Source organism: Anastrepha ludens, chromosome 3, assembly GCF_028408465.1.
Source record: "Anastrepha ludens isolate Willacy chromosome 3, idAnaLude1.1, whole genome shotgun sequence".
Classification (NCBI taxonomy): domain Eukaryota; kingdom Metazoa; phylum Arthropoda; class Insecta; order Diptera; family Tephritidae; genus Anastrepha; species Anastrepha ludens.
Window position 1 is genome coordinate 75,577,181 of NC_071499.1, and position 268,483 is coordinate 75,845,663.

General features: G+C 36.9%; 8 protein-coding genes across 12 annotated transcripts; all 8 read right to left on the reverse strand.

Moving 5' to 3' along the window:
- Positions 1 to 4,650: 4,650 nt before the first annotated feature.
- Positions 4,651 to 12,363, reverse strand: LOC128856567 (pickpocket protein 28). The gene is made up of 9 exons (XM_054091874.1): positions 12,196 to 12,363; positions 11,932 to 12,132; positions 11,737 to 11,854; positions 11,524 to 11,672; positions 11,321 to 11,436; positions 11,155 to 11,243; positions 5,616 to 6,201; positions 5,353 to 5,525; positions 4,651 to 5,287 (listed from the first exon to the last, which is right to left on the reverse strand). The coding sequence occupies exons 1-9, from the start codon at positions 12,354 to 12,356 to the stop codon at positions 5,114 to 5,116; spliced, it is 1,767 nt and encodes a 588-aa protein (XP_053947849.1). The 5' UTR covers positions 12,357 to 12,363; the 3' UTR covers positions 4,651 to 5,113.
- An 8,436-nt stretch (positions 12,364 to 20,799) lies between these two features.
- LOC128858227 (glutathione hydrolase 1 proenzyme) lies at positions 20,800 to 28,968 on the reverse strand. Of its 2 annotated transcripts, none has more exons than XM_054094312.1 (5): positions 28,858 to 28,968; positions 23,035 to 23,428; positions 22,098 to 22,944; positions 21,830 to 22,026; positions 20,800 to 21,762 (listed from the first exon to the last, which is right to left on the reverse strand). In XM_054094312.1, the coding sequence occupies exons 2-5, from the start codon at positions 23,244 to 23,246 to the stop codon at positions 21,258 to 21,260; spliced, it is 1,761 nt and encodes a 586-aa protein (XP_053950287.1). In that variant the 5' UTR covers positions 23,247 to 23,428; positions 28,858 to 28,968; the 3' UTR covers positions 20,800 to 21,257. The 2 variants fall into 2 exon arrangements, with proteins under 2 accessions (XP_053950287.1, XP_053950286.1); XM_054094311.1 differs by having other exon boundaries at positions 28,251 to 28,968.
- LOC128858228 (uncharacterized) lies at positions 23,758 to 26,029 on the reverse strand. The gene is made up of 2 exons (XM_054094313.1): positions 25,246 to 26,029; positions 23,758 to 25,179 (listed from the first exon to the last, which is right to left on the reverse strand). The coding sequence occupies exons 1-2, from the start codon at positions 25,571 to 25,573 to the stop codon at positions 24,020 to 24,022; spliced, it is 1,488 nt and encodes a 495-aa protein (XP_053950288.1). The 5' UTR covers positions 25,574 to 26,029; the 3' UTR covers positions 23,758 to 24,019.
- Positions 28,969 to 38,843: 9,875 nt separating the features above from the next.
- LOC128858229 (scoloptoxin SSD14) lies at positions 38,844 to 133,126 on the reverse strand. 4 transcript variants are annotated; one of them, XM_054094314.1, is made up of 9 exons: positions 132,346 to 133,126; positions 56,346 to 56,495; positions 49,998 to 50,101; positions 49,177 to 49,648; positions 44,718 to 45,131; positions 44,208 to 44,658; positions 43,950 to 44,140; positions 39,783 to 40,140; positions 38,844 to 39,720 (listed from the first exon to the last, which is right to left on the reverse strand). In XM_054094314.1, exons 1-9 carry the CDS (start codon positions 132,411 to 132,413, stop codon positions 39,574 to 39,576), a joined length of 2,355 nt encoding a protein of 784 aa, XP_053950289.1. In that variant the 5' UTR covers positions 132,414 to 133,126; the 3' UTR covers positions 38,844 to 39,573. The 4 variants fall into 4 exon arrangements, with proteins under 4 accessions (XP_053950289.1, XP_053950291.1, XP_053950290.1 ...); XM_054094316.1 differs by lacking the exon at positions 132,346 to 133,126 and adding an exon at positions 93,964 to 94,256; XM_054094315.1 differs by lacking the exon at positions 132,346 to 133,126 and adding an exon at positions 94,016 to 94,256 and having other exon boundaries at positions 38,845 to 39,720.
- Positions 133,127 to 158,172: 25,046 nt separating this feature from the next.
- LOC128857556 (pickpocket protein 28) lies at positions 158,173 to 166,105 on the reverse strand. Its single transcript, XM_054093307.1, has 9 exons — positions 166,033 to 166,105; positions 165,802 to 165,964; positions 162,977 to 163,177; positions 162,716 to 162,824; positions 162,497 to 162,648; positions 159,302 to 159,506; positions 158,651 to 159,239; positions 158,446 to 158,588; positions 158,173 to 158,367 (listed from the first exon to the last, which is right to left on the reverse strand). Exons 1-9 carry the CDS (start codon positions 166,103 to 166,105, stop codon positions 158,173 to 158,175), a joined length of 1,830 nt encoding a protein of 609 aa, XP_053949282.1.
- Positions 166,106 to 202,441: 36,336 nt separating this feature from the next.
- On the reverse strand, positions 202,442 to 222,084 carry LOC128857557 (pickpocket protein 28-like). Its single transcript, XM_054093309.1, has 7 exons — positions 221,917 to 222,084; positions 218,973 to 219,087; positions 217,830 to 217,975; positions 216,952 to 217,760; positions 207,183 to 207,273; positions 202,595 to 202,652; positions 202,442 to 202,516 (listed from the first exon to the last, which is right to left on the reverse strand). The coding sequence occupies exons 1-7, from the start codon at positions 222,027 to 222,029 to the stop codon at positions 202,442 to 202,444; spliced, it is 1,407 nt and encodes a 468-aa protein (XP_053949284.1). The 5' UTR covers positions 222,030 to 222,084.
- A 14,754-nt stretch (positions 222,085 to 236,838) lies between these two features.
- Positions 236,839 to 249,266, reverse strand: LOC128857558 (pickpocket protein 28-like). The gene is made up of 7 exons (XM_054093310.1): positions 249,217 to 249,266; positions 245,876 to 246,049; positions 243,861 to 243,969; positions 238,120 to 238,265; positions 237,653 to 238,045; positions 237,252 to 237,559; positions 236,839 to 237,179 (listed from the first exon to the last, which is right to left on the reverse strand). Exons 1-7 carry the CDS (start codon positions 249,264 to 249,266, stop codon positions 236,839 to 236,841), a joined length of 1,521 nt encoding a protein of 506 aa, XP_053949285.1.
- A 4,364-nt stretch (positions 249,267 to 253,630) lies between these two features.
- LOC128857559 (pickpocket protein 28-like) lies at positions 253,631 to 256,455 on the reverse strand. The gene is made up of 5 exons (XM_054093311.1): positions 256,310 to 256,455; positions 255,296 to 255,404; positions 255,062 to 255,210; positions 254,198 to 254,985; positions 253,631 to 254,078 (listed from the first exon to the last, which is right to left on the reverse strand). The coding sequence occupies exons 1-5, from the start codon at positions 256,453 to 256,455 to the stop codon at positions 253,729 to 253,731; spliced, it is 1,542 nt and encodes a 513-aa protein (XP_053949286.1). The 3' UTR covers positions 253,631 to 253,728.
- Positions 256,456 to 268,483: the final 12,028 nt, after the last annotated feature.

Consider the following 268,483-nt stretch of genomic DNA (forward strand, 5'->3'; position numbering starts at 1 on the left):
ATGCTTACGGTTAACCCATTTGGCTATTAAGGGAATCAGACGGTACGTCCAGCGTCCGTTCAGGGACGAACTCCAACTTCCCTGCCATGAACGCAAGCTACGCTCTCTTGCTTCCTTGCGTATTGTCTGTCGTTGTGAAGTAGCTTTGTTTTGGTAAACTTCAGCGTACTCTTTTGCCATTAAATTTATTGGGAGTAGTCCTGCAATAACCATAATGGTGTCTTCTGATACCGTTCGGAAAGCGCAGCACACTCTGAGAGCACTCAGTCGATACCCTGATTTCATACAACTCACATATGTATGAGCTGCAATTAGTTGCTTCCGCCCATGCTGGAGCTACATACAGCAAAATCGATGAGACCACGGTATTAAGTAGTCTCCTACGGTTTTGCCTAGGGCCTCTAGTGTTCATCATTATGCGCGTCAGTGCTGTTACTGCCTCTGCCGCTTTGCTGCTTGCGTATGATAGGTGATCTCTGAAGTTCAGCCTATGGTCAATTAATACACCCAGGTATTTAATGGACGGTTTCGATCCTATGGTATTTTCGCCCACCATTATATTTGCCGACTCCACCTTCTTCCTGCTGCTAATGAGCACTGCTTCCGTCTTATGATCCGCAAGAGTTAGACCATTCTTGCGCAGCCATTCTTTTACCATGCGGACAGCCTGGCTGCAGGTTGCTTCAGCTTGCTGTAGTACTTTAGCTACGACCACAACAGCGATATCGTCAGCAAACCCTATAATTTTGGACCCTGGGGGTAAACTGAGACGTAAGACTCCATCGTACATAATATTCCACAGCAAGGGGCCTAGGACTGAGCCTTGTGGAACTCCGCCAGTTATTTTATATTCCCTAACACCCGCATCGGTATTATAGCGAAGGGTTCTGTTAGTGAAATAACTGTGGATAATCTTTCGTATATACGTTGGAACCTGGAAGCAATCAAGCGCCATCAGAATCTGGTACCAGTTCGCGGTATTGAAGGCATTCTTTACGTCTAGCGTTGCCATTAGGCAGTATTCCTTGCTACCGTATAACCACCGAGTTCCTTCGATTGCCTTCTGCGCAATGCTTTTAACCGCAACTACAGCATCTGTGGTTGAGCAAGCCTTGCCGAATCCGAATTGCGAGAATGATAGACCGCCTGCGTCATCAATAGCAGCCTCCAGACGATTAGCGGTCAACCGTTCTAGCATTTTACCTGCGGTGTCGAGCATGCAAAGGGGGCGGTAGCCTTTAGGATCTTCCGCTGGTTTAGATCCTTTTGGAATCGGCGCCAGTTTCTGTAAGTTCCACTGAGTAGGAAATGTGCCTTCTTTTAGGCATGTATTGTAGAGATCTACAAAAATGTCGGTATGGCTTCGAATTGCCACTTTTAATGCCTCATTGGGGACTCCATCTGGGCCAGGAGCTTTATTGTTTTTGATCCGTTTAGTGATCATCAGGAGCTCATCTTTGTCTGTCAACTGTATATTTTGGTCCCCCTCGAAACATTTTTCCAAATCATAGGCTCGGAGAGCATCTTGCGCTGGGAACAATGTTTCAACTACATTACGCAGTGTGGCCTGGCACGTTGTTGGGAGTGGCTTGAAAACTTTCAGTTTTTTCATGACTAGCCTATACCCGAGTCCCCAAGGGTTACTATCGACTTCGTCACATAGTTGGAGGAAACATTGTCGTTTACTCCCTTTAATTGCCTTTTTCAGGGCCTTCCTTTTTTGCTTATACTGAAGCTTGTTCCCTTGGAAACTGTGCGTGCCCCTAGAACGTTGATAAACTCGCCTTGCTCTGTTGCACTCGCTACGCAATTCCGCAATCTCCGCTGTCCACCAGTAAACGGGTTCACTGTTATGCCTGTTAGGCCTTGTTTTAAACATATCTGCGTCGCATGATTTTGTTAGGTGCTTCATAGCTTGCGTAGCCTTCTCAGTTGAATCACCACTGAGTGTTACATCTGCCAGCATGACTTCGATTACTTCAGCCTCCATTGAGTCGACCCTGTATCTCGCGTCGTATGTATATGGCACCATTGATTCGTCATGTTTCTTTATTTCGCAGATTATCGCGAGATGGTCACTCCGGGTATAATGCTGGCTAACAAACGATTTCGTGGAGCGAGCAAGTTTGGGACTCATGAAGGTAAGGTCTATTATCGATCCCGTTCCTGCCTTTTGGAATGTCTGCTGGTTCCCTGTGTTCATAAGGGCTATGTCTAACATGGCGAAAGCTTCCAAGAGGGCTTGACCTCTTGGACTTGTTCGCGGGCATCCCCAGTTCACAGCCCAAGCGTTAAAATCACCAGCTACGACCACAGGTTTTTGGTCTTTAATATCTTGGGCGAAATTCTCTAGGATGCTGGTAGCTTCAGTCAGTGTTAAGCTGGGTGGTAGGTAGCAGCTATAGACGTATGTTTCCCCAATACGCGCCCGTACAAATCCGCGAGCTGTCTTCACGCTCATAAGTCGGGAGCTATTTGTCCCACAGTTCCAGATTGACGACTTGCCAGTAATATGAGAGGCCCAGCCATTGCCTTCTAGGTGTTCACTGAGTACAGCAACGTCTATTTTGTGTTCCCGTATAGACTGCGTGAGTAGGTCTTGCGCGCTTTCGCAGTGATTAAGGTTTAGTTGTAAAATCTTCATTTCTGTCGTATTTCTTTCAGAGCTCTCTGGTATTCTGGGCACTTACTGCTGGTCATCGCATGTCCTGTGTCACTTACATTTTTCTTCTTGCATATTATGCAGTTTGCTGCTTGTGTGCAATTTTTGGCCTGATGATCTTTGTTGCCGCATTTAAAGCAGACGCTAGTGTGGGATTTTGCAACTTCCTGCCACATGCCCACATTCCATACATTTGAAGCATCTTTTTGGTTCTATTTTCTCTCGTATGCGACAAATTACAAGGCCTATTCGAATTTTGTTTGCTTCAAGCAGCTTGGAAGCGGTCTCCGGCGTTACTCTTAGTGTAGACCCAGAATCGCTGCGGCAGGTAAGTCAAGTTCCTTGAACTGTTTTGTTATCACCTCATGTACTTCTTCTTTTGTGGTGATTTCATCGAGGTCTCGGATTTCCATTTGCCGCAGCTCCGTTAGAGCCCTGACTTCTACCGCTTCTCTTAAAGCCTATGGATTTTCAAGGTGTTTGGGTCAGATGGTTTTGCCAGCACCAAAAGTAACTCCCCTTTGGCAGTTTTTTTGACCCCTTGAATGTTATTATTCAGCTCCTTTAGGTTTGCCTCTGACTTAACCCGCTTCAAGATTTCCGCATATGATATGCTGCCAACGCTTTTTACTACTATCGCATCCTTTCGCGGTGGCCTCTGCCGTTTTCGAATTTTTCTTACATCGTTCCTTTCTGTCTTTTCATCTGTTTTGGGTGTATTTTGTGTTAAATCCTTCCGCGTTTTCTTAGATTTAACCATCTCCCATTTTTTGGTTGCAACATGCTCTGTTCTCAAAGCTTCGACGCGTTTATTTTTGTTTCTTTTGGCAGGGCTTTTCCTTGCAGCGCCGTTGTCGATTGCCCTTTTTGGCGTAGATTTTATACGATTAATAAGAGGTGAAGTTTGGGTACATCCATCTTTGACAGTAGATGGTTTACTATGCGCCCCTCTTATCGCCAGGTTTTCCGGAGTTAGGATAGATCCTTTCAGTTTCTTGTGTAGGTCCGTTATGTACGTGACCAAATCTCGCATTGGCTGGTTAATGTTCCTCTTCGCTTCTACACGGGTGTCTATATTAGCCCATCTGATTGGGCTGCTAATCAAGTTTCAGAGTACTATATTGTGCGAACACGTCTACATTTCATATATCAGTGCCAAAAACATCAAATTTCAGAAATGTTCTTTTCCCATGTACTAGGTAATATATATTTATATTGGCTTGTGAAATCTTGATTCCACTGCAACGTAGGCGAGTCATTTGAAAAATTTTGCTTTTCATATTTTTCATAATTTCATTTTCTTTTTTATTTGCAGCGCCATCTAGCGGCATCGGCAAAATGTAAGAATATAGAGTGCGTGCCGTTAGCGCGAACTATGGCTCTAACTTGGTCGACAAACAATTGGAAAAAACTGCTGCTCTCATTAGAACACATTAATAAAAGACTTGCATGGACTAAGACAAATCCAGAACGGAATTGGACAATCGTAGTATTCACGAATGAATATCCAGTTAAGGTTCATGTGTGGGACTGCTTTTCTGAAAAAGGATTTGGTCCTTTATTTGTGTTCACCGCCAATTTGAATGCAGTTTGGTTGAATAAATTTTACCAAAAAGCACTATTGCCATCAGCTGCGATGATATTTGGAAGAACTTACCATCCTTGAGTTTTACAAGAAGAAAACGATCCCAAGTAACGCAGCCGAAGATGTAAAGAGTAAAAACAGCAAAATGGGATCGATATATTGGATTGGCCTTCACAGGCGCCTGATGCTAACCCTACCAAAAATGTTTCGGCAAGAGTTAAGCAAACACTCAAAAGAAAGCAAATATGGGCGCTCAAACAACTATCAAGGCAAATTCGATTAAATTGGAGCCGATTACTTCCCCAACGCGCAAAGAAATTAACACAAAGTATGACTAAAAGATGTGCAGACATTATAGTTAATGGTGATGATTGTACATTTTATTGAATATATTGCGTATTATAAATATAATATTATAAGTCCAAGAATGCAGTTGTTAGAATCGAATTGGACAAATAGTCTCCTTGTTACGGCGGTCACGCAGCCATTAGGCAGCCTATAAGTATATTACTGAGAAGTCGAACGGTCGAGGTGTTTGCATTCGAAGGTGGAATATTGTGTGTCAGCTATTGCCAGTTGGGGTGTATTGGTGCAGAATCCTGTTGTAAAGCCTACTATATCTCTTACCGAATTGCTTAGTTGCCCATAGCTTCAATGCAGACAAAAAAACATGAACAGAAATGGGCGAATCGTTGCATTACTTCCTGTGGACAATCCAGTATCTTAACATTCATTTGACCTCGGCATTTAGATATATGTGTAAGCAACTTCACATATTTTTAGAATTTTGTTAATGAAAGTTTATCTTTTTTTGCAAAATATGTAACACATCACATACATAAGAAATTACAGTTTTTCTTTTCAGCTTACTCCGTATATGGAAATAAACCTTTTTCCTTTAACTCGGTATTTAAATCCTGATTATTTTGAATGTATAACTTATTTATTAAACCATTATACAACGTTGGACTGGTAGATTTATTGAAATATCTTAGGGGCTTACGACCTGTAGCCAACGGTATCCGGGCACGAAAATCTTGCTGAAGAAGTTAAAGACAATTTAAAAAGACTTTGTATAATATTTTACAAAGAATTGTTATATTACCTGTCTACCCAACAACAGTGCAGTTCCACTCACAACTCGTCGTACTCGTCTAGTACCAGGCAGACGTTTCAATACCAAATCGAATATCGGTCGAATCAGAAAAAAATAGCAGAACTCAGCAACTGACATTACTCCGAAGCCCACCATCAGGCTCATAATGCCACCAGTTTGTGCTGTTCCAAAATAAAGACATTTATATAATCAATAAATACTCATCACATACTCGTATTTATAGAGTTTGTAGTATACGCTCAGCAACTCACAGAGATAGTCCGTAAAACTGGTATATGGCGATCTAACCATAGCCTTAAAGAAATCATCTTTGAAATATACTTGCACCAAGGCGAGATTGTCATGTATCTGTTGCTGTGTGAAATTCGTAAAGAACCCATTTTTATACACATCGCTATTATTCACCAGCGGTGCTCGATAAACTGTTGGGAAATATGTCAAATCGAAGCAGCCCGGTAGGCATTCACGTTTACAAGCCAAATGTTCAGTATTGTTGGTCTCTGCTTCGACCATAATTTCACAGTTGAAGTCCTTCACATGACACACACTCGCATTCGGATAGATGAGCGGCATGTAATATGGAATGCATTGACAGCGGCGTAGAAAGTACATGGCATCACATTCCCTCTCACAATTGCGTCGAGTGTAATAACGAAAATAATGCAATTTTAGTTCGTTGTTGAACAGGCACTGTCGGCGTTTAGGCGAAATACTCCGTGTCGAAGGTAAAGCCTTTGAACTGGCAACGTTAAAACGAAGACGATATTGGTGGCCCAGTTGGATAGTCAAGCCGGTTTCTTTAACGTGAGGCGCATCAATGGGATTGTGCGTGACTATCTGATGGTGAAACGAGCTTTTGTTAATGAGCTTGGAGAAATCAGACGATTAAGAAAATACATAAAAACTACATAAACTAAAAATCCTCAGAGTAGCGCAAAGTGCTTGCTCTTTCATATTGGAAAAGCAAACCATTTCCTCCAATCATTTACAATAAAGTTGTCTCATTTGTACGTGCAGCGAAATCGTGTAACTTGTCTTGGCGGGTAGGCATCAGTAAGCAAATAATAAACAACGGATTTGACAGGCGTCTGCCATCATCGAGCCGTCTTTACTAGACAAACTTATCCTTAGACATCCAAGCTACTTACAAGTAACTCTGTTACGATTATGTTTTTACCGCAGATTCTTAGACGAAATAACAAATCAGTTAGCTTTTCATCGGAAGTGTACTGTAATATGTAAACCAAAAAATTGTAAGAAAGGGAACATCCATATCGCGTTTGCCAACATGGAAGAGGATATGCACGTCACTCGTCTTCTCTTTTTCTCATCTTTTGAGAATTTCTTCCTAAACAAAGAGGATACGCGTTAGAAACACCCCAGTAATTGCAATACAACCCAATTCATTCCCATAGTGGAACATGAAGATCTCAAAAATATCTCATATTACATAGAAGATAACTCATTAGAAGGCACTCAGCAAGATTAGGCATCCGGCACACGAAATTATTTTGAAGTTGCTCAGACGGAGAAGCAACAGAATTCATCATTTAAAAACTTTGAATTTGCCTTGCACAATGAAGAAAACGCAAACAACTTTGGGCCCAAGATTTTCAAGGTAAATCAATTTTAAAATACGCCACGCTCATAGCGCCATCCAATGAGCACTCAAATCATGTAGGCAGATTGGTTTCTAACAACGAGAGAAACGACTACACCCTGCTCTATGCATTCCAAAACTTCACTAAATATTTCTCTTCGTCAATGAATGGTTCTCTTCTGGTAGACCGCGCCAATCTTTTCCTTCCTGTTTCAAGTTGAGGTTAGAGAGGTTAAACCTTTCAGCAGACTCTCATCCATTTTTATCTCTCTCTAATATTACAGACCTGTCAGACTAAGAAATTAGAATGCTTTGGTTATTTCATTAAGTCGTCGGCTTTTCTAGCTCATGTAGGCAGATTGGTTTCTAACAACGAGAGAAACGACTACACCCTGCTCTATCTTTTCGTTCCTGTTTCAAGTTGAGGTTAGAGAGGTTAAACCTTTCAGCAGGCTCTCATCCATTTTTATCTCTCTCTAATATTACAGACCTGTCAGACTAAGAAATTAGAATGCTTTGGTTATTTCATTAAGTCGTCGGCTTTTCCAGCTCGACGATTTGTTTGTTAGACCAGCTTCATAATAATTTTTTTCTGCAAATTCAGAGCAAATTTGAGCTTATTAATTGTTGGGAACATGCTGAGCTGGTTAATTTTCGGCAGGGCTATTAACGTTATTATTCACCTCGTTTGACAGCAATTTAGCGATATCATTCCCATTAATTTCTGTATATATAGTTTTGGAACTAATGGAAATATATTTTGGTCGTAATATCATTTCAAAAGAGATAGAAACAGTACACACCACGCAGGCATAAGAGACTCAACGTCCAGCTGCTGCGCGATCCCGCGACCAAAAAAAGAAAAAAACAGTGCCTTTCTCGAGAAGCTGCTCACCAACAACAACAACACCTACAAACGCCACGCTCATGCAGATCGCTCAAGAAAAACTTGGCACAATAAAGAAAACAAACAGCAAACCATGGATCTCTGACCCCATTTGGAGCATCATTAAGCGCATAAACGAACTTAAAAGGCAACTTATCAGCGATGGCTCCCTTCGGCCAGCCTACAGAGAGGTGGCGAGGCAAGTAAAAAAATGGGCCAGAAATGATAGGAGAAAGTTCGTTGAAGACCTTGCTAGCGATGCCGAAGCGGCAGTAGGAGTAAACAACATGAGACAGCTGACCGCATAGTTGGCCGCCTAACCAACCAGCGGAGTAACAGCAACCAGCCGATCAGAGATCGGAATGGTGCTTTGTTGACTTCCAATGATGACCAGATCCGCAGATGGAAGGAACACTTTGAAGCAACTAGCAACATTGCTCTTAGCAGTATACCTAGCTTTGAAGTGGGCGTACAACAACAACCAGCAATAAAATAACAACATCCTGCCCCAGCTTAGCGGAGATTAACACATTGACTGTCACGTCGGCCATATATGTGTGACACTGTACTATGCGGTTTACGCCACGTCGAACACATATGTCCGACACGACTATTATTCTCTCTCGCCATGTCACACAGCAACGATTGACGATAAATATGATTTTATTGCAATAATAAAATATGTGGCTTCCCATGAAATTTCTGTTATAGTGGCTTCGGCGCAGCTCAAAAAAAAATTTTCTTTTCGACATTCCGTAACACAAATATTATCAACCAATATAACGCGATCAAGTCTTCTTGTTTACTGAGCATGTAATAAGCTTTGCAAAAATAAGGGATTCAAACATCAAAATACATTGTCGTCATATAACGCTGTTTGGTGTTTGTTTGCAAAAACAAAACAATTGGGAATATGTTGTATGACGAAGTAGAGCTTGTATGACGACGATGTATTTTGATGTTTAGCCAATGTTTTTGTCGTGCATATATGTCTGCCATGGCCCTGAGTTAAAAAAAGTCGGTAGGCGCCACGTCGAACATATGTGTGTGACACACTAATTAGATAAAAACTGCCTGTTTCTAAGCAGAAAATATTACCAGCACTACCCTTAATTCCAATTTTGACGTCTCTAATGAGATTAAAAAAAAAAAATGCTGTGGCCCCAGAGCATCTTATTTGCTGAAAGTGCCTTGGCAGTCAATGTGTTAAGGATGCAATTAAGAAGCTGACAACAAAGCAGCGGGCGAAGATGGCATACAGCCTGAACTATTGACAGCTGAGCCGCATATATCAGCGGAAATTCGTCATCACTACCGTCTGGAGCAATGAATAGCTACCTCCATCCTGGACAAAAGGCATCATAGGTAAGCCGCCCAAGAAAGGCAACCTGCGTGACTGCGGCAACTGGCGAGGAATAAACCGAGCAAGCCCTCTACGAGAACTCTGAACTGGTAGTGCTTCACAAAGGCAATATCAGCGATCCATTCACCACCAATGCAGGCGTAAGGCAAGGCTGTCCCCTGTATGTATGGAGTTTTACCAGACATCTTGATGTCCTGGACTTCGCCGCTGACATCTGCCTCCTCTCTCACAAGCTCTCTGACATGCAAGCGAAGGCGGACAAACTAGTCGCGGTAGTACGCGCTGTCGGACTGGAGGACAACATCGCCAAGACCGAGGCCATGAGAGTTAACCACAATAACGCAAGGCAGATATTGGTTGACGGATTCCCTGTGAAATTCGCACTAAATTACGAATATTCGACGCATTCGTAAAGTCAGTATTGTTGTACGGAAGCGAAACATGGCTGGTATCTAACACCATCACACAGAGGCTATAGACCCTCCATGAACAAATACCTCCGCATCATCTGCAGAATATTCTAGCCAAACACCGTCAGTAACGACGCACTGTGGAGAGGCACCCATCCTTAGGCAACTCAAATGCAGAAAGTGGCGATGGATAGATCACACATTGAGAAAACCATCATATAGCATCACGAGAATGACACTGGATTGGAACCCGCAAGGGAGCAGAGTTCGCGGTCGACCAAAAACACTTGGTAAAGGTCGATGCTGCGCGAGTTAGCAGATGTTGACATCTCATAGGACGGTGCAAAAACAACAGCACAGAACCGTGTTCGATGGAAGATTCTTGTCGAGGCCCTAAGCTCCCGAGAGGAGTGAACAAGGAAAAAATATATATAATTTCAGAAATACTCTTAAAGGTTCTCCAAAGCTTACCGCAGAGTAACCTTATTAAAAAACTGTTTGGTATTACAGAACCATAAAGAAGCAATTGAGAGGTATCGGAAGAGTTTTATTTTCTGTTTTACATGCGATAGCACTCTTACATATTGGCCTGTTTTGATAATTTTTTTGTTTTTAGAATTTTCAATATTTTTTATAAAGCTGTCATTGCTCATTGTCTCACAAAAATCATATGAATCCGTGTGCCAAATTTTATACAAAATGAAGAAGCATTCCACAAACTTTCCATTTCAACTCCACGGTTTTTAATCAGAATTTGTGGAAAAATGTTTGCTACGCAGTTTATAGCTTATTAAGTTTTAATATTACAAAGTGCAAGGTCTAAAGTTCTCGCTAATTAAAAAAAAAAAAAATCGCTGATGTGCTGCTCATTTCCTTTCATTCCAAAAAGAAAAAAAAATCGTGCAATTGTTATAGGTATGGGGAAAATGCTCTAGACTATCAAGAGAAAAAATTATCCAAAATCAACTAGATTTTTAAGGAACCTCAAACTTGAACGTAAATGTACTCAAATTTAAAAGACTATAAAACTGCATACCAATAATTTTTTATGGAAATTCTAATTAAAACCGTGGAATTGGACGGAATAGCTTGCAGTTCGGTAATTTTTGTATTGTATAAAGTTTGAAACTTGGAGTTATATGGTTTTTGTTAGGTATTGAACTATACTTTTATAAAAAAAATATCTAACATTAAGAGAAAAAGAAAATTCTTTAAACTGGTCGAAATGTTGGCGTGCTATCGCTTTGTCGAGGATGCGGATCGTATCCAGTATCTGCTACTAGGTTAGGTTAGGTAGTAATGGTTGCCCAAAGAGTAGGGCCCACTTGGACGAGAAAGTTTGGTTCATCCTTTGTGATACCATTGCAAGAGGGTGAAGGAAAAAAGGGGAGAAAGGGAAGGGATGGGGAGTGGTGAGTGCTTGTGGACTACGAACGGTGACTAGCATGCTGCTACTAGTATTTAAAAAAATATATATAATTTAATATTTTAATAAACAAAGTGTATTCTACTTTAGAGCAAACATATTTACCTTCAGGCCAGTACTAAAAGTTGAAGAACAAATATATTCACTTATATTAGCATTAAGCACTAAAGTGAAGCCCAAGGAAACACCAGCGCCTTAAAAGGATACAATTTTTTTTTGATTTTGACAAATTCTAAAAAATATTTCACTAAGAGTCAATGATTTATGTTACCTACGGTTTTACGAGGATAGTAGTACAACGGCAAATTATCAGCATAACCATTTTCCAAATTCCAGTCAACTGGTATGGTGCCAATGGATGATGTGAAATCACGTACAAATTGGTATCTAAAAGATCAGTAAATTTATTGGACTAAATATTACGAGTAATTACATAAAATGCGTCTATGGATTCTCGCCACTTGCATAACTCACTTTCCTTTATACAAATACGATGGATGTAAAATGTTGAAGGCGCAACAAATGCCCTCATCCGAAATCACTTCCCTGAAGTAGTCACTACAGCGAACCCGGTTTCTGCCATAACGGCAATAAACAACCATATTGTCACACGTCTGTCCACTCTGCAGTAAAATTAAAATATTTTAAGATGTTAAATTCTAAGCGTAAAAAATGTATCTTCATTACGCGCGCAATGAAATTAGTGATGGTGTCATGCTTTGAGGCTGGCTTCAGGTCATCGAATTGACTAAAGTTAACTTTTTGAAAGCAAATTTTTTGAGTCATGGCATATTCGAGTGAATGGCTTTCATGTAAAAGATAAAATAAAATGGCGCTTTGCAATTATGCATGACCTCTCCGTGTACTCATAGTCGTACTCACGTTGGAAAGTGTTCGGTTTTGCTGCGCAATGCCTGGTTCATATTACAGACTGTGATGGCTGGGAAAGGAGTGTTGTACACCGAGGTATAAGTAGCCTCTTGAGCGATTATGACGGGCATGCTTTCCCAATTTATAAAAACATTTGTGGCAAAATTTATAGCCACACTTATCACAATACCAAAACAAATGAGAAAGTAAGCTCTGTGTGAAACATAAATTCAAATTAGTGTCGACTGATTAATAATATTCGGATTTCAAATTTACCTCTCCCATAAAGACAGATGTGCGTGGCTAACATAGATTAGGCCTTGTAAGGTTGTATGACTTAAAAATTGTGTTATGTAATCACCGATGATTTTAAGAAGCCTTTTGCATTTAGATGTTGGCTGCAACTTTTTTGCGCTTCCCATTGAGCCGGTATTCATATTTTGATATTCTTCTTTTCCGTTAGGTTGTTGTTATACAAATGTCCACTACATTTATGATGAACTGTGAAATTCGAAAAACTTATGAAGTCTTTGTAATTTGAAATTAATTGCTATTAACGCAGTAGGGCGTGTCCGTAAGGCTTAATTACGGTAAAAGCTTTCCATAAAAGGGGAACTTCAAAATAGTATACAAATTCAAGTAGGCTCGTGCGTTGCAGAGAAAAGAAATGTTAACTGCCAATATTGGGTAAACGGTTGTATTTCGTAGCTTTTTAAATCGTTACGATAGAAGTATAGCATTTGAATGATTAGTTTATATGTAGCAGTAATCGATACCTAATTAATGATTTAGTTTAAGAATTTGATAGCCAATTGGATTATAAAAAAAATAAATAATTGGCGCGTACACTTCTGTTAGGTGTTTGGCCGAGCTCCTCCTCCTATTTGTGGTGTGCGTGTAGATGTTGTTCCACAAATGGAGGGACCTACAGTTTCAAGCCGACTCCGAACGGCAGATATTTTTATGAGGAGCTTTTTCATGGCAGAAATACACTCGGAGGTTTGCCATTGCCTGCCGAGGGGCGACCGCTATTAGAAAAATGTTTTTTTTTTTTATTAATTTTGCTTTCACCGAGATTCGAACCGACGTCTCTCTGTGAATTCCGAATGGTAATCACGCACCAACCCATTCGGCTACGGCGGCCGATACGGCGGGTGGTTAAATTTCAAGCGCCGATGTTGAATGTGAACCATACCTAAACGTCAAGTTTTTTCTGCATTTCATTTGACATTTTTCAATTTCAGACTAACTCAATTTGAATCATGGAAAGATACACAATCGAGCAACGCGTTAAAGTTATTCAGGCTTATTATGAAAGCGGGCGTTCAAATCAAAATGTATATCGCGCACTTCGTGAAGAAAATCATCTTCTGTGATGAAGCACATTTTCACCTCAGTAGATTCGACAATAAGCAGAATTGCCGCATTTGAGCGAATGATAATCGAAGAGTGATTGCCGAAAAACCAATGCACCCACAAAGAGTGACTGTTTGGTGCAGTTTATGGGCTGGCGGCATCATTGGCAGGCAGTTGCTGTGAATAATGTTCGCTATCGTGAGAGGATAACGAACTTTTTATGGCCCGAATTGAAAGATATGGATGTGGACGATATGTGGTTTCAACAGGACGGTGCCACTTGTCACACAGCTAACGAAACAATGGCTCTTTTGCGCGAAAAATTTGATGGCCGAATAATCTCACGTCTCGGCGATGTCAATTGGCCGCCATGATCATGTGATTTGACACCGTTGGACTTCTTTCTTTGGGGTTATTTGAAAGAAAAGATGTACATCAATAAGCTATCAACAATTCAAGAGCTAAAGGATGAGATAATTCGGCACATTAACGGCATAGAACCACAATTATGCTTCAGCGTCATCGAAAATTTGGACCATCGGATGGAGGTGTGCCGCCGAGACCGCGGCGGCCATTTGGTTGATGTTTTGTTCCATACGTAATTGTAGCATACCAATATTATCATAATAAAGAGAAATGACAATCATTTCTTAAAAAAATTGTATTTTATTCAAAATCAACACCGGCCCTTGAAACTTAACCACCCTTTATTAAGGCTCCAAATACACATCCGAAAATTCGAAGCATCCTTCGGGGGTGCGGAGCTAACTATTTCAGCAGACACTGGGTAATGACACTTACTCTGCTACTGAAAAGTAGCTTATAAGTTAGGTCATTGGCTACAGATTATCGTTTATCAATATACATCGTATTCGTTATTTACTAGTAGAAAGCATATTTGCTATTTAGCCGGACATAAACAGTAGGTAGCACATTCGCTACTTCCTGAACCCATTTGATATGGAAATACATATACACACTTTATTCCTTCCATCACATCCAAATAAATTAAATTTACTTTCGTTAGTAAATAACACCTAAATAATGAAAATTAAAACCATGAAATTGTTATTTTTTCCCCCACTTACAGTGCTCCAAAAATCGAAATCCTTAGCCATATATTGGCGGGCAAAAACAAGCCGGCCATTCTGGTTTTTCTTGCTTATTAGGGGCTTCTTCCGCGCAACTCGGCCGTGAAAAGCATTTTTTCGAATAAGTCTTCTTATTGTTTCAGGATTTACCTCCACCCCAGAAGTTTCTTTAACCATCGCAGTTAATTTTGGAGTAGAAATGAAGGGATTTTTCTTCACTTCCCTTAGCACCAAGCTCTCATCTTTGGAGGAAAGCTTCTTTGGACGGGTTCCACGATGCCTATTTGCAATGAAACCATTTTCATTGTATCAATTTCGATATCTCTCGCTCAGATTTTCGGCCTAAGTGCAGTTGAATTGCTATTTTGCGTTCCTCCAATGTAGACTGTTTAACATTACGCGGCATTTTGCAAAATGCTTTTATAAACTCACCCAATGATTGACAAGGCAACAATGAACAATAACTTTTAATACAAATATAGAAAATTTAGAAATAACGGTATGCATATTTGCAAAACATGGTTTTCCCGACTTTAAATGTGAGACAGAGAAGTGGCCTTTTTCAACTTTTTATACATTAACATTTTATTAAGCAACTTGAAATATATTTTTTTTGTTGTTTTTAAATAAAACAAGTTTTGTGAAAAAACAGAAAAAGGTAGAACGTGTTTTCTTTCATCAAAACATAGATATTATGACTAGAAGTTTTCGTATGCATCTGTTTTGAATGTGAGTGACTGTAAACTGAATAGTTTCTCACAGCCAAAGTGATGCAGGAATCACTCATGTCAGTATTAAGTAAAAATCTTGCAATTTTACTACCCTAACATTTTTTTATTATTATTTAATTTCAAATATTTATGTATTTTGGAGTGGAAAAAATATTGTTTTATTATTACACCGACGAAGCCAAAAGGAAGTTAAATCAGGTGATGATCCGAGTCCAGACATGGCTAGAAGACCATGGATTAAAACTCGCCACAGAGAAAACAGAGCTAACCCTTCTAACGAACAGACGTATCCCATTACATAAAAGTACTTGATGCCACTTTATCGACAAAAAGAGTGGTCAAGTACCTAGGAGTGCAATTAGACACAAGGCTAACCTACTGGGCGCATATAAACCATGCTGCCACAAGAGCTGCCAAGGTAAGCGGCATGCTAAGTAAACTCATGGCAAACCTTGGAGGTCCAACGCAGAACAAGCGAAAACTTTTAATGGACACGACGAACTCGATTCTCTTATACGGATGCGAAATATGGGCAGATTCGCTAAGGGTGCAATGCCGGCGGAAAATTCTGCAATCTGTGCTCTCAGAGTGGCTTCGTCATACAGAACAGTATCTGGTAAGCAGCGGTGTTAGTTAACAGCGGAACCATCCCTATAGATATTCTAGCACAAGAGCGTAAACGGAGATGGGAGGCAAAAATCACAGGAATCCCAGTACCATGCTTCTCCGATATTAGAATCCAAACACTCACACTTTGGCAGGCAAGATGGAACTCTGAACGGTATGGTAGATGGACAGCGAGACTAATACCCGATCTAAAAAAGTGGGTAGAAAGAAAGCACGTTGAGGTTAACTATTACCTCACACAGTTTTTGTCCGGACATGGGTCCTTTCGCAAGTATTTGTGGCGAATGGGAAAAGTGAGCCAACCAAACTGCATATATGGAGATACTGAGTATGATGATGCGGAACACACCTTCTTTAAATGCGAGAGGTGGAACGTAGAGAGAACAGGTCTGCAGCGAGCTATTGGTGTATTTACACCTGAAGAAATTATCGAGAAAATGATGATAGACGAAGAAAAATGGAATGCCGTCGCAAATTTTGTGGAGGATATTATCCGAAAAAAGAAGCGCGAAATGGAAAGCTATGTTGAAGAGCATTGAGCATAGGTTTCTCAAAACAGGCGACCCTGGACGCAGGGTGAGTAAGTAAGTGTCCTTCTTAGGACGCCGTCTTGGCCTCTACCTCGAAGCAATGCGGAAGCAGTCCCGGGGTGGAGAGGAGGAATATTTTTAGTGGAATCACCACACACGTAGTAGCGACGGTTACTATATGGTGCGAAGGCAATTTTAACCCAACCTCACCGCCAAAAAAAAAAAAAGACCATACTGATGATAACACTTGCTGCTGATATCAGAGCTGCCATTTATATTTCTCGCCTTTGCAACACTACGTTTGATGAGTTTTAATTTTTTATCGAAAAGTTTGGTATTTTTTAGCATAAGCTAACATATAACGCTTTCGCTTACGAATTTTATTGGATATGGGAATAAGTTCCCGCCCTCGTAAAAGAGGTGTCGCTACTGATACTATTTTTATGTTCGCTCTAGTAATATACTGGTGATTTGAAGGTCTATATATGAGGTCTTAATAGCTGCAGTTGACATTCGTTTGAAGCGTAAAGATCCTTTTTTATCTGACATTAAAAATGTCTACGTTCGTCCTGAAAAAACCGCATTTGCGGGAAGTCATGCTTCTTTATTACCTTTTAAAGAAAAGCGCAGCTGAAACGTGTCATATAGTGATAAATAATTACGGTAATCACGCTGCATCAAATACAACTTGTAAAGAGTGGTTTCGACACTTCCGAAGTGGTAATTTCGACGTGAGTGATAAAGTTCGCATAGGGGCACCGAAAAAATTCGAGAATACTCAATTACAAAAATTATTGGATGAAGATGTGCGTCGAACCCTTGATGAGATGTCTAAAGAGTCGGATGTTTACAGATCAACTGTCGCCAGACGTTTGCACGCAATGGGAATGGTCCAGAAAGCAGGTAACTGAATGCCGCATCAATTGAAGGAGAGGGATATCGAGAGACGTTTGGTGCCGTGTGAGATGCTTTTCTGCATCGCATCGCCACTGGCGATGAAAAATGGATCTATTATGATACATAACTCTAAGCGTCGAAAAAGTTTGAGCCTGCCAGGTGAGCTAGGTCCATCGACAGCGAAAACAGATATTCATGCTTCAAATGTTACGTTGTGCATCTGGTGGGATCAAGAGGACCAGAAGGGTGTAAACTAATATGATCTCCTTAAAATATCTGAAACCATCATTGACGATCGTTACCGACTGCAGCTAATGCGTTTGAATCGAGCTCTCAAAGAATAGCGGCAAGCGGCCGGAATGGGACGGTAGACATGACAAACTGATTTTGCTGTATGACAACTTCAGGCCACCGTTGCTAAATCGGTCTAGAAATATTTATAGGGGCTGAATTGGGAAATCTTGCCCCACTCGCCGTATTCCCGAGGCACCTTCGGATTACCATCTATTCCGATCAATGCAGTCAGCACTTATTGGAGAACGGTTCACTTTTTACGAGATCATCGCAAACCGACTCAATGAATGGATCAAGTAAAAAAACACGAGTTCTTTGTCAGAGGAATTTGTATGCTGCCTGAAAGATGGAGTAAAGTTGCAGCTTCCAATGGCACATACTTAATATAATATCATGTATTATTTATTGTAATTGTTTCAATAATTCGTAACTTTGGCTAAGAAGGACGGAAACTTATTCCCATACCCAATATTTGCCATTTTTTCAGGGAGTTGATAAATTCATCTCACCTCAAAGATCGAATTAATTCGTGAAAATGTTCATGGGTTGATTTATTACGATTTTCGACGTAGATTATCGAGACAGTAAAACATTAATCTACTTACTTCGACTTTTGACGTTAAGGCACCACACTTAGCACAACGAGCTTCAACGTTGCCATCGGTCCTTCTCGGATGAATTTCGTGAATGCCGTCCAAAAACAGTTACTGTGCCAGAGACAATTGATGCTCGAAGATTGACATGTGACATATCGCGAGATAGAAATATTCTTGGACATTAGTGGGACCAGCATACATGCAATATTGGATGAACATTTGGTCGCCAAGAGGATTTTTTCCCGTTAGATACCTTATAATTTAACAATTGCCCAGGCAAGGGCTCGTGCCGATTGGTTTAAAGAAATGTTGAAGAAAATCAGTGTTTCGCGGTGTTTCAAAGCACGCCTATGGCAGATAGCGAATCTTGGGCATGTGCATATAAGCCCGAAATAAAACAGCAATTGACTATATGGGTGCTTCAACACGAGCCTAATTTTAAAGAAATTATTTGCGGAAGAAGCATCTCAAAACAAATAAAAAATGTTCAGCTGTTATTCCGATAAATATACTATTGTCGACACTGCACCACTAGAGAAGCTTAAAACAATCAATTCTGAGTGGTATACAACCATATGTTTGCTAGAAGTTTTCGGAGAATTAAGTTACTTAAACCGCCGCAAAGGAATCATTCTACACCAAGACAATGCGAGCTCTTACGTTGTACTCACACAAGAGAGTTTTTGAGTGCTCAAAGGTCAAATTATTGGGTCATTCGCCTTATAATAAAAAACATTCGCTTCTATCAGAATATCGATCATAACGAAACATAAATGGGTAATTTTGCAGAACTGGCTTATTTGGAATTGCTCGCATATTGTTCAAACACCAGGGGAATCGCCAAATTTTAATGTTATTGAGAACCTGTGGTCGGTTATAGATTAAGAAATTCGAAAGCATGAAGGTAGGAACCAATTCGATACCCTACAAAATATTAATTCACTATTTCCTTAAAATGTTTATTACGTAATGTTATATCATAGATATACCGTTTGTCAACAATCAGTTAATATATTGAAAACAAATACAAACAACCAGAAGCCGCCCCCTGTCCGGCATTGGACAACAGAGTAGGTATGGACTTCGATCCAACGATCCTCGCCATGTCCCTTGACTCCATGCCATCCAGAGTCGTGCTTGACAAGAGATGCAGTGTGGAGCCAGAGGCTCAACTGTGGTCAAACTCAGAAAATGAGTTCGGCAAACACTGTTTGCGCAATTTCACGGATGGCTTCAGGACCGAGCACGGCTTCGGCTCTGGGGTCTACGTGGAATCCAGCGGGACAAAACTGCACTTTGCTCTTGGAATGCATACATCTGTGTTTCAAGCGGAGATGTATGCTGTTCAAGAAGCGATGAGCTTTGTTGTGGAAAACAGATGGAGAGGCAGATCTATATGTGTCTGCGGTGACAGCCAAGCTGCGCTCATAGCCTTAGACAGCCCCCCAACCACTTCAAGGGTAGTCGAGTCCTATAAATGCAGGCTGAATTATATCGGTAGACATAATAGCCTGATGCTAACATGGGTCCCGGGACACGTGGGTATCGCGGGTAACGAGATCTCTGACTCTTTAGCTAGAATGGGCTCTGAGGCCAACTTCCTTGGCCCGAAGCCCGTTCAGCCACTCCCTTCTGCAGCCACCAAAGCCACGGGTTACTAACCCACAATCGAGCTTGGCTGGCTGAGAGAGGCTGCAGATGAACACAACTGATGCTACCTGTCATGTCCGACCGACTGTCGCAGTTCCTCCTGTCACTAAGCAAAGAGGACTGTAGGAGGCTGGTTGGACTGATGACGGGCCACTTTGCCACTCTGCCCAACATGTGGACGCGAGGATGAGACGGCGGACCACTTTCTGTGCGAATTGTTTTCACAATTCCTCTTTTTAATTATTGCACCAAGTATTCAGGTATGAACGATATATTACCGTTACCTTTTCGCCGTCAGATAAATTTTCTACGATTTTATTTGTTAGTTAATGATTAATTTTTGCTTTATATGCATCACAAATTAAAATATGGGTATATTCAGAAACGCATTATAAATGCGCAGGAATTGCAGCGCTGGCAACACTGCCAATGTGACAAGTGTTGCAATTGATAGATTGGCAGTATTAAAATTTTTCCTGCAAATAATGCGCGACGTTTGATACAAAAATGGCGTTTTGGAACGCGATGCATTTGCAGTACTGCCATATTTGCATTTCTGAACGCATTGCCATCACTGCAAAAGTACGTTGCGCATTATAATCCGTTATTGAATATACCCTATACAGTGTTTTGCAAATGCCTGGCAAGAGATTATCATTTGAAGTGGACGGTTTAGTCGCTAGTTTAGAGTTTGAAGTGCGCTGTTAGTGAGTTTAACGCATTCTTCTTTTAATATTCAATAAATTTACCTTAGTTGTTAAACCATTGAAGTCTCGCGTTTCATTATTTCGGCTATTCTGATAGGTTGGTGTCAGGTGGAAGGTCAGCAATTCATCTTATCTCAGCTTCCGGTGCATCGTTGAAGATGTGTGTGGCTCTGTGTTGTTTAGATAGAAGGCAACCTTTTCTCTGCTCATCAATTCGGCCTGTTGTTCAAACCAAATGCAGTCCCGCTTCTAAGATTACTTTTCGCATTGCGTATTTATGTATATTGTTGGCTATTTCAAAATCCTTTAGAAGCTAATACAGAAGTGAGAATATCAACATCAAATGAGGAAACTTGTATTGTTTTTCGAAAAGCTTAAAATAGCCGTAAAGTGTGGTTTATTAGATCATTAAGAAATTTGAGCCCTCTGTGACATTACAATCATAATACAGTCTGCTTTCTTTTTAATATTATTGTTGTAGTAATTTAATAAAGAGTAATAAATTTTCGGCACAATTTTATTTTGATGTTTTTAACTTTAACTTTTTGTTGCTTTTTTGCTTAAATATGTACTTAGATGATTTTTTAATTAAATAGTTATCACATAAAAATTTTAAATTTGCTATTTTTTTGGTTTATGACAACTTTGCATAAAGAAAGATACAATATTTTTATTATTATATAATACTTAAATATAGGTTTCTTCTTCTGCTCTGTGCGCTTTTGGTAAGCGATTTTCCTTGATTCGATTGCTTCTAAGCCTTTTTTTACTCTCCTCTGTTTTTTGTTTTTTTAAATAAAAAGAATTATCGAATTCTCAACCCAATAACTTTTTTCACTTCGGCACTTTGCGAAACCACCTAGAAACCCATCACATCTCCTTCTTTCCGATAGTCAGCATTTCCATAAACTTTGCCTCGTACCCGTTCAATACCACAAACAGCAGATCCGCGCTCTCTGTAACGCTTCGTCTTATGTCCCTTAGCCTCCAAAGCATTTACAACTTCTTGCAATATACCAAACTCATATTCAAGTATGTTTGGTTCCAATTGATGATGGAAACGTGGTGCATCAATGGCTTGTTTGATATTCTGCTCCAACCAGAGTATGCGCACCAGAATATGCACCAGCACAGAAATGATTTTAGTGCCACCAGCAGCGCCAGTCACCAAACGCACCTCACCATTCCGATCGGTAACTATAATAGGACTCATGGAAGACATGGGGGAGCCACCAGGCTTAACACGATTCTTATAGGGCATATTAGGTAGATCGAAGTAATTTTGCAGGCCGTCGATGGCGAAATCTGACATGGCATTATTGAAGAGAATGCCGGAGCGTGTGCCAATCTTGCCGCTGCCGAAGCTATAAGTACAAAAATATGTATAATAAATATTTAATAAAATTCAAGGAAAGCCAAGTGTTAACGCACTAAAAGTTGATGGAGCTTGTTGCGGCCACAGCATCACCGTTTGGCGCCAGCACCGATATATGCGCTGTACCATGCTCTGTGCGGGAGACTAAATGCTCACTTGCGCCATAGCTTGTCGCATCTTTGAAAGTACGCACCTCGTCAATCAGATAGGCTAGATGACGTGCATAGGTCGCATTTGTTAGATTGGATAGTTCCTTGAAAATTTGAAAGAGATAGCAAAAAATTAAAAAAATTAAAGAAAATATTCCACCGCAGAAGAACGCACCTCTTCTGTCACCTCCACATCCAGTTTCCAACGTTCGACGAAACCAAATTTTAGCGCTTCGACTATACGATGCAGTCCGTTGGCGTCAATGTCGTTTGCCGTAGCAAACTTTTTACTAAACTTCTGCAAAATGCTCATTACAAATGCAACAATATAACCACTACCGGGTGGCGGTGTGACGTGTAACGTGTATGGGCCCAAAGTCACATTGGGTGAAAATGCCAACTCAGCCGTCATATTCCGCATATCCAACTCATCAATGGGACTACCAAATTCACGTAAATCCTTTAAAACTCTTTCCATCAAATCTCCATGATAAAAGTCTGCTGGTCCATCTCGTGCCAGCGTTTCGTATGTGCGACAAAGCACCTCTGGTGGCCGTACATGCGCTCCTGTTCTAAATACCTGACCGGTTTTCGGATCTATAAACATTTTGCGTAGGACGGCATTCTCTTTGAGCAACTTGCCATTAATATACACCGAATCACGTTGGTGTTTGGTGAGATAGTAACCTTGGCGACACAATTTCGTGGTGGGTTCCACCAGTTGGCGCCAGGGCAACTTGCCAAAATGTTGATACGCCAACGAGTAGCCAGCGACCTCTGCTGGCACTGCAATACCCAAAGCCGACTGAAAGATGGTGCTAATATTCCCCTCAGGCAGCTGGAATTGGAGTGGCGCTCGCTCTCTGCTCAATATGCTATAGGCACGTTGCTCACTACTCGAGTAGATGTTCATGATTACACCGCCGCCGAGCCCCATACTCTGCATAGCCAGCAGACCATTGCAGAAGAGCGTGGCGATGGCAGCATCAACGGCACTGCCCGCTGATTTCTCCATTATATCCCTGAAGAAAGGAAAGGCACATACACGCAGGTATGTACATACATATGAATGTCAATCGAATCTTGATCGATATGTATGCGTGTGCATTTACCTGCCAATCCTACTGCAGGCATCGCTGTCAGAACACACCGCCCCATTTTCATATTCGAGCAGTGGTGAAAATGAAGGCGGCTGCGACGTTTCCGGATTGGGCGGACGTAATGCTTGAATATTTTGTAGCACAGAGTTTCGTTGTTTGGAGAGTTTATAGAATAGAAATATTACAGCGCTGAGAATAATTACAATTCCGTGCATTAAATTCATCACTACAACGTGATTTCTAATTGTTGTGCAATAACTGAAAAATGACTCGCTCACATTGCTTATGTTGACAAGGTTCAATAAGTGCCAAACGTCAAACTAGATAGAATATCCTTGCTTTTGTGACATGCGCAGTGTAAAAGGATGTTTTTCCGCAAAGGCAAACTGCTGGCTGTGCTGATGGTCTACAATGAGGCAAATGAAAAATTTCTGTAAAGTCGCTTTATACACAATAAATATTGCAGCAGATATTATGCTAAATTTTTTTACTATTCATATACAAAAAATATGTGCATTTCATACATTCGATTTTTTAAATGATCAGCCATTTTGGATTTTTAGTTTACTTATGGCAGATAGAAAAGTTAGGTGTGTTTTGGTGTAATAGGCGGTTTTTGTTACGAAATTGCTACATTTTTACCCCAAGGACCCTCGCATGGCACCTCTCAAGAGATTGATGGCAAACTAGATTTACTCGAAAGGTTAATAACTAGTGACAAAATGTTTTCCCAATGCCATTTTTCCCAAACTAAAAATTTCCCAATAAATTTTCCCATAAAATATTTTTTCCCAAATTTTTTTTTCCCAAAAAATAATTTTCCCAATGCCATTTTTCCCAAACTAAAAATTTCCCAATAAATTTTCCCATAAAATATTTTTCCCAAAATATCGTTCGTCTGTAAAATATCGCATATACATTTGCAATGAATGGGCGAGTACATTTTTTATTATTTGAAACAAGATTTCAGTTTATTTATGAATTTGTATGTATACAATCACATGCGAATATAGTATCCTAGAGTTTTCAAGTATGTGACAATATCATTGTTATCAACATATTCGTGATATTTCGAAACAATGTTAAATATTCTCTGTTCATGTTTCAACCTCTTGGAATATTTATTTTTCTTAACTTGCTGTCCTGATTGCAATTGTCGCATCATTATTTCTGTGTCCGATTGCTCTTTCTGCAACTCGGAAAGAAAAATGTAGAAGCTGGGGTGATCTTTCCCTATAACAACTTGAAGCCTGTTGTGCCATCCTTCGGATATATTATTCGTTCTCGCAGTTTGTTGAATGACTGCATCATATTGACACCACAAATCTGGAGCATAGCGAGGATGCACCTGTTTACGTCGGCCTTTTGCAGGTTTTCCTCGGACGTACGTAGCGTCAAAGTATTTTGAAATTGGTCGCATTTCCTCCGGTATTTCATTTTTTAAGGTTTCGAATTCTCGGGCGATGTTTTGATGTGGGACGAAAGCAAGGGCACATATCATATGAGTGGCTACTTTGACCGATCGATCTTCAGGATCGCAATACATTTTCTGAAGTCCTTCACTTTGGATATGGCGGTACATGTTTTGACAGAGGTGGAAAAAACAGCAGCGTGCCTTGTCTTCGCCCATTACGATTTTTACAGCATTGATGATAGCCAACTCAAAATCTGTCATCACTTTAATCGGAAGAGAAATATCGATACCTAGACGTTCTGCCTCTTGCAAAACAACCGAGAATACTTTTTCGTATACTTTCTGCTCTTTGTTTTCTAATAATGCGTAGACAAAAGGTAAACCAATAGTTTGTGGTTTTCCTCTTGAATCCGGTTGTGTAACTGCTCCGAGAATTGCGAAAACTTGGAAAAATATACTTGGCGAAGTTTTAAATGTTCCGTCGGCAAACCACAATATGCTCCTGAATAATTGCCTTAAATTTTCAGGCGTCGCGAATACGAGTATTCTCCCAAATTCTGAGTCTTCGTCATTTTCATAGGAGTCGTAAATTAGAAATTTATCTCCATTCAATGAATTTTGATAAAAGCCTGGAATATCCTGCAATTCTCTCAGCGTTCGCGGGTTCGAGGGAAAATCTTTTAATCTTTCACGACTAAGACTTTTTCGGGAATTAATTCTGTTTGGCATTTCCGCTAATACCGCTAAAAGAGAGAGTTATCATATTTTGTAATTATGAATCGAATGCAATTTCGTTTTTTTGTTTTTACCTGGTGAAACGTTTCGCAATTCAGTTTGTAATATTTGAGCTGGAGGAGCTTCAGGATTTTCTGTAGCTTTACGTTTGATCCTATTCATGACTCTTAACGCTTCGACTTCTTCGGGGTTTGGTGCATGAAGGATGTGTTTCGATTCATCAAGTCCCTTCAGAACTCTGATATTGTGTGGTCCTCCGTATGTTGTCACTCTAGCATTACACTCAGGTTTTCTTCGGCAATTCCAATACGCAGTTTCTCCTATTCTACCTGAGTGTTTGTAGTACAAATATCCGTTAATGTGCAAAAGAAATGATTTTTTGCATTCAATTAATTCCGCCATAATTAGAAATTTTGACTTTAGGCAGCAAATTTTAGCTCATGAAATTTTGACACGAAAAGAATGACGTGAAAAAACTTGTTTATATGAGTGAAGTTGGATACATTCGTTACCTTGTCTTTTTATCCGAATTGAAAAATGTATATTGAAAAACTTTTTCGAATCTTTTTCGATTACTTAAGTATAAGATTTTTGATTATTATATACACTCATATTGTCGGAATCGTCGAAAAATGTCAAATAGTAGAATAATAAAAATTAATTTCAGTAGTATTTGTTCGGGAAAGCTATCTATTGGAAAAAAGTTATTTTGGGAAAACATGCATTCGGGAAAAAACAATAAAGCGGGAAAAAATATTTTTGGGAAAAAAAATATTGGGAAAATTATTTTTTGGGAAAAAAAAATTTGGGAAAAAATTTTTTTGGGAAAGTGATTTTGGGAAAAATGACCCCCCACGGACAAAATATGTGAGTGTATGGTTATTTCGTCAAAATATAAGTCAAAACATGCCAATGGAAGCGGCCAGGAGAGAAAGCGATACCAATTACCAATAAGAAAAATTACCTTAAAAGCTGGTTACGTCAAGCTATCGTGGAATAACAAGTAATGAATACGGCACAACGACAATGCGTGAACTTTCACGGCACTGCTTTTTCGTGATTTTTTCGGCTAGAAACAACAGCGAATTATGCTCCCGCAAACATATTCACTGGATTTGGTCCAGTACCACTTTTCGCTATCACCACAACTGAAATGGGCATGAAATGAGGCTCAAAGACATACCAAAAAGCGCATATCAGAAGTAATAAATAAATACATTTTTTTCAAGAAAAATAGTAGTTAATGTTGTTGTAGCAGTTCATCAAGATCTGTCAGTAAGGCGTAGTCATCGGCCGTCATCGTCTATCTCAGCTAAAGGTTAGCCCATGAAACATGCTGTTTCGTCGGGTTGGGCCCAGAGAGAGAGAGGGGTTTTAGCTACGTGTGCATAAGAGAACACGTGAATAAGTGGTTAGCATCATGTGGAGTACCAACATATTGGGTATGTTGCGGTCGATTGCGCTTGGTCTGCAATTGGTGAGGGTTGACTCAGATGACGGCATTTGATGGTCGGGAGTTTCGGAAGGTGGAAGGAAACCCTCTATTAATGTCGTTTAATGCCTGTCTGTAGACAGGTAGTTGTAGTTGTATTCAATCCTGGATCTTGTCAGTATAGTTGAAGAGATGGAGTAGTCTAACATATTCCTCCCTAAGGTTTTCCAATGATTTTGGAGCGAATATAAATATTATCTAAACTAACCAAATGATGCGTACGAGTGTATTTTTGAAAGGTGTTTTGACAAAGCTTTTCTTTCAATTTATAATCCGGGTATTGATATTGTTTTGCGCCGATTGGCAAAAAGTCCGCCACAGGTGGCAAGAAATGCCTAGAATTGGAAAAGAAAACACGAATACAACGACCATCCCGCCTACTTGTTGATATATTCGATAAGGCTATGGCTGAGCCACATAGTAGCAATTATACTCATCAGCAACATATAGCAGCTGTGGAGGCTAAACATCATTTTTGTTTGGCTAAGAAGTCATTCAACTCATGGCGGAGAGTAAAATTTAAAAAAATAAATAAATAAAATTATTGGGGCGTACACTTCTGTTAGATGTTTGGCCGAGCTCCTCCTTCTATTTGTGGTGCGCGCCCAGGTGTTGTGCCACAAATGAAGGAGCCTACAGATTTAAGCCGACTCCGAACGGTAAATGGTTTTTTTTTCTGAGTAAAGCATGACAGATGGTTTGCCATTGCCTGCCGAGAGTATATAAAAGTTTCTAGATTTTCGTTCGCAACCATGTTTTGTTTTCTGTATCGTTTTTGATTACATAAGCCTAACCAAACTTTCTATTTTCATTTACAAATCTTCGCTATTTTGACATTCTTCTTAGTTCCATCAGACGCCTTATCTGAAATTACGTCGAGCAAAGTTAAGCTTACTTCCTCACTTCAATCTGCTTAATTTTGCTTCCTATCACTTTTAAAATTTACTTCCATTTTCATTTATTAATTCTTAGAATGCAAAACACTACTGGCTAGAAGTACAAAATGACAAAAAATATAATAAAGGGTGTTTCCGTTAATAGTGGAAAATAACATCAGGCAAATTACCACCACGACTACGCTAAAAGAACAATATCCTTTTCATGAAATTTTCCATAACCGAATAGCAAAGTGGCTGCCCTATGTCCTCGATAGCTTAACGAATTCCATCTTTGAGGTCTTGAATCGACCCTGGGCTGTTGGCGTAGACCTTTTCTTTCCAAAGACAAAAGTCACAAGGTGTTAAATCACAAGATCTTGGTGGCTAATTGTGATCACCTCTTCGAGTGATAACACGGTCCGGAAACTTTTCCCCGTAAACAATCAATGGTTTCGTTGTTTATGTGGCACGTATGTATGTGCCAGTGGTATGTATGTACCGTAGCAAAAAGTGCGCTGGGATCGATTTTAATTTACTGCGGCGTTGTACAACGGAAATGTACAAGCAAACAGAACGGAATAAGAAAAATTGAAAAATTCCCAACAACGGACTTTTAGGTAGTTTAGACGGAGTCGTTGACCCTTTTTGTTTTTTTGTTAATTAAATTATTTCCACCAAAAAAAAAAAAGTGTGCAATAAATCCACGTACCTTTTTTAGTAATCTGGAACGGTTTGTTTTCTTTAATGCCTGTTCGGTTGATGCTTGGTGCTGGTTGGTGCTTAGTGCTTTTTGGTGCTTGCTGATGGTTGGTGCTTGGTGCTGGCTTGTACTTGCTTAATTTCAGCTGTTGAAAATGCTCTGGTTAAATGGATCGTTAATATCATTAAAATCCGGCTCGAAGGACCATGTTATCATCGGAGCGAGGAGGTCCCACATTTCTAAACCGCCCATTGCGTCGCACTCCGATGATAATGCAAAATTAAGTTCAAATTAAACAGAGTTATTGATCCATATTTTCAAACAGCAAGTTCGGCGCGAAATAACTTGTGTTGTAATCTGTTAAGTATCAACAACAGCCGAAAAGCAAGCAAGTCGCTGTAATTATTGAGTGCGGGGAAATCACGCTAGAGATTTAGGTAATGAAACGCTACCTATAAGTTATTAAAAACATGCTACACACACCATCCATAATCGACAACTCAATTTCATTTAATCATTCAGAAGTCAACTAATGTTTCTTTGCAAAAGGGCTTTGCTTTAAATAGAAACACAAATGTAACCACTGTGTATAAATACACACATATTTCAAATGTACCCAGAATCACTACATTCAGCAATTTTTGAACGCTTTTAGATATTAACACAGAAATTAAAATTAACTTGCCAAATTTTTTCTTTTGCGTTTTGAGCAATTGCTTCTTAACCATATGACTGCAAATTACTGCTGTCAGAAATATCGCCTCTCTTTTATGCTTTTTTTTTTGCTCCCTTCTGTGAAACACAGCTGTACTCTCTGCTTATTAAATGTACCATGTATTTTCGCTTTATATTGGTAAGAAATCACTCTCAGCAACAGTTGATTGTGGTTCATTTACTTGCTATGTTAATAACATTGCCTCGTAAACTTCTCGGTACAGTGCTTTCAAAATTGGCAAAAATTCAGTGTCTCTTAAAAATAATCTTCAGAGATTCTCAACCAAATTACGAAATGGTGTTTTATTTTCTAATTATATGGCTAGATTACGAAAATATAGCCACACATTCTGCGAAAATCGTGTACATTTTATATGAGGAAAGAACCACAAAAATTCAACACTTCCACACAAATTGTATATGGAATATGATAAAATCGAACGATTTCCTGATTTGAATGCAATTATTTGAGAAAAGAACAGGAATATTGTACAGCCCTGACGCAAAGCAGAAAAAATGCGACCTTTTTACGAGTAAAGGATAGCTGAATGACTTTGCACAGCATAATCAGGTACGAGTCCTGTAGGTTCCAGGACACATAGGAAACACTGGGAACAAAATGGCAGATAAATGTGAAAGGAAAGGGTCGGACTCTTTATGTATAGGCCCAGAGGCATTTCGAAGAAAAATACTCTGATTCTACGAAGGGGATAAAATAGATACAAAACAATAATAATAATACAAAACAAGAAATGACCATAGTATACAAACTTTTGATAGTCAATTTTATTTAATAGCGTTCGGCACTCGGCAATAATATAAACTAAATTGTGTATTGAAAGAGGTTATAAGAAATCTTATATTTTTATTATTACTCGATTGAAGCTTGCTATTTATTTTATTATTTCAGATGCCTAGCACAATCGATGCAGTTCTTAAATGGCTTATAAAATAATTTATAGGCATGAGGATTGCTTCAAAATACTAAGGATACTCTTTCAACAGCAGCAAAAGTAGCTCTCGCAAGAGCGCAGTCAAAATGTCAACTTTTCATCATTCGTCAGCAATGCCACACAGGAAGAAACATTGAATGAGCATTTTTTAAACAAAAATTGGGAATTTTTCGTTTCCACACCACCGTTGAGCTTAGTATTGAGTGCTCGGTTCCCCATTAGCACAATCGGTATAAAATATGTATATAAATAAGCAAACACTTAAAAATTAATAGTCCGGGAGCCAGGGGTCGATTTTGGACTGCGTTTTTATACCGTTAAATTCTTGACTATACTTGTGACTTAGCTTTCATGAATAACGAAAGTAAACGTCAGCTGGCGCACCCGCGGTGGGTGTGATTGTGGAAAGGTACGAAACGTGTCGAAAAAAAATGAAATTTTTTTTGTGTATAAAAAAGTATGAAAAAGCAAGAATGTATATATCATTGCGTTCATACATCTCGGCGGCGCGCGGAATTTTCAATGCTTCGGCTGACGGTCTTTCCACCGCAATAAACGCAGCTGATCTTCTTCTTCTTCTTAATTGGCGCGATAACCGCTTACGCGATTTTGGCCGAGATTAACAAAGCGCGCCAGTCGTTTCTTTCTCGTGCTAACCGGCGCCAATTGGACACTCCAAGTGAAGCCAAGTCCTTCTCCACCTGATCTTTCCAACGCAGAGGAGGCCGCCCTCTTCCTCTGCTACCACCAGCTGGCACCGCATCGAATACTTTCAAAGCCGGAGCGTTTGTATCCATTCGGACGACATGACCCAGCCAACGAAGCCGCTGGATCTTTATTCGCTGCGCTATGCCTATGTCGTCGTAAAGCTCATACAGCTCATCGTTCCATCGTCTACGATATTCGCCGTTGCCAACGTGCAAAGGTCCAAAAATCTTACGCAGAATCTTTCTCTCGAACACTCCAAGCGTCGCTTCATCGGATGTTGTCATCGTCCAAGCTTCTGCGCCATACGTTAGGACGGGCATGATGAGAGTCTTGTAGAGTGTTAGTTTTGTTCGACGAGAGAGGACTTTACTGCTCAATTGCCTACTTAGTCCAAAGTAGCACTTGTTGGCAAGAGAGATTCTACGTTGGATTTCAAGGCTGACATTGTTATCGGTGTTAATGCTGGTTCCTAAATACACGAAGTCTTTTACAACCTCAAAATTATAACTGTCAACAGTGACGTGGGTGCCGATACGCGAGTGCGCCGACTGTTTGTTTGAAGACAGGAGGTACTTCGTTTTGTCCTCGTTCACCACCAAACCCATTCGCTTTGCCTCTTTATCCAGTTTGGAGAAGGCAGAACTAACAGCGCGGTTGTTAAGGCCGATGATGTCAATATCATCGGCGTACGCCAGCAATTGTACGCTCTTATAAAAAATTGTGCCTGAGCGATTAAGTTCTGCGGCTCGTACGATGCTCTCCAACATCAGGTTAAAGAAGTCACACGACAGCGAGTCACCCTGTCTGAAACCTCGTTTGGTATCAAACGGCTCGGAGAGGTCCTTCCCAATTCTGACGGCGCTGCTGGTGTTGAGCAACGTCATCTTACATAGCCGTATTAGTTTTGCGGGGATACCAAATTCAGACATCGCGGCATACAGGTAACTCCTTTCCGTACTGTCGAATGCAGCTTTGAAGTCGACGAAAAGATGGTGTGTGTCGATTCTCCTTTCATGGGTCTTTTCCAAGATTTGGCGTATTGTGAATATTTGGTCTATGGTAGACTTTCCAGGTCTGAAGCCACACTGATAAGGTCCAATCAGTTGGTTGACGGTGGGCTTCAGCCTTTCACACAATACGCTCGCTAGAACCTTATAGGCGATATTTAAAAGACTAATCCCGCGGTAATTGGCACAAATTGCAGGATCGCCCTTCTTATGGATTGGGCAGAGCACACTTAAATTCCAATCGGCAGGCATGCTTTCATCCGACCATATTCTGCATAGGAGCTGATGCATGCACCTTACCAGCTCCTCGCCGCCATGTTTGAATAGCTCAGCCGGCAGTCCGTCGGCGCCCGCGGCTTTGTTGTTCTTTAGCCGTGATATTGCTATTCTCACCTCGTCATGGTCGGGTAACGGAACGACAATTCCGTCGTCAACGATTGGGGTATCAGGATCTTCACATTCTCCGTGACATGTGCAGCTGTCACTATTTAATAGGTTCGAGAAGTGTTCCCTCCATAATTTAAGATTGCTCTGTACGTCAGTCACCAGATCACCGTATTTGTTCTTACAGGACAACGCCCCGGTCTTAAAACCTTCTGTAAGCCGCCGAACTTTCTGGTAAAATTTTTGGGCGTTGTTCCTATTGGCCAGCATCTCAAGCTCCTCGCACTCACGTATTTCGGCCTCTCGTTTCTTCTGTCGGATAATACGTCTCTCTTCCTTTTTCAGCTCTCTGTAGCGATCCCACATGGCTCGCGTTGCGCCCGATCGCAGCGTGGCTCTATAGGCGGCATCCTTTCTTTCTGCGGCAGCATGACATTCCTCGTCGTACCAATTGTTTTTTCGGGCTCGCCGGAATCCGATTTCTTCTTCGGCGGCGGTACGTAGGGAACGAGAAATGTTGCTCCATTGCTCGCGCATGCCGGTTTGTTGGGCAGTGCTCTCCGAGAGCAGGAGCGAGAGTCGAGTGGCGAATCTTCTGGCTGTCTGTCGTGATTGCAGCTTTTCGATGTCGAACATTCTTTGCGCAGGTAGATGTACGTTTTTTGCTGCACAGAGGCGGGTGCGCAGCTTGGCTGCAACAAGGTAATGATCCGAGTCGATGTTGGGTCCTCGGATCGTGCGTACATCTAATACACTAGAAGCGTGTCTTCCATCTATCACAACATGATCGATCTGGTTTCGCGTTTTCCGATCAGGAGACAGCCAGGTAGCTTGGTGTATCTTTTTATGCTGGAATCTGGTGCTGCAGACTACCATGTTTCGGGCGAAGTCGATCAGCCTCTGTCCGTTACCGGATGTTTCGTTGTGTAGGCTGAATTTTCCGACTGTGGGACCAAAAATTCCCTCCTTGCCCACCCTGGCGTTGAAGTCGCCAAGCACGATTTTTATGTCGTGGCGGGGGCAGCGCTCATAGGAACGTTCCAAGCGCTCATAGAAGGAATCTTTGGTCGCATCGTCCTTCTCTTCCGTCGGGGCGTGGGCGCAAATTAGCGATATGTTGAAAAATCTGGCTTTGATGCGGATTGTTGCGAGACGCTCGTCCACCGGAGTGAACGACAGTACTTGGCGACGAAGTCTCTCTCCCACAACAAATCCGACACCGAATTTGCGCTCCTTTACATGGCAGCTGTAGTAGACGTCGCAAGGTCCTATGGTTTTCTTACCTTGCCCCGTCCATCGCATCTCTTGGATGGCAGTGATGTCAGCCTTTACTCTCACGAGGACATCAACCAGCCGGGCAGCGGCACCTTCCCCATTAAGGGACCGGACATTCCAGGTGCATGCCCTCAAATCATATTCCTTATTTCGTTTGCAGGGGTCGTCATCAGTAAAGGCAGTTCTCATCCGAGGCTTGTTAATTCTTTTCATTGGGGGGGATTTTTAAGTGGCGGGTCCCAAACCCAGCGCACAACCAGCTTTCCTGGAATGCTTCGCCTTCTCACGTTAGCTCACTCCCGAACGGGTGTTCGGAAGCTACCCAGAGGATACGTGGGCTAATCCCGGCCGTTGTGAGCTGCTTGAACCATATGTAGAAGAATCGTCCTGGCCACTCCCAAGTGAATGGCGATCAGTAACTTTCCCCACTTGCGTGGACTTCTACACATGGAACCATCCGCAGCTGATCACCATTATTATATTTTCATATGTGTCCAAAATTATGTAAAAAAAATTCAATCGGCATAAAGTAGTTTTACTTTTTAATTTATTTTACAAGTTCGCCTGTTCAGCTGACGTATTTTCCCCCTTCTACTAAATGTCAATAATACACAAAAAAAAATTTCAGCCGGTATTAAATGAGTTATTAAAATTTTTTTTCGACACGTTTCGCAGCATCCAACGCACGTACCCATCGCTACTGGACCAGCTGATGGTTAGTTTCGTCATCCATTGGATGGCGTCTGCCTTCAGTATTAAAATCAGTCGGCATGAAATGATGAGGTCAAAATGACCCCTGGCTCCCGGACTATAAGATTTAAATGCAATTATCCAAAATTGAAACAGAAAAGTAATGAATACGAAAAACATAATTATATTTCTTTATACATAAAAAATTGCAATTTTTAATATAAAGGATTTTCCAATACCAGGTGTTATTGGTGAATTGATTGCGCTATCGAGAGATGATTAACGATTTTTTACGACCGGAATTGGATGGTTTTGATCTGGACAAAGTTTATTTTCAACAAGACGGCGCCTCGTGCGACACAAGCAACGAGACCATTGCTATTTTACGGAAAAAGTTTCCGGGCCCTGTTATCTCTCGAAGAGGTGATCACAATTGGCCACCGAAATCTTGTGATTTAACACCTTGTGACTTCTTTCTTTGGGGCCACGTGGAATAGAAGGTCTACGCCAACAGCCCAGGGTCGATTCAATACCTCAAAGAAGGAATTCGTGAGGCTTTCGAGGACATAGGGCAGCCACTTTGTAATTCGGTTATGGAAAATTTCATGAAAAGGATATTATTTTGTAAGGGTGGTCGTGGTGGTCATTTGCCTGATGTTATTTTTCACTATTAACGGTATATCTTCCTCTTTATAATGAAACTAACATCCGATCATTTATATTTAATATTTATTCTGTGAATATTAAAATAACACCTCTTATTGGTAAACCCTTTAAAATAAGACGAGGACAACAAAAGTAAATTTGTAAAACAATGAATAGAAAAAGTTAAAGCAAAATCGAAATAAAAATTACAAAGATAATCTTTAATCATAAAAATAGTTAAAACAAATATTTATGTTTGTAAAATATCACAAGAAGAGAATATCACAGGCCAAAGAAATCACAACTCAAACTGAATTAAAAAATGTACGCTTTTAAAGCAAGGTATAAAATATTTGCATGCGTAAAGGGTGATCACATTGGAGATACCTTTTCCAATAGGTTTGTTTTTTGACAGATCACGTGTGATTACTCTCAAACTACCATTAATACATAATTTTTTTCAACATTCATTGACATTTCATCATGGAAAGACTTGCGCCTCAACAACGTTCACAAATCGTACAATTGTATATTACAACGAAAATCGACGCTCTGTGAAAAGACCTCATCGCGCGCTCAAACGAACTTATGTTGTACATAACCGTTCAGCGATGAGGCCCATCTTGGTCAATAAGCAAAATTGCCGTTTTGGGCTGAAGTGCAACCCGGAGCCATTACATCTATTGAAAGCAACCGTTTGGTGCGGCCCATGGGCTGGAGGAATCATCGGCCCATATTTCTTTAAAGACGAGACTGGCGTCAATGTAGCAGTCCCCATTCACTGCTCATGCTATCGCGCCATGATAAAGGAATTTTTTGATAACGGAAATTGAATCTCGTTATCGCCACAACATTTTGTTCTAACAAGACGGCCCTTAAAACAATGAACAAAACATTGTAACTAAATACCACCAAAGACAATAATGTTCTCTTTCAAAGGGAAGGGACATTTTAATTCCAAACCCTAACACCAATTACTTATTGTTAATATTAACAGATCGTAATTTATAATGGAAATAAAAAAAAAAACAATGTAAATCAGCATCAGCCTCGGAACCAGTGGATTGGCCACCAAGAACGTGTGATACGCACCTTTGGAATTTTATTTGTGGCGGTATGTAAAATTTAAATACTTTGTGGATAACTCAGCTTCGATTGAGGCATTGGAAGCCAACATTATTGGCCATACAAAATTGGTGTTTACGGATGGTCGAATTGCGGCCAATATTTGAAAAGGATTATCTTTAAAAAATATCATGCATGGTGTTATAGAAAATAACAAAGATTGCGCAATCAATTTGAACTTTCGTCGTTTCATTTCAATTTAAAATCCAATACCTCTAAATTGATCACTTTATATACATATTTACATAAACCAGCAAAGTGTGATTGAATTTGACTGTGCTCTCGTAGGAAACAGACTATAATGCACATACTATACTGTAAGTACATAAGATGAATTGAACACTTGACTCTCGGGGGCTTTTCACAAAAATGTAAGCAAAAGCATAAAGTTATTTTATTTTGTATTTAAAAGGTTTTTATTGTTGAAAAATAAAAATAATTAAAAATTGAACCAAAAATTGTTTTATTATTTCAATATTACATATATAAAATATAAATAAAATAACTAATAAAAATTAAAAGTTGATTTTCTAAGGTAGGTAAATATAAAAATTTGGCTTCAAGCATAAACTAGCTTCACAATTTTGGCACTAATATCGACTCTCCCTTCGGATTTTTAACGACGCGCCTCGATTTCACTGCCACTGTACACTATTTAGAATTAAAATAAATAAAAATTAGTACATAATATTAAATTAAATAAAAATGAATTTTCCATACGCTTTAAAAAACACTTACAAAAAATTGTATGAACTTTTATAAAATACTAGCGGACCCTCTGCCTGCTTCGCTAGGCATTTCAAAATTAGAAATGAATAATGAACACTCGATTTAAATTCACTCTATGTGTATTTATTCTTTTTTTACAATATAAAATTAATGTCAATTTTAAACTCAAACTAACACAAAGCCTTTGCGTAAACTACATTTTTTGTTTTGCCCTGAGTTGTGGTATAAATAAACAGAACTGATGGCTTACCTACGTATGAGCATGATACATATAATTGTCCGTGGGAGAAGCATGGATATTCTAAGTCAATTCCTTGTGTTTTGTTTATTGTCATTGCAAATGCAAGACGTATTGGAGATTGCAATCTTTTGAAGTCAAAAGCTAAATCTGGTGGAGTCAGCGGAATACGCGGAATAAATACGTCTTCACCTTTGAATTTTCCTTTTAAAATTGTTGCTTCAATAAGATTCTTCATGACCTTTTTGACTGCTAATCTTGTTCCGTTACACAATCGTGGCTGATTTAAATTTCTAAGTAAAATAATTGGTGCACCAACTTTCAATTGTAAGCGATGAGCCGGCAGTCCAGGTAAATCCAAGGAATTTAAAAATTCTGTTGGATAATTTACAGCGTCATCTTGATTTATAACTGTATCAATCACCAGGCACATCATTTAAAATATTCGCATTCAATTGACCAACATCCTTATTTTTCGCAGCCAGTATTGCCTTTCAGCTAACCAATTGTGATTTTGATAATTTTGCGCAATATTCGGAAAAACACTTGAAACTAATTCTTGTTTTGTGTGTACGAAATTGCAAAAATTATCTGGCAAAGTGATTAAGCCAGTAGCAGCATCAATAGGAATTTGTCCATTTCCTATCTTCAGAAGTTGTCTTGAAGATTCGTCAGCAGATGCATAATTTTGCAAATAAACTCGCAGATTTGTTTTCAAAGTCAAAGTTTTTACGTGCCTCCATAAATGGGATGTCTTTAAACATGCTTTTAATTCATCTGCTGGTGTTGAGCGGGGAATTACTGACAAAGTTTGAAGAAAATCACCAGACAGTAATATTAAAGCGCCACCAAATATTTCTTGATTATTACGTAAATCTTTCAAAGTTCTATCCAAGGCTTCTACTGATTTTTTATGTCCCATTGTACATTCATCCCACACAATTTATTTGCTCGTCGGCTTTCGCGTTTTCTTTTCTTGGTTTTAGACTTTCACCACAAAAAAATTACTCAAACCCATGAACAAAGTTATACTAATAGAAACCTGATCTTAATACTCGAGCTAGCATCAAATTAACACATTTTATTTTTTAAAAGAACATTTATGGCGGCTGTCGATCCATATTGATGGATTTCAAAAAATGTATGGATTCAACCGCTGAATAATTTCGTATATTTTAAATTCATCTGGACTTTTACATTTGCGCTTTTATATATATGTATTTAACATTTAATTTAAGTAAACGTTTCAATATTTGTCCAAAAACTTTGAACTTCGAAAAATACAGGCTTATGGATATTAATGGAATCAAATATATTTAACGAATTTTTATTTTATCTAAATCATAAAACGTTCAAATGAAGCTCAAAATATTTTTCCAGTTTAAAAAAAAGCAATGTGCTTTGATGCCGTGTCACGCATGCATAAAAAGGAAAGAAAAGAGAGGACAACTATTGCGTTACGAATAATACAGTCGCATACGTCACTCAACATCGAAACAATGTTATTCATGTCTGTATATTATCTATTCATTTGCGTGTATTCTCATTCCGTATACGTAATATCCGTATAAGGGAAACACGCAAATATTGTATTTTTCACACTTACACAACGCACGCATACTTTTACCGATTTCTTTAAAACTTCACATAAACCATCTATGGACCAATACCAATGATCTGTGAAAGTTTAATTGAAATCGGTGAATGCGTTTAGGCGTGAATCGGCGACTAACGAACACAAAAAAACGTCTCCATTTTTATATATAAGATAAGAAGAGAAACCACATGCAGAATCCGATACAAATGAGAAGTAGCGATTGGCATTCGTTCATGTGTCGTATGTAATAACATACAAACATGTCGAAATCTGCGAGTAGCACTCGAGTTGGTGCATTAGTGTATGTCCACTCATACGCTAGCGCTGTTCGTTCAAAATCATGAAGTGAGAAAATAAGAGACTTTGTGCAAAACTCCAAAAACAAACTTTTACTTATACAAACGAGTTCCTGGGTGCGTTCCCACATAAGATGAGAGAGTTTCCCCTCTTATCATCTACACAGGGGTTTAATAAATAAAATTGTAAACGCGCTCACCCGAATCTGAGATTAACGCATCGCACACCTCATTATCAACTGCCCAGATTTCCATCAAAACTGCACATCAAATGCAATAAATATTCTTTAAAGTGTGTTTGATTTTGGTTTAAAGCTTTCGTCAGTTTCCTTTATTAAAATTTTTGAAAAAAAACGCATTTAATCAGGTGGTTTATAGCTATACTTTTTCAGTACCTATTTGTAGTTGAATACTGATTGTTGCGTTAAACAACTGTTTGTATGTGATTGGAATTCAGCAATATTTCGGTGTTCGTGTATACATATATTTATTATGCAATAGATTGGTATGTATTTGGGTATGTATGCTCATGATATGAAATAACTCTAAGAATACATAATACTTAAAAAATTACAAATTACACATTACAAATACAAATAGAATACTACAATTTACAAGTTGTCAAAAAATGTACAAAAGTCAGTTTGAGTTCTACATTTGGAGTTTCTGCTTGCTGCTGAGAATTGCTGTATTCATGCATACAATACATACGCACGTAAATACTATAAATTACAGCTTAAAAAATTGTTTGCTTCGTTTTGAATTCTCCACGGTTCTTTTATCGTACAATTTACTTTTTTTTTTTATTATATTATATTTAAATACATAGCATAAAAGCATTATAATTCTTTCCATTGACTTTGTTGCATGTAGATCTTAAATAATCTCGCGTTTTGTTTGTATATTGGACTTAGCGCACACTTATGTATACATATGTACTATAAAAAGTTTGAGAATGAACTTTTGTGCTTTTAAAAACCAGCTACGCCGCCACGTTTTCTATAGTCTGCATTCGCATATATCGCTGTGTCGTTTCGCGCGATGGCGCACACCACCGAACCAATATCCCTAAACGGTTGCAACTTGTGACCTTTCGCCTGCAGCAGCTTCAAGACCTCCTACGGATTTGTGACAGTTAGTTTTTGATCATTTTAAATTTGTTTTTTTTTTTGGTTTTTACCTCACTAAATTTGCCAAATTCGTATTGTAATACATTTGGCACAAGCTGATGATGTATGCGGGGTGCATCAATCGCTGACTTGATATCTTGACCGAACCACAAATAGCGCGCTGCCACTTCTACAATGCCTGATATGATTTTCGAGCCACCTGCAGCGCCCAGTACCAAGCGCACGTTACCTTTCTGATCGGCCAAAATCATTGGCGACATCGACGACATGGGACGCTTGCGGGCATCAATGAAATTGGTGGGTGCCGGCGGTAGACCGAAGGCATTTGAACTGCCAGCTACAGAGAAATCATTCATGCCACTGTTAAACACGATGCCTGTACGGCGACCTGCCTGGCTGGCACCAAAGCTGTGGAAGAAATTATTGATTGATTGAAATTGTGTTTCTAAATATCCGATATGTAGTGGTAATATCCTTGTACCACTATTAATTCGTACCCCGACGATTTTTCTCATACATACGTCGCACGTCAATCATATTTGACTTGTGAACTAGACAGCTGCAGTATACAAACAAACAAGCAATGGAGCACGTAAAGGCCAAAATAAAAATTTTCATCACTCAAAATATTTTTTTTGTTTTATTTAATTAATTAGAAAGTTATTCAAAAACCAAATTGGATGATTAATTTTGCGCCACTTTGTATATAAAATTATGAATACTAAGTTTCGCGGTTCGATAAGAGAGGGAGTAGAAATACCCTGCATTTTTTTGTTATATTGGCACACTCTTCATATGAACGTATCTGAAGTTTCATTTCAATCTACTTACACATTCTTTGTTTACATGCCATTTAGTCTCGACGTGTCACGGAATTTGGGAAACAACTAGTATAGAGCGGTGACTGAATTTTAATTCTTGGAAGGCTTAAAAGCAAAGGAAATTTATGAGCAAATGTTGAAAATGTATAAGGACTTTTCGCTATCCATTAGTACGGTACAAAGATGGATTGCTGAACTGAAACGTGGTCGTCCAAGCCTTGAAGACGATCTACGTCAAGGACATCCAAAAACATCAACAACACCAGAAATCTAAGAAAAAATACAGGATATCGAATTGGAAAATCGTCCAATGACTGAAAGAGATTTAGTAGAAGCCCTACGCATCTCATTGGGCAGTGTAAGCAATATTTTGACTAAAGTTGTGCTTCGTTTCATGACTATGAATGAGACTTGGGTCTATCACCATAATTATAAATCAAAATAAAAGACTAAATATTGGTTTGAACCTGATTCTTGGGCTCCGAAACGAGTTCGTGTCCAGAAATCGGTCAAGAAGGTGTTAGCATCAGTTTTTTTGAGATGCAAAAGGAATTTTGTTTGTGGATTTAAAAAAAGTAAGTTCTGATTATTATTGTAAAGGGTTTTCCAATAAGAGGTGTTATTTTGATATTCAAAGAAAAATGATATTTTTTAATAGGACTATGAATAAGTTCGTGCGGTTTTTTTTCGAAATTTGAAACTTTATTGACGTAAAATGGTTACAAATTTAATATTCAAAATATTGTCCATCGCTTACTACTACTTTTTCCCATCTTTCTGGCAATTCACGGATTCCCTTTGTGAAAAATTCGGTCGGTTTTGCCGCAATCCACGAATCGATCCATTTTTTGACTTCATCGTAATTACGGAAGTGCTGGTCAGCCAGGCCATGTTGCATCGATCGGAAGAGATAGTAATCGGATGGCGCAAGGTCTGGACTATACGGCGAGTGGGGTAGGACATCCCATTTGAGCGTTTCTAAGTATGTTTTAACCACTTGTGCAACATGTGGCCGAGCATTGTCATGTTGCAAAATAACTTTGTCGTGTCTATCGGCGTATTGCGGCCGTTTTTCTCGCAGTGCTCGGCTCAAACGCATCAATTGTCGTCGGTAGACATCCCCCGTAATCGTTTCATTCGGTTTCAGTAGCTCATAATACACAACACCCAGCTGGTCCCACCAGATACACAGCATAACCTTCAGGCCATGAATATTCTGCGCCGACGTCGATGTTGAAGCATGGCCAGGGTATCCATACGTTGCCCGACGTTTTGGATTGTCGTAATGGACCCACTTTTCATCGCCAGTCACAATTCGATGCAAAAAACCCTTTCTTTTGTGCCGTTGAAGCAGTTGTTCGCATGCCATAAAACGGCGTTCAACGTCTCTTGGCTTCAATTCATACGGCACCCAATGGCCTACCTTTCGGATCATTCCCATGGCTTTTAAACGTTTGGAAATGGTTGATTGATCAACTCCCAAAGTTTTTGCAACCTCTTCTTGCGTTTGAGCCGGATCTTGATCGAGCAATTCCTCCAATTCGGTATCCATGAACTTTGGCGGCGCACCCTCGCGTTCTTCGTCTTCCAAGCCAAAATCACCACTTTTAAAGCGTGCAAACCACTTCTGGCACGTTCGCTCAGATAGAGCATGCTCACCATAAACTTCCACCAAGATACGATGACTTTCGGCTGCTTTTTTCTTCATATTAAAATAATGAAGAAGAATTCCCCGCAAAAACACATTATTTGGCACGAAATTCGACATTTTCAAGTGTGGTAAAAATATTGTTGTTTACGCTTCAAATAAAAAACTTATACTGACGTTTGTGCCTTACGACAGTAGCTCTCCAATGAATGTTTGGAAATGTGGATCGATGGAATAATAATCAAGTTACGCCATCTGTTGTAAAACCGCACGAACTTATAAATAGACCTATTAATACAAATGATCGGATGTTTATTTCATTATAAAGAGGAAGGTATGTCGTTAATAGTGGAAAATAACATCGGGCAAATGACTACCACGACCACGCTTAAAGGACAATATCCTTTTCATGAAATTTTCCATAACCGAATTGCAAAGTGGCTGCTCTATGTACTCGATAGCCTCACGAATTCCATCTTTGAGGTCTTGAATCGACCCAGGACTGTTGGCGTTGACCTTCTCTTTCACGTGGCCCCAAAGAAAAAAGTCACAAAAAAGTTAAACTGCAAGATCTCGGTGGCCAATTGCGATCACCTCTTCGAGAGATAACACGGTCCGGAAACTTTTCCCGTAAAAGATCAATGGTTTCGTTGCTTGTGTGGTACGTAGTGCCGTCTTGTTGAAAATAAACGTTGTCCAGATCAATACCATCCAATTCCGGTCATAAAAAAATCGTTAATTATGTCTCGATAGCGATAGATAACACCTGTTATTGGAAAACCCTTTATAATTTCAGATCAAGTGAAAGAAAAAACTGGTGAAAAAAAACTCAGTTTGCAAAAGAAACAAACAATTTTTCATCAGAACAATGCACCGTGCCACTAGAGCAATTTGACAATGGTTAAAATCCATGAATTAAAGTTCGAATTATTGGAGCATCCACCGTATTCACCAGATTTGAAGACCTAGCGACCACCATCGGTTTTATAGACCTGATGCGTGGAAAGCGTTTTCCATCCAAATGAGGTCAAAACAGCTGTGAAAGCGTATTTTGCAACCCTTCTAGATTCTCACTTGAGAGAGGGAATTCTAATATTGGAATCTCTTTGGAACAAGTGTATTGATGTTCAGGAAGACTTTACTGAATAATAAATTGTATTTCAAACCATAAAATTGTGTTTTTCTGTTAATGTTATTGAACAACTTAGTACGAGTATATCGCTTTTTCTTTTCTTAAATATATTATAGTTCATACTACAACAAAAACTACAATATATAACACAAAGTTTCAAACTTTGTACAAAATTTCATCAAAACTTTCAACATTTTAACCAGAAACCAGAATAAAACTTTTCTCGGTATGTAATTTCATGTTCCATTGAGTTATGGTATAGGCTGATGTGCTTTGCCTTTTCTTCCATACAAAGTACATGGTCGATTTTTTTATGTGGAAGAAAAAGCCTAGCACTATCAACACAAAAATGTCCTTGCAAAATTGGTGGTCACTTGAAACTTGCATTTTGTTATACCCAAATTCAATGGACTTTAAAACTGCATACCAGAAATTTTACTGGATATTCTGATTAAAAAGTTGAAAGTTATATAGTTTTTGTTGTAGTGTCAAATATATTTTTATAAAAAAATAGTGATGTGTGTAAAATTTTGCAATGTGATGTGTGTGAGAAGAAATCGTAGGAGTACGAATTGATAGTGGTATACTTGCCCATTATACCCCATGTTATACTCACTATTCGTTGACGGAACTCGTCACGGAAACTGCATCGCCGTTGGGTGCTAAAACAACTATTTGTGAGGTGCCCGCATCATCTTCACCCATAAATTGTGCGCCATAATCGAAGATTTCCTTGTGAACTTTGTCAACGTTGATCTTTTCACGTATACTTATGCTGTACTCGGGATTTGTCAACCTGCTGACGAGCTGTTAATAGTTGTGAGATAGGAGTTAGTTTATCGTATAAATATTGAATAATCTGCCAGCAACTTACTTCACGAACATCATTGAACCGCAAATCACCCAACTCCCAGCGCTTTGCAAAGCCGAACTTTAGTGCCTCCGCAATGCGATGGAGCGTGCCCGCTTCGTTTTGTGCGCCATACAAATCGGCTTTGGTAAAATTGAAACCTTCCAAAATGCTGAGTATATTAGCCACAACAGTACCGCTACTCACTGGCGGCACAGCATAGAGTATATCATCGCCCAATTGCATGGTTATAGAACTGACCATGTCGGCGGAGTAAGACTCCAAGTCGTAAGCAGTCACTGTGCTACCAAGATCCTTAAGATCCTCTACAACCATGTGCGCCAACGTGCCATTGTAGAAGTCAAGCGGTCCATTTTCAGCCAAAAGTTCATAAGTTTCACAAAGCACTTTTTGTGGTTTGATTTTGGTGCCGACCGGATACAGCTGACCAGTGGTGGCATTGACGAAAACATCGCTGTCGAATTTGCAAATCGTAAGTGAAATGTTTTATATATTAGTAGGTTTCTCACTTACGTCAACACAGTGTTGTTCTTCATGTGATGCCAACGATAGTTCAAAGCATTCCATTGATGATGTGTCAGATAGAAACCTTCATGGCATAATTCAATCGAAGGTTCGACGAGCGTCTTCCATGGCAACTTGCCGAAACGTTCGTGCGCGCGATGATAGCCCATCAGTTCACCCGGCACCGCAATCGAAAGTCCACCATTCAACGACAATTCCAGTTTGCCATCGAACATCTCTTGGAATGCGGCGAACGGTGCAACTTCACGTGCGTCGATCGAGTAGGCGTGCTTATTTTCCTTCAAGTAGATATTCATTAGCATGCCTCCACCAATACCCATGCTATGCATGGTGAGGATACCATTGCACAGGAGTGTAGCAATAGCGGCGTCAACGGCACTGCCCTTCAGATCCAGCATGTGACTGTGGGAATGAGAAGATATCGAAGAGTTAAAGGACCAAAAAATTTGATGACAAAATATAATATACCTATATATAAATGCAAGATATATAGGAGAGAACAACCTGTGGGCGCGCAAACTATATAATTAGGAATAATAAGAGTAGAGTACTGTTGAAAAACGTGTCTTAAAAAAAACCTTTCGTAGGAAGCTGGTGTGAGATTATAAGGTAGTCCAGTAAATAAGATTTTGTTATAGGTTTATTATTATTAGAATATATATTAAAGATCAAGAAGACACGAAGGCCGGATAGCGCGCCCCGACGCAAGCCAAGTTAATAAAGTTGCAAAACTGCCACCACCAGTTCTGCGAGATATGTACCACGTTCACCCAAGATTTAGGGATATTCCGCAAATATGGGAAAAACAGCACCTTGTAATTAGCAAAGGGAACTGAACCTATCATCAGCTTACCGATCATCGTGCTTGCTTGATATAACAGATAAGCACCTGGAAACTCTACTCAAAACTTAACTGGTCGTCATGATAAATCATGCAAGATATTAAGGCAGCACAGCTCTAAAATAAAAGCAATCGAATATATTACAACCAGCGCAGCAAGGCGGAACTCAATACAGGTGAGCAGTTTTTTTTTTCCTCCTAAGATGGCAGAAATTCAGTGCACAGTGCAAGATGAAAGGACCTACTAAAGGTGTTAGACTAAACTTTTCAAATTTTAATATATTTACAGTTTGTCATGGCAAGCCACAGTGAGATCGCAACTTTATGTATCAAATTTCAGAGCATCCGTATAAACTTCACGTCTGGCGCAGCACGAGGCTGAATTCTTGGTTCTGACTTGCAAGGCATTATACGAAGATCATCATCATCATTCGGCACTACAACTTTGTGTAAGATTTGGCCTGCTGAACAAAATGTCTCCATTTGATTTGATCCCAGCTGATTCCTTAAAGTTGTTGACTTTGAGTTTCCTCGTGCCGGCTTTTTTCGTTGTTTTAGCGTCGTTGAGCTCTATGGGGTCCATTCTCATGGTATGGTCTGGCCACCTTAGTCTTTGAGCTATGATTTCATGGATCCATTTAATACGACATGGGGCGTTGCCTTTGCCTACACCGAAGTTTTACCTCAAAATTTTACGGAGGTACTCAATATAAAAATGTCCGGCAGCATTTACTTGTCCAGTCGTTTCTGCAGAAGATTTTGGATCAGTCAATGCATCACGAAATTCAGAAAAATCTGGCCATGATAACGTGGGTAGAACCACGTGGTCTCAAATTGGACGCGTAGAAAGTAGAGTTAATGCCCTTAAATAAGAAGCACATCCTATCAAAAATCAGAACGCAAACTTTTCTAAAAAAAAGAAAGCTTAAAAAAATAAATTATTGATGATCAACAGGTTCTCTGTTCTTTTATACGGAACCGAGCTGTGGGCAAATGCGTTAAAGTTAAATTAACTGTATAGAGTATTGTTATAATGAGTGTAAGCTCTGAGAGCCGTCAGCCCACAGTACTTTATCAGTCCCATCTGTAGAAGTCAATCAGCTTATTAGGTTGCAAAAGAAAAAAGCTGTGGGATCTAAACCAAAGACTGATGTAAAAAGGGCATAATAGAATCGCAGAATAGTAAATTAAAGAAGTCATGGTAAGACACACAACTTGAGCGCCACAGATCACCGTTTTGTTGGGCTGGGTACAGCCCATGAAGGTTATCAGTGAAACTTCGAAGTGAACTGCTTAGCGAAATTAGCCGCCATCTTAAACTTCCATGGACCAGAGCTCTTTAGTGGTCTTACCAAAGCTCAAATAAAGCAATGTATCAAAGACTGGAGAACAGGTGATTTACACGACACTCCATGTACATTGCAGGACAGAGACAGGCTGAACTATTTATACTTCCTTCCAGTGGAACATCAAAAAGGCTTCCAAATCTTGAGAGAGCTTACTTACGAACTCTCACTGGATAATACACGGGACATTGTAATCTTCACTATCATTTCATGAAACTAGAATTAGTAGAAACAAGGGTCTGCCGTTTTCACAAACTATATGATGAAACACTAGAGCACATTTTCTGTAAATGTGCAGCTCTGCCAAGCCCCTTACGCGTCCGTGATGCGACTCTAATGCATTATCCATTAGTGATATGGTATCGAATGGTAGTCACGCACCAACCCATTCGGCTACGGCGACCGCCCATTCGGTCCATTATAGTCTAATAGTAATAATAAGACTGTGGTAAGACTATTGGAAAAGCAGCACAATTGACAGATGGCCAGCTAAGCTTATAAAAGATGTTGATGTATGGTACAGCAGGAATTTCGGCGAATTAAATTATTAAATAACCTAAATGCTTACTGGACGTGACTATTTCTAGAAGCAGTTGGTCATAATTGGGGAAACCGAACACTCAAAATTCAAGTGAGCTGAAACGAACGAAGGTGACGCTGAAAGCACATTTTTTAAATGCTCACAAATGACAAGCTCATGAGCAGAAAAAACAAATTCGGAGAACAACAGCAGATATGCGAAATGCGTTATTCGAACGTAAAAGCGAATGCAGATCTACAGATAGGAATTAAGGCGAATTCACACGAGGTTACTTCGCTATAGCATTGATGTTTCGGATATGATACTATGCAGTTTGTTGTGCGCTAACCACAATTATCCGGTCCAAAAGTACTCATCATTCCGCTCATATTCCGTACATCTGGGGATCTCTTTCATCTTTCGACTTCCCGGCTATTGGGGTATACTGTAACATGATAAAGTTTGAGGCGAAAATGAAAATTAGATCTACTTTTTCATTGACAGGCAGGTGTCGATAAAATTCCTCTCTAAGTAATCAACAACCTCCATGGTAGTTATGAAATACTAAACGATATGACTAAGTAATTTCGCCCAAGTGTAACATGAGTTCCTGGCTTTGCGATATCAAGGGGAGTTGTAAGGCAAACAAACATGTAATCTACTTATTGGCGAGAAATTTGTAAGAATACCGACCCAAAGAAGACGTAACGAATCTACTTGCAGATTCACTCGACCATCGTGACCGGCCCTCAATGCAAAACGCACAGAACCTCTGCTGAGCCGAAATACCAAAATTTGTAAGCATAGTCTTAGCACATTAATTTCCGCTATAAAGGGGTATAATGTTTAATAATCAGCCGTCTAGAGGATAGGCGCACCGAAACATGAATTCTGCATAAGAAAGATGAAGAGTCGATTTTCTTTGCCATTGTCCAGTTTTATCCAGATGTAGATTCACCATTTTAGGTAGACAATTCTTCAATGAATTAGAAGACCTCATCACGGGAGAAATTAGGGATCTTCTAAAGTTTCTGAGCAGTTCATATTGATTTTAGGAGAGATAAGGGCAAGTTCGCCATGCGGTATCACATTGGGCTACGAGACTGAGTATGCCCCATGGTGAACAACCGCTTCATCCTAACCTAATTTGTTATTACCACAATTTTCATTACTATGATAATAATCATTATTTCTTTTTAATTTACCGCACTCAAAAAGCGAATAAAAAATAGTTGCTCTCATACCTAAACAATTTTCGCTTTATCAACAATTAATAAACAAAAAATACCTTTTTAGTGAACCTTACGCCCTACCCCAATTAAAATCGAGTTACGCCTTTTCTAATCAAATATACCGCTTTCGGTAGCTCATTAAATGTTCAAACGAGATTTGATACACAAGAATATAATACAATCCCTTAGCCACTCCTTTCTTTTTTCAGTGTCAAATTTTAAAACAAATTAACAAGCCTCTTTCAATTGTTGATATGTGGTGGATTATCGCATTGCATGTCCACAGCCCGTAAACTTTACTAGAATTTAGAAATTTCAATCCAAAATACTTCTACGCAATTTGCTATCATAATTCTCCATCACTGGATTGAGCATTCAATTAAATTACTCGAAATCAAATAAATTGCAAATAAATTGCGCACCAATGTATGCCTTTTAATTCATTTCCTTTCTTCCCTTTCCATTACCATATCTCTAACTAACCGTATTCCCCTTTACCCACACTCACCTGCCAATTTCGCTGCAAACTTCGCGATCTGAACACACAGCCGCCTGTTCATAAACGCCCAATTTCGATTCGAATTTCTCTTTTATCAATGGTGGCGTGTCCTTAAGCACCAGCGCTTTCCTCGTTGGTTTCGCAAGGCTGGGGGCGATTGATGCCAATGTGGTGGGCACATTGCTGGTGGTTGTAATTATTGGCGCCGTCGCTGGCACAGCAGTGGTGGTTACGGTGAATGGGCTGGTGGGCTGTGTCGCTGATTCACTGAAGCCGGCTGTTGCGATGCTGGCGGCCACAGTAGTGGCGAGAGTGGCTAGTGGACTGCCATCACTGTCACTTGTTGAATTTAACGCTAGAGCGCCGCTTTTGCTATCATCATCTGGCGAGAGAGAAGAATTAGAGGTGGAAGGAAGAGTGAAGGATGTATCATTGTTGATGATTGTGTTGTTGCTTTGTGCATTTGACGTCTTAGACCAATCTGTAGAGTGGTTGTGGAGGTGGTGGTGGGGGTGATGGTGGTGTTCGTGACGTTGATATTTTTTGTTGGTTTTGTGCATTTTCGTTGTTTTGAAAGTGAAAGAGTTGGGGGGAATGAAAGAGAAAAAATATGGAATGCAAATTATCAGTAAACAGGGTAGGTGTTAATTTGTACAGTGCAAATGGGCGTAGATATAATTTTTCTTTCATTCAAATATCTGCCGCTCATGCAATTTTGCAAATAAATAGTAGTAGCTTAATATATGTATATGTATATGTACATACATAAAGCAAAGTGAGTTGAAAGAGAAGCGAATAGAATTCAAAATTTTCAAAGTGCATTTACTTACCGCTAAAGCAGAGACTGATAATGACGTAGGTGATGAGTGCCACGCCGATAAAGCAGATTAGTACTATCGTTAATTTTTTCATCCATTTGAGGATGTTGGCGCGCCTGAAAGTACATACAAAATACAAGTGAAATTTACTAGAATAAATTATACGAGTGCGGGTCAATAAGTCCGTGACTTTTTGTATTTCTGACCCCTTTACTGAAAAAGAAATACTGCTGCTGTTAACAAGCATCTGTCAGTTGACTCCTGTCAAAATTTGAACGTGCTGCGTCAGTTAGTTTGTGTTTTACAGCTACCTTTATCAGACTACCCAGTAATTTGAGGAGAAAATGGAAAAAACTGAATTTCGTGTGCTTATTAAGCCTTAGAAACCCACTGTTTCGACTGTTTTTTGGTCTCTGGTGTGTGATGATGGATCCATGCGTCGTCCACGGTTACAAAACAGCGCAAAAGCTCCTCCATATTGTGATTAAACAACACCAAACCTCCCTGTGAAGTTGTTACACGATTGCGTTTGTGGTCGACTGTGAATTACTGGGTAGTCTGATAAGGGTAGCTGTAAAATACAAACTAACTGACGCTGCACGTTCAAATTTTGACAGGAGTCAACTAACAGATGCCTGTTGACAGGAGCAGTATTTCTTTTTCAGTAAAGAGGTCAGAAATACAAAAAGTCACGGACCTATTGACCCGCCCTCGTATGTATAAAAAAGAAATTACTATTAATTATAAAAAACATTGGATGTGAGTGTGTGTGACCTATAAAATCCGAAATGAGTGAGCCGATTTGGACTAGATTTGGACTAAATTTGGATGAGTTGTGGCGAGTATGAACGTAAAGGTTTTTATGTTGTGTTATTGCTTACTATAAATATATAATAAAGGGTTTTCCAATAGGAGGTGTTATTTTGATATTCTAAGAATAAAGCTATTTTTTAATATAAATGATCGGATGTTTATTTCATTATAAAGAGGGAGGTATGTCGTTAAAAGTGGAAAATAACATCAGGCAAATGACCACCACGACCACGCTTACAGGACAATATCCTTTTCATGAAATTTTCCATAACCGAATTACAAAGTGGCTGCCCTATGTCCTCGATAGCCTCACGAATTCTATCTTCTCTTTCACGTGGCCCAAAGAAAAAATTCATAAGGTGTTAAATCACAAGTTCTCGGTGGCCATTTGTGATCACCTCTTCGAAAGATAACAGGGTCCGCAAACTTTTCCCGTAAAAGATCAATAGCTTCGTTGCTTGTGTGGCACGTAGCGTCATCTTGTTGAAAATAAACGTTGTCCAGATCAATACCATCCAAATCCGGCCATAAAAAATCGTTAATCATCTCTCGATAGCGCAATCCATTCACCAATAACACGTGTTTGGAAAACCCTATATTTGCATTTCAATTTGGCTCATAGTCAGACGATTATTTCCACCAAAAAAATTACGACTTTTGCAACTTTTCTAAAATGTAACAAAAAAAGTACCGTCAAGGAATTATTCACTACTGACATCACTTTTGAAAAACCCTCATAAATATATTACGTTGGGGAATAAGTTCCTAGCGTTTTTATATTTTCTTTTCTTTAATTTTTTATTAGTCTTGAGGCTTAAAAATGGAATACTAAGGAGGTAAAAATCAATATTTTCGACACCTGCTCTTCTTTGCTTTTTATCGAGATCAAAAAGCTGCCGAGACATTTGCGATGTGTATGTAGAAGGAGCCATAGGCGAGTTTACAGCATGAAAATGGTTTGCAAATTCGAAAACTGGCGACTTCGACGTCGATGACACGACACGCTGCGGAAGGCCTTCTGAATTCGAGTCCTTCATACAAAGAAGATCATGATATGTGTTTGGTGGGACTGGGAGAGCATGGCGCACTGGGAAATGCTCGAAAAGAATGCCACGGTCAACAAAGAGCTCTGCATTACCCAGCTACACCGCGTGAATGAGGCTTTTCGTATACCATGAGAAAAGCAGAGCTTCGATGGCGGCATAAAACTGTAGATCCTTCATTTGTGGAAAATCATCAAGAAGCACACCACAAATAAAAGGAAAAACTCGGTCAAACAACCAACAAAGGATGTAAGCACCAATTTTATACCTATATGTATTTATAAGTAGACATCTTCTCATCTCTTAAAGGTGGTCGGCGCAGCCGAATGGGTTGGAGCGCGCCGGATCTGAGTTTTATTCCTAAGAGTACAGAAAACTCCAAAACGAGTAAGAGTTTCCGTCTTCAGTAAGGTAGTAATATTTGTTTAAGTTAAACTAGCCTAATCTTCAGCATCCCAATACAGGAGGTAAAACACATTCATCTCTTTTTTATTTTTTATTTTTTCTTGGATGTGGATGAGGACCGAAGAATAACTGAATTACGGTTGTGTTAACCGCTTCATGCTGCTGATGAAATTTGTTAGGTGGCTAATATCAAGGTCAGCCATAGCAGGCGTAGTAAGGAAGTAACTGCCAAGACGCCTAAATCTTAACCCCGTCAGAGCAGAACAGCTAAGGAAAAGGATTTCAACTCATCGACTATACAGCTGCCCCAAAAAGAATTCGAAGTACTGCTGAGTTTTACCGAATGCATAACTCGCGGACAATGCTCTCTAAAAATATCCATAAAATTCGTAAGCTGAGGCTCTGTTAATCTTGGAAGCTTCCTCGAGCGCCTCCCATCGAACTGTGGCCAGAAGATTCTCCCCTATTTACAAGTTTGAGTACTTGCTCGCTGAGCTGACGTGAAGCCTACTTTTCCAGGGCCAGGCCACAGGAAGTCAAGGTGTTCACAATCCTCTCATTTCGCAAGGAAACTACCCCATAGGTTCCCTGTCTAGTGAAGAGGAACCCAAATGAGCCTAAAAAGAATTCAGGTATTTCTCGATTAGTTTCGAATTCCCCATCAGCGAGCCCGAGTCATTGAGTTCAGCGGCAGTTATGTTTACGATGTCCCATGGTACCACATTTGAAATGGCTGCAGTAGAAGCGGATCGATGCGTTCGAATGATTCCAATGAGGGTAGGTAATATTATTATAAAACCAAAATACAACTCTAAGCAAGAGATCTGTCAAGGATTTAATCTTGGTACCTTATCAGAAAACATCAATAGAATGAGATGGAATTGGAACCAACGCGAAATGTTTGCTTTCCGAGAAGAGATATACTCTTTTGGTCGAGGTTTTTAGGAGGAAAAGATAGGCGTGCCTTTTCGAGGTAGATATAAATTTCTCATTTTCTCCATTATTGGCGCGCATCGTATAGAATTATGTTTTGTTATATGGGTACCCCTGTCTGCGATACCCTAAATAGATCAGGTGGCAGACATTGATTTAAAAGGATTGAGGCGATTATTCCGTTTGGTTCAGCAAGGGAACTAGTTAGGGTGGCATAGGTGTGACTCTGACATCGGCGGCACCCTCTTCTGCCTAATCTTATCTAAACTTCCGAGCCACATTTCTTTTACTACCCATTTTTTTCCTAGGCAACGCAAAGTGCAGAATGAACGATTTTATATGGCGTGTTTTAAATAAAGAAAAGAAAATATTTTGTCATCAGAGCTTTGGCGCTCAGAGGCGTACGATGCATAAGAAAGTGCAATTACCGTTATAGGAAGTGAAACGATCGGTTCTAGTGAGGAAACACTGGAAAGCCATAAATGTCGCTGTTAAAATCAGCTTTGTAGTGCATTAAGCTGCAGTTAGAGTTGCCGTAGCCATATCGCCATAGCCGCAACTTTACAGCATGTATCGAGCAGTCATGCCATAACCATAAAGAGCTGATATTGAAGCAAAATTAATGACAAAACTTGTATTATGTCATAAAAACACGAATAATATTCCACCAAGTCAATTAATTTTTCGTCGTTTATTGCTAATATTAAAAAAACCAATGTCAAGTACTTCACAGCTGCTTACGTTTACGGGGAAAAACCAAAATTCAATAGATACATACGGCTCCGTTTAAGGCTATGGGGTTATGGTGCGGCACCTGTTATCGTTTATAGTGATGCTGAATAGCTGATTGATATCAGAATAGCTGGTTGATATGGTTACGGGTATAGCTAAGGTACGGCACCACTATTGCAGCTTTGTAAAGTCTCTCTTCTAAACTTAATAGGCTTTTGGTAAGTAAAGTCCTCTTTGAGTGACAAGAAAATATATGGATAAGAAACTTAGGCCCTTTCTAATATATATAGTACTCGAAGTGTCACTTGCCAGCATAGGAAAAGAGCGTAACCTTCTAGACCTTAAAAGGAGTAAATAAAAGAGGATTTGGCTTCACTTTGAGAAGAGAAATTGACTGACGCGTGAAGTCAGTAACATTTTTTTAGCATAAACATGTATCGACCCATTTGATTGTTTTTCCTTAATGATTATGAGTTCGTGTACGTACCGCCTTGTTTGCTTTTAGTTAATGGTTTATTTTACCACATTTCTAATTAAAAATAATGATTTTTTTTAGGTTTTATAAGTATCTCATAAGACAAGGAATCCAGCAATGTTACAAATGTATAAGTATAAAAAAAGTCAATGAAGAAGCAGTTTTTTCTAATAGCGGTCGCCCCTCGGCGGGCAATGGCAAATCTCCGAGTGTATTTCTGCCATGAAAAAAAAGCTTCTCATAAAAATATCTGCCATTCGGAGACGGCGTAAAACTGTAGGCTTCTTCATTTAAGGAACAACATGAAGAACCACCACAAATAGGAGGAGGAGCTCTGTCAAATACCCAACAAAAGTGTACGCGCCAATTATATATATATAAATAAAAGCCAGTAATGATCCTAAGATTTATTTACGGTTGTTTTTACGCGTTTTGTTATTTCGACAGTGAAAGCTCTTTTCCACTGGAAATATTGACTAAAACGCCTCTAAACGCCTAAAAAGGTCCTATACCTGGGGTGGAAAAACCCGACCGTAATTGTCTAAAAACCAGTGCAACATCAGAGAGTGACAGTTTGGTGCAAATTGTGGAACATTTTTCTTTGAAAATGCTGCTGGAAACCTCATTGTGGTCAAGGTTACAGAGGTATAATAAATGATTTTTGATGACCGAAAACTGAATACATGTACTTGATCGATCTTTGGTTTCAACAAGATGCTGGGCCATGCTATTTTCACGAGCCCAGCTGGGTAAGCGTATTATCAGCTGGCTCGCCGATGTCAATGGGCACCTTGGTGCTGGGAATTTTTTTTGTGGGGTATCCAGAGTGACGGATATAATGGGAACAATCCATTAACGATTCATTTCTTAACGGGAATATCAAGCAAGCCATTCATGAGATAGAGTAAAAAACCGCCGCAAAGGTCTTGAAAAATTGAGTTAACAGAATGCGTTACTGCGAAGCCAACCGCTATGAATGAAGTCGTGTTCCATAAGTAATGGGAATGTGTGTTTTTTCGTATAATCCAATAATATAAAAACAAAAAATTCTTGTTAATTCTGTAAAATCTGTAAAAATAAACCACTATATGGACCACCATTTAATAAGTAGCATATATGACAAGGAAAATGCTCAGCAAGCAATTCCTGCTTAGGTATTACCACAGAACTACCACTGCAGCACTTCGCAGGCGATTCTGGAGTATCTCTTCGACAACGCCAATGAGATTCAAAACCAAACACCACTGCAACTACTGGCTCGGGCATTATATAGACAGTCATTAAACGATATATATCGATATCGCCATCTTGCTAAACTCACGACCCCCAAATGCCGTTATCGGAGTCCAACCACCACCCATTGCAGACAAAGAGCTTCAGCAGCCTCGTCAGACTTGCGTAGTTAAACACATACTTATCCAGAATCGACCCCGACATTCTCAACATACTATGCCCGTCATATGAATATATCCCGCACTATACTAACCAACTATTCTCACCTCCACCAACTTAGCACGTCTCGATCTCTCTTTCTGGATCCAATCTATCGAAACAGCACGTTTCCTGGAACTACCGTTAGATGAGCTAGGCGATGACTATCGGTGACTACACCGCTGTGGCAGGGCCAAGTGAATTGCTATATCAACACCAACAAGGAAATCCGGTAATTTAACAAATTTATGGGAAAAGAAAGTAATGAGTTAAAACATTGTATAAGTGCCGCTGATGGCTAACAGTCTATAAATTACTGAGTATTAGCGCCTTTAGTTTTGGCTGCATTTCACTTCACGCACTTTCAACATGGAAACTCACCGGCCGTATTTATTTAATTCCATTAAATTTACGCGCGTATTAAAGGTATAGGTGTGGATGCTCGTACATTACTTAAATGTAATCATAGTTGTGTTTACCATAAAATATGAAATATTTCTAAAATTAGTTCAGATATTTTACACTTACATTTGTTCGCGCCTCGCCTCCTCCGCTGCTGCTGTATCACTTGTGAATTCTCCACCATTTTTCTCTTCATCATCCAAACCGCTGGCCGATTTCAGTGGAATTTTATTAAGGGCATCTTCATTGGAGTGTACCATTTTTAATCCATCAGTTCTGGGAAAATGATTTTTAATTAAACCTTACAGTTTATTTATAAAGATGCACTGGATAATCATATGTATGTATGCACTCAATTCACACGCAAACACAACACGTTCTCTACACGTCGCGAGTCTAAATCCAACTGATTTCCATGCTGACCATAATAAAGTGTTAAGCTTTCGCAAAACATACACGTATTCACACACACACACACACAGTCATACACAATCACTGTCCTCTCTCTTTCTTTCGTGCTCTCCATCTGTCTGTCTGTGCCTTTGAAATATTTCAAAAACACTACAATTTTTGTTACAGTCATATGTTGTTATCCTTGTTGGCGCGTCGTTTTAGTGACGACAAGTAGAGCACATCGAGCCGTTTACCATCCTTGTGGCTCTAAGTAAGGGAAAGCAGATACAGAAATGCACAGAGTAGAGCGCGAAATGCGAACGAGTGCGCATGAGAGTGGGCAGGATGTGAAAATAAGTCAACAGGCAAGAGCGATGCTAAGTAAGTTAACTCCACCTCCTCGTACCTATGCATGTATCCTCGTGTACTTCGCTTCCTCAATTATACATACGCAGATATTTGCAGATACACTCACATAAGTTCGCATGTCTACTAAAGGGAACACATCTATGTACCGATGTCTATATTTTAATAATTTCTGACGAACATCCGCGTGCACATCCGTTATTGCAATTATGTGCGACCGGCAATCATGTTGCCCGAGTGGTGCATGCCATTTAGTTTAGTTTCTGTGCCACAGTACGCCACAGTGGATCCATTCAAACTGCGTGAGTGGTCAGCAGCAGGTCAATAGACCCAACCCACAGAAACTCTTCGAAAAACAACATGAAATTTATTGAAGTGGGTCACGTCGTGTATTTGGGTCACGTGTTTTTAAGCGCGTTCCAATTACACACGCCGCCTTTCCCTTACTAGGACAATTTGTTTAACCAACAGCAACGATAACAACAAAACCGGTAGCACTTAGATACTCCTACTTTCTGCTACACTACGAAGTGCTTTGTTGTGTTTTTTGTGCCATTGGTAAAGTGCAAGGACCTGCAGTGTACATACATATGTATGTGCGTGTATGCACAGTACAGTTGTAATGCAGTGTATCGTACTTCCATTACAAATGGTAGCAATTAAGTTGGGAAATCGTAATTGACACAGTATTCGTTGCGATTTGTAGGTGCGAACAGTTAGCTGGAAATGGCGAGTTACAGATTTCATTTAATAGATTGCGAATGAGGTTGCCGCCTGCATGGCAAGTGGGTCAAATTTCAAAGAAAGTGCCTCTGAGTATTTATGCTCAAATGTACATACATTTGTGTGTAGAGATTTGCGAAGAGTTGCTTGCATGTCGATGAACGGAAGCAATTTATTGATTGGTTTAAAGATATAAAAAAAAAACTAAAATTAGACTCACATAGCTGAAGTTGCAATGCAGAAACGGAAAAGGAATAACTTGATGGTGTTAGTGCCTGCTTGAAAGTGAAATGGAATATTTGCATTGCTGGAGTGATGGTCCTATAAAGAGCACCATGAATTGAATGTGAAGGATTAAACGCGCAATTTAAAAAAAAAAGAGTTTGTAACTAAACTAAATGAATAAAAGCCCTGAGAAATGTGAAATAAACCAAAAATGGGTACTCCTTCAAACCTTTGTTAAATTTGTGACTTGCAAAATGAATGAAAATTCAGAAAGTTTAGATAAGCATAAATAAATAAAGACATTTGGACAATAACAGTATTGCCAAAAGAACTCTAAAAGCTCAATTAGCCTAAAATTTATTTACGTAAATTAAGTAACAAGTGAATGTTTTCTGTTTGTATGTTCTACTACATCTGCCTAGCAGTTCACTAAAGTATCAAAAATCCACCGCTAACACAGGTTTCTGTAGTACATTTCAGGGTGAGCAAAATGTTGAGTTTAATTATGTTAAGTTACGTAAATTGCGAGGCTTTTTCTTACGTTAATTACATTAATCTATTTGGTTTCTGACAGGGTAGGTGATTAGCCTGCCGCCACCAGTCCTAAATAGTGAGAATGCCCACCAGTCGTTGCTTGGAGCGTCATCTGTGTCTGAAAATTTTCTGCCAGGAGGATCGCACAGATGGTTGAGGTCTTCGCTAAGGACTTGGAGTTTCACTTCACATCTTGAGGATCTGGACTTCGTCGATGACATCTGTTTCCTCTCTCAAAAACTCTGTGACATGCAAGCGAAGGCGGACAAACTAGTTGCGCTGGCACGCACTGTCGGACTGGAGGTCAACATCGCCAAGACCAAGGCCATGGGAGTTAACCACAATAACGCAAAACCTCTGCTACCTCTACTGTATCATCACTACAGATGGTGGAAACGATTTCAACTGCAGGTTAAGCAAAGCAAGGGCGGCATTCGGGCGAATGCATACAGTATGGGGGAGTTCGCAAATCTTCAGGTGCACTAAACTACAAATATTCGGTTCATGCGTGAAGTCCGTATTGTTGTACGGAAGCAAAACATGGCTTGGCTCACACAGAGGCTACAATCCTTCACCAACAAATTCCTCCGCATCATCTGCAGAATATTATGGCCAAACACCATTAGTAACAACGCACTGTGGAGATTAACGAACGAGGAACCCATCCTCAGGCAAATCAAACGCAGAGAGTAGCGATGGATAGGCCATACATTGAGAAAACCACCAGATTGCATCACGAGGGACTGGAACCCGCAAGGGAGCAGATGTTGCGATCGACCAAAAAATACTTGGAGAAGGTCTATGCTGCGCGAACTAGCTGATGCCGACATGTCATGGGACGGTGTAGAAACAACAGCACAGAACCGTGTTCGATGGGAGAGTCTTGTCGAGGCCCTATGCTCCCGAGAGGAGTGAACAAGGAAAATAAAATTTTAGTAATACAGCGAAAATATCTACATATAGCAAATAACAAGTCTAGACTAACTAAGCTCTAATTTATGCCTTCGAGCTATTACCAACATATGGGGAAAATATTCAAGGTAAGCTAGGTTTATACTTACTAAGTTTAAGTTAATGCCACACAGCGCTTATATACCTATATACAGCAAAAATATTGGCTTAAGTTATGTTAAGTCTAGAAATTTAAAAAAATCGATTTGTTGTTTTTTCGATATTTCGAAAGTACCTATAGTACCTTAAGAATATATGTAGTGTGGAATTTTCATCTACAGCCCATTAACTACGTATAGAGCGGTCCGCGCGTTCCTGTACCTTAAGCTTTAAACTCGAAAACATTTTTTTTGGTGTTCTCAAAAAAAGAAAAATATTCAGCCGAAACGCCTGAAATTTTAATACAGGGTGGCTGATGAATTTTGCTACATTAAGAAACTCAAATAACTTTTTTTTTAGTGTATGGAATTCATTTATTTTTTTTCAAGTTGAAGGTCATACAATTTTATTAAATGTAGCTTAACTAGTTTTAAAAATAATTGAATTTAAATGCCCCCCATGCTTGTTGACACAAGTGCGGCATCTTAGTAAAAAGTTGTTCATTGCTGCTTTGAGAGTTGCGACAGGAATAGCCGCAATTGTTGCCCGAATGGATTATTTTAGTTCATCCAAATTTGTTGGCTTTGTTTTATAAACTTCTTGTTTACATAAACCCCACAAGAAAAAGTCAGGTGCAGTAAGGTCAGGCGACCTGGGGGGCCAACGAAATTCGGAGTTTCTTGAAATCAGTTTATTGGGAAATTTTCGTCGCAACTCTGTCATAACAGTCTGGGCTATGTGAGACGCTGCCCCATCTTGTTGAAACCACACAGAGTTGAAAGGAATTCTCTTTCGGCGTAGTTCTGGATAGAAAAATTCTTTCAGCATTTTCAAATAACGGTCTCCAGTAACCGTAACGGTGTGACCATTTTCTTCAAAAAAATAAGGCCCGACAATACAGCGTGAAGAAACCGCACACCACACTGTCACGCGAAGAGGATGCAATTCCGTCTCGTGGAGTATCTGTGGGTTAGAAGTACTCCATATTCGACAATTTTGTTTGTTCACATTGCCGTTTAAATCGAAATGGGTCTCATCAGACATGAAAAGGCAGTTTAACATGTTTTGGTCTTCTTCCACCATTTGCAGGATCTTCTGGCAAAATTCCAAGCGAATCGGCAAGTCTGCTGCATTCAATTTTTTAACCATTTGAATTTTGTAGGGAAATAAGTCTAAATCTTTGTGCATTATTGTTTGCAAAGACTGTCGGCTGACACCAAGTTGAGCAGATAAGCTTCTTGTTGAAACCCTTGGATTGCTTTGTATAGCTGCAGCTACAGCAGCGATCGTTTCCTCCGTCCGAACTGGTGGGTTTCGATGATAAGGCCTTCTTGCGACTGTTCCTTGCTCAGCAAAATTATTCACCAGTCTCATTATGGTCCATCTGCTCGGGAGATCGCCGCCAAACATCCGCCTGTACTCTCTCTGTACCAAAACTACGGACTCCAGTGCGTGATAGCGGCGGACTATCCAAATTCTTGTTTACGTGTCCCAGTTGTCCATTTTTATAAATTTTAAAGATCAATCTGCAAATTAAAACAAAAATGGAACAGATAACTTAAAAAGAAAAAAAGTTATTCAATTTTTTTTTGGTAGCGGCTTTCATCAGCCACCCTGTATATTGGCTATCCAACATCAATGGCCATCCACCGTGCTAGAATCGTATTAATATTTCGTTTTTTTTTTTTTTATTAAAAAACTGAAAAAACTCTTTTTTTAGATTATCAAATTCAAACCCGCTCCATTTTGTCAATTTTTTTTTTTTTAGTACGTGACATATCTACACTCGTACTAATTAACATATTTTTTTGGTTTTTGTGTTTCAGATAAATAAAAGAGCCAAAAGGGACAACACCGTCCAGGCCCAATTAGTCGAGAGCATCAACTTTAGCGCAGGTTTTAAAATTATTAAAATTAAATATTTTTTTTTTTTCATTTTTGTATGTAAAAAAAGTTAAATAAAAATCCAAAAAAAAAATTTAAATATCGTTTTTCATTTTCTTATTGTAAAAAAAAATTCCTGAGAATACCCTTCATTTTCGAGCTCTAGACAACCGGGAGGGGGAGTTATTTAAATTAAGTCTTGACTAAATGAGCACTAATTTATGCCATACAGCGCTTATACCAACATATACCTGTACATGTATTAATTCTATATTGATATACCATACCCTCTTAAATATTTACTAATACCGTTTTAAAAACTCATAGAACAGCTACAGCCGACTCTAAATACAAGAAAAATTATAATTGAATCCTACAAAATTTTTTTGATCCGTCACTGATGTGTCAGTGTATTTTTTTTTACAATAAAAAGAAGGGAATATCGTGCAGGGACTCATTTTTTTGGTTTTGGATAGTTTATCACCAAAAGGAATTATGAAAATGTAAAGGAATCTTGTCTTTAATTTAATAATTTAAACCTGTTGAAACAACTATTCAAGACTAATCCCAAATCTTTCAGCAGGTGTATGATATTGCTTGCATCTTAGATGAACGGGTACCTCAAAGTTTACATGAAAAATTATAAATTGGAAAGCTGTTCGATAAGTTAACTAGCGCTTCATTCATTAAAGATTCGAGAAAAAGTGTGAACAGTATTAGTTAGAACTTCCTCATGGCACAAAAATTGTGAATACCTACTTTGTAACACTGAAGTGGGAGCTATTCCTCTCTATACTCTGTACTCTCCAGATGTATTTGAGTATTATTTCTTTCAATCTATGGCACATGCTCTGGCTAATCAGAGTGAACTCATGAAATGGATCGACGAAGAGTTCTTCCGTTGCGGTATTCGAAAAATTGGGAAAAGTAGTGTCACTCCAGGGATAGTCAACGTAATAGGTAAATATTCCCCTTCATAGGTAAATTTTATATATTAGATAACATTTTCAAAATGGCGCCTTAAATTTTTAGGAAAAATTGTTTGAAAAAAAGGTTGTTGGCCTAATACAAAAAAACACATTAAATGATATAAATAAAGGACAGCTAGCTTTGCTCATCGGCATTACCAGATGGTTAAACAAAATAGGAGATTTTTACTCCCTTGACGAAATTTCGGAGCGCATAACGTTTTCTTTGTTAGGCAGTTGAGAAAACGGAAAGAGTAAAAACGCACTTTAAAGTTACAAATAGTTTATCAGCTTACTTAGTTCAGTTCATTTTATGGGTCAGATTAGAAAATTGGAGAAAAGTTTTCATTTGGAAAATATTGAATGTATTGTAATTTAATGATACCCTGCTACCCTCAAACTTCAGATATTGAAATTCTGATAAACAATACATAGAGGTCTTCCGGTTCGGGCAAGTGCGTGCGTAAATCGTCACAGTTTGTGTTTTCTAGACAGAAATGTTCATAAAGTGATATTATGTGGATAAGGATACAGACGAAGAAGAAGTACCCATGAGCCAGTGGCCATGAGCTGTTACCACGAAAATTCTCTCGCTTCTGTATACATTCATTTGTCTAAGAGCTGGATTTTTTCGCGAGCAAATTGAATATCTTTAATTTTAATAAAACTTGTGGAATTGCCCCTGTATACAAATTATACGCACACATTACATTTATTCGACAAGCATAGCTGTGCAAATACTTTGTTTTTTCATGCATGAGTAAGAGAAACTACAGTAGGTAAAAATTCTGTGCAGTGCAAGTATTTAGCGATCTTAAAATTTAATAGTTTTATGCGGACTTGTGTGTGGAATTTATTACATCATTTAATTTTAAGTATTTGTCCAGACGCTACAATGCAATTTGTTTATGTTGCATACACTATTTTTCATTTCAAATTTCTCATAGGTGGGCTTGATTTACTTGATGAAGAATGATGCGTGATATGGCTATTGAATATTTATCTCTTTAAAGAGAACTGACGCTCATCACCTCCTCTAACCCTACAATATTCTCAGGTAGTTGCAAATAATGGAAACATTCGGAATAGCTGTGGAAACCTTCCACAGTATTCTATTTGAAGACCGATACCACTTTGTCAATAATAGACCCAACGTACTCAAATAAAATTTATACGACTAGAGCTGGGATGCAGTGTGAATAGTGTTTGAGTGAAAGTCAAAAATCTGTGTGTCAGTATTACCAGGTTCAATAACGAATTTTTAGCGTATTGTACGTAAGAAAACCGTAAAGAATTGATACAATCAATAGTTTTACGGTATTACGCGGGAGTTAAACTATAAATAAAAATGATATATCATAGGCAGTGTTTACTTTCAATTTGTGATTTCATAAGTTCTTTGAGAGAAGCAGTGGTCTGCTCGGAACATGAAACGATAACAAAAAGTTTAACTTGCAGCAACTGCTGCTTACAGGCAACAAGAAAATATAGCGCATCTATTTCACAGGAAATGCTGAGTTTGGTTTGAAACTTCTTCACTTGCAATGTAGATTGAGTCGGCGCATTGTTTTGTGCTCCCACACTTCGTGTCATTCTTTCCTAATTCTCTAACGGAGTTCATTAAAAATGCGAATGATTATTGATTTGATCTTTAAGAACATAGGGAAGTTGCCAAATCGATAATAATTTTTTCGATATTATTATATTCGATATTGTCGCATATTTTTCTGAAAATTGGTTTATTTGTAGGGTTGAGTATAGACTTAATCTTCTATAATACATATAAAAATGAATCGCAAAATGTGTTGGTAAGCGCATAACTCAACAACGCATGGACCAATCTTAACAATTATTTTTTTAAAATGTTCCTGGAAGTCCAAGGATGGTTTGTACGGCGAGAAAAATTCGAATAATTTCGGGGAAAACCCTAAAACAGCCCTTTTCTTTTTCCCATACATATATTGCGCGTTCGTGGGTGTGTTTGTTCGCGTTGGAGGATCTAATGCGTTCACACAAAGTGATAATATCGTGAGCCCGACCAAATGGAAAAGTAAAAAATGTATAGCTTTGATTGGCCTCGTTATATTCTTTCTTTTGTTCTAGTTTCAGAACGAGTTAAAGAGTGATTTCGTTCACATATAATAAATAAAAATAGTTAAGTAAATAAGAATAATCATGCAGGGCTGAATAAATCCAAACATATTTTAAGAACAACAACAGTTAAACATATTTTAAGAAGAACAAAAGACAAACATATTTTAAGAAGAACGGAAGATAAACATATGCCAAAAATAACAAAGGACAAACATTATTAACTAATCTAGAAAACCCATGTTTCGCACATGGTCATTTGTATGTTGCCTGTTCCCGCGTTGGAAAACCATCAGATTTGTTTGTATATTCACCAGGTAATCAAAGAAAAAACATTGTATGTATATCATACGGCACTACAATACAACACAATACAACAATACAACAAAATAAAACAGATTTTTGTTAATCATTGTGATTCACTTGATTTACAATAAAGCGATTACTGAAAATACTTATACACGTTTTATTTCATCATTCTTTATTATGTCGGTTATTAACCCTATGTTATATTAATAATAATAATGATAAATAATTAATTATCTCTATGTTTTGCTATGTATTGTGAAGCACCCACTTTATAAATATTTGTCACCTTTAGGTTTCTACTATCTCTTAACATTTTTTTTCAATCAGGTTTGTTCTCTTTAGTTCCCCTTTAGTTTGAAGCCCTCTGGCAAACATCCCAGTCGGGGTTTTTAGTGGGTCCCAAAAGGGTGGCCTAAGTTCGTGGAAGCGAAGATACTTAGGTCACCCGAGCTGACTTTTTTCTTTAATTCTCCTGAACAGAACCGTCACCAAGATGATAGGGCGGTGTGTGAGAGTCAGCAGAGTAAAAACATCTTAAGGTCGAAGTATAAACTGCCACATTCAAAATCTATTTGACAGAACGAAGTCTGCCGGGTCCGCTAGTAAGAAATAAAAGTCTTAAAGTTTGAAAAAAAAAACAATTTGTGATTTATTCGATGTTGACAATTTTGGTATAAAGTTTTTGAAGTAAAATATCTTCAGTTCTTTTTAATTTTTAAACAATTTTGTTTTTAAATTTTTTATATAAAATATACTTTCTGAAAAAAAAACAAAAAACAAAAAAATGGTTTTTTGTTCATAGTTTTTGGAGAAATATATTTGTTTGTCATTTTTTAAAACATCCTCCCGCAGACTTTTACCTTATTTTTTCCATAACTAGCCAATACCGCTTTTCCATAACTAGCGGCGGCCGTAGCCGAATGGGTTGGTGCGTGACTACCATTCGGAATTCACATAGAGAACGTAGGTTCGAATCTCGGTGAAATACCAAAATTAAGAAAAACATTTTTCTAATAGCGGTCGCCTCTCAGCAGTCAATGGCAAACCCCGAGTCTATTTCTGCCATGAAAAAGCACCTTATAAAAATATCTGCCGCACACCACAAAGTGGAGGAGTAGCTCGGCAAAACACCCAAAAAGGGTGTACGCGCCAATTATATATATATATATATATTATAGGTAAGACTGTGCTCGTTAATCCCTGAAAGTTTCATAGTGGCGTTCCCACAACTTTTTTAATTACATTCAAATCCCTAAGCAATGAAAGATATCGGGTATCTGCTTCTCTCATTTTTTTTCACTTTATACTAAAATTTCCAGCAATTAATAAATCTCAAAATAATTAATTTTCTTCAGTTTACTCCTTTTTATACTCAAGCCTACAAATAAACCTATTTTTAGAAAAACTTACGGAAACTCTTGGCACGGAATTGCCCAGTTTGCCGGTCGCATAAGGTTTGCGCATACGCGTACGTACTCTTCATTTAGCTGTATTTATATTGATATTTAATAGCCACAACTCGTATTTAGATGCTTAATATTTACTTTTTATACACCAACAAATTTTATTTGTCTTTTCATAAAATAGTTTGAATAAATGGAACAAATTTAGAGAACATTTAGCGGCCTGTTGAAAAAAATTAATAAGGAATCCCATGATTTTTAGAAACTGATATCGATATTTTCGGCAATAAGATAAAAAAATCGCGGAAACCTCGGAATTTCGGGGTTGGCACTACATATGTTTAAATACATGTTTATTGTTAAGAGCGCAGGTAATTAAAGTGGTCGATCACTATGCCAATTTGGTCCATAATGTAGCCTCTATAGGCTTATCATAGGAAGAATATCAGCTGAATGTACGCTTAAATCATTTACATTTTGACACTCACAATTCAAAAAAGGGATAAAAAATCGATACTTTGTTTTCGCAATATAAAATGGTTTATGGTTGAACAAAATTAGACTTTCTTTATGTTCGTTGTCGTTGAGGCCAAAAAGAAAATTCGAAAATTTTATTTTTTTTCTCGCTTCAAAGTGTTTAATTACAAGCGAGTTTATAAATAAAATCATCTATTTGTTAAAAATGTGTATCTTAATAAAATTTCAATTACGTGGGAAAATGTTTATTTTATTTAATTTGCAAAAACATTAAATAGTAATTAATTTACTACAAACTTTTTAATTCAATAACATCTTCTTAATTTATAACACAACTCTCTTCTATTTTTTTAAGTTTTCTTAAATTTCTTAGACATTAAAAAATTAATTTTTTTATAGTTTTTATAACAAAATGTTTCAATTTTTCCAAAAAGTGGAGATGATAGCGAAAATCATTAAAAGAAATATAGGGTTTAATTAAAAATAATTTTGTTTCGTATATTTTAAGGAATATTTTGATCTTTTCAATTTTTTCAACCAAGTGATCTGTAAAATTTACTGAAAAATTTTTTATGAGTATATTGGCATCTCCTTATGGTTATTGAAAAGAGACATTTTTTTGCGAGTTTCAACTCCCTTTTTTGGTTTTAAAAATTGTTTTCGTTTACTCTTCTTACAGTCCTGAATATCAGCAAAAGAGTCAAAATTAAAAATAATTCGTTAAAACTTTAGCAAAGTATTTGGTAGTAATTAAAAAAAAAAAAATTTCAAAGAAGTTGAAACAAATATGTTAATAGTCAATTCTCAGTTGATTTTTTAAAAGCCATTTCTTCCCAATAAACAACGTTTTATCTCTCTAAAATATTTTATAGGCTCGAAAACAGTTTTTTGCGGTATATAAAAAAAATTTTAATTTCCAAAACATATTTTCATGTATCTGTAAAAGCATAAGAGATAGTTTTTCATATTGGTAGTCAGAACCCATGCTTCAGATCCATACGTTCCTATTGGCCTTAAAAGGGTCTTACAGATCTGTAGTTTACACGCCCATAATAAGTTTGTTTTTAGACAGTTTTAGCTATGCGTTATAAGAGCGTCTATTTGCCGCCTCCAGTCTGTCAGTTATGCAGATAAACGATTCTGACGTACCACTTAAGTTTGCTCTTAAGTTTACTTCAATGTTTCGACTATTTGAAATAGGTCGGGCCCGACTTTCAGGTTGACTTTTACACCAATTAACTTTGCTTTAAATTTAAAGCACATGTTGGTTTCTTGCGATAAGAACAAGATCGTCAGCTTAGCCTCAGATTTAAACGCTTATGTAAAAACGGCACAAAATGTACATGTATTTTTTTAATTTATGTAAATTTGACTTATAGATTTCAAAAATATATATGATGGCATTGTGTTATTTTCAATGAAATAAATGCTCATTTCACCGCTGCTATTTGAAAAACTATTACAAAATGCATAGCTGGTTGGTTCCCTAACCAAAATAATCACACACGGATCTACAAAGAAATATTTGCAAAAAAATGCAAAATCTAACCTCTTTGTGGGTTAAGTGTTGGTTCTCACTGTATGAGTCTTTCTTAGGACTGACTATGACTACTATGAGGACGGTACAGGACGTAGATATGCGCAATACAGAGGGTCATTCCAACCCCATAGCCTCTACTAAGCCAAGAGCGTTAGTGCGTGATGAAGAATCCCATCCTGCGCGAGGTAACCCAGCTACTGTCGGTTGACAAATAGACTGATTACTGAGTTAAAACAGAACATTACGGATCTATACTTGAACTGTAGATAACGGGTTCTTCTTCAACAGTGGCTCCCTTGAAGAGTATTAATAGGGCCACCACACAAATGGAAATGAGTACAAACCAGGACTACTCTGCACGAGATACCCACGCTTATGGCAATCCTCCCGGTGCTTCTCCAGCGACTTGGGCATCGGATGTGCAGGCCCAAAACTCATTCACCACCAAGACGACCAGGGCTGGAAATAAGGGCCGTGGAGGAAGCAAGCTTCTGGTTGAGGATGGACACCTATTGAACGGTGCATCCTCGTCAGGCTCTATACGTAGCTCTATAGAGAGCCTGTTACTGGGCGAAAATGAGCTTGGCTTAGTAGAACCAACGAAATCAAAGGAGATACAGGCGACCCCTGCAAACCCTTTAGCTGATCCTGGGGAAGCTGCGCTAACTCATTTACGTCTCAGTGCTCTGACGCTTTCCTCTGCGGACGGAAGTAATGTGGTTAATTTTAATGCAAATCCGAAAAGTACCACTGCACTGACGGCTATAAAGAAAGCGTCTGATTCGGGACGTTCTTTGTATAAGGGTCACTAAAATCCTTTGGATATATACGGAGAAAGGCAAAATTACTAGTATAGGCCTTCGGAAGCAAATAGCAAAGATGTTACACAAAAGTAAATCAATGATCAAAGGCAACTTCCAGGAAGTTAATAAAATCTTTAACTGTGTTGAGCTGGTTATATATACCAAATGCTGTAGAACTAAGGAGTACTTAAACTTGTTCATATGGAAGCATTTTTTTAATTTAAAGCTAATTTGTTACTATGACTTCACCTAACGAGATTGTTTAAGTCATACTGCAAGTAGACGATTTCCTACGCTCAAATTATCCTCCGAATAATTTTAATGACTTGCAATAAAAAATTGGAAAATTTGAAGCAAGTATATACCAAAATCATTTTTAAATAGAACAGACTGAAAAGGGCAAAGGATGTGCCTCTGTGGAGTCCTGATGCTGGATGAAATAGTGTAGGTTTGTAGTATTTAATTTCAACAAATAAAATTCTATAAGAGCGATTAAATTTTAACCAAGACAGAAAAACTGTCTGAAAACCATTCTTTCAATATTTATTAAGGAAATACCTGAATCTCATTTATGATCTCAAGCGCATAATGACGTGCTGACATCACTTTTTTATTTCTTAAATAAAGCGGACGTATACATATTTATGTGTTATGCAAATACAGACCTGGGTTAAGCCCATAATTATTGCCTTTATGTGAACATATGCATGTATTAAGGATGTTAATCTCGAGCAAATAATAAGTTGTTAGAGAGTAGTCTCGAGTTTTTCGGGACTTATGATTTCTTACGAAGCTAATGATATGGATACAGAAAAATAACCCATTATAGCAAAAAAGGAATATTGACTTTAATTTTTTAGCAAATTGTGATATGTTAGAACATTTGTTTTGGTTTGTTTACCATAATAATTTGCATTGGTCTACTTGATTGATTAAATAGTAAAAAGTTGCATTGGCATTCTTGATTTTTTATTTTTGCTTTCAGTATTTAATTTTTCAGTATATATTGAAAAAAAAATTGTTGGCAATACGAGGTTCGTCCAAAAAAATGTCGGCCTTCAAAAAATGGTCTTCCAAACAAAGGCATATCGCTCGCGACACGGATTTCGGGTCACACTACTGTCTGAAATCAAAAAGACAAGAAGGTGCTAATTCAGTATGAATGTCGTTATCGTGTGAACTATGATCTTACAAAAAAAAAAAAAAATGACAAAATGACGTTCAAAGATGGAAAATCGTTTCTTGACACTTTTTTATTCCTTTAAAGGTCCGAAAAAAATACTAAAAAACTTTTTTTCCAAATGATTGTAGGTTACACGATAACGACATACATAAATTCTACGCCAACTAAATTTTATTTCATAAAAACGGTTCCAAAGAACCGGCAATATCTGTGTCCAATTTTCATGTGAAGATCATTTTTTGAAGGCCGACAACTTTTTATACGAACCTCATATGGCCAAAAGCAATTTTCAATTTCAAATTTCAACAAATAAAATACTCAAAACAAGAATAAAAAAACTTTTTCGTTTCCATTTTACATGCTTTTATAGAAACATCCCAAAAACATAATTTCAAATGAGGCGAGAGCCTTAATAAAGCGTTGAAAAATGAGACGCGTTTCATAGCGGAAACAGCTTTATTTAATTATCAATAAGACATATAAGAGAAAAATAATGAAACAGTTTTATATTCGGGTTTTTCCGCAACAATATATAAATACTAGTTGTAAAGTATAGAAAAAATTTGAAAAACGGAAAGGTTATTATCCAACGAGGAAGATGAGTACACCTAATTCTGTTTTTACACGGTCTTCTTTTACACGGTTTGAAAATAAAATATTTTTAATTTTTTTACACGATTTTATTCCATTTAGCACGATTTAAAATTTGTTGTGCTTAAATTTTTTTTGTCACATTTAATTTTTACGGAATATGTTCATATCAGAAATTCAGGGGAATTCCCTTTTTGTGCATACAAGCAAATTTACTGGTCAGAGCACTTGAGATGTGTTAATATTTTGTGAATTATTAATGTAATCAAACGTATTTGGTAAAGAATTTTTTTATTGGCAAATTTGTTTTGCCAACGTCATATTAAATTTAACGCATTAAGATAAAAGGTGAGCCAAAAAATATTTTAAATTTATTCAGTTATTGATATTTTTGTTAAATATTTTATGTATCCCTAAAAGAAAATAGCAAATACAAAACTAAAACGTAAAGCAATTTCTTTGGAAACCAAAATGGAAATTTTAGATCGCTTTCGAAATGGACAAGGCTCAACATTTCTTGGCAAAATGTTCGGTTTAAATGAAGCCGCAATAAGAACTATAAAAAAAATTAAATTTCAATTAGGCAATCGGTGATTTCTGGAACGAAACTATCTGTTAAGCCTTCATCATATACTAGAGATGCTAAAGAACAAATGGAAAAAGCGCTCATAATATGGCTTGCGGACAATGCACAAAAACAAATTCCCGTAGACGGAAACAATATCAAACAGCAATCATTAAGGTTTTATAAAATGATAAAATACGAACAATCGTCTATATCCATACAATCAACTCATGAGAAAAGCTACGTGCAAGCACAGGATGGTTAATGGGAATTTTCCAAAGGCATGCGCTTCATAACATAAAAATCAAGGGTGAGATTGCCTCTGGAGATCAGAAAGCCGTCAAAGAATTTCCACTAAAACTTAAAAAAAATAATAGCCGATAAATGCCCACGAAATTGGTCTTTTTTGGAAAAAAATGCCGAGAAGAACATATTTGGCCAAATCGCAAAAAAGCGCTGGTGGTTTTAAAGTTGAAAAAGATCGAGTCACATTTTTATTTTGCAGTAACGCTTCTGGAGATCGGATGTTAAAGCCCCTGTTTATCAATCTTGCACTTAAGCCTCGAGAAATGAAAAGTGTCGATTTTGGTACATTGCCGGTTAATTGGTTAGCCAATAAAAAAGCATGGGTGACAACTACAGTTTTCACAGAATGGTTAATTTAATATTTCGTACAAGAAACTGGAAAATATATGAATGAAAAAGGCTTATAATTTAAAGTTCTTCTGTTGGTAGACAATGCTCCCGGGCATCCTCAGTTGGAACACGAAAATGTACAAGTTTTGTTCCTGCCACCGAATACCACATCCCTAATCCAACGACTGGGCCAAGGAATTATCGCAACGTATAAAATTTACTACATCAATAGAAAAAAAGAAAAAACATTGTATATGTGATTTAATTAAAAAAACCTGAATACTTGTTCCAAAAAAATCCTTGTTTTTCACTAATTCTAACAGGTTTTAGAGATTTGGAACCAATCGTCTATTTTTGCATACGATCAATGACTTTTTTTACACGGATTTTTCTGGAACCAATCTACCGTGTAAGAACAGAATTAGGTGTATATTGAAAATATTTTTTTTTTGTAAAAAACGCCTTACATTTTACTCTGTTTCCGTTTCTTGAAAATGAATCCCTCGCAATTCAATTCTGCTTTTTCACTTATTGACATAAAAGTGAGGTTATTTCGAAAGGCCATAAAATCATGGACAAGTTGCTTGCGTTTTATTATTGCTAAATATATTTTTGATGAATTAAAAAGTTTGAAGTATTTTTTAATAGATAATTTGTATATCAAAACGGTAATTCAATATATGGGTTCATATGCGGTAAACGGTTAAAACTCATATATTTTTTATTAAAAAGCAAAACATTTATAATTTATTATATTAATTGTACTGTGGGAGGCTTTTCAAACAATATTAATAAGCATTTTTTTCAAGTTAAGTTGTAGCAAAATAATGAGTATCTAAATCCCAAAATTAATCCCGACTTTTACGGGATGGTAAAATCGAAATATTTACACCCCTAGTAAGTATGCATCGATACAACAAATTCCATTCGTAATTTCTTAAAGCAAATTGATTCATCTGCTTATTTAATTGCAGTAGACGATTTTTTCCAATATTTATTTTTGAACTAAGCAGCAATGATGGAATTTTTTTGTTAGTTCTCACGTAATGTGTGCACTAGTAATATTTCTTTTCCAATCACATTCATGGTACGTTAAGTAAAATAAGTGGCACATATGGGATGTTGACGTCATAGCGAAAACATCAGTGTATTCATGGACAGCTATGCACATAGTTTTAGTGCCTATACGTAGATATATGTTCATATTTATGTATATGTATTGGTGCACTAGTTACAAAAATATTGTTTTGGTAAATCACGCACATAGAATAATTGCGCATCGATTTTGGTTTCATTTAAAGGAGTGGCGATGGAAAGTAGGTTAATAAAACAGCAGCAATTTAAAGTATATCAGTATATCAGTATACGCAACCATTACGGGCACAACTTAACAACCTTTTGCTTGTTGCCATTTCCCCATTTCCCCTTACTAGAAACAATTGAAATTAAAACGCTTTTCTTTTGTCAGACCAAATCACACACACGTTCGCCGATCAGGTCTAATACGCCACACTGCCCTTTTCTACTGTTTTGTTTTTCTGCTTTTCAGCTTTTCTCCTTCTAATGCCGTCCCTTTGCTTAACAGTCGATTGCATGTCAACCGCTACCTAAGCCAGCTGGCGCCCATCAACGGGTTAAAAAACAATTGCAGTCAACGCAGCACTCTGGCGCACGACTTGACTGTCAAGTGCGCATACATATATACACTTTATGTTCTTATGCTTTTACAAAAACAAAAAAAAAATGAAAAAATCAAATAAAGCAGTAACAACATGCAGAGCCATAATGCACTTGCCACAATTATGGCAGCTATTTGAAATTTTAAATTGGCAAAGTCCATAACCGCCCACAGTAGCAACTGTGAAGTGTGTTTTAATTGTGCTACACTCGTTCGGCGTAGCAGTGGCGTCTTGCATGTCAATAATGAGCGCATTCAATACGCTTTAAGCACTTAAAAGTGCGCTATTTAGGCAGCTCACAATTCACCACTTGCTCTTGCTGGCGTCGTCAGTTGATGTGTTGCAAGCACTGTACTACACGGCCCTAACAGTTGTTTTCGATTGGCTCATTTAACAAGCATTTTTCCAGCTCGTACAAATAAGGTTGCGTATGCATTTATTATTTCAACAAAGTTTCACCTGCTCCTTCTTTCCCTTTTTTTTGGAATTTTTTTCGCGCTCCTTATACGGTGGAAATGCAATAAAAATTCAAATTTCTAAACAAATTGTTCGCGCACCATTTGTGTCGCATAATATGCAAATAAAGTGCCAACAATTGAGCTGATATTACTTGCGACGTTTTATTGTTTTCTTTTCAAATTATAATATTATATATATTTATGTGCTGTCCCTAGTAAACGTGATGAGTGGCTCGCCGCCGTTGACCAGCTAATGTTGGTAAATAATTTACATTGTAAAAACAGTTGAGGCATTATACTGATATGTAACTTTAGTGATTTATTTCCTTTGTGCAAGACCATAAATTATTTTAGTTTTTTGTTTTTAATTCAAATCATTGAAAGATGCCAATAAACTTTTAATCGTTAGACGGTGCTTATTTGGTCAGCTAACTTCGAACTTAGTTTTCACTCACGAAATAAAGTCACTTATACGCCCAAGTGGCAGTCGATACTTTCGGTGACATCCTGACAATGCTCTATGCATAAGTATGTAAGTGCCAAAATTTGATTGGTCGTTAAAGTTGCTTTTAATAGCGATGATGTCATGTGAAATGTGCGTAGATATGGATGTGGCTATTGGAATAGGTGAACTTATTTACAAATGAATTTTTCGCGCGATTTGCCAAAGATTTATTCGAGCATGGAAAAATCGATTTATTTCCAGCTCCAATAATAATTTAGGGCCTTCAAAATAATATGCACTTGGCGTGTATTATAGTGGAAATAATGAAAAATTCAATTTCCGATTTAGTCACGCCGCACAGGGTGAATATACATCAACATTTGGTTCAAAACTCCCTACGACGTTAATTTTTTATCTAATTTAAAAAGGTTGTTTATTTAGTAATCAGTCCCAAACTTACTTAAGTTTAGAGTTAAGTAGCTATGGTACTGGTAATGGTTGTACGGGTTAGGATAAGGCCTTTATGCACTGCGATCAGATTGATCTCTTGTGCGCCCCTAATTACTTACTTATAATTATTTAGTATACCGAGGAATCGGACCAGCTCTTTAGGAGGGAGCAATTGTAGGTCTTCCTCCTCTAGTAGGTACGAGACCAGGATTCTGTGTGTCCTGTGACCTAATACCTCCCAGTTGGTGATTAAGTGTTCCATAGATGCCTCTTCATCACAGCAGAACCTGCATGATCTTGTACTAGATAGCCCTTTTGTGTCAAAGTGTTTATTATAGGGAAAGTTACCTGTAAGTGCTCCACAGATTAATCTGAGGCCCTTTTTATCTAGGGTTAGAGCAGATTTTGCTCTGTTGGCATTGAAGTTCAAAAACTTTTTGGAGTGATTAAGGCCGCTTGTGTCGTTCCAGTGTTCACTGAATTTAGTTTGGATACATTTATTGGTTTCCTACTTTTTATAATTTTATAATTTATTAAATAGCCCTTCCGACCATTTTAGGCATAAAAGTCTGCCTTCTCATATCCTTCTTGTCCTTCATGGCCTGGTACCAAATCAGTGAGACCTGATTATGAGTGGCCAGTTTGTTGAGTGCCATTTTACACTCTATTAGGACTTTAAACTTGAATGTGAAGCTATTCAAGGCTTTGAGAACCGATTGGCTGTCCGAAAGTATTTTAGTTTTTACTTTCTCGAACCTTCTTTTGGATATGATGGAAAAAATTCGTATATCTGTATGTGGAAAATTGTGGTATCTGTACTTAGTGTTAGGGATTTGTGTGCTCTAGGCCGCACTATTCCTGCTCCTACTCCTTGGAGCCTTTTGGAACCATCTGTGTACCATTTTTGACACAAGCCGCGGCAACAACGCGTACTACTCCGAGCGATTATCACAAGCGTTTTGAAGCGCCAAAAAGGAGGCGGTGTTATTTCTCACTAGAAATTAGCAACCACAAGGAAAAATAGCCTAAATGGTGTCTAAGATATACATAAGGTATAGCTCTCTCTCTCCTTCTCTTCTACGTTATATTTTTTTCTCTCTCGCTCAACGAAAATGCCCAAAACGTTGCATGACATTGAAATTTTACTCTTCATTCTCGCTCGTCCATCGACGCCTAAGAAGTTTCACTACAAAAAAATAATCAGAATATTTAGAAAAATTTCGGTTATGCAGTTTTATGACCCATTAAATTTTGTACATTTTTTGGGTGTTTGGCCGAGCTCCTCTATTTGTGGTGTGCGTCTTGATGTTGTTCCACAAATGGAGGGACCTACAGTTTCAAGCCGACTCCGAACAGCAAATATTTTTTATGAGGAGCTTTTTTCATGGCAGAAATACACTCGGAGGTTTGCCATTGTCTGCCGAGGGGTGTCCGCTATTAGAAAAATGTTTTTATTAATTTTGGTTTCACCACCGAACCAACGTTGTATCTGTGAATTCCGAATGGTCTTGTACCATTTTCAAAGTAATAATATTTGTGATTTCATTAACTATGAAAATGTGTAATGATAAAAATAATGAAATTTTTAATAGGTTTTGTTTTTGAAAAAGTTTATAAATAAAAAGTTCATGGTAAATTGAATTCATTTTTATCATTAACTAATAGGTCTATTTATAAGTTCGTGCGGTTTTACAACAGATGGCGTAACTTGATTATTATTCCATCGATCCACATTTCCAAACATTCATTGGAGAGCTACTGTCGTAAGGCACAAACGTCAGTATAAGTTTTTTATTTGAAGCGTAAACAACAATATTTTTACCACACTTGAAAATGTCGAATTTCGTGCCAAATAATGTGTTTTTGTGGGGAATTCTTCTTCATTATTTTAATATGAAGAAAAAAGCAGCCGAAAGTCATCGTATCTTGGTGGAAGTTTATGGTGAGCATGCTCTATCTGAGCGAACGTGCCAGAAGTGGTTTGCACGCTTTAAAAGTGGTGATTTTGGCTTGGAAGACGAAGAACGCGAGGGTGCGCCGCCAAAGTTCATGGATACCGAATTGGAGGAATTGCTCGATCAAGATCCGGCTCAAACGCAAGAAGAGGTTGCAAAAACTTTGGGAGTTGATCAATCAACCATTTCCAAACGTTTAAAAGCCATGGGAATGATCCGAAAGGTAGGCCATTGGGTGCCGTATGAATTGAAGCCAAGAGACGTTGAACGCCGTTTTATGGCATGCGAACAACTGCTTCAACGGCACAAAAGAAAGGGTTTTTTGCATCGAATTGTGACTGGCGATGAAAAGTGGGTCCATTACGACAATCCAAAACGTCGGGCAACGTATGGATACCCTGGCCATGCTTCAACATCGACGTCGGCGCAGAATATTCATGGCCTGAAGGTTATGCTGTGTATCTGGTGGGACCAGCTGGGTGTTGTGTATTATGAGCTACTGAAACCGAATGAAACGATTACGGGGGATGTCTACCGACGACAATTGATGCGTTTGAGCCGAGCACTGCGAGAAAAACGGCCGCAATACGCCGATAGACACGACAAAGTTATTTTGCAACATGACAATGCTCGGCCACATGTTGCACAAGAAACGCTCAAATGGGATGTCCTACCCCACCCGCCGTATAGTCCAGACCTTGCGCCATCCGATTACTATCTCTTCCGATCGATGCAACATGGCCTGGCTGACCAGCACTTCCGTAATTACGATGAAGTCAAAAAATGGATCGATTCGTGGATTGCGGCAAAACCGACCGAATTTTTCACAAAGGGAATCCGTGAATTGCCAGAAAGATGGGAAAAAGTAGTAGTAAGCGATGGACAATATTTTGAATATTAAATTTGTAACCATTTTACGTCAATAAAGTTTCAAATTTCGAAAAAAAACCGCACGAACTTATTCATAGTCCTATTAATTTTTTGTGAAAATGGACTTACACCATTTTCAAAGCAAATGGCTCATATATGGAATAAACTTTATTATTTTGAATGAATTGATTTATTTCTAAACTTAAGATTAAATTGTTGTTATTTAATAAAAAATTATCATTATGTATAAAAAGCTCAATAAAAGCCTGAATTTATCGTTATAACCTATTAACACTGATTTTTTTAACTTCAATGTAATAGTTTGGCTAGCTTCAGTAAATCCCATTTTAGCTACGTTTAAAGCTCTAAAATAAAGTGTGATCAGTTTTCCAATAGGGGCTTTTTAACACATCATGCATGACTTCTGTCAACAACAACATAATTTCTGTTAGTCCAGCAAAGTGAATTAAAGCGCTGTAAATGTAGTTAAGGGGAGAGATACCTGTAAAATTTCGAAAAACAATTTTTTTTCCATAAAATGTTCAAAATTTTTAGAACGTAAATTTAAGTATTTCTTATATTATAGATTGTCAACCGTGTCGACTCCATTCATTGCGTTCGAACGCTGGGAGAGGTATAGTTAAGTTGTATTCAAGCTTTAAACCCGTTTTTCTCAAAACTATATTTTTTTGAATTGGCGTACACGATAACTCGAAAAGTTGTTGACCTATCTCCCTGAAATTTTGCACACATCTTGATATTACTTTCTATGTGACACAAATTTCGAAAAATTTTAGAAAAAATTATTTTTTTGAAGCAAAAATAGTAGGAGTAGTAGTCGCCCCAAAATTAATTTTTTAAGCATTTTATTCCGCGAATTTTTTTTCCATTTTTTTTAATTCACGTAGAAGTTATGACGTTAATAAACAAAAAAGTATTTGGTTTTTGTATTCAGGTCACCGACGCCGATGCTACAATGTCTGCCCATTGAGAAGCCCCGCTGCGACCTTCCTGGAAGAATTGAGTGTACATCCGCCATTTTAAATAATTAAAATTACAAAGAATTTTTATATTATTTTAATGTATAAATAAACTGTATGCCAATTTTGAAAAAAATACATTGACTTCTTCATTTTAAATAATTTTAATTAAAATCAGGGAAAATATGGTAATTTACAGTATCTGCCCCCTTAAGCGCCAACTGTGGGTTAGGTGCGGTGGAAATGCAAATTAACTATTACAATTTAACTTCTATAGTTTAAGTACACATATGGATACAATTATCTTAGAGGAGCATTTCTATGAAGTAGAAACTAAAAAGAAAAGTTCCCCACAAATATGGCCTACCCTAATATTACATATATAATTTTTTTATTATTGCATTTTTCCCCCCAAAACAGATGTAATTTCATTTCATTTCCCACCAGTAATTTTCCGCATAAATCATCAGCCCGCTTGCACTTGATTTCGAGCAATTAAAACAATTAATCCATCAGTACAACTGCTCAACTGTCCTACCTCAATTCACAATTTGTAACTCGATAATAAAACGCCGCACGGCACAGCAAGTTCAGTGACGAGAGCGGCACATTTCAGCGGTAAAAGATATGTAGATGCATATGGGGATATGCATTCATTTGATCGCTGACATGCAATCACAATTTAACAACTCTTAGCAATATTTACACTATGCAATTGGCAGTTGCATTTTCCTAGAAATTTTGAAATTTATACTTTTAATAAATATAATATTATTGGTATTATCACATGTGATTTGCGAATTATATGATGACATGCAACATTTGCGATTTTCAAGTGGCAGTTCTTTCTTGTTTTGTTTTTTAATGTGTTCTTTTTTTTGCTCTCTGCATTAAATAAGCGACAATTAAATGCAATTTTTATTATTAAACTCAATTTTAGCACACATAAAAACATAAAATATACATGAGTATATCACAAGCACTCGTATATATTCATATATACAAATACACTCTTAAAAATGAGAATTTTTGTATGAATTTGTTGCGAAAGAATTCCAATGGTTTGCACTAATAATGCCATCGTTTTTATGGCTACCCGCTCTGGCTTTTGTCTAAACTTTTGTGATGTGAACTTTTAAGACACTCCATTAATTGGGTTGCACTTCTAAGCGCTTAACCGTTACATATATGCCTGTGTGTATTAAATATGCGCCTTACTTACACTAATGCATTTGCATTGCAAATGCACGTCAAAGAATGAATTGCAGTTAGCTGTGAAAATGTATGTGCGAATATCACAAAACCCCACGCCCGTCACACAATGAGGTCAAAGTTTTTAGAAACGTCCAACTTAAATATCTTTGAAAAGATAAAAAAATTATGCGTTCAGATTAAATTACAATAAAACGGAAATTATTTGGGTTAAAATTTATAAATTACTTTTTGCCAAATTGAGATATAATATTTTATCCAAAATCTATGATTTGCATTAATTTTTGGTTTTTACCAGCAATCATTTTTACTTTTTCTTTTGAAAGCTCAAATCATTTGACACATCTGAAGGTCAAAAAATTAACATTTTTCCTGTGCTGTTGTGTATGTATACGAGTATATATATATATATATATTACGAGTAGATATATACAGTATACATACATACATACATACATATATTCGCGCATTTGAGTATGAAGACTGGAATGATGGATAATAATGAGCTGTGAGTAGCTACTGCCAATTCTAAAATTACAGAGCGAGCGCCGACAGCTGTTTACACCCAAAGAAATGGCTTGATAAAAAAGATACGAGTATTTTGAATGCGCGCTGATTGGGTTATAGTAGGCCAGGTGTATAATGAATTCGAATGGATTCGAGCACCTACCAGTAATAATATTAGTTCAGATTTATTTTTGTATATTTTTCGCCTTCATTTACAGGCTAACGAATGGATCTAACAAGCCTTCGATTACCCTTTCTAGACTTACATATAACTTTAAAGTAGCCATCTCCATCACGCCTTACAATCCTACTGCGCTCACTATTTTTATTAATTTTCATCATTTTCAAAGTTCGATTCAGCCATTTAAACAAAATCAATTCAAGTTTCTCCTTATATCCTCCTCATGTTCGACATCGCTTACTAAACAAGGCTCCGGGAGAGCTGAAGGCAGTAATGTAATTTGTGAGCTTCTTAATCGGAAAAAGAGGTCAAGCTACTTCATATTTAAAGATGACTACAGTGTTTGGGAGGTTACAGTTAACCCTTTCGATTCTGTTTACGATACACGATCTCTCTTTCGCCTGTAGAGTAAAGTGGTCTCTATAGCGAGGTAACATAGCTTTAATAGAACCCAATCGGAGAAGCTCAAACGCTTCATATTAAAATGGCGTTTTCTTAGGTTTATTTAGTATGGGGAGAATGTTGATGTGAGATTTTCTCATTCCTGTGAACAGTGTGGAAATGAAAACTCATATCGTGCACTGTTAACTAAAAAGCGATATTTTCGGTATTTCAACCGGTATTTTGACACTAAATTCTCCTATGTCACACGCATAGCCTGCTTTAATTGTTGTCATAAAACAAGATCATAAAAACTTAAGTTTTTGTATTTAAATATAAAATAGTTATGACTCTATAAAAAAAATAATAATGGAATAAGTTGTTTTTGTTATAACATCCGAAAATATTCAACATGAATTTTTTTGGAAATGTTGCTGAAGTGACAGTCCTTAAACAGATATGCATACATCTGAGTCATTCTGGAAACATTTGACCGGCTGTCATGAGAATGTGGAAGTTGAAATAAATTTCCTATAGCTCCATCCTAAAGAAGCACAGTTTTGCTAAAACCCTTCCCTTCCTTGTTTCACATGAATGGAATGCTCCGATAGAAATTGACTTTGAAAAATCGATTGAAAGTCGCCTTTCTCCTTCAAGAAAATCTCATCGGCTGCTGTATGGTGTATAAATGTCTTTGGATTATTTCAATTGCGGTAGATTGAACTTTGTAGTTGAAAGTGGCACAAAATTAATCACCTAATTTTGTTTTTGAAAAATGTTTTTACGAAAAACCGAAATGATTTTGAGTGATAGAAATCTTTATTTTGATCTTTACGCTCTCTATTGCTGGTCGTTTGTATACTTCAGCTGTATATTTCACAAGTGTCAAATATGAGTGACGTACGACGCCATTTGCAGAAATTATAAATCTTTCGATGGGTCGATTAATTTAGCGCCACCTTGCATAATGGAGCCAGCCGTATTCGGATAGCTGCTGCGTGACTACCGTTCGGTTCAAAACTCACGGTGGGCACGAATCACTGAAGTGATAGAACATTTTTTTATAATAGCGATCGCCTCTTAGCCGGTAATGACAACTTCCCAATATATGTCTGCCATGAAAAAGCTCCGTAAAAAACCATCTGCTGTTTGAAGGCGGTATAAAACCATTTGTTCCACCAATTATGGAAACACATGAAGATCTTCACCATAAGTAGGTGAAAGTGCTAATTATAGTAAAGCAAAATTTCTGATTCTAGGTGACTAGTTGACATTATTTTTTGGCTGAGTACTCGGTTTTCGAACGTAGTATGTATACACATTCGAATATTTGTCAATCTCGATCAATTGGAAGGATCAAATGAAGGCGTCTCATTTCGTAAATCTCTAATCATAAATTTAATTTCGGGCACATATTGATGTGTGTGACGGATGTAATTTTAGCAGTCAAAAAATCAAATTTTTGAACTCCATTTACTTTGCAGTTAACCAATCACAACATTGTCAATGGTTCTCATGTCGTGTGTTTTCAAATCAAAAAATTATTAGTTTGAAAATTTCTTCTTTTTACTCAAAATATGGCAACAGAATATTTATCAAACATCAAGACGAAGATTAGAGTTAGGGGTAAGAGGAGGAAAACAAAAGACCAGAAATTTTAAAATAATAATTTTTTCAACTGAAGAGCACTGGAAAAGTCGGCAAAGGAAAAAGTGGAAAAAACGTGATTTAAAAGTTGCGTAGTTGGATAAGGCGATATACTACGGCAAAGTTAAATAACTTGGACTATGGATTCTCACATAGATTTCAGGTGGATCAAAGCTGGCCCCTTCTGTTTTTAAAAGATTATATGGAGGTATATGTAGATTCCAGCTCCTACTGTTGATGTTATGTTTCACGAGTTTTAGTAAACTGATGATAGTCTGACCTGCAATATATTTCAATCAGTGGATGCCCTAAGTGCTAAAGCAGCTTAGTTGCGATCAGCAGAATGCTGGATAAGGGCACAAAAGGTGCTCCTATGTACCTTTAGCGTAACATTCCCTGACGTGGTATACACTTAACATTAGTGTGAAGCCAGAGCCTCGTAAATATTGCAACTATTAGGTTACAACTCCACATTGGAAGCATTCGACGCACTTACATGCACCAAAAATAAATATAAAAAATACGCACCTCTTGTGATTATAAATTTTGGTATTTAATTTTTTTAAATTTAATCTAATATATATATATAAAAGAAAGTCATGTTAGTTACACTATTTATAACTCGAGAACGGCTGAACCGATTTGGCTGAAAATTGCTGAAGAGGTAGTTTAGAACCAGGAGATGGGCATAAGATAATGTTTATCCCATTCGAACGCGTTTCCGTGAAGTCACTATAAAATGTGGTATAACAAAAACGCATCTGATATGGAATAACAAAACGCAAATAACAGCTAAACGTAATTTTGTCTATAGTTAAGTAGAAAATTTGATAATATAAATTTTGCCAGAAATATATAATCACAGTAATTTGGATTCTCTTTGAATCATCATTATCAATGCCGCGACCAAGACGATCGAATCTTTCCCGACAAAGCCGTAATGCAAGAAGGATACGAAACATTGTGAATGAAACGACGGAAGAAGCACAAGAAATTGCCGGGGAAGAGCGCCGCGTTAGTATGACTCGACTTCGTACTTCTCAATCACAAGGGAAAATCGAGGCAGCCCGTGAAACGGCTCGGTTGGCAATGCGAAATCGTCGAGCGAATAACAGAGAAGTTCAAGTAGATCATTTTCGACGCACAAGGAGAGAATTATCAAGTGCTGATTTGAATCGAGCAGCGTTTCGATATGATTGCAACACTGATTAGGGGGCGTCCATAAATTACGTGAGATGTTTAAGGGGGGGAGGGGGTCGAGTCAAATCTCATCTAATCTTACGTTGGAGAGAGGGGGGGTCTCGGCAAATATCACGCAATTTTTTTTCTGATTGAAACAAAAAAATTGTACATGCTTGAGATTTAATCTCAAGCGTAATCGTAGTATGATTAAGATCATTCACTAATTCGTTCGAAAGAAAATAATTTCATTCAAACTTCGACGTTATATGTATATTACTACTGTCAAACCACCATATTTGTTTTATACCAAATAGCTCAATTTAATCTGAATTTGCGGTATAGTGTAGCCCGTCGGTTGTTTTCGCGCCACTATGAGCCGAACGCCCTATCACTCAGGTTGACGTTTGAGAATTCCGGGCTTAAAGAACATGACGGAAAATCATTTGCTCCATTTCTAATACGCGTACCGATTGAACCGCTGAATGCCTTCATCAGCACGCCTATTGATCTCTATTGCCCAAGTATACGTGATGATTTAGAGAAAATATGCTGCAGTACATGCGGTATTTACTTCGGATCTATCACAAGAGCTGCAGAGCACAGGAGAGCAGCTCACATTGCACCAGCTAAGCAAGCGCGTATGTTCCGCAAAGTGCGACCCTCACGGATTGTCACAAGACGAGCTAATGAGTTACTGTGCGCAAGCGTCAACGGCTTAGAGTGGCTAGATTAGAACGAAGCTGAAGGAGCACATGATTTTACTGAAAATCATATGGACATGTTGGTCCCAATAGTCTCTCTTGAAACCGCGCATGATTCTCCATGGGCTGAATTAGAGTAGATATTCTTTTTTTAATCGCAGTAGTTACGATTTAAGTCTTCTATTGTTAAATTTTTATTACACTTATAACTCTCAGCAATATTGATTACTAGTCTTAACTAGTCGTAAATAAAAGCACGAAGCAAATTTTTTTTTCTCTTTTTACAATAACAATCCAACGCGTTTACATAAGAAACCCACAATTTGAAAAATCTCACGTGAGATTGGGGGATGGGGGAGGGGGTTGAATAAAATCTCACGACATCTCACCAGGGGGGGAGGGAGGGTTCAGAAAATTGAAAAAACACCTCACGTAATTTATGGACGCCCCCTTACTGCTTGCATCCTAGCGTTTGCATTGGGCCAATGAACGTTGTTTGCGAGTATTGTGGCGCATTACTCAGCAATGGCCAAAGTTTTATCAGCATCAAAAATCATCATCTGGGTCGAATGTACAATGGTTCGTGCATTCGAAGTACTTAACCGAACATTGAAAGATATACGCAATGACTCGATATGTTTTGAAGGCGCAATGATTTTATTGTCTGGCGTCTTCCGCCAACCACTGCCAGTAATTCCAAGATCAACGGCTGCTGACGAAATAAACGCTTGCCTCAAATCATCGAATCTATGGCGCTATGTGAAAAACTTCAGCTGACAACAAATATGAGAGTTGCATTACTTAATGATACATCTACTGAAGATTTCTCTGAGCAATTACTGACTATAGGTAATGGTCGAGTACCTGTCGACGAATCGAGCGGATTGATTTCATTTCCTCCGAATTTCTGTAACTTTGTCTAATCAAAAGACGCACTCATCAATAAAGTAGTCCTAAATCTATTGACTGTGTAACAAATGAAGATGAAGCCACCAACTATCCAATTGAATTTTTAAACTCCTTGGATGTGCCTGGCTTACCACCGCACAATTTACGCCTAAAAGTTGGCTCCGTAGTAATCATGCTTCGAAACATAAGCCCATCAAAACTTTGCAACGGTACGCGTTTGGTAGTAAATAATTGAAAGTTTGTGATCTGAATCTAGAAAATCAATGTTCCTCACATAGCCAATTATATGTGGCATGTTCACGAGTCGGAAAACCATCTGCGTTGTTCGTTCATGCACCTGATAATAAAACAAAAAATGTCGTGTATCACAAGGTGCTTAACTGAAGAGTGCAATCTATTAAAGCTTCATTGAAATGCTTATTAATAAGAAAATTAACTTAATTTAATTAAAAAGGGCGGAACAAAATTCGCCGGGTCAGCTAGTTTTATATAAAAATTTAGTTCATTCTTTAACATAGCCTGTATTAAGGTTTTAGATTTTTTACAAAATTCAGAAATTTTCTTCAGAGTTGTATTAAAGTGTTTAACTCTTAATCAGATTTTTTTATAAAAGTTTTTAGTACACTGCTTTATAGTGTATTCAATTCTAATGGATAAGAGTGTAGGTGTGAAGTTTTTAAAATTTGTCTTCATTTTTAACATTTTGTATTTTGTTGACGGTATTATGACTTTTTTTCATACAAAAAAAATTTTTTTTTTGTTGACGGTATTATGATTTTTTTCCATGGCTTTTGTTAAGGAATGAACTATATTTTTATTTAAAACTAATTAAAATTTTATAAAAAAAATTGTAGTCAAAATTTATAATCGCGAGTACTGGGGAGTTTTTACGACGGGTGTAAATAGTTGTTGAACTTTTTTTCGTATGAGTGAATCATGGTTTATGCCCACTGGATGCATCAGTAAAGAAATTCACCTGCTTTATCATTACTAAGAATATGTTTAGCTCAGTTCTAAAGTGGCTAAGGGCAGAGTAAATGTTTAACTAACTATTTAAATATAATTTATAGTAATAAATTCATGCATTATGCGATTATCAATTTCAGTAAAGTTTTTTTGTAAATTATTGAATTTTTTTTGCCTATTTTAATTTAATGATTGGTACATTTCTCAAACTTCAAATCACTATTAACTTCATAAACCGTATCTGCAAACTGAAGTACACTGGCACTTATATGTACACAATATGAATATCGCGAAATCTTCAAAAATTTAAAAATGTCATTTAAACGATATTTGCCTTTGCGAACCAATTTCTTTGAGCGTAAAAAAATCATAGCCAATTGCTGATTTAATTCAGCAGATTATTTCAGTTTATTATGGGTATCATAAAAACGCCATTTCGTCCGTATCCAATCAAGTCTAGGGGGAATGAAAAAGGGGTACAAGTGGCGGAAGCTATCTGCGGTACTGCGGTAAATTTTTACACAGGAATAAAAATACAGATGTGAGATATAAAAGGTAAGTACATTTTTTGTTATTCTCATGAGTTTGCACGTTTGCTTTCAGGAAACCCTCTTGTTATTCCTTGGTCTTTATGGTAGTATAATTCCTAAGCAATTTGCGTTATTCTTCACAAAAAGCCTTGTGTTTTATATGTGCTAAATGGACGGTGTTTCAGAATTAAATATTTACATAAACATCAATATTTTTAAAATTTTTGTATTTAAGTATCTGCTCAATTTATTTCTTTAATCTTTAATTCACTAATATCCAGATTAGCATGAGTAAGAAATAACTCTGTTGATCTCGATAAACCACCTTGGATAATCCAACCTTGAATCGCAAATATAATAAATGCTAAACAAATTTTTGTTTAGTTTTTGTTTTCAATACTGATAGATGCTATCAATCTGGCTCGTCATAAATTGAGTTCAGGCACTATTGGACTTGAAGAATTTTGGGTTGACGGTTTTGAAATTTTTGCGGCTTAAGGTTATGGAGTTCTGCCCTTGATAAGTTATCCGATAATAACGTTTCGTTTGAGTTTTTATTAATTTATAATTTTTGGCCTATTTTTAGTTAAATGTACGGCATTTTTATAATATGCAGAAAAGAATATGGAGAAAATATTATCAGTTGCGCTTCAAACTTGCACTCCATCGTCTTAGAATTCAATAAACTATAGAAATTAATATTAAAATAAAATATTAGAATTTCTAATCAAAAACCGTGCAATTATGAAGAAAAGTTTGTGGATTTTTTCTAATTTGTAATATAGCTTAAAACATGTATTAATATGGTTTTTGTTAGACAATGAGCTATATTTTTATGCAAAAATCATGAACATTACAAAGAAAATTCTCAAACTTGATCAAAATATGAATCATTTGTCGCAGTTATATGCATAAAAATTAGGACCAAATACTAAATGTCATGAGCGATGGAAATTAAATAATTTCATGGCAAAAAGAAGTAAAAACTACTTGAGAAAATGTGTGAAGGGTTTATTTAATGATGAATCCAGGCAAGACTTCGGTTTGAAAATTAAATGATATATTGTCGGGACAATAAGGTATTAACAAAAGAAGAGGTGTTAAAAGCAATAAATTCTGCAAAAAATAAAAAATCCCTAGGACCGGCTGAAATTCCAGCCGAATTATATAAACTTGTAGATGAAGAAAATAGAGGAAGTATGGTTAATTTTAATAAAATCTACGATTATGGTGTATATCCAAAGGAGCGGCTGCAGTCGACCTTCTTGTCGTTACCTAAAAAATCCAAAGTAAACAATGTGTGAGTCATGGCTTGAAAATATTCCTTAAAATCCTTCACAACCGTTTATTTACAAAATGCGAACAATCAATGGGTCGTACACAATTTGGATTCAAAGAAGCTATGGGAACGCGTGAAGCATTGTTCAACCTTCAAGTCCCAGTACAAAACTGTAAAGGCCTCCAGAAAGATATTTTTATATGTTTCATCGACTATGAAATAGGCTTTTGATAAGGTACTACACACAAAACTATTTCACATTTTAAGGCAAATGGACATTAATGAAAAATAAATAAGGTGCATTTCCAACTTGTATTGGGACCAAACTGCGAACGTGAGACTAGAAAATGATGTAACGAGTGATTTTGCAATCAAAAGAGAGTGTGTTTTATCACCAATGCTCTTCAATTTATCCTCGAAATATATATTTCAAGAAGTTTTGGCATCAGCCAACTTAAGAATAAAAGTCAACGGTGAAATAATAAACAACATACGATTTGCCGATGACACCACAATATTGGCTGACAAAATTAATGACCTGCAATATTTCCTTAAAGAAGTCAGCGGAAAGATTCTGCAATTCTGCCTAACTATTAACACCCAAAATACAAAATTTATAGTTGTTTCAAAGAGCTCTCAACAAATCACCAATTCAAACATTTATATATATTACAATCAGGTCCAAAGAGAATCCCGATTTAAGCACCTAGGATGTTGGCTCAGAGAAACATGGACAAAGCGGGACAAGGGCATGAAGGGAAGCTTTCTTCAAAGCTTGAACATAAAATTACGCCTTCGGTACCTTAAATGTTACGTTTGGTCTGTTCTGTTGTACGGTGTGGAGGCATGGACACTAAAGGTTACGAGTATGAATAAATTAGAGGCATTTGAGATGTGGTGCTATCGGCGGATGATGAATAATTTCAGACAGACAAAGTTAATAACAAAGAAGTCTTAACGAAACTTGGAAAGGGATTGAGAGCTGTTATTAAAGATAATTTGGTCTTATTATGCGTGGTCCTAAATATGAATTGTTGCAACTGATTGTTGGACGGAAGCAAATGTCTTGGCTACGAAACATAAGAGAGTGGACGGGATAAAGGACTATTGGGCAGCCCGAAGCAGAGACAATTACCATAATATTATATCTAATATTTTATAGTTTTTTAAATGTAAAAAAGAAGAACGAATTATTTATCTGTATTTATTTATTTGTGATGAAGTTAATGACCAATTTATTACTGGGATCGCTTACCTTCTGTATTAAGAATTTGAAAATAAAAAAAAAGTTAAAATTAATTTATTTACTTTACTTCATTTTACTTAAAATTAATTATATTACTTGGATTTGCATATCGATAAAATTTCCTACTTTATGAAATAACAGAAAAAGTCTACAGCCAAAAAGAAAGAAAGAACAACATTTCATAAAGTATAAGAAGAAGGAATAACATTCAGAGTTTTTAATAAGTAAAATTCCTTCAAGCATTTTTTTTCGTGTAACTGTATAATATTAATAATAATAATAATATGATATTTTTTGAATTGAACTCGGCTCGACGTTAATCAAGAATAAAAACATTGGACTACAAAATCAGACTTTGAGTCATAAGTAAAAAAAAAAAAATCTCCGTTTTCTGAAGTTAGTCTCTCAAAACGAAATATTCGAGTTAGCCGTTGGAAAAAAAATTTTAAATCTATAAAAATATTTGTGTTTGACCGAGACTCGAACCTACGTTATCTTTGAACTCCGAATGGTAGTCACGCTCCAATACATTTGTCTACGACGGCCGCCCATGATCCACCTTTTCCTCTTATTTATGGAATTATTAATGGTATACCTATAATATATATTTTTTTTGCGTAAACTTATATAACAGATGTTATAAGGGGTCAAAGGACCTAAATAAAAATTTGATTAATAGAAAGTTAAAGTTTTCAACTCATATTTAAAAATATTGGTTCGGTCCAATACCTAGCTGGGTGCTGTGCAATGTAATAAATGTGAAGAGTAAATATATCAATTTTACTGGCAGATGTCTACAATTCAATAAGTCAGCATAGACTGAAAACGACTAATGGTTTTTTTAAATAAACTATCTCAAATAAATCCAAAATAGTCTACACCAAATGATACAAAAAGTATATCTGAATTTCTGAGTGCCTGTCTGTCATGAAAACGCTCATCATAAAAAAATTATCAGTCGTTCGAAGTCGGCTTAAAACTTTAGATCCCACCACTTGTGGAACAACATCATAACCTACGCCATACGAGTAAATAAGATGAGGAACTCGGACAAATACCCAATTAAGGGTAAAATAAAAAAATACATTTTATATTAAGTCCGCATATATAGCAAAAATAACCCTGTTCAGTTTCCTTTTTGTGATGCCAACTTTGATGCCTGATTTTCAATGTGAGATGGAGTAGGATTGTGAAAGTCTCTGTCACTTTGTGTTATTTCTGTGTGACACCACTACTTATGAAATGCCAACATGTTCACATTTCATGTGAAATGTTGTCGTAGAAAAAAATTATATAATTAAAACCAGGCAAGGATTGCTTAATAGTGGGCATTGCATTTGGCACTGTAATGGTGGCAGTAACCTTGCATATACATACTTGTATACACTCAAATCGAAAATATAAATTTCTACGATTTTTGGTTTCAGCAGTATGTCACACACAGTCACACTCTTTCATCCAATCCATGAAGCAATGGGTATGTTTTGTACTAAATTTGTTAATGGTTCTAGCAATTATCTTGGTCAATTCCATGGGTTGGACCGGAGCTGTGATTTGCGTTCTAATGGGGAAGATCGATGCTATGCGGATAATATAGAAACTATACAGAATATTGAGACGAGTTCGTTATTCGTCAGTTAGAGCCCGATAAGCTCAACAAGATTGTAAAAAATTGGGTTGGCCGGATGTGGTACTGCGATGCCAGGGGAGGCAGCTACATGCAGGAAATGGTACTTCGTAAATAACAACAATGTTTGTTCTCTCTAATGAAGTCAAAATATACCAGAAGTGGTTGAGTTTTTGTTTCCTTTCTATTCCCACATTCACATGTATTTCACCCAATTACTACAATAGCACCAATAAAAAAAAATTATAGATAAGTATTCAGAAATTACCACAAGCTTTTCTTTTATGCTGTGTAAACAATTCATGGCGATATCTATTACTTAACAGTATCTCATTAGATGAATACTTAATTGAAAATTTTGTCGTCGTTTTTTCAACATTTTAGTTTCTTGGATTATCACAAGCTTGCAGTAAATGAGCGATATATTATCCACACTTCATATTTCAACATATCCTTTCGTCAGCATAAACACTATTGAGTGTCATTCATGCATTCACTTGATCCAGGCGAACTAGGACACATCTTAGTGGCTTTACAATTCTCGCGCCGCAAAAATAATCATAAATGCAGCTATCAGTCAGTAATTGCACATACATATGTATGTATAATTATGCTTTTATGCATACTACATGCATTAGCCTTCGAAATCAAACATTTTAATCTTTTGAAAATAATAATTTTTAAATCTATAAAAATATTTGTGTTTCACGGAGATTCGAAGCTACGTTATCTCTGAACTCCGAATGGTAGTCGCGCTCCAATCCATTCGACTACGCCGACCAAACATGATCCGCCTTTTCCTCTTGTTTATGCTATTATTAATGGTATTAAACTTTTTTAAAATTTTACTTTTTACTTAGGACGCAATCTCTTTAAAAATATTGGTTTGGTCCAATACCTCGCTGGGTGCTGTGCAATGTAATAAATGTGAAGAGTAAATATATCAATTTTACTGGCAGATGTCTACAATTCAATAAGTCAGCATAGACTGAAAACGACTAATGGTTTTTTTAAATAAACTATCTCAAATAAATCCAAAATAGTCTGCACCAAATGATACAAAAAGTATATCTGAATTTCTGAGTGTCTGTCTGGCATGAAAACGCTCATCATAAAAAAATTATCAGTCGTTCGAAGTCGGCTTAAAACTTTAGATCCCACCACTTGTGGAACAACATCATAACCTACGCCATACGAGTAAATAGGATGAGGAACTCGGACAAATACCCAATTAAGGGTAAAATAAAAAAATACATTTTATATTAAGTCCGCATCTATAGCAAAAATAACCCTGTTCAGTTTCCTTTTTGTGATGCCAACTTTGATGCCTGATTTTCAATGTGAGATGGAGTAGGATTGTGAAAGTCTCTGTCACTTTGTGTTATTTCTGTGTGACACCACTACTTATAAAATGCCAACATGTTCACATTTCATGTGAAATGTTGTCGTAGAAAAAAATTATATAATTAAAACCAGGCAAGGATTGCTTAATAGTGGGCATTGCATTTGGCACTGTAATGGTGGCAGTAACCTTGCATATACATACTTGTATACACTCTAATCGAAAATATAAATTTCTACGATTTTTGGTTTCAGCAGTATGTCACACACAGTCACACTCTTTCATCCAATCCATGAAGCAATGGGTATGTTTTGTACTAAATTTGTTAATGGTTCTAGCAATTATCTTGGTCAATTCCATGGGTTGGACCGGAGCTGTGATTTGCGTTCTAATGGGGAAGATCGATGCTATGCGGATAATATAGAAACTATACAGAATATTGAGACGAGTTCGTTATTCGTCAGTTAGAGCCCGATAAGCTCAACAAGATTGTAAAAAATTGGGTTGGCCGGATGTGGTACTGCGATGCCAGGGGAGGCAGCTACATGCAGGAAATGGTACTTCGTAAATAACGACAATGTTTGTTCTCTCTAATGAAGTCAAAATATACCAGAAGTGGTTGAGTTTTTGTTTCCTTTCTATTCTCACATTCATATGTATTTCGCCCAATTACTACAATAGCACCAATAAAAAAAAATTATAGATAAGTATTCAGAAATTACCACAAGCTTTTCTTTTATGCTGTGTAAACAATTCATGGCGATATCTATTACTTAACAGTATCTCATTAGATGAATACTTAATTGAAAATTTTGTCGTCGTTTTTTCAACATTTTAGTTTCTTGGATTATCACAAGCTTGCAGTAAATGAGCGATATATTATCCACTCTTCATATTTCAACATATCCTTTCGTCAGCATAAACACTATTGAGTGTCATTCATGCATTCACTTGATCCAGGCGAACTAGGACACATCTTAGTGGCTTTACAATTCTCGCGCCGCAAAAATAATCATAAATGCAGCTATCAGTCAGTAATTGCACATACATATGTATGTATAATTATGCTTTTATGCATACTACATGCATTAAGTAATGGTACATACATATGTAGATATGTTTGCTTTGTGAATACTGTATAAGATTATTTTTATGGTGGGCGAACATGTCCCAACCGAGATAGCGTCGATTCCATAGACATTCTCTATATGCATACACATACATATGTATGTATTGTATGTGTAGGTAGGTAGTTCTCGGGCACCAGAGCTATGCTCGCTCAAAACTATATTTTTTTATGTCTATAATCTGATGCTGTTACACGGCCAAGTACCTTTCAAGTATTTGCACAATCATTACCACAAGCACAAAGAAAACACATTTTCCTAAATAATCACACAAGCACATACATATAATATAATATTATATATATAATGGATTAGATGAAAACACACACAAACACTATGTAAATAAATGTAGAAGCATCCGCTGGAACTGCAAATCCGCACCTGTATATGTGTATGTGAGACCGCGTATAAATTTGCAGAGGTGTATGACGCCTGCGTTATGTCTACGTACGTGCGTGCGCGCGACTAGCTAACCGGCTTATTGACTTGCCAGACGCCGAATTGAACGACTGTTAAGCAGACAGAAGTTTTCGACCGAATTGGTTTAATTTATATTGAATGAATTTGTTTGATTTCGTTCGCTTGGTTAGTTGGAATCGCTCGCGTCTGTCACCAGTGCTGGTTGATGGTCAACTAAATTAAGTATGGGACGACACAGTGCTGCAGACTCGACAGTTGTCAGCGCCATACCCACTCCCACACAAATACACATAAATAAGAATATAGATATGTGTTTATGCAAAGTATGAGTAGTGCTGATCTGCAGCCCCAGTGTGCACGCGTGCCACTTGTTTGCATGGGCTTACATTGTGTGTGTTGCGTGTGCGGAAATCGCAAAATAGGCGCAACTCAGCTGACACTGGCGCGTCGCTAGGTTGCGGTCGTGAGGCAATCAAATGGTGCGCTAACAGACCAAATGGACGATAGACAGCCGGGCAGGCCAGCAGTTTTTATCACTTATATGTAGATACTTTTTTCGGCCGCTGTTCCTGCTGTCGCTGTACGTAGTCTCATATAAAATGTGTACTTACGCCATATGCATACAGACATGTATGTATGTATGTAGCTGTGCTGGATTTGTGGGTGGGGGTGCATTGAAGTGATACGACTTGCCGATGACAGTGACACAATTATCAAAATTGCCCACAAAACACCACTAACTTACATACGCGCACATACTAATGTATAATAAACTAAAAATACATACCCAGTACATACACACAAGTATAGTGCTCCCTCGGATTTTGCAACCAATTAAAAAATAAAATAATACTAGCGGAGAACAATTTTTTTCAATCTGATCAATTCAGAAAAACTTATTATTTTGTATATATTTATCTAAATAGTACAATAGTTAAAAATTTGTAAAAGTAGTAATTCATTTGAAGAAAAAAAAATTAATTTTAAATGAAACAACTTCTAGGCAAATTGTTTCCAAGATTTATGTACATATACATGTTACAGTGAAACACCGAAATCTGAATAATGTCGACTTTCACCGGTGAATGTCAACATTCACATAGTCGCTCGGTGTATGTTCGAAATATTTGCTAAATACTTTTGGATTTTTCCAAGGAATATTTTTATTTATTATTATAGGCAAATTTTAAGTGTATGTAATATACATGCAAATATTTATTACACAATCAAATATTAATAAAATGATAGAAATGTCTCTTTTAGCTGCGAACGATAAATAGCACCAACCAAACAACCAACTGCTATCGAATACAATCAAACTTCCACTAACTCTATCAACCTGCACGAACGCGAGGAACAAAAATACTAAAGCAACGTATACACACTGCCTTTTTGTATCAACAATCCCTACGACCAGCACACACGCTGCGATTGTTGTATCAACGCGTTGTACAGTGCGTACATGCAATTACAGGCAATGCCCCACATACTCTTATTTCTGACTTACACCGGTAAATGTTGACATTCACCATGCACTAATGGTGAATGTTGAACATGTTGGAGATTTTTATTTTCTTCTCCGTAGTTCAGTCGCTATAAAACGCCACAAGGATAACGTAACTTTTTCGCCTCTCTTTCTGAAAGGAATGACCAAGAATTTGAAATACACGGTACATTCTACCTACATATATGAAAAAAGAAAATAAAAGTAATAAAAAAAAATATTTACTTAGGTGATTGAAATCTTATTTATTGCAACAACTTAAACTATTATGACACTTTTAATTGCACAAGAGTCCCTTGCATTTACAACTGCATTTATTTGTAGAACACTTCCTTTTGCAATGACAGCGTCTATAGCCTTGTCCCCCGCTTTTCGAACTAGCTGCAGCTGCTTCTCTCAGCGACATTTCTTGAAAAGAAATCTCATCTATGGAAAGTAACTTTTCTTTACAAATTACAAATTGATTACGTGTGTAAAGCTGCTTGAGGGTACCATTTTTATTTGCCAGTTTGTAAAGTCGGAGTCTTCTATTCCAACAACAACCGCTAACACATTTCGGTTATCTGTACGACCACGGCCGACATCAGGGACTTGTATCTGTACATTATCACCAGTTTGAGCAGGAGGAAATTGTTTTTGTGAGGCTCGCAACATTTTGGTTGCTTGCGCTAGAAGATTTTCTTTCGCGGCCGCTCTTTTTGTAGAAATCAACTCGTATTTTTCAGTCAGAATTTGATGTGAAGACGTTGTAGGTTCTCTTCAATATTTTTCTTTGGAATATGGTTTTCGGTATTACCACCGCTCAATTTTTGTTTATAAGCATTAACAGTTTTTTCAAGCTGTGCTTCGGTTTCAGAAGTATTGGCAAATTCTTCAAGTTGTTCTTCAGTTTCAATATTTGCGATTTGTTCGCCAGGCAAATAAGACGATGCTATGCCTATTTTTGCTTTAACGCCAAATATGGCTTCATAAGGACTTTGGCGTTTTCTTCGTGGTATGTAGTGTTCTTGGCAAATTGAACAGAGGATAAACCATCTGACCACTTGTTTGTATCGTTATCGTTCATCCATGCAGTTAGCATATTCTGTATATCCTGATTCGCCCTTTCAACTGAACCTTGTGTTTTACTGTGACGAGGCTTTTCATGAACTATTTTAACATCTTTCCACATAGCGCATATTTCGGATATAACTTGATAGAATTTAGTTCTCTGCCATTGTCTGATTGTAATATTGCTGGTGCACCAAATGTTAAAAATATTGAAAGAACGTGATGCGCTACTTCTTCAGCGCTTTTAGTTTTCAAAGGTCGTAGCTGGACAAACTTAGTTAAATGGTCTTGATACACCATTATGAACTTATATTCGCCATTGCTGTTTTTACTGCAGATCTATCAGATCAACTTGACATCTTGAGTTTAATTCAGAACTAACCATTGGTTTCACAACAGTACCTTTCTTAGGTGCACTGTGTTTCATTTGACACTGTTTGCATACATTTAAATACAACTTTATATGCAATATTTTTGTACTTAACTTTCATAAGCATACGAGTTCTTCCTCCGTGGCCTATTATGGTGTGAGTTTCATATAGAATACTGCACAATTCTTCATTGGTAACATAATACTGTATGTTCGTTTCCCCTGGTTTTAATGGTACAATTAACTTCTCTTCATCATCAATTTTTAAAACATTAAAACGTTTTAATCGCCTGTAATCCAAAAGTGTCTTACATTTAATTTTAGCAGAAACCACTCCAGAAACAATTTTAGAATACTTTTCTAGAGAATAATAAAAACAATTCTCCTATTTCGGACATTCATGGTAACATACATATATACCAATGTTAAAGTGAAAATTTGCTTAGTTCAGTTTTTCACATTTCCGATAAGTATTTGGGTGGTCGCCGTAGCCAAATGGATTGGTACGTGACTACTATCCGGAAGTGCACAGGATCTAATCCATGTGCGTGAAACACCAAATGATATAAATATTTTTAAACCTGCCAGGCAGAACAGCTCGTAAATTGAAACAAGAAAATTTAAGAACAAGGAAAATTTTTGCTCAAGAACACACTTCATGGTGTGGACCAGAGAGCATGAAAAAATGGTAGAACATGCTTTGGAGCATTGAAGTAAAAATATATTTAATTGGTAAAAATTCCAGTCGAAATGTCAGACGTATTAAAGGACAAGAGTTCTCATTGCGGCTCATAAATTTATTTTCACGGACGCACTTCAGCTACCACTTGCTGTGGAGAATATGCCTTTTCGGTGACTTTTTGTGCCAGATAAAGACACAAAACACTCCCAGTGTTAGTATGAGAATGGTTTTAATGAATGGCTTAAATGGCTACCGAATGGTTTAAAATAATGCTAAAATAAGCCTCATTGAAAACCTTTGGGGAAGAAGCGAATCGAGAAGGAAACATCAAAAAAATATTTAGCGATAACTCCTTTCAGTAGCAGCCAATCGCTTAAAATGTTCCAATACAATATTTTCCATGGAATTTGGGTAAATATTTTAACCACTATTCCATTTTTTTGAAAACAACTATTATCGGGACATACAAAATTTAGTAGGCGGTAAAAAAAAGTCGAGCTCCCTTTTGCAAATTCATCGAGTGCTTTATTACTGTTATACTTTCAGAAACTATTAACAAAATCAAAGTTTGAATTGTCATAAAATTATCGCACAATGTTACAGACCTAATTTATTAGGGTGGGGAATAAGTTCGTAGTGTTTTACCGAAGACTTTTATATAAACAAAAAAGCAATAATTATATCAATAACTTAATCAATAATATAGTCGCAGTTGCTGTTTACTAATATACCTCTTTCCACCTCTCGACCGATTTGTTGATGCCGTTCCGCCAAAAATCGTCAGGTGTCACAGAAGTTGTTCAGCCAGTTGTTGTAGCAGCAAAAACATTTCCCATACATGTACGGGGAGTGCTGCTGAATTGACAGTCCTTGGCCGGATATATAATAAATCTGGGTCGTTCCGGTAACGTAAAACCGATTGTTGTGGGAACGTTTTTAAGGACCTCTTTGTTATTGATGGTAATGTCCATCATATGGTTTGACAGGGAGCGGAAAAGATGGTAATCGGTCGGTGCAAGGTCAGGATAATACGGAGATTTGATTAATTTTTATGCGATCCACAGCGAGTGGCGAAATGAATTTCAACCTATTGGTAGGATTTGTTGCGTGTTTGCGGCTTGAGTAATATAAATAGCGACGCCTCGACGTAGTATATTGGTACTTGTTCTAGCGTGCTAGAACAATTTTTTGTATTGATTTTTCAATGGCTCGCTATACGAATTTAAATATAAACAGAAAAGTTAAAGGAATCTCATTATGCAACATTAAGGGAATTCTGAGCAGGGTATCCGCTACAGGGTGGGCCATACAGCGTTTGCTTTTTGAACTGGTATGTCAAATGTGTTCATTATTTACTTAAAGGTTTGACATTTACGAAATGGGATGCTGTACGCTTGCACAAAATTGGGAAATATTAAAAACCTATTTCCAAAGTGGTGAGTCTTCTTCTTCTTTTCTGATTTTCACATCGGTGGCTACGTCAATAAGCAAAATTGTCGGATTTGGGGCTCAGAAAATCCACACGTTACTGTAGAGAAGCAAATGTATCCACAACTAGTCACTGTTTGGTGCGGTTTTTGGTCTGGCGACATCATCGGGCCATTTTTTTCGAAAATGAGCGATTATTGATATTGATTCGTTTTTTTTTCTATAGCAAATTTTACATGGCCCACCCTATATTAATGAAAGGAATAACAAAAAAGACCTGACGAGGAGTGTTTCTAAGAAACCACGAAAATACATTTTTTTCAAAAATTTTGACAAAAGAAGTAAACATTTTTTTCCACCAAATTTTGCAAAAATTCTTTCCAATATATTTATTTAAAATATATTTTTTTCTAAAAGCAAAAATGTATAAAAATATTAAAAAAACGCATTTTAAAAACTATATTTTTATTATTTTAAAATTAGTTTGTAGAAAAGTTAACGACAATGTCCAAAATACTTGGATCACTTGACATGGAATCGCTCGCATATAAATGACACAAATAAAAGTACACATACAAATTAATCTGCACGCCCCGCCAAAGGACGGTTACATTGTTGCTATGAGCTTCAAAAGGATTCAACAATTGAGAGTGGCCCGAAAAAGAAAATCTTAATGAATGTGTATCTACAACCAAGGAAGGCAACGGTGTTTTAGTGCTTGTAAAGGAAGAAGAAGCAGAAAAAACGACGGATATTTTTGAAAGTGAGATGAATGTTATTGTGAGTTCTTGTTCTAATTGAATACTTTACTATTTTTAATAAGTATTTTTCACTATTCCATTTCTCTTTGAAAAAATTCATTACATTTTGTTTCATAAATGTGGCATTCCACTTTAAAATGCATAATTGGGGTAAAATGTGAATATTTTTGGCCTTAAATTTTAACATCAAAAGTGAACTCGCTTGATTTTAATCAGTTCATATTTTCGAGCACATACTGTAAATATGTACAAGTTTGTATGCAATGGATATTTCTCATACAAAAATTCTAAGATTTTCAAATGGGTAATTTAAATAAAAAATAATCCACTGGCACTCATCATTCGCATATCAAAGAAATTTCTTAGTAACTGCTGCTCAACTGTACGCATGCGATAGTATACTTGTATATGTATGTGCATATGTAATATACATATATACAGACATATATGCACGTATATTGAGAATGCGTGTATGAGTGTTTACTTTCGCTGTAATCAATTCCAAGGAAAAAGCTGAAAAAATCAATAAAAATAATTTTAAAAAGTGTTAAAAGTTCCAACGTCTACAGTGCATTTATGAATAGTTTTTCTGCAAATATCATATGTAGATGAGTCTACTCATACAAGTCATGTACATACAATTAAAATTAAAAAATTAATCAACGTAATATGAATTTTAAAGCAAAGAAAGACGTTACGCTTTGACTGATAAATTCTACTCACGCTGCGAGAGCTTATTACTCGTATTTACTCTGATTGTCAATATACAATAAAATCAACAGACTGTTGTAAAATATTTTTGACTGACGCTACTATAGAAGAAATAGATACATATGTACCAAACGCCAACGATTTAGCGCCATCTATTTAGCGAAAATACTTTTTTTATCGATTGCAATACTTCCAGAGGACATTGGAAAGTAGGGGATCATGCAGCTAGACTCAGTCTACCCTTCAATCGTATCTGTAGAAGCTGTCATGCGGAAGGGGCGAAGGAAAGTCTTTTCCACTATTTATGTGAATGCCCGGGACTAGCCAGGGCACGACTCCAATCCTTCGGTAAGCCTTTCCTACAACAAATTAAGGAGATCTCAGACATCGAGATAAAGGATTTGCTGCTATACTTGAACCTCACTAAATGGATATGACTTGGACAAAAAAACAAAAAAAAAACATCATCATCACACGAGATAGTGGTAGTAAAACGGTGCTGGTCACTAATTAGGAGCATATTCAGCTCAGAAATGCTCAACCACCTCAACAACAGCAGTACTTCCTGCTTCGGTAAAGAACGGCCAAGTGATCCATAGCAGTTTGTGTCATTAGTAAGGCTTAGATACTGCTGTAACAGTATAAACATTTCCCACATACAAGGTGGCGCAAAATTAATCGCTCCCTCACGCAAACAAATAATGGAGCGTGTAAAGGTCAAAATAAAGATTTCCCTCACCCAAATTAATTTTTTTTAGTAAAAACGATATTCAAAAACGTATTTGGATGATTAATTTTATTGTATGATAGTGATGCCTTGATAATATGTTGGTTATTGGCGACAGCAATGCAATGCTATTTGCAAAAGATTTCAGTGCACTCGGCCCAACCGTGCGGGACGAGTTAAGTTTCAGCCCCAAAATTTCCTGCAGCGAGACAAGCCACTAATATGGGATTTTATCTTCTCAATGGTCTCACAACAAGCACTATCTTGGGTAAGGTTGTATTAAACTAGTGTGGTTGCTATTCTCCATAAGAATGCAGAAGGTTCCTTTTGAAGGCCTATTGTGATACTAGTTGTTTAGCCAAAAGTCTCGATGTAGTTAAACCATTTTGCTTCTCCGATAAACGTTGAAAAATTATGGATGGTTGCAAAGTCCAGGCTAGTCAGACAACTAAAGAAGTATGAATTTAGACAGTGACGTCGTGTTCTGGCTAGAGTACATAGGCCGGTGGCAGAGCTAGAGTGCAATAATCCCTATTTCCTACATTTTTCTCAACTATTTCGATGCCGTAGCCGAATAGGTTGGTGCGTGACTGCCCTTCGGAATTCACGGAGAGAACGTAGGTTCGAATCTCGGTGAATCACCAAAAATAAGAAAAATATTTTTCTAATAGCGGTCGCCCCTCAGCAGGCAATGGCAAACCTTCGAATGTATTTCTGCCATGAAAAAGCTCCTTATAAAAATATCTGCCGTTCGGAGTCGGCTTGAAACTGTAGGTCCTTCCATTTGTGGAACAACATCAAGACGCACACCATAAATAGGAGGAGGAGCTCAGCCAAACACCCAAAAAGGGTGTACGCGCCAATTATATATATATATGTATATATATTTCGATGTTCTCATCACACGCATAGCTAGTTGGGCAAAAAAACCAGGTAAGTCATCCGCCAAGGCGCTACCCGCTTTAAACTCTTTATACCACTTGCATGCTTATCTTTTCTATAATATAATATACCAATATTGTATAAATGAGAAATTAGAATTATATGAGTCGAAAGCTCTGACAGCTAGCACTCCATTAGTTACTAAGTATTGGGTGTGGGAATAAGTTTCCGCCCTTTCTTAGCCAAAGTTACGAATTATTGAAAGCTACAATTTTACTCCATCTTTCAGGATGTATACGGACTCCTCTGATGAAAACTTCGAGTTCTTTTGACTTGATCCATTCATTGAGCCAGTTTACGATACTTTCGTAAGAAGTGAACCGCTCTCCAATAAGGGCTTACTGCATTGATCGGAACAAATGGTAATCCGAAGGTACATTGTCTGGGGAATACGGCGGGTGAGGCAAGATTTCCCAATACAATCCCTTTAAATATTTGTAGACCGGCCACACTAAGCCGGGAGTTGTCATGCAGCAAAATCAGTTTGTCACGTCTACCGTCCCATTCCGGCCGCTTTTCTTTGATGGCCGCCAGTGATGGTTTCAGATTGTTTATGCAGTTCATAATATGTAGATGATCCCAGCAGATGCACAACATAACTTTTGAAGCATGAATATATTTTTTCGCTGTCGATGGACCTGGCAGCGATTCACCTGGCAGGCTCCAACATTTTCGACTCTTAGAGTTATCATTTTTCATCACCACTGACGATGCAATGTAGAAAAACTTTTCTTTTTTGCCGTTCAAGAAGCATTTCACACGTCACCAAACGTCTATCGATATCTCTCTCCTTCAATTGATGTGGCACTCAGTTATCTGCTCTATGGACCATTCCGATCGCTTGCAAACGTTTACCGATGGTTGATCTGTCAAACTACAAGTCTTTAGACATATCATCAAGGGTTCGACATGCATCCTCATTCAATAATTGTTGTAGGTGAGTATCTTCGAATTTTTTCGGTGCGCCTTCGCGATCTTTATCACTCACATCGAATTTGCCACTTTGGAAGCTTCGAAACCACTCCTCCACAAATTGTATTTGATCGTAAATATTGATCAATATTCGACACGTTTCAGCTGCACTTTTCTTTAAAAGGTAATAATGAAGCATTACTTGCCGCAAATGCTGTTTTTTCGGGACGAACGTAGACATCTTTGACGTCAGATAAAAAAGGATCTTTACGCTTCAAACGAGTGTCAACTACTGCGATCGAGACCTTACATATGCACCTTCAAATCACCAGTATATTACTAGAGCGAACACAACAATAGCACTCTTTCACGAGGACGGAAACTTATTCCCATACCCAAAACAAAATTATGGTTCAAAATCACACAAAATTAATTATCCAATTTTGTTTTTTACTTACTTGTTTACTGAATAAAAAAAAATGATTTTAAGTGATGAACATCTTTATTTTGACCTTTACGCAGTCCATTATTTCTCTGCTTGTATACTGCAGCTGTCTAGTTCACAAATGTCAAATATAATTGACGTACGACGCCATTTGCAAAAATTATAAACCTTCTTATGGGGTGATTGATGTTGTGTCTCCTTGTATTACTTATTATCTATCTAAATATAATAAATAAAAGAAATGAACCAACAACAGCTGTCGATCAGATCCCGAAATAAATATCTCGGCCACAAATATTTGTGAAAATATTTGCCAAATATTTTTTCCAAAGACATTAAAAATTACTTTATAGCTCAAGAGTTTGCGTGTACCTTAACCTTTTACCTGCTATTTTTAATCTTTTTTTTTTCGCAGTACAAATTTGTATATCTAGTTTGAAAAATGTACACTTCGACACAGACAATAATCATTAGTAGCAATACTAGCTAACCTCTAATAGTGTCTAGTGGCTTTTGTCTGAATACCAGCATAAATCTAAATTTAACTACATGTGAGTTTCATATTTTATTTTTCCTAAGCTTATTTGTTGTTGGTTGAGCAAATCAGCAGACGCAGTGACATATGGAAACACAAAGTGATCGCAATTCGCGCGACACTCTCAGTGGACGCTGACCGCGATGGAATTTTTCGTTAATCTCCTGCTGTGTAGGCTGTCGACAATATGCGGTATATAAGTATGTATGTTAATTATATTATATTATAAATAATAAAAATATGTATGTGTATGTGTGATATAGGTGCAAAGTTAAAACAAAAACAAAAATTTTATTTTAAAGAGTAGAGATTTTTGTTTATAGATTTTGGCAAGAATGCGCTGCATGTTATTGTCATAAATAAACCAAATATATTATATGGAATTATTCGGTCCACTTAATTTCTTTAAAAAAATCAAAAATTTGCAAATATAATTATAGCGTTCGTGTACATAGACAAAAATTGAAAGATAATTGAGCATAAAAAATGGAATTAAAAAGAAAAAACAAACAAAAATTTCCATTGATGTGCAAAAATACATAGACAGTCGGTTTTTTGTAACGACGGTCACCGTAGCCGAATGGATTGATGCGTGGCTACCATTCGGTGTACGGTCCAGGTACGACACCTCAGTAGCGGTCGCCCTCCGCAAGCAATGACAAAACTCCAAGTGTATTTCTCCCATGAAAAAGCTCCTCATAAAAAAATATCTGCCGTTCGGAGGCGGCATACAACGTTAAGAGGAAAAACATCGGGAATCGATTTTCCTAGGACCTCATTTTTCTTTTATAAGGCTGCACAATGACGCCTTGCCCAAATGGCTAAAGGCATCTGAACCTATGTATAAATGTAGTCGATGCTTCCCTGTTTGCGAATTTTTCAGCAATCCGTTTTCCTTCAGTGCCAATGTTACCTACTACATATCAGGTATTTTTTAAGAGTTTGAAAAGATAATACAAAACATAACGTTTTTTTATTATAATATGGTAGATAGCTTAAGGGGGGAAGCTGGTCTAGAATTTTGAAAAAATCGAAAAATTTTTTTTTGTCTTAAAAGGTGTTTTAGGGTCTTAGAAATAATATACCAAATGAGGGATGCCAGCAAAAATGTCTAAATGTCCAAATTTTTCATTCGACGGCAGTGCCTCGCAGGTATGCCCCGAACGCTACTTACAACTTTAAACGCGTTTTTCTCGAAATCACTTTTTTTAAACTGGCCGAAGACATAACTCGAACAAATCTTTACCGATTCTTACGAAATTTTGACAATACATTCGAAATACCTTTCTCCGGAGACGTACGTAGGATTTTTTATTTATATTACATAGTTTTTTTTTTAATCAACAATTTTATGTCGTTCTTTATAGTGAAAATTGTAACTTTTTGTTCAAACGTGCACCATTTCGCGAAAAAACAAAATATCGAAAAAATCCTACGTACGTCTCTTTCTGTTGTTATATAGAAACTAAAAAAATTTTATTTTTTGATCCAGGACAAAAATTAAGGAGTTTACGTCTTCGGCAATGGACCCACTAGAAAAAAAGGCGCCTTAGGAGAACTGCTGGACAGCGGCCATTTTGAAATTAATTCAGACGAAAAATTTTGTATTTGTACCATGAAAGCTATATTATTAAACCTATTTCACAGATTTTCGATTGATTCCTTTGTTGAGTCAAAATAAATTCATAAAATATGCCCATTTTTTGCGCTTTAGACCAGCTTCCCCCCTTAATGACATTTGTTTTTTGGATATGATATCCGGCATATGTCCGCCGCGGCCACGAGTTACATGGTCCATTCGATCAGTCCATTTGTTTATTACCTTTTGCAGTAAGTCTGGCTATTACTATCGAAATCGATAGTTCTCATGCATCTAAAAAATAGTGCGTTTTTAATCCAAATTTGATCGGTCATGGCAAGTGTGTGAGGCCTTCTGAGACCCTCCATCACCAGCTTAGATTCCTACCTTTAGCGGTTAAAGTGTGTAAATACCATAATTTGCAATCGAATTATAATATTCAATTTGAGTAAAATATGTAGGTATATGACTTGGCGAATTTCTAAATGTTTTATTGTTCGGATAATATGTAGAATTTCCATATAAAATAAAACCTTTTTTAATTACTATGTCAGTAGTAGTCCTTTCTCAAATTTCTTTAATTTTATACCAATATTCTAATATTTTCTTCATTTAGTTTTCTAAGCAAATGCATTTCGCAATATGCTTTTATAAAATGAGTTCCGCGCGTGAAAAACGTAGAGTTCCTATGTACACTCTCTACGGTACATATGTACATTTGCAGCAAAATATTTGAAGAAGTCGAAGACGTTGATAACTGGGTGCAAGAATATACGGAAGTATGATGAGACCAAAAAAAAAACAAATATCTCTCCGAAGCAATATCAAAAGATTATTGATTTGTTTTTGACAAAGCCGAGTTTATTGTTGCGTGCAACTAACGCAGTTTTAGGGAAAGTGTATTCAAATACACGTTTCGAGAACGTTTACTTTCAGAAGACCTCAAATTCCGGAGCACATTGAAAAAGACTTCAATGGGCTAAATCAATTTCAGAACTGCATTGGGCAAACGAAGTATGCGAGATGCTCTTCAATACCATTAAACCGGAAGGGAAAAGTTTGAGCAAGTGGATCTAATAACACACAGTAAACGATTCCTTATATGGAAATCATCGAGTTGAACCGGAATTTGAGCAGTTATTCCATTGCCTTGGAACTGAAAAACAGGAATCGTTTGCATATTACTGATCTCATGAATAAGCTCTATGTATGGTGCTGGATTGATGCCTGCGATTGACACCCATTTTCAGCGAATGGTAACGGGCGATAAAATGTTTCGCACAGACGAGAACAACAGCCAAAAGAGATTGTAACCAAAGGATTGTAGCTCGGAAATTTAGGAAGCGGAGCTCTAACGCATCACTGTACATTCTATCCCAGTTCCAATCCCGTGGTGCCCACTTTCTAAACATTTGCAACATATTCTTGATGATACAAAATTGGTTCAAAAGGCTTGAAAACAGGAAGTAGTGAAATATGTTCTGGATGATGGGATCGATCGATAATTGATTTTTTTTAGTAAATTGGTGCGAATGACAATGCGCTCATTTAAAAAAACTGTTGACATGACCGTGTTGGCCGTTTCGATTCATCAAAAGAAGTCCGTTTACTCACAATGATAGCAAACCGACATATTGAAAAGTTGTGACTATTCTGTAATTTTTTACTTAATTTTTTTTATAAAAATGTAAATGAAACTTTGTATAAAATATAGAACCATCTAAAAATTTTAGTAAAACTTTCAAATTTCATAAAATTTTGTAGCCCCTTCAATTTTGGTATAATATTGTGTCAGTTTGAGGTGGACAAAATTTGCGCTGATTTTTGATACATTTTTTTTTTGCTTAAACCCACATACATATGTATGTTCTTCAATTTCGCAGTTTGAGTTCAATAATGTTCCAATTATTAAGTTCTTATTTGAACTTCAATAGTTTTTTTGTTTGTATTCCATAATCAAAAGTTTATGCCAAGAATATTAAAATTAAATTTATGGCACACGTAGGCATGTGCGTGACCTCAAACAACTATAAATACAGCAAGGCAGCAAGAATTGGTAACCAAACACCCACAGCGCCGAAAAGTATTTATGAAAGCATGCCAGCACATACATACATATATGAACATACATACACACAATAGAAAATCCATACATATGTACATATGCATACATGGCAACATAGAAATAAAAAACTATATTTGAATCATAAGAAACTGGAAATTAGTAATGCGCTGCGTCCATATGTTTCTTCTTGCCAATACTCGTATTTGTTTAATTGTTTTTACTGACAGGCACTTATGGTAATTCGCTATATTTCTTTCTAATGTATTGTACTAATTTACATATGAACATATGTACATATGTAAGAGGTTCCATATAAATTTAGTTTTCCGAATTTAATTATTTATAAAGGGTGGTTAAGTTTCAAGAGCCGGTGTTGATTTTGAATTACATATAATTTTTTAGGAAATTATTGTCATTACTCTTTATTATGATAATATTGGTATGCCTCAATTACGTATACAACAAAATATCGGCGGCACACCTCCATCCGATGGTCCAAATTTGCGATGACGCTGAGGCATAATTGAGGTTCTATGCCGTTGATGTGTCGAATTATCTCATCCTTTAACTCTTTAATTGTTGCTGGCTTATCGATGTACACCTTTTCTTTCAAATAACCCTAAAGAAAGAAGTCCAACGGTGTCAAATCACATGATCTTGGCGGCCAATTAACATCGCCGCGACGTGAGATTATTCGACCATCAAACTTTTCGCGCAAAAGAGCCATTGTTTCGTTAGCTGTGTGACAAGTGGCACCGTCCTGTTGAAGCCACACATTATCCACATCCATATCTTCCAATTCGGGCCATAAAAAGTTCGTTATCATCTCACGATAGCGTACACTATTCACAGTAACTGCCTGACCGGTCTCATTTTGGAAAAAATACGGCCCAATGATGCCGCCGGCCCATAAACCGCATCAAACAGTCACTCTTTGTGGATGCATTGGTTTTTCGGCAATCAATCTTGGATTATCATTCGCCCAAATGCGACAATTCTGCTTATTGACGAATCCACTGAGGTGAAAATGTGCCTCACATCACTGAAGATGAAGTGCGCGATATGCATTTTGATTTGAACGCCCGTTTTCATAATAAGCCTAAATAGCTTTTACGCGTTGCTCGATTGTGTATCTTTTCATGGTTCAAATTGAGTTAGTCTGAAATTGAAAAATGTCAAATGAAATGTAGAAAAAAACTTGATGTTTAGATGTGGTTCACATTCGACATCGACCCTTAAAACTTTAACAACTTTATATAGGTTGTTTTCGGTGATTATTTTTTCAAATTTTTAATTCTTCCTCATTGAATAAAAACTGCTTTGGGTTTTGAAAATCTACATGTGAACATAAGCTTAAATTCACATAACTTTTTGTGCTCTTCAATAGAAACAATAACGGCTAGAGCGGAAATGTCTTGACGCTTCATCTTACCAAGATGCTTCATTTCTCTGGATTACTTAGTTCAAGGCTAAGAGGTTGTAGGCCAAGATCTTTGCACAAAATTCAACAACGTGAATTGAATGATTTTCAGTTCATGTGATTGCTTGATATTTGCCCATTTCGATACTTCGATCAATGCATATCTCATTACTGCATATTTTGCCTGGATTTCATTCATTATAGCACGCACAGCCACGCTTACTACGCGAATTGCACAAAATGCTCTTCAAGTTTTGACCGCCGCATAATGGGAATTTTTCGATAAATTTTGTTCAAAAATTCTAGAGAAGGCAATTTTTCACCGATTGTCATAATTTTTTTCTTAAAATGGTCGTAAATGATTTTGAAAGAGAATTTCAATTTTTTTTTATTATATCGAAACATTTTTTATTATATCAAAACAAACAATAAATAGGGGTAACTATTTATTTTCATGAAAAATTCAGAAAAACTTCAAAAACTTATTTATATGTATTCAAACGCAGATTGGCATTTTTTTAATTGTAAATAGTTCTAATCAATGGTAATACATCACGGCAGTTACGCAAATTTCCAATCCTCATTAAGGAGTGAAATCATGCCATAAATAGAAAAGTTTATTAAAATTGGCTCCCGTAGCCATTTTTGAACAACATTTGTCGAAATATCCCCATTGAGCTGTGGTTAAAGAGTTTTTTTCGATACTTTGAACAAAAAACTCAAAAACGCATACGATTGTTCTGGACTTGTCTTCAATACGGGCAGCAAATTTTGTTTTACCCATTCAGTAGTTTTCAAAAGAGGACCCCAGAGAGATAATTCTGGTTTTCATTCATAGAACGCAATTCCGATAAATTTGGTATTATTTAAATTAAATTTATTGAAAAATTTGCTGAGTGCCCTGAAGACTTATACTCTGTCGAACTATTACGATCCGGTGTATCTGTATTTGAATATAGTTAGAAAAGTTATAGGAATCCCACTATGGAACATTTAGGGGTTACTACATATAGTCTTAGCTATTAATAAAACAAAGGAATCTGAGGGGTATTTTCCAAAATTACAAAAAAAAAATGTTTTGAACAACAAATATTATTTTTTTATTTTTATTTTTATTTAATAATTATTTAATAAATTAAAAATAAAAATTTATTTTTTAATATTTTAAATTGACCAAAAAAATTAAATGAAGTGGCAACCCTACTCAAAAACTATGCTAATTTAAGTTATTCTTGAACACGTTTCGTTTCAGAAATATTTAAAATACTTCCCAAAATACTTGGATCATTTACATGTCATCGCTCAATAGTCGCACCAATTAATTTGTTAACTTTTTTTTATTTTATTTCATCATTCAGTTTATTACTCAGTAGGAAGCTGTGTTTTCCTTTTTGAAGTAACAGTATTAGCAATACTTTATAAAATAATCGTGCTTTTCTTTGAACTCAAAGGTTGTAGGGTGCATTTAAATTTTAGTCCCTAACTGTATATCGGATTCCGTGTAGAAATTTAACTTGGCCATGGTCGTGAATTCTTATATTCCATTTCAATTCAAAGTTCATTTTATTATTATGTGCGTATGTATGGAAACACACATAATTTTGCACACATACTCAAGTGATAATATAATAGACGTATTTAATGACGTGAAAAACTGTTGTCAGCCAACTAGAAAGTGGCAAGAAGGTTATTAACCCTTTTGCACCAAATATGAGTGAACGCCTTCGTTTATTTGCCTCAAATCACCACGATTAGTGGGCACTTCAGTTGACGCTGTGTTGGACGGGATGCAAAGATTGAATTATTGTATTGAAAAGCAACAACAAATTTACCTGCCACGCGCCAAAAAACGAAAAAACAACAAAAACGAAAACAAATTCATAGCCAACATTTTGTCTACCAACTATTAAATACAATATTACGCATAAGTTACTTGTATGTATATGTATGTACATATATAAATGCGTACGTATGTATGTAAATAGTGTATGTGCAAACACGTTCGATTGGGCAGTCAGCCAGTACAGTCATTCATGCATGCAGTCATTCATGAATTTATTTCTTCGATAACTAACCACAGTCGAGACAGAAGACCAACAAAATGTAATTTTTGCAATTTTCATTAACAAATCGACAGAGTGGAAAATAGCGAGTGGAACGTTGCTTACTTGTTTGCTTATTCAAATATGTATGCACATATGCACATATGTATATAAATTTATTTATGGCTATATTTACATTGCGTACAGTGAAATTCTTCATTACGAACATTCCAGTAATCGTACAGCTTCAATGGCTAGACAAATTTCGCACATACCGATTTTTCATTAATTCTTTCAAATATTATGCCAATAATCGTACGTGGACACTATGCTTTAAAGCATTTTGAACAAAAAATCTGGCGCAATTTAAAAATAATCCTAAGCAAGAAAAAGTAAAGCCCAGTAATGAAAACTAGCATCCCAGCTAAGGGAATTAAAGTTAACTAAAGTATATATAATTTTTTGCCTCCAAACGACCGTAAGTCAACACTTTGATCGAGTTCTAATGCAATATTCAGAACTTTTTTATAGAAGCTACTTTTAAAACACTTTGCGCCCTAAAATTGTCACTGCAAGCTCAGCCTCAGAGCTGTTAAAAGCTATTACTCGAAGCTGTGAATTTCATCAAAATAGAAGCAACAGCAATCCAAAGCCGCTTCCGTAACGTAGGATTTTCAGAAACGGAGGGAGTTTTCCCTCGACGGTAACTTTGTACTGGCAATCTATGCAAATGTCAAGAGGATGGTTTTCTCCAAATCGATAGAAATGTCTGCATTGAAGACAGCAATTTAAAAAATAAAGCGATATTATGGACAAAAGTGATTCAGAAGAAGAATCTAATGAAGAAATAAGAGAGCCTGTAACATCATACGCTGTGACGTTAAAACTTGCTGCGCGTTCGAAACAATTTACCAAAAATGGCTCTGTAGCTTTTCAGCACATCAAAAATATCGAGAATCATATTGAAAATAAAAACTTCAAATTAAAGCAATTGAAGTTGAACAGTTGAAGCAACTTTTCTAAAATTTTTCAACTTTTACTAAATTTGTTAAAAGTGGTATTTTACAATGTCTATAAACACTGCCTCAAATAACTATAGCACAGGAACTTGCTGAAAATTTTTAACGATTTCTGTGTTTCTCATTTCATCCTAAAATTTTTATTAAAATATAGTTCATACCCCAACAAAAACCAAATCAATTTAAGTTCAAAATTTAATGCAATTAAAAAAAAACAACAATTTTCCATCAAAATTTCACACTTTTTAATAAGAGTTTCAAAAAATTTTCAGTATGCAGATTTGTATATTAACCCAATCTATTTTGGTATAAAAAAGAGAAAGTGGGTAGTGCCTCAAAAATCGCGTTAATTTAATACTTTTTGTTTTTGCAGACGGATGATTTCTTCGATTATAAAAAATGTGGAGCACTCGTTGTATGCAGAAATGCACGAGGGCGTCATCCAAAAAAAAAAAGTAAAAACATGTAAAAAATCAAAGCAATGTTCATGTCACTCGAAACTTACACTTTATTGCACCAATCGAAATTTTCTAAAAATTTGGATAAAACAGTTCGAAATTTTCATGAATTTGTTTTTTAATTTTTCTAAATTTGCATAAAGTTTGAAGCTTGGATTTACTTATATGGGTTTTCTAGGTCTTTACAAACCATTTCCGTACCTATGACATCTTCTTCATACACACCGCAAATGTCCCGAGTCGCTTCGGCAGCTTCTTGACCTCGATGAAAAGCCAAGAAGAGCAGATGTCGAAACTGTTGATGTTTGCCTCCTGGGTATTCCATTTCTAAACCTCAAAACTAATTAAAAATTAAATAACTCAAAAATACAATTAACATAGTTTTATAGAACAGAAAGAGCTCTATCAAATGAATACTAACCCTTGGCAAACAGAAAAAAATCGTTGAAAGATAAAATACAATAATACTAATATGTATGTATGTTTGTATATGAGGTATGTATTATTAACTATTTATAAATTTATAAATATATTAAATAAACGACAATTTTCAATCAATTTGAATGTAATTTTATGACGTCCGGTTATGAGGAATTTCACTGTACTCAGAGATATGCACGAGTAGTATGTTACATATTGATGTGTACAATTTACAAATACTAGTTGCCAAAACAACTCAATCTCCCAAACAACTCAAACAACTCTGTAGCACTGAATTTCTGGCTGGAAGATTTGATTTTCGATTTATTTATTGGTGTTTCATTTATATCTGCTCTTTTATGTTTTTTTTGGGTATGTAAGCGAAGTGTGAATTTTCATTCGTTCGCGTTGCAACTTTACTAGCACCGTGTAACGATTTCTGCTAATTCTAGTTTGATCCCAACGAACAAAAACTAATTTCAATTTTCTTTAAAGAAGAAATTTATAATTCTCATGTTGATAAAGAATGATTTTTTATGACAACTGATGGATTTGCCCGTTGAGAAGTAGTTGAAAATAATAATTTTTTCCAATGTTCCTGCATGCTTGTACTTATATTTTTTGTACAATTTGTCATACTTTCAACCAATCATTAAGTTATTTCTTGAGAAATATTCCCATATTCTGCCAATAACATCCAGACCAAATAGTATTATTATTACTTCACTGTTTTTTTGGGGGGTTACTTTCTACGAGCCCAGCAATACATGTATATAATTTTAAATTCAAAATGGCGGGCAAACTTTTTAAAAGTTAATCAAACATATAATCTATCTGCGTTTCAACGCACTCAAGCGAATTCAGAGTGACAAGATGAGAACTTGGCTTTGCTAACTTCATTTTTCTAAACAACTCAAACAAATTAGCTGAAGTATAGAACAATTCTTTCGAATCTTAAAATAGCTCATCAGATGATTTATTTATTGGTATTTAAAAAAAATTGGGCGGGGTCTTATATCCAATAAGTTTGATTTAAAATATTCATAATTTTTTGATAAAATGTTTGCCAGTCGGTGTTGCGCACATTTGATTACACAGGCCGACAAAATTTAACCAACATTCAGACCCAGAAACCAGACTATATATTTCCGAAGGTTTATGATGAGCTGAATCCAAATCTGGCCTCAGAATTGCTCTATTAGTTTGAGTTTTCGAGATATCCTAACCTAAAAGTGCAAAAAACCCCATTTTTGCCCATATTTGAGGTTATGTAGCCTTGCAGATGTTTTCTTTCACCAAAATTAAAGGATGGCATCTTTAAATACAATCCTTCTTTTTTCAAATGGCGTTTTGTTTGCTCAAACATCATTTTTTTTCGCAGAGATATCGCATTTTGAAATTTTCATGTTTCGAAATTTTCCTACACCTGAAAATCGATTAAGATAACATAGACATGATATAGTCGATTACTAATTTTCTTGAATTGAGTCTTATTTTTCTTAAAATTTTGTCTCACACCATAAGTGGCTGACTCACCACACCCCTACACTATCTAACCTTTGGGTTAGCCCTAACCCCTAGAAACCACCCCTATCATACCGCGAGCAGGCTAACCCACATAACCGCAAGCAGGCTTTCCCACAAACTCCAAATTTACATACTATTAATCCATATATTTCAGGCCCTCAAACCCAAGAAAATTAGTAAGCGACTATATCATGTCTATGTTATCTTAATCGATTTTCAGGTGTAGGGAAATTTCGAAACATGAAAATTTCAAAATGCGATATATCTGCGAAAAAAAATGATATTTGAGCAAACAAAACGCCATTTGAAAAAAGAAGGATTGTATTTAAAGATGCCATCCTTTAATTTTGGTGAAAGAAAACATCTGCAAGGCTACATAACCTCAAATATGGGCAAAAATGGGGTTTTTTGCACTTTTAGGTTAGGATATCTCGAAAACTCAAACTAATAAATTAATTTTAGTTATCAATCCGAATTTTGCATGGACAGAGAAGCAGATATTAGTTTAAATTATTTCGGATACTTTTCCTTGTAGACTAGTGTTATCTTTAACTGCTTCAAAGTTGCTTTCTATCATACTGAAATTTAATGGCAATTAAACAATATGAAATTTGTTAATTTTTTTAAATCTTGTACAAAGTTTGAAAGTTTCATTTAAATGATATTTGTTGCGGAATAAACAATATTTTTGTAAAAAAATAATTAAAATTAAATAAACAAGCGGAAAGTAAACCAAACTAGTCAAAATACACAAAACTGTAGGTCTAGTCAAGTGGGGAAAAAACTGCATATTCGGAATTTTGAATTGACCACACTGAAGATCTGGCCGTTGGGCCGAAAAAAACTATTTTTTAAAGGTTAACCCTTTGACTGATTTGATTTTTGAAGGTTGGTGTGTTTATATGTCAATGATGTATACGAGCAAGTATAAAATGTTAATATATCACAAGGAAAGCTGGAAAGCAAGAAAGTAAAATAAAAGGCTGATTTGAGATTTTTGTACATTTTTCTCATTTTGGGCTATGTTTTAAACGACTATTTTGTTTACCATGTTTATATGCGATTTTTAGGGTATCCGAATAAACTACCTTTAAAGCCTTCAGAAACGGAGCCTGCCTTCGACTTGAGACTTTTAACTTCAAAGCTGCAGCTTTGGCAAAAAAAACGGCAGCCACATAGTCAAAAAGATAAAGATTCGATGACAAACAGGCATCTGAGAACAAGCGGTTAAAACCATCTTCAAGCTTACACTCACCGCCAGAGTTACAAGTAGTCATTATCGCCTTGGTCAGGCGGGCGGTAAAATCAGAAACATGAAGTGGCTACATGTAGAAGAGAAAATATTGAGATTTATTCTTACAGAGATCAAACACGGCGCCAATAAAAACTGAGTCCTATTTGATGGTGTTAAATGACACATGGGCGTCACATGAGAAGATGTAACTTTTCCAATGACTGCGGGGGTGGAGATGAGGTGGAGGACGAAACCACCCTCTCACTGATGAAATATCAAAACGAAGAGGTGCATCCCGACGATTGAACCGCAGTGAGAGGCCGCGCAAGAGATAAAGGAAACGACAGAGGTATTTGAATGAGCATCAGTCACCGATCTGGACAAATCCTCAAAGCACGGTCAATCGAGATAGGGCCCCTAAAGGTTGCCTTACCCGAAGAAAAAATTAAGAGCAGAAATGAGACTACAGCCACTAAAGGTGGTCAAAATTAATTTGCACCATTGCAAAGCAGCAACGGATGACTTGCTACCCTTTACGTAGGAGGAGAGAGTGGGGGTGGCGCTAGAGCAAAATCTATTGCTCGTGCAGGGCAAAGTCGCTCCTTGGGAGATTTTCATTCTGATCAAATTGATTTTTGAATATATACATTGTCATACAGTGCATTTTAAAATGAATTCGATTTGTTAATATTATTTAATTTTTATGAGCAAAATTAAGGGAAAATCCAGCAAATTTAAGTTGAAACTACTGAAGTTTCACACTTGAGATAAAGTTGAGAAACATAGTTTTTTTCTATTGTAAATAAAAAACCTTTTTCATGAGTATGCGCTATGAGGATTTGAGAAATACCTTAATTCTCAACTCAACTTGAAGTTGATCTCAAGCCTAAGTGCTTATTGGGGTAAAGTAGAAAATGCATTAATGTTTTTTCATATCTGGCAGAACTTGCCTGAGCATATCGACAATTCTGTTTCAACATATTAAACGAGTAGCTTAACTAATACCCAATTTATTTATGCTAATGTATGACATCAACTCTTGCAAATAAAAAAAAACAGCAACATAGTCTTTAAGCTATAAGCAAATTACGCTGCAAATAGTTCAAGACAGCTCGTTTTCTGATCATGCAGTTATTTAGCAAAAGAAACAAATGTTACTAATTTAATGATAGCAAAAGTAGTTAAAAATTATTTATTGCTTTTTTATTTATAGGGGGTAAATGTAGAAATATGAGAATATTTCCTCACTAATATATCTCATCTTGCATGTAATCATCGCCTACAGAGGTAGCGATTACTGCATTTTCATCTCGGAAATTTTGAACCAATTATAGTTATTGAAAGAAGAAGACCATGAATTTGTAAACGAATTCAGAAGAATACAGGGTCCGCCATATAACTTTACGGAATTAAAAATGCTATAAAAAAGAAACTACTCAATATTTTTCCAAACGGTTTTTTTTATTTTGAAGTACAATCCTTCCGGTTAATGATGGAACACAACTTCATTCATATGGCTGCCTCGGCTAGCCATGCACCATCCCATACGATCGGTCCAATTTTTCAACACATTTTCGATTGTATGCGGCTGTATTTCAGCTATGACATCGCGTATGTTGGTCTTCAGTGCATCAATTGTTACTGGTTTGTTGGCATAATACTGGTCTTTGACGGTACCCCAAAGATAATAATCCAACGGCGTCAAGTCTCAGCTCCGAGACGGCCAAATGATATCAGAATTTCGGCTGATAATTCGATCTTCGAAGACAGTGTGCAAAAGATTGATCGTAGCATTCGCTGTGTGGCAAGTAGCGCCATCTTGTTGGGACCAAATGCCACCAATATCCTCCTCTTGAGGTTCTCGGAACAAAAATTCGTTCAACATGGCCCGGTAACGCCCTCCATTGACGGTTACGGCCACTCCTCGCTCATTTTCGAAGAAAAATGGACCACTGATGCCTCTCGACCAAAATCCGCACCAAACAGTGACTCGTTGTGAATGCATCGGCTTTTCTTCGAGTGCGTGCTGGTTTTCTGAGCTCCAAATGCGTCAATTTTGCTTGTTAACATACCTGCCGTACACATTCTGCAACATTACCATGATTTTCAAAGTAATGTCACAACCATTTTCGTTCAGCGGAAGAATAAAACTAATTTTCTGTCAAATTAGATGACAGCTAAGTATTACCATTCTTCAAATAATACCTAGTTCAAATCCGTAACGATAGATGGCGGGCCCTGTATTATATCAAGTCACTTGGTGTAAATTTTTGTTGTATAGTTAAGTATTCATTTATAAGGTGGAGTGGAAGGTGGCGCAAAATTAAGAAGATTTATAAATTTTGCAAATAGCTTTGTATAGTATGTATGTACATCATTTTTGACACTTGCCAACCAGAGAGTTGTAGCATACAAGCAAACAAGAAATCGAGCATGTAAATGTCAAAATGAAGATTTCCATTATCCTAAATAATGTTTTTATGTAGTAATATTTCTTTTATTTAGTAAAAAAGTTATTCAAAAACAAAAGTGGATGATTAATTATGCACCGCCTGGTGTAATGCAGCATAAATATCTAACCACTGTTTATAAATACGATACGATTTTAAATAAGTTGATAAAATAAGTGATGCCACTCTCAGAAAGTGCATTTTCTTTCTGTTCCACAATTAGAGCAATAGACGAATAAGTTCATGTCACTAGCTGAGAAAATCAAAAACAAAAAAAAACATAAAGTCCTTGATCTACACCACTAAAAAATGCAGATAAAGTAGGCTTCAACTAGTTAGTTTTTTGTTCTAAATTTTTTTCTGTTGCCCCGTTTTTGCTATTCAGTTTTGTGTCGCGACTGGGGAAAACTGGTTTACAATCATTCAACGGATTGAATAGTGCAATAGGTGTAGCATTAAAATCTGAAAAACTTTATTAGACTTTTATTTCTTTCTATAGAATCAATATCGGAAACGAGGGCATTCGACCCGACGGAAATGGATCGTTGCAAAGCTATGCAACTTCAAATGTGATGCCTCAAAATCAGTAAAAAAATTATTTTTTATAAATTAAGAAACAGAATTATTGATGGTGCTAAAAATGATGACTGAGCGTCCAAATACATGATTGTTTTAAAAACATTAAAAAAGAAAGGCACAGGGTAAGTACCCTTACTGAACAAGTAACAAATGATTTCATAGTTTTACAGATCAAATCAAAAATCCACAGGACAACTGGCACAATTTTATTCCAAAAGTGAATAAGCTAAAAATTCACGTACCCTAAGTAAAAGCTAGAAATTTTGAGGTGTTATTTTGATATTCAATGAAAAATGCTATTTTTTAATATAAATGACTGGATGTTTATTTCATTATAAAGAGGAAGGCATGCCGTTAATAGTGGAAAATGACATCAATAACAATATCCTTTTCATGAAATTCTCCATAACCGAATTGCAAAGTGGCCGGCCTATGCCCTCGATAGCCTCACGAATTCCATCTTTGAGGTATTGAATCGACTCTGGGCTGTTAGCGTAGACCTTCTCTTTCACGTGGCCTCAAAGAAAAAAGTCACAAGGTGTTAAATCACAAGATCTCGGTGGCCAATTGTGATCACCTCTTCCAAAGATAACACGGTCCGAAAACTTTTCCCGTAAAGATTGCTTGTGTGGCACGTAGCGCCGTCTTGTTGAAAATACACGTTGTCCAGATCAATACCATCCAATTCCGACCATAAAAAATCGTTAAAAAATTTTTCTTTTCATAAAATGCTAATATTATATAATCGTTTAAGAATATGTCAACAAATTTTTAGGACGTAAATTTAAGTATTTCTTATGTTATAGATCGTCAATCGTGACGACTCTATTCTTTGCGTTCGAGCGCTGGGAGAGGTATAGTTACGTTTTATTCAAACTTTAGACGCGTTTTTCTCAAAACTATATTTTTCGAATTGGCGTACACGATAACTCAAAAAGTTATCTCCCTGAAATTTTGCATACATCTTTTTTATGATATTACTTTCTATGTGAATTTAGAAACGATGCTACAATGCCCGTCGATTGAGAAGCCCCGCCGCGACCTTCCTGGAAGAATTGAGTGTACATCCGCCATTTTAAATGATTAAAATAAAAACAATTTTTTATGTTCAAATTTTTATGTTCAAATAAAAAAGTGTTTTTATTATTTTAATGTATAAATAAACTGTATGCCAATTTTGGAAAAAATATATTGACTTCTTCATTTAAAATAATTTTAATGAAACTCAGGAAAAATATGGCCGTTTACAGGTATCTGTCCCCTTAAATTAATAAAAAATTAAATAAAAAAAAAATTAATCGTCAAAACTTTGCGCATATAGATAAAACCCATAATGATAGTAAAAGACATACATAAGTACATCTTCATTATGCTAATATGAAATCAGTAGTCAGTATAGTAAATTAAACGCCTACGTACACAAATTAATGTGAGTATCATCTCGAGTTTTTTTTTTTGTTTACTTTTTTGGGTGCAAAAAAGGTAAGCAAAGGCAAGTAATGTGCCTGTGTACGAACATCAGTGGGTGTGAAGGTGTAAATGGCGCCGCTGATATTCTTTTATAAACGCATTATATATGTATGTATATAAATTTAATTATGGTAGCTAAAAATATTCATTAGTTTTTCCAATTCTCCCTCTTACATATATGGCCGAGGTGCGGCATGAAAAGAAAATTGTGGGCGTTTGATCGGCTAAGAAATGAATTAAATACCACACTTACAGCGCGCGAAAGACAAAATGGCATGGGCAATGCAGAAGATGAATGCTGTATTGAATTTGATCACATACATACAAACATATGTATGTACGTAAGCATTTCAAGGCCAAGAATCGTGGTGTTTAATCTTCTTACTTTTCGATGGATGTGTAAATGTGATACTGAAGGTTGTGCACCATATGGCATGCCATTATGCAATACGATCTTTGGACTTAAGTTGCCTGCCAAAACAAAAATTCAATAAGAGCAAATAATAAAAAAAAATTTAAATACATCAACACTTAATTGGGGTCGCAGGCGAAGTAATTGATCTTGTCATTGAGCTAATTTATTTGATACGTTCAACTGACAGCGCGAAGAAATGCGACTTCATTATGATTAACTTATGAGCTTCCAAAAATTAAACAAAGCGAATGAAAAAACATACACACACAAGCAGAATAATGGATGCAGGCCATATGTAGATAAATAAATAAGAAAACTATAAAGAGTCTGGTAGTAAAAGTCTTTGCCTAAAAGCGCAAGAATATAAAGTAGACGAAAAGCACGCTATGAACTTCCCGCTGGTGGAATCGGTTTTTATTTTTTTGGCTCGTCCAGTAGACAGTAAACAGATGGTTGTGGGAACGCATATGCTCATGTGTGTGTATATAAATCATGTGGACGCAAGTAGCTGCATACATATGCACTTGTACGTACAAACACACACACATCTTGCTCTTCGCATTTTTTTAAAACGTCCAGTTGAACACAGAAATACGAAACTCATTACAGTTTAATTTATGTGCCTATTTTCAGTAGATTGCTCCACTTTTCAGCGTCGTCTCAAAAAAAGTTCTACAAATGTGTACATATGAATGTATGTATGTGTTGTTATGTAAGATGAATGAAAAGAATCCATGAAAACAAACCGGTGGAAAAAAACACATTTCAACTACTTAAACCAATGAGTACTTCCAAAGCGCACTTGCTATAAACCGACATACTTCCATAAATAAATAGCTTTCCTTAACTAAACAAGACGACAAGTGCGGAGCCACTTACGAAAATAGGTTCATAGATGCACAATTCACTTTGCACTTTGCTTCTATCCATTCTATGTATTTTAGTAGGCTTACAATAACATCGCATAGTGGATACGCAATTATGCCCTATAGGAAATACTTGAATTATGCGAGTTCATGGAATTGCAGTTTTTTCCTTACTTGCAATGTAAAATGAAATGAAAAGCAAATTCTTATGAAAATAAAGAAAGAAGGAAGGAAGAAAAGAGGTAAAAAATTAATACAAAGCCCATCATACATAAACATCCCAGCTTTGCTTTTTCACGAGATACTCCTCTTTTAGCTTCCAAAAACCTAATCCGCGAAAATGATATAAATACATATGTAACGCGTTCGTATCCTAGAAAATGGATGTATGATCCATTTGTGTATCGTTTGTCCCACTAAATGCATTACATACATACATAATTGGCGCGTACACCCTTTTTGGGTGTTTGGCCGAGGTCCTCCTCCTATTTGTGGTGTGCGTCTTGATGTTGTTCCACAAATGGAGGGACCTACAGTTTTAAGCCGACTCCGAACGGCAGATATATTTATGAGGAGCTTTTTCATGGCAGAAATACTCTTGGAGATTTGCCATTGCCTGCCGAGGGGCGACCGCTATTAGAAAAATGTTTTTCTTAATTTTAGTGTTTCACCGAGATTCGAACCGACGTTCTCTCTGAGAATTGCGAATGGTAGCCACGTACTAACCCATTCGGCTAAGGCGGCCGCCTAAATGCATTGCTCCAGATAAAAATGAAATAAAAAGAGAAACTTGTTTTTGTGAAAGTTTAATATATTAATACTAATTTTAATGTACTAGGCCAGTTAAATTATCCCATTCATTGTAAACATGTTTATCAAAATTTAAAATATATCATTAAGCAAATTTTATCGTCGGCTGTATGTCTGTCTAATGGAAGCGTGACCGCCGTAACTTAGAAACTATTGACCAACTCAGTTCTCACAAAATGCATTGTATGGGCTTATAATATCTTCGAGTCATACTTTGTGTTAATTTCGGCACAAGTTGTGGAGGTAATCGACTCCAAATCAATCGAATTGGCCGTCCATATTTGATTTCCTTTGAGTTTTTGCTTAACTATTGTCCAACCATTTTCAGCAGGGAACTGTGAAGATCATCAAGCAAATGTGGATATCAATCCAACATTTCAATCCCATTTTGCTGTTTCCATTCTACGCATATTCGGCTTCGACGCTTGGGATCTTTGCCTTCTTGTAAAATGCAAGGTTGGATAGTTCTTCCATCCATCGTTGCAGCTGACGGTAATAAGACTTTTTGGTAAATTTAATTAAGCAAACTGTATTCAAATTGGAGGTAAATACTAATAAATGGGCGGCCGCCATTCGGAATTCACAGAGAGAACGTAGGGCCGAATCTCGGTGAAACACCAAAATTAAGAAAAAGTTTCTTCTAGTAGCGGTCGCCCCTCAGCAGGCAATAGCAAATCATGTATAAAAGATTATTGAGTGCCATTGACGTACAATACAATAGAAACGAGTGTTTCGACAAAGCTTTTCGCCTCCTTGTAGACCCAGACGACAATCTCTCTTCGCTGTGAGTGTATCGGCTCCAGCTGGTTGGTTGACTGCAATATTCCCAGGGATAGTAATCATGAATTGTTCAATAACAGCTGAACTATTCGACGACTTCCAACATGTTGCAAAATAAAGCAAAGGTTCATCGGCTTGTAGGCTGCTTTTATGTGAAATGTGTGACCATTTGATCCATGCAATCGACGCAAGCTTTGTGGGCATTATACAGGGTTCGGCAAAAAGGCCATAAATTTAGTTTGGAAAATTACTTTTATTCAATTCAAAGTAAAAGATATGTTAAAATAATATAACATTAAAAATCAATTTAATTTTACTCGATATGAGCACCTTTTGCCTTGACTATGGCCTTAAGACGGTCCAGAAACGAATCGCAATCTGCCCAAATATGACTTGCAGGTATTTTGGCCCACTCGTGGAAAATGGCTTTTTTCAACGCCTTGAGACTGGTGAGTCTTATAGTTCGGACTTTGCTCTCCAAAATGGCGCAAAGAGAATAATTCATCGGATTCGCGTCTGGTGAATTTGAGAGCCATTGTGTGCACGTTGTGAAGTTCGGACCGTTATTTTTTAGCCATTCTTGGTTCACTCGAGCTTTGTGAGACTGTTTCAAGTCCTGTTGAAACGTCCATGCTCTGCTACCGAAATGTCTGTCTGCCACGGCTCCAAAGCAACCTCCAGAATAATTTCCCGGTAATACGAGTATTTCGTATTTACCTTGACACCAGGCTCGATGAAAACGATTGGAGAGCGCCCATCTGCGGCTACAGCGGGCCAAACCAGGTGCTGCCTCCTGGTGGGCAATCGATGACTTAAATTCTCGTATGAAGGGTCGGTCAAATAAACCCTATCGGTTTGGGAGTTAACGAATTGCTCAATTTGAAATATTTGCTCGTGCATCAGCTGCGCGAGCGGCCTGAAGTTGGTTACACTTAGAGTGCCGGACCCTGTAATAAATAGTGGGAGATGGTTTTTTTGCCTCGCCTACACAATCTTTGGAATAACGAACGGTGGAAAGTAAATTAATCACTCTATTCTTTTTTGGTGCATAGCTGCTGATTGTAACAAGGATTTGATAAAAACCAAACAACTAACATCTATTTTATGCTAGAAAAACTACCATTAATATTAACTGGTGCTCAAACTTCTTTGAAATAGTATTTCCAGAGTAATTATTGAACACAAAATGGTGAATATGTAGTAGGTCATTGTCCTGTTTTTATTATTTAAAATATAGTTTTTACATGTATTGTAAGTAAAACTTCTTTTCAATATAAACCATTTTCTAACAAAATGTTTCTATAAAAGTGTGTGTATTTGAAATTTTTCTAAAAAAAAACATTTTCAACTCGTTTTATCTTGGGAATTGTAGAGTTGTAAGTACTGCACTGGAGAATAACTAATCGACAAGCTCCTAAATGGTTGCAACTTCTGTCTGAAAAAACTGCAGTAGTATGGAAATTTTAAATAAAGTACTTAACACAAAAAAACTCTTCTTCCGTCCTTTGATCCTTGCCTTTACTCCGGTACCAACACCATACCAATTCAATTCCGCATTCGAAATGGGCAGGGGGCACTCTAGTACGTCCTGTTAGTGATGAATTCTAAAAAGTTTATAGAGCACATAATTGAAAATCACTTTTGCTTGTACAGAAAATATCTCCGAATACTTCTCCATTGGAGCATTGGATTTTCCTACAGGGTGTATTTATACTCTCTTAAAATAATAATATGTATTTACAGTCGTTTCGCTTTTTCTTTATGACTTACTTGGCATCACGTCACCACCACTTGACTGCACGATGCCACATGCACCCACGCTAGTACCGACAAACTTACAAGCGAATAGTGACCGATAGCCAACGCACTGGCGGATGAGTGTCTCTGCTAAACTTGAGATTATTCATCATCAATTGAATTGTTACAATTCGCACTCTATTCCCACTTATCGCTTATCGTGGTGGCTGGTGTATGCACACTCGCTATCAGCTACTTGTAAGTTGAGAATGAATTTTTTTTTTTTTTGCTTTTATAGCGATTTCATACAAAATCCATCGGTTGACGTTTGTGGAGAATCTGTAGAGCAGCATGGAAGAAACATGAATATGAATACTAAATAAGTACATAAATATATATGCATATGGAGCAATTAACATTCGTACATTGTGTCAAAAAAGTATATCACAGAGACTTATTGACAAGTTTTGACATTTATTTACTTCTCATTTAAATTTAATACTTTTTTATATTTTATGAAAATATACCCTATGTTCAGGAAGTACCGGGAATGTTTAAATAAAACAAAACAGAGTTAAATTTCATTTAATTTTAAATTTATTTTATCTCCTTCAAAATATGACCCGTCTGAAGCAACACACATGTGCCAACGTTTAACCCAGTCCTCCACTGACGGAGCACTGACGAAACCAAAAGGAAGGTAAATCAGGTGATGATCCGAGTTCAAACATGGCTAGAGGACCATGGATTAAAGCCGGTCACAGAGAAAACAGAGCTAATCCTTCTAACCAACAGACGTATCCCATTAGAAGTAGACATTCAAGTACTCGATACCACTTTATCGACAAAAAGAGTAGTCAGATACCTAGGAGTGCAATTAGACACAAATGTAACTTACTGGGCGCACATAAATCATGCTGCCACAAGAGCTGCCAAAGTAAGGGGCATGTTAAGTAAGCTCATGGCAAACCTTCGAGGTCCAATGCGTAACATGTCAAAACATTTAATGGTCTCAACGAACTCGAGTATACGGATACGAAATATGGGCAGATTCGCTAAAAGTGCAATGCTGGCGGGAAACTGTGCAAGGCACCTGCGCTCTCAGAGTGGCTTCTTCATACAGAACAGTTTCTAAAGCAGCGATGTTAGTTATCAGCGCACCATCCCTATATATAGATATGGGAGGCAAAAATCACAGCAATCCCAGTACCTCGCTTCTCCGATATTAGAATCCAAACGCTCACACTTTAGCAAGCAAGATGGAACACTGATCGGTATGGTAGATAGACAGCGAGACTAATACCCGATCTAAAATGTGGATAGAAAGAAAGCACGGTGAGGTTAACTATTACCTCACAGTTTTTGTCCGGGCATGGGTCCTTTCGCAAGTACTTGTGGCGAATGGGAAAAGTGAGCCTACCAATCTGCACATATGGAGATACTGAGTATGATGATGCGGAGCACACCTTCTTTACATGCGAGAGGTGGAACATAGAGAGAACAGCTCTGCAACGAGCTATTGGTGTATTTACACCTGAAGAAGTGAAAATGATAGTAATCGAAGAAAAATGGAAATCCGTCGCAAATTTTGCTGAGGATATAATCCGAAAAAGGAAGCGTGAAATGGAAACTTATGTTGAAGAGCATTGAGCATAGGTTTCTCAAAACAGGCGACACTGGACGCAGGGTGAGTAAGTAAGTGTCCTTCTTAGGAAGCCGTCTTGGCCCTCTACCTCGAAGCAATGCGGAAGCAGTCCCGGGGTGAAAGGAAAAATCTAAGAGAAGAATAGGGATATTTTTAGTGGAATCACCACACACATAGTAGCGACGGTTACTATATGGTGCGAAGGCATTTTTAACCCAACTTCACCGCCAAAAACAAAAAACAAAAAAAACAAACCCAGTCCTCTATGCACCATTGGTGGGCCGATGAAGGGATGGCCTTCAGTTCCTTCGTCGCATTCTCTTTGATCTCCTTCCAAGAATTGGTAACTTCAACTTGGGAAACGAAAAGAAGTCGCACGGGGCCATATCAGGTGAATCCGCACGATGGTATTTACTTGGCGATTGGTCAAATAATCCAGCATGATTTGTGCTCGGTGCGATGGTGCGTTATCATCATGCAAAATACAAGAATAGTTTGCCCACATTCCCGGCCGTTTGGGACTTACAACATCTCTCAAACGCTTCAAAACGGATAAATAATATTCTTTATTGACTGTCTGGCCCGAAAACTTAAGAAGAACATATGGGCCGGTTCCTACGTGCGCGGTTCGTTTAAATTAAACATTCCTGGTACTTTTTGATCATAGGGTAGTTTATTCTCCAAAAAAGTTAAACAAGAATTCAAAACAATTTCATGATTTCAAATTTCACAGTTTTTAGAAAAATTTCGGGTATTTAGTTTATAGCCCATCAAATTTTTGTATATTAAAGTGCAAGTTTATAATAGCTCAAATATGCGTAGATTTTTAACAATTTTTTTTGCTGGCTGTGTTGGATGTTTTCTTCTATTAAAAAAAATAATTTCGTGTATTCGTTATGTGGGACATTTTTTTAAATTCTGATTAAAAAGTGGGAGATGAAGATTTGTCTAGTTTTTCCTAAACTATATTTTCATAAAAAAATGACTAAAATTATATAAGAAATAAATGTATTGTCTAAATTTATTAATAAATCCTAATTCTTTAGTTATTTAATGGTACATATGTATACTATATATCATGCTTACATACACACGTACGCTCTCTATATGTAACTTGATGGCTTTATGACCCTTTTCATTTGCTTTCCTTTTTAACTTTGATTGGATCGTAAACTTTTCGCCACACCGCGAAATACACATGTAAATACGAAAGGAAAATAAACAAAAATAACTTTATTAACATACGCAGTGAAGGAAGAAATAAACTTTGGCACAAGATTCATCAATGACAACGGTACTGATGGCTACATTTCGGAAATATTTTATATAAAGTTTACAACTGTGCCAGGGCGGGTGCTATAAAACGATTACTTTTCTCAGCTTATTTGATTTTTTATACTGCCAATGTCAAGTATGTTTTTATACTTTATTGAAAAATTGAAGAATTTATTACACCTTAGGTAGAATATGGTCTCTTTATACTCTTTTCTTAATGGACAAATACATGATTTCAGCAATTTGAGGTCAAATATGCTTATATTGCGCTAAGTTTTAAGAAGCTCGAATAATAGATCGTTTTTATAATTTTTTATCAAAACTACAAATATTTTTCATAAGAGCCGAATGGGTTAGTGCGTGATTACCATTCGGAATTCACAGAGAGAACGTTGGTTCGAATCTCGGTGAAACCAAAATTGATAAAAACTTTTTTCTAATAGCGGTCGCCCCTCGGCAGGCAATGGCGAACCTCCGAGTCCGAAGGCGCTACAGTGCCAAAAATTTATTTGCACATTTTGTGAAAATTTTTCAGTATTGAGTTACGAGAGTGCAAAGTCTTGTAAGAGAGAATTGGTACTCTGTACTATTGGACTCTATCTTTTAGTTTTTTAGTTAGATGTAAATTTGTAATTTAATTATGTATTTATTTCAATTACTTTAGTTTTAGTAGTCATAGTCTGAAATCATATTTTCTTGACTTCTTGAAATAAATAAAATACATTTGGACGGAAATGTCTCCTGCAAGGCAGCAAAGTTCTTGCTCAATAAAAAATAAATAATGAGCTATCATAGATCAGCTAATACCTATACTGTCAACGGAAATACTACTAAAAAGATATATGAAACATTAAATATGCAAAGTATGGGGGAGTTCGCAAATCTTCAGGCGTACTAAAATACGAATATTCGGCTCATGCGCAAAGTCAGTATTGTTGTACGGAAGCGAAACATGGCTGGTGTCTGACACCATCACACTGAGGCTACAATCCTTCATCAACAAATGCCTCCGCATCATCTGCAGAATATTCTGGCCAAACACCATCAGTAACGACGCACTGTGGAGATTAACGAACGAGGAACCCATCCTTAAGCAAATCAAACGCAGAAATTGACGATGGATAGGTCACATACCTCTACTGAGAAATCCACCAGACAACATCACGAGAACGGCACTGGACTAGAACCCGCAAGGGAGCAGATGTTGCGGTCGACCAAACAACACTTGGAGAAGGTCGATGCTGCGCGAACTAGCAAATCCCGACATCTCATGGGACGGTGCGAAAACAACAGCACAGAACCGTGTACCGTGAAAAGCAGTCAATACATGTTAAACATCGAATATTTGTTCTTCCACAGGATTTTTTTGCTTCAAGCTTTTCTTTCAGTTGTGCAATGAGTGGAAAGAGTTATCTTATTGTTGAAGGCAATCAATAGACTCCAACATATTGCTTCAAGTTTAGAAAACATCGAATCACTTGCTAAAGTAACCGGCATTTCTAAGACCCAAGAGAGTTTTAGATGGTGCATGGTATAAGCGATAGCAAATCGAGTTTAGTTGAATATGCTGGTGTGTACATAGAATGTATGGTAAAATATGTTCGCATATTACTGCTTAGATTAAATTTAGTTCCTACGATTCATGACACAATATTGTACTTATATACATACATACATGCATACTTAATTCCAGCGTTATTAATTATTTAAGTTCAAGTTTCTGCCATATATGACGTGTTTGACAGTTCAAAATTATTAACACCCACGCGAAATCGGTGCCAGTACAAATCTACATAATACATTCCATATACAAATAAATTACATCATCGGGACTAACTGGAGCAACTCCATAATAACAAGCTTACACAGTGAGAAATAACGAATTTAAGATATTTGTAATGGAAGAAACTAAAATTAGTGTCCAAAAGTTTTCAATAATAAATTATTTCACACAAATGCAAGACAGTGGAGTAGACTAATGTTGATAAAAGTTAGTACCATAAAAACATATTCTTATTCTTCTTCTGCTTCTGGTGTGACCAATAGGGATATTAATCAGGCAATCCCAGTGTTCCTCTTTTGTTTGAGATGCATATTAATATTAAAGAGTGGGTATAAGTATTTAAAACAATTTTGTGAAAAACATTTGAAATATTAAATTAGAAAATGGAAATTTAAATATCCAGTATTCCCATCTAAAATTTAAAGTTCCATGTGCATGTAACATTTTTCCTGTATAAAGAAACAAAGGTGATTTTTGTCAACCGGTGTTATTTACTATATGGGAGAAGAGCTTCTCAAACAATATTGATGCAATATTTTTCGAGCAAAGATGTTGAAATATAGTGAATATCTAAATTCCGAGATACCGGGATTATAAGAACGGCATCTCGAAAATCTGGAGATCGTAGAAATCAATCAAATTCACATCCCTACTTTTTATACAACAGCTTGCTTGTTTGGGGAGAGTTAAAAAAATGTTCTCGTCTTTTTTTGTGAAGTTGCGCCAGTTATGCCTACCACGTGTAACATAGTATATGGGTCCTTCCATTGCGTTTACCACCAGAGCTTTGTCTGCGGTACCTGACCTGGCGCATTTTAAAGTTACGTTGAAATCTTGAAAAACGATTGAATAAGTGATGTGTAGACATCCGAAATAGTAGCTATAAATTATGCCACTGTGATTACACTATGCAACATGTTTTTTTTTTAGACAGCGATTCCAAGTCAAGTTATCCAAGCATTGGTCTTATCCATGGTCTTAAATTTTTTGAGAACTGATACAATTTTGAAAAATATTTATTAATTTTCAGATTTATTCAATGTTGAAAATTTCCAGTTTTCTATGCAGTTTTTAAAATAAATAAATAAATAAACTTTTTAGAACAAAATAAACTTTTCAAAAAGCATTATTTTAAAAGCAAAATTTATTTATGTGTTCAAAAGAAAAAAAGTTTTCCGAATTTTGAACTAAAACATTAATTAATTACTCCAAACAAATTTTTTTTGCATATATATTTTTATCCTTAAAAATTACAAAAAAAAGCTATGAAAATGTTACAAGAACCATTTTCTAAAAAACTCTGTCTAAACTCTATTTTCGCAGTTTACTTATTACAGTCAAGCTTAAAATAAACCAATTTTTCGGTGAATTGATGTCAATATCCAAAATATAGTACCTGGAACACTTGGATCAGTTGGAATCACACTACTTTCAGACAGTTCTTCAGCTTAGCGTTTGCCAAAAATAAAATTTGGCTTCTTTGATTTATTGCCTGAAAAAACGCTGTCCAGTGGTATACTACAAAGTTCAAGCTTTATTTTGGCTATTGAGTTATGAATTTGAGGTAAATTTGAGTTATAGAGTTCTCAGCACGACAGATTCAGACGGTGCACATTTTCATAAATGCCTAAAAACCTGTTGCGTTTTTCAATCCCAATTTTTCCAAAACTCAGAAGTGATATGCTTTTATGTACTACGAGTAGTGTCAGATACGGGTTCCACGTGCGAAAGTCTACAGAAACGGACGGAAAGGGACAAACCAAAACTCCAGCTTTGTATAATCTAAACAGACTACTTTGTTGTTTGAGTCTTGAGTTAAGTTGATCTTTAAAAAGTGTAGGACAATGTCTATACGCAAAATCTTTGATCAATTTCCAATTCTTGTAAGCAGCTTGAAGTCACCTAATTTGGCTTATTTTAAACTGAAGCACTTGCGTCTGCGATATTTTCGGTACTCCGACTTTTTAATTGTTCAATGCGTTTGTACTCAAAATACCTTGCGTCCAAAATACCTTGTGTCGGCACGGCTTTTACTGTTTGTTCTAATGAAAAAATTGTTAGAGAATTACGAAAATTATTTTTTCCCCCAGATTTTAACAAAAAAATAATTTATTGCGGATTATTCCGTTCTTGGTGATAAAAGAGAGTTTTTGTTCACGGATTATTCCATCGAATGATGCAAAAGGGTTAATAGAGGATGTGTTGATTAAAGTGTATTTGAATAACGAACTGTCTGGTGGTATGATTAATTTGACCAAAAATTGGAAAAAGCGTGACCATCGACTCAGAACTCTAACGCTTCCATGACAGTCGATTCTGCAGTACCGAAACAACCTGGGACAACCTGATGCTGTTTCAACAACAACAACTCAGAATTTCGGTATTAACATTTACAAATTTCCAAAGTTGCTTATTTGTGAACTTCTTTATAAAAAATTGTAAGCCTGGAATGGTCAGACATTTCCAGATGGCAAACAAATGGTTGCGTTTGCTTGAAATTACTACACTGTTTTGCACCTATTGAAAAACTCTTTACAAAGATTTTTGTTATAAAATATTTTTTGCAATCGTAGATCACTTTCATTCACTTCCATGCAATTATGCACACACACACATACACTAGCTTATCAAACTCATTATGCCAACTTACGAGTTGAGCGATGCATTTGTGGAGTTCGTTGAATTTAAAGCTGAAGCGCTGCATGCCGTGGAATGCATCTTGGAGCTTTACTATTTCCTTTTAGCGCGTGAAAAAACTAGCTGACTTCAGCAAAGAAACCAAGAATTTCCGCTTGCAATGAAGATTTTACACAAATTCGCACAATAGTATTTTATTTTTGCAAATATAAAATATTTAGTTTTAAATAAAAGGTAACACTTTCCACGTTCTTTCAACAAAAAAGTGCGAATACGTGATTTCAATTAATGAGTACACACAACTATTGTATTTTTTTTTGCGCGCGAGTGTGTCAGCTCTTACTTAGAATATAATAGAGTAAAGCAATTTTCATTTCATACCCAAACAAATATTTACATAAATTTAAATGTTTTTACAGTAGTGTGCAAGACGGCGGCGATATGAGTCGTGGGATCAATAAGTATGTAATAAGTGTCATATTTTTATTCTACACCATTATACATATGTATACATATATTTGAATGCACACAGGCACGTGTTTGTTGTTATAATGCGCGTTCACACTGCTTAGACACGTTTTGCATGCACTACTTCATTCGAGTTGTATTGTAACTTTTGTCAACTTTTACAAACAATTTTAAATTTTCACCAATTATTATCGCACTTCTTTTCACACCTTATGTATGTATGTATGTGCAAATGTAAGTATTTTGCATTATCTTCTGCTATATATTTTTCATCCCGCGCACGAACAATAGTCAATAGCCACAACAGTTAGCGCTCTACACCACACGCGTTCACAACGAAACTGAAAGTGAGCTGCTAAGGCGAAGATTTTCCACTGTAAAGCCCCAAAAATGTAGCAACAAATCGCGTAACTTGAATAAGCAACAGGCCGAAAACGAACAGCTCCAGCATTCAATTTGGGATGATCAATCTGACAGTGAGCAATAAGCAGCTACAAATACATACAATTACATTTTTACATACATACATACATGAATATATGTAGACATACTTATTTGCTTATGTGGATTTGTGTATTTCTACTTTGGTTATTTTTTTCTGCCACTACTCACACCTTTTGCGCCAATTCACCACTGCCAATTGTTGCTCAGTAGCAGTCATAATTTTTTGCTAATATAAGTTTATATCTTTAACCCTTGATGCTTTCCATTTCAATTCTACCGGGCTATTCGGGTCATGTTCTTCGATTTCGATGTAACTGAAATATGTTGCTCTCTGGTCAAAATAATGAGACACGTATTTTTTTGTTCGCCCGAAAAAATTTTTTTTAAGCTTTATCGGCAATTTTGTTTTTCGGCTCAAAATCGATTTTTTTTTAATTATATATTATAAGAAATTTTTTTTTTAAATGCTCATAACTTAGTCAAAAATGAACCGATTTGAATGATTCTGGGTTCAAAATAATCGTAATTACTTACACGAGCGATTTCATGTAGAAACAGTTGCAAAAAAGTAGTTGCAAATTTTTTATTTTGCTTTTAACTCTAATTTGAATTACTCTATTTGTATCTTAATTTGTGTTATAATTCTGTTCTGAGGTAGTTGACTATGACTGATCGTTCGATTTGCTATTACTTCATTATAGGTCTCTTTGTCATTAAAATTTATTTTATACTTTTTAGCTCGATTGGCAATAAAAGCGGGTTTTTTAGTTTTTTTAAACTATTTTTTTATTCTGTTTCACCGAGATTCGAACCAACGTTCTATCTGTGAATTCCGAATGGTGGTCACGCACCAACCCATTCGGCTACGGCGGCCGCACAAGAATGCACAAGAAAAAAAAATGTGGCAATATCACTCAAATCACTCCTTTAATTTTTGACTCTTAATGAAACCCTCTTTAATACACTTTAGTTTTGAAGAGAAGTTTTTTTCCATGGAAATGAGTGAACTTTTGAGGGGATTATAACTATGTTGTATGCCTGCTAGCTCCTGAAAGTTACCATAAAACTACCATAAAAACTTTGACTGATTGACTAAAAATCGTAAAAGTTTCTCAAATACATACGTCACAGCCGTGGGTCTGAGAGGGTTAATCTAACGTTGGCTGCGATGCTTGGTAACGGTCGGTGGTGGTGTCGGCGTTATTCATCACACCTCAACGTTGTTGGCATACTGAGCGGCTGCCGGTTGCCGCGAATGTTTGTTTGCGTTGTACGGATGGCTAACGTTTTGTGTATTTTCTCTTGGTTTGTTGTTATAGATTTTGCAGTATTCATACACTGCCGGTGTACATCTATATCGTTAGTACGGAATGATAATGTGCAAAACAAAAATAGCTAACGAAGAATGATGGAAAAATGTGTACATATAAAGCTAAAGCCTACGAGTCCTCGTACATATATGGGCTCAATTCAAACAATCGGTAGAATTACGAAGAATACAGAGTGTGGACCATTTCATGAGGAATGAGATATGTATGTATGCATGTATATAGTAGGTATATTTTTCTTTGCAAGTCGTAAGAAAATATTTTTGTTTTATTCTGATTCTATTTTAACTTTGCCGATATTATTTATTTTATAAGCTGGCCAAATCAAGATTTTATTTGAATTTAATAATTCTTAATGGGCAAAATTAATCATCTAATGTTCTTTTTGAATAAACTTTTTTACTAAATAAAAAAATGATTTTGAGTTGTGTGGAACATTTTAACCCTCTAATTGTTATTTTAAAGAGTTTTTGTAAAATTTATTTTAGAAATGATCAATAAGGCAATCAGGTAGAAGCTGTAAAACTAAAATGTTCTACAAAAAATGTCTCCTTAAACTTTACGAAAGGTCTTTGAAGACAGGAATTGTTTTCGAAATCATATTATATATAACAAAAAAAATTATAGTTTTCAACTCGCTGGCGATATGCCGTACGCAGCATTTGTAAGAGTTTAATTAAGCCTAAAGAAGGAAAGAGATGCCTAGATGTAAGTAGTGAACAACATTAGACGGTATCTTTCTTACGGCATTTTTTACACTTGTCAAGTAGACAGACTTTTCACGAAAGTACAATGAGTTAAAATTATTGATACTTACTCGGCCGCCGTAGCCCAATGGGTTGGTGTGTGACTACCATTCGGAATTCACAGAGAGAACGTAGGTTCGAATCTCGGTGAAACAAAATGAAGAAAAAGTTTTTTTCTAATAGCGGTCGCCCCTCGGTAGGCAATGGCAAACCTCCGAGTGTATTTCTGCTATGAAAAAGCTCCACATGAAAAATATCTGCCATTCGGAGTCGGTTTGAAACTGTAGGTCCCTCCATTTGTGGAACAACATCAACACGCACGCCACAAATAGGAAGATGAGCTCCTCGATATAACTCGATATTTTTATTCAAAAGCTATTTTTTAGCATAAAATCAAATATAACATTTTCGCTTACGAGCTTTATTTATTCTTTTTTTCAATAAGTTAAAAGGTTCATCTTCCCCAAAAGATGGAATTAACTCGTCAAAACCTTCGTGCGATTATTTATTATGATTTTCGACCTTGGGAGTGGATTGATCAACTTATTTCGACTTTTGGCGTTGAAGTACCCCACTTAGGCAAACTCAGACAATCGCTGATACAACGAGTTCCAACGTGGCCGGCCATCCTTACAGCACGAATTTCCACTAGACAAACCTACAACATTCAATTCTCAGTGGTGCACAACCACTTGTTTGCCAAACGTTTTCAGAGAATCAAGGAAAATCAACCGCCGAATATGAATCGTCCTTCACGAAGGCAATACGAACTCTCACATATCGACATACACAAGAAACTTTTTAAGCACTCAAAAGATTGAATTAATGGGTCATCCGCCTTACAGCCCTGATTTGGTGGCACCTTATGATACCTTTTTGTTCCCGAACATCAAAAATAAATGCATGGTCAATGCTTAAAGAAGCTGTTGAAGCCTTTATACAGCTTATTTTAGTGGCATCCATTTCTAAGTGGTAAAAGAGCTTTAAAAATTGGTTCAAGCGAATGCAGAAATGTATTGACTTACAAAGATGATATTTTGAAAAACAATAAAGCCATTTTCCTCATTATTTTACTGTATTTTCATTACTGAGCGCAAAATACAAAAGGCAACTCTCGCAATATTGTATTTATTAATTTGAATTATCACTGAGCCGTAAAATTAGGACTGCTTGGTACAATTTTAGCGTCTGATGATCTTTGAGGAATTTTGTAGTTGTTGTAGAACGCCTTGTAACAGATCGGGTTTATCTGTTGCTTCCGCTCGATAGAGTCTCCTATGTTGCTTCTTGTGCATTGAGATGGGCATATTTGCCATTATAGTAGCTCGATGGGTGGGAGCGCGGCGAGTCTTTTTTATTCACTTTTCAACAACTGGATCTCCGCAACCAAAAGTCATTGCAATAAAGCCATCGAATTCGGCTACCTCATGTAAAGAGTGGTTAAGTTTCAAGGGCCGGTGTTGATTTTGAATAAAATACATTTTTTTTAGGAAATAATTGTCACTTCTCTTTACTATGATAATACTGGTATGGCTCAATTATGTGTGGAACAAAATATTGGCCAAATGGCCGCCGCGGTTTCGGCGGCACACCTCCATCCGATGGTCCAAATTTTCGATGACGCTGAGGCATAATTGAGGTTCTATACCGTTAATGTGCCGAATTATATCATCCTTTAGCTCTTGAATTGTTGCTGGCTTATCGACATACACCTTTTCTTTCAAATAACCCCAAAGAAAGAAGTCCAACGTTGTCGTTGACGTTTAGGTGTGGTTCACATTCAACATCGGCTCTTGAAATTTAACCACCCTTTATAATGGAACAGTGCACCTTGTCCAGCGGTTAGATCTCAATGTACGGACGATGTTCTTTGATCAATTTTGTTTGTTACTCTTCGAATTGATGGTATCTCATCATAAACACTCTCATTTACTGGCAACCTAAATGCAAAGCGAATGGGAGAAGAAGAAATCAGTTGTTTTAATAACACTACCTTGTATATGTACGCCTTGGTTCTTATGGTTGTTGTAGCGGTTGCAGCAGCAAAAAAATTCTCCGTACATGTATGGGGAATGATATTAATTCGTGTCGTTCCGCTAACGAAGACTCGACTGAAGTGGGCACGAGATTAGAGTGGTCAACGTTTTCTCTTGGTATGTTGAATGTACGGTGATCGCAGTCCTACGTCGCATTTGTTATCCGAATTAGTTTGGTTATCTACTTTTCCTAGTGTCTGCTATTATGTCACATCTGTGATTTCCAAAACGTATCTATGCATTTACGAAATTATAAATACTTCGATACAAGGATGATAAATTACAAGGCATACCAATTCGAAGCAAAGTTTTGAGAGTAACTTCGGCTGACTCGTCATCGGGGACTCGGCGGCAGAATTCTTTCCGTTCATTTCACACGTACTTACTACATTCGTTCAATCAGTTGCTGCTAAGACGGTAACGACGTACCTGAACAATGAATGCGTTGAATTTCTCATTATATTACCAACACAATCCCAGTTTTATCGTAAACAAACGACTGTTACATCTCTGGTTACGTTAGCCAATCAGCTGATACCTTCAAATTAGCTGAGAGCCGATTAACGATCTGATGTTGGCCACACCTTCTGAATGCATTTCACAATGAGTTTGATACTAAGGTGAATTCGTACATATAAATATATTGTATCTGTAATTTGGTGGTTTAAAATCAGCTGATTACTTTCCACAAGTTTTCTCCATCAAATAAAAATGAAACATATTTTGTTTCCGAATAAGTTGTTTATTAAATAAAAAATATATATCTATTTTTAGTGATGGAAATCTTTATTTTGACCTTTACACACTCCATTGCTTGTCTATTTGTGATGTTATCTACTGCAGCTCTATAGTTCGCAAGTGCGAAATATGTTTCAGGTACGACGCCTTTTGCAAAAATTATAAATCTTCCGATGTCTTTTCTGTGACTTGATTTATTTATAATATTGTTCTTTTCCGCCTATACAAGTCACAGCAGCTTCCACCATCGGAAGCATTCTTCAGCATAGAAACGCACAATTTATATACATATGTATGTATGTGTGAATAGCAGTTTCTCAAAAGTTCTATCTACCCTTTGCAAAATACTCCTTGTGGCAAAGAAATTTTTGAGTTTATAAATTGTAGATTTATTCTGATTTTCGTTTGCTGCTTTTGGGCGCATTCCTTCCGTTAGTTTGTTGATTTTGCTACAGCTCTGGTATGTTATTTGTTTCTTTGCTTTTGTTGTTGTTCCCTTTTTTTGCTTTTACTTGGTAACGCATTTCAACTACGAGTACGTTTGTGGTAAGGCGTCATGTGAGATTTTCCATATGGCGTTGATCTTTTACTATATCCCTTCTGCCCCCTTACTCTTCGGCCGCTGCTGATGCTGCTTCACGCACGTTTCCTACAAAATTCCAATATCTTCCACTTGACGTTTCGCTTTGTTATTTTTGTGTTATTCTTCCACTGTTCTTATGAAGTGTTGCCGATTGAATTGTAGCCTACGCACTTTAAATGCTAACCCAACACAACTGTTGGGGAGGAAGAGTTAGGCGGCCAAGCTTAAGCGGTTCAAGTTGCAAAGCATTCACAAACATAGATACATATTTGAATATACATATGTATGTATGTATGTATCCACATGCATAAGTGAGTGTACATATGTAATTTTATACGATGACCCATTTGACATTCGCACAAGTGGTCTTGTTTAATGGAGTATCAAATTGCCCTCTGCGGAACCGACTAGCCGCTGACTGCTGCTTAACTTCAATCCCTACTCTTGTACTCATACCGAAACTAACAAACATATGTTATGTGTATATTTGCATGTGTGTAGATAGACACATTTTTGTGCTGTAGTGCCAGTTGAATTAGACAATTTGATTGTTGTGACAAGCCCGGAATTTATGGCACAGTTTGATGTCTTCATTAGGTGCTCGTGTTTCCTGCCTTTTTATTTCGGATTTATTCCGGGCATTTACGCACACTCGTTATGTGTGTATGTTTATGTGTCTAATATGTATTGAAGCAGCAGCGCCAATCGAATTAAAAAGGCATATAATTTCACTTTATTAATTTTAAAGCACTCGCTCATTCAATAAATTAGTCTTAAATTAATGAAAATTAAATTCATTAATGTTTAATCTGACACAGCCGTAGACATAAAATCTCTTACATATAAAGCTAAAACTGTCTATGTATGTAAGTATTTTAATTGCAGCAATAAAACAACTGGGTCAATTTGAGTGCCAAATTCGTTAATGGGCCGATAAATTACAAGGTGATTCCATAAAAGAACGTTTAAATTTTGATTAGTATTAAAAATGGTGATATACTTCTACTAATTTTTTTTTTATAGCTCAGGCTTTAGTATTTAATTAAATTTAGACAAAATCAATATTATATGTTATTCAAGCAATAGTCAGAAAAATTTAAAAATAATCAAAAAAATTTACTCAAAAGTAGAAATATCCTATGGACGTGAACTTTTTCCATTTTTACACTCACGGGATTTTCCAGATCTCTTTATTTCACTCCCTGGATCCCGAGGTTGGGCCCGGTGCTTAGACGTTCACAATTTTGAACAACTTAACAAAATGCCGGTAATCGAAGGATTTTAGGTAAATAATCACAGAATTCTCGGGACTTAAAAATACCGAAAACCCTACACCTCGGGCTCCCGAGTTTGACATCCCTAATATATACCGATTGATTATTTCTCATCATATTTTGTTCTAATTTTTGTTCAATTTAACATCAAATACTCATGGTTTAGCATTCTATTCTAACTTATTTGTTTGGGCCGAATAAACTATACAGAATATCAAATTAACAACCGTAGGTTGCAACCATTAAGGTTGCAAAATAAACATTTTATAATAAAGCATATACATATACTCCTCTAAATGTACTAAATAAAAAAATAGTATGAAACATTATCAAAATATTAAGAATTTATTTTTCTGACTACTACTTTTTTTCTTCTTTTAATGGTAATTAATTATGATATTTATAACCAACCTATACCATAGAATTTAAGACACAATAAAAGAGTACTCCATATACACAGTTTCAGCGTAAGGCCTCGACGCTATCGCTTGCTGTTACAATTAGTTTATAAGATTTACTATTTTTTTATTTTTTTTTAATAAATAAATAAATAAATTAAGATATTTTCTGCTTGTAATCGGGTACTAACACAAGTGTATAAAAATTGTAATTAAGAACAGAGACTTTTTGGTGCCCTGGCTCAACTCAAAATGATCAAAATAGCCAACATTTGAGTTTTTCTAAAATATGTACCATGGACAGAAAACTTTTCTATGTAAAATCGTTTGAACTTCCATTTTCGATTAGAATTCCAACTTCCACATTTATATCACAGAATTGTAAAATAGTTTATTGGCCATTCTTTCCTCTATGGTCACAAAACTGAGAAGTTTTTAATAGGATTTTAATAGAAATGATTAAAACTTCATCTGCTTGTTTTGTCATTAATATGGTACAAAAAGATTAAGACCAAGCCTTCATTTAGGACGTTCGTCCATTGGAGTGAACGTCAAGGTTTAGCGGCAGAGTTTCTATTTCACCACAAGACCGACACCGAATTTGCCCTCCGTTACAAGACAGCTGTAATAAATGTCATAATGCGTAAGCTCCATTCGTTCCATTTCCCGTGATGTCAGTCTTAGTCTTCCCGAAAACATCAACTAGACGAGCAGAGACATCTTCTCAATAAAAAGTTTGGACGTTCTAGGTACATGTCCACAGTACATAGCTTTCAAATCATTTGCCGTGGTCATCATTTTAAACGCGGAACTCTCAAGCGAAACATTTTTGTAGTGTTCATTCTGGGTTTTTCATTTACAATCATAGATCCTGAAAAACTTGGCATTCTTACATTAGCTTTCTCCAAAATTGAGTTCCGGTGCTACCCGCAAGATATTTGGGTAAACTCGGAAGTTGTGAGCTGTTTCAGCCCATATACAGAGGAATCATCCTTTCTACTATCAAGTGAATGACGATCAGCAACTTTTGCCACTTGCATAAACTTCAACACCCGGAACCAACCCCCTGTTAGGTTAGGTTAGGTCCTAACCTATCCACCTGTTACATCACTTTAAAAAATGATCATCTCTCAAATTGCCCATTTTATACTTGTTTACCTTGGAGAAAATATTTTTTGTATAATCGGTTTCAATAGAGAATAAACATTTTGAAGAGCTTCTTTTGCGATAGAATTTTCGATCAAATGGTATTATTTCCAGTTTATCGAAGGAATTGAAGACTTCAGCTCATTTCTTAGCACCATTGTATAAAATGTTTGACGCAGCCAAGAGTACTAGTAGATGGGGAATTGATAAATCATAACTATGGTTCATCTGCCTGGCGTAATTTTCTTTTTAAATACCACAATAAGATGGTACGATGATAATAGTCCGATTTTATTCTATGCCTATATTTCTTCATTGGAAAACGAGGACCAATCTAGACAGGACACTACTGCAACCATAATCACAAATAAGTTTGGGGAATTATGGAAATCGAGTTAGTGAGTTAGGCATGTTGCATGCGGCATTCATTCGGGGAAACTCAAACAAACCACTCGATGGATAGCTCACATTCTAATATCCGTTTCAAAAAAATCATGGTGATACTAATTTCCATTATATGCAGTCTCTTTCGGTGCGAGCTGTGTGAAGGAAATTCCTCAATAGATATTGGCATAGAGATTCCCATACCATCTATGATGAAAGTCATATTGTTCTACAGTTTGCAATAAGCGCCCGAAAATCATAACATCCGACAGTGGGAAAACCTTACGGGCTACATGCTCCCAATTGATACGTGAAGAGTCATTTGTGATTACGTTACATGCATCCTTATGGTCTTTAAGGCGTGCTTAAGGGGTCCCGGTAGTCTAGAGCTCGAAAAGTTAGGGTATTTTCAGGAATTTTTTTTACAATAAAAAAAAATTAAAAACGAAGGGGTCCCGGTGGTCTAGAGCTCGAAAAGTTAGGGTATTTTCAGGAATTATTTTTACAATAAAAAAAATTAAAAACGATATTTAAACTTTTTAGGTTTTTTATTTAACTTCTTTTACATACAAAAAGGAAACAATTTTTTTTTTAATTTTAATAATTTTAAAAATGGCGCTGAAGTTGACCCTCCCAAAAAATTGGGCCTGGACGGTGTTGTCCATTTTGCCCTTTTCTATTTATCTGAAACACAAAAACCATAAAAAATATTAATCAGGATGACTGTAGCTATGTATGTACCGTACTAGGATAAAAAAAAAATTGAAAAATGGCGCGGTTTTGAATTCGACAATATAAATTTTTTTTTTGTTTTTTAATAAAAAAATACGAAATAATTGAAATAACAATATGATACTAGTACGGGCGATGGCCATTGATGTTGTGAACAACATACTAAAATTTCAGACGATTCCTTTGAATATTCTTCTTTTTTTTTGACAAGACCAGGAGTTAATTGTGTTTAAAGTTTTGAGAGTGGATATTTTCCATTGATGCCGTCTCGCGACGAATCTGCCTCTACCTGCTAAAACAGCCGTAGAATCGAAAATTCTGCGAAAATTCTTCCAAAACAGTGACAGTATATTCTTAAAAGCCAAAATATCAAAATATTCTAGACGTCTGCAATTAATCTATTGAATTCTATTCAAATGAAAATTTTAGACCACCGGACCCCTTAAGTCGAAAGACATTAATAAATTTGGAAATCTATGGGTAAAGTGGTACAGAGCCTTTCCTAAGTTTTAACTATGTATTTATTCTTTGTTTAATTTTGTTATAAAATGTTAGTTGCTTTAACAAAATCGGAATGTGCTCGGTCGGTCTAATAAAAGCGTGACCGCCATAACTTGGAAAGTATTTGACCAATTCGATTTTAACAAACTGCATTAAGTACTTACATATGAGCTTATAATATTTATAACACGCAATATATACATTAAAATGTATGGTCACCACAGTTAGCTTTAAAGCAACGTTTCTTCGAGCCATACTTTGTGTTAATTTCTGTTGTGGAGGTAAGCGGCTCCAAATCAGTCAAATTTGCTTTGCCAACTATTTTGCCGTTCATATTTGTTTGTCTTTGAGTTTATGCTTAGCTATTGCCCAAACACTTTCAACAGGGTTGACATAAGGCGACTGTGAAGGTCAGTCAAAGCACCACCTGCTTCGATGTTTGGGATCGTTGTAAAATCCATGGTTGTCTAGTTCTACCAAACATCTTCGCAGCTTATGGTAATACTGCTTTTGGACAAATTTTATTTATCAAATTTGCATTCAAAGACAAAGGTAAAAAAGACAAATAAATGAGCTTATACTTTTTTCCATACATGCAACCCCAAACAAAAACCATAGTTGGATCTTTAACAGTTATCGACGTATGCAACTATTCGTTCAAAAGGAAGATTCGTCCGCGAATATTACGTTTCCATAAATCCATTCTGAATTTGCTTTAGCCCATGCAAGTCTTCTTTCAATATCTGATAATGAGAATAGCAGTTTTTGAAATGTGCTTCGGCACGTCCTCGAATACATTAACACCAGTTTTCCTTATAACTGTTTCAGTTTCACGCAATGGAAAGTTCGCCTTTGGCGCAAACAAATCAATGAGTTGCTAACATTTTCAACTTCGGTTTGCCGTTGCACCCATTTATTTGTGAACGTCTTCGACTTCTTCAAATATTGTGCTGCAGATGCATGTGACATTTTTGGACCTTTAGGGTGTGTGCATTAGAACACTGTTTCAATTCGTTTTTCATATGTGGACTCATTTTGTAAAAGTAACGTACGCTTTCTAAATTGTTCACAAAACTATCAAATTGCACATCTCGTATTAGGCCTATTTAGCAGCATACATTTTTTTTTATAATGGAACTCTAGCGTGAATTGTGCCAGTCACGCTTCTTATACTAAACATACTATAACTCAAGGTTTCAAACTTTGAATAAATTAAAAACAAAACTCAAAATATTGCCATAAAAATTTCAAATTTATTATGCAGTTTTACAGCAAATTCAATTTTTTTATATAATATTAGGTGCTCCAGCATTGTGTTCTAGTCGATTCTAACATAACCTAAACGTCATAAACCAAGCTGTGGGCAAAAAGTAAGGTGAATTCATTTGTCAAACTTCGCGGGATTAAAATTTCGTTCTAGTTATTTTTTTCATGAGTTGGCAGCACTGTTAATAACATCTAAGCCAACTTTCATGTGAATGTCATTATCAGTAATATATTTACGCTTGTGTTTACCAAACGACCAAGAGTGCATTTTTCGATTTTTACAATGCCTGATTTGATTGAGCAGAGAAGTGCCATCAAATTTTGTTTGCGGAATGAAATTTCGGCTACGGAAACGTTTAGCATGTTGCAGAAGGCATTTGGTGATTCGACCATGTCGCAGAAAAATGTTTATAAGTGGTACAAAGACTTCAAAGAGGGTCGAGAAAGTGTTGATGACTTGGAGCGCACCGGACGACCATCGACGTCAACAGATGACCAACTCGTCAATAAAGTGAAGTAGTTAGTGCTCAAAAATCGTCGGTTGACTGTTAAAGACCTTACTAATATGATCGGAATATCAGAAGGATCTGTGAAAACCATTTTGAAAGACCATTTGGGCCTACGAAAAGTCAAATCTCGTTTGGTACCGAAAACTCTCAATTTCTTGGAAAAAAGTCGTCGCGTTGATGTGTATGAAACAATGCTTTCAGACTATCAGGACAAGCTCAAATGCATCATTACGGGAGATGAGACTTGAATTTATGCTTACGACCCTGAAACAACCGACCAATCAAGCGAATATCGTGCTAAAGGCGAGGTCACCCGAAAAGAGCACGTCAAAGTCGTTCAAAAATTAAGGTCCTGATGACAGTTGTTTCCGATTTTCGTGGTGTGGTGCACTATGAATTCCTTCCACCTGGCCAAACTGTTAATAGGGAATATTATTTGAGCGTTATGCGTCGTTTACGTGAAGCAATTCGTCTAAAAAGACCAGAATTATGGGCCAACAACTCTTGGTTTTTGCATCACGATAATGGACCGTCTCACACTGCTCTCGTTCTTCGTGACCATTTCGCCAAAAATTCCACGCATATCGTTCCGCAATCACCATATTCGCCTGATTTGACTCCGTGTGACTTCTGGCTATTCCCAAAACTCAAGAGACCACTCCGGGGAACGCGTTTCGAGTCGATTGAGGAGATAAAAGCTGAATCGAAGAAGGGGCTGATGGCTACTCCGGAAATGGACTATTTGGCATGTTTCGGGGATTGGAAAAATCGTTAGCATATGTGTATTTCATCGAGAGGGGATTATTTTGAAGGGGATGAAATTGATTTACAAGAATAAATAAAGATTTTTCATTTACAACCAAATTACCAACCTTACTTTTTGCCCACAGTAGTACGGTAAACAAACTACTTCGATACATTAGTGATTTTGTTTTGATATCACATACTTTTGGTTTTGTGAAAATGTCTGATTTTGTGCCGAATAATCGTCATTTGCGGGAAGTGTTGATTTTCCTATTTCATTCGAAAAAAACGGCGGCTGAAGCGCATTGAGAGCTACAAAAAATGTATGGAGATGGTGCTTTAAGTGAAACAATGTGCCGAGGTTGGTTCTGTCGCTTCAAATGCGATGATTTTAATGTTGACGACCGTCCGCGTGAAGGAAGTCCAAAAACCTTCGAAGACGCTGAATTGGAGGCTTTACTCACTGAAGATCCGTGTCAAGCGCAAGAAGAGTTTGCTTCAGTATTAGGAGCAATCCATTTCCAAGCGATTGTATGCTTTGGAAATGATTCAGAGACAGGGGACTTGGGTTCCTTATGAGTTAAAACCAAGGGATGTTGAACGTTTTTTTTCGCCTGTGAACAACTGCTCCAGCGTCAAAAAAGGAAGGGTTTTCTTCATCGCATCGTCACGGCTGATGAAAAATGTATTCATTACAACAACAATATTATGCTATGTATTTGGTGGGACCAGATTGGTGTTATTTATTATGAACTGTTAAAACCAAGCGAAACCATCACTGGAGATCGGTATCGACTTCAATTGATGCTATTGAGCCGAGCACTGCGCGAGAAGCGGCCGCAATACGCGGCGAGGCATGAACAAGTGTTTCTACAGCATGACAACGCTCGGTCCCACGTTGCCAAACCTATTCAAACCTATGTACCTGGAAACACTTAAATGGGAAATCTACCCCACCCGCCATATTCTTCGGATATTGCGCCGTCCGATTATTACCTGTTCCGATCGATGGCACATGGTCTAGCTGACCAGCAGTTCCATTCATATAAAGACATAAAAAAATGGCTTCATCCGTGGATAGCCTCAAAAGATGAACAGTTTTATCGCGACGGTATAAGAGATCTACCAGAAAGATGGGAAAAAATAGTAGCCAGCGATGGGCAATACTTTCAATGATTCACTGGTAACCATTTTTTCAGAATAAAGTTGTATTTTCATCAAAAAAAGAGCGGGAACTTAGCTGCGCACCTTATAACATTGTTCTAGTTAAAGTGGCCCAAAATTCGAGTTTATTTTTGATAACTTTTTGTTGACCTTTTTATGTATTTTGCTCCAAATTATCTAAAGATTCTTTTTAAAAATTTGAAACCAAGAATAAAATTTTTCGGAATTTTCTCATATTTGAACAAAGTTTGAAGCTTTAAATTATATGGTGAAGTATTTACATATGCATATTTATATAAAAAGAAAAAAAAAATTAAATAAAAAATAAATAAATTGGCAAAGTTTTGAAATATATCGCGCTGATTTAAACGCAGGTGCAGGTGTAACTATATCAGTATTTCAGTACGTCTCCTCTTCATGTGTATGATTGCATAAATAATTAAAAAAACCCTATGATGGGAATTTTTTTTTTAATTTCCAGGAATCATTTTGAGTGAAATTTCAGAAAATGATTGTGTAATCTTTAAAATTTGTTTATAAATTCATATTATTGGGCATCTTATAAACCAATGTGCTTTTTTCAAATTTTGTATACAACTTACTAGAATGGGGGGAAAGTTTTTAAGACTTCCATAATAGCTAAAAATATAGTTTTAAAATCGTAAAAGATTTCAAGGCAATCAACGTAAAATATATCAAATTTTCGTTTTTCGCAAATAAGCTTTACAACGCTTCGTATATGTGTAGAATGGAAGCTCTGGACCAAAAAATGTGTTTACAGAAGGAGCAAACAAAAATTAAATTCAAGCGTTTTGGCCTATAAAAATACATATAAATACGTATGCATGTGTATATGCTACCAAAATGCCAAATATTGCCGAGAAAATAACGGCCTATTGATACGAAAAAGTCAGCTATGTACACTTCAGCAGCGACATAGAAAACGAATTTTTTGGCGTTAAAAGGAAACCAAAAGCAAATCAAAGCGGAATATTTCCAGCGTTTGATTACACGGCACACATGCATGAAGGTGCGTGTATAGTTTTGTTTACATTTGGAATAGCCGTCCACCTGCTGAGTATTTCAGAAAGGTGTACTCATCTGTACTTGTAGTCTATGCATGAGCGGATGAGTATGTATGCACCTATGTGCAAATATGTATTATACATACATATGTAAAGCTTATATGTATCCATGTAATAGGCTAAGTATAAACCACCCACTTGCATATGTGTGCGAGAATACGGCATAAAAAATAACTAAAAATAGTTGCCACGAAATTTCTTAGTTATTTGGGATAAATTAAACAAAATTAAGAAGAATTAAAAAAAGCGCAAGATGAGTAATTGTACTTATAGGAGTTGTTATGAATGCATTAAAAATAGCTACCATACATTTTTAATTTTGAAACCAATAACTTAAGACATGAGTCTATACGCATACATATATCTAAATATGTAAATATGTACAAAAGAATGCGTACTCATATGTAAATGGGTGTATAGACTTACAGATACGAAGGTCGAATAATGTGGGAAAATAATTCCGTTCTGTGCTTCTGTAGAATTATTTTCTTACAACTTAATTTCAGTTTTTAAATGAATAGAAGTTTATTAAAAAAATATGTACATACAGACGTGCCCATAATAATAGCAGTGCGTTCTATGAAGTTGCAAAACCTGCCTTCAACCATAAACTCAAACAAATTTTAAAAGTTTCTTACATGTTAATTGCATAATGAATGCAACTATAATTAAAATATAAAAAAATATTTTTTCAAGAATTCTTTTATTTATTTATTCATTAACTAGTTTTACCCGACGCGCGTTGCTACGCCAACAACTAAAATAAATTTAAGAAAAATAACTTTAAAGAAAAATCAGTACACAAATATTCAATTCATTCTAAACCATTTTATTGATTTTGTTTATTTCGAAAAAATTGTGACATTACAAAGTTTAGTTTCAATTGGATGTTTATTGAAGTGCTGTGGGATACAAAATATTTCTTGCTTTTCCATCTGGTGCGTAGACGAATAAATCAGAAGGTTTTCCGACACGTGAGCACGCCACGTAGAGCTGCCCATGTGAGAAGCATGGATTCTCCAAATTTAATCTACACACTTGTAACGATTGTGCTCTTTGTTAATAGCACAGGCCGGCAAAATTTAACCAACATTCAGACCCAGAAACCAGACTATATATTTCCGAAGGTTTATGATGCGCTGAATCCAAATCTGGCCTCAGAATTGCTCTATCGGCGCTGGTTTTCGGCACCTGATTTTATTTTTCTTAAAATTTTGTCTCACACCATAAGTGTGCTAACTCACCAAACCCCTACACTATCTAACCCACGGGTACCGAGTCACACAGAAAAATAAGACTCAATTCAAGAAAATTAGTAATCGACTATATCATGTCTATGTTATCTCAATCGATTTTCAGGTGTAGGAAAATTTAGAAGCATGGAAATTTCAAAATGCGATATCTCTGCAAAAAAAATAATATTTGAGCGAACTCAACGCCATTTGAAAAAATAAAGCTTGTATTTAAAGATGCCATCCTTTATTTTTGGTGAAAGAAAACATCTGCAAGGCTACATAACCTCAAATATGGGCAAAAACGGTGTTTTTTGCACTTTTAGGTTAGGATATCTCGAAAACCAGAGCTGATAGAGCAATTATGAGGCCAGATTTCGATTCATCGCATCAAAATCCTTCTAAAATATGTAGTACGGTTTCTGGGTCTGAGATGCTGTCGGCCTGTGTAGTCATTGCGAAAGCAAGTCGCACAGGGAACTGTAAACGTTTGAATTCGAATGGCATATCTGTCGTACGTCTTCACCTTTGAAATTTCCAGTCAAAATTGTTGCCTCGGTAACATTGTTCATCATTTTATTGACTGAGAGTCTGGTTCCGTTGCAAAGTCGTTTTGGACTTATGTTTCGAAGAAGAATGATGGGTACGCCAATTTTCAATGTAATAACGTGCGGCGGCATACCTGGCAAATCAAGCGAATTCAAGAATTCAGTTGAATAGTTGACAACCTCGTCTTGATTCTCCATAGTATCGATGTACTTACATGTCGTTTTACTGAGTATTCCATGATGAATGGCGAAGTTGATGGTATTGACATCGATGTTTTTGGCTGCTAATATAGCACGCGTACTGAGCCACTGATGGTGTTTGTAGTTTTGTGCAATGTTTGGGAAAACTTTTTGCACCAATTCGTCGATGCTTTCTGTGAAGTTTGCTTCTTACCGAAGTTTGCTGGCAGGGTGATACGTTGTGTAGATTCATCAATTTCCATTCGCCCATTTCCAATATCCAAAATTGTTTTGCAAAATTTCCAGCCGATGCATCCCGTTGTAGTTGTACACGCATGTTAGTTTTCAAAGTCAATTTCTTTAAATGACGCCATAGAACTGATGATTTAAGACATGCATTCAGTTCATCAGCGGGTGTTGAACATGTCATATTCGTTGCCTCTGTGTAAAAATACATGGTCATACTATTTTTTATGATAATCGGTTGAACGGGGCAGCAGTTGCTACTCTGCAGCGCCACCTGGTGGCGAGTGGCATAAATAAACATATTACACAAACCTTCTCCGTGGAAAAACGCATATACATACATATATACCAATTTTTATAATAATCGGTCCAGTAGTTTTTGAATCGATGACATACAGACAAACATTAATTTTTATATATAAAGATGTCTAACAAAATTCAGAACAGACATCTAAGATATTAGAATATTTAAGAGGAAAAAGTGTAGTACAGTAGTTGATCTGCCAGGCACAAAGCTCCATGTTGGTTGGGACAAATTAAGCTCTTGACTACAAAAACATACAGATTAATTCAAACAACGTAGAGGTAGCTCTATACGAGGGCGGTTCAATAAGTATCCGTGTTTGAGGACAGAGGGCGTTGCTGAGGGAAGTTGGTGTGAGTATCGTGTGCTGGCATCTATCAAACGACGGCAAAACAAATTCCAGACTAATTGATAGGTTATTTGGATTTGGGAGCTATTCGAGTAAGACGTGTTACGTGATTTTCGCTAAGATGGAAAAAGAGTAGTATCGTTCGATAATTCGCTTTTTGTTTTTGGATAGGAAAAAATGCGAAGAGATAAAAGCAAAGTTGGATGCCATCTATGGGGAGGCTTCGCCATCTATGACCGCAGTTAGATATTAGTTCTACGAATTTAAACGTGGGCGAACATCCGTTTTTGATGAGGAGCGACCGGACGCCCGGCAGACGCCCGACGAACTCATTCAAAAAGTCGCTGATCGTCGAACGAAACTGCGTGAAGTAACAGGGTACATAGGTGTGTCAACCGTAATTGCAATTATTATTTTACACGATAAGTTGACGATGAAAAAATTGTCGGCCCAATGGGTGGCGCTATTGCTCACACGCAACAGCAAGCGGATGCGGCTGTTAACTTCGTGGCAGTGTTTGGAGTAATTTAGGCGAGATCCGATGGAATTTTTGCGTTGAGTTATCACCGTTCATCATAACACACTTTGACCTAAGCAATAATCAAGACAATGGATTTTCCCGTTGACTTATTGGGATGCGAACGGCGCCATCCTCGTGGATGTTTTAGAGAAAGGAAGAACGATCACTGGACAATACAACAGTGATCTATTGGACCGCTTTCACAAACAAATTGAAGGAAACACGGCCACATTTGGCGAAAAATAAGGTGCTATTTCACCACGATAACGCACCAGCACATTCATCCGGAGTTATTGTCGTCAAACTGCATGAATTGCGTTATGGATTGCAGCCGATCTGGCTCGCTGTGGCATTTTCTTGTTACCTAACAATGAAGAAACGGCTCGCGGGAAAAAATTTAGTTTAAGCGAGGAATTCATCGCCGAGACAGAGGTGTGTTTTGGAGAGTTCACAAATCCTATTTTTTGAAGGCCTAAGCGTTGGGAGAAGTGTATCTTTCTAAAAGGGAACTATGTTGAAAAATTAAAATTTTTTGAAAAAATTTTGTCTTCATTTCTAGCACGGGTACTTAGTGCAATAAAATCAAATTTCCACTCATCAATAAAATTACCTGTAGATAAGGATTTCTTGAAGATCAACTCGAGAGAATAGAAAGCGAAACATAACTTTTAAACAGAACAGCAGAAATTACATCAACTAGTTCGTTAAGAGTTGTTTTGGTTTAGCAAAACGTTTGACAACATCATCCCAAGATAATAAAGTCAGCAGTCGAATTCGCATCACACTTTCTCAAACTTACAATCGCCAACAGGCGGAAGAATAAAATTGGATTAAAAAAAAATCAGCGAAAAGGTTAGCCCCTTTATTTTTCTTGCACATTCTTCGAATAAAACGGAAAAAGAATCACAGGTGGACAAAAAATTCTGTTGACAAAGGAGTTAAAACGAAACTTGATATAAAACTCAATATGAACACAAAATAATACAAAAGAAATTTTTAAATCATTTTGCTATAAAAGAGGCAAATGTATGCATTGGATATTTGGAAGAGATTTTGCTAATTTACGATGAAATTAATCCAAGTGATTCTAAAGAAGTGACGTCGATCATGACGTATGTGAATAAATACTGAAGAGTTATGATTGAACTTCAGCCAGATGATGAAATAATTATTGATCAGAAAAAACATAATAATCGACAGGTTTATTAGAAAATGTGAGCCATCTTAACGATATTGTTAGTGACGATAATTTAGAACATGAAAATGAAATATTACCTGAGCAAACTTTTATATTGACAGCAAAAGTAGAAATTAAATGAAGGCAAAGGAAGCTTGCTGGATTTGGCCAGATTTTCGACAAGCTTCAAACATTTTAGAGCTCTACCAATACTGTGAGCAATTCTTTCCCCAAGCACTTTTTGATTTCATTAAACACTAACTTTTACGCTGTCCAAAATCAATTAATATGTTTTAAAACAAATCAAAACTGCGAAATTAGAATCTCAATTAGATTACAAATAGCCATGGGTTGCATGTGGTTTGGGAGGGTGACTACATTTTGGGGTACTACTCTTATGTTTCGCAAATCTTCTAAATGAACACTTCGCCTAGCTTAGCACTTTATTGCATACATATGTAAACTAATATTCTTATGCTATATATTTCTTATATGCTCAACAAACTTATAGATGGAAATCGCTAATGGAGAGTGATTAGGTTGGGTTATGGTGCTTACCATTCTATATAAAAATGTAATTAGGCCTTAAGGCACAAATTTACTAATGTGGTGAAACGGGTTTGCCTCTCTGATAAACTGTGAAAAATTGTTAAAGGTTGCAGATTCCAAATCTGCCCGACAACCAAGTAAGTATGAGTTTAAACAGCAATGTTGCGTTCTGACAAGAAGAGGTCAGTGACAGAGAAAGTGTTCAACACTCTTCACCTTCTCTTCATTCCTGCAGCTGCGGCAGAAGTCATTAGAGGGAAAGTCCATACGCTTTTCATGTAATCCCATTAGGCAGTGCCTAGTGAGGATGCCAACCACTTTACTAATGAAAAACTGATCTAGATTGATGAGCGACCTAGTTCTGTAGTAACCTCACATGTATGCTCTGTATCCCATCTACTGTTGGCCAGCGCGATGGATCAAGTCGGTCCATCTAACTTAGAGCTAATATGTACCTATGTACGTATAATTGGCGCGTACACCCTTTTTGGGTGTTTGGCCGAGCTCCTCCTCCTGTTTGTGGTGTGCGTCTTGATGTTGTTCCACAAATGGAGAGACCTACAGTTTTAAGCCGACTCCGAACGGCTGCTATTTTTAGGAGGAGCTTTTTCATGGCAGAAATACACATTACCTACCGAGGGGCGACCACTATTAGAAAACTGGTTTTCTTAATTTTGGTGTTTCACGGAGATTCGAACCTACGTTCCCTCTGAGAATTCCGAATGGTAGTCACGCACCAACCCATTCGGCTACGGCGGCTGCTTGAGGATAATAGGATGCTCGCATACTGGGTAGAGTTGACTGATTCAATATTAGTTCCCTTACATGCCAGCTTATCCCCGATGCAATCGAGCTGGTTCATCTTAATTTAGTATTCATTATAATATTATTTTATTGAATTTGTAATAAAATTCATGCATGTCAGCACAAGTCGCACAAGAGCAGGCGCTAATTAAACACTGATGATAGAAAAAGTTTCCAATTTCAAATACCTTGGATGCTAGTTGAATGAAAATTGGGATACATCAGCCGAAATAAAAACCAGAATAGAAATGGCTAGATCAATATTCTGCAAATTTAGAAAGGTCTTAAGCTGCATGACTTCGATATGAATCTTAAAATTTCTTTTGTGAAGTGTATGTGTAGTCAATGCTCTTATATGGCATTGAATGTTGGACACTCAAAGTCGCTGACATGAACAGACTCGAGGTCTTCGAAATGTGGATTTTTAGGCGAATTTTGTAAATTCTGTGGACTGATCAGATTTCTAACTTACGAGTTAATCGAGAACCTGAACTTCTAGAAACAATAAAATATCGCAAGACAGCTTACCTTGGGCATATCATGATAAACACCAAATACCACATATTACAATTAATACTGGAAGGAAAAATTGAAGGGAAGCGATGCGTTGGCCCGAAACAGTTACCATGGTTACGAAATGTACGGCCCGTCCATATGCAATGAGGCAGTATTATGGAATGCAACTAAAAATAGAGATATTTATAAAGAAATTGTAAATAATATAAATTAGTATGTTTTGAGTAATGTAGTTAAGAAACAAAAAGATATAAATATTGTATGATCGCTAGACATTCGTAAACGAATAAGCGATACAGAAGCAGAAGAGTAGTAAAAAAGCTTAAAAATGTTTCATGCTTTGCGTTGTTAACTATATCTTATTTAAAAAAATATAAATAAATTACAAGATTTTTACTCCTTTTGTGAGCACTGTGAACTTTTGTGAAGCACTTCATCTAATTTGTGGTGTGCGTCTTGATAACTAATTGAGTGGCCTACAATATTATGTCCCCTCGGAATAGCAGATGATTGTTTGTAAGAGAGAATTTTATATGGCAAAAATACTCTCGGCGGTTTGCCATAACCCACCGAGGCGCAAATGAAAAACAATTTTTTATCATTTGTTGTTTCGCGCACGACGTTTTGAACACTCGCACTTCGGAATGGTAGTCACGCACCAACCCATTCGGGCCAAAGCAGCTGTGAAACTTAAAATAATATATTTTTTTTTAATTTTGGTACATTTAATGATTATTTAGCAAAAAAAGACACCAGCCAATTCAATTGAATTCCACTTATGAAAGCAGAGGGTTAAGATTGATTTTTTGCCTTTTCCCCAAACAAAGCTGCCAAAAATGTCTATGATGCCAGAAAACAGGAATTTTCCCACCATTCAACTATAGATTGACGCAGACCTCAAATACTGATGTGGGAAATGTTGTGCTTCACTTTCCGACCCTTAATTTACTTGCCCCGATTTAGATTTTGCCCAAAAATTCCATAAACTCATAGCAAGAAAATATTTTTAACTAGGAGCAAAAATGCATTAGTGTAAAATTACAAATATTTTTTTTTTTGTAAAATTTATTTTTAAAAACCATACAGCAGTAATTCTTCCTATTCTACATTTAGTGCTTTTATTTATATTAGCTACGCACGAATAAAATGAAAGCAATTCACTGCATTTTAAATTTAGCCTAAGGCAACTTGAGTTCGCAATAGTTAATAGATGTAATAAATTATTTCAAGCATAAATTATACCCAAGCAAAAATTTCAAAATTTTCTACGACATATTATTGCGCTCTCCATTCTACATTTACGGTTAATGGCATACGTGATGAGCATTCGATATAAGTAGCGGCATTTTTCACAGAGATTTCGCTGATTTGATAAAGTCAACATGGCGCACATGAGCTTATCCAAATACAATAATATAAGTATGATTTAATATGCATAAGTATGCTTGTAAGCCACCTTGGATTCCTAGGCGTTTGGGCTTTCGCTCGCTAATCACCTTCGTCTGTATCTATACTAGCACATATGTATGTATATAGTGATTACTTTCTATTCACCGCCATGTAACTATCACATGACGCATTCACTAATTGGGTGTCAATTTCGATTTGACAAGCGATAATGTCATTGGTACATTGTTTTGACTAGTACGGTCAGCGCCATGACCGAAAAGGTGTAATAGAGTTACCAAATTTTACACTCGAACACACGTTTACTCATGTCCCAGCCGGAAAATTCATTTCAACGGTAGGACTCTCGGCTTTGGCGTATCTCCTGGAGCCACCCACTCCTTTCTTTGCTTCATATTGATGTGTGGGCACAAAAAGTGCTGTTTATGCTAGTAGTCCGGTGTAACGACCGAATGTTCGACGTTTTTTATGAATCTGTTTTAAAAAGAAAATAAAATGCGATCGTTTTTAAGTCTTTACATGTTTGTATTGGTGTTTTGAAGTATATACAAATTTTTTTTTAAGTTAATTTTATATTAATTTGTTTACAATTTTTGACTTCAAAGTGGAGTCCTTAAAAAAAAGATGAGTTGGTTCGGGGAAACACACAGCATTTTAAGAGATTATTATTCTGTAGACTTTATTTTAAGTCCCGAACCTAAAATATACATAAAAATAAAAAAACCAAAACCAAATGGCGAAAAAAGTTCTCAAAATCTAATTATTTTCTTCATAAATTGTTTAAAAAAACAGTTTGTTATTAAAAAAATTAAAAGTTTTAAAGGTCCGGGATCTAGATATGTGTGTCTAGAATAATGGGTTAAATTTTTAGCCAAATCGGTTGAATAGTTTTGAGTCAGTGATTCCCCGAAATTTCGAAAACATGGGTTTGAGAAAAACGCGTTTAAAGTTTCGAAAACAGCTGCTGCTGGCGTGTCACACGATTTCATACACACTACGGCGCGCTCCTCCGAATGGCGGAGTGTAGATGGAGGGGCCAGACGAAATGCAAAATCAGCTGAACGTTATGGCCCACCTACAACCTTAAACAATCATCAATATTGTTAAACATGAAACGACGGGATGCCTGGAGACTAACGGCAGTCATAACTGGCTTTTGGTCTGTCGGAGAACAGGCAGCCAAAATGGGCATCCCTCACAACACATACTGTCACAGTTGCAAACAACCGGAGAAAAAGGAAACAATCTTCCATTTCCTCTGTGAATGCCCTGCCCTATGGAAGGACAGAATGTTAACCCTGGGCAAACCGCTGTTCGAGGAGCTCGAACAACTGTCTGGCTTAGATGTCAACAACCTAATAAGGTTCCTGAACCGCACAGACTGGGTATAGTCATGCCGTAAATAACAAGTTGGTAAAGAGGATGTGGCAACAAAATGGTGCGGAAGCGCTAGTTGGATTCAGGATGAATCACCACTCTAACCAACCAACCAACGGCGCGCTCTCTTATTTTAGCTATAACTTTAAAAATAATTAAAATTTCTGTCTAAAATTTTTATAGTATATTTTCAAAATGTTTTTCTTCCGAAAAATGTAAAAAAAAAAACATTTTTTGAACCCGTCACACCGGGCTACTACCTTATGACCGCGTGTTGCTCGATGGCGGGCAAGATGCTGAAAAGCAATTTGATGGCGACTTTCTTTGTTCTTTTCGTTGAGTTCGTAAGACACCCCGGCTTGCAATTTTTCGGTAAAACCCTTTTGAATAAAGGGGATTGAGAATCGTTTTATGATCGCAATCCACTTTTTCCGATAATGCTCGACTGGTTTGGCATCCGTTCTGCTTCAAAAGTGATTTGAGACATGTCATCGATGTCAAAGTCGCCATTTTTGAACTTTTCAAACCATTTTTGTGCTGTAGACTCGTCTATGACACCTTCTCCATACACATCGCAAATATCTCAGCCAGTTTCGGCAGCTTTTCTTTTGACGTTGCCATGTTAAACTATCGTCAGTAAACCGACTTTACAGACACCCTCTTATTTTCAAATAATTTGTAAAATTGAAAATCTCGAAAATGCTTAAGTTCTTGGCATCAATAATAAATAATAATGCCCTTAAGTATCTAAGTCAACCTCTAGGACATAATACATGCCGAATTTTATACGTTCTGAACTCTTTAAGCCTTTCAACAACAATTTGCTTCGTGCCTGAATTTTTTTGTCCGCAATAGTAAATATTTTTGAATATTTACAAATACAAAAACATTAATTGGTTAATGGTGCAGAAAACTGTGCATAATTTATTTAATTTTTATTAAGCACAAAGCATTGCAATAAGTAACATACATACGCGCATGGGTATGACATCAGTGAATAAATGTCTCCGGTGCACGGAAATTTTTTTGTTTTTTAAATTTAGGTAGCATCCAAATTTGTATTTCATGTTTTTGTAATTTCGCCTTTAATCCAAATAGGGATACAGTTGTGTGCCATCATTATTAAGCTGGTTATGTTTGTGATGCAATAAGATATGGTTTAAATTATTTCGATAGTTTTTATTATTGAAGACCTTCTTTTGTTGCGACTCATTCAACCAGAACCTTGAGTTGCCATCATATTTCCCTGGCTTCACTCTGCACCGAATTGTTCGCTCACACTGAAATGATGAATTATATCATTAATCAAGCAAATACGCGCAACACTTAAAATAAAGTATTAATATTTTTTTTTTTACTTTCATGCGCCCATGACGGCGATGGCGTGACAGTTGCATGGTGCGATTAGCGCAATATGGACGCAAAGTGACGTAATAAAAAATTTCGATAATTGAGAAAATGCTGAAGCCCATGAATAAACCTAACAGTCCACCGGTGTTGGCTATGTTAGAGAAAAGAAAATATTTTAGTACAATTTAATTAACTTAGTAAATTATAGCTTACAAAGAAACTCAGTCAATCCGAACATTTCCGATTTGGTAGTGGTGCGTAGTATATTCGATAGATAGTAAAAATTCACTATAGATATCTCTCTGTAGTTGGTGGCATCGTTGAATAGACTAGGCGGTAATTCATCAAAAGTAAAGAACTGACCAGCAGAGATTGTCGTCGAAGTGATCATTGCTTTGTAGCTTAATTCAAAACATGCCGGCCAGCAATTGGAACATGTCAGCTTCTTATCCGGCGATTCGATTCTTGTCTGCACTTCATTGGTGCAAGTATTGTCATTGGGCCCACAAATACGTGCCGAGCTATTAATACGAGGCAAATAGTAGAGTACGCAACCACATTTGTCAATCAAAATTTTCGCCTCGCACTCAATTTCGCAATTCCTGCGCGAATAGGTACGATAATAGGTTAAATCACCTTCATCGGAAAAGAGACATCGACGTCTATCCTTATGAATGGATCGTATAGAGGGTACGGCATTCTCATAGATGGGTTCGATAGGTACACGCGCTTCACGTCCGGCTGTGACTAAGAAACCATAGTTGGTAACTTTCGGTAGTTCGGCGGGATTATGCACCAGCACCTTTTATGAATTGATGCGTGAAAGAAAATATGGACATTTTTCTTGCTTTTTTTAACATTTACCTTAAACCCGATGCTTTTAGACTTCGTGCAGTAATATTCTGAGGCGGAGGAATTCAAAACGACAGTCAAACCTAGTCGACTGCCTGTGCCGCCCGGTACACGTGGATAGTAGTTTTTGGGCAAATCACGATTGTAACCACTTTCCGGCGTCCAATCCATGGGTACGAAATGATTAGCCGTTTTATTCGAGATGCGATCTTCATCACTTAAGTAAAAAATGATAAATATACTTTAAAATATTATACAATTGTACTAAGAACTAAGAAATGACATTTTAGATGTGGCAGTGTGCAGAAACTACTTTTCTTCAAGTATCTGCGAGCAGGTTAAAAAACATATATTTTTGCGCATCCTGTTTACTTAGCTCCTAATGCTCAAAAATATATAATTAACGAGTAGATGCTCCACTAAAAGTTCTGCTGCAACACTCTTTTTAAAGCTGCTCCACAATTGAAGGTTCTTACACTTTTACGCCGCCTCCGAATGGTAGAAGATTTTTTAGGAGGTGCTTTTTTCATGGCGGAAATACACTGAGAAGTTTACCATTTCTAGCTAAGGAACAACTGCTATTAAAAAACCGTTTCTATCATTTCATGTTTCATGTTCACTGTGAGTTTCGAACTCGGAACAGCCGAATGGTAGTCTCCCACAAGCTCACTTGAGACCACGTCCCTTTTTGTAATTTAATCCCTTCCAAGTAAATGTTTCGGGAGTTGTGACACTTCATGCCTCAACAAGTTTGCCATATCCAACTTAACCCAGAGCAGTTCTATAGCCCTCAGATCGGTTCACCATTCGATGGCTACACACCTTCATTGGTATTCTTTTGAGCGTTATTACTGTTAAAAATTTTTCGCGTTAAGTGTTGGTACATACATTTGTGAACGTATAAACTGCTCGCCTACAATTTTTCAACCAACAACCATTATATGCTCTGCGAGGAATGATTTGTATTAGTTTTCATCCAAAATTCTTTCGACTCTACGCCATTATATTCTCCAGCAATAGTCCGATATCATTTTATCACCTCTTCCATGCTTCAATTTGGTACTAATCATGCTTCTGGCGAGAGTTTTTTTGCTGGTCGTCTCTCAAATAATCGTCGTTTGGACCGAATAGCTGTGGGACCCCTCTACATCCACTTAACCGGATACCTCAAACTTCATTTTATCAGGTCAATGGGCGTTGTGGCAATCGATGACTGCCTAGTTTGTATGGTTTTTAGCCCAACCTAATTTTTTTCTATATTCTAACTGCGGAAAACGGGATTTTCAAAGCAATTCTCCTATTCAAGTTGGCTGCATCAAGGAGTGAGGATAGTCTGAATTTTAAATTATGTATCTATGTCTCTTACATAATTTTTCGAAAATATTCTCGCAACACTTGAAATCAATCGAATGATATATCGAATGATATTTGAGGGCCAAGACGAAAGCTTTAGATGCGCTTTTCTTGACATTATATTGACTATATTTCCGAATTTGGTAATCAATGAAATTGAAGAACTACTCGATGGCTTTGAATGAAATTTTAGTATGAGATGTGAATTTTTATTTTGAAAACTTAATTTGTTTTGATGGCTACAACTTTGTTCTAATTAATTTTTTCAGTCCTAATTCAAATATTTTTTTTTTGTTTAGAAATTTGGAGAATTTCAAAAAGCACGACAGTTGTTTTTTTTGCTATATTTTTGAATGTAAATTTTATGTCTTCATTTTTTTTCATTAAGACGAGAAAATTATATGAGCTGAGTGGTCGCCGCCAGAATCGATGGCCACAAGCCATTTTGTCGTTTTTGACTGTATCTGATATCTTAAACAGTTAGAGGCTTACTGACATAGACTCATGACTTCTTAAACCTCATAGAAACAAATTTGAAACTATTAAATGAGTTTGCTCTGCCGGTCAATGCAAATTGCTAAAGCAAGAGATTAATTGACCAGGAAATACAACCTTCAGAATTTTGTTTGACACCTTTATTAGCCGTTGTTCCATTCTATCGGAACCACATATTCTCCAGTCCCAGTTCATTCAATTGAGCAAGGAGAAGGCCATTGAGCATGGCTCCCAGTAGTTGTTTGGACCGCAGCGTTTTCGGACAAAAAAGACCGGCGCGAAATTTTGGTGCACCAGAAGTAATAATTTTGCGTATTTACATATCAACAGAGATGGAAATGGACCTCATGGATTTCGATGAAAAGTTGTCTTCCTCGTGGTCGAGATTCAGGATAGTCTTAGTGCAGATTTCACGCCTTTGGTGGTCAACAACTAACAGCTGCTGCTTTGCCTGCACTTTGTTACGGAGCATCTTTAATTCTTTCTCATTCTCCAGTGAGGGGGATGCCGACGACCGGACGGGAGACCTCTGAGACCAATTCAGTCGACCCCTTCCTAGCAACATCGTCGGAAAAAATGTCTCCTTAGATCCCGGATTATCTTACAGAAATTCTTAAAAGATATTATAGGTTGAACTATCACTGGGAATTTTTTTCTCTGAAATATGCAGATTTTGTAGAGCAGCGAACGACGCTCGAAGGTGCATACCTGAGAAGTGCCCTTTACGGATGCACAAATACGAAAGAATCCGGGGCATATTTTATATTATATTTTCTTTTAACTCCCATTGGAGCATCGGACGTCCGTGCATAGTTGATTGATACCATCGGCCGCCGTCGGATGGGGATATGCCCCGTAGATTTGCGGTGTAGGTGGAAATAAAATATCACCAAAGCAAGCGCACACCTGCTTGAAAGTACAGATATGCGTCCCATCACCAAGCTAGGGTTGGCGGGCTAGCATACCTATCTGAAACTTCTTTAAGAATACAGGGTGACCGTCTGACAAGGAACGATACAATGAATTAAATCTCCACAATAAAGTTCCTCTCGGAAGCAAGAGTAAAATAAACTCTAAGTCCTTTACGGGCACACTAGATCTTAAGGTCATTGTGATCTTTCTCTAGCAATAAAAATAACAGCGTATTTAAGGGTGCACAAATACTTACGGGCGGTAGTGTATATGTAACTCGCCCATATACAAACACATTTTTGTCATCTCGATAGCTTTAATATTTCGGTATGTAAAATAAATGTCGAAGGAAGAAACTGCATTGGGACTCATTCCTTTTTCAATCCACGGTGGATTAGCGCAATTTATTTTACGCATGAACAGAAAATTATTTGCTTTTTTATTTACCTGTAATTACGCAGCATAAACATTGGATCCAAAGCGTTAAACGTGCAACACAAGCCATCATCGGTTAATGCAGGATTGAATATCACCGAGCAATTTTCTTCCTTAGAGCCGAAGCTGCAGTATAAAAGCATTTCGTCGCAAGGTTGAGCAACCTAAGCGTCATATGTAAAAAAAATCATTTAAGTTAATGTTTTAAATTTTGCATCCATTCCAAATTACCGCAGTTAGTATAGTTCTGAAATTTCTCCAGGTACCGCGAATGTTATAAAATTCACCCATCTGATTTTGACCGCAGAGGCTCATGAGTAAAGAAAAATTTAGATTTTTCCTAAAACAAAGTAAATAAAATATGAAAAGAAATTGTTAAAATCTGCATACTTACATACATCTATATGTGTACTTTATTATTAGATCTGACATACATATATATTTATGAATGTTATGTTATATATGTATATGTATGTATATATAAATTCTTACTCAAGTATGCCTTGAACTTTACTCTTCGATGCCTGATTAAGATTGCAAATTGTTATGGCCGGAAATGGAACATCACTCACAAAGGTTTGCTTTGCACTGGTCGAAATTATTATCGGCGTTTCAGACCATTTCACGTAGATATTGGAAATGAAATATGCTGACAATATAAGTACTCCAACAAACGATAAGCCGAAAAATGTTCTGGAATTGAAAAAAAATTAAATATATTTATTAAAAAAAAATTATTATATAATGTCGGGTAATTTAATAGAAAATCTTGATAGCACTGGTATACAAAAAAAATGTATATTTGGCACAGAGTTCTGGATATATTTTCTTAAAAAAAAACAAAAGCAGTTGAATACAAAAAATAGGTTTTTAAGTGATTTCGATCATTCTGTGAAATTCAATCATCAGAAACATGAACAGTTTTAATCGAAAAGGGATGAAATTTGCTGCACTTAGATGTGCTAATCTATGCTATTTTTTGCAGTGTGCTTGATATAGTAAATATTACAATCATTATATTGGCAACTACCTATGTACAGAGGGTTATGAAAGTGAAGCAAAATGCATCCCACGCTTTTAACTCTCATTTGAATTACTCCATTTGTATCTTAATTTTTGTTATAATTCTGTTCTGAGGTAGTTGACTATGACTGATCCTTCGATTTGCTATTACTTCATTATAGGTCTCTTTGTCATTAAAATTTATTTTCTACTTTTTAGTTCGATTAGCAATAAAAGCGTGTTTTTTAGTTTTTTTAAACTATTTTTTATTTTCTACTTTTTAGTTCGATTAGCAAAAAAGCGTGTTTTTTATTTTTTTTATTTAAACTACAATATTTTTTATTATGAATGAAAATTATTGTTACCATTGCAGTCAGTGAATAAATGGTTCGATATATTCGTGTTATATTTAATTCCTTTCTAGTCGACTGTGAGTCTAAAGTTATGCAGTTATCGGCCGTGATAAAGAAGTAATCGGGATGAAGATCTTATTTCGTGGAGGGAGCCTAAATAAAGATTTTTCATTTTACAACCAAATTCACCTTACTTTTTGCACACAGTAAAAAAAAGAAAATATTATTCCTGGCAATCCTAATAAGGATAATGGAAAACTTTTATCAAATTATTGCATTGTCATCGGTCCTTGATAGGTGTGCAAAATTTCAAGTCGATCAGATTTTTAGAAGCCAGTGAAAATTAAGCTCAAAGATTCTGTTACATACATACATACAACCCGAGCTAATAAAAGTGTGTTAATAAATGCTCATGAACATATCCCGAAAGTACATCAGCTTGACGACTACTTCTACACTCAGAGGATAATCCTGTACCAGACATGCTGAAACCAATGCTTTGGAATGGAACTCACACTAATGAATCTAATGCACCCAGTGTTTCCAGCTTTCTCTTAAAAACGAATGAGGCTGATATTGATTTTCTTGGAGCTACCTCACGGCCTGAACTTTTTCATCAAAGTAATTTAAATAATTTAACCTTCTAAGAGACCTCAGCCTCTCACAGTTTCTCTCGACTCCGAACGGTAAATGACTTTTATGAGGAGCCCAGCCCACTCGGGTACGGTGGCCACATTAACAAAGTATTTATTGTTCACTGGATGTATACTGGCTCGATATGACATGATTTTCGGATTCAGCACACCCAAATTACACAGATAACATACCTAGGCATTTGCAGCAAACTTACTCATTTCCTGATAAAAAAATAAAAACAGATGTTTAATGGATTGAGGTGGGTTAATTTTTAGTCTATTAACAATTTTTTTTATTTTTAGTTTTTTGAAAAAGTGAACCATGGAACCAAGGAAAGTGAACCATTTTGAATATAAATAGGTGAAACTACAATAAAAAGTAATTGCTTTTCTCTGCATTTTTTTAAATTTTTTCCGATTTTCCCATTATCTTTACGGTGTTGTTCTATTTTGCAACACAAAACGATCAAGGTGAAAAGCTAGATCAAAAATAATTATGGATTCGGTACTGTATCGCGTGCAAAAACGGAGCAGTTCTGCTAATATAAGGACGTGAAAGGTTAGGCACACTCTGGTAGCTTAATCGTTGTTAATGCCGATGAATTGATGGAAAAGTTACCACTTATTCTATTTTCCAAGAACTGAAATTAGCCAAAGTTTATCGAATTACCTATATCTTAATTTCATAGCCGAAATAGCGCTCAGAACGTTTTACTTTGACTTAAGGTTTATAGGTATATACGAGTATTAGTTTGGGGAAAAGAAATCCACTTTTTTGCGAAAAATTTTCGCAAAAATGGTTTAATACTGTTTTATGGTCGATCTTTAACTCCTGGGGGATGCTACTTTATTATTTCTATGATTTTATCAACATTTCCGACATTTCCTTTAACATCAAAAATGCCTAAATGGAATCGACGAAATCAAAATTGCAAGTATCGGCACCATAAACTGCATTCAAATTTCAGCGGCCTGGCTTGCATTTTCACCTTTATCAAAGAGAAACTGTAAAATGTACCGAATTTTCTCTTTATCGGCTTCCATTGTTAATACCCTGCAACACATACCTAAATACAACAAACAAAAAATAGCAAAACAACTGTTTTAGTGTGAAATGCCACTTTGACAACGAGCATAAACTTTAAATTATTTGATCGATACTTTGCGAGATATCGATCACTACAGCCATCTACGAAGAAAATAATGGATTTATTTTTCCCCAACATTGGTGCTACTAATAGTAAGTTAAAATATTTCATAGTATTCTAAATATAAACAATAATAATAATAAAATGTCTCATAGCTTTCAATTAGTTAGAATACTCACCTTTCTGGCAATGTTAGTTTATCCTCGGCAATATATTTTAACCCATGCAAGGTTGTATTTAGTAAATAAGATTTAAGACTTTTCTTTGCGGCCTCCTTGGAGCAGAGATTTTCAAAATCGTTTTCCTCGCTGGAACAGTCGCTGCTTTTATGTTTAGGACGAGCTAAACAAAATATTAAATAACTGCAGAATGTAAAGAAAATTGGCACTTTCCTTTTTTCTGTTACTTACCAAAAGGCTTAGGCTTTTCGGCTGTGAATTTTGGTTTGAGCTGCACTAAACGATCTTCAGAATAAACCTGCATGTTGCGCCAAAAGCCACCACTTTCCAACTGCAATTAAGTGTTTTGCCGTTGTTATGTTTTAAGTGCATTTCCCATGCCGATATGTGAGTGCCCATGTCAGAAGGCATTGCAAAATTTGAAATATCCGGTAAAGCATCACAAATCATATTGACTAAGAGCAAATACTAAATCAGATATGTACAAAATGTTTGCGGGCGTGCTATTGTACTCTTATACGGCTGAAATTCACGAATATATTCGCATACTCTTACATATACAATATATAAATATACAAATACATATTTATAAAGGTGTATGTGCCAATTGCAGTTAAAATTTGATGAAACTCCAGTTGTTGGTTTACCTGCGCGCCTCCGCCACTGCAATGTCAAGTGTAGTTTAAATATTTTTGCTTTGTAAATATTATAGTGTGACCAACAAACGCGGTGATATCAATAAGAGGTGGCAGTTGCTGCAAATATATATATGGGTGCATTTGTCAATTACTGTGTGTTCGCTTTTCACTAAGTACATACTCGATATACACTGTATTTGGCCGGGTACAAGGATACTCGTGGCAAGGGCAAGCCCTGATTAGTGCCGCTAAGTGATTACTGGTGAGTTAGTGCGGTAGTTATTACTCTAGTTAGTATTTAGATACACATGCACATACATATCCCACTTTTCTCCTACCACCTTTCCTCTTCCTTTCTGGCTGAAGCACCAACGCCCTTGTTGTACCACATCTTTTGTGGTCGCGTGAAAATTTTCTGTGATTTTAATGTGTGTGTTGGATTTTTATAAGGATTCACGAATCGTGCTTTTGATCGGTTGGCTAATCGGATACATGGTTTCCGCGCAGAATTATCATTCTTCTCACTGGAATTTAATAATGTTGATCGCAAGGGTCGTATGCAGATGTAGTAGATAATTTCGACCAACGAAATAAAACTGAAACCGAAGAAAACGCTAATGAGGCCACCAATACTGGCTAGAAAGACAAACATAAAACGAAAATTATAAGCATTGTGGCCGTACATTAATATGACGTTTAATTGTAACTTCTTATTTTACATTCCAACTAATGATTTTCACCATTGATAAACTATTGATAGCATTGAGGAAAGAAAAAGAAAGTGCTTGATGGACCAAAGAGATATATGTAGCGGATCAACCCGTTTTCAATAGTGTGATGATAACGTTAAAGTCTTCTCTCGACGAACTAAATTAACACTCTACAAGGCATGATGAGAGCCTAACGATGACAATATTCGATGAGACCTCAGTTGGAGTATTTGAGAGAAAGATTCTGTGGAAGAATTTTGAACCTTTGCACGCTGTCGATGGCGAATATTGCAAGCGGTGGAACGATGAACTGTATGAGCTTTACAACGGCATAGGCATAGCGCAGCGAATAAAGGTCCAGCGGGTTCGTTGGCTGGGTCATGTCGTCCGAATGGATATAAACGCTCCGGCTCTGAAAGTATTCGATGCGGTTCCAACTGGTGGTAGCAGAGGAAAAGGAATGCCTCCTCTACATTGAAAAGATCAACTGGAGAAGAAAATGTTCAATAGGAGTCGGTTAGCACGACAAAGAAACGACTGGCGCGCAAATACCTGTAGCTGTCGCTATGGCCACAAGAGTGCGACTCCTCACTTTTTTATACCCACGTATTAATTATAATTTTGATCAAATAACGGTATGTGACAACATAAAGGAATGAAAAGAGCATATCAGGGGTCCTTTAACAAACGCGCCTAGATGTTGTTTTAAAACAGAAAAAATTAAATTCTTTCAAGTTTCACAAAGTTTTTAAATTCGGCTCTTAATATATGTGGAAAACTAGATCATTTAAATGTCCACCATGAGCAGTCTACAGGTAAAATCCGCCAAACAGTCGACTCATGAATGTCTAATTGTTAAGGATGGCCAGATATCGATGTTGAAGTTTGTTCAGCAACACTTGGCACTACAACAGCAATATTCTCAACAGAACGTCCAGTTTTTGGTCTGCCTGCCAGTTATTTTTCTATCCTCAACAGACGAAGTTTCTTGACATTTTTTCACCAACCTGTGAATTGTCGGCCCATTCGGACCAAAAAAATCACGAATTTTAAATATCGACCATTTTCATAATAAGTTACAATAATTTTTCAAGTATTGTTTTGGGCGATCATCAGGCCCCTTTTGGCGTATGGAGCTCTCGTATGGTTGGAGATGGTGCTGACACTATCCTACCTAAAGAGTCTCATAAAAGTCCAACGATTGGCTTGGAGATAGATCTATAAAATACGAATACCCGACAGAAAGGATTGGCAGACTTGAGTCAAATCAGATGATAGTGGGCACCATATTTATGCTGACGGCCAATGGCGGTCAATGGCACTATTATCCTTAAATTGTTCATTTAGGCTGCCAAATTGGTGTAACAGCAAAAACGATAAGACTATCCTACGGCAAAATTTCACCATTGTCAAGCAGGGATCAAGACACTGGCCTCAGCGCGCATCAATTCAAGATGTGTTAAAAAATGCAGGAGGTCGCTATCGCTTATCCAACAACACAACACACACATTGTTGGATCCTCGGCCACTCTGGAGTGGAGGGGAATGAAAGAGCGGATGAATGTGCAAGGAAAGGAGCTTGACTTTCAGCAAGTGACTTGAGCGTAATCGTTTAAACCAATAGAAGGTGTTCTTTGACTACTAACTAAATTGAATCTTAAAAGAACAAAATGTCTGCTAGGATTCAATATATCAACTACCAGCGTCCTCACAGGTATTATAACGGGTCACTGCATTATTCGCAGTAGAATGGATGTACCTCACAATGACTTCTGCACGAGTTGTGGAGATGAACAAGAAATTGAGTCGGTACAAGAACAAACCTCCTCTGTGAATGTCCTGCATTTCAAAGACGCCGTGACAAATAGTTTGCCGATTATTTTTTGAAGGCTTGGGAAATTTGCCAAATTTTTCTTTGGATGAACTAGTTAACTTCTTAAAAAGATATAAGTGGTTTAATCAACTTAGTTAGGGGATGCAAATCAAAAGCAGGTATCACAATGGGCCTAAGGGCCACCGAGCGTCTTGCCTTAGACAAGCAAACTGGCTAACCTAACGCATTGCTCTGCCGTGTAAAATTGTACATGTGTGTACGTGACAAGTGTCAAAGATGACATAAAAAAAGTACCGTCTAGGAATTATTCACTACTAAAATCTAGGCGTCATTAAATATTTGTTCTTGGTATTGGGATTACTCGACATAAAATAAATCAAACGCTATCGCGTTGCTTGGGTATTTTCGTACTCATTTAGAGAAGGCGCGGTTTCGCTGTTTGGGGTTCTTTAACAGTGTTTTTCAATACCCACTGTGACTTAAACGGCTAATACTGGCTCAATTACTAATTGTAGTGTAAATAACAATAATGAGCCTACTTGGATCGAATGTAACAAATTTTGTTGAGTGGAAAAGTGAGCACCCATAGGCTTCCTTAGGTAAATTCAAATACTGATGAATATATATATGTATATGTTGTTTTTGTTGTACAATATATGTTGTTTACAAATATAAGACAACATTTCATACATGACACAAAAAACAATAATTATTATAAATTTATTATTAATATAATATACTCGTAATTATTAATTTTTGCTCCACAGTGTGAATGTATTTTTTAATTCCACTTACACAAAGCATCGGTCGACCCGATATACGACGTCCGTAAAGTGCCCATATAGGTGTAATGGTTTAGATAAAACTTCACAATAGCAATATTATTTTCCACATAAGCCTCACTCATGTTTCGAAATTTTGGTTTATTCAGATCTACTCCTATGTTGACGAGCTTTGCTGAAAATATATTCACTTTGTAACCTTTTATAAAGCATTCGGGCCAACATTGCTGCGAACAAGCACGTTCACTATTTTCTAGTACACAATCTAATTTTTTTAAGGTACATGTTGTTAAATTCGTCCGTGGTGAAAAGAGGAAAGGGGTTTTACAGTTACACCTTTTGCGTATCATTGTTGCTCTACAATCATGAATACAATTAGCAAAGGAATAGTGCGAAAACGTTGTTAGGTTGTACTCATTTTCAAAAACACAATTTCTACTTTTCATATCCATATGTCGCAAACTTCCATCTGTCTCCGTTTTAGTCGGAATGATGCGTACATAAGACTCATCACCTGGCGAAATGAGTAAGCCCGTTTCGTGTACGCTCGGCTCTTCATTTGGATTATGTATCATCATTTTGAATCCAATACTATTTCCTGATGAGCAATAATACTCATCGGTCTCTGCATTTAAAACAAGATTCAAACCGAGTGATTGTCCTGCACCCACGGCCTTAGCGGGTGAATAATACTTTGGCAAGGGAGACTGATAACCAGTTTCTATACTCCAATCGACTGGTTTTACGTTTGGCGGATATCTGATACTGGAATCAAGCACTGATGGGCTGTAAAAATGAAAACGAAAATATTTATCTAGATCTGTTAAACAAAAAACGGAACCATTTATTACTGCAGCAAAGCCATTCTTTTTCAATGCTGAAATAGTAGAGTGTTATAAGTGTTAGCTGAACTCACCCGTTAATAAACTTAAAGGCTGGATCCAACGTATTAAATGCACAGCAAAGTCCTTCATCCGTTAGAAGGGGATGAAAAATATCATTACAATTGAAATGAACGCCACCGAAAGTGCAATGGAGCAACATTCGTTCACATGGTTGAGAGATCTGTAAATATATTGCACTTTTTTGGTGGATAGTTGTAAGAAAATAACAATAGTTTACAGTGCTTTTGGCCTGGGGCATTTGACTAACATTTTTGCGAGGACGCAATGATGGGTGATTTTTCTTGATTTCTCATTCAATAAATAGATAATAAATAAAAAAACAGAAAACCCAAAATTTGAGCCATAAGCCATCTAACACATCGTTAAAACAAGGTGGCGTAAAATTAATTATGGAATTATGTTTTTGGATAACTTTTTTACTAAATAAAAAATAAATGAATTTTAAGTGGTGGAACGCGCTTCATTGGTTGTCTGTTTGTATAGTCAGCTGTCTACTTCCGATAAAATGAGTATTTTTACGCCACCTGATATTAAAAAAATCGGGTAAAAACTCAGTAAAAATTGTATTTTTCATATTTTCAAAGGAATTTAAATCAAATTTGTATTTCTACAAATTTTGTTTTGGCCTCCAAACAAACCCAAGGCGAACAGCTTAGGTTAGTATAAATGGCTACCCTTACGAGGACCCCATTTGGACAAGTAATAAAAATTCGCCGTTGGGATATCTTACAGGGCTGGAAACAGAAGGAAAAGAACCAAGCAGGTGGAAAAAGAAAGAAAGAGCTTTCATTTACAGATTGACAACAGTGGCTAATTTTTGTTCTAATTACGTTCGTAAAACTACTGATGAATTTCACCAGATATAACAGAAAAACACGTGTATCCTCTTATTACTTTTTATAAAATGTAATATCGAATTTCGAATGCGTATTGCTGCCATAATTTTTTGAAATCTCAGTAAACTTCGTCGACGGATTTCCTCCACTTTATTATTAGCAGCTAATTGCGCAACTAAATAAGTTATTCCTTCTCCTTCTCTTTTCTTCGTATCGTTAATAATAATTAAACAAATAAAAACCGGGGAAAAGTTCCACCAATATAATTTCATTATTCATGTAATTTCAAATTAGACCTTTCACAATAGTATTGAGAGCTGATTGTCAATTTTGCAGGTAATCTGCCATATGTGAACGGGGAGATTACTTTTGTGGATTTATTGGTAATTAATGCATATGTGAACGTATTATTACTTATATTATATTTTATAAACTATCAATGTATTTATTTCTAAATGGCAACACCTTCTACTTGTAAAGATTTAATTTAAAGTTTTTCTTATATGGCTATGCCCTAAAATTGTAATAACTACTAGATGTCTTTTTTCAACTTCTAAATTTAAATTTTATAACAGAATTGCCTTTGCCTATAAAAAGCTTGCGCTCTCTTTGAAAGAAAACATTCTATCTGGTCATCGGCGGTGAGCAGAGGTGCTTGCCAATCATGATGGAAAGAATAATGAGATGGCGCCTATCGGGGTGTCGTTACCTTGCACTCAGCGAGTTTGACAATGAGTTACGTGGTTTTAGCTCCAGTATGGCCAGATTACCATTTTCGTAACTTGATTTAGCTTTTTTTTTGTTATTTAGTCTCGAAGTTTCAATTCTCTCTTCATGACATTTTTCTAGACTGTTCTAATTAAAATGTAATGTTTGTAGTTTTGTAAAATATACATTTTTTAAAAATTAGTTCAATAATTCACTTAGTTTTATTTAGCTTTACTTTTTTTTCACATCTGGTAGCATTGCCCGCGATTGCAGTTGTTGTTGTTGTTCTTCTGCTTTCAGCAGTCAAATCTCTCTCTCGCTGTTGCAGTGTTGCCTTGCTTTGGATATAAAAATGCACTAAAATGCCCATTTAAAGAAACTAAAACACCAAATTTTTATTGAATTACTTAAAGAACATTGTGTGCGTGAAAAATTGTCTTTAGAATGTGCCTTTTTTTAAATAAATGTGTTATGCTTATGTACAATTTAATGTATGAGTTTTTTTTTGATAAAAGAAACTTTTTTGCTAAGGGAATGACTTTTTTGCTATATTTGAGGTTATGTAACTAGACAATTTTTTGTAAAAATGTCAGTATGGTTTCTTTAGTATTTTCTGGTATTTTCTTGTTTATTTTTACAATGAATATAACTCTTAATGTCCTATGTCTCACTAAGGATTGATGTCCGGAAGAAACCGTTACACCTCTATGGTTTTAATTCGCATTCAGTAAGTTCAAACTCTTTTTAAAATGTGTAAAAAGGTTTTCAATCTTAAGAATAGTTGAGACAAGAGGATTTAATATTCTTGCATAACCTTAAATGGAGCCAAAAATTAAATTTGCACTTTCAAATTATCAAATTTTATAAGAGTCAAAAAATTTTCATTAGCACTAAAATCTTCTCAGAATGACCTTTTCTAACCTTTTTTTGTTTAATAATATAGTTTTTATTTTTTTAACTTAAAGTTTCGGTAGCTTTAAATTTAAAAAGAGAAACAAACACGAAACTTCAAAATTTTCGCATTTTGGGTATAAAAAAGCACTAAATTTATTGTGGAGAGCAAATGGTTGGCAACACTGCACAACTCGGAAAAACGTGACGTGACGCACTCTTGATGGGCGCAATCTTTTTTCTATCATTCTATCATTCTTACTCCTTTTTTTAATCTGGACAGCATTGGCTGGCCGCTGCAAAACAATTGTTACTCACGCTCGCGCGGCTTGCTAAACGCATTTGTTCTTTTTAGTTTTCCGGCGTTTTTCTTACCGTTTACGATAAGTTTTAAATAAATACATGTCTACAACTCACAAAAGTTATATTTATTTTAAAATAAATACAACTCTGCAAAATGAAATATAGACATATATGCAGTGATGAAGGCAATTTAATGAACTGACTCCCAAATGAAAAATTTATTTCTTTTTTATTTAAAACAAAAAAAAACCATAAGCTTTTGACGTGATAACGTCTTATAATTCGATTTAGCCGGCTCCACGCACGAAAAAATGTGTCGTTACCTTGCTCATTTGTAGTTACCTTGCTCATTGTCGTTACCTTGAATGAACTGCAAGCGAAAGCGCGGAACGAACGACTTTTGCACGTAGATACATATGTATGGAGGTCGCGCTCCCCAGGGATCGGGCGACTAAGCTGGGCTCTAAGCTACCGTGGGGGTCGGCAGGTTGCGGATAGCCGGACGGCCTGTAGTAGCAGGTTAGTTGCGAATAAATTCTAACAAATAAGCAGCCCCCGACAATGAACGGCAGAAACGGAGGAAGCGGTCTAAAAGCTAGCTAATCTGAAGAGGTTTCTGTGACAAAGGCGAAACGACACCGCCTTTAATAAAATAAGTGTCCCCCTCACCATGCAAAGGCATGGTGAAAATACAAAAATCCAGAAGCGACTGACTCATACTGGGAGGCTCCCTGGTCATGGGAGCGTCTGTCCCCCATGTTAGGGGCGGCTGCTAATTTAATACGATCTACATTAAGACCGAGCCCAGTAAGGTCTTAATTTCGATATACTGGAAAATGTTTGGAACATACTGCCACGAGCTGACGGCTGCACTATTCTGTTTCTTTAGTAAGCGGAGTGAAATCTAGCTGAAATGGCATTCAGGTTAATGGTGCAGCCGCCCCCACCCCGTTAAAACTATGGCAAATCTCTAAGAACGCTCCATATCCCGTCGCCATTAAGTGTCGGCGTAGGTCTAGATGTAACATTCCTAGTTAGCACTGATTCGGCTCTGAACTTAGGCTCTCATAAGGAACCTTCGTCAACCCTCGCATGGCCTCCCTGCTTGGAAAGATAACCATGGAATCATGAACAAGTGACTACGCACCGGGATAGGGATAACGGCTTACGAGTTGGGGTCCAAAAAACTATGAATACAAGCAAACAAAATATAAACACCCTAGAAGAAGTTAAAATAGCAGCAATTAATCCATCATTGGATCTGCCAAAAGAGACTGCAGACGGCAGTAATAGCAGCGGGAGCTGGTAAAAACCCCCTTTCAAAGGAGCTCGAGACTGGCTCATTCGCCTCCGTTGATTGGAAGAACCCGATCTGCGTCACCATGCATGCAGTACAGCAGTGTCGCAAGGGAGCCAACAACAGAAGAGCTCAACCGCAGCATTAGTGCTAAAATAAAAGAGCTAACGGAGATGATGGAACTCCCGAAGCGTAATATCAACCAGCCAATGCGTGATCTGGTTTCGAGCATTTCTGAGCTCCATAAGAAGTTAGAAAGGTCGATTCTGACTTCCAGAATAAGGGTGTTAAAAGGGACCAAAAGTGTTGTACTAGAAGCAAAAAATGAATGCACGCAAACATCGCCTCTTATAAAGCGCGTCACGGATGGTACGCCAAAGAGGTGTATAGACACAGTCGCTGCACGGAAAAGCCCGGCCAAAAAGAGCAAAAGTGACCGCAATGGAACACTGAAGGCAACGCCGGTATCAACAAAAGAGCAAACCAGCTCCGGAGGATGGAACACGGTAATAAATAAGAAAAACCGTAAAGGAAACAACAACAAAAGTCCAAAAATAGACGGGGAACAAAGAGTCGAAGCAAACACGAGGGAAAATCGCAGGCGACAGAGACCGCCCCGTAAAGACGCGATCGTTGTGAAAAGCGTTGGCAATGTCTCATACGCTGACATTCTGAAACGTGTGAAAACAGAGCCATGTTTACAGGAGCTTAACTCTAAAGTATATGGTGTGAAGAAAACTGCAAAAGGGGACTTGCTACTGGTGCTTGATAACTATAACTTATAACTAGCCAATTCAAGGAACTAAATGTGCCTTTGTCTGCAGTTGCTAACTTGCGAGAAGCTTATGGTGGGACGCAAACGGCGACCCTTAAAGTTACACCAGAGATCGCCACTAAGCTTACAGCAGCAGGCAAAATACGGATTGGCCTAGTTATCTGCCGTATTAGAGAAAAACTTGACCCGAAAAGGTGCTTCAAGTGCATGGAGTACGGGCATGTCGCAGCGAGATGCAAAAGTACGGACGACTTCACCAAGTCCTGCTTTAAATGCGGCAGTAAAGATCACCAGGCGAAGAGTTGTACCCAAACAGCAAGTTGCTTAATTTGCAAAAAGAAACAAATAAGCGACACCGCACACGCGATGACTAGCAACAAGTGCCCTTTATATCAAAGAGCACTCAAAGAAATGCGACATAAATGAAGTTTCTCCAACTGAATTTAAATCACTGCTAGAAGCCTCAAAGCCTGCTCGAACAGTCTGTAAGAGAGAACAAAATTGATATTGCAATACTCAGCGAACTCTATAAATACGGAAATGGGAATGATTGGGTATCCGACACAACAGGCAAATCAGCCATATGGAATTGTGGAATGATTAGGTCACGAATGACGAATATAAACGCAACACGTGGCTATGTACGAGCCCGTGTTGGTAAGCTGTTTTTTTACAGCTGCTATCTTCCACCTAGCTTAACCCTAGCGGAAGCCATACACGCACTGGAAGAACTTGCACATGACATTAAAGATCACAGTCCGGTCATTGTAGCTGGCGACTTTAACGCTTGGGCAGTGAGCTGGGGATGCCCTCGAACCACCCCTAGAGGTAAAGCCCTTTTAGAAGCGTTCGCTATGCTTGACATAGCGCTTATGAATACCGGGAACCAGCAAACATTCCAAAGAGCAGGGAAAGGGTCAATAATCGACCTGACATTTATTAGCTCTAGCCTCGTGAGTAGTACGAGATGGTCCCTTAGCCAGTATTACACTGGTAGTGATCACTTTGCAATACTTTGCGTTATAGGCAAACAGGATAGGCCGAAGTTATCTAACTCGCACGAGGTCAGATACCGGGTTGGAACTTTGGACCCGGAAGTGTTCGAGATAATGATGGCAAATTTTACATCTACAGGAAATGCGGCTGAAAAAACTAACCAAGTCATGAGACAACTCACTAAAGCATGTGATGCAGCTATGAGTAAAACAAGGCCTAATAAAAACCACAGAGAGCCCGTTTACTGGTGGACAGAAGAAATCTCTGCAGCACGCGAAGAATGGAATAGAGCAAGAAGAACATATCAAAGGTCCAGAGGTACGACCAGCTTTGAAAGGAACAGACTCCTATTTAAACAAAAAAGGAAAACGCTAAAAAATGCAATTAAGAGCAGCAAACGCCAGTGCTTTCAAAAACTATGCGAGGATGCTGACAGCAATCCATGGGGATTTGCATACCAGCTGGTGATGAAAAAAACAAAAGTCTTCAAACCGCTGCCCACGACGTGCCCGGTTATTCTGCGCAACGTGGTCAAAACATTGTTCCCCCAACAGCAAGGCATCGCAGCCAACGCTGCCAGCTGTATGGAAGACGATGGAACACGATGCCTGGCCAACGCTGACGAAATTTTGCACATTTGCAAACAGATCAAAAGCAATAAGGCACCCGGGCCCGATGCGATCCCGAATGAAGCCCTTAAGTTGGCAATCCAAAAGCATTCAGAAATCTTTGTGGATGTTTACAACTCCTGCTTAGAAGAATGCACATTCCCGAAAGAGTGGAAACTGCAAAAGCTAGTGCTAATACCAAAAGGGTCTAAGCCGGCGGAAGATCCCTCAGGCTACCGTCCACTATGCTTACTGGACACGGCAGGGAAAATATTAGAGAGGCTAATTGTAAATCGCCTAGAATCTTCCATCGATAGTGCCGGAGGGTTATCGCCGCACCAATATGGCTTCCGTAAAACACGCTCTACCACAGATGCGCTGCAATACAAAACCGACGAAGGAATGAAAAGGTACAGAGTAACCGGAGGAGTACCACAGGGGTCAGTGTTGGGCCCACTCCTCTGGAATATAATGTATGATGGAGTTTTGCGTCTCCAACTACCTCCAGGATCCCAAATCATAGGGTTTGCTGATGACATTGCAATCATAGTCGTTGCTAAATTCCTAAACCAGGCCGAAGCAACTTGCAACCAAGCGGTCGAAATCACAAAAGATTGGCTGCGCAATAGTGGTTTAAGCCTTGCAAACCATAAAACAGAGGCAGTTCTCATCAGTAGCAGGAAAATAGTCGAAACAGCAAATCTCAGAGTAGGTGACCACGCCCTAGAGTCTAAGTTGTACATCAAATATCTTGGGGTAATGATTGACCACAGGTTGAGCTTTAAACAGCACCTAACATACGGCAGCGAAGGCTGTAACCGCATTGACACGTATTATGATGAATACGAGAGGACCTAAGCAGGCTTCTAGGAAGTTGCTTAGCAGTGTGGTATCGTCTATCTTGCTATATGCGGTACCAGCCTGCGTCGAAGCAACTAACTGCAGCACATACATGTGCATTCTGCACAGTATCGGAAGATGCTGTATTAGTCCTAGCAGGTATGCTACCAGTTAAGCTGACTGCACTAGAATTCGCCGAAATGAAAAAACATCGAGCGGATCCAGCACAGCTGACTAACCGAAGGACTGAACGGGAGCGAAGCATCCGTACTTGGCAGGAGGAATGGAGGAACTCCATGAACGGACGATGGACATATCGATTGATCCCGAATATCACAAGATGGATAAATCGAAAGCATGGTCAGATAGATTTCTACCTGACCCAAGTACTTAGTGGGCATTGATGCTTTAAGGCTTATCTGCATAGATTTAAGCACGAAGATGACCCGTACTGCACCTTTTGCGACTGTCTAGTTGAAGATGCAGAACATGTTTTCTTTGTCTGCCCACGTTTCGAGCTGGAAAGAGTTGAATTGAGTGATAGGGTGGGGAAGCCAATAATGGTTAACAACCTAGTAGATATCATGCTTGACTCAGAAGAACATTGGTCCGCTGTCAGTAACATGGCAAGGATAGTAATTCCCAAGCTGCGTCGTAATGAACAACAGCGCAGATTGTTACGTAGAGGCAATAGGCCACACCCCCTCCCGTGAAGTAGTATCTAGTAATACTTAACGGTATTAGGAATCACCAAATTGCGTCACGCTGAACCTCAGCGCAGATTTTCAAGTAGAGGCAATAGGCCGCTCCCCTCCAAGAATTAATACTTAATGATAAGTAAATACCAAACTGCGAAGTGCTGAACATCAGCGCAGATTTTCATGAAGAGGCAATAGGCCGCTCCCCCTCCCGTGAAGCATTACCTAACGGTCGTCCCGCGGGAGGGAAACGGAGCTGGGGTGGGGTTTTTAGTGGGTGAGTCGAAAGACAAGTCTCACACTTTTCGGCTTTCAATGCTTTTTGCCACCTCCATAAAAAAAAAAAAAAAAAAATACATATATACGCTCACTTAAGTAGGAGAGAGCAAGATGTCGAACGTTGCCGTTCGTTTGCTTTGTTCATTCCGCGCTTTCGCTTGCAGTTCATTCAAGGTAACGGCAATGAGCAAGGTAATGACAAATGCGCAAGGTAACGACAAATGAGCAAGGTAACACTAATGAGCAAGGTAACGACACATTTTTTCGTGCGTGCAGCCGGCTAAATCGAATTATAAGACGTTATCACGTCAAAATGTGTCGTTACCTTGCTCAATTGTCGTTACCTTGCTCATTAGTGTTACCTTACTCATTAGTGTTACCTTGCTCATTAGTGTTACCTTGCTCATTTGTCGTTACCTTGCTCATTGCCGTTACCTTGAGGGAACTGCAAGCGAAAGCGCGGAACGAACGACAAAGCAAACAAAGCAAACGAACGGCAACGTTCGACATCTTGCTCTCTCCTACTTAAGTGAGCGTATATATGTATGTATATGCGCATATGTACATATATAAATTCACGTATTTGTGCTGTTGACTTATTAACGTCTGATGCACAATCGAAATTGAACATATCTTTCATGAATTTGATAAATGTTTCGTCATTTTTCACGTTTGTGTAAATGTAACTTGACCTATTCCATTGCAATTCCATTTACCTCCTCCTCTATATCCATACAAAATATCTATCAAACAAATAAAATTAAAATTTGCTTTGAAAATTGCAACCCTTACATCAGTATTTTCTTATGACGTTGTCATGTTAAACTATCGTCAGTAAACCGACTTTACGACAACCTCTTTTAAAAAAAAAAATTTTTTGCTAAAAATTTAGTGAAAAAAGTTTTTGTTTTGGTCAATCACTAACAAAAATATAATAATTCCTCAAAGAATTGTTTTAAAGTATATTGTTCATTAAAAATATTAAAAAATTGCTTGTATGAAAATCTTAAAACGAACCTAATATATTTCCTTTCAAAAAACTCTATTGTAACGTTGAATAAATTTCATAATTGCTCAATTTTCTTCTTATTATACTCACGCCAGCTAATTTTTAGAAGAATTGACGACCATGTCCAAAATACTTGGTACACTTGTCATCGAATAGCTTACGACTTGTAAACTTTACGTAAAAAATGATAGTCAAATGATGTAAGTTGAACTTTGTTTTTTGAATTTATTAACTTTTGTACCAGGTAATCGAGAAAGTACCCAATGCTGAACTTTGAATTTCTATATCCTTAATGTCAAATGAGTTATGTTCTCTATGTTAGCCGCCACGCTGATGTATGGACAATGAAATGCAGACATCAGAAAGGAAAGCTTAGCATCCTCAGCGATTGATGGGATTCTTAGTGCTATTGAAAGTACTGGCAATTATAAAAACCGCTGGAACTTTCTTGGTTACCTGATACATTTTTTTTAGGAACTTACATTATAATAAAAGGATCTAAGTGCATTCCAATCCTCAATAGAATCAATTACTGTGGTATTAGCCTTTTGATTGCAGAGTATCTGCAGCACTGCGTACTCTTTCGAATATCTGTCACAAAAAGTAAGAAAATATATATATGTATATATGTATATATATGTATATATAATAGCCAACGAAGAAATTATGTTCGAAAATGTCTTCAATGAAAATTATAGTCACCAATTTTCTCAGTGTAATTTGGATCGCGATTATAAACTGAAGCAAGAACGTTTATAGTGGACTAAAGCAGGTTGTTCAACGACAAAACAAATGAAGTCCAAACGATCCGCCAAAAAGGTTATGGCATCAGTTTTTTTCGAATGCAAAAGGCATTTTGTGAAATAATTAATTGATAACGATTAACTCGGAGTTCGATTCCAACTTTTGACGTGATAACGTCTTATAATTCGATTTAACAGGCTGCACGCACGAAAAAATGTGTCGTTACCTTGCTCATTAGTGTTACCTTGCTCATATGTAGTTACCTTGCTCATTAGTGTTACCTTGCTCTTTAGTGTTACCTTGCTCATTAGTGTCCGGCGAAGGAATGAAAAGGTACAGAGTAACCGGAGGAGTACCACAGGGGTCAGTGTTGGGCCCACTCCTCTGGAATATAATGTATGATGGAGTTTTGCGTCTCCAACTACCTCCAGGATCCCAAGTCATAGGGTTTGCTGATGACATTGCAATCATAGTCGTTGCTAAATTCCTAAACCAGGCCGAAGCAACTTGCAACCAAGCGGTCGAAATCACAAAACATTGGCTGCGCAATAGTGGTTTAAGCCTTGCAAACCATAAAACAGAGGCAGTTCTCATCAGTAGCAGGAAAATAGTCGAAACAGCAAATCTCAGAGTAGGTGACCACGCCCTAGAGTCTAAGTTGTACATCAAATATCTTGGGGTAATGATTGACCACAGGTTGAGCACAGGTTATTATATATGAAGGAAAAAATGTATGGTAATATTTACCATATACCTTATAAGATATGTTGTCTATACTAATATTATAAAGAGGAAAACTTTGTTTGTTTGTAATGAAGAGGCTCAAAAACTACTGGACCGATTTTAAAAATTCTTTCACCATTCGAAAGCTACATCCTCCACGAGTAACATGGATTATATTTTATTTTGGAAATAGGGCTCGAGATATAGGTCAAAACGTGGACCCGGGTAACCTTCGGATATGTATGTACAATATGGGTATCAAATGGAAGCTGTTGGTGAATGCTTTAGTCCAGAGTATTTTTCATGCCGCTCCGTGACTAGGGTCTCGAGATAGAGACCAAAACGTGGACTCTAGAATGTGTTTGTACAATATGGATATCAAATTGAAGCTGTTGGTGAATGCTTTAGTACAGAGTATTTTTCATGCCGCTCCGTGACTGGGGTCTCGAAATATAGGTCAAAACGTGGACCCGGGTAACCTTTGGCTGTGTATGTACAATATGGGTATCAAATGAAAGCTGTTGATAAGTGCTTTAATACGGGGTAATTTTCATACCTATTGATGACTAGGGTCTCGAAATATATGCCAAAACGTGGATCCGTCGTGTCTTTGCACCGAATTAAACCAAACTTACACACATTGTTAAGTAGGCATTGAAGATGATTTCCGTATAGTTTGAATACCTATTGGTAGATAGGGTCTGAAGATAAAGGTCAAAACGAGGACCCGGGTAACCTTCGGACGTGTATGTACAATATGGGTATCAAATGAAAGCTGTTGGTGAATGCTTTAGTACAGAGTATTTTTCATGCCGCTCCTTGACTGGGGTCTCGAGATATAGGTCAAAACGTGGACCCGGGTAACCTTTGGTTGTGTATGTACAATATGGGTATCAAATGAAAGCTGTTGATAAGTGCTTTAATACGGGGTAATTTGTTATGTTATGTTATGTTATGTTATGTTATGTTATGTTATGTTATGTTATGTTATGTTGTGTTGTGTTGTGTTGTGTTGTGTTGTGTTGTGTTGTGTTGTGTTGTGTTGTGTTGTGTTGTGTTGTGTTGTGTTGTGTTGTGTTGTGTTGTGTTGTGTTGTGTTGTGTTGTGTTGTGTTGTGTTGTGTTGTGTTGTGTTGTGTTGTGTTGTGTTGTGTTGTGTTGTGTTGTGTTGTGTTGTGTTGTGTTGTGTTGTGTTGTGTTGTGTTGTGTTGTGTTGTGTTGTGTTGTGTTGTGTTGTGTTGTGTTGTGTTGTGTTGTGTTGTGTTGTGTTGTGTTGTGTTGTGTTGTGTTGTGTTGTGTTGTGTTGTGTTGTGTTGTGTTGTGTTGTGTTGTGTTGTGTTGTGTTGTGTTGTGTTGTGTTGTGTTATGTTATGTTTTTTTTTTTTTTTTTTTTTTTTTTTTTTTATGAGGAGGAAGCATCGAAAGCCTTACCCCGTCAGTGTGGGACTTTAACCCGAACTAAACCTCCTACCGTCAAAGTACCGATCCCCCCGGTACTACCGTCAAGTATTTCGTCGGGAGGCGGTTTGAGCGTTGCACTCAACGTCAGTTACTGTTCTGATGCAATATGTCACAAGCTGCATCTGCCTATTACCACCACTGTTAGGTCATATCAGAAGACAACCACCCCTGTCGGATCTATACGCCCCCTCCCCCCATGTCCCTGTTCGTTACCATAGAAAAGCTAGTTTCTAATAGTGGTATCGTCAGTTTACCTGTGTTTTCATCTCTGGATAGGTGTGCTGCTTCACGTTCTTATTTGACGTTCGCGCATCCTCCTTGCCTGCTCGCTATTTCGAAGTTGCTGCATTATTTCAGCAGCCATGTTTTGGACTTTGCTCCAATTGTCCTGGCTCATCAACATCAGTGGCACTAAATTCTCGGGCGTGATGCTGCTGCCAAGGTTGCCTTCTAGTTTAGCCCTTACTCTTCTGAAGCGGGGACACGTGAGAAGCACATGTTCTGCGTCCTCCTCAACTGCTGGTGTGCACTGCTCGCAGTATGGACTTTCTTCGTGTCCAAAGCGGTGAAGGTACGCTTTAAAGCAACCATGGCCACTTAGGATTTGGCAGACATAGAAGTCTACTTCTCCGTGCTTTCTCTGGAGCCAAGCTTCAACGTTGGGGATGAGACGGTGGGTCCACCTGCCTTTATTTGCACTGTCCCATCGCGTCTGCCATTGGTCCACGCAGCGGTGGTTTATGGATTTTCTCAGTGCCAGCTGATCGCATTGGGCTTGGTTGTTCCTCATACGTCTCATTTCATACATCTCCTGCGCTATCAAGTCGAGTGGGCATAGACCGGCTATGATGAGCGCCGCATCCTCTGAGACTGTCCTGAAGGCAGAGCAGACTCTAAGAGCACACAAGCGGTACGTGGAGTTACTACTTCGTACGTATGAAGCGTGTTGGAATGCATCGCGCCAAACTGTCGCGCCATATAAAAGGATAGACCTCACTACTCCAGCCAGGACCTGTCTTGCCTGCTGCCTTGGTCCTCCAATGTTCGCCATTATTCTAGCCAGGGCTGCTGTCGCAGTCGCAGCTTTGTTGCTAGCGTATTCCAAGTGGTATCGGAAGCTAATTCGGTGGTCAACCAAGACGCCTAAGTATTTTATGTATGGCTTTGACTCGATAATGCTGTCCCCAACTCTAATCTTGACCTTTTCAACTCTCTTTCGGCTGCTGATGAGTACGGCTTCTGTTTTATGCGTAGCTAGCTTTAAACCATTCGCGCCTAGCCATCTTTGAGCCGCGCCTATAGCTTGTTGCGCGATATTTACAATTTCCGCGAGCGTTTTCGCGGTTACAACGATTGATATATCGTCCGCGAAGCCAACGAATGTTGCTCTCTTGTGTACCTTTAGTCGCAAAATGCCGTCGTACATAATGTTCCACAGGAGGGGCCCTAGAACGGATCCTTGTGGCACACCAGCTGTGACCTGGTAGTCAACAATTCCGCTGTCGCTGCCGTAACGTAACACCCTATCAGACAGGTAGCTGGATATGATACGCTGTAGATAGGTAGGCACTTGCATCGCGCGGAGGGCGTGTAGTATGTCTATCCATCTGGCACTGTTGAACGCATTTTTGACATCTAATGTTATTACTAGGCAATATTCTTTTGCACCACCTAACCATCGCTTGCCTTCAATTGCCTTTTCCGCAATTACTTTTACGGCCTCTATCGCGTCTGTGGTAGATCGCTTCCTCCTAAAGCCAAACTGGTAGCTTGACAGCGGTCCGTCTACATATATTTCCAGCCGGTTTTTAATCACAAGCTCAAACAACTTACCAATGGAGTCCAGCATACACAGTGGACGGTATTCATTTGGAGCGCAAGCACCTGGTTTTTTTGGTACAAGTACCAATTTTTGTAGTTTCCAGATATTTGGAAAGACGCCTTCTTGCAGGTACACATTAAAAATTCTCGCAAACAAGCACGGGTTTTGCAGCACGGCTTTTTTCAACGCAATGTTTGGAATTCCATCTGGCCCAGGCGCTTTTCGAGACGATAATTTGCTACTTAGTTTGAGCACTTCGGCTACATTTACCGCCGGGATGTTGGTGGCTGGTTCGCTATCTATCTTTCTCACAAAGTCAGGCTGCGGAGGGAAGAGTTCTCGTACAATCTGGTCCAAGAGAATTGGGCATGTTGGTTGTACCGTCTGTTTCATCTTGTTCCGCACTATTTTATAGGCTGAGCCCCATGGGTTATTATTGACGTCGTCACATAGCTCTTTGAACATATTGCGCTTGCTATCGCGAATGGCCAGTTTAAGCGCTTTACGCTTATTTTTGTAGTTGAGCCTGAGTTCTACAGTGTTGGTTGCATTCCGTGAGCGCTGACATAGCCTTCTGGCCCGATTGCATTGTGCTCGCAACTCCGCAATCTCGTCGTTCCACCAGTATGCTGGCTTACGTGTTTGGTGTCTTCCTTGTCGGACCATAGCGGTATCGCATGCTTTGGTGATGGCTGACCTTATCTCCGACGCTGCAGTTTCAACCGTGCATATTACCTCGGTGTTGTCGAAGGCTATCTCAAAGAGCTTCTCGTCGAAGCTTTTCGCTTTCCACCCATTTTGCCGTTTGTAGGGTATCGTGCCTACTTGAGCTTTTTCGATGGCAATGACTATTGCCTTATGATCGCTATGTGTGTAGCAGTCGCTGAGGTACCATCTTGTAGCTCTACTTAGTCCCCTGCTTATGAAAGAAAGGTCTATGATGGAACCAGTACCATTTTTGCTAAATGTGTTCTCCGTACCACTGTTGAGTAGAACAAAATCAAGCGCTGCTAGTGCATTTAAAAGCTCCCTGCCTTTCGGGTTTGTTCTCTTACATCCCCACTCTGCTGCCCACGCATTGAAGTCACCTGCTATGAGTGCCGCGCTTCTTTGCTTAGCGTCATTAACCAGTTCGTCCATGATACTGGCAAAGGTACACAAATCTGTACTGGGTGGTATGTAACAGCTGTATATGTGTATATTATCTATTTTGGCACGCACATAGCCGATTGTTGCAACTGGTTTCCCCAGATGGGTTGGGTTACTCCCGCAGCTCCATATGGCACACTTGCCATTTACGTTGCTGGCCCATGACGCCTCGTGCCTGTTTCTATATTGCTCGCTAAGTATAGCAACATCGATGTCCAGTTCGTATACTGTTTGGGTAAGCAGGCTTTGCGCTGCTTCGCAGTGGTTGAGGTTAAGTTGCAAGACCTTCATACTTTCTTCTGTTGGGCTGCTCTCTGGAATGCGGGGCATGTTCGCCCTCCCGACACATGGTTAGTGTCACTTTCGCCGTGCTGTAGACATAGCGCACACCTCGGCGTATTTACGCAGTTTTTAACCTTATGGTCTTGCCCTCCACATCTGAAGCACTGAGTAGTGCGGTCATCTTCGCTCTTGCAGTTCCTTGCCAGGTGGCCAAAATCGTGGCATTTGTAGCACCTTGTTATAGCTGCCTTTTCCCTAATGCGGCAGTAGACCCAGCCAATACGTATTTTGGATAGGCTTATCAGCTTTTGGGCGGATGCCGGTGGTAGGCTGATGGTGCATGTCTGCGTGCCACCGTATGCTGTATGCATTGCTCGAATGACTGATAGCGTAACTTTTCCGTCCGGGAGGCTATTTTTTATCGCCTCTAACACTTCTTCTCTGGACGTCACTTCATCAATATCCTTTATTTGTAAGGCCGTTTCTTGGGTTAGTGAGCGAACCTGTGCACTTTCGCCAAGGACACATTCTATTGCTGTCTTGAGCTTTTCAGTAGCTGGGTCAGCTTGCCGCTTTAGTTCGAATAATAATTCGTCCTTCGCCGTCTTTCTAATGCCCTTTACTATATGGCTCAGTTCCTTGAGGTCAGGTTGCGATTTAATTTTTTTTAACATTTCCGCGTATGAAAGTTCACCGACTTTCTTCAGGACCAATGCGTCAGGTTTCGTTGGTATTTTTTGAGTGGTTTTGGTCTTACGTTTGACCACTGTTGACCAGCCTTCACGTGATTGGATGCCCTCCACGTGTGTTATGTTATGTTATGTTATGTTAATGTTAACTCATTCTCTATATCCATACAAAATATCTATCAAACAAATAAAATTAAAATTTTCTTTTGAAAAATGCAACCATTCAATCAGTATTTTCTTATGACGTTATCACGTTAAACTATCGTCAGTAAACCGACTTTACAGACAACCTCTTTTTAGATTAACTGAATAAAAAAATTCGTCAGAGAGGAAAACATATAAATTTATGTATCTTCAGTACAATGTAAGTGCTTTTAAGATGCCTAAATTAATAGAATTACAGTAAGTATTGCTTGAACAGCAGAGTGAAACTTGAACAATTTCTTTCGTTGAGTACAGCTTTTGCTGAGCTTCCGGAAAATAAAAAAATGTCCACAATTATATTTTTAATTTTAATACTTTTTAATTTTCGACTTATCGCACTAAACCTATGAAACTTGCTCCGCTAGCCAGTACTCGACAGACGAGTCAATCAAGCTAAAGATTTCGACCAAATGCGTGACCACAAAACATTTTTCGCTGAGAAAGCTACTAATTTTACTTAAAAATGTTTAGTATTCTTATATGCTACAACTCATTCACAATACATACCAATAAGCATTTTATCAGGTTATAAACTTACTTAGAGAAGTGTGTCACTCTGCTCTTGAGCGCCTGGTTCATATTGCAAATAGTTAAGGCAGGAAATGGGTCATCGGTGATGATGTGGGATCTGGGATTGATGCTTACCAAAGTCGGAGAACCCAACCATTTTTGAGTTACCAGTGCTACGAAATATATACTCGATACCACTACAATCACAAAAGCTACAATAAAGTACAGCCTGAAAGTATTTAAATATTTATATAGTTTATATAAGTATGTAAGTATTGCAATCATAAAAATTTTTATAGCAGTAGTAGTAGTAGTATAACAAAAGCTGAAAAGGAAGTACTGCAAACATTAAGTCTTATGCTGAATTGAAGTTTGTGAGCTAAACAACTGTGTCTGTCTGTTTATCTGTTTAAACGCATTAATCTCCTGAACTAATGTACGAAAGTTCACTGATAAGTGAAGGAACCTTTTAGACAGGATATAGAATAACATTTTCCGTAAAGTTTTACTTTCTGACATCCAAATATTTCTAAAGTTCCTTTTTATGGTTCGATTCAATTTATATTCAAAATGTTGTATTGATTAAGGAAGAAAACATCACCCACAAAACGACTTTTCGCAATTTTTGTCGTTCTCTTCTTACTCTGTCATTGGCCTCGACTGCTTTGCGTTTCGCACTCGTTTCTTTCTACAGACATTCCCCTTCTTTAGACAAACAGCCAACGTACCTATCATCTCCAAATAAACAGCGCTGAGTGATATACGATTATATTCTGAATCTGAACTAAAACATCATTTTTCCGACCAGAAAGATCAACTATTGTCCAAATATTCGGCCTAAAACAACCAATAGAAATATCGTATGGGTACAATATGGGCCACACTTGCTATTTATTGATTTTAAATCTCCTACTTTCTTATCTCCTATTAAGTATTGGTGTTCCAGAAGAAATAACTAGACTGGTGATGATGATGTTGAAGAGATGTTGTGCTGAATTAATATCCACGATGAGACATCCGAAGAATTTGCAGTCAAGAGGGGAGTGAAACAATGATATTTGTTGTCATTGAAACTGTTTGACCTAATATTGTGCAGTGTTGTAAGCGAGCTAGATATAAATTTTGTCTGTAGAAATCTACGACTACTGGAAGAGAGTCTTAATATTATTTACGCAGCTGCAAGCAAGATTAGTCTAAAAATTAACCAACGGAAGACGAAATTCAGGGTACTATCAAGATCCGACAGCAGAAAACAAATAACCCGTTTTGACGACAACGACTTCGAGGGAGTTGAGACTTTTATTATCTGGGAGTAACTTTATCTAACGGGCGGTCGCCGAATGTGTGGGTGCGTGACTATCATTCGAAAGTGCACAGATTCGAAACCTCGGGTACGAAATACCAATTGATATAGAAAGTTTTTTCGAGTAGCGGTCGCTCCTCGGCGGACAATGGAAAACCTCCAAGGGTAGTTCTGCGATGAAAAAGCTCCTCATAAAAAGAAAACCATCTGCGACGTAAAACTGTAGATCCCTCTATTTGGGGAAAACATCAAGACGCACACGTCAAATTAGTTTTGCTTTCCACTCATTTTCTGCCTATGATTATTAAGCTCGTTAAGATGAGTCCGTTGCGTAAAAATAACGGAAGGTATTTAACCTTTAAAACATCTATACCAAAACTTCCAATATTTGCTTACATTTTTTTTTTTAATTTTTTTTCTCTTACTTCTTATATTCACCAAGATCAAGCCAAGCCAAGTTTAAGTAAAATTAATTTTTCAAAGAACAGACGACAATGTCCAAAATACTTGGATCACTTGGCATGGAATCGCTCATTAGGAGCTTAGATAGCACAACGATTAAAATTTCTACCAAGCTTTTCTAACCCTAACCATATTTAGCGCTTGTTGCTATGGCCTAAATTTCTTGCTGATGAATAACTCGAGATATCTTTCTTGCTTTACACGTTGGCCCTGTTTCTAACGAAAATGGGATGAGGGAGTTTGTGTTTATGGGGCATATCGTGAATAATAGGAATATATCAAAAATCCATACTATATGATAACGACCTTTAAATACTCGGAGTGATCGCACATGAATAAGATTGAGGTTCGGTTCAGCGGAAGGGAACTCATGTTAGGTTAAGTTAGTTTGACCTGGCTGAAAGACATCATATGGACCTATTGGTCCTTAGTTGCACCAGATGGAGCTAGACCGTTAAGCTTATCTCTGGTAAACATCGTTTAATAGGTCTATGTATTTTGCGAATCTAAGTAAACTCTGAAGCTCTAAGCCCGAGCTCGAACCCCGAGAACTAGAAAAACTTTCATTTTAATTCACATATGAGTGATTTCTTCCGCATTGGATCAAGCTCTTTGCACACGGTTTTCTTTTCAAACATGACAACAAAACATTACATTTTTTTCTAAAGAAAATATTCTTTTCTAAAAAATTTTCCAAAAAATTTAAAAATGTTACTAAACACTGGACACCAGCAGTTCCATCCGAATTGAGAAGGATCTCTCCGAGCCGTTTGATACCAAACGAGGTTTTAGACATTGTGACTCGCTATCGTGTGACTTCTTTAACCTGATGTTGGAGAGGATCGTACGAGGCGCATAACTTTTATCGCTCAGGCATAATTTTGTATAAGAGCGTCCAATTGTTGGCGTATTCCGGTGATATGACATCATTGGCCTTAACAACCGCGCTGTTAGTTCTAGCTTCTCCAAGCGAATGGGTCTGGTGGTGAATGAGGACAAAACGAAGTACAACCTGTCATCAAACAAACAGTCGGCGCACTTGTGTATCGGCATCCACGTCACTGTTGACTGTTATAATTTCGAATATATATTAATTAATTGAAATCCAACGAAGAATCTCTCTTGCCAACAAGTGCTACTTTGAACTAAGTAGGCAACTGAGTAGAAATGTTCTCTCTCTCGACGAACAAACCTAACACTCTACAAGGCTCTCATCATGCCCGTCCTAACGTATGGCGCAGAAGCGTGGGCGATGACAACATCCGATGTAGCGATGCTTGGAGTGTTTGAGAGGAAGATTCTGCAGAAGATGTTTGGACTTTTGCACGTTGGCGACGGGGAGTATCGCAGACGATGGGACGATGAAATGTATAAGCTTTACGGCGACATAGACATAACGCAACGAATAAAAATCCTGCGGTTACGTTAACTGGGTCATGTCGTCCGAATGGATACAAACGCTCCGGCTCTGAAAGTATTCGATGCGGTACCAGCTGGTGGTAGCAGAGGAAGAGGAAGGCCTTCTCTGCGTTGGAAAGATTAGGGGAAGAAGGACTTGACTTGGAGTTGGTGTGCCCAACTGGCGCCAGTTAACACGAGAGAGAAACAACTGGCTCGCTTTGTTAAACTCTGCCAAAATCGTGTAATTAAGAGGATGAAGAAGTAAAATCACTGGAAATATCACAGTATAAACATTTTCAACATTGACTAAATCTCAAAGTTATTAAATTTTTTCAATTTTTTTTCAGTTTAATTCTTATTATATTCGAACCTACTACTAAATCAATTTTTAAGGAGCAGTCGACAGTGTCTAAAATAATGGAATCACTTGACATGGATCAAAAATGTTCACATATATAAAAAATTCTATCAAATGATCTTAAATTAAAGTTGATTAGTACGATTATTTTATAACTATAAAAAAGAGATTTCACTAAAATACGCACCAGTTATATAAAAATGGTTTTTTCCTTTGACACTTTTCATTTGTCTCCACAGAATTTATTTTACTAATTTGTTTTGCCTTACCTTTCGCCCAAATTCAAATGCTGTTGATTGAAGTAGCGTAATCCATGAATCGTCGAATCTTCTAGAAATGCATTAATATTTTGCTTATAAGCTGCTTTTAATTTTTGAAAATATTTGTAAAACACCGCTAAAGAGTACTTCCGTTCCCTCAAAGCCATTCTAATAGTCTGCGCGTTTTTGGTAATTCTCAGGATATATTTTTTTGTATTAATGATGGAAGTTTAATAATACTCACTTACTTACTTTGTAGCGCTATTACTGTTGTTGTTGTAATAATACCGTTATAAATATACGTTGGACGACGAAATTGCACTTTGATTGCTTAAATGAACTCAAGGCCGTGTGCTAATACGAGCACAAATAAGCACACCTACCCTTTATTGTTAAAAAGCAAATTACTTACTTATGGGCCTTAGCTGCCTCCAAAAACTTGAATCAATCCGGCAGTAAAAAGTTAGGTGGATGTCACATGTTTGTACTTATATATAATAATACGTTTATGTGGTAGATGATAATAGTGGTCAAGTAAAAGTTCTGAGTATTTTCGATTGCAGAAAGTTTTTGTTTCTACCGGTAAAAAAAACTTCACCGTCTTATTTTCACAAGCCCCTACTGGGTCAGTGCAGTACCGTCAAGATAGTTGGAAGATACTTCAAGGGGTGATAATCGCTTTGTGTGAAGCACGCTGGACTACGGCGGCAGATTGTGTGTTAGTTGTGCTGATAACAATTTTTTTCGATTTTCGACATTCCGTTCTAACAATACCGAAGTTAAAGCCAATGCAGCGGTTTTTTCTAATATATAAAAACGAACTTTTATGCCTCCATTCCGTAAGGTTCTTAAAAATTACTAATTTCGAAAGTTCTATATTATTTCCCTACAATAGCAGGATCATCCGATATATTGGATATATATGTTTATTCGGATCGATACGAAGTCTAAAAGCTGTTACTGCGTATCATTTAGTTCATAAATTTTGAGAAAGATCCTCTGCAGATCACATAATTTTCACCGTTATAACTGAAATCAAAGTGCTAAGACTGTGTTTATTTTGACTTAGCACAGATTCTGTCCGATTAGCATTGAGAGTCGGCGACAATTGTCGATTGGAGGTGGTTTCATTACACTGCTCTTACAATTTTCTCAAAGATAAGTTGCTTGCATGTCTGTAAAGACGTACTCTTGTACTTTTTGTACTCTGTACTAATCAGTCAACTTGGTGCCAAGTCTCGCTAGTTCATCGAAGCTTTTTAACGAAGTTTAAAAGCAATCAAAAGCCTCTGTCAGTGAGACTTTAGACTCTAAAGCCACTAAAAGCACCTCAAGTCCCACGGTTCATCCTATAGGAATACCGTTTTGGTAATTACGTCTGGAGATCGTCGTGAGCAATAAGCTCAATCGTCAGTTACATTCGTCTGCTGTTCGTCTTGCTGTATTGTATCAATCAGTTGTTGTTGCTGCCGCGTTTGTCTCGCCTACAATCAATGTTGCGAAGTTCCACGTTAGTTCGTGTTGCAAAAGCTTGTACCGCCATCCATTTTTCATTCGACTCAAACATTTTTGGAACTGGGTCATTGGGCGTCAGAAACACACCAGTTTTTCTTGCTAGGTCATTGCTTTCCTCAGCGAACCTGCTGCAGTAAAAAGCCACATGTTCGACCGTCTCCTCTTCGTCCAAGCATTCTGGACAATAAGGACTACCAGCCAAGCCTAGACGATGCAGATATTTTTGGAAGCTTACGTGTCCGCTCAGGCCCGTGCGCACGGGGGGAGTTTGCAGGGTTCAATTAGTCTATTAACAATTTTTTTATAAATCTAAGCAGTTTATCGAGGGAAGGAGAATGTAACTTTTCCATTCTCTACACACCCGACACAAAAATATACCATCCCCTCTGGTGAAAGCCGAACAGCGGCTAAGAAACTACTCTGTATTATATTCATCCTGCAAAAAAGATGCCCACCGTGGATCGTCGATGATTCCTTTGGTGGACATGTGCACATAATTAGTATTCGTAGCTGCTAACTCTTCCTCTGGCTGAGAAGAAATTTTGCTACCACCGCTAGAACATTTCAGGTTACACTTGATTATTGTGCAAGTGTCAGTACTGCACCAAGGGTACTCATGGGATTTATTACTGAGGTTTTTTATGCACCTGACTGTTTCTGCCATACTTGATCTTAAAGTTGGTTTGGGTTCACTTGGACATTCCAAGAAACCGCAGTTTGCCGTTTCTTTAACCAGTTTATTGCCTTGAACACCACCGGCATACAAATATGTTTAGCTTCTCCTCCTCATTGTGGCGTGTATCTTGAAGTTTTTCTGCGAATGGAGGGACCTGCAGTTATAAGCCGACTCCGAACGGCAAATGAGTTTTTATGAGGAGCTTCTTCATAGCAGAAATATAGAGAATATGAGGTTTACCATTGGCGCGACCGCTATTAGAAAAAACTGATTCTATGTGCTACATGCACGGAGATTCGAACCTGCTTCTTTAAGTATTGAAAAGATTTCCGATTGAAAGGCCGTTGTTTTTATATCTAAACCAGTAAAGCAACTGAAGTTACTATCTAAATGTTTTCCGCTCCAGTACCACCTTCAGCCTTGATGCTTTCGGTTAGAGGGCTAAAGGGTTAGGTTTAGTTATCCCACAATTATGTATATAATATAAGAGTGTATATATATTATATATATTAGTTTGGGGAAAATAAATTCAGTCTTTTTGCGAAAAATTTTTACGCAAATGGTTTAATACTATTTTATGGTCGATCTGTAGCTCCTGGGCGATGCTACGACTACTAAAATGCCGATCAAATTTGATTATTTCTGTAATTTTATCGGCACTGTCGACATTTTCCTAGCGACAAAACAAAATTGCAAGTATCGGCACCATAAACTGCATTCAAATTTCAGCAGCCTGGCTTGCATTTTCGCCTTTATCAAAGAGAAACTGTAAAATGTACCGAATTTCCTCTTTATCGGCTTCCATTGTTAATACCCTGCAACTCATACCTGAACGCAACAAACAAAAAATAGCAAAACAACTGCTTTAGTGTGAAATGCCACCTTGACAACGAGCATAAACTTTAAATTATTTGATCTATACTTTGCGAGATATCGATCACTACAGCCATCTACGAAGAAAATAATGGATTTATTTTTCCCTAACATTGGTACTACTAATAGTAAGTTAAAATATTTCATAGTATTCTAAAAATAAATAATAATAATAATAAAATGTCTCATAGCTTTCAATTAGTTAGAATACTCACCTTTCTGGCAATGTTAGTTTATCCTCGGCAATATATTTTAACCCATGCAAGGTTGTATTTAGTAGATAAGATTTAAAGCTTTTCTTTGCGGCCTCCTTGGAGCAGAGATTTTCAAAATCGTTTTCCTCGCTGGAACAGTCGCTGCTTTTATGTTTAGGACGAGCTAAACAAAATATTAAATAACTGCAGAATGTAAAGAAAATTGGCATTTTCCTTTTTTCTGTTACTTACCAAAAGGCTTAGGCTTTTCGGCTGTGAATTTTGGTTTGAGCTGCACTAAACGATCTTCAGAATAAACCTGCATGTTGCGCCAAAAGCCACCACTTTCCAACTGCAATTAAGTGTTTTGCCGTTGTTATGTTTTAAGTGCATTTCCCATGCCGATATGTGAGTGCCCATGTCAGAAGGCGTTGCAAAATTTGAAATATCCGCTAAAGCATCACAAATCATATTGACTAAGAGCAAATACTAAATCAGATATGTACAAAATGTTTGCGGGCGTGCTATTGTACTCTTATACGGCTGAAATTCACGAATATATTCGCATACTCTTACATATACAATATATAAATATACAAATGCATATTTATAACAGTGTATGTGCCAATTGCAGTTAAAATTTGATGAAACTCCACTTGTTGGTTTACCTGCGCGCCTCCGCCACTGCAATGTCAAGTGTAGTTTAAATATTTTTGCTTTGTAAATATTATAGTGTGACAAACAAACGCGGTGATATCAATAAGAGGTGGCAGTTGCTGCAAATATCCATATGGGTGCATTTGTCAATTACGAGTACTGTGTGTTCGCTTTTCACTAAGTACATACTCGATATACCCTGTATTTGGCCGGGTACAAGGATACTCGTGGCAAGCGCAAGCCATGGTTAGTGCCGCTAAGTAATTACTGGTGAGTTAGTGCGGTAGTTATTACTCTAGTTAGTATTTAGATACACATGCACATACATATCCCACTTTTCTCCTACCACCTTTCCTCGTCCTTTCTGGCTGAAGCACCAACCTCCTTGCCGTGCCACATCTTTTGTGGCCGCGTGAAATTTTTCTGTGATTTTAATGTGTGTGTTGGATTTTTATAAGGATTCACGAATCTTGCTTTTGATCGGTTGGCTAATCGGATACATGGTTTCCGCGAAGAATTATCATTCTTCTCACTGGAATTTAAGAATGTTGATCGCAAGGGTCGTATGCAGATGTAGTAGATAATTTCGACCAACGAAATAAAACTGAAACCGAAGAAAACGCTAATGAGGCCACCAATACTGGCTATAAAGACAAAAATAAAAGAAAAATGATAAGCATTGTGGCCGTACATTAATATGACGTTTAATTGTAACTTCTTATTTTACATTCCAACTAATGATTTTCACCATTGATAAACTATTGATAGCATTGAGGAAAGAAAAAGAAAGTGCTTGATGGACCAAAGAGATATATGTAGCGGATCAACCCGTTTTCAATAGTGTGATGACAACGTTAAAGTCTTCTCTCGACGAACTAAATTAACACTCTACAAGGCATGATGAGAGCCTAACGATGACAATATTCGATGAGACGTCAGTTGGAGTATTTGAGAGAAAGATTCTGTGGAAGAATTTTGAACCTTTGCACGCTGTCGATGGCGAATATTGCAAGCGATGGAACGATAAACTGTATGAGCTTTACAACGGCATAGGCATAGCGCAGCGAATAAAGGTCCAGCGGCTTCGTTGGCTGGGTCATGTCGTCCGAATGGATATAAACGCTCCGGCTCTGAAAGTATTCGATGCGGTTCCAACTGGTGGTAGCAGTGGAAAAGGAATGCCTCCTCTACATTGAAAAGATCAGCTGGAGAAGAAAATGTTCAATAGGAGTCGGTTAGCACGAGAAAGCAACGACTGGCGCGCAAATACCTGTAGCTGTCGCTATGGCCACAAGAGTGCGACTCCTCACTTTTTTATACCCATGTATTAATTATAATTTTGATCAAATAACGGTATGTGACAACATAAAGGAATGAAAAGAGCATATCAGGGGTCCTTCAAAAGACGCGCCTAGATGTTGTTTTAAAACAGAAAAAATTAAATTCTTTCAAGTTTCACAAAGTTTTTAAATTCGGCTCTTAATAAATATATGTGGAAAACTAGCATCGACACATTTAAATGTCCACCATGAGCAGTCTACAGGTAAAATCCGTCAAACAGTCGACTCATGAATGTCTAATTGTTAAGGATGGCCAGATATCGATGTTGAAGTTTGTTCAGCAACACTTGGCACTACAACAGTAATATTCTCAACAGAACGTCCAGTTTTTGGTCTGCCTGCCAGTTATTTTTCTATCCTCAACAGACGAAGTTTCTTGACATTTATTTACACCAACCTGTGAATTGTCGGCCCATTCGGACCAAAAAAATCACGAATTTTAAATATCGACCATTTTCATAATAAGTTACAATAATTTTTCAAGTATTGTTTTGGGCGATCATCAGGCCCCTTTTGGCGTATGGAGCTCTCGTATGGTTGGAGATGGTGCTGACACTATCCTACCTAAAGAATCTCATAAAAGTCCAACGATTGGCTTGGAGATAGATCTATAAAATACGAATACCCGACAGAAAGGATTGGCAGACTTGAGTCAAATCAGATGATAGTGGGCACCATATTTATGCTGACGGCCAATGGCGGTCAATGGCACTATTATCCTTAAATTGTTCATTTAGGCTGCCATGAAAGGAGAATCGACACACACCATCTTTTCGTCGACTTCAAAGCTGCATTCGACAGTACGGAAAGGAGTTACCTGTATACCGCGATGTCTGAATTTGGTATCCCCGCAAAACTAATACGGCTATGTAAGATGACGTTGCTCAACACCAGCAGCGCCGTCAGAATTGGGAAGGACCTCTCCGAGCCGTTTGATACCAAACGAGGTTTCAGACAGGGTGACTCGCTGTCGTGTGACTTCTTTAACCTGATGTTGGAGAGCATCGTACGAGCCGCAGAACTTAATCGCTCAGGCACAATTTTTTATAAGAGCGTACAATTGTTGGCGTATGCCGATGATATTGACATCATCGGCCTTAACAACCGCGCTGTTAGTTCTGCCTTCTCCAAACTGGATAAAGAGGCAAAGCGAATGGGTCTGGTGGTGAACGAGGACAAAACGAAGTACCTCCTGTCTTCAAACAAACAGTCGGCGCACTCGCGTATCGGCACCCACGTCACTGTAGACAGTTATAATTTTGAGGTTGTAAAAGACTTCGTTTATCTAGGAACCAGCATTAACACCGATAACAATGTCAGCCTTGAAATCCAACGTAGAATCTATCTTGCCAACAAGTGCTACTTTGGACTAAGTAGGCAACTGAGCAGTAAAGTCCTCTCTCGTCGAACAAAACTCACACTCTACAAGACTCTCATCATGCCCGTCCTAACGTATGGCGCAGAAGCTTGGACGATGACAACATCCGATGAAGCGACGCTTGGAGTGTTCGAGAGAAAGATTCTGCGTAAGATTTATGGACCTTTGCACGTTGGCAACGGCGAATATCGCAGACGATGGAACGATGAGCTGTATGAGCTTTTCGACGATATAGACATAGCGCAGCGAATAAAGTTCCAGCGGCTTCGTTGGCTGGGTCATGTCGTCCGAATGGATACAAACGCTCCGGCTTTGAAAGTATTCGATGCGGTACCAGCTGGTGGTAGCAGAGGAAGAGGAAGGCCTCCTCTGCGTTGGAAAGATCAGGTGGAGAAGGACTTGGCTTCACTTGGTGTGTCCAATTGGCGCCGGTTAGCACAAGAAAGAAACGACTGGCGCGATTTGTTAAACACGGCCAAAATCGCGTAAGCGGTTATCGCGCCAATTAAGAAGAAGAAGAAGGCTGCCAAATTGGTGTAACAGCAAAAACGATAAGACTATCCTACGGCAAAATTTCACCATTGTCAAGCAGGGATCAAGACACTGGCCTCAGCGCGCATCAATTCAAGATGTGTTAAAAAATGCAGGAGGTCGCTATCGCTTATCCAACAACACAACACACACATTGTTGGATCCTCGGCCACTCTGGAGTGGAGGGGAATGAAAGAGCGGATGAATGTGCAAGGAAAGGAGCTTGACTTTCAGCAAGTGACTTGAGCGTAATCGCTTAAACCAATAGAAGGTGTTCTTTGACTACTAACTGCGCTCTTACCAAAATTGAATCTTAAAAGAACAAAATGTCTGCTAGGATTCAATATATCAACTACCAGCGTCCTCACAGGTATTATAACGGGTCACTGCATTATTCGCAGTAGAATGGATGTACCTTACAATGACTTCTGCACGAGTTGTGGAGATGAACAAGAAATTGAGTCGGTACAAGAACAAACCTCCTCTGTGAATGTCCTGCATTTCAAAGACGCCGTGACAAATAGTTTGCCGATTATTTTTTGAAGGCTTGGGAAATTTGCCAAATTTTTCTCTGGATGAACTAGCTAACTTCTTAAAAAGATATAAGTGGTTTAATCAACTTAGTTAGGGGATGCAAATCAAAAGCAGGTATCACAATGGGCCTAAGGGCCACCGAGCGTCTTGTCTTAGACAAGCAAACTGGCTAACCTAACGCATTGCTCTGCCGTGTAAAATTGTACATGTGTGTACGTGACAAGTGTCAAAGATGACATAAAAAAAGTACCGTCTAGGAATTATTCACTACTAAAATCTAGGCGTCATTAAATATTTGTTCTTGGTATTGGGATTACTCGACATAAAATAAATCAAACGCTATCGCGTTGCTTGGGTATTTTCGTACTCATTTAGAGAAGGCGCAGTTTCGCTGTTTGGGGTTCTTTAACAGTGTTTTTCAATACCCACTGTGACTTAAACGGCTAATAGTGGCTCAATTACTAATTGTAGTGTAAATAACAATAATGAGCCTACTTGGATCGAATGTAACAAATTTTGTTGAGTGGAAAAGTGAGCACCCATAGGCTTCCTTAGGTAAATTCAAATACTGATGAATATATATATGTATATGTTGTTTTTGTTGTACAATATATGTTGTTTACAAATATAAGACAACATTTCATACATGACACAAAAAACAATAATTATTATAAATTTATTATTAATATAATATACTCGTAATTATTAATTTTTGCTCCACAGTGTGAATGTATTTTTTAATTCCACTTACACAAAGCATCGGTCGACCCGATATACGACGTCCGTAAAGTGCCCATATAGGTGTAATGGTTTAGATAAAACTTCACAATAGCAATATTATTTTCCACATAAGCCTCACTCATGTTTCGAAATTTTGGTTTATTCAGATCTACTCCTATGTTGACGAGCTTTGCTGAAAATATATTCACTTTGTAACCTTTTATAAAGCATTCGGGCCAACATTGCTGCGAACAAGCACGTTCACTATTTTCTAGTACACAATCTAATTTTTTTAAGGTACATGTTGTTAAATTCGTCCGTGGTGAAAAGAGGAAAGGGGTTTTACAGTTACACCTTTTGCGTATCATTGTTGCTCTACAATCATGAATACAATTAGCAAAGGAATAGTGCGAAAACGTTGTTAGGTTGTACTCATTTTCAAAAACACAATTTCTACTTTTCATATCCATATGTCGCAAACTTCCATCTGCCTCCGTTTTACTCGGAATGATGCGTACATAAGACTCATCACCTGGCGAAATGAGTAAGCCAGTTTCGTGTACGCTCGGCTCTTCATTTGGATTATGTATCATCATTTTGAATCCAATACTATTTCCTGATGAGCAATAATACTCATCGGTCTCTGCATTTAAAACAAGATTCAAACCGAGTGATTGTCCTGCACCCACGGCCTTAGCGGGTGAATAATACTTTGGTAAGGGAGACTGATAACCAGTTTCTATACTCCAATCGACTGGTTTTACGTTTGGCGGATATCTGATACTGGAATCAAGCACTGATGGGCTGTAAAAATGAAAACGAAAATATTTATCTAGATCTGTTAAACAAAAAACGCAACCATTTATTACTGCAGCAAAGCCATTCTTTTTCAATGCTGATATAGTAGAGTGTTATAAGTGTTAGCTGAACTCACCGGCTAATAAACTTAAAGGCTGGATCCAACGTATTAAATGCACAGCAAAGTCCTTCATCCGTTAGAAGGGGATGAAAAATATCATTACAATTGAGATGAACGCCACCGAAAGTGCAATGGAGCAACATTCGTTCACATGGTTGAGAGATCTGTAAATATATTGCACTTTTTTGGTGGATAGTTGTAAGAAAATAACAATAGTTTACAGTGCTTTTGGACTGGGGCATTTGACTAACATTTTTGCGAGGACGCAATGATGGGTGATTTTTCTTGATTTCTCATTCAATAAATAGATAATAAGCAAAAAAAACAGAACACCCAAAATTTGAGCCATAAGCCATCAACATATCGTTAAAACAAGGTGGCGTCAAATTAATTATGGAATTATGTTTTTGGATAATTTTTTTACTAAATAAAAAATAAATGATTTCGAGAGGTGTAACGCGCTCATCAACAGACAACCGTTTGTATAGTCAGCTGTCTAGTTCCGATAAAATGAATATTTTTGCGCAAAAACTTATATTAGTATAAAACTCGGATATTTGCCCGACGAAGAGCAGGGCAGCTGAGAAGAAGTTGCTTCTTCAGAAAGGACTTGACACAATACCAAGTCTCGCCACATGGACAGCTAATGAACAATTCCCGGTAAGGATACCTACCAAATTCGAGAGCTGCAGCTTTGATAGTCTTAGAAGTTCTCCCGAGCTCTCTCGATCTACCTGTGATCAGAAGAATCTCGCGACTTTGCAAATGATCTTAATATCGAAGTATTCGGATGCAATCGAGACAGAAGTCAGGCATATCTCGTCTAATTTTGACCTCACAAACAACGAGCTCAAGGCGTGAATTGCCGTTTGGCTGTCGACGTAAATATTTACGTCATTACAGAAGTAAGCAACTAACTCACCACTTCCTGAATTGCGGCTACCTCCGCTAGCAAAACACTACACTGGTCCGGAAGCGTAAATTTGAGTTTGATGTGAAGCTTCTCACAGAACATTCTCCCACCAACTCTTCCATCCAACTTCGAGTCATCCGTAGTCATGCTTCCCATGTCCTGTCTCCAAATGCTGCACCCCGGCCACTCCTCCATTGAAGGAATATAAATGGAAAAAGTACCGCTTGGACCCTGCGAGATTTACAATGATCCAGCAGGATGAACTCAAAGTTTTTAAGAGTTTTTTATTAATAGAGTGCCCGTAGCTTAAGTCTAGCTCATAGCCCGAACACTTCAATCTGACTGCGGCGCGTGCAGCAGCACTTTTACCAATGATGTCGACAGGTGCCACATTGAGCATAGCGTCAAGCGCCAAAGTAGGAATGGTTCGAAGCACACCATGGATTAATGAGGGCAGATCTTTGGGGCCTCTCCAGCTTCTTAACTGATATCGTCGTTTACACTGAGTTTTACCAGACAAGAACTCCATACAACAAATTTGGCTTTATAATTGTGCTTTATAGCCAAAAGGTTACTTTAACCGAGAGGCTCCATACTTTTCTCAGGCCCCTCAATTGTCTTCTTATTATACTCAAGCCAGGCAATTTTTAGAAGAATTGACTTGGCACACTTGTCATCGAATCGCTTACGACTTGTAAACTTTACATAAAAAATGATAGTCAAATGATGTAGGTTGAACTTTATTTTTTGAATTTTTTTAACTTATGTACCAGGTAATCGAGAAAGTACCCAATGCTCAACTTTGAATTTCTATATATATCCTTAAAGTCAAATGAGTTATGTTCTCTATGTTAGCCGCCACGCTGATGTATAGACAATGAAATGCAGACATCAGAAAGGAAAGCTTAGCATCCTCAGCGATTGATGGGATTCTTAGTGCTACCGAAAGTACTGGCAATTTTAAAAACCGCTGGAACTTTCTCGGTTACCTGATACATTTTGTTTTAGCAGCTTACATTAAAAAAAAAGGGTTCGAATATATTCCAATCCTCAATAGAATCAATTACTGTGCTGTTAGCCTTTTGATTGCAGAGTATCTGTAGCATTGCGTACTCTTTCGAATATCTGTCACAAAATGTAAGAAAAGATATTACAAAATTACAATATTACAAATAGCCAATGAAAAAATGTTGTTCGAAAATGTCTTCTATGAAAATTATAGTCACCAATTTTCTCAGTGCACGCTAAAGCAGATTTAGTGTATTGTTTAATAATAAGAGATGTGACTAGTAGTCGCGATTATAAACTGAAGCAAGAACGTTTATAGTGGACTAAAGCAGGTTGTTCAACCCCAAAACAAATGAAGTCCAAATGATCTGCCAAAAAGGTTATGGCATCAGTTTTTTGGGATGCAAAAGGCATTTTGTGAAATAATTAATTGAGGTAGCTAACGATTAATTCTGTGTTAGATTCCAATTAGATTAGCTGAGCGAAAAAATTCGTGAGAGAGAAAAAAATATGCAAGTGCTTTTAAGATGCCTAAATTAATAAAATTACAGTAAGTATTGCTTGAACAGCAGAGTGAAACTTGAACAATTTCTTTCGTTGAGTACAGCTTTTGCTGAGCTTCCGGAAAATAAAAAAATGCCCACAATTATATTTTTAATTTTAATACTTTTTAATTTTCGACTTATCGCACTACACCTATGAAACTTGCTCCGCTAGCCAGTACTCGACAGACGAGTCAATCAAGCTAAAGATTTCGACCAAATGCGTGACCACAAAACATTTTTCGCTGAGAAAGCTACTAATTTTACTTAAAATTTTTTAGTATTCTTATATGCTACAACTCATTCACAATACATACCAATAAGCATTTTTCAGGTTATAAACTTACTTAGAGAAGTGTGTCGCTCTGCTCTTGAGCGCCTGGTTCATATTGCAAATAGTTAAGGCAGGAAATGGGTCATCGGTGATGATGTGAGATCTGGGATTGATGCTTACCAAAGTCGGAGAACTCAACCATTTTTGAGTTACCAGTGCTACGAAATATATACTCGATACCACTACAATCACAAAAGCTAATATACAATAAAGTACAGCCTGAAAGTATTTAAATATTTATATAGTTTATATAAGTATCTAAGTATTGCAATCATAAAAATTGTTATATCAGTAGTAGTAGTAGTATAACAAAAGCTGAAAAGGAAGTACTGCAAACATTAAGTCTCAGCGTAAGAAGTTTGTGAGCTTAAAAACTTTGTCTATCTGTTTATCTATTTAAACGCATTAATCTCCTGAACTAATGTACGAAAGTTCACTGATAAGTGAAGGAACCTTTTAGACAGGATATAGAATAACATTATCCTTAAAGTTTTACTCTCTGACATCCAAATATTTCTAAAGTTCCTTTTTATGGTTCGATTCAATTTATATTCAAAATATTGTATTGATTAAGGAAGAAAACATCACCCACAAAACGACTTTTCGCAATTTTTGTCGTTCTCTTCTTACTCTGTCATTGGCCTCGACTGCTTTACCTTTCGCACTCGTTTCTTTCTACAGACATTCTCCTTCTTTAGACAAACAGCCAACGTACCTATCATCTCCAAATAAACAGCGCTGAGTGATATACGATTATATTCTGAATCTGAACTAAAACATCATTTTTCCGACCTGAAAGATCAACTATTGTCGAAATATTCGGACTAAACAACCAATAGAAAAATCGTATGGGTACAATAGGGCCACACTTGCTAATTATTGATTTTAAATCTTCTACTGTTTTACCCCCAATTAAGTGATGGTGTTCCAGAAGAAATAACTAGACTGGTGATGATGATGTTGAAGAGATGTTGTGCTGAATTAATATCCAATATGAAACATCCGAATAATTTGCAGTCAAGACGGTAGTGAAACAATGATATTTGCTGTCATTGAATCTTTTTGACCTAATATTGTACAGTGTAGTAAGCGAGCTAGATATAAATTTTGTCTGCAGAAATATACGACTACTGGAAGAGAGTCTTAATATTATTTACGCAGCTGCAAGCAAGATTAGTCTAAAAATTAAGCAACGGAAGACGAAATTCAGGGTATTATCAAGATCCGACAGCAGAAAACAAATAACCCGCTTTGACGACAACGACTTCGAGGGAGTTGAGACTTTTATTCTCTGGGAGTAACTTTATGTAAAGGGCGGTCGCCGAATGAGTGGCTGTGTGACTATCATTCGAAAGTGCACAGATTCGAGAACTCGGGTACGAAACACCAATTGATTTAGAAAGATTTTCGGATAGCGGTCGCTCCTCGGCGAACAATGGCAAACCTCAAAGGGTATTTCTACATACAATGAAAAAGTTCCTCATAAAAAGAAGACCATCTGCGAGAAAAAACTGTAGATCCCTCCATTTGTGGAAAACATCAAGACGCACACGTCAAATCAGTTTTGCTTTCCACTCATTTCCTGCCTGTGACTTTTGTGCTCATTAAGATGAGTCCGTTGCGTAAAAATAACAGAACTTATTTAACCTTAAAAACGTCTTTACCAAAACTTCCAATATTTGCTTACATTTTTTTCAAATTTTTTTTCTCTTATTTCCTTTATTCACCAATTTCAAGCCAAGCCAAGTTTAAGTAAAATTAATTTTTCAAAGAATAGACGACAGTGTCCAAAATACTTGGACCATTGGCATGGAATCGCTCAATATGAGCTTAAATGGCACAACGATTAAAATTTCTACCAAGCTTTTCTAACCCTAACCATATTCAGCGCTTGTTGCTACGGCCTAAATTTCTTGCTGATGAATAACTCGAGATATCTTTCTTGCTTTACACGTTGGCCCTGTTTCTAACGAAAATGGGATGAGCGAGTTTGTGTTTAATAAGCATATCGTGAGTAACAGGAATATATCAAAAACTCATACTATATGATAACGTCCTTTAAATACTCGGAGTGATCGCACATGAATAAGATTGAGGTTCGGTTCAGCGGAAGGGAACTCATGTTAGGTTAAGTTAGTTTGACCTGGCTGAAAGACATCATGTGGACCTATTGGTCCTTAGTTGCACCAGATGGAGCTAGACCGTTAAGCTTATCTCTGGTAAACATCGTTTAATAGGTCTATGTATTTTGCGAATCTAAGTAAACTCTGAAGCTCTAAGCCCGAGCTCGAACCCCGAGAACTAGAAAAACTTTCATTTTAATTCACATATGAGTGATTTCTTCCGCATTGGATCAAGCTCTTTGCACACGGTTTTCTTTTCAAACATGACAACAAAACATTACATTTTTTTCTAAAGAAAATATTCTTTTCTAAAAAATTTTCCAAAAAATTTAAAAATGTTACTAAACACTGGACACCAGCAGCTTCATCCGAATTGAGAAGGATCTCTCCGAGCCGTTTGATACCAAACGAGGTTTTAGACATTGTGACTCGCTATCGTGTGACTTCTTTAACCTGATGTTGGAGAGGATCGTACGAGGCGTATAACTTTTATCGCTCAGGCATAATTTTGTATAAGGGCGTCCAATTGTTGGCGTATTCCGGTGATATGACATCATCGGCCTTAACAACCGCGCTGTTAGTTCTAGCTTCTCCAAGCGAATGGGTCTGGTGGTGAATGAGGACAAAACGAAGTACAACCTGTCATCAAACAAACAGTCGGCGCACTTGTGTATCGGCATCCACGTCACTGTTGACTGTTATAATTTCGAATATAATTAATTGAAATCCAACGAAGAATCTCTCTTGCCAACAAGTGCTACTTTGAACTAAGTAGGCAACTGAGTAGAAATGTTCTCTCTCTCGACGAACAAACCTAACACTCTACAAGGCTCTCATCATGCCCGTCCTAACGTATGGCGCAGAAGCGTGGGCGATGACAACATCCGATGAAGCGAAGCTTGGAGTGTTTGAGAGGAAGATTCTGCAGAAGATGTTTGGACTTTTGCACGTTGGCGACGGGGAGTATCGCAGACGATGGGACGATGAAATGTATAAGCTTTACGACGACATAGACATAACGCAACGTATAAAGATCCTGCGGTTACGTTAACTGGGTCATGTCGTCCGAATGGATAAAAACGCTCCGGCTCTGAAAGTATTCGATGCGGTACCAGCTGGTGATAGCAGAGGAAGAAAAAGGTCTCCTCTACGTTGGAAAGATTAGGGGAAGAAGGACTTGACTTGGAGTTGGTATGTCCAACTGGCACCAGTTAGCACGAGAGAGAAACAACTGGCTCGCTTTGTTAAACTCGGCCAAAATCGTGTAATTAAAAGAATGAAGAAGTAAAAGCACTGGAAATATCACAGTATAACAATTTTCAACATTGACTAAATCTCAAAGTTATTAAATTTTTTCAATTTTTATTTTTCAGTTTAATTCTTATTGTATTCGAACCTACTACTAAATCAATTTTTAAGGAGCAGTCGACAGTGTCTAAAATAATTGAATCACTTGACATGGATCAAAAATGTTCACATATATAAAAAATTCTATCAAATGATCTTAAATTAAAGTTGATTAGTACGATTATTTTATAACTATAAAAAAGAGATTTCACTAAAATACGCACCAGTTATATAAAAATGGTTTAGTCCTCTGACTCTTTTCATTTGTCTCCACAGAATTTACTAATTTGTATTGCTTTACCTTTCGCCCAAATTCAAATGCTGTTGATTGAAGTAGCGTAATCCATGAATCGCCGAATCTTCTAGAAATGCATTAATATTTTGCTTATAAGCTGCTTTTAATTTTTGAAAGTATTTGTAAAACACCGCTAAAGAGTACTTCCGTTCCCTCAAAGCCATTCTAATAGTCTGCGCGTTTTTGGTAATTCTCAGGATATATTTTTTTGTATTAATGATGGAAGTTTAATAATACTCACTTACTTACTTTGTAGCGCTATTACTGTTGTTGTTGCAATAATACTGTTATAAATATACGTTGGACGACGAAATTGCACTTTGATTGCTTAAATGAACTCAAGGCCGTGTGCTAATACGAGCACAAATAAGCACACCTACCCTTTATTGTTAAAAGAGCAAATTACTTACTTATGGGCCTTAGCTGCCGCCAAAAAACAAGTTTAGGTGCATAAGAAAATTAAACTTGAATCAATCCGGCAGTAAAAAGTTATGTAGATGTCACATGTTTGTACTTATATATAATAATACGTTTATGTGGTAGATGATAATATTGGTCAAGTAAAAGTTCTGAGTATTTTCGATTTTAGAAAGTTTTTGTTTCTACCGGTAAAAAAAACTTCACCGTCTTATTTTCACAAGCCTCTACTGGGTCACTGCAGTACCGTCAAGAAAGTTGGAAGAAACTTCAAAGGGTGATAATCGCTTTGTGTGAAAAACGTTGGATTAAGGCGGTGAACTTAGTTGTGTTGATATTTTTTTTTTCGATTTTCGGGATCCCGTTATTTCGTAAAGTTCAAGACGAATTTAAAACTAATGCAGCAGTTTTGGCTATAAAAAGGATTTTTCTGCCTCCATTCCATATGGTTCGGGATTATTTTTCTACAATCGCCCGATCTTCCAATTCGAAGCCTACAAGCTGCTGCTGCGTATCAGTTATTTCATAATCCTATTGAATATTGAAGCCATTGTAAGTGTAAAACAAAACTCGCTTAATATCGATTTCTTCGCAACTCTTGCCATAATTATTGTATTAGAAAGATCCTTGGTAGATCCAACTATTTTCAATGAAATTAGTGTGCTAAGACTGTGCTTATTTTGACTTAGCAGAAATTCTGTATGTTTAGCTTTGAGAGATTGAGAGTCGTGTTATTCTGCAGGTGATTACATTACGCCATATTTTATTCGTTGCTCTTACAATTTTCTCAAAGATAAGTAGCCTACACTTCTGTAGAGGTATGCCTATGTTTTTGTCTCTGTATTCATCAATCAACTTGGTGGCAAGTCTCGCTAGTTCATCGGCCCTGCAGTTACCCTCAAAGTCACAATAGTTACCCATGTTACCTTTAGGTGAAATGACTCAGCCATCTCGTTAAGAGATGTGCGGCAATTCATGGCTACCTTAGAGGTTGACGACTGCTTTGATTACCGACTGCCTGACAGTGAAAATATAGATATCATCTCCAGGTATCGAATTACACTGTACCAGTGTCACGGCTTTTATTATTACCATTAGTTCAGACTGAAAAACACTACGATAGTCGGGAAGCTGAAAACTAAAGGAGATCTCCAAATGTTTGAAATACACCTCTGCCCACCCTGCCCTCGAACTTTGAGCAGTTTGTGTTTACATAAATCGGCTCGCCCTGTCTTACATCGTCCCGTTTCCACTCTTTTCTTGTGGTTTGGTTAGGGTAGGTTATAATGGTTGCCCAGAAATTTGGCCCACTTGAACGAAGAATTTTAGTTCATCCTTCACCATTGGACGAAAGGAGAGGGAGTGGGGGTTGAGTATTTGTGGATTACGAACGGTGCCTAATTTTTGATTGCGTTGTCCGCTTCATGCTGCTGATGAAGTTCATCAGATTTTTTATATCAAGGCGTGCTTTATCAGCAGGCGTAAGAAAGAAGTGAGAACCGCGAAAGCGGGGCAGCCGAGGAGAAGGTGCTGGGATGATTACACCACATCTTCCATATTGCTAACACAAAAAGGACTAGAAGTAATTCTGAGTCTCATGGTATGTATTTCTCGCGGATAGTGCCCTCTGAGAACGCTCACGAAATTTGAGAGCTAAGATTTGCTCATTCTCAGAATATCCCTTGAACGCTTCCAACCCACTCGTAAACAGAGGGATTTTGCGACCTTATAAGTTTGTGTACTTGCCCAGCACTCGTTGTGTTGACGCAAAGCCCATCTTTCCAGGAGTAGAGTGCAGGTTTTCAGAGGGATCCCGATCCTCTCCTTTCGCGGCGACTCCACCTCATAGGTCCCTTATCTGGCCAATTCGTCCGCTTCGCAGTTTCCCCCAATGTCACTATGACCAGGTACCCAGATTAGCCTCGTGTCAAAGAATTCGGATGCAATCGAAAGTGAAACCAAGCATTCCCTGTCCAGTTTCGTGTGCACTATAATATAGCCCGTGAACGCCATAACGGTAATTGTAAGCAGGAGCGCATAGTCCACCAGTCTGGGAAGCTCCATTTACTTAAGGTGTTCAACCTTGTGTATCGCAATGCGCGTGATATATAATAAGTCCATATCTTGCCTGTAGATCTACCGGCAGGAGGTTTAAAGTCGCATATATAATGCTTTTCTATAGTGTGGTTGACATTGCAACGGCTATGATACCATAGTAGATACTACAATACCATAATAGAGAATTCGCCTAACTACCGCTGTGCAGAGCCAATGTATTACTCTGGGTTCCAACTATTTACTATTTTTCGAATTAGCCTTCCGCAGGAGTTCAACGCTGTCATTGCTTTGCGTACTCTATCTGCGACTGTAAGCCCCCAATTTAGCTTCCAATCCAGTACAAGGCTTAGATACTTAGCCTTTTCAGTTACCCAAGTGGGTTTAGATGTTTTTTTACCTCTAGTCTTCGACTTTTACACCAAAGTGATAGCCTGTTGAGAAATCATCATTGAAGGCCACGCAATATTGGAAGGTGTGTACCCGAGATTGATATATCATCGGCGAGTAAAATTATCTTACCGCTCATTTTTTCAAGTTTCTGAAGAAGATTATTGACAGTCAGGTACCACGGAAGTGGAGAGATTACCTCACCCTGGGTTATGCCCCTGACCGGGAATTTCTTGATGAATGTTTCTATAAACGAGACTGGCGCATATTTGCTCTCTTCTCCGTGTTCTGGAGTTACACCAATCGGAAGAGCATTGATTATCTTCGAGAAGCTTAATTGCTTGAGATATGTTAATTTCTGGAGCTAATGATAAATGAGTTTACAACTTTGCATTAAAACAACGAAATGTGTTTACTTTATTTCTATTTATTGTACATAAATTACCATGCGTGTGCACATTCTACGAGTATAATATATGTATGTATAATTTTCGCTCCTCCAATTTATTTATTTATTTTTTATTAAGGCGTGTACTCCATACCTGGCTGCCATGCGAGTTTTGAACTTTTAATTCCATTCCATGGTGTATCTTGCTTTACAGCCACAGCTTCCCAGGCTTTGCTTCTTTGAGGGAAATTTTGGTTGTAAGAATTTCTTTGTTGTAAAGTATCATTGTTATGAATGGATTGTTTTGTAAATAAAAGCCTTATTGATTTTGATTTGCGTAATTTTGCCGATCTAGCATTTCCTGATTTCCGAGTAGCAACAAGCATACGAACGGGTCTCCAAATACAGTAGAAAATCAGTTCAGCTAATGAAATGAAACTGACGCCAAAGAAGAGTCCAATTATGCCTCCAATATTTGCTGAAATAAATATTAAAATGTATATACTAATTTGTGCCAACATTTGTATGTATGTACATAGGTATGTTGGAGAAATTGCATTTTAATATTTATGTAGATATTTAAATATATAACTGACGCTGACACCCTTTTTGGATGTTTAGCCTCCTATTTATGGCGTGGGTCTTGATGTTGTTCCACAAATTGAGAGATCTAAGCCGACTCCGAACGGCAGCTTTTTTTGATAGAAATACACTCGGAAGTTTGCTATTGCCTGGCGAAGAGGGACCGCTATTAGAAACAACTTTTTCTTAATTTTCGTGTTTCACCGAGATTCAAACTAACGTTCTCCAAATGATAGCCACGCACCAACCCATTCGGCTATGGCGGCCGCCTAGCATTTTAATATATTATATTTGCGAATTATTGTTTTTTTTGCATGTCCAAATTTTTTTGTAACCAATAATACTGTATAAAACACATCAAATACATTTGAAATAGCTTATTTTTAACTCATCCTAAGTGGTATATTTCTTCACATCAAATACATTTGAAATAGCTTATTTTTAACTCATCCTAAGTGGTATATTTCTTCACCAAAAATAATAATCCGGAGGGGGAAGCTGATAAGGTACAATGGCTTTTTTGGCTTTCGAAAAATACCAATTTTTGAATTTTCCAACTTTTCTTTAGAAAATGAGTAAAATCACTTTTCCTTACTTATCTAACGGTATTCAATCATTATAAATATTATTTAAAAACTTGAGAAGGTTTAAAGTTTTTGGAGGTACTACTATTTTTTTAAAGCATCATTCTTAAGTTTTCTGAATATTTAAAGTGCTTAAGCTGTGTAGGAATAAATATTAGCCAAAAATTAAATTAAATTTAAATTTAAATTTAATTTAAAGTTAAAATTAAACTAAATTTCAATTTAATTTATTTGAATTTAATTTAATTTAATTCTTATTCCCGTCTTGATCAATCTTTGGAGGAAGAGAGCTTCCATTATCTTAAACTATATGGGCAGCAAGTTGATGGGGCAAGCACTGGTAAGCACTTTTCCTTGGTTTAGAAATATTTTTCACTGGTGAGGGAAAAAACCTGTTAAGAGAACAGCATTATAAATGAAAGTCAGGAAAGAGTTTCCTTGTTCTAGGAGCTATTTAAATATTTATCCAGTAATGAGTTCGTAACAGAATGCATTCTTAAGCTTGAGTTTTTTCATCACTTCTTTAAATTCACATTTTAAGAATTTTTTAATGGGTGGGTCCATTTGATAGATGCGCTCGAGAGTTCTCGAGAAAAAAATATTTGCATTATTGGGGGAAGTTCAATATCAGTAAATGACTAAGTACACTTTGTGAGTAAATACACTTTTCAAGCATCGTACAAATGCTCTTGCTTTGTCAACATCGTTTTTAGCCCATTGTTTTTGATTCCGATGACGGATTATGCCAGTATCGGCCTTTTTCATTGTTTTGTTGTTTTCCAGAGAGAATAATCCCCAGAGACTGCGGCTTAAAAGTCGCTGAGATATCCATTAAGTTTAGTGCTCTGTTCTTTTTGCAAGATTTCTTTTAGCTCTTTCGTTAGAATGACTTCGAATAGACTTCTCCGTTATTAGAGATATTTGCAGATAATGAAATAATATTGTTTTCAAGATTATATAATAGAATTTATTGGGGCATATTTTTGTTGAACATTTTAACCCTATATTTCTTACCCCTATAGGTCATTTTGAACATTATTTTCAAAATCAGTAAAATATTAATATTTTCCCAAAAATTTCTGTAGAAGTCTTCTTGGAAGAAAATTTCTTCTTCTACCATTCCAGCATCCAGTTACAATGCATAGAAAATGTACCAAAACACCAACAAAAACAAAAAATTAACAGTAAAATTGTCAAAAATCAACGCGATTTTTGAGCCACTTGACAGTTACACTTTATTATACTAAAATTTTCTAAAAGTTTCGGTTAAAAAATTTAAAATTTAAAAAAATTGTGATTAAAAATTGCTGATGGATGATTTGCTATTACTTTTCTGAAACTTGCATAAAGTTTGAAACTGGGATTTACATGGTTTCTGTGAGAAAACAAACCATATTTTCTTAAACGCATTAGCAAAATTATATAAGAAACAAATAAAATGTCAAAACATGTCAATATATGCTTGCGCTGCAGTATGGATCTGTATCATCTATCATCTTGATTCTAATGGTGAAAACCAGAGCCTTTTTTGTGTTGTTGCATAAACCTGGCTTCGAGTGACTTAAAATTTCTCTGCCACTAACACGGAAACTTGACCAACATCAAGTGAGTACGCATCTCCTTATTTCCGCTTAAAGATTGATTATTTTGTGGACGAAACATGTTTTTCTATTTGAATTAAATTTTTAAATCTTTCATTTTGTGAAAAAATACTCGAAAATTGAATAAATAAAAAAAAAATTATGTAACAACTGTAATTAACAGTATGGCGCTATGGAAGCGGTTCGGCCACGCTTCTACACTACATAATATGAGTAGTTATAACCAAAAAATCGACTACTCTTTCCCGAAACTAGCCTTCAACGGGCTCTTCAACATACCGTCAAAAAGAGTGTGGCAAACTCAAAAACCATGAAGAGGAGGGGAAATAAATTTATACACAGATGAATCCAAGCTAGAAAATAAATTAGGCTACGGAGTTTTTTCGAAAGAATTGGGATTAGAATTATCGGTCCGACTTCCGGACTACTGTAGCGTTTATCAGGCAGAAGTCTTACACATAAAGAAGGTAACTATGTACTTAACACATACGCCGTAACAAGAATTACGATAAATAACTTCTCAGACAGCCAGGTGTCCATCAAATCAATGGAGGCAGTTGTACGAGCCACTTTTGGCTCCCTATGCTCCTCTGCCGAACGGCATGAAGGTAACCAAACCATTGTAAAGTGGATATATTCCATGCTCTCTGAGAGGCTGTTAACCGCTGGTGAGAACAGTGACGAATCACCAAAGTCTTGTTCACGAGAAAACGGAAATTGGATGGACTTAGTCTTCCAACACTGAAAGGTGTGACACTTGGTCTTTGCGATGAAGTTAAAGTAATCTAGGAGTAATCTTGGATAAGAAGCTGGTTTAGGAGACACACGTTTCACTGAAGGTGAATCGCGCATTAAGGACTTTTTAGTAATGCCGCAGAGACTTTGGGGTCTGAAACCTGCTGTGGTCCTATGTATATACACAGCACTTATCAGACCAATCATCACTTACGCCTCTATGGTCTGGTGGCGACGGACCATGGTTAAGTCCACACTCCGGGAACTATACAGGCTGCAAAGAAGATTATGTTTATGCATTACGGGTGCCATGAGTACAACCTCCGGTGATGCTATGCTTGATTTCATTCCCTTGAAACTTAAGACACAACAGGAAGCAAAAAAAGCAATGTGTAGACTCCATTAATATGGTTTCTGGTACGAAGGCGAAACTTCGGGACACAGCAATCTTTACGATGCTATCTGAGCAGTGTCCACTGTTTTTGGCACCTAAGATGACCTGATACTCATAGTTTCATTTGGAAGGAAATTTGATGCTCACGCAATGGAGCAATCCAGAATGCATTAAGGGAGGTTTAACGGATGGGTCTGGAGCCAAATGGTACTTAAATGATAGTAATAAGTATCACTATGCTATGAGGAAAATGGCAACTGTTTTCCAAACAGAAATTTTTGCCATCCTGAAAGTAGCCGTATAGATAATCGAGAGGAGATGGAGCGGAAAACAGATTGGAGTTTTCAGTGACAGTCTGGCTGCACTGAAGGCCCTGGATAACATGAAGCAAACCTCGAAGATTGCTCAAGAATGTAAGAAGAAGCTTAATTCTGTCGCAAGAGAGAACAGGCTTGTACTTGCATATTAGGGTTCCAGGACGCTCCGGTGTTCAAGAAAACGAAATTGCCGATGAATTGGCCAACCGTAAATCAGCGGTTCCTCCAAAGGTTCCAGAATCAATAATTGGAATCAGTTCCGCAGGAATCATGAATTGGATCAGCGATTATGTATGCAATTTATATAAAGAGCGATGGTCCGGTCTAGAACGCTGCAGAACTGCAAAGTGCTTTGTGACAAGTCCAAACAGAAAACTGTCAAACTTTCTACTAAAACTTGGAAGGAAAGACGGTATTAGTACAGGACACAATTTGGGTCAGCATATTTGGGAATCATTGAGAACCTGATAGACATGTCTTGCTTGGAGGACGCGGATAGCACTGTGCACTTTCTCTGTGAGTGTTCTGCCTTTGCTAGAACAAGGCCACGAATTTTGGGTTCCAATGTCGTGAGAGTGAGTAATATTCGTTCTCTTAGACTGTCTCTGTTTCTATTCTTTCCTACCTTTCTTTCTTGACTATCTACCCTCTTTCCAGAGCTCTAAATACAATGCGATTTTTTAGCCTGAGTGTTTTAGGAGCCACCAAATCTCTTGGTGCTCCTTGGCTCGACCTATTCAAATTTCAATTTGAATATCAAAAGTTTCTCTGGCACCTCTAACTGATATTAACACCCTCTTCAAGGTCAGTCTTATATGAGTTCCGGGACATAGAGGTAGGTAGGCACTATTCTAGGCTAGGAAGATTTGCGCATGAATACTGCAGAAGTTGTAAAGACGAGACGTAGGACGCTTGCTCTGTAGTTGTCCAGCCTTAGCTAAGAGTAGAGCAAGCCTATTGGGAAAATACCATTCCGACTCACTTACGGAACTATCTGCTATTAGCATAAAATGCTTCATAAAAGAATCTAACTGCTTCCATGAAAATTAACAGTACAGTTCCCGTGTTACACAGTGGTACCACAACTGTCACAAAAACCTAGCCTAACCCTAGGCTACGTCTAGATTAAAAACTTCAAAATTTCGCTAAGGTCTTTTAAATAAGACGAAGAAACAAAGAGGCTAAATAGCTGATTCTGTCGTAGAAAGAGGCAGCTGTTTAGTACAAAACCTTATATTTCAAATGTAATACCATTCGCTTTTGCAAATAAATCAATATAGCTCGATTCGGTTTTCATCTTCATTCAAAAAGAACCGATATTTTTGAGCGGTATAAGTTCGCCAAAAGACACCGCTACATTCCGCATTGTGTCTTAAGAGCAGTTACCCGATGTTAGACCATTCTCTCCGAGAGGCAATGGCAAAATCCCCGAGTGTATTTCTGTCAAGAAAAAGCACCTAAAAAAAAGCCATCTGTCGTTAGGAGGTGCCATACAACTGTAGATGCGTCCATATGTGGAAAAGACGTATATCACAAATACGAGGAATAGGAGCTCGACCAAACCCCCAACAAGGGGTGAATACTTTGGGGGAAAAGTAATCCATTATTTTCTCGGTAGATGGCAGTTGTGAGTTGCAGAGTGTTAACAATGGAAATCAACAAAGAGAAAATTCGGTACATTTTACAGTTTTTCTTTGGTAAAGCCGAAAATACAAGCCAGGCCGCTGAAATGGTAAATGGTGTTTGGTTTCGTCGATTTCGTTCAGGCATTTTTGATGAATGATAAATGATAAAATGCGAGAAATAATTCAAGTTGACCGGCAAGTTTGTAATCGTAGCATCGCCCAGGAGCTAAAGTTCGACCATTTCAACTATTTGCGCAAACATTTTTCGCAAAAATACTGGATATCTTTTTCGCCAAATTAATACATATGATCATACTTTATATATTATATATATATAGATGCTTGATTTATACCACATTATCATTTTCTAAATAATGAAAATTCTGAAAACAATATATTTCCAAATTCTTCATTTGCTGGTAGCAATTCTTAAATATTACTTTAAAAATGCGAAAAAAACTTAACGTTTTTTACGCCATATAATAGAATAAAAAGTATGAGATGTGGCCAAAATTAAAAAAAAACAGCTTTTGGTTAAAAAAAAAGACACCCAAAGATACATTTAAGTAAATATTGATTACAAGTAAAATACAATCTTTTACCACGGCGGTCTCGTTATATTGTATATTAAATGTAAATTTCATAAACGATCAATTCAAACTCCATCACACATACATAAGTACTTACATAAAAAATCTGGTGCACGGATAAAATCAGAATTTTTCGCTCCTCCATAGGTGCTCTCTTTAAAATAAATTTTCACCACAGCTAGATTTTTCTTCAAATAGCCGTTACTAATATTTTTGGCAACTTCGCTCTGAGTTGGAAATCCCGTTTGTATAAGTGGTGCAGAGGTAAGCGATGGCAAATAGTTAATATCGTTGCAGCCTGGTATACAAGTATTAGCACAACTTTTTCCCGCCTTGTCATATAGCATCGTCCGTAAACGGACACGTTCAACACATGTGAAATCAAGCATGTCACAAATAGTTTCATTACCATAAGGCATTGGTTTAAAATAGGGCAAGCAACCACAAATACCCAACCAAGTGAAAACACTGCATTCCTCAATACAATTTCGTTGCGTATACTTTTTATATATTTTTAAAATTTGTTCATCTTCGAACAAGCATTTTCGTGAAGCCTTGCTTACAGAACGCACATATTGTTCAGATTCTACTTTGTCAGCGTGTATGTTAATTTTCGTTTCACGTCCAGGCGCAAGTAAAAGTCCAATTTCACGCATATTCGGCGCTTCTAATGGATTGTGGAGTAGAATTTTAAAACCGATGCCATTCGAGGAAGAACAGTAATATTCATCTCGCTCAACATCCAGTATAAGGCTCAGTCCCTGACCCTCACCAATACCTAGTGCTTTCATCGGTATGAATTTTTTAGGTAAATCGGCTGGAAACCCATTTTCAGTACTCCAATCAATAGTTTCATAGCCAATTGGATAGCGATAGTTTTGAGCAGATGGTACTTTAATTACCATTCTATAAGGAAAGTAAAAGATATAATATAATATATGTATGTACGTAAGAAACCTAATTGCATATATTTACTCTCGGTACATAATCTTTGGATGTACCATATTGAAAGTGCAGCACAGTCCATTGTTCGTAATAATTGGGCGAAAAATTTCGCTGCAATTAAAAAATGTGCTACCATACTTGCACTGCAGCAACATATTAAAGCAGGGTTGCGAAATCTATATTACATATATAAAAATTCAATTTGAACAACAGTAAATTTTATTAGAATACAAATGCAGAAATACAAATAAGGGAACTTTTTAGCAATACAAGCCTGTTTACGACTATGTGGAAGAAAACACCAAACATCGTAAGCAAAAAAAAAAAAGTATTCAGCATCATATTTGAGGTGCTTGAAATTTTTGAACTTTATCATATCAAAATTCAATGGGCTATCAAACTACATACTCAAAAGTTGTAGTGAAATATTTTGCATTTTCTCTTTAAATTTCGACACATTTTGAGACTTAGATTTAGATGGTCATTGAAGTAGAATGAAAAATTGTATTTATGTATACAAATATAGTTGGCGCGTACACCCTTTTTGGGTGTTTGACCGAGCACCATTGTTCCACAAATGGAGGGACCTAAAGTTTCAAGCCGACTCCGAACGAATAAGTGCCGATGCCAAATGATGGAAAAGGTTTTTTCAAAAATCGCTCGCCCTTCGGCAGGCACTGACAAAACTCAGTGTGTATTTCGGACTGGCATGTAAGCACTTACATATGTATGTATTTCATTGTCCTGAAACTGAAGACTAACAAAAACACCATTTGCATAAGGCTAGTCTCAGAAAATGCTCAATGTATGGGTGCTACACGAACTGATGCGTGCAATTCTTTGCTGATACGTAATGAAGTCGATCAATCCATTTTTGAAGCCTAAAACTATCCTAGAAAAATGAAAATAGCAGCCGAAGAAGATCGTAATTAAATGACAGCTAATAGGCCCAAATGATCATCAAGCATGGCTAATAAAATTGTTCAATGTGTTTGGTGGTATTGGAAAGCAATCAGTTTCCATCAGCTCAAAGAATCTACAACAACTGTGGTCAGCAATAAACCAGATTGAGGCAGGCGCTTGTCAGAAGTGATAAAATAAATTGTTTTTCGAAAGTTCCCTGTTATTATACATAAATAAATAAATACTCGTATGAATATGGTTATGATATACCCCGAAAATAAAATTTTTCAAATTATTCCAGTCTGTGACCGTAATGGCCTCGGCAATGGTAACATTGACATCAAGCTTACAAATCATTTGTAAAATCGTATGCTCCAACGAATAGCTGTAAATGAAAGAAAAACAAAATTTTTAACGCTACTCACCATGCAAATATATATGTGTGTATGTACATTAGGATGCATCACCAAAAAATGGTTGCGGTTCCACTATCGGAAGTGTAGCATTTATTATACTTTCAGACTTTTACCGAAATATTTCAGAAAAATATTAATATTTACCTATTACCTATTTTAAACCGAAATATTTTTCGCAAAAAATCTCTCAAAAAATTTATCAACGGAATCCACTGATTGGAAGTGTACTGATTTTAGTAAAAAAATATTTGGACCTGGATAGGTAAGTTTTGAACGGTTAGAAATGTCGTTCTATCTTAGAAGCTTAAATTGGTCAAGATTTAGCGGAGTAATTCAGGGTTTTCTGAAAAAAGTCAAATACATTTTTTTAATATGTGCAGTCTGTGTCAGAAAAAAGGAACCGTAATTATTCATGAAGTATAAAAGAGATATATTTAAAAAATTTTTTACTAACCTTTGTTAGACTGGTGTCGTAGCCCTTGAGTGGGGCTATTATGCAGCAAAATGCAGATCGAAATATATCTTGAAGTTACAAGAAAACAACCGGTTCTTTTCTTCTGACACAGACTGTACTAAAAGAGTAGAAAATACTAAAGAGTAGAAAATAAGTTTCCTAGACTCGTGGAATTACTTTTGATAAGTTTTGACTTTAAAACTTTAACAATATATTTATATATAATTGACGAAGTTGTACGCGAATGTTTGACCGTGTGGTGTGCGTCTTGATGTTGTTCCACAAATGGAGGGGCCTACAATTTCAAGTCGACTCCGAAGGGCAGATATTTTTATGAGGAGCAGAAATACACTCGGAGGTTTGCCATTGTCTGCCTTTATAGTCACTATTAATAATTTATGAGATTTAAAATGAAAACTAGGGGATCATGTAACAGATTTCAAAGATCCTACTGAAATCTCGGATAAACATGAACGCGAACGTAGTATGGAATCAAACATCTAAATTGTCTCAACATTTTTTAAACTCTTTATCTAAACTCTTCTATCATTTGAGATGATTTTTAGAAAAAATATTTTCAAAAACTAGTTTGATATATTAAAAAACTGAATTTTTGGAAGTAGTATCAAATCAACTCAGATCAAGTAAATATTAATCATTTTCTGAAATATTTTGACTGAAGTTTTAGTATATAATCTTTTTTATAAATGCAATAAAAAACAGTACTGAATTTTTATGTAAGGAGAGTGATGCACCCTTATGCATATACCTTCTGCTCAAATATGAACGAGACGTTATCAATAAAACGGTCCGCGGATGACATATGGCAAAAATAAATTTTTTGTTTTTTGGTAGGACTGTTATAAGCTTACATGGCAAATTTCAGCGTGATATGTCACATAGTTTGTTTTCTGTGCTACTGTAAACAAGTCAAGCTCGAGTGTGTTCTTCGAATTCTCTTTTATGACTTCAATTGTCTCAAAATGTTTTCCACGGAGCGGCAATTTGAGCTTGGGAAACAGGAAAAAGTCACATGGAGCCATATCAGGCGAATACGGTGCTTGCGGAACGATATTAACATTATTTTTGTTCAAATAATCGCGAACAAGACGTGATGTGTGAGCTGGTGCATTATCGTGATGCAAGAACCGTGACTTGTTGTCCCACAATTCCTTCCTTTTAAGACGAATGTTCTCGCGCAAACGCTTTAAAACGTCTAAATAATATTCAGCGTTAACCGATTTTGCGATTTGTGCGATTTTCAAGCACAATTTCCTTTACTTTTCCGATGTTTTCGTCGTTTACTGATGTTGCTGGACGACGTTCATGAGGCAAGTTTTCAACCGATGTACGGCCCTCTTTGAACGATTTGTACCACTGGAAAACACGTGCACGCGATAGAGCAGATTCCCCATAGGTTGTCTGCAACATTTTTAAGGCGTCTGAAGCCGAAATTTTGTTGGAATAACAAAATTTCAAACAAATTCTTTGTTCAACTTGAATTTCCATCGTTAAATTCGAAGAACACACTCGAGCTTGACTTGTTTACAGTAGCACAGAAAACAAACTATGTAACATATCACGCTGAAATATGCCATGTAAGCTTATAACAGTCCTACCAAAAAACGAAAAATTTATTTTTGCCATATGTCATCCGCGGACCGTTTTATTGATAACGTCTCGTTCATATTTGAGCAGAAGGTAAATGAGAGATTACATGTCGAGTAATCTAAGAATTTTGTATTTGTTTTCCAATCTAAGAAATAAACTGAAAAAATTTTGAAAAAAATAAAAAGTTTGAAATTCATTGACTGTTTGAAAATTTTGGAAAGGAGTTTTTTAAATCCAAAAATTGTTCGTTCTTTTTAAAAAAGTTTTAATGGTTTTAAACTTTTTTTTAAATTTTTTTTTCAAAATAGGTATTATATTCAAAGGCGTATAGCGAACCAGTACTGAGCTATTAATGAGAAAAATAAAAAAAATCTGAAATGGGGTCTTTTTCCCAAGTTACAAACAACTTTTAAATAAAAGTTTTAAATAAAAAAATATTATTAAAAAAAGCGTTTGTAAAATAATATATTTTCTCCCAAAAAAAAAAATCAAAATATGAAAAAGTGTTGAAAATAACGGCAGATTTTTTTATTTACTGCATAATAAAACTTTCAACATAAAAATCTAAAAATTAATAAATTTTTCTAAACTTTGTAAGTTAACTACTTATTACGCTCAATCCCAATAAACCAATTTAAAAAAAAACTAAAAACTGTGCCCAAAATTCTCGATTCCCTTTCCATGCAATTACTAACATATTACATTTATTTAACTCTGTAATATCAACACTTACACCGAAAACTGTTCCGCCTTTGCTTTATATGCTTGATTGAGATTGCAAATAGTAACTGCCGGAAACGGTTCGTCTGTAATACGCGACAACTTTGGATTAATGCTCACCAACATGGGGGTATAATTCCACTTTTCATATATTTTAGCAACAAAATATACAGTACCAATCACGACGCATATGAAAGATATTGCGAAAAATAACCTATGCGCAACGAATAGAAATAAATTGAAATGATTAAAATTTTATGTATTTATTTATGCATTCACTCATTAAAGTACAACTCAAATTGATTACGAATACTAAGGCTTAAATATATATGTAAGCAATATATGGTAAGCAATACGCTGAGATACAGTAGGCACAATTCCAACAGTGTAACTCCAGATTAAGTTTTGATTTAAAAGTCACTCGTGAGTTAGAGAATATTTCCAATTTTTAGAAAACGGGGTCGCCGCGAAATTCGTACCAAAAGCAGCATCGCATGAACATTGCTAATGAGATGTCGGACTCTGTCCGCAACGACCCAAATTTGCTCCAGAGGGTCATAATTGGTGCCGAATATGACATGGAAACCAAAGCTCAATCATCTCAATGGAAACTGCCTCACGAGCCAAAATCGAAAAAAGCGCGCCAAGTTCGGTCGAATGTAAAAGTTTTGCGTCCGTTTTCTTCGATTGCAGGGACGTTGTGCATCATGAGTTCTTGCCACAGGTTAAAACGGTCAATAAGGAATATTGCTTGCAAGTAATGCGCAATTTGCGCTAAGCAGTCCGCCAAAAACGCCCGGATTTGTGGAAGAACAAAAATTGGCTCTCCGAAGATTGGAAAAAACGTTGGCACAAGTGCATAATATCTCATGAGGATTACTTTGAAGAATTACTTTTGGAAAAAACACACAATTCGCGATAGCTTTTGAATGGAGAGGTAAATGGAACATATAGCTGAGTCTAATGCTACGAGTGGTACAATAGAAAAGCATTAGCACCAGTAAGAAGTGACATTTGATATGATTCGTTACTATGTACTTTATAAATATTATCGATGAAACTTTTTTGCACTTCTTATGTTGGCAGTGTTAACAAAAGGCATCAACTTTTATATGAATAGTGAAATCTAGTGAAACGTTTCTGAACCTTCTCAATTATTGAAGTAAACCCCATATAGAGGGGAACCCAGCTGATGTTACAGCATTCTAGGTATGTTCTAACAAGAAAAAATACGAATTCTTCAGCGTAGAAAGATTCTGGAACTCCTTTAAATTCCTTATTACAAGCGATATACCTAGACTTCGCAATCATTAAGTCAATGTGTTTTTGTATTATTTAAAGTGGATTGAGGAATGAAGTGTCAAATTAAAACTACCTGCTTCGAAATTTGAAACAAAATCATCATAGAAATGAAGATTCAATATCTGATAAATAAATTCACTAAGCGGTGCTCTATATTCCAGAGATCTAGCATCTTCTCTTTACAGAATGCTACAAGATTTACCACCCTGCAGTCTTCCACGGTTCCCTTCTCGTACTCGACGTAATAGCATTTTCGTTTTGCACTCATTTTAACTGGGGTTAAAAATTATTCACTTTATTTTTAAATAAAATTACGTATGAGAAAATAATCAGACTTACAAGACTGAAACGAATGAACGTTGTATACTTGCACTGTCGCTCAATGTAGACTGCTGTTTTATGTTGTATTTTTTAAATAAATTCCAAGAATTCATTTGAAACAAACAATTAATTCTCGGAATATTTTGTTTCAAACATTTCTCTGAAATACGAGTATTAGGAAAACTTAACATATTATGTATTTCTTATACTTAATAAATCAACACATTGTTTTAACTAGGGTTTCTTTTCGGGAGATGTCTTATTTTGCAAAAAGTTCCGAAAATCACAATAGGGCTTATTTTCGGAGGATGCCTTATCTTCGAAAAAGATGGTATGTAACCATCTATGTAACAGGTCAGTCCATAATCTCGTGCGTTTTTTAAAGGCGGTTTTAAAATTAATAAAACAGATGTTTAAAGTATTTATTAATCAATAATATATTACAATGTCTTCCCAACGTTTAGGCAAATTTTTAATTCCCTGCTCAAAAAAATTGTAGTCCTTGGAGCCAAAATACGCTTCGATATCCCTTTTTATAGCTTCTTTTGAGGAGTAGTTCTTCTTACTCATATGGGATTGAAGTCCACGGGAAAGGTGATAATCACAACGTGCAATATCCGGAGAGTATGGTGGATGCGGCATTAGCTCCCATTCGAGCTCGTTCAGCTTGCCTAATGTTTGCCTTGCGGTATGAGGTCTTGGCGTTGTCGTGGTGAAACAAAACTTTGCGTCTATTCACTAAGGACGGTTGATTTTTGTTAAGTGCCTCATTCAGGTTTGATAGCTGATGGGAATAATAATCAGCAGTTATCGTCTGGTTTGGTTCCAGAAGTTCATAATAAACAATACCGGCCATATCCCACCAAATAGACCACCTCTAGGGGTCGGTTCTGGTGTATCATCTTTATCTAACCATTGGCGTTGGCGAACAGGATTATTGTAAAGGACACATTTTTCATCACCAGTAACGATACGGTTGAAAAGCTTTCATTTTCAAGCCGTTGCAGCAGCTGAGACACACATTCACTCTCTGCTGAAGGTTGGCGACGGAAAGTCTATGCGGAACCTATTTTCCCAGCTTTGAAACCTTTCGCAACTAAACCAGGTGCCTGTGAACTGTTCCATCCGATGAATTTAACCTCTAAGCTATTACCTCACGAGTTCGAGGAAGGCGTCGGAGTAAAAGACTTCAGGACGACCAACGCACGGGGCATCCTCCCCGTCGCAATTACCACTTCGGAAATTTGAAAACCACTTTTGCGCAGTCCTTACACTCACGATATCCTCTCCGTGAACAGTGTTTATTTCTGCAGCAGCAGTTGTTGCATTTTTACCACTTTTATAAAAAAAATACAAAATATGCCTCTTATACGCGTTCGAAGATTCCATTTTATTTTTTAACAACACGTGATTCTATCCGCGATTAAAATCACTTGTTGGATGCACTATATATCAAAGGAAATATAAATAGTTCCGTTATATTCCGTTATAATTTTTTGTATGCAAAAAGCGTACAACAGTAAAATTATGGGTAAAATACGCGCGAACTTATGGACTGACCTGATACTTATATACCTATATGCATGCTTCAGAAAAAGTCCACATTTTGAAATATTTTCGACTTAACTTCTCCCTACTACTCCAGACATTCATATATTTACCTACCTCTCGAATGGATAGAGACTTTTATTTACTACGTATTTTAGACCATGCACCGAAGAATTTTCACAATAATCTCTAACATTTTCACTTAAAACGATTTTGAGTTTTTTCAATTTTTGTTGCGTTGAAATTGGCTTAGCTACATCAGAACGATTTTTAGTGTTAAACTTCTTTGCTCTGAGGCGTTGCACTTTCATCGAAGTCTCCATTGCGAATGCTAAACGCTCGGATGATCAAGCGCATTTTTACATCGATACACTCGTATAGCTCAAGTGTATGTGTATTGAAGTATGTGTGTATTGTATTACGTATATGTATGTATAAATAAGCTGAAGTAAATTAAAGAAAATATTGCTCAAGAAAATATGAAACACTTTCATTGAAGCAGAAATTCGTATCAATTAGTAAAAAGTGTCCAATAAAATAACTAACTTAGGATTAGTTGACACAAGTAAATTATAAATATATAAACAATAAAGTTAAAAGCTTATGTGGTGATAGTATTGGTCGTAGTTAATTGAATAAATATACAGTTATGGACAAATAAATGGAAACAATTTAGATTACGAATAAATTCGAAACATTTTCAACTCCGAATGATGTGTTTTTCCAAAGGGTTCCCTATTTACTTATTTTTTACTTCGTTCGTTTTATTTTTTATAAAAATATAGGTTATTCCTCAACGAAAACCATACAACTCAAAGTTTCAAGCTTTATACAAAATTTAAAAAAATTTTAGATCAATTTAGATTTAAACTTTGGTTATGCAGTTTCATAGCCCATACTATGTAGAAAAGGGTCAGCTAGGGTGACCTAAGTATCTTCGCTTCGACGAACTTTGGCCACCCTTTTGGGACCCACTAAAAACCCCGACTGGGATGTTTGCTAGAGGGTTTCAAACTAAGAGGGGAACTTAAGGCTCAAACCTGATTGAAAAATAATCTAAAGGATAGTGGGAACCTAAAGGTGACAAATATTTATAAAGTGGGTGCTTCAATGACAAAACATAGAGTTAAGTAATTATTTATTATTATTATTATTGACATAGGGTTAATAACCGATAATAACCGAAATAAAACGTGTCTAAGTATTTTCAGTAATCGCTTTATTGTAAATCAAGTGAATCATAATTATTAACAAAAATCTGTTTTATTTTTATTGTAGTGCTTTGGTGTAGTGTAGTGATTACCTGGTGAATATACAAACAAATCTGTTGGTTTTCCAACGCGGGAACAGGCAACATACAATTGACCATGCGAGAAACATGGGTTTTCTAGATTAGTTAATAATGTTTATCTTTTGTTCTTCCTAAAATATGTTTGTCTTTTGTTCTTCTTAAAATATGTTTATGTGTTGCTATTCTTAAAATATTTTTGGATTTGTTCAGCCCTGCATGATTATTCTTAGAATTTACGTAACTATTTTTATTTATTATATGTGGACGAAATCATTCCTTCACTCGTTCTGAAACTAGAACAAAAGAAAGAATATTATCACTTTTGTGTGAACGCATTAGATCCTCCAACGTGAACACGCACACACAGGAACGCGGACACTCACACGAACGCCCAATATGTGTATGGGAAAAAGAAAAGGGCTGTTTTAGGGTTTTCCCGAAATTATTCGAATTTTTCTCGCCGTATAAACCATCCTTGGACTTCAAGGAACATTAAAAAAAAAGAATTGTTAAGATTGGTCCATGCGCTTATCAACACATTTTGCGATTCACTTTTATATTATAGAAGATGTATCGAAATCAGCTGTCAAACCAAAACGGAGAACTGATCCAAAACATAGAAATAAACTGAAGGAATGTCTAATACTAACCAGAAAATGTTATTTTTTGATAATGGAAGCAAAAAAAGAAACTGTTGACAAAAATGATTGTGTCGAAGAAGTTGCTGAACACCTTAAGAATGGTGGAAGAAACCAAAATGTCATCAAAGGTACTGCGCACTCAATTGTCGTTTCACCTCCACCACCAGTACACAAATATTTGGCTCTGCAATCCCTGCACTATTTCGAAAGGTAACATATGTGGTTGTTTTCAGAGCAGCCACGATACTCGTTAATTTTTTAGCCCCTTACCTCTATCAGCGCTCTTTCGCCGGCCTGCAGTCATTTGCTGGCAGTTTTCTTATTGCTGAAAAATGGAGAAGTAAAGTAAATAAAAACTTCAAATTTCTTTTTTCTCCATCTCCCATATTCACAGCACATAATAATAATAATAAAAAGCAAATAACAAGGACAAGAAATAAGGAAACAATGTAATTTTCAAATTGCTTAGCGAATTACGTGCCGTAGGAAAATATGTAGCATAAGGTGGCTGAAAATTCGAGTTAATTTCTGGTAATTTTTTTTTGTTAACGACTGCTCGAAATGTTTTATGTTAAATGGCATGAATTCAGCTTCAAAATATAATATATCTAGAACCAATTTAATATTGGGTAGTCGAAAAAGTCTTTTCGTATTTCTAATCAAACTTCAACTCATTTTTTTTTATATTTATAATGAACTTTATTAAACCAAATATGTACCATTTTGGTCGACCACCTTTTGCCATTTTTCTTCTAGAGACATTATTCCATCAGTGTAAAACTTTTGTGGTTTCTCGGCGAAAAACTGCGACAAGTAATTTTCACAGGCTTCTCTTGAAGCCAACTTTACTCCATTAAGGGAGTTCTGCATTGACCGAAACAAATGGTAGTCCGATGGTGGAAGGTTAGCGCTATATGGTGGATGCATCAAAACGTCCCAGCCAAGCTCTCCCAGTTTTTGCCGGGTCATCAAAGATATGTGTGGCCTAGCGTTGTCCTGATGGAAGACGACTCCCTTTCTGCTGATCAGTTCTGGCCGTTTTTTTCGATTGCTTACTTCAATGTCATCAGTTGTTGACAGTAAAGTATAGAATCAATCGTTCGAGCAGGCTGGAGCAGCTCATAGTGGATGATTCCTTTTCAATCCCACCAAACACACAGCATAACCTTTCGAGGCGTCAATCCTGGCTTTGCGGCCATTTGTTGAGCTTCACCACCCTTGCACCATGATCTTTTTCGCACATTTGATCACGTATTTGATCCACTTTTCATCTCCTGTTACCATTCGCTTCAGAAATGGTTCGATTTCATTTCGTTTCAGCAAAGAATTGCAGATGTTAATTCGGTCCATTAAATTTTTCACAAACAATTCATGTGGTACCCAAACATCGAGCTTCTTTTTGTAACCAGCCTTTTTTAAATGGTTCAAAAGCGTTTGATGATGAATGTTTAGTGCCTTGACGATGTCATAATTTCATAGACTTTATCAACGATAGGTCGACCGGAGCGAGGTGCATCTTTCACATCGAAATTTCCAGAACGGAAGCGAGCGAACCATTGTTGTGCTACACGAACTGATACAGCATCGTCTCCGTAAACTACACAAATTTCATTGGTGGCTTGCGTGGTATTCTTCCCTTTTTTATACAAAAATTTTAAAATATAGCGAATTTCTTCATTATTTTCACTGGTTTTTGATCAGCTATAACTTTTTTTTCATCTTCTCCGAGTTTAATATTTTTTTTTTTGGTTAAATGAAGCTTAAAATGTCACCTTTTAACACCATATGATATGACACAATGTAATTGGTAGCACTGGAGATAGATGACTCCAACGACATCTATGGACAAAATACGAAAAGACTTTTTCGACTACCCAATATTTTATAATAATAAAATATAATAACAATTAATTTATAATTTATAAAATCAATTTAATACCTCACATCATTGTTGCTTTTTAGATTTATTTTCCTATCGTTCTTCACTTGCTACCTAATACGCAATACAAATAATTAATGTGTAGGTAATCATGATATATTACTTTAATACAAAAATTAATATATAGATGGTAGCAGAAATATACAGAGAGTTTGTCAAAATCTTTTCCGACGATTATTGAAGTTCAAGAACTCCCATGAAGGTACTCCCATACATTTTTAGAAAAACATTTGGAAACAATGGAGTGACGCAGTGAAGGTCAATAAGGTAGTACTAGATAGTACAATTTTTATTCATCGTCCCAACCACCAAGAATACAATTATAATTTCACCCAGAAGGCGCACTCATAGGATGCACAGAAAAATTAAAGGCAACTTCAGTTAATATTTGGGCATTTTGAAAAACCAATTAAGTGAAAATTGTATATATTAAGATAATAACTCCAAAAACCTCTCCAAACTCGTCACGAATTTGCCCTGCACATAGAAGCTCGAAGATTTGGAACTGTCAGCGCAGAGCCTTACTTAAATCCTATGGGCCTTCTTTGGCCTGCCGTACTTGATATGACATAACGAAAAACCAAAACCCAATTGTCCAAAAGTCGTGTTGGTGTGAGGCAAGCATCATTACAAAGTCTACATCATGAAATATAATAAATACAATGTTTTTACAGATTTTGATCTGTGCAGCTTTGACATGAGCATGCAAGTGCAATTTTCAAAAAAATGTATCTCTTTTTCAGGCAATGGCATTTTTGGGCTTAACTGGTTAACTGATTTGATACATTTTGATCGATGTTCTTCCTTAAAAGATACCCTAATACCTTAAAAACTACATATGTGTGTATGCTGGGAATTTTGCCGCAGCCCATCTCAGTTTAATCAATCTGCCATCGGCGGCCGCCATAGCCGAATGGTTTGGTGCGAGACTACCATTCGGAATTCAGAGAGAACGTAGATTCGAGTCCCGGTGAAAGACCAAAATGAAGAAAAGGTTTTTCCTAATAGCGGTCGCTCTACGGCAGACAATGACAAACCACCGAATGTATGTATAATATTTCTGCCATTTAAAAGCTCCTCATAAAAAATATCTGCCGTTCGGAGTCGGCTTAAAACTGTAGGTCCCTCCATTTGTGGAAAGACATCCAGACGCACGCCACAAATAGGAGGAAGAGCTCGGCCAAACACCCAAAAAAGGTGTACGCCTGGAAAATTTTGTAATAATAATGGTTCTCGGTTAATGCTTTTTAGAATTTTGAATTATTTCATTGTCCCGTCCAAAAGAGTCCCTAAAAATGCTTATTATTTCTGTCACTTCAATTGGCTAACTCCTTGAATTTCTACAATATATTTAGAATGGGGAATAAATCTATGGAAAGCATCAATCAACTATTATTTGTTAGAAATATGTACGATACGGGTGTAAAGTGTAAAAGTGTCCCATTTATATGACCATAGCTGTATGCTTATACATAAAAATATTCATGTAGTATATTTGAAAAAACTTATGTAGTACTTACTTATTAAATACACTGTACCATGAAATGATTTAATTTAACATTTTTGTCTCCCTCCCACGAAATCGAATTACTTATTTTTCCACATTTAGACATACTCGTATGTGTGTACGTATGTATATATTTGCTTAATTTCAGTGCATTTCTAGGCCTTTCCGATACGATATTTTATTGTTAAAGTAGAACAGAAATAAAGTTTTAATCATAAAAGTCTTTAGAAAATAATAGCGCAGTCGTATTTGCCTGTGCGTATTATTTCATTTAAAAGGGTTAAATATACTGATGGAAGCTTCTGATAGATAATTTAACGCAATTTATTGCCGATAATGACACGAATCCTTATAAGCAAACTAAAAATATTTTCACACCCAAAATTTATTTTCTGAATTTGAGAAGTTGCTACATTTCCTGCAATTATTATTTGATTGGTGTAATTACGTAATTAGTAAAATATGCCCTTGAAGCTTATGGATTCCAAAGCCACATCAAATACTTTGGTGTCCTTGGCAGTCAAAGCATAGTTTCATAGTCAGGTTTTAGTATCAAAAATTCGTAAAATCTAGTCATTTAGAAAAATGTTTAAGGCGGACTGAAGCTGAACTGAGTATCCTAAAATAATATCATGGCTGGCGTAAGCCTTTTGGCTGGACCCTTCGCGAGATTTCCACCTGCGCAATGGAATTCTAGATTCTTTCTGGCTGCAATCTTGACCACGAGTGGGTGGTTTAAAGAAGTCCAAATCCTCAAATCCAACAATAACTTCCCAACACGAGATATTGTGCGACTGCCTAGAATATTAAACCCCCAAATTTGCTCGGCTACTATTACAATGACAAAATCCACACATCGCGATATCCGGTCAAAAATGGTCGGATGGGAAGGAGGGGCCATACAGATGAATAGTAGAACTGCCTCACAGTAGAGAAGCGTGATTTCAATGTAGCTCTATCCCACTATACTTATTTGTCTACCGGTTACATGATCCTTGTGCTAAACTTTTAAACCTTCATTCATGCGGGTTGCATACCTGCGATAGAAAAAGCCGCATATCTAGGCCTAGGTATCGTATTACCTGTGGACGTGATGCTAAGAGCGTGAATAACAGAGGCGAGACTCTTCTTAACTAAATCTTAGATTGAAATATTTAGAAATAAAGATACCGAGGGAAGGTACCTATCTGCAGTCGTCTTACCGCGAAAGATATATTGAACATAATTCTTTGGTATGTTACAGTCACACAGAGTACTACTACTACAGTAACATTGTTTCCCTTATCACAGTTATACAAATTCAGACGTATCATCAAAGCCCTTAGAAAGAAAAAAAATATATATACAATACATATAATTGGCGCGTACACCCTTTTTGGGTATTTGGTCGAGCTCCTCCTCCTATTTGTGGTGTGCGTCTTGATGATGTTCCACAAATTGAGGGACCTACAGTTTCAAGACGACTCCGAGCGGCAGATATTTTTATGAGGAGCAACATACAAATTATAGTTCCTCTTGGGAGCTTTTAAGAAACTATTTAGGCAACAAGTCTCGTTTTAGTTACAGTCAGAATATTGAATCAGTAACTCAATTATATCTCAAATCCTTCAGCTTATTATAGATCACATAAAACCGGAATGGTGGGGCGAGTGCCACTGAAAAGTTGAGAGACGAAATATCATCTTTAACGTTTAAATACAACTCGAACTCTCGCAAGTCTCTCCAGCATCATTCGTTTATTTTATCTAAAACTGGCATGCAAGGATGATAGACTTGCAAGGTTTGCTCTTTAACTATACTCTTAGTGAAATTGATAATTGTGAACGGAACTTCGGCTGCCACGTCACTTGGGAGATTCGGTAGCCGTATTCTGCGAACATGTATTCACACACTCGTCCAATCAGTCGTTGTTCATATAGAAACGAGGCAACAAGAGAGAATACCACTAGCCATCGAAATTTGCACAATCATTTCACACATATTCACACACTGCCAGTTTGGTTCGCGGATGGCACCCGGATTCTATGTCAACTTTGAGTCATCACACGAGTGTTGAACCCACCCCCTCAGGTAAGGCCACTCGTGCGATGTCAGGGCTTCCCTATCCACCACCTGGGAAGCGCCCGATGGGAGATCACGCAACTCCTCACGGGCTAAACACATATCACTCACTCGTCTAATCAGTCGTTTTTCAGATGGCCACGAAGTGTCATTGGTTGATTTTTTTCGTATATCACCAATAGAATATCACTTTTTAGTAAACACCTCCGTTCTCACGCCAGCCCATCAGCTGATTCTGTCAAATTCGCTGAGAGCCGGTTAACGGTCTGATAGTGGACACACCTGTACCAATTATTTTACCATAGGTTTTTCAAAAAACAAATCTATACCAATACCCCCCTATGCTCTCAAAATCAGTATATCTCTGACCGTTGCTCAAATTCAGCCGCATTTATGCAGTACAGTCATTAAAAACAGGTCGTCTTTGATCCGTACCATCTCGCCAAACCACAGCAGAGATTTCAAAGACGCCTTATTTCATACATAATGCGAAACATAGACCTCTTAAATGAATAGAAAAGTGAAATACCCGACACACAGCTTGTTTTGTTGCATTTCAGCATCGGCAAGGGTTTGCGTTAAGAATACATATATTCCAAACACTAACTTTGTCCAGCACTAAAAAGTCTTGAGAGTAAGAAAGTGTAAAACCAACATTTGTTAAAAAAGTCGAGGTTTTCTTCATGAAGATTTAATTTTCCGTGCTTCTCCAAACAACATTGTTTTGCACCGAAATAGACCAATCGTTTTCTTCTCTCATGGAATGTTACTGACCTAGATTTTTTACTGGGAATACAGCTGGAAATCATCTCTAAAGATGTACCTTTCTTCCTTGAAGGAACTCAAGCACTAGTAAACCGTGTCTCTTTTACGACGTCCGTCAAGACTTCAAGACGGCATTCAACGCCTGAACCAAGGGTCCATAAAATATTTTTGTACAATCTTACTTTGCTCTCATAACTATAGTCTTAGTCTATATTCAGTTGAGCCCACAACAAGTACCTTTGTGCCATCAACCCTGCTCGTGCTCGGGCTTTTGGGAAGACGAACAAATATTGTTTAAGTACATTTAAAGCACTCTAGGTAATGATTTATTCAAAGATCCGTTTTTACTCCAACAAATAACCAACAACAATTTCAAAATTATAAATTCAAAAACCTTTTTCTCGTGCTCAGCAATATATTTATTGTGCTTCATATTTAGTTCTATAAATACAACATTCAGATTGATTTGTATATAACTATATACTTATGTGTGATTCAAAAACCTGTGCGTTTGAAAAAGGAACAGTTATTTATACATTAATATTAGACCTGTTATAAACTGATTATTACTTCTAATGAATATTTATTGTATTATCTTTTTCTGTGTGTTGCTACATGATTCATCACTATGATCAGTAATTAATGACAATTAGAAATAATCAAAAAAAAATTATGTTTAAATAAGCAGTCCAACAATTTTATAGAAGGTCCGAAAATTGCATTCCATTCAAATCGATTCGCCCTAATGCTGATAAGTGTAAGTATTCGCGATGTATTGTAGACATCTAAGCCGAATGGGTAAACATTAGCTTGAATTTTGCCTTCTGAAAGATGAATGCGTAATCTTAAATCTTAAGAGATTTTCTTCCTCGGCGAGCCCCAGTAAAATTGTTGGCTTCAAATTTTCATGGACGATTTTAATCCTCCAATTACGTTTTTTTTCGGGACTTTTCATAATAGCTATTTTGAAAACGGGTAAAAAATACCCATTTAAGTAGAAGGTAGAGAATTAAAATATATTACTAAAATATTCCACATTAAATTCTATAGCAGAAATTTAATTTGGAGCCGTTTCATATATGATATTTTACGCTTTAATTAATTGCACTTTCGGCCAAAATGCTACTTTAACTCCCGCGAAAAAAAAACCAACCCACTGAGCTAAATAGTACTGCCCTCGGCAAAGTTGGTATTCTCTGTCATAATTATTAACGTTTCATTCTGTTCAGTAACCACTGTTAAACACTTTAAGCGATTATAAATAAAAATCATTCCAAAATAATCGAAATTATTTTAGCAAAAAATGTATGTCATAGCTTTCCAATTTTTTTTTTGGTAAATTTTATTATTTTTTTATTCTTATGCTCAAAAATAATCACGATTATTGATTGACTAAAAAAAAAAACAAAAGTACTATAAAATATAAATCTGATATGAATATAGAAATAACCAAAAATAGTCGAAAAAGTTCTAAAAGTGATCAGCAAATAATTTTTCAAAACCTAATTACCAATAGAGTGCTGGTTCGTCGTGCGTATTTGACTAACACTCGAAAATTTATGGGAATCCAATTATGAAATATTATATTATATATCCAAATAAAATATATTGCAGCGACTACTGAGCGTAGTAGGAGCTATTAATATACACAAAAGGAAAAAAATCTGAGAATGCGCATTTTTTTCACCCGAAAACTTACAACAAAAATATATAATTCTTTTCCAAAAATGCTTTTAATAAGTATAAATATACATTATATAAGTGAACTCCCCTGTTCCAAAATATGAGTTTAAGGAGCCCATATATGTGTACATATATAAGAACAAAAAAAATAAAATAAGTGTTAAAATCAACCTAAAATATTTCACTTTGAAAAACCAATACAAAAATTTTCAAAATTAAATCAATCAAAGAATATGTATCAAAATTTACCTAGTTTCTTCCTTATTATACTCAAGCATACTAATAAACAAACTTTTAGAAAAACTTAAGATAATGCCTAAAATGCTTGGATCACTTGGTATGAATCGCTCAATAATAATCTTAAATCAGAAGTGAAAAAAAATATATATCCGGTTGTATTGGTTTACAAATAATTACTAATTTTTTTACCGAAGAACCAGACCATCCAATTACTATGTAAATTCAAGTAAGTTTCGTGATTTCGCCAGATAACGACTTTGGATTAAAGAAAGGGGGATCATAGAAATGTCTAATATCTGGAGAATTCGTTGATCAAAACCGATTAAAAAATCAAGGTTATATATCCAACTAAAGGTAATGAAATTCGCTTGCTTTCGGCAATACTTAATCTTTTATTAAAATGAAACATTTTGAGGAAGTTTACAAAGTTAAAAAATATGTATATTTTTTTTACAAAACTACGAAAATTTTCGAAATATACTGAAAAAAATGTATAAGAAAACAATTTAGGGAAAAGTTAATTTGATAAAAATCAAAAAATCAAATTTAAACAACAAATAACTGGAAAGGTAAGAGTAAATACAGAAATATAGAAAACAATTCAAAATACATTGAAAAAAAATTCAAAATAAAAAACATATTCATTGTGTTTGACGTTTTTAACTCAAAATGAAGCGATAGTGCAGTCAAATTGGAACAAAGGGCTGTTGCGTCTAGACTCTAGAAAAAATTTTGATTAAATGAAAAAAAACTATGCCCATATTCTGTGACCGGCTTTAAATTTTTGTTATTCTTCGATTATTTTTGATTATTTTGGAGAAATAATCCGAAATTAAATAATAGCAAATTATGGACATGACGTCAGAAATATTCAAGGATGATCGAAAAATAACAAAAATTCAAATTAATTGTGGAAAAAAGTTCAGATATAAATGAAAAAAAAAACAATTACATTTGTAAATTTTCATACTCAGCGGCCGTCTTTAAATTTGTGTTATTTTTCGTTTATAGATTGTGTTTCAGATGTTTTTTTTTATTATTTGTGATTATTTATTTTATAGCAAAGAATTATGCATGTTTTTTAATGATCTCTAATTACAAGAGATTATCAATTTTCATACCAGGCTATGAAACAAAATTAATCTGTCATAATGTTCAATTGCTTTGATTAGAATTCATAATCAAAATTTAACAGTTCTGATTAACATACATAAATACATAAACCACGAAATAATTACACTTGATTTCTTTGTAAAGGGTGGTTAAATTTCAAAGGCCGATGTTGAATGTAAACTACACCTAAACGTCTTTCGAGTTATTTGAGAGAAGGTGTACGTCGATAAGCCAGCAATAATTCAAGAGCTAAAGGATGAGATAATTCGGCACATTAACGGCATAGAACCTCAATTATGCCTCAGCGTCATCGAAAATTTGAACCATCGGATGGAGGTGTGCCATCGAGGCCGCGGCGGCTATTTGGCCGATATTTTGTTCTATACGTAATTGAGCCATACTAGTATTATCATAGTAAAGAGAAATGACAATAATTTCATAAAAAAAATGTATTTAATTCAAAATCAACGCCGGCCCTTGAAACTTAACCACCCTTTATTTTACATCCACTATTCAATTTCTGTTTACGGTGTGTAGTCCATGCCAGGTTTCCATAAAGTATTCATATTTTGGTAAAGTCTCTTTGTTGGTACCTTAATAATACCCCGATCGGCTTTATTCCTTTTATTCTCATAATCACCACGTAAAATATGTTTTTGGTCGCTTAAGCTCAAACTCTGCGATGATTGTCTCTTAAATGACTTCGAATTGTGTAGTTTTTGTATCTTGGCAGACTTTCTGCGCTTCTGTGCCCAAAGCACAACAATCAACATGCGAATAGGCTTTAATAGCAAATAGAAAATGAATTCGGCTAAGGATATAAAGCTGAATCCAAAGAACAGTCCAATGATGCCACCAAGATTTGCTACGAATAAGAAGAAAAAATTTGCTCAGGTTTTTGACTTACTTAATTGATATTTCATATTTTTAAATTTACACATGAATTCCGTTATTCCAACATACTCCGCCTTTTTGCTGCTTCTATACCAAATCTCTTTAAAGTAAATATTCAGCACAGCAATATTTTGCTCTGCATAAGAGCTATTTATTTTCTTAATCACCTGATTACTGATTTGAAATCCTGAGTGCGATAGTGGCGTACTGAACAAATCCGGTTGAAATGAGAGATCAAAGCAGTTAGCCCAGCAAATATCTGAACAACCTTTGCCATTATTAGACAACGAATATTGCAGTAGTATACGTTTAACGCACTTTGACTCAAAAATGCTGCATATGGTTTCATTTCTAAAAGCCATTGGCATATAAAACATAATACACCCACAAAAATTCATCAACATTTTCCCTAAACATTCCACCATACAATTACGTTGCGAATACGTCCTGTGAATCAGCAATGATAATTCATCCTGGAACAGGCATGCACGTGAATTTTTATTAATCGCACGCAAAGTTGGTTCGGATTCGGTTTTGATTGTTTGAACACGAAGTTGAGTCTCATGGCCGGGTGACAGTAATAAACCCAATTCCCGCATATTAGGAAATTCCAGTGGATTGTGCAGTAGCACCTTGAAACCGACGCTATTCGAAGAAGAACAATAATAGAAATTCCTTTCAACATCCAGAGTTATGGATAAACCTAGAGACTCTCCTGTACCGGCAGCAGGCATTGGTATATACGATTGAGGCAATTCGGAGGGATAGCCATGCTCTGGAGTCCAGTCAACGAAAACGGTGCCATTTGGCGCATTGTAGTGTTGGCCAACAAATTCACTGGAACGAGTGTAGAAAGGATATTTGATAAAAGAGAAAGAAAAAATGTTATATGCATATGATTTGGACTCAACTCTTTATGAACGAATTTTGCATCTACCAAATTGAAAGCACAGCACAGTCCATCGTCGGTTACTATTGGGGAGAAAATCTCGGAACAGTTATAATTTACTCCACCAAATTGGCAGGTTAGCAACATTTCACTGCAGGGTTGAGCGATCTGTTTGAATAAGTGTTAATTTATTATTATTTTTGCTTCCAAATTAAGTGTAAATAAATCTAAATGGCCAGCGGCTGCGTTGGCTGGGTCATGTCGTTCGAATGGATACAAACGCTCCGGCTCTGAAGGTATTCGATACGGTACCAGCTGGTGGTAGCAGATGAAAAAAAAGGTCTCCTCTACGTTGGAAAGATCAGGTGGAGAAGGACTTGGGTTAATTTGGTGTGTCCAATTGGCACCGGTTAGCACGAGAAAGGGGGCGTCCATAAATTACGTGAGATGTTTAAGGGGGGAGGGGGTCGAGTCAAATCTCATCTAATCTTACGTTGGAGAGAGGGGGGGTCTCGGCAAATATCACGCAATTTTTTTTCTGATTGAAACAACAAAAATTATACTATGTATTTTGGTCCATTATCCAGATTGTACATGCTTAAGATTTAATCTTAAGCGTAATCGTAGTATGATTAAGATCATTCACTAATTCGTTCGAAAGAAAATAATTTCATTCATACTTCGACGTTATATGTACATTACTACTGTCAAACCACCATATTTGTTTTATACCAAATAGCTCAATTTAATCTGAATTTACGGTACAGTGTAGTCCAGTGGTCGCCAACCTTTTCAATGTGTTCAGCTACTTTCAAGATTTTGAAATAAACAGCGAGCTACTTGCACAAGCCAACATAAATTAAATAATACACAGTTATATTCGACATACAATACATGTATTTATTTTATTAATATACGTTCTATATATAATAAACTTATGACTTATAGTGCTTATACTTATGCATAACTACATCCATGTTCACACCTGTCAATCGTAACAAAATTTTTTGCAGTCATAATGGCAAATCACAAGCGACTTAAAAAAACAACAAAACAGTAATAGTACATTATTATATAAATAAGATATGGGCAGATAAAAATAGCCAAGTCCAATTTTCCAATTCAGGAATCGGTTCATCGCGTTCTTTGAAAAATTGGAGTATAGCAGGCAGGACATCATTAAAACGTTTGAGCACTCGTCCTCTGCTTAACCATCGCACTTCAGAGTGAAGAAGTAGCTCTCCGTATTGACAGTCAATTTCATCAGCCAAGATTTTAAATAATCTTCTTTGTAACGCTTGAGCTCTAATCTTGTTCACAATTTTCACCACCAGTTTCATAACGTTGTTCAAGTTTAGAAAATTTCCACATAATGCTTGCTGATGTATAATACAGTGGTAACTAAGAAATTGTGGAAAACTTGCATCCTTATGACATAGCGCCACGAGCCCCTTATCACAACCCACCATAGCTGGAGCACCGTCGGTTGTCAGGTCTACCATTTTTGATATTGGAATTTTCTCAGAAAAGATGAGATTTTTTAAATGAGAAAACAGCTCTAGCCCAGTAGTATGTCCTTTGAGTGGAATAAACTTCAAAAGATCTTCTTTAATTGTAAAATCACTAAAAGCCATCCTGACAAATATGGCCATCTGTGAGGTGTCAACTACATTTGTTGATTCATCCAGTTGCAGTGAAAAATAAATAAAGTTATCTAAGTCACTTCTTAACTGTAAAAAAATATCATTGCTCATTACTTCTACTCGCCTCATCTCTGTATTAGCAGAAAGTTGCATAGATTTTATAGCAGACACTATTTCGTCTTTATTTCTAAAGTTGGCGAATAAAGAATCTGCAGCTTCCAAAAATGCTTGTTTTATGATTTCCCCGTCTTCATAAGGTTTTTTCTTTTGTGCAATTATCTGGGAAACACGATAAGATGCTTCAGTTGCAGCCTAATTTTTGTCGATTGTTTTCAAAAATATTGACTGTTGTCCAATTAACTGGATTTTTAAATGTTTCAGTTTTTCTTTTCTGGTGGCAGAATTTAACGGGAATGTCTTCTCAAACTTCGAATGTACAGTTTTATGATGCCTCTCAATATTTCCTTTTTTAGGAACTGACACAGATGTATTACATAACAAACAAACACTTTTGCCTTTAACTTCTGTGAAGAAGTATTGTTCTTCCCATTCCGAATGGAAATGGTATGTCTTCGCCTTCTTACTACTGCTTGCCATAATGCATTATAATGTTTCGAACTCTAACCCAACCGCTGCACGCAGAACGTTGCTAATGCCGTTCAGTATTAAACTGAGCGCAATGTCGACGTGCATTGCGTATATATAAAGCCAAAAAATTCTCGAACACGCTAATCGGTTCCAGCCGATCCTAGAACGGAGACGCGACTTCGCGTCGTGTTTGTCGGCGCGAAATCGCTTACCGCAGTGTTGCCGCTGTTTATCTATTTATTATGAAAATTTCTGAAATTTGTTAATACTGGTATGATTTTCAGACTTTTGGATTTTTTGCAACGTGAGCAGCGCGAGCTACCAGAATTGCCTTTGCGAGCTACCGGTAGCTCGCGATCGACGGGTTGGCGACCACTGGTGTAGTCCATAGTTTGTTTTCGCGCCACTGTCAGCCGAACGCGCGACTCGATGAACAAGAGCATACGAGCTGAGTGGCTGCGACACACGGACAGGTTCCAACCTTCTTTGTTTATTCTTTTAAATGTTTTACTCGACTCAGTTCATGCTCTTACTAATTTAAAATGAGTTATCAAGATTTTTATAACGCATACGTCAAAAGATACGTCTTTAAGGCGAAGAAGTCCTGCTACGACGATGTGATAAAATTATGGAATACTGCGAAGTAAAAATTCCCGAAGAAAGAAGAGTTAATACATCACATTAAACATGAGATTGAACGGCTACTCAGGGAATCCACTGAGAGAAAAGCTCGGTCTACTTAGCATTCCTTCAAAAGGTAGGTTAAATATATAATATATTTTTTTAAGAAAAAAATTTTTTTTATATAAGGTTTATTGTTACAATTAATAGCATAAAAAAAACTGAAACAGTGAAATTCTTGATAAAATATGCTAAAATCATAACTACAAAATATTAGCGCGGTCATTTCCTTCACTGTTTTCACATAATTCAAAATCAGCTTCTTGTGATTAGCGATGATGAGGATGAAGCTATGTCGAACACTACACCATCTAACGTACGCCCCATTCCAGCACAAGATACTATGAAGAAACAGATTGCTAAGCTGCATATGGAGCTTGACCTAAGTGCTGCAGCGCACGCCGGAGTGATCTGCATATGATTCTTCACGACCGTTTTCTGCCACCTCCATACCCTATCACTCAGGTTGATGGACGTTTGACAATTTCGGACTTTAAAGAACATGACGGAAAGTCATTCGCTCCATTTCGAATACGCCTACCGATTCAACCGCTAAATGCCTTCATCAGCACGCCTTATGATCTCTATTGTGCAAGTATACGTGATGATTTAGAGAAAATATGTTGCAGTACATGCGGTATTTACTTCGCATCTATCACAAGGCATGCAGAGCACAGGCGAGCAGCTCATATTGCACCAGCTAAGCAAGCGCGTATGTTCCACAAAGTGCGACCCTCACGGATTGTCACAAGACGAGCTAATGAGTTACTGTGCGCAAGCGTCAACGGCTTAGAGTGGCTAGATCAGAACGAAGTTGAAGGAGCAGATGATTTTACTGAAAATCATATGGACATGTTGGTTCCAATAGTCTCTGTTAAATCCGCGCATGATTCTCCATGGACTGAATTAGAGTAGATATTCTTTTTTTAATCGCAGTAGTTACGATTTAAGTCTTCTATTGTTAAATTTTTATTACACTTATAACTCTCAGCAATATTGATTACTAGTCTTAACTAGTCGTAAATAAAAGCACGAAGCAACATTTTGAAAAATTTCACGTGAGATTGGGGGATGGGGGAGGGGGTTGAATAAAATCTCACGACATCTCACCAGGGGGGGAGGGAGATATAGGAAATTAAAAAAAACACCTCACGTAATTTATGGACGCCCCAAAGAAACGACTGGCGCGCTTTGTTAAACTCGGCCAAAATCGCGTAAGCGGTTATCGCGCCAATAAAGAAGAAGAAACAATGTAAATGGCCAGCTTCAAGCTTTTATATAATAATACCGTGCTCCAGAATCAACTTTTTCTCGTTGTTTTTTGTTACCCAGGAAAAATTGAATGGGTACCTGAAACTATAATTTTTTTTATAACTTTTTTAAGAAATAAAAAAAAATATTTTGTGTCTGCCGCTGTCTCTTTCACAAGTTTCAAATATGACGCCGCCATTTTCAAAAATTCTAAATATTTCGATAGGGTGACCAATTTTGCGCCATATTGTTGTAATGCTACTTACGCAGTTTTTCATTTTCTTATCAATTTAGTTTTTTTTAAAGGGCTTTAAAGATTCAAAGGACCAAATTTTCATAGAATATAATACACACGGCGGCCGTATCAGCTGTGAAAAATAACAAAATTTTTTTAGTATCCCCAGCTTATACTTTATTTCATAGGTAGGTACGTGGGTGAAATGGTTTGAGGTACCACTCTGGCCCTCCCAAAGTAGCACTAAAGCACCGGTTTGATACGATTATGGGACCTCTAAAATAATACGTAGGAAGAAACGTTTTCAACGTTTTTATAAAACAGCAAAAAGAAATGAAGCTGAAAGGTAACCAAATTTTTGTTAATGATATTAAGCCATCCTATATCATTTGATATCCATATTAATGTCATAAAATGAGTTTAAGTATTTAAAACTAATTATTGAAAATGTAGTCTTTTAAAAATTAAATTGATTATTACGTGAAAAACGAATTATGCAGCATTACTACATTGTAAAATCTACATGTATATGAAAATTTTCGTGGATAACTTTCGCTCGTGCACGGTGTAATACGAACATTTCTCAAAAAGAAAAAAATTTAACCAAATTTGATACATCAATCATATAATAGATGACGCAATAGAGGTATTTTCGATCTACTGCATGGAAGAAAGCATAGAAAAATAGCCAGCTTGCAATACCGAAAAGTGCACCTAGTCGAGAGCTATATTGCTCAACAAAACTATACTACTATCAAAGCTAAACATGGCTTTAAATAAAGGGTTTTTCAATAAGGGCGGGTAGATGTTGAAATGGAATAAAATGGCGTTTGATGTGTGGCACGTAGCGCCGTCCTGCTGGAACCACATGTCGTCTAGGTCCATATGGTTCAATATGGGCCACAAGAAATTGGAAGGGCCACCACGTCTACCGAAAAATGGGCGCAATGCGCGCAACGTTTGCGTTAATGAACACTCATTTTGATAATAAAGTTTTATCATTTGAACGTGCTGTTCAATCGTGTAACTTGTCATGATGATTTGGCATAAACAACTGAATAATAAACAAAAGATTTGACAGATGTCACCAAAACAAAATGGCTGCCACAGGGCGCCAAAATCGATTCGCGCCAATTGAAAAACCCTTTACAAAAACCGTGTTTCTATACTCATATCGTACAATGAAAATAATATATTGTATTATTCTCAGCAGCATAAGCACCACAAGATTGTACATCATTTGAAAACAAGAAAAAACAAAATTATTTTCCAGTCATGCTCTTTACTCTATCCATGCACTATGCTAGACCTCATGCAATCGATCGAGAATACCCCTAATATGATAAATATTTCGTTCACACATACTTCGGTAATAAAATTTGGCAAGTTGCTCCAATCCGTGATTGAACTCGCAATGGTGGCATTGGCCTCACGCCCGCAGATCAATTGTAACATAGCATATTGAGGCGAATAGCTGCAATAATATATGCAGTATAAAATAATATTTAAGAAGATATAATATTTAACGAATATTTCATTGAAATACTTACATATACACATACATATGCACCCTATGATCAGAAAGTGCCGGGATTGTTTAAATAAAACAAAACAGAGTTAAATTTCAAGCAAATTTATTTTATCTCCTTCAAAATATGACCCGTCTGAAGCAACACACCTGTACCAACGTTTAACCCAGTCCTCCATGCACCCCTGGTAGGCTGATGAAGGGATGGCCTTCAGCTCCTTCGTCGCATTCTTTTTCATCTCCTCTATCGACCGAAATTTCCTTCCACGAATTGGTATCTTCAACTAGAGAAACAAAAAGAAGTCGCACCGGGCCATATCAAGTGAATCCGATGCTTGCACGATGTCATTTACTCGGTGTTTGCCCACATTTCCGGCCGTTTGCGACGTACAGCATCTCTCCAATGATCCTATGGCGCTAAAAAGTGGCAGGTGTGTGTCTTACAGTCCTACCAACATAAGAAAAACATATGGACCGGTTCCCACGTGCGCGGTTCGTTTAAATTAAACATTCCCGGTACCTTTTGATCATAGGGTTTATACCACAGCTGAAAATGTTGACCACAAATTAATTCATTTACTTGTTGATTTTTTCAAGTCTAATTTATGCAACAGACATTTAAGACCTTAGGTGAAAGATAAATCTTAATCCAAAAAAAAAATGAGAGTTATATTTATCGAAGCATTAGCGTCGAAAAACTTCATAATTACAAATATTTTTGCATGGAACAATAAAATTTATTCGCTAAGAAAGAAAAGGACTAAAAATCTTTGGAAACTAGTTCAAAATTGAACGAAACTGACAAGAGTGTTCTCCTATCTGGTAATGATAGTTAAGGTTACAATGGTTGCTACTCTTCATAAACGTATAGAGGGGACGCTTGGAGGTCCATTGTGATACCATCTCTCTTAATGGTAACAAAATAGTTAATAGCTATCGTGATTGGTGTGACGAAATCGGGTAAGAAAATGGAGAAAGTCCTCTTAGATGGGTTGATGTGGATTGCATGATAGGACCTCCTTTTAAAAGCTGGGTACTAAAATTTGAAACGAACAAATGCAGAGTACTATATTTTATAAGTAAATGGATCAGAAAAATTAAAACAGTGGCGTCTAACAAATGCAAGCATGGCCAATGAATTGATAACGAAATTTAAATGCGTAGTGAAACTCAACTATTATTAAACTATTGAAAATTCCATGCAAAATTAAAAACTACTTAATTGTTTGGAATAATTTTTTTTTATTTTTCCACATAGTCTCCTTTTAGGCTCATTCACTTCGTCCAATGCTGCTTTAGTTTGGTGACCCCTTCCGAACACTAGGATTCGTCCAAGTCTGAAAAATAGCCATTCGTTTCTGGAATCACCTCCTCGCATGAGTAAATTCTCTTTCCCACCTGTCATTTGTTCAAATTGGGTAACAAATAGCAGTCTGGGGGAACCAGGGGATTTGAGAGAGCCAAGTCCGGAGGTGGAACCCTATTTACATTAATTTTGCGACCACAACAGCTGAGGCGTGAAATTCCACGCATCAAATTCTTTTTCGTCCATTTTTTTTAAATCAATCGACTTCCTCGACTCAATCCATTCCGATCTGGCTGAAACTTGGTGTGTGCTTTTCCAAGAAATGCTACTAACTAAATATAATCTCAATGGACGCCAGTAGTGCTATTACTCTGATGATAATTTTTTTTTCTGTACCATTTTTCTTATGGCAGATGTTTGGTTTATTTGGTTTTAAATATGCGCGATTCATGTCGCACTTCCATAAATTTTTTTATTGTTGTTGTTATTGTAATCAACCATTTCCAGCTGAGTAAACAGCAAAAAAAAGAAACTAAAAATACTTACACGGAAAATTTTTCGGCTATCTGCTTATAAGCCTGATTTAAATTACAAATAGTTACAGCGGGAAACGGATCTTGAGTTATCGAAGTAGGACTTGGATTTATGCTGACAATCAATGGTGTATGATTCCATTTATCATAGATATTGTTCACAAAAAAAGCTGAACCCAAAACCACGCTTATAAACGAGATTGCGAAAAAAAATCTGAAAACAAATGGTAATATTAGTAACGCAATCGATGTGGCATGCCATTATAAATATTTCAAGTTAAGACACTAAAACAGGTGGGAGTGTGCTTAGCACTCAAGGAACTTTCATATGAAACATACCGCTCATTCTTGGCAAGAGTGTCATGCCATAAAAACAAACAAAGTAATGATTTAAATAAATTGCAGAAACAGCCTTTTAGGCTGTGCACAAATCCATGGCGATGTCTATTAACGGTAACACATTAAATTAAAATTTGACTTTACTTTTACTTAGCTTATTAATAGAAAACTTTGAAGCCGTTTTCATCGGCATTTTAATGCTCTCGGATCAAATGATCGATATGTATTTCTTTGCTTTCATCATTCTGGTTTCTATATAGTAGGACTCCGGTCACAAACAGTTCGTTATAGAGAAGTTTTCATTATGGAAGAATTAAGAAAGATGAACAGCTACTAGACAGTATTTCATATTTATTGGCAATATCTTCTTCATTAGTGCGCATGCTGAAGTCAATAATTAAATGCTACGCATACTTGTTGCCTCTTCACCTAAGCGATAATCTCAACTTGAAGGGCCCCTATACAAACATGTGTAATGTAAATAATTTTCTTTTACTTTGTTTGAAATTCTCTACTTCGGTTGGAATTTCAATAAATTTCAAGGATGATAGATTACCAGAGTTTGCCATCAACCATGGTGAAAAACAAAATTGTGAGAGTAACTTCGGCTGTCACGACACAAAGATGATAGATCAAAGGTTTGGCCAATGACTATGGTGAAAAACAAAATTTCAAGGGGAACTTTGGCTACCACGTCCTGGGAGTGATTCGCCAGCCGAATTATGCACGATCACCGAAACTGTAAGTTAAACAAAAAGTGTATTATTAAACAAAATAAGGTTAAAAAAGGTCACTCTGAGAAGATTTTAGTGCTAATGAAATTTTGTGGATTCTTATAAAATTTGATATTGTGAAAGTGCATATTTAATTTTTCGCTCCTTTTAAGATTATGCAAGAATACTAAATCTTCTTCTCTCAACTCTTCTTAAAATTGAAAACCTTTTTACACATTTTTAATTAACTACTAAGTGCGAATTAAAACCATAGAGGTGCAATTGCGTCTTCCGTTCCTCAATCCTTAGTGGGACATTGGCACATAGGGCATCAAGAGGTGTATTTATAGTTAAAATAAACAAAAAAAATAAAACAGAAAACACTAAGGAAACTATAACCACATTTTTACAAAAAGAGTACCCTATCTTGTTACATAACGTCAAATATAGCAAAAAAAATCGCTCTCTTAACAAAAGAGTTTAACAAAAAACTCATAAATTAAGATGTGCATAACCATAATACATTTCTTTAAAAATAACGCATATTTTAAAAACAATTTGTCACGCATACAAAGTTCTTTAAATAATTCAATAAAAATTTGGTATTTTATTTTCTTTACATGGGAATTTTAGTGTGTTCTTATATCCAAATCTAGGCAGCACCGCAGTTGTGCGAGAGAGATTTGACTGCTGGAAAGGGAAAAACATCAACAATAACCGCAATCGGGGGTAATGTGACCAGATGTAAAAATAAGGTAAAGGTAAATAAAACTGAGTGAATTATTGAACTAATTGCTTAAATATGTATATCGGGTATTAAAAAGCACTAAATTTATTGCGAAGAGCAAATGGTTGGCAACACTGGACAAATCAGCTAATGTGACGTCACGCTCTCTCTCTGATGAGCGCAATCTTGTTTCTACCATACTTGGGCCACACCATTAAATCTTTTCACCATGGTCATGTCACCAATGCTAAAAGATTCAGAAGGTGTTGCCATTATCAGGCTGTTAACTGGCTCTCAGCAAATTTGAAAGAATTAGCTGATTGGCTGATGTGATCTGGTAATTCATCCTCTTTACACTTTATCAGGAGTTGAGCAACAGAATTCTGCCCGCTCATTTCACACTTAATCACACACTCGTCTAATTTGTCGTTGTTCAGACGGAAGCATGAGCGAAGACTGTGTTGATTTTTTTCGTATATCACCAACGCAATCTCAGTTTTTTCATAAATAAACCGTTGTTATGACCACTGTTACATGAACCAGTCAGCTAATTCTTTCGAATTCGATGAGAGCCGGTTGAGGGCCACGCCTCTAAAAATCGTTCCACCATGAGACATGCGCATTATATTTGAATCAATACATTTGAAAAACTTAATATTCCCAAAAACAAAACTGTATTTTAGACAAAAAAAAAACACTGTGACCTACAAAACGAGGAGGTTTTTTAGAAAATTAACGTTTTTTAATGTTTTAAATATAAATAACAGTAAAAAAAACAATTCAAATAAAGTAAATTAACATTAACAATTTCAGTTTATTTCAAAGAAAACGTTTGACATTTTTTTATAAGTTAAATTAAAAAAAACTTGAACTTAAAACTTTTACTTATAAAAACTTAACTTAAAAAAAAATTCAACTTAAAACTTTATACAAAAAACGTATATATTTACTTATGAACTCCAACAAATAAATTCAAATAACTTCAGGTTCGAATCTCGGTGGAGCACCAACCTGAAGAAAAACATTTTTCTAATAGTGGTCGCCACTCCGCAGGCAATGGCAAACCTCTGAGCGTATTTCTGCCATGAAGAAGCTTCTCATAAAATATATCTGCCGTTGGGAGTCGGCTTGAAACTGTAAGTCTCTCCATTTGTGAAGCAACATCAAGACGCACGCCACATATAAGAGGAGGAGCCCATCCAAATACCCAAAAAAGGGCGCTGTTTATACATATATATATATATATATAACTTTAATTTAAGAAGAATATTTACAACAAAAACTCAATACATCGCAAAACATCTTCACAACTTATTTCATATGGTTAGGTAAACTTCGAAAATTATAAAAATTTGAGGAAGATTTCCACTAATGTTTTGTAGAGTAGCCCTTTTGTTTAAAAACTGATTTTAGTGAAGACTGCAGAGTCTTCAAGTTCTTTGGTATTTTCGAATGTAACTTTCTTTCACTCCTCTGGTAGCGTCCTTTTTAAGTCCTGCCGTTTGCTTTTGTATGTTAATATAATATATATTTTCTTATATTTCGCTTAAAAATGCTCCATAAATTCTCAATTACATCGTGAACGGTGATTGCGCTGGCGTTTCAACTACATGAGGACAGTTCATGTTTTATAGTTCCTCGCAGTTTCTTCGCTTTCAGCTCTAGATTAGGTTGGCGCCAGGTAAACTTCTTCCCATCGGAACCACAACAAAGATAAAATTTGCTTTCATCAGCAAAAATAACGTTATTCTAAAAGGACTTTAAGCAAACTGCATTCTGAGCTTTATGTTTCGTACAAACAAATGATTTGTTACGAGCTGTTCCTGCATGAAAATGGGCATTACGGAGAAGTATTCTTATAACTTCAAGATTACAATATTTTCCGACATTGGTCCATTATGATAAGGTCTTTCTTGATTTTCCTCAGTATCCATCTTTCGCCAGCCTCTGTAAAATTTTTATTTGGGGCCTCAGGACCTTACCCAACCACTCTGTTTTCACGAGCAAAGCGTTATATTTTTTTCACGAGCAAAGCGTTATATCATTTTCTAATTTTTTCTTAATATGCAATCTAAACCATCGTAAAACTAAGATTAAATGTCCATTAACAGGGCCGGAAAGAAAAAAAGTTAGCTCCTGTGGTAAAAACATATGGATTCCCTCTCCACTACAATTTTGTATGTCATCCAATCTCTATAGCTACTCGCCCGTTGTTTTTAAGGACTAAGTAAAATCAGAGATACCTTTTTGATCCCTGGTCAAGAAACAGGTGTAGTATGATTTATTTTATTTTTTTTCAAAATTTCATTTAAAACTTAGCCCACACCACTCAATAAAGACTTTACATTATTCCATAGCTGTTAAAATTTCTTGCGAAATTATAAAACATGCATATACTTTTTGCCAGATTAGACTTTTCTTATTAATTGTTCTTTATACAAACTTAAAAAAATGATACCAAATAGAAGAGGGATTTTTTTCTGTGATTTCGTATTTAAAATATTTTTGGCAATTTTTCTTTTTACAATTAATGGGAAAATCCCCACCTTTCCGAGAACACCATGGAAAGCAGAAAGCAAATCAGACGTTTCTATTATCGGACCTTACTATAGACCCTAAGTTTTAGTTGAGGCAGCAGCTATAAGAAGCTTTATTTTGGGTAATCCGTTTTTTTTTATTATTAATATTAGACGAAGTATACATAAAATTCTCGAAATTTTCCTGTTTTATTTCGACGATGAATTTATTAAATGTTATAAAAGTTATAATTATGCTTTTGAAAATTATTTAAAACATTTTTTAACCAACATTCAATTCTTCCTTAAAGGAATAAGTATTAACAACGATTCAACGAGCTCATGATTTTATCAACATTTTCGATGATTAATTTACCTGAATGGAAACATTTGAACCACCGCTTTGCTAGAGCATTCGGCACAGGACAAATTTGTTTGACCCCTTCACCTGTTAAGCACCCAAATTGTATTGCTTTTGAAGAATGTATCGAATTTTCTCTTTCTTATCTTTATTTTGAGACTCTGTGCGAAAAAAATATTCTTTAAATGTAATATCACCTTTAAACAGACGCACGGCCCGAGATATGGCTGAGTAAAGATATCCACCGAAATACGCTCTGAACTTTTCATTTCACATAATATACTTATATTACAATATATAAATACTAACCTTAAATGAATTCACGGCGGCCACCGATTCGAAGCAACGGGCAAGAAATATCAAATGATAGTAAACCTTTTTTTCTAATAGCGGTCGCCATTCTGCAGACAACGGCAAACCTCATAAAAAACTATCTGCCGTTCGTAGGCGGCATAGAACTGTGTCTCCATTTGTGGAACAACATCAAATAGCAGAAGGAGCTCGGCCAAACACCCAAAAAAAGGGCGTAAGCGCCAATTACATATTTAAATGTATAAATAAACTCAAAAGTGTGTGTTTTGATAAAACTAAATTACTTATAGAATTTTTGATACATACAAATAACCTCACCTTTCAAGCGGAAAAAGATCACTATTCGCTAAATACTTCAGCCCATGTATTGTCGTATTATCGCAATAGTCCTTTATATTTCTCTTGGCGAACAATTTAATTTTCCACCATTTAGTTTCAGATAATATTTGTGAAAATCGCGAAGACTTTCTCTTCTTTGAAGGCTCCATTGTCAATAATAACGTCTGCACAAAACTGTTGACTTCTTTCAAGCAACTGCTGCTAGTTTCGTGGTCAGTCAGCTCATACACCTTAGTGAGTAAATAATTGCCGAAAAATTGCAGGATTGGTACTACGCTTGGAGAACCAATTTTTATTCGATTAAAAGTTTGAAAAGTGTACTAAGTGAGAGTTAGTTTAAGTGCAATACAAGTACTTTTAGTGCTAATTATATAATTTCAGGTATTGTATATGGAGCTACTACGAGAACGAATAGTTTAGCCAGTTATTTGTTGTTTTGTGTATTAAATACCTATAATTTGAAGAATCATTCGTATGTATAGCATGTGGTGTAATTGAATACGAAATTAAATATTTTTGAAAGCATTGTACGATTTAAGGTGAAAAAGTTCGTGGAATGAAGAGGAAGAAGAGTGAAATTAAATATGGAATTGCTCTCCGTTTCCGTTTATTACTTTCTAAGCTAATATTTCATAAATTTTCTTTAATAACATGAACAAACTGGTGTGGGATATAAGTCGAAATACAAATAATACATTTACATCTTATAAAATAAAATCGCGAAATATGCACGAGTTTGTATGCCGATAACTATTACACACAGAGTGATTCCATTTGCTCAGCGCTTTTGGCAATTTGAGCCTAGACTCTTCCGGGAGGATTTTTCCGGTATACATTGCAAAATACTTTAAATTATTACAAAATAGATTAAAAAACCGTAAAATAAATTTTCCAATTGCAACAAATCAAATATTACTCAACCGATGGGTATACCTCTTGTTTGCTATAAAACTTTGGAAATGTTAATTACTATGACTCTGCATTAATGAAAAGTATCAAATGTAGTTTCATAAAAGGAAATTTTTTTTCGAAAAAATTGAAGTTTGTATGTATGTGTGTATAGACACCACGCGTTCAAGATGGTGAACCCAGATTTCGGCTGTAGTGAGATGAGAGTATTTTCGGTTCGCATCCATAGCTAGACTTAGACTAGTAAACATGAGGGATATTCAAGATGAATCTAGATAAAGCTCCTACCATTTTTGCGTTATTTCATTCTCAAGTGTGCATCTTATAGAAAAATTTTTTCTACAATGCTTGAGGGCATCATCCCACTCAGCCGGATTGTGCGCTTATCGTCTTCAATTGAATCTTTATCTGGCTTGGTAACTCTAGTGACCTCTAACGGGTCCACTTTTTCTAAAACATTCCTTTCTGTGTGCTGAATAGAGACGGGTTCCTCATTAAGTGCGCTCTAACTTTAAAAGAGTATAGCGGCCATCTCGATAAAGCTGCAGCTGAAAATTTGACCGAAATACACCCGTGTGCGCAATAATAACAGCCCAACATATATGTTAATTTTTTAGTTACTTTTTTATAAAAATGTAATTCCTGATGTAACAAAAACCGTAAAATCTAAAGACTAAGATTTTGTAACAAATTAAAAAAATATTCATAAAAATTTCTAATTTCTCAGTCAGAATTTTTAGAAAAATTTCGAGTTGCTGTCTTAAAAAAATTTCTAAAAATCAAACCGATTTAAACTTTGCTCGACTAAAACTCAATTCGAAATTTTTACAAAGTTAAGAAGGATTGAAGTCCTGATGAAAATCAAAAAAAATAAATAAATAGTAAAGACATTGCAATATGTTACGCTGCTATTTTTGTGAACACAAGTGTACGTATAGCAATTCAACAAATTCTGAAAATTAATTATCACACTCATTTCGGGATCAAGTCAAATTCAACATTAAGGCTCATTTCTGGTTAAGTGGCTTCGTAAACAAGAAAATTATCTAACTTGGAGGGTCAAAATCGAGAGGAGATTCCCCAGTTGCATCTAAACTCCGAAAAAGTCTCCGTTTGGCATAGATTTTAATTCGCTGGTATCGATGAAACGTATTTCTTCGAAGGTGCGCAATGTGCTGCGTTCACTATCAATGGCTTTTATCCAACAATGGTGCACTAGGATACGACACCTACAATAGATCCTCACAGGTGGTCATTTGAACAAAATTGCATTCTAATGAAAACTCCTATTGTATTAATGCGAATATGAACTAAATCGTGACATAAATACAAATTCCATTGATATCTTGAGCACAACGCCCTCTAGTGGGTCTTAACAATTAAGTAACTGATCCGAACATACTTACAATAACTAACAAAAGTTTTATAGTATTCGAATATATAGTTAGGGCGGGTATGAATTACAAGAAAAGAAAATTGTTCATTTAAATATGTGCATACATATAAGAGATTGCGTCACCGAGTAACGCTAATTAAAAAAACCTCCTTTTCTTTTCGCTCTCTCTGTTCCATGAACTTTTAGACCTCCCCTCGTACATTATTAAATATAATTCTAATTTTTCCCGCCATTCTTGTTGCACACTCAAAAAGCTACTTTCTTATTTCCTGCTCCTTTTTCACTGCCTCCGTTATATTCCTAACGGCATTTTTGTTCAAGCGAGTATAACCTAACTTTTGTTTCATTGCTTTATTAGCTTTGCTGTAAATTCCACGTAGCCGCAAGTACTTTCGCAATCGCTTATATCGCTGAACTGACGACCAACGTCGGGGTATCGCTGTTTTATTGCACGAAATCAGCTTGTCCGCAACCACAGCCGACTTCTTGGAGCATTCGAACTGCAGCAAGGTGCGTATCGGATGTATGATGGCATAGTAAACCAGTTCAACTATTGAGATGAAGCTGAAGCCCAGAAATAAACCCATAAGTCCACCAACGGCGGCTGTTATTGAGAATGGAAAAGCAAAACGTTTCTTAAATTCAATATTACTTCTACTTATTTACATATGTATATGTAAATATGTATGTTAATAAGCAGTTATCTCTCATATGTGCTCTTACACAGAAAGTCAGTCGTGCCTATGAACTCTGTTTGTATGCTGCTCCGAAAAGAGTACTCTTTAAAGTACATATTGACCACAGCGATATTCTTCTTAGCATAACTCCTATTATACCGTTGTACACGTTTGTTTTCAATAAAAAATCCATCACTCGATAACGGTATGGCAAAAACATCCACCAGAAATGTCAAGTCGTAACAACTCGGCCAGCAGGCATCCAGACAAGAACCAATCGTGGGATCTTTTCGCAAACGCACTTTCTCCACACAATGCAGCGCATCGGTATTACAAATCGTCGCATTCTTATAGATTTTCGGCATATAGAAGCTAATGCAGCCACAATGTTGCAACAACATTTCTGCTATGCACTCCATTTCGCAATTACGCTGTGTATAGTGTGCAAAATGAAGTAATTTTCTTTCGTCATGAAATAGGCAGCGCCTGTATTTGGTGGCCACCGAGCGCAACTTTTGAGTGGTCTCCGTTTTATCGGGACGTACACGCACCTTAGTCTCCTTGCCAGGCGCAATTAACACACCAGTTTCGTGCACGTTTGGTGACTCGTTCGGGCTGTGCAGTGAAATTTTAAAGCCAACACTACTCGTCGACGAGCAATAATACTTGTCAGCCTCCACGTCTAGTGTGATGGAGAGACCCAGTGATTCGCCCGTACCCGCTATGCGACGTGGATAGTATTTTTCTGGTAAATCGGCGGGGTAACCGCTCTCTGCGTACCAGTCAATCGGCTGATATTCACTACCGGGAATATTGTGCATGCTAAGCGGTATGCTGCGTGGATTACAGATGGATATTAACTGTAGAAGACATTCGCTGAAATTAAATGTATGTAAATGTCCAAACTTACTGTGAAATAAACATAAATTTAGGATGCACCATATTGAATACACAACACAGGCCTTCATCGGTGATTATCGTTATAAAGTATTTTGTGCAATCGTATTCGTTGGCCGCAAATCGACAAGCCACCATCATATCTTCACATGGCTGGGAAATCTGTAGAACATAATTTAAGTAAAAACTTCCAAAGTAAAAGTTTCCATTTCAAATTACAGAGAGACTTTTTTTTAAAGGTACCTACATTCATAATGATATTTTCCAAATTACTCCAATTAGAGCTAATCGTTGTTTGCTCGTCAATGGACTCATTTTTACAGAGCAGATTTAGCATGGCTCGCCATTTGGGAATTCTAGGGAAATGTAATACGATTATTGATATTAGGAATTAGCACAATGAATATAATAAAACCTTTTAAAGGGTATTTAAAAATGATGCCGCGATGTCAGTAGTGAAGATATCTTTTTTTTTGTCATCATTGACATTTGTCAAGTAAACAGATGCATTGCGTTAAATTATTGATATTTCTTATGAAAATTGTCGATCTTTAAAAACAATATATCGCAAAATTCGTAATTTTATTTGGTGGAAATAATCGTCCGAGTGAGTCGACAATTCAAAGGTTGGTGAAAAAATTCAAAAAACTGGTTCTGTCCGGGATAGAAAGAGGCAGATAGACTGGAAGACCTAGAACTAGGCATTCTGTTGACAACATTGCTGCTGTTGCTGAACAACCTGCAACATCGATATATCGACGTTCTCAACACTTAGACAATCATGAATCGAAATAAACTGTTTAACGGATGGGGGGACCGAATAACGGATGGGGGGACCGAAGATAGCGGGAGTTCTAAACTTCAGAGTAAGCTCATTTGTTGTCGTATGTTAGCGCTCATCAATGTAATGCAGCCTCTTTTGATAAAATAGCTGGGTACTGAGGTGAATGAGGCTTGCTACTTGGAATTTTGTTTTTATATAGATGTACGAATATGTATGTCGAAAATCCAGCGCAAGAGTAAGAAAGTGATAACAGTTCAACAGTTTGAATTTGGGGTAGTTTTGCCAAATTGATATTAAAAAGCTTATGGAAACTTTAGCCGCGCAATTTCTGATGAAGTCCTCATTAAAATCATATTTTTTTATGTAACTGAAACAAACATCACGGTAAGGCTTCCTCAGGTATCAGCAACACTATTTAGTAATACAACTTGACTGATAATTAAGTAAATAGTTCCTCTAGTGCTTGGACATACTTACTTGTTCGCCTCGATCGCCTTCGATTTTAGTGCCTGATTCAAATTACAAATAGTCACAGCTGGAAACGGAATATTTGTAACGAAGTTTGGTTCTGGATTTATACCCACAATGACGGGGGTTGTAGCCCATTTGTCGTAAACCTTCATTATATAGAAAATCGAAATCATGCAAACAGCTACGACGGATACGATGAAGAATGCGCTAAAGCGAAAAACAAAGTACAAATATGTCAAATTAGTTCTGAAAAGTTCAGGATAGTAAAAAACAAAGCATAATAGATACAGTTATAGAATCGTATAAGTGCGGGTGTGAATGGTAGTCATAGTGTTGAAGCAAGTTGAACTGAGTAGAAGCAGTTATTCGATTTAAAGCTGCCGATATTTTATGATTTATTTTGAACCTTAAAGTATGTATTACAATTTTTTTTTCCTTGTTCACTCCACTCGGGAGCATAGGGTCTCGACAAGACTCAGTTTTGCCGTGGTTTCGTTAATCTATTTTGATTTCTGGCAGGGTAGGTGATTAGCCTGCCGCTACCAGTCCCAAATAATGGGAATGCCCACCTGCACTTGCTTAGGAACAACGCCTCTTTACTGCTTGGTGCACCATCTGTGTTTCCCATTTTTCTGCCAGAAAGATCGCACATATGGTGGAGGACTTCGCTAAATTTGGTGTGTCTGCGCTATTACCGCGGCTGCCCGCTTCCTCTTGCTGGCGCCACAGATGTAATGTGTAACTGTGTGTTTTTCTTTGTTGTTTGCTAGATTTAGCAGCCACAATGCAAATAATGCGCTGACTATTGTGCGGGAGTAAAGATGGAAGGGATAAGGTTTTTGGGGTTGAGGAATGAGACTTTCCTTTGTTTTTGTGATTTTTTGTTTGTTTGTTTGTTTTAGAAAATGAGAAAGTAGGTAAATTTGGAATAGTGCGAGGACCGAGGGATTCGAACCCACAACCACAACGTTACCGCTGCTAGGTGACAAAGAAAAACATTTTCACTCTATGGCTTCTACTTGACAGAAGGTTTTTAAAGGTAGTGTTATATTGCAAGCTTAAGGGGACTCGGTGGTCTAGAAATTTCAAAAAATCGATTTTTTGTTTTTTTCGATATTTTGAAAGTATCTTAAGAATATATTGTGCAATTTTCATGCAGAAATTCCCAATATTATAGCTTTTATAGCTCATTAACTAGGTAGGCTGTACCTCAAACTTTATACTCATTTATCTCGAAACGAGTTTTTTCGGCCTGGTGTTGTAAAAAAAAACTATTCAATCGAATCGTCTGAAATTTTAACGTGTTGATCACCACATCAAATGCTATCGCCCGTACTACTATCATATTGTTATTTCAATTATTTCGTATTTTTTTTATTAAAAAACTATTTTTAATTTTTGGAGTGTCAAATTCAAAACTGCGCCATTTTGTCAAAAATTTAATTGTCCTAGTACGGGACATAGCTAGAGTCATACTGATTAAAAATTTTTTTGGTTTTTGTGTTTCAGATAAATAGAACAGCCAAAATGGACAACACCGTGCAGGTTCAATTTTTAGGGAGGGTCAACTTCAGCGCCATTTTTAAAATTATTAAAATTAAAAAAAAAATTGTTATCATTTTTGTATGTAAAAAAAGTTGAACAAAAAACCTAAAAAAATTAAATATCGTTTTTAATTTTTTATTGTAAAAAAAAAAATCCTGAAAATACCCAAAGTTTTCGAGCTCTAGACCACCGGGACCCCTTAATCGTATTAATGTTGTGTTTTATATTAAGAATTTCAACACATAGTTATACTTATATATATAAGGCTCTAATATACAATCATGACTTTAAGATAGGCAATAAATAGTTGGTTACAGTAGCTTTTTTCGTAATAATATGTAATTATTTATAAATTATGTTTCATGAAATGATTTTATACTTTTATATTTCAAGTAAATAAAAAAATATATTTAAGATTATTTTAGATTTATTGCACAAATAACAGCTTTCACTTTTATTTTTTTATTGGCATGTTTATTTTTCAAAATTTTAAAAATAAAACACCCTAAAATTTTCTTTAAAGCTATCTGCAATACCAGTTTTGAGCAATTTTTTCTTATGATCACTGATTTATAACATTATTTATAACTATAAAAATATATATATTGTTAGATGCATTAATAAAAATTTGTCTTGCGTGGGAGGTGGGCGTAGTCTCGGTGTAATTTCGTTCCTTTTCTTATCATACCAAGGCAGAACTAAATCCAAATCTTGTATGAAGTTTGAGGCATAACATTCCAAATGACTTGCACATACTTAAAAGTGGGTCGTGCCACGCCCATTTTTTTATTTTTTTTCAATAACCTCTACTTCTATACATTTTTGTTGAAGTATTTTTTCATACTTTTTGACCTTATGAAAATTACCGTTATAAGAAATATGAACGTGAGTGCAACCAATTTAATATAAATAATGAATAAGTATGGAATATAGTCATTGCTTTGCCACTTTAATAACGCTCTAGACGCCAAATGATATTTCTTTAGTTCTTCTTAAAAATGTCATCTTAAACCAAATATTATCAGGGAACACAAAAAAAATGTTCAAGCTAAACTGGGACGAAAAACAAATTTTGTTTTTGGATTAAATACCTTGTAATAAATAAAAATAAATAAATAAGAAATTAAAAAAGACAAGTTAAACTTATTCTTTAAGAAAATTTTGTTAGCGCATAAACACTTACAGACAATTTTCTTTCTTACTTTAAAATTAGTTTGGAAAAAATAAATCTTTTTTTTAGCTGTCGCCACCTATAGGTGACACTGGGAACTAAACTTATTTTATAGAAATGAGTTGATACCTAGTGTTACAAGTTCCAATCTCTAAAATTTGCATTTGAAAACTGAAAACTGAAATAAGCCCTGAAGTACTGCAACTTTCATATGAACCAGAAATTGAAGAGTGATATAATGAAATTTGCTATCGCATGACGTTTTCCAAGACCTTGAGTCCCCATTCCTCAACTTATTATGTTTCAAATGTAACTCTTGTCTCATTTACAGAAATTCATGATTTTGGCGTTATTTTTAACCCATCTCTTACGTTCGCTATCCACACTAACTCTATTGTTTTCAAAGCATATGTTTTTTGTGGCACTACGTTAGTAATATTTAGATTTCTAGAAAAATATTTTTTAATTCTTTAGTCGGTTTGAACTTGGAGTATGCCTCCCTCATCTGGAATCCGACGTAAGTTTGTAAATTTTGCCCTGCAACCTCTTCATTGTGATAGTCCCTTGCTACAGTGCTAGATGCATGTTTGGGAATGTTTTATCACTTGAGAGCAGAAGATTAGTTCAAAGTTTAATATTTGTATTGGATAATATGCGGGACCATTGACTGTTCAGAACTACTCGCCCATTTAAGTTTTAATGTTCTTAATAGAGTACTGCTCTCTTATAATACATTTTATATTGTAATTCTTAAATCTAATTACATAAATTTCGTCCCTCTTTTAAGAGGCCTTGAAGAGTTTAATCGGCTTTCTAGAAGTCTTGATCTTCATTTTGGATGTCAAGGTCTAAATTTAAGTCACTCATTGAGTCTTAATATTTATCAAAAAAACTATCTAATATATTTAATTTAGTTCTTAACTTATTGTTATGGTTGTTATCATTGACTTAAATAAAGAAGTAAAAAAAATAAGGAAAAAATAAATTAAAGTTCTAAGTTGAGCGGGTAACCTTAGCGAACATTGAAAACATATATTGTTTGTTACACTGCTTATATTTGTAGGACTACACTGCGTATGCGCAATCAAACGCTTGCTGCAGCAGCATTCAAGTTTGTGCGTGAAAAATCCATGTCACATTTGATCGATTTAAGTTTCAACTAATATAGATGTAACGAGAATGTAATGTTAAGGAAAGTTTTTGATAGAGATTCGTGTTTAGCATACACCAATATTAGGGTAGTGAGAGCAAGGCATTTTTTATGGGATTATAAAAAAGCCACGGGGCTTTTAAGCAACTTCAAGCTTGCACTTTATCGTACCAAAATTTATTACACTATAAAACTGCATACCAAAAATCTTTCTAGAATCTCTAATCTACAAATTTTGTCTAAATTGATGTATGTATATATTTTTACAAAAATAATGAAAATTTCAAAGGCGCAAAAAAACAAAAAATAGTCGTAACTGGTCAAAATGCTGCTGTGCTAATTTGTCGCGGAGTGATACTCAAAGTGATACTCGTATATATGTATATGTTAGTATATCATATTTTGCAAGATATAATGGTTTTAGGGTCGCACACATTCGACTTTAAAGTCCCCTATATTAATTTCGCGCAAATTTTCCTCACTTCTTAGGACAAAGTCCCATTTTTCATTCGATTTTAAAATTAATTTTTCTGCCACATGTAAAGTGGCCGTGGTTCTTTCCCTATTTTATCCATTTCCCATGCAAGTCTAAGCCAAAATGTGTTCTGATTTCATTGATATATCTCACAAATATTTTACATTAGTTGTCATGCCACACGGAGACGAGCGGGCGAATTGGTCATTTGTATGATTCTTCACTGTGTGCTACATGCATCAGCAATCAGTATCTCGACAGTTATATGAAGAAAGTTCTAGTATCCCAAATAGAAAGTAAAATACCAACCGCTCAGCCGGATGAAGTGAGCGATTATTCACATATTTCAAGCCATGTAATGTTGTATTTTTACAAAATTCATCTGTATTTTCAGCCAAAACGTGACGCAAAGTATTATATTTTTTGTGTGCACTTTTTTTATTTTCTCTAGATTTGAAAGCCCATTTCTTGGGGCTCACTCTGCGAATGCAACTCCTCAAACAACTCTCCATTATGATGGCTAACCGTTAACTAACTCTTCTAGCTGGATCAAAAAGTTGTAATTCCATTTAATGATGCTATGGCAGATGGATGCATTTGAATACATACACAAACACGTACATACACACATGCACATTTATTTTATAACATTTCTCACATTTAGCTCTTTCATATTAGCATTCGCAAATGTCCGATAGCGAAATATTGTCAATTACGTTAATGTGTTGTTATACTTGTACCTTCAAACGGTATGTAAATGTGTGCATATGTATGTGTGTCAAAATACTTCAAAATATTTACATATTACTAAAGCATTAAATCCATCAATGTTGTACAATAAACAATAAATAATCGAATAATCGAAGAACTGTAACAGGAAAGGATAGGACAAAAGCATAAACTGAAACAAGTCAAAAGTATTACTCGTTTGCAAGTGTTGTTGCTGGCCAGGGTTTTCTTTCTTTCAGTATAATATCACAATACAGGTATTCAGATAGAGCTCGATACGCTTATGGGAAGGCCAGTTCATTACTGGGACGTCATTTTCTTGTTTTGTTGTTCCTAAATATGTTTTTCTGAGAGTAGTGGTTTTGATGATGTGGGGCGTCGTTCGATGGCGTTGATACTCAGATCTATTCCCTTTTTAGCAAGAATTGTGCGTTCTTGGCGGAGTCGCAAAGAAGGGTCCCGCTTAAAAAGTTGGACGATCACTTTATCCTGCTTTTTTGTCGTCACTCGCTTCAAGCCGCGCTAGGAAAAGTCATGTACACCTTATACCGCTTATTCCACATCAAAACTTTTATGATTTTTTAATCACTTTTGCAGCCGCGGCGTAAAATAATTTTGGCCTTTTCGAATGCGCGCATAAAAATACCGCCTCGAAGCGCTTCGTGTACTTCTCACTCATTTTTGTTTGGTCGCGTTTATGGGAAAGTTTCGAACGACACTAACCTGAGCTAGCACTGGCGTCGTAGCCTTTGAATTGGACTATTACGCAGCAAAAAGCAGAACGAAATATATCTTGAAGTTACAAGAAAGAAAAAGGGTTATTTTCTTCTGACACAGACTGTTTTACCGAGGTAAAAAGTAAGTGCGTTCTATTTTTTCCCGAGTTACCGAATTTTTGAATTGTAATGTATAGGTTAAACTGGGGTACATTTGTGTTTCAGGCACATTCGACTGTGGGCCTCCTGAAGCTAATTCCGTACAAGTAAAAATTACGAAGTGAGTTAAGAATAATAAAATACTTGATTTCATGAAGCGTCTTGAAATTTAACCATTAATGCGTAAACTTTGGGAAAGCTGCTCGTACTTTTCTCCTTTGCGCTTTTGTTTTGCTTTTTGTAATAGTGATACGTAAGAAATTTGTGCATTGGATTCAATAAATGTCTCAAAGTAATCAATTAAAATTAACTAATATTATTTTATATTATTTTTCACTCATTTGTTACTTGTATATTCTTTTCAGAGTTTGCTGAGTTTTTGTCAAATAATTTGTGTTATCCAAATAAGAGGAACACTAATTTCTACCGCGACTGATATTATCCGCGAAATCGTTCCCGTAAAGTGGTTTGTCCCCACCAGAATCTCATTTTTTACTCCAGGAGTAGATATCTACTATCTAAAAATCATTCTTTCCTCAATGAATCTAAGATGAATTTGGATATGTTTCAGCATAAAGACGTCTTGCTTTGGGGGCAATCCCATTAGTACGCCCATATATAAAATAAATCTAGATTAATTATGCGGTTCAACTCAAATAATTTCACAAAATATCAGCCCATGGCTATAAAGAAGCAGTAAAAGATGATTTGCTGATTCATAAATTAACATATGCTGAAAAGTTGGTTATAGGAGACGTCTTCTGCATCTTCTTCATTGGCGTGATAGTCTCTTAAGGTACTTGACCACCTTATAAGTTTCAAAAAATTAAATTTTTTTTTTTTTACATTTTTTCAATCCTTATACTTTTAAAAATCATCACCTGAAACTGTTTTTTTAAATTCGAATTCTAACAAAGTGAAATCAGTGAAAATGTGCAGGCGCATCCTGCACTCATTACTTGCTGACTCAGCTGAAAGAAAATAGCAAGTTTTAACTTTAAACGCGTTTTTCCAGAAATTACTTTTTTTCGAATGGCGGACACTTTATCTCCGAAGCTGCTTAGCCGATTTTAATGATTTTGGTCTTGTTTTATTTGTTAAGATGTTTTGTATGCCAATTTACCACATTTTGCAAAAAAAAAGTTAATAAAGTATTGCTTTTTAAGCATAACATTGTGAAAAACAGGGGTGTTTTCTTAACTTTTTTTCAAACATCCGCCATTTTTTTATTATTTTTTTTTTTGTCAGTTTGTGGTAAATTCTCACGCAAGGAACCTTCCTTTTGAAAATTTTGTTTCTCTCTTTTGTTTTAGAATTACCATTTCTAAGATTAACTGTCCGCCGCAAGACATGATTTTCTTCAGGCCTCGACTTTGGCGCCTCCTGGATATATGTTAAAAAAAGAAATTTTAATAAATCAATTTTTTTTGTATTATATAAGCTCTAAATAAAAATTTAAAAAAAAATTTATTTTAATATATTATACAGAACATGAAAAAAAAATTATTGAATATGTTGTAATAATTTATAAGTTCGTGCGGTTTTACAACAGATGGCGTAACTTGATTATTATTCCATCGATCCACATTTCCAAACATTCATTGGAGAGCTACTGTCGTAAGGCACAAACGTCAGTATAAGTTTTTTATTTGAAGCGTAAACAACAATATTTTTACCACACTTGAAAATGTCGAATTTCGTGCCAAATAATGTGTTTTTGCGGGGAATTCTTCTTCATTATTTTAATATGAAGAAAAAAGCAGCCGAAAGTCATCGTATCTTGGTGGAAGTTTATGGTGAGCATGCTCTATCTGAGCGAACGTGCCAGAAGTGGTTTGCACGCTTTAAAAGTGGTGATTTTGGCTTGGAAGACGAAGAACGCGAGGGTGCGCCGCCAAAGTTCATGGATACCGAATTGGAGGAATTGCTCGATCAAGATCCGGCTCAAACGCAAGAAGAGGTTGCAAAAACTTTAGGAGTTGATCAATCAACCATTTCCAAACGTTTAAAAGCCATGGGAATGATCCGAAAGGTAGGCCATTGGGTGCCGTATGAATTGAAGCCAAGAGACGTTGAACGCCGTTTTATGGCATGCGAACAACTGCTTCAACGGCACAAAAGAAAGGGTTTTTTGCATCGAATTGTGACTGGCGATGAAAAGTGGGTCCATTACGACAATCCAAAACGTCGGGCAACGTATGGATACCCTGGCCATGCTTCAACATCGACGTCGGCGCAGAATATTCATGGCCTGAAGGTTATGCTGTGTATCTGGTGGGACCAGCTGGGTGTTGTGTATTATGAGCTACTGAAACCGAATGAAACGATTACGGGGGATGTCTACCGACGACAATTGATGCGTTTGAGCCGAGCACTGCGAGAAAAACGGCCGCAATACGCCGATAGACACGACAAAGTTATTTTGCAACATGACAATGCTCGGCCACATGTTGCACAAGTGGTCAAAACATACTTAGAAACGCTCAAATGGGATGTCCTACCCCACCCGCTGTATAGTCCAGACCTTGCGCCATCCGATTACTATCTCTTCCGATCGATGCAACATGGCCTGGCTGACCAGCACTTCCGTAATTACGATGAAGTCAAAAAATGGATCGATTCGTGGATTGCGGCAAAACCGACCGAATTTTTCACAAAGGGAATCCGTGAATTGCCAGAAAGATGGGAAAAAGTAGTAGTAAGCGATGGACAATATTTTGAATATTAAATTTGTAACCATTTTACGTCAATAAAGTTTCAAATTTCGAAAAAAAACCGCACGAACTTATTCATAGTCCTATTACTTTTTAGCTTTCCAAGGTGGTCAAGTACCTTAAGCAATTTTGACCGAGTTGAACAAAGCGCGGCAGTCGTTTCTTACTTGTGCTAACTGGCGCCAATTGGACACACCAAGTGAAGGCAAGTCCTTCTCTATATGCTCTTTATAGGAAGCCTTTCTCTTCCACTGCTACCACCAGGTCGTAAGGCATCGAATACTTTCAGAACCAGAGCGTTTGTATTCATCGGACAACATAACCTATCCAGCGGAGCTGCTGGATCTTTACTCGTTACAGTATGTCTATGCCGGTGTAAAACTAATACAGCTGATACAGCTCACAATACTCGCCGTCGCCAACGTACAAAGGTCCAAAAATCTTCCGTAGAATCTTTCTTTCAAACAAAATCGCTTAAGGGGTTATCGGGTCATTCAAGACAAGGAGAAGAATCTTTGAAACTACTGGTCTTCAAAGTAATTTCCATGATAATCAGCTTTGAAAATAATTTGCCTACGCAAATTTGGAATCACCCATAGTTCAAACTGTGATTTCTCCTTTATCGCAAAGTCAAATAAAATCAGGCAAAAATATTTAGCTTGCGACGAATACAGGACAGACCTAATGTGTGCTAATTAACTAGCATATAAGTATATAATATGACTTATGACTTGTCACTATGTTAAGGAATATTTTATGAAGGATATAAATGTTTTCTTGGAGCTTCTTAAATGGATTTTGCTGCAATATTGGTAATGCGTTTTTTATGGTGTAATGAGTTTTTATCCCCGAGACTGCCAATTTATAATCAAGAAGTTGTAATTGAGGTTAATAAATATTATTATATCTCTCTCCTTTGAGAGATATGCCTATCTACATATATAAATACACTAAAGGTCGTCCAGTGAATTTTACTACATCGTTTCCACGGGCTTGTTCCACAACTGGGGGGACCTACAGTTTCAAGCCGACTCCGAACGGCAGATACTTTTTATGAGGAACTATTTTATAGCAGAAAAACACGCGGAGGTTTGCCATTGCCTGCCGAGGGGCGACCGCTATTAGAAAATTATTTTTTTTTTTTCATTTTTGTGATTCACCGAGATTCGAAACTACGTAGACTGTTTTTTTTTAATCTGTTTTTGTTTTTTTTTTTTTTCTTTTTGTTATTATTAGGCTACTGCGCACTGCGACCGAAATAGATCATTCCATGGCAGCCGGTTCTACGTTACTGAAATGACTCGGGTTTTTTTTCCGACCAAGGGGTACCGCCCCAGTAAACTAGCGTTGAACAGTTAAAAGTCTTAAGTCTACTCTACTAAGTGAAAGTAGCTTATCAGAAAAGGCTCTGTCCGGCGCTAGGAATTGCTTCGCTTGTCGCTGACCGATAGAGTTTCGCCAGTGTTCAACGAATTTCTTCACCTCCCACCTCCTCAGAATTTCGTCCAGGACCATGTTCGCCACTTTTTTGTTAGATGGTCCGCTATTTCATTTTCCTCGTGTACTTCATGTTCAGGGACCCAGCCCTGTAATAATGTGTTAAAGTTCCCTAGCATATTACGAAGATTCAGGCAGTTATGTACCGTTTTTGAGGTGATTGTAGTTGATAGAAGGGAGTTGATTGATGCACCCTAATATACATGCGAACGAGTATAAATTAACCACACGTATCCATACATATTTACTCAGAATTCCAGGTAATTTACGAAATGTTGTTATACTTATTGAATTATTGCAGAAAACAAACTTTTATTACATTCTAAATAACATTTGTGTATTGACAACATACATATATTTTCTGTTGAATTGTATTTTGTCAGTTTACTAACGCTCTATTTTTTCGTGCTTAACTCCCAATCCGTAATTAAAAAGCGGGATTCCCCATACAAAATTTCACGCCCGAAATCTGAGATTATAAAATAATCCTAGATTATTACCATACACGTTTACATACAACTCTGTATTTTCGATAATTATTTTTATGAATGTAAAGAGAAACGTCAAAGTAAAACCTAAATGAAATAGTTACCGGCAAAGAAAACAGGTTTGTAGACATAATTCTAATAAAATGTTTGTTAGGTATTATTAACTATGCATTCATATAACAGAAAAAAACGTGTATTCATAAACGCTTTGTCCTCTTATTACTTATTGGCCCTTATTATGAGCAACATTCGATCTTCGACTGTAGTCGAAAGTGCTGATCGAACGAATTTTCATTTGCTATTATGGTGCTCATTCGTTGAAGAATAGGACTATTGTGAATTTCGATCGCTCGACGCATTTACAATAGATAATTTTTTCTCAGCTGATACACCAAATCAAAATAAAAGAAAAACCGATTGTGTTGAAATTCTTTGCTAACATTATTTTTAAAAGTTAAAAAAAGTATTTTTTGTGAAAATGAGTACAACGGAGTTGTGGTTCGACGATTCTTTGGACGATGAAAGATTAGTGGAACTAGCTAGAAGTAGAAAACAGTTGAGGGACGCATCCAAACCCCTGGAAATGGCTTCCACTGAGTAAATTTAGAATTTTCAAAATGTGTTGACGTATTTAATATTACAGAAATTTCCTTACAGATTTTTAAAGAACTTTAGATTATCTAAAGAGGCGTTGGTGAACCTACTGTCCAGTACAGAAAACCTGTTGCAGCAGTGCACCCGAACCAAATCCATCCCAAATATTTTAAAACTAGCCACAGTTCTGCGATTTTATGCTCAGGGATCGTACCAATTGAGTATTGGTAATGAAGGTATGCTAGGACTTGCTCAACCCACTGTGTCTGTTGTGCTATCGGAAATAATAGATGTCCTGGAAAATTATATTTGCCAAAAATGGATACAATTTAGTAGTACAGAGGCTGATCTGCAACAAAGAAAAGCACATTTTTATAGCAAATACAGCATAAGAAATGAAATTCTTAGAATATTATAGAAAAATCTAAAAAGTATTAAATAGAAACATTTACGCCACAGTTGCTGTTTTATTTTTGTTACAAATTTTCTTTATTCAATTATTCGTCATTCGAAAAAAATATGTATTTCAGTTCCTCTACGTATTTCAGCCCATACCTGCCAAGGGAAAATAAAAATGTATTTCTATAAACATCACAAAAAAAAAACCATTATTAAGCTTAATCCATTTTGCTGCCGTTCTCACTGGTGGTCCCAAGCAATTCAGCTCCGTTGTAAATTCCTCCCATTTTTTTGCTGCTTGAACTTTGGTGCAAATCCCTTTTGCGAATTGTGGATTCGCTTTTCTAATTGTTGTTTGGTACTCACGACTTTCGATCTGCATAAAATTAACAAAATTAGTATATATTTATTATTTGGTTACTATAAAACCATAAATAATCGCAAACAACTTACACTTTAACAAGTTTTCCCACAATACGCTACACAATCGAAAGCAAAATTGCATTCGACTCTAAATTCGGTAAACAACGAAAATTTCGATAG

What these genes read in the sequence shown, in the direction of transcription:
- LOC128856567 (XM_054091874.1), bottom strand. Translation starts at nt 12,356, where the DNA reads ATGAATACCGGCTCAATGGGAAGCGCAAAAAAGTTGCAGCCAACATCT. An exon ending in CATCTGTCTTTATGGGAGAG is followed by an intron (nt 12,133 to 12,195) that starts GTAAATTTGAAA and finishes TGTTTCACACAG; the next exon opens with AGCTTACTTTCTCATTTGTT. An exon ending in TCACTAATTTCATTGCGCGC is followed by an intron (nt 11,673 to 11,736) that starts GTAATGAAGATA and finishes ATTTTACTGCAG; the next exon opens with AGTGGACAGACGTGTGACAA.
- LOC128858227 (XM_054094312.1), bottom strand. Translation starts at nt 23,246, where the DNA reads ATGAATTTAATGCACGGAATTGTAATTATTCTCAGCGCTGTAATATTT. An exon ending in GCCTGCAGTAGGATTGGCAG is followed by an intron (nt 22,945 to 23,034) that starts GTAAATGCACAC and finishes TCCTTTCTTCAG; the next exon opens with GGATATAATGGAGAAATCAG. An exon ending in ACAAGCTCCATCAACTTTTA is followed by an intron (nt 21,763 to 21,829) that starts GTGCGTTAACAC and finishes TTGTACTTATAG; the next exon opens with CTTCGGCAGCGGCAAGATTG.
- LOC128858228 (XM_054094313.1), bottom strand. Translation starts at nt 25,573, where the DNA reads ATGGCGGAATTAATTGAATGCAAAAAATCATTTCTTTTGCACATTAAC. An exon ending in ATTGCGAAACGTTTCACCAG is followed by an intron (nt 25,180 to 25,245) that starts GTAAAAACAAAA and finishes TCTCTCTTTTAG; the next exon opens with CGGTATTAGCGGAAATGCCA.
- LOC128858229 (XM_054094314.1), bottom strand. Translation starts at nt 132,413, where the DNA reads ATGCATTCCACGGCATGCAGCGCTTCAGCTTTAAATTCAACGAACTCC. An exon ending in GAGGCGAGGCGCGAACAAAT is followed by an intron (nt 50,102 to 56,345) that starts GTAAGTGTAAAA and finishes ATGTACTTTCAG; the next exon opens with GCGCGCCAACATCCTCAAAT. An exon ending in TATCAGTCTCTGCTTTAGCG is followed by an intron (nt 49,649 to 49,997) that starts GTAAGTAAATGC and finishes ACCACTCTACAG; the next exon opens with ATTGGTCTAAGACGTCAAAT.
- LOC128857556 (XM_054093307.1), bottom strand. Translation starts at nt 166,105, where the DNA reads ATGCAGGTTTATTCTGAAGATCGTTTAGTGCAGCTCAAACCAAAATTC. An exon ending in TCAGAACTATACTAACTGCG is followed by an intron (nt 162,649 to 162,715) that starts GTAATTTGGAAT and finishes TATGACGCTTAG; the next exon opens with GTTGCTCAACCTTGCGACGA. An exon ending in CGGATTGACTGAGTTTCTTT is followed by an intron (nt 158,589 to 158,650) that starts GTAAGCTATAAT and finishes TCTCTAACATAG; the next exon opens with CCAACACCGGTGGACTGTTA.
- LOC128857557 (XM_054093309.1), bottom strand. Translation starts at nt 222,029, where the DNA reads ATGTTGGTGAGCATTAATCCAAAGTTGTCGCGTATTACAGACGAACCG. An exon ending in CCAAAGATTATGTACCGAGA is followed by an intron (nt 217,761 to 217,829) that starts GTAAATATATGC and finishes CTTTCCTTATAG; the next exon opens with AATGGTAATTAAAGTACCAT. An exon ending in ATCAAAAGGCTAACAGCACA is followed by an intron (nt 202,517 to 202,594) that starts GTAATTGATTCT and finishes AAAATGTATCAG; the next exon opens with GTAACCGAGAAAGTTCCAGC.
- LOC128857558 (XM_054093310.1), bottom strand. Translation starts at nt 249,266, where the DNA reads ATGAACTGTCCTCATGTAGTTGAAACGCCAGCGCAATCACCGTTCACG. An exon ending in ATAGCCGAAAAATTTTCCGT is followed by an intron (nt 243,970 to 245,875) that starts GTAAGTATTTTT and finishes ATATTATTGCAG; the next exon opens with CTATTCGCCTCAATATGCTA. An exon ending in TGCCAAATTTTATTACCGAA is followed by an intron (nt 238,266 to 243,860) that starts GTATGTGTGAAC and finishes TTATTCAAACAG; the next exon opens with ATCGCTCAACCCTGCAGTGA.
- LOC128857559 (XM_054093311.1), bottom strand. Translation starts at nt 256,455, where the DNA reads ATGAAGGTTTACGACAAATGGGCTACAACCCCCGTCATTGTGGGTATA. An exon ending in TGGAAAATATCATTATGAAT is followed by an intron (nt 255,211 to 255,295) that starts GTAGGTACCTTT and finishes TATGTTCTACAG; the next exon opens with ATTTCCCAGCCATGTGAAGA. An exon ending in AGGCACGACTGACTTTCTGT is followed by an intron (nt 254,079 to 254,197) that starts GTAAGAGCACAT and finishes TCTCAATAACAG; the next exon opens with CCGCCGTTGGTGGACTTATG.